A 244125-nucleotide genomic window follows, 5' to 3' on the forward strand; every position below is an offset into this window, starting at 1 on the left:
GAGAGGGGCCCGCACTTCTTCCTGGGCTCCCCCTAGGGACCAGGAGGCAGTGGCTGCGCTTGCTCTACTCCATCCCCCCCAGCCCTGGGTGGGACCTCTCCCACCCCCCTCCTCCTCCTCCGGCTCCCACCCAAGCAGGCACCTCCCACCCACCCGGCAGCCCATAGGCTGGGGTGGTTTGGGAAGAATTTAGACGTGGAGGGGGGTGGGGGATGGGAGAGAAGGAGAAGGAAGAAGGGAGGTGATTGTACACAAAGCAATGTGCTGGCTCAGCTCAGCGGCCTGCCAAGGCTCCCCAGGACGCCCGCCCGGGGGGCGCCCCCCAATCGCGCTCCATCCCCCCTCCACCTCGGCCGGCCTTCTCCCCACACCCAGGGGCCCACACGCTGCCGCCAGGGCCACCATCTGCCTCTTGCTTGGCACGGTAGCTGCAAGCTAGGCCTCCTTCCGGGGTGCGGCTTCTGTTTCGTGCCCCCTGGAGAGGAGCTCACCCCTCCCCCACCAGGGGCCAGGATCAGAGCAGGGGAATCCCCGCCCCCACCCCGGCCCTCCATGTGAGCTGAGCGCCAAGGGTGCCCTGTTCCTAACACTCCCAGCCCCAGGGGAGAATGGGCTGGGTGCTACCCCGGCCCCGGGGGCCCAGCTGTCCTGCCTTCCTGGCTGGCACTCCTCATCCTAGGGGCTGCCGGCTATGACTCAGGGCACCCCCCTTCTGCCTCTACCCCCGTGTTACCACATCTGTGCGTAGCTTCTCACCTGCACACCCCTCACCTCTCCATTCAGCACCCATCGGTCTCTCCGTGTGGCCACTCATGCATCCACACGGCCACCCTTGCCTGTGTACCTGTGGCCTTCCACGCTGCGCGTCCACACACACATGTGTCTTTAAATCCCCCGACCAACCTTCAAGCCCTTATTGTGTCAGTTAGCATCTTTTCTGTTTTTTTTGTTTTCTTTTTAAAAATTTATTTATTTGAAAGGCAGTGACAGAGAGAGAGGGAGAGACAGAGAGGTCTTCCATCCCTGGTTCACTCCCCAAATGTGTGCAATGGCTGGGGCTGGGCAGGGCAGGGCCAAGGCCAGGAGCCGGGACTCTTTCTGAGTTTCCCACGTAGGTGGCAGGGGCCCAAGGACTTGGGCCATCCTCTGCTGCTTTCCCGGGAAGTGGAGCAGCCAGGACTCGAACCGGTGCCCATATGGGAGGCTGGCGCTGCAGGTGACACTTGACCCGCTGTGCCACAACTCGGGCCCCCGATTAGCATATTTTCTGTGCTGTGGATGAACCAAGAAAAGTGAGGGACACCCAGAGGAGCAGGAAGCGCAAGACCCACGGCTCCCCCCCCCCCCGGCTCCTCCCACCTGGATCCCGGGTGCGAGTTCTCCTCGGGCTCCTCAACCTCAGCAGGAGGCAGGTGAGCGGAGCACAAGGCCCCTCCCACACTGGGCCCCCTGGGGCTTGTCCGAGCCTCAGTCTGTCCATCCAACTCTTGGCTTTGCTGGGCACACAGGTCCCTCTCCGTCCTCTCCCTAGCACCCCCTGCTGGCTCAGGCTGCCCTCCACTTGCAAGTAGGCCCAACCCACACATCTGGAACTCGGCCTCTGCCCCTCCTCCTCCTGCTTCCCCTGCGCGTCCCCCAACCCCTCACCCCCACGGAGGCCGGGGTCCTGACCTCTGCTCCGACCCACCCACTCGCCAGACGGCCTGAAGCTTCCCCTTAGCCGCCCCAGCACTGGCCATCGCCTGAATCATGACTGGGCCCGCCACACCCTTGGAGCCGGCTCAGGACCGCCCCTAAGGAGCCCCCAGAGGCTGCGTCCCCCGCCCGGCCCGCCCTGCTGCCCAGCTCTCCAGCCAGCCCCCCTCCTTTCCCAGACCATTGCAACAGTCTCCTAACTGGCCCCCGGCCACCACGCCAGCCCCGGAGCCGGCTCCTCCACGGCTGTGGCTCAGCCTTGCGCAGGCACTTGGACACCTTCCGGGCCAGGCCCTGCTCTGATCGCCAGTCTCCGCTCCTGCTCACCGCGCCCTCCACGTCCCTCCCTCAGGCCCCGAGGGACCCTTGGTATACTCCAGGGGCACCTCGCATCTCCGGGACCCCCCTCCCCAAGTCCTGCTTCCTGGCCTGCCTTCCTCCCTTCCTGTGTGCCTGATACCTTCCCTGACCCTCAGAGCCAGAGGCCACTGGGATGAGACCCCGCGGAGCCCGGCCGCGCACCTGCCAAGACTGCTTGAGCATCCGTCTCCCCTTGACAGAAAGGCTGACTGCCGGGTAAGCAGTACGTGAGCAGCAAGTGGGCTCCAGGAGGAACCCCAGCTCCCGCACTACATCAGTTCTTCGTTGACTTGAGCCACATTCCTTCATTCATTCCGCAACACCCGGAGCTTTCTGGGACTGGCCCCGGGCAGAAGTTCTGCACTGGGGACAGTGCTGCCCCAGGGGACGTGGCATTTGGCAATGGCTGGAGACATTTTGATTTTCTTTCTTTCTTTTTAAAAAAATATTTATTGGGGCCGGCACTGCGGCGCAGCGGGTTAACGCCCTAGCCTGCAGCGCCAGCATCCCACATGGGCACCGGTCTAGCCCCGACTGCTCCTCTTCCAATCCAGCTCTCTGCTATGGCCTGGGAAAGCAGTGGAAGATGGCCCAAGTGCTTGGGCCCCTGTACCCACGTGGGAGACCTGGAAGAAACTCCTGGCTCCTGGCTTTGGATCAGCACAGCTCTGACCATTGCGGCCAACTGGGGAGTGAACCAGAGGATGGAAGACCTCTCTCCCTCTGCCTCTCTCTGTAACTCTGTCTTTCAAATAAATAAAATAAGTCTTTAAAAAGAAAGATGTATTTATTGGGGCCGGTGTCTTGGCTCACTTGGTTAATCCTCTGCCTGCGGTACCGGCATCCCATATGGGTGCCGGGTTCTAGTCCTGGTTGCCCCTCTTCCAGGCCAGCTCTCTGCTATGGCCCGGGAAGGCAGTGGAGGATGGCCCAAGTGCTTGGGCCCTGCACCTGCATGGGAGACCAGGAGGAAGCACCTGGCTCCTGGCTTCGGAACGGCACAGCACCAGACGTAGCGGCCATTTGGGGAGTGAACCAACGAAAGGAAGACCTTTCTCTCTGTCTCTCTCTCACTGTCCAATTCTGCCTGTCAAATAAAAAAAAGAAAGAAAGAAAGAAAGAAAGATTTATTTATTTATTTGAAAGGCAGAGTTACAGAGAGATAGACAGAACTTCCATCTGGATGCTGGTTCACTCCCCAGGTGGCCACAGCAGCCAGGGCTGGGCCAGGTGGAAGCCAGGACCCAGGAGCTCCATCCGGGTCTCCCACGTGGGTGCAGGGGCCCAAGGACTTGGGCCATCTTCTGCTGCTTTTCCACTCACATTAGCAGGGCGCTGGAAGGGAGGCGTTCAGCTGGAACTTTGTGATCCTGGTCTCTCCCCTGCCAGCTACCAGGGCTTATGTGGGATGCTGGTGTCGCAGGCGGCGGCTGAACCTGCTGGCCCCTGGAGATGTTTGCCACTGTCACAACTGGAAGGATGCCACCAGCGTCCAGGCAGAGGCGAGGGTGGGCCAAACGTCTTTCCATGCACAGAGAAGTCCTTACATCATCACCCAGCCCTGGATACCACTAATCCTAGGATGAGAAAGTTTGGATGGGGGCTTCCGGCTGCCGGAAATCAGTAAGCAAATAGACACATCTGTGAGGGCTGGCGCTGTGGCGTAACCCCCATCCCATACGGCCGCTGGTTCAAGTCCCAGCTGCTCCATTCCGATCCAGCTCTCTGCTGTGGCCTGGGAAAGCAGTAGAGGATGGCCCAAGTGCTTGGGCCCCTGCACCTGCGTGGGAGACCCAGAGGAGGCTCCTGGCTCCTGGCTCCTGGCTTCTGATCAGTGACGCTCTGGCCATTGCAGCCATTTGGAGAGTGAACCAGCGGTTGGAAGACCTCTCTCCATCTCTCTCCGCCATTGCCTCATTGTAACTGCCTTCCAAATAAATACATAAATCTTTAAAAATAAAAGGAGTCGGAGAGCGGGTTGGTACAGAGGGGAGAAGTGGAGGAGATGGGAGCCCGCCCATCCTGGGGAGCGGGTGGGGGGGCGGCAGGGAAGGGGGTGGTTCAGGGCTTCTGACCCAGAGGGGAGAGCCTCAGAGGTGAAGCAGTAGAGCAAGTGGCTACCGCGGGTGGGGGTGGGGCAGGTGCTCTGGCCGGGGCCCAGCCGAGGTCAAGGCCCTGGGGCTCAGCCTCCAGTCCAGAGTGGAGAGGAAGGGTGGGTGGAGCAGGTGGGACACGGACGCAGGGCAGGACTGTGGCCTGTCCTCTGAGCCAGAGGGGCTGTCCATCCCAAAGGGTTCTGAGCAGAGCGCTCACTGGGTCTGATTTAGGTTTAAAGGGATCCCTTGGGCAGGAGAGAGAGCAGGGGAGAGGCTGGGGGTCGTGCACGGGGTGGGAGTGGTCTCGGATGGGAGAGGACAGTGGCCCGGGCCTGGGTGGGGGGCGCAGAAGGTGGCAGGAAGTGGTGAGATTCAGAATCTGCTTTGGAGGTGAAGCCAAGAGATTTGCCGAGAGCTTGGCCGAGGGGTGTGGGAGAACGGAGTTAGGGATGAGCTCAAGGCTTTGGGCCTGAGCCAGGGGAAGGCTGAGCTGCCCCCTACTGACTGCCCTCCTGGCGTCCGCCCTCGTGCGCGGGGTCAGCCCGGGCACTGCGAGGCGGCCGTGGGAGCTCACTGCTCCTGCAACAGCCCTCCCCCACGCTGTGGAGAAGCAAACCAGTGTGGTCCAGAGAGGGCCAGTAACCTCCCCGAAGTCACACAGCAAGCAGATCAGTGTAGGGAGCTGGCCAGCCGGCGCGGTGCCCAGAGGGGCAGACCTCTCCTCCCCCTCCCCACCCCCAGCTCAAACGTCTGCAGCGGGTGCAGTGGGTGTGCGCGAGTTCATCTGCTAGGCGGCTCCCCAGGGGCCAGCCTGGGTGTTGGGTTCATTGCGAGGGGGCGGGAAGAGGACCCTGGCCAGGCCCACGCAGCAGGCCCTGGAGATGGGGGAGCTTCCACACACGTGACGCCTGTGTCACACACACGTGTGTGTGTGTGTCACTGTGTGCTCCCTGCCCAAACATGGCCTTGCACCAGTCCCCTCACGGCCGCCCCCTACCCCACCCTGAGCGCAGCCCAGCCCCCACCCGGCCCCTCACCCACACACCCAGCCCTCCTGCAGCAGGAGCTCAGAGAGGCATTTCCTGTTTGGGGGCCTCCGCCTCCCCCTCCAGTGCAGGTTCCCAGGGCCCCAGGCTGAGCAGGGGTGAGGAGAGGGCAGCCCCTGGCTCCCCTGGCTCCCGGCCCCCACCGCGGGCCCAGCTGGAGCCCGAGAGCTTGGGGGCAGGGTGGGTGAGGGGGTTGAGGAGCGCCTGCCTGCAGGATCGAGGCGGCCCTCCGTGAGTGTCAGCCGGAGCTGCAGGCCACACGGGTTCTGTGTGCATCCGAGGGCTGAGCAGGTCAGAACGTGTGCCCGGAGGTCTGCAGGTCCAGGTGGGCATCTGGTAAGACCCCCCTCAGCCAGTCAGAGCCAGACAGACGGACAGACAGGGTGTCGGAGGAGGGCTGCTCGTCGAGGCGCGTGGGGACAGTCGCCTGCGATGTGGCCTGCGCGGGCTGCTTGCCCCGCCGGGCTCTGGGCTCTGGGAAGCCACCTCACCCCGCGGCCCTGAGCCCCAGACTGAGCCCGAGGCTCCCGAGGTGGGGCCGCCTCGGCGGGCAGGCGTTCCCGGCCCGCTCCCTGACTCCCAGCCCTGTGGGGCCTGGGGCGGCCCTTAGTTGCTCCTCCTCCCCTCCTCTGCCCCCCACCCCGACACCCCCACCCCACTGCTTCCTGCTCTGGCGGCCCCAGGGGAGTGGGAGCAGGGAGCTGGCAGCGGCCCCAGCCCACTCCTTACAAGGCCAGAGCCCGGCCCGGGCCCGCCCCCTGCCCCGCCCGCCGGAGGCCCCAGTCCCTCCCCCTGTCAAGAGCGGCCGCGGGCCCGGGCCCGGCCAGTCGGGGGGCGTCGCGATGCTGCTGCGCCTGCTGCTGGCCTGGGCGGCCGCGGTGCCCGCGCTGCCCGCGCTGGGCCAGGCCCCCTGGGCCGCTGAGCCCCGCGCTGCCTGCGGCCCGGGCAGCTGCTACGCGCTCTTCCCACACCGCCGTACCTTCCTGGAGGCCTGGCGGGCCTGCCGTGAGCTGGGGGGCGACCTGGCCACGCCACGGACCCTTGAGGAGGCCCAGCGCGTGGACAGCCTGGTGGGCGCCGGCCCGGCCAGCCGGCTGCTGTGGATCGGGCTGCAGCGGCCGGCACGGCAATGCCAGCCACAGCGCCCACTGCGCGGCTTCACCTGGACCACGGGAGACCAGGACACGGCCTTCACCAACTGGGCTCAGCCGGCCACGGGAGGGCCCTGCCCGGCGCAGCGCTGCGCGGCCCTGGAGGCGAGCGGCGGGCATCGTTGGCTCGAGGGCTCGTGCACGCTGGCCGTGGACGGCTACCTGTGCCAGTTCGGCTTTGAGGGCGCCTGCCCGGCACTGCCAGCCGAGGCGGGCCAGGCCGGCCCGGCCGTCTACACCACGCCCTTCCACCTGGTCTCCACAGAGTTGGAGTGGCTGCCTTTCGGCTCGGTGGCCGCCGTGCAGTGCCAGGCTGGCAGGGGGGCGTCTCTGCTCTGTGTGAAACAGCCTGGCGGTGGTGTGGGCTGGTCCCAGGCCGGGCCCCTGTGCCCAGGGCCGGGCTGCGGCCCGGGCAACGGGGGCTGCGAGCACGAGTGTGTGGAGGAGGAGGATGGTCGCGTGTCCTGCCGCTGCTCCGAGGGCTTCCAGCTGGCGGCGGACGGGCACAGCTGCGAGGACCCCTGTGCCCAGGCGCCGTGCGAGCAGCAGTGTGAGCCCGGGGGGCCACAGGGCTACAGCTGCCACTGTCGCCTGGGCTTCCGGCCGGCCGAGGACGAGCCGCACCGTTGCGTGGACACGGACGAGTGCCAGATCGCCGGGGTGTGCCAGCAGATGTGCGTCAACTACGTCGGCGGCTTCGAGTGCTACTGCAGCGAGGGTCACGAGCTGGAGGCGGACGGTATCAGCTGCAGCCCCGCGGGGGCCATGGGCGCCCGGAATTCCCAAGACCTGGAAGACGAGCTGCTGGAGGACGGGGAGGAGGAGGAGGAGGAGGAGGAGGAGGAGGAGGAGGAGGAGGAAGAGGAGGACGAGGAGGCCTGGGAGGGCTTCGACAGCACCTGGACGGAGGGGCCCGGGATGCTGTGGATGGAGTCGACGCAGCTGCCCGACTTTGGCCTGGCCTACGGACCCGGCTTCTCGGAGGACGGCGTGCCACCGAGGTTCTACCCGGAGCCCACCTGGCCCCCCCCACTCAGTGCCCCCAGGGTCCCCTACCACTCTGCAGTGCTCTCTGTCACCCGGCCGGAGGGAGTCTCTGCCATACGCCCCACACTGCCTTCCGCCCGCCGGCCCCCAGTTATCTCCGCCACACACCCACCCTCGAGCCCTGCCCGTCAGCCCCCTGTGCCCCCTCCCCAGCAGATCCCCGTGATCTCAGCTGACTCTCCAGACCTGCCCCCCGCCCACCAGCCCCCGGTTATATCCATCTCGCACCCAGCACAGCCCCCTGCCCCCCGGCCCCCCCTCGTCTCAGCCAGATCCCCCGAACTCCTCCCTGCCCGCCAAGCCCCTGTGTTTCCAAACACTCACACTACCACTCACCTGCCCCGAGTGCCCGCTAATCCCGCCCCCCGGGTCACCTCCCCTGGTGTCCATCAACCCCCTCTGATCCCAGACGTCCCAGTCCTCAGGCCCCAGGCCACCCAGCTTCCCACCAGTCCCACCACCCAGTCCTCCCTGCCCCTCATCCCCAGGTCCCCTGGGGCCCCTGACCATCCGGTCCCTGTGCCCGGTGCCACCCAGCCCCCAGCCCTCTCCACCACCCTGCCCCCTCAGAGCCCCGCTAACCAGACCTCACCCATTAGCCCTACGCAGCCCCATCCCAGAGCCCCCCAGGTCCCCAGGGGAGGCGGCCCGAGTCCCACAGCAGCCCCAACAGCCCTGCTGGAGGCCGGGCTGGCAGGCCAGCGCCAGAGAGATGACCGGTGGCTGTTGGTGGCCCTCCTGGTGCCGACGTGTGTCTTCTTGGTGGTCCTCCTTGCACTGGGCATCGTGTACTGCACTCGCTGTGGCCCCCATGCGCCCAACAAGCGTGTCACCGACTGCTATCGCTGGGTCACCCACGCTGGGAGCAAGGGCCCAACGGAACCCGCGCCCCCCCGGGGCAGCCTCCCAGGGGTGCAGACCTGCAGAACCAGCGTGTGATGGGCAGAGCGCCCCCTGCGGGGTAGGGGGACGGGGCCAAGCTGGACACATGGCTGGGGCTGCACCAGGGACCCACGGGAGCTCCTGCCTGGACACAGGGCTTCCTGCTCCCCGGGCCCAGCCAGACTCCTCTCAGCCAAACTTGGCTCTCGGGAACTCTGCTCCCCGGCCCAGCACTCAGGACAGAAAGACACGCCAAGGCCCCCCAGGACCTCAGGGGGTGGGTGCTGGGGTCTTCTCCAATAAATGGGGTGCCAACCTCACCCAAAAGCTCCCGACCCCCGCTGGCGGCCGAGGGGAGGGCCTGGGGGGCTCAGAGAGACGAAGGGGCTCCTCCTTCAGCCCGTCTGGGTCCCCAAGGGGGAAGGGAAGAAGCAGAAGGACATTTCGCTTCCCTGGCTGTCGGGGGGGAGAAGGCAGGGCCTTGGCGGGGTCACACGCGGCCCAGGGCTCTGCGGCTCGGCGTGGGGAGAGAGCTCCACATTCATGCCTCTTCCCACCAAAACTCCAAGGAGGTGGGGCCGCAGAGGCTCCCGGAATGCGGGCCTCTGCTGAACCTGAGCCAGACTGGGGTGCCGGGTCAAAGGTAGGCTCGGGCTGGGTTTTCCGGGGTGGGGGGGAGGGCACCGTCTGGTGGGTCTCTCCTAACCTCCTCCCTGTGCATCCTGGGGTCAGGGTGACCCAGAGGGGCTGCCTCCCCCAGGGTCCTCACTGCCCTGGGAGGCCCTCCTGCCCTTGCTCTGGGAGCAGAAGGCTGGGGTTGGGGGAGCAGACAGCAGAGTCCCCGGACAGCCTCAGGAGCCAGGGTTCCCCGTGGGGCCGCAGGCAGCTCCACAGCCCCTAGGCAGAGCTGCTGAGGGGGTTCCAGGAACCAGAGGACCCTGGTGGTAAAGGTCACAGCCTGGGGGGGGGGGGCGGTTACCTCCCTTAGTCCTGGGCCCACTGCCTCTGGGGGCAGCTGATGGGACCCAGGCCGGGCAGGCGCCACTTGCCACCGCCACTGTAATTTTTTGGTTGCAGCGTCTCTGGGCCTCTAATTAGGACGGGGCAGAGCCGCCTCGACCACCCGGACAGGCAAGGAGGGCTGGCCCAGCTCCCCCTCCTCTATGCCACCCCTGGCCCAGGGACCGGGTGGGGGTCCGGACAGGAAGGTTGGCCTGGGCCTCGGCGGCCAGGAGCGGTGGGCCCGGAGCTGGAGACGAACGCGGGGGTCCTGGAGGGGGCGGAGGGATTGCCATGCACCGCCCCCGTGCCCGGCTCTCACGTTCCTCTAACCCAAACCAGACGGCCCGGCTTTTAACCTCGCGGACGCCGCCGGGGAGGCTTGCTGGGCGGGAGTGGGGATCGCGGGGCGGCCCAGGCTCCTGGGGCTGGGAAGGAGGTGCGGGCGCGGAGCCGGGCGTGACAGGGTCTCCGCGGGAGCCAGGAACTGAATCGCGGGACCCCGGTAAGGGGACCTGGAGCGCCGCGAGGGCAGGAAGGGGTTAAATGAGCTGCAGTCGGAGGGGGGGTGGGGAGTGGGGAAGGGGCCCAGAGCCGGCTCTTTGTCATCCAGTAATGAGCACCAGATGCGGAGCTGCGTGCGGGCCTAAACAGACGGCCTCCCAGGCCAGAGCCCCCGCCCAGGCCCGGAGCCTCCGCCCACGGACCGTCAGGCCCCGCCCAGGCCCGGAGCCGCCCTCGGGCTCCGCCCACGGACCGTCAGGCCCCGCCTTCTCACGGCGCAGCCCCGGCCCGCGCGGACTCCTGGCTATCGGCCCGCCCCTGGAGCTGCGATCTGTGCGCGCCCACGGCTGGAGACCCTCGGGAGCCCTCTAGAGGCCCCGCCCACCAAGGCTGCAGCCCCGCCCCCTGCCAGCTCAGATTCCCGCAGAGCGACTGCCCCGCCCCTTCCGCCAGCCCCGCCCCGGCCCCGCCCCGAGACCATATGCCCCGCCCCCTCGGCTCGGCTGGCACCGACCGCTTGAGCCTCGACTTCCCGAGGTATGAACTCCACCCAGAGTTTACGCGTTCCCAACCGAACTGCGGCTCCCGCCCCTTCATGCTGCCCCAGGCTCTGTAGGGAATTCCTTAGATATCAACTCCGGGACAGCTGCAGACTCCGCCCCCCAGGGGCCGCGTCAAGTTCCCTCTAGCTCCGCCCCTTAGGAAGGCCGCAAGCCCCGCCCCCGAGGGCCCTAAGTCCCGCCCCAAAGCGGTCCTCTCTCGGGGCTCTGCGAGGCAACCTCGCCGTCAGGCTCCGCCCTCTGTTTTGCATAGCTCCGCCCACGAGTAGGCTCCGCCCCCAGGGGACGCGAGTCCGGCTCGCTCGGTGCCTGGGTCGCTCACCGCCTTCAGCGTGCGGGCCCTGGCCCGGGTGCTCGCGAGCCTGTCCTTTCTCTCCCCGTGGCCCATCTGTCCAGGTTCCCCTGCTGGACGCAGCCCGGGACAGCTCGCAGGGCCGGACGCGTGGTGTCTGCGAGCCGGCCTTTGGCGACACCTGCCTTCGACACCGCGGACTTGCAGCCGCCGGGAGGCCCGGTCCGGCCCCTGCCCGCACGCACACTAACTGCTCGCTGATCTTTAGTTTATCAGTGTCTGCCGAGGTCCACCGGCAGATTCCGCGCACCCCTCGGCTGCCCCAAGGGGGCTTCCCCCGGCCTTACTCTCGAGCGGCTGCTGGGACTTTTGCTGTCCCGTTCCCAGGGGAAAGCCCACCCCTGAGCTCAGCTGCCCCTCTCCCCAGCAGGCGCAGCCAGAGCGTGGGCACTTTCCCTGCGGGGGGCTTGGGCGCAGGAGCTGGGGCTGGGAGCCAGAGTTTTAGTTGGGGGGGGCGGGATTGACGGGGAGCTCACGCCCAGCTGGCCGGGCCCCAGGGAGGTTTGCTCCCGGCTCGGTGAGAGGTTTCGCTTGCGTCACTGGGTCGGACTGGGAGCCCTTAAGGAAGCTAGGAACCAAGGCCCCACGCAGCACGCCGGGTGCCTGCTCCCTGCCATAGACCTGGGATGGAGCTCGGCTGCCCCTGCCCCCGGCCCCTGCTGGCCCATTCGGTGCTGGGGAGTGGGATTCTTTGCAGGCAAAGCTCCACCGCCGGTGCCCCTCCCCCGCCCCAGCGAGGAGCGGGGTGATGCACTAAGTCAGAAGGAAAGATCGGCGGCCGGGAGCGCACCCACGCGCAGCCCTGCTCAGCCTTCACCCAGCTCGGATCCCAGACATCCCTGCGGACGGACACGGTCTCCAGGGGAGACAGCCACAGGTGTTCGCTTGAGGGAAAGCCCCTGCCCTAGTGCCCGGCCCAGAAAGCAGAGGGGTGAGCCCAGGCCGGTCCCTGGCTCCTCACCCCTACAGCAGGCTCAGGCCACACAGGACAGCAAGTGCCTGCAGCCAGGGCCGGTCCACTGTGGTTTGGGCTGCTGGTCCTGGGGTCCTGCTGATGTGCCCAGATGAGAGGCAGCCTCACGAGACCGGGAAGCCCCTCACCCTTCTGGGGGGGTTTTCCCTAACACTCTGAAGTGGGTTGGCTCCCCAGCTCATGCAAGACTTTGCACCCCAAAGCCCTAAGCACCCATGTGGGAGACCTGGATGGCGCTCTGGGCTCCTGGTTTTGGCCTGGCCCAGCCCTGGCCATTGTGTGGCCATTTAGGGAGTGAATCAGTGAATTCAAGACTCTCTTCTCTCTCTGTAACTCTGCCTTTCAAATAAATAAACAGATCTTCAAAAAAAAAAAAAAAAAAAAAGACCAGCTGGGTATATGAGGCTACTTCAGAAAGTTCACAGAAAATGGAATTAAAAGATAAATTTATTTTGGTGCAAAAAATTTTTAAATCCATGCATTTTTTTTCATAATATGCATTTCCACTACATTTTCCAAGTCATGAAGTAGCAGGCTATCTTTTTTCCTCTCGAGGTGTATTCATTTATTTGAGAGGCAGAGTTTTGGAGAGAGGTCTACCATCCACTGGTTCACTCCCCAGATGGCCACAACAGCCAGGGCTGGGTCAGGCCAAAGCCAGGAGCCAGGGGCTTCGTCCAGGTCTCCCGTGTGGGTGCAGGGGCCCAAGCGCTTGGGCCATCTGCTGCTTTCCCAGGTGCATTAGCTGGGGCAGAAGTGGAGCAGCCAGGGCTCGAACCAGAGCCCATATGGGATGCCGGCGCCACAGGCCCTGCTTGGCATCAGAGACTCCCCTGGGGATCGGGGACCCGGGCACGGGAAGATGTGACCTGAAGCAGGCTGAGGCCGGGCTGGAATGGAGTGGGGGACATTGGGGACGCTGAGAGGTGGCTGATGGGCAGGCGTGACCCAGGACCCAGCCGCTGGCGGAGAGAGGCGGGGAGGGAGCCGATGGCAGCCGCCGGGTCTGGCTCATCTCGGGGCCATTCTCCAGGTCAGAGACGCCGGAGGTGCCACCTTGGGAGGCAGGTGATGGGCCAGTGGTGTCTTCTCAGTGTGGTTGAGTCCTGGCAAAGCTCACGGAAGTTGAATTCCGACGTGGGGCTGAGTGGGAGGTGTCTGGGCCTGGGGGGAGCACCCCGAGCGGATTTGGAGGGTGAGGCTCACTCTCCCAGCACTGGGTCCGTCGCCAACAGAGCAGGGTGGCCCCGTGCTCTCCCTCTTCCCCCACACCTGCTCGCCCTCTGCTTTCCACCATGACACAAGGTTCCATAAGACCCCGTCATAAACTTCCACCGTCGCAACAGAGCAGGCTGACACGGCTGGTTTGGGGTCGGCTGACCTGCAGTGTTTGGTCATCTAGTGGATGGCTCAAGAAAGCCTCTGGGGCTGGCACCGCGGCTCACTAGGCTAATCCTCTGCCTGTGGCGCTGGCACCCCGGGTTCTAGTCCCAGCTGGGGTGCCAGATTCTGTCCGGATTGCTCCTCTTCCAGGCCAGCTCTCTGCTGTGGCCAGGGAGTGCAGTGGAGGATGACCCAAGTGCTTGGGCCCTGCACCCCATGGGAGACCAGGAGAAGCACCTGGCTCCTGGCTTCAGATTGGCACAGCGTGCCAGCTGTAGCAGCCATTTGGGGGGTGAACCAACGGAAAGGAAGACCTTTCTCTCTGTCTCTCTCTCTCACTGTGTAGCTCTGCCTGTCAAAAAAAAAGAAGAAAAGAAAGCCGCTGGACACCCAAGCCCGGAGCTCCAGACGCCCAGGCTGAGGACGCTGCTGCAAGGGCCCAGGAGCACCCAGAGCTGTCTCCTCGAGCGTGGGGCGTCCTGACACTGCCCGCCCTTGGCCCGCCCTTGGCCAGCCCTTGGCCCAGTTTGGCCAGCGGAGTAGACCACCTTGGGCCCTGGTCTGTTCCTGCTACCACAGACTGGGTCGTTTCTAAACAGTAGGCATTTGTTTGTTTGTTTGTTTGTTTTGACAGGCAGAGTGGACAGTGAGAGAGACAGAGAGAAAGGTCTTCCTTTGCCGTTGGTTCATCCCCCAATGGCCGCTGCGGCTGGCGCATCGCGCTGATCCGAAGCCAGGAGCCAGGTGCTTCTCCTGGTCTCCCATGGGGTGCAGGGCCCAAGTACTTGGGCCATCCTCCACTGCCTTCCCGGGCCACAGCAGAGAGCTGGCCTGGAAGAGGGGCAAGCGGGACTAGAACCTGGTCCCCATATGTGATGCCGGCGCCGCAGGCAGAGGATTAACCAAGTGAGCCACGGCGCCAGGCCCCTTTCTACAATACTTTTATAATGCATAAATGGCAACTGTTCTACTGAAGAAGGTCACTTTTTAAAAAATATTTGTTTATTTGAAAGGCAGAGCTACAGAGAAGCAGAGAGGTCTTCCATCCGCTGGTTCACTCCCCAGATGGCCGCAACGGCCGGAGCTGCGCCGATCCAGAGCCAGGAGCCAGGAGCTTCTGGGTCTCCCATGCAGGTGCAGGGACCCAAGGACTTGGGCCATCTTCTACTGCTTCCCCAGGCCACAGCAGAGAGCTGGATCGGAAGGGGAGCAGCTGGGACTCGAACCGGCGCCCACATGGGATGCTGGCATTGCAGACCGGGGCTTTAACCTGCTATGCCACAGCGCTGGCCCCAGAAGGTCACTACTATAATTTTGGTCAGTTTCCTTGACCAAGGTGTTTGAAAAGGCAGGCAGAGGCCGGCGCCGTGGCTCAACAGGCTAATCCTCCGCCTTGCGGCGCCGGCACACCGGGTTCTAGTCCCGGTCGGGGCACCGATCCTGTCCCGGTTGCCCCTCTTCCAGGCCAGCTCTCTGCTGTGGCCAGGGAGTGCAGTGGAGGATGGCCCAAGTGTTTGGGCTCTGCACCCCAGGGGAGACCAGGATAAGCACCTGGCTCCTGCCATCGGAACAGCGCGGTGCGCCGGCCGCAGCGCGCTACCGCGGCGGCCATTGGAGGGTGAACCAATGGCAAAAGGAAGACCTTTCTCTCTGTCGCTCTCTCTCTCACTGTCCACTCTGCCTGTCAAAAAAAAAAAAAAAAAAAAAGGGAGGCAGACAGGAGATTTTTGGAGCCACTGACAAGCAGCTGCCCTTGGTCTCGGCTGAGCAGTGCTGGCCCTGGGTCTGTGGGCTTCTCTGGGTTCCTGCTGAATCTCAGTACCGGGGGTTTTTGCTTACGTCTGGCAAGGGCAGCACACACCTTCCCCATTCCTCAGGGCGTGTCCAAGTCCTCTTTTTTTTCCCCAAGGTTTATTTACCAGGGCTTGTGCTGTGGTGTGGGTTAAGCTGCCTCCTGCAGCACCAGCATCCCATGTGGGCCCCGGTTCGAGTCCCAGCCACTGCTTTTCTGACCCAGCTCCCTGCTAATGCGCCCGGGAAAGCAGCGGAAGGTGGCCCAAGGGCTTGGGCCCCGACATCCACATCCGTGTGGGAGACGCAGAAGCTGCTGGCTCCTGCTTCGGCTTGGCCCAGCCCTGGCCATTGGGGCCAATGGGGAGTGAATCAGATTCTCTCCCCCCACTCCTTCCTCTCCCTCTCTCTCTAACTTTGTCTTTCAAATAAATAAATAAATCTTTTTAAAAATGTAAGATCTTTATTTGAAAGGCAAAAGCATCAGAGAGAGAGAGAGAGAAAGAGATAATTTCCACTGCTGGTTCGCTCCACCAACGGCTGCAACAGCTGGGGCTGGGCCAGGCCGAAGCCAGGATCCTGGCGCTTCTTCTGGGTCTCCCACGTGGGTGGCAGAGGCCAAAGCACTTGGGCCATCTTCTGCTGGCTTCCAGGTGTATGAGCAGGGAGCTGGATCGGAAGTGGGACAGCCGGGACTCGAACCGGCACTCAGACATGGGCTGTCTGCATTGCAAGAGGCAGCTCAGCCCGCTCCCCCACAGTGCCAGCCCCAGACACGTCCAGGTTTTGTCCACCCTGATGTCCACCCTCTCGCCCCTTCCCAGTGCACCCCAAGCCTCTTGGTGGTGACTGACAGGTGCGCTCTGGAGGACGGGAGGGAGTGGCTGTGACGTAGGAGGAGGGGTGAAATTCCCGGAAGCTGCAGAGGCCTGCCAGGGGGCCGAGTCCCGGGGTTCTGACCGCCCAGGGCCTGACCGAGGAGCTCACACAAGACTCCATGTTCTGCGGGATGGCGGCTCTCCTGGCTGCCCCAGGGGCGGGGAGTAAGCAGCTCTGGTAGTCAGCCTATGGGACTCAGCCAACCCCAGGCAGGCGCCCGGGATCACTCGCTTCACACCCATTCACCGGTGTCTAGTGCCGGCCAGGCTCTGTACTGGCTGCTGGGAAGTGTGCATGTGTGTGTGTGCGTGTGTGTATGTATGTGCGTGTGTGCATGTGCATGTGTGTGCGTGTGTGTGTGCGTGCATGTATATGTGTGTGCGTGTGTGTGTGCGCGCGTGTGTGTGCATGTGTGTGCGCGGGGCGCGTGTGTGCGTGTGCGCGTGCGTGTGTGTGTGTGCGTGTGTATGTGTGTGCATGCGTGTGCATGTGTGTGTATGTGTGTGTGCGTGTGCGGAGTCGGAGTGCCATTTGCAATTACAGGCCTCCCCAACTGAAAAGCTGTGAAATCTGACTGATTTTCAGCGCCACCATGACGTCGCAGTAGATCCTGCACCTGCACTGGTGTGGCCGGTTGTGGTCAAAACACGCACTGTATTAACACGGACTGCATTTGAAATAGCAATGAGCCCTGGGCTTGGACTTGGCTCTCAGTCCCAAGATCTCTCATTCTGCAGCTTCAAGTAGTCCCAGATCGAAAAGATCCGAACTCTGAACCACCTTTGTCCTGAGCGTTTGGAGCGGGAACGCCCGAGCTGCAGTAGCGCTGATAACAGTGTTACTGATGATAACGGCACAGGCGAGGACGGCGGCCTTCCGAGCGAGGAGGAAGGGCGGCTCGCCGGATCCGAGGCGGCTCTGAGGAAAGCAGTCTGCTCTGTTTGGGAGATGAGAAGAAAGAGGGAGGCAGGGCTGGGACTGTGGCCTAGCGGGTAAAGCCACGGCCTGCAGTGCTGGCATCCCACGTGGCCGCCAGTTCAAGTCCCAGCTGCTCCCCTTCCGATCCAGCTCTGCTGTGGCCTGGGAAAGCAGTAGAAGATGGCCCTAGTCCTTGGGCCCCTGCACCTGTGTGGGAGACCGGAAGAAGCTCCTGGCTCCTGGCTCTGGATTGGCCCAGCTCTGGCCGTTGTGGTCATTTGGGGAGTGAGCCAGCGGATGGAAGACCTCCCATCCCTGTCTCTTTGCCTCTCTGTAGCTCCGCCTTTCAAATAAACAAATAAATCTTTAAAAATAAAATAAACAAAATATTAAAAAAAAGAAAGAAGGAGGAAGACAGGGATGAGTGACTCGCCCGGGGGCCACCGCCCGGAGTGGCGCTGTGACATCCATCCCACCCGGGGGTCTGCCTCTGTGGCCTTCGCCTACAATGGCTCTAACTCCGATGGAAGACCCAGATAAGAGGGAAACTCCAGCATCCATCAGGAAAGACAGCCGTGGCTTAGGGGCGGGGGGGGGGGGGGACACACGGGGAGCGAGATGCTAAGGAGCCCTCGGAGCTCTGGCTGCTCGGGAGGGAGAGGCGCTGGGGGGGGGGGGCAATTGAGAGCAGTGCATTGTGGGTAGTCTCTCTTGGAGGGGTCAGGAGTGTTCATGGGTGCAATGCAACAACTCCTAGACCTTCTTTAAAATAACCAGCTGCAGCTGGGAGAAGCAGTGCTGTGTGCAGACAAAGCAGAGTGCCCTGGGTGCTGATGGCTGCGGCCTGGGTGCTGAGGACAACGGGGCCCGGGCCCCAACCTCTCAACTTTCGTGGTTTTGCCATTTACATAATCAGATGAAGAAGGGGATGGTCACGCAGGCCTCTGGCACGAGCAGCCGGGTCCCTGGCGGCCCCACTGGCCAGGCTGGGAGGCGGAGGGCGGGGCGGGGGGCTGGGGGAGACACTGGATGTTGGTTTCGGCCATACTGGTGTGCAGACTGAGTCGGGCTCCTGCTGGGAGCAGAGGCAGAGGCCTCTGGGATGGGGAGCAAGGCTGGGCCCTTCCTCAGGCACCCGCGATGGTTCGGGCGGGGACAGCCTGGCTCGGTGATGGCCCTGACTGCGCACACGGGGGCCAGGAGACCCGAAGGCGGGAGCTGCCCCGCAGACACTGGGGTTCCTGGGCCCCTTCTCCGCCCCTCCTGCAGGCCCGGCGCCTCCCCAAGGTGTGGAAGTGGGGCCAGGCCCTTGTACCAGCCAGCACGGAACTGCATCCCAGAAACGACCCTGAGATCTGGGAGCGTACACCGTCATGGGCCTCGCCCTCCTCCCCGCTCCGGAAGTCGCCTGCCTGGGTCGGGTCACTCGGTCACCTGCGGCTCGGCCGGGGCTGGGCGGTGGGGGACAGGTCCGCCGCGTGTTCTGGAAGCATCTGGCGCGGCTGCCTGCCCAGCGCGGGGTCCCAGGGCAGGGCAAAGGCGGAGGCTGCAGCTTCCTGAGACCCAGCCCCCGAGGCTGCCCACGTCCTCCCTCCACAGGGCGTGGTCAGAGCAAGTGTGGGAGGAGGGGAACGGAGTCTACCTGTTGAGTCTCGAAGCTCCTGGCACCACGTGGCCCCCAGGCGACTCCGGAGGGTCCCCGCCCCAGGGATCGGCATCCGAGGCCCCCCCCAACCAGCCAGCGCCCTGCCGCGCCTCCTGTCATTTGCACCCTGGGATGGCCGTGCTGACATTTGAAGACGGCTTTCTTTTTTTATTCTTTATTTTTTAGAGATTTATTTATTTATCCACTTGAAAGGCAGAGCTGCAGGGACAGAGAGATGGATCTTCCATCTGCTGGTTCGTTCCCCGAGTGGCTGCCATGGCCAGGCCAAAGCCAGCAGCTTCTTCCAGGCCTCCCACGTGGGTGCAGGGGCCAAGGACTTGGGCCATCTTCCACTGCTTTCCCAGGCCACAGCAGAGAGCTGGATCAGAAGTGGAGCAGCTGGGACTCGAACCAGTGCCCACGTGGGATGCCGGCACTGTAGGTGTTGGCTTTACCGGCCAAAAAGGCAGAAGACACAGAGAGAGAGAGGTGGGAAGAGAGAGCACTCCCATCCACTGGTCACTCTCCGAATGCCCACAGCGGCCATAATCGCGCCAGGCCGAAGCCAAGGGCTGGGAACCCAGTCTGGTCTCCCACACCGATAGCAGGACCCAGCCTGCTGCCTCCTGGGATCTGCGTTAGCGGGAGGCCGGAGCAGGGAGCCAGAGCTGGGCGTGGAACCCAGGCACTGCCGTGTGGGCCGTGGGTGTCTCCCCAGCATCTTAACTGCCAGGCTGAACGCTGTCCACTGTCCACTAAGAACTGGCCCATCCCCCGAGCCGTCCTCACACACCGACCCCGCTGCCAGGAGAGGCGGGGTCTTACGGTCCGGTCTGGTCCGTCCCCTTGAACCCGAGCGGACCTCCATGACGGCTTTGACCCCAGCTTGGGGCAGAAGCCATGCTGCACTTCCAAGCGGAAGTCGCACAGGTCAGTACTGCTCCCAGCCTTCTGGGGCACCTGTCTTTGGAACCCAGCCCCGCGGAGAGGCCGTGTGTTGTCCCAGCCAACAGCCCCGGGGAGCCGCGGGTTCCTGTCTTCCAGCAGAGGCTCCCAGCACCATGCGGCAGAGAAAACCCACCCCAACGAGCACCGCCTGCATTCTTGACCCCCAGAAGCAAGGAGAAAACACAATGACCATGACCTCTCCAGTGGCTGTCATGTTCAAGGTCACTTCCTGAGCCAAGATGGCTGCTAGAGTTCCAGCTATCACATCTGCAGTCCAGGTGGGATGCAGAATGCTGCAAAAAGGACAAATATGGCCTTCACCAGTATTGCTTCTACGCCAGGAGCATTGCTGGAGATCCTTCCCAACACCATTGTTTACAGGCCACAGCTAGAACTGAGCCAGTCGCACCTTATGAGCAAGGGGTTGGCAATGTTGCCTTCTGCCTGGGTTCGAGTTCTGTTAGTGAGAGAGAGGAAAGAAAGGGCGGCAGCCAGTGGGTAGCTGGTGGCTACAGCGTCAGAGCAGAATGACGGAACGGATTCCCCAGCGGGAGGAGCTGGAAGCAGCACACTGGCCTCCCCGCTCGGCGCAGCCTGCATGGATGTCTGGCACCTACGGCGAAGAAGTCACTCAGAGAACTCCCTGGACTTTCGCTAAAGATCCCAGCGTGCAGCTCGGGCGTCCTCACTTCCCTGGTAACCAGCGTCCCTGGCTCCGGGTCCCAGATGAATTAGAGGGTGGACATTTGGCACAGCAGCCACGACGCTACCTAGGACACACACCTCCCACGTCGGCGCGCCTGGGTTCAAGCCTGGGCCGCGCCCAATCCCAGCTCCCCGCGGATGCACCCCTGGGAGGCAGCAGGTGACCGCCCAAGTCCTTGGGTCCCTGCCACCCACACGGGAGACCCAGCTGTGCCTGCCTAGCCTGGGCCTGGCCATCGTGGGCATCCGAGGAGGGAACCACAGATGGGCGAAGTCAGTCTGTCTCTCCGCCTTTCAAATAAAACGGATTCACTGATTGGTGGGCTTGCAGGCCTCAGCCGGCTCTCCCGGGGCGCTCGGCTCCCCCTCTCGCCCCGCCTCCATCCCGCTCGGCTCCCGCCTAGGATCAGCCACGGCCTGGACCACAGCCCCCAGGGGAAGTCCCGCCCATTCTCAGCACCCACCTAAGACCTCCATAGCCCTGGCCGCATCTTGTCCTTGTGTGAGTGGGCGCTCCACGCCAGGGCTCGGGGGCCACCCACGGGCTGGGACTCCGCCTCTGCCCCTCAGCCCGGAGCCCCGCCTGGCTGCACACGGGGAAGCGCCACTTCCAGGCCCCCTCTGGGCCCCCTCAGCGAGGCCCTCTCTCCGCCCCTCATGCTCCTTGTCCGGAGCCCACGCCAGCCCGCCCGGGCCTGGGCCTGGCTGCTCCTGGCTCTGCACCCCCCCCCCCACTGACTGGTTCCGTCAACAGCTGTTGAGGAGCTGACCTTGGGCCCCAGGCCACCCAGCTGCAGGACGGATGGGAGAGGACACGCCCCTGCAAGCAACCGGGGCGAGTCCAGCGGAAGCAGCTGCAGGCCACGGCTGGCCAGGGAGGGTCCATCTTGCTCACCTTGCTCCCGGGGACGCCGAAGCCCATGGTGTCGCAGGGGTGGCCCTGCCCCGCCCTCCCTTGCACACGCACACGCACATGCACACGCACAGGAACGCATGGGAGAAGAGCTACCATTTCACACCTTTATTTAGTCTGCAGCTTCTTTGCTCCCAGCCGGCCCCTGGGAGGGCGTGGAAGCCCCCGTAGGAAGGGGAGGGACCCCTCTCACCTCCCCGGGGGAGGGCCAGGTCCCACTGATGGGAGGAGCAAGGGCATCGTCCAAGAGGCTGCGGCCAAGGCCAGCGCCCCTCGGATGCCCCGCGGTCATCAGGGAGGCGGAGAGCAGAGAAGTCCGGGGAGCAATGAGAGGACAAGGCCAGGGCCGGGACGGGGAGGCGTGGGCTGGGGAGCGGGGCCCCGGGGAGCATGGGGCTGCGGCAGGGCCCAGGTACAGGGGCAGCTGGACAGGGAGGAGGGTGCCGCGAGCGCCGGGAGCTCGGCGTGGGCGGCGGCAAGGCTGTGCTCCGGAACCCAGGCTCCCGGGGGAGGGGGCTGCACCTCGGGGTCGGCCCAGGGCCCAGGGCAGAGGCGAGGGGGCTGGCAGGGAGGGGCCCAGCAGGGGAGGTGCCTGGGAGCTGCGGGCAGGCGGCGGGGCCCAGGCTGCAGGCCCTATCACCAGTTCTCCAGCTTCCGAAAGGCCAGCCCGGCAGGGCGTGGCCCCAAACCACCACTTTGTGCTTCTGGGTTGCTCCCGGGCTCCTGCTGTGGCCTCGGCCCCGGCAGGGAAGAGCCCACCAGCTGCGGGTCTGCAGCCGGCAGCAGCTGTCCCCAGGACTCCGCCCCCGCCCTTTCTAGAAGCTTCCACCCCTGCCCAGTGTGGGAGCCCCTCCCCGCCCCAGCCCGATGGTCTGCTGTCGCAGGGAGTGCCAGGTGGTGGTGGTGATGGAAGGGAGCCGTGCTGGGGTCGCTTGTCTCAACCTAGGCCGCGTCCACTGCCCGCAGAGGGCCCAGGGGTCCCTGCCCCCCCCCCACCCTCACCCCCGGCGGTGGCCGGTCAGCTCGCCCTCCTGTTGTGGACACTTGCTCAGGCATCCGAGCCGTCCCCCGCCCCGTGGGCTGGCGGGGCGGGGGCTGCTCCGGCAGGGGTGGGGGCTCAGAGCGGCCCCTGCCCATCCCCCCCGGCAGCCGCTGTCCCCGTGGACGATGAGCACCGGGAAGTACAGGGCGTCCTCGTAGCTCGGCGGGCTCTCCAGGGGCTCCGTGTCCTCTCCACGGCGCCCCAGCGGCCCCCCGCTCAGGCTGCGGAAGACCCCCGGCGTGGCGCGGCCCCCGGCCCCCAGCGAGAGGCGGCTGCGGCTGAAGGGCAGGCGGGGCCCGCTGGGCCGGGCCGGGGGCAGCGAGCTGCTGCTGACCGAGCGCCGGCAGCGCTGGCAGCCGCGGAGGTAGGCGCCCGAGCCGGCGCCCATGACCACGGCCTCCGAGTAGCTGGGCACCAGCTGCCGGTTGGAGCAGATGTGCCACTCGAGTTCGGTGAAGTCCACCGTGGCCACCCGGGCAAGCGGCGGCCCGCTGGGCGCGGCGCCGGGCGGCGGCGAGCTGGCACCGAACAGCTTCTCCACCTGGTAGTGCACGTGCGCCGTGCCGTAGGCGGCCACCACGCGCAGCGGCCAGGACAGCGTGGCGGCCGACACGAGCCAGAAGACCCAGGCGCGCGCGTACCAGGGCGGGCTGCGCGGGTCGGCGAAGACCATGAGCGACTCGCGGAAGTCCACGTCTTTCAGGTGCAAGCCCTCGCGGGCCTCCAGGTAGTCGTCCAGGCCCTCGTTGGCGCTGAAGAAGCGCGCGCGCTGGGTGAGGTACGAGGCCTCGGCCTCGGCGCTGCCGAAGCTGAAGCACTTGGTGAAGCGCAGCCGCGTGGCCGCGTGCTCGGCCAGGCCCACCAGCTCCTTGGAGACGTCGCGCACGCCGTGGGCCGAATAGTCAAACTCGCCCCGCGCCGTGCGGCTGTCGGCCCGCTCGTGGTACACCTGCGTGGTGGTGTAGGCGTCGCCGTTGCGGTAGCGCGTGATCTGGCGCGTGCGGCGCACGTAGTGGTAGCTCGTGGCCTTCCACCAGACGCACGGCGGGGCCTGCTGCAGCCGGTGGATCAGCGCCAGCACCGTGCCGGCGTCGGTGCGCGGCGCCTGGCACGAGCGCACGTGACAGTGCCAGCACTCGGCCAGGTAGAGGAGGTAGAGGAGGGAGACGAAGGCCAGCGGGATGTACAGGTAGCCATCGGAGCAGGGGCTGGCCGGGTAGGTGGGCGGCGGGCCGCCGGCGCCGCGGGCCAGGGCAGCCTCGGGGCCCAGGACCAGGCGCGGCACTGTGGCCAGGCGACACCAGGCCACCACGGCGCCGCAGGCGTGGATGAGCAAGGTGAGGAGCAGGCACTTCCAGTGCGACTCGCGGCACAGGGAGCTTCCCAGGGACTGCTTCAGGGGTCGCTGCTGCGGGCAGGCGGAGAGAGGGGAGGCGGAGTCAGGCCCGGCTCAAGGGCTCCAGCCTCCTCCCGGCCCTGCGGTTCCAGCTAACTTCCAGGGCCGCCGCAGGACTCACACCTGGGCCCACCTGCCCCGAGCCGGCCCTCCTCCTGCCTTCTGTCCGCGGGGGGCCGTTGGGACAACAGACCCAGCTCCCCCTAGGGCCAAGGACGCCCTCGCACACGCCGGCTGCTGAGGATACTCCGTCCGTTCTGGCGGACGCAACGCTGGCCCTGATTTCCTGGGTGCCCTCGGCCGTCTCCCCGCCCTCTCTTGGCCTGGACACCTGCTCCCGGTGATGTGCCGCGGGCCAGGTGGCAGGCGTGCGAGGGCTCAGAGCCCCGCAGGTCCCTGTCCTCTGGCCACCTCAGTTTCGCCCTCTGTGCACTGGGTGGCGCCGAGGAGTCAGTGGGGAGGTTTAGCACAGGGCTTGGGTGTGGGAATGAATGCAACCATGGTTATCCTGGAACTCCTTCCCTGGGGAGGGCGGGAGGGGGGAGAGCTGGGAGGGGCAGCAGATGGAGGGCCTTCCTCCACTCCCCGTCTGCAGGGTGGGGAGGTGGGCAGCAGGGGCCACTCCCTGGTCCACCCTCGCTGGCAGGGCTGGTGGCCTGGCCGGCCACACACACACACACACAAACACCGCCTGTGGGGAGGGGCTGGGGAGAGGCAAGCTGAAGGGGGAGAAGGAAGTGGGAGCAGTGGAGGTGGGGTTAAGGGGCCTTCTACCGCAGCCCCATCTGCCATCGCCCACCTCAGGCGCACACCCGGCCCCCTCCCCACCTGCACGGGCCAGTCCGATGCACACACAGCTCATTCTCGCCCCGACACCTGTCCATCATGGAATCACTGACCGCCCCCGCCCCCCGGTACGGGTACAAGCCGCCCATCTCACCTGCCCCGGGAGCACCAGCAAGGTGCACACGGACACACACCAGCACCACAGGCACATCCACCGCGGGACACACTCACACACTCACGTACACACTCACTGAAGACCCTCAGCTGTCCACAGTGCACCTCGCCCCTCCCCCACCCTGCTGCAACCTGACACCCACACACACCCCACTCCACGGGGAGGACCCACCCACAGCAGGACACACGCACACACACACACACACACCACTGGGTGAAGACCCAAGGGCCACACCAGACCCTCACCGCACCACGGGACCTGTCTCCCCCCAGGTTAGGGGACACACAGCCCCCTGCATAGAGCTCACCGCCCTACCGCGGCGGCTCCACCAGGGCTCCGAACCCTGCACGCCCTCCTGCCTAAGGCTGACCAGGGGTCGTCCTAGGGGTCCCAGCCAGCACAGGGGCCCTCAGTCCCCAGGTGGGGGGGAAAGGGGGAGGGGGGCCAGAGGACGCCTCCGGTCTCCTCCCGCTTCTCCCTGCCCCCACCCGCGGGGCTCCGCTACCGCTGCTGCATTGCAGGCGCCGACCTGCAGCTCGTGCGCCGCCGGGCAGGGCTGGGGGCCTGACCCCGTGGCCCTGGGCGTGGGTGCGGGCGGCATCCCTGGCCGAGCTGCGGAACGGGGCGCATGGGGGCCAGGCGCTGACGTCACCTCCCGGGCGCTGGTGGTTGAGGGGAGCCAGGGGCAGGAGTCGCCCCCATCTCTCTGCCCTGCCGCTCGGTTCCGGCCCCCGCACGGGCCCCAAGACCCAGGGAGCCCCGGTGGGGCGCAGGCCACCCCGATGACGTCACTGTCCAGAGGGACCGGGATCTCCCTCCCGAACCCCCCGCCCCCGACACACCGCGGCCGCCCCAGCCCGCGCCCCGGCCCCGCCGCCCCGCGCCGGTACCTCCTCCCGCAGCGGCTCGCCGTCCGAGATGAGCGCGGGCACCTCCCCGCCGTCGCCGCCGCCGCCCTCGGGCATGGTGTCCTGGCTGCTTGGGCGGCCCCGGCCCGGGCCCCGGGCATGATAGGGGGGAGAGCGGAGGGCGGCAGCGCGGCCCCGGGGGCGTCCGCTTGGCTCGGCGGCCGCAGAGGGAGTGCGCGGCGGCGGCGGCGTTGGCGGCCGCGGTGCCCGGCGCCCCGCCCTCCGCTGACCCCGCCCCCGCGGCACCGGCGGCGCCGCCGGCAGCGCCTGGCACCGCGCGCGCCCCCGCCCTCGGAGAAGCCCCGGCCGGCGGCGGGGCGCCCGGGTCCTCCTCCGGGGCCGCGCTGGCCGTGGCGACCTTGGGCGAGTCCTCGCTGTCTGGCGCCCGCCTGTTTTCCCGGGTGCAAAAAGGGGAGAATCGTGGAGGGGCCGGGCGCCGTGGCCCCACGTCTCGGGAGTAGGCCCCAGTCCAGCCCGCCCAGACCCCAGCCCGGAAGCCCCCACTTGTTGAAGGGGCCAGCTACAACCCAGAGCGGGCTGATGGGCCGCACACGGTGGACAGCAGCGCTGGGCTCGCTTAGGGCGGGCGGGCTGGCGGCTGGGGCAGGGGACCCTCTGCTGTGTGGCCTCAGGCCTGCATGCTCCACTCCAAACTCAGTTTTCCCATATGAGAAATGGGAACGCGAAGGTATCAGATTGGACTCACAAGCACCCCATCCAGCCGCGCAGGGCAGTGGGCCTCCCAGGGACAGTGCACGCCCCCCGTGCTGCTCCTTGGCCCTCAGGGGCCTCAGGTCCCCCCAGGTGTGTGCTCCTGGATCTGGGCTTTCCCCCAGCAAGGCAGTCGGGGGGGTGGGACACAGGGAGCTGCCACGGCTGGGTGGGTTCTTTGGTTCCGTTCCTTGCGGGTGTTTGGGCAAAGGGCAATTCAAAGACCATCTGGTGAGGCACCCTCTTCCCCACATCTCAAGAGGAGGTAACTGGGGACCGGCGCTGTGGCGCAGCAGGTTAAAGCCCCGGCCTACGGCGCTGGCTTCTCATATGGGCGCTGGTTCAAGTCCTGGCTGCTCCTCTTCTGATCCAGCTCTCTGCTGTGGCCTGGGAAAGCAGTAGAAGATGGCCCAAGGCCTTGGGCCCCTGCACCTGCATCGGGGACCATGAAGAAGCTCCTGGCTCCTGGCTCAGATCAGCTGAGCTCCGGCCATTGTGGCCATCTGGGGAGTGAACCAGCAGACAGAAGACCTCTCTCTGTGTGTGTCTCTACCTCTCTCTCTGTAACTCCGCCTTTCAAATAAATAAACTAATTTTTTTAAAACAGGAGATCACTGGGACCAATCCAGGCTTCCAGCCACTTACTTACTTCTTGGGCACAGATGCTTACTGAGTGTCTTCTATATGCAAGTACAGAGCAAGAGTGTAGAGCGACACAGACGCAGGTCCTGGCCTCTTGGAACGCACGCCCAGCGGAACTGGGTGTGCTCAGTGAGTGTCCAGAACCAGGCTTCTGACCCCTTGTCCCTCTGCGAGAGAGAAGCCGAGCTGACTCTTTTTTTTTTTTTTTTTTTTGGACAGGCAGAGTGGATAGTGAGAAAGAGAGACAGAAAGAAAGGTCTTTCTTTTCCGTTGGTTCACCCTCCAGATGGCCAATACGGCTGGTGCGCTGCGCCGATCCAAAGCCAGGAGCCAGGTGCTTCTCCTGGTCTCCCATGCGGGTGCAGGACCCAAGGACTTGGGCCATCCTCCACTGCCTTCCCGGGCCACAGCAGAGAGCTGGCCTGGAAGAGGGGCAACCGGGATAGAATCCGGCGCCCCAACTGGGACTAGAACCTGGTGTGCCAGCGGCGCAAGGCGGAGGATTAGCCTGTTAAGCCACGGCGCCGGCCATGACTCTTTTTTTTTTTTAAAGAAGATTTATTTATTTATTTGAAAGTCAGAGTTACACAGAGAGAAAGAGAGGCAGAGAGAGAGAGAGGAGAGAGAGGTCTTCCATCTGCTAGTTCACTCCCCAGTTGGCTGGAGCCAGGAGCCAGGAGCTTCTTCCCGGTCTCCCACATAGGTGCAGGGGCCCAAAGCCTTGGGCCATCCTCACTGCTTTCCCAGGCCACAGCAGAGAGCTGGATCAGAGGTGGAGCAGTCGGGACTTGAACTGGCGCCCCTATGGGATGCGGGCACTGCAGGCAGTGGCTATACCTGCCGCTCCACAGCGCCGACCCCTGAGCTGACTCTTTACAAAGTTACTAGGCTGGCACAGCTCTGGCCGTTGCGGCCAACTGGGGGGTGAACCAGCGGATGGAAGACCTCTCTCTCTGCATGACTCTGACTTTCAAATGAATAACCCAACCTTTAAAGGATAACCAGGCTTCGGGCGTGTGGACACGAGAGAAGAGGGCCCCCTGGGCGGAGGGGACCACGCGAGCTGGTTGGGGGTCCAGGTCACCGGCATAGCCGGACACTAGGCAGCCACTAGGCAGGTGGCAGAGGCGCGGCCGGAGGTCTGTGCGATGGAGGCCCCGGGCTCTGTCTCCGGGGAGGGTGACAGCGGTCAGAACCTGGGTTGGGAGGAAGGGGCCCCCCGAGGCCCACAGGACCGGTGATGACTCAGGAGTTCTGGCTGCAGCTCAGGAGGCGGATCAGCACACCTGCACCCCCAAACCGGCTGGACCCTGAGCGAGGCTGGACAGGCCGGGGGCAGCACCCCGCCGCACCTACAGCCTCAGTGCGCGGGAGCGCGTGGCGGAGCCCTCGGGCCCTTAGCGACGGCCCCGGGGGTCTGCGCCCGGCGGGGGCGGGAGGCCTGTTCAGCACCAGACGGTGGACAGCGGCCCTCCCGGCCAGGCGGCGTGGGAGGCGGGAGGAGGCCGCATCGCGGGGCTCCGCTCCAGGGCTGGGTGAGACGTGGGGGACAGGGCAGGAAAGCGAACCCGGAGAGGGCGGGGCGGGGCTTGGCCATTCCCTCCCGGGCTGCGTCCCGTCAGCGAACTCCTCTGCCCTGACGCCGGCCGCCGCTCTCCGGGTGTAGTCGTGGCAGGGCGAGCGTCAAGTGCCACACTGCGCAGGCGCGGAAATAATTCCCAGCACCTTCCCGCCTATTGGCTGCTCCCGGGGGCGAATTAGCAAGCCCATTATCCAATCCGAGAGCGCCTCGGGTCGCTCCGCCCACCTCACTTCCGGAAGTTAGCTACTGCCGAATTGGCTTCGGCAAGGGCACGCCAGTAGCCAATTAGGAGAGGGGGTGGGAGAGTCCGTGCAGCAGAAGAGCCAATGGCAGGCGGCGAAGGGTGACGCTCAGGATATGGCGGCCGAAGTCGCCCAGCCCGGGGACGTGTCGGGCTGCCGGCTAGCCCCGGTCGGTGCCCGGGGAGCGGAGCAAGTGCCTCATTAGTGTTCGCACCCACCAGGCGGCACAGCAGGCCCTCGGGGAGAGCGAGCGTCGCGGCCATGGCTTATCACTCGGGCTACGGAGCCCACGGTGCGTGGGGTGCGGGACGGGCGGGGCGCGGCCTGGCCGGGCCGGCCGGAGGCGAGCCCGTGGCCGGAGCGAGCGTGTCCGCCGGGGTCCTGCCCGGCGAGACCCTGCGCCCTTTCGGGCCGGTGACTGCACAGCTGGGATCAGGGTGCCGGGCACCGACGGGCTCCGGCTCCAGACTCCTTTCCCCTACCGTGACCCTGACCCCTGCCCAGGGCCTCCGCGTGGCCACCCGTGCGCTGGCAGGGACGCCCTGCTAATGATGTCCACACAGCCAGCTTCTACCCGCTCCCCGCGGTTCAGCTCAGATCACTTTACTTGCAAGGCCGCCGGGAATGCCCGGGCGGCCACCACTTCCCGGCACCGCCTCAGCGCTCACGGCTCCTTCTCTGTCAAAGATTCGTTTTATTTATTTGAAAGGCAGAGAGACGGGGCAGGGGCCGGGGGAGAGAGAGAGAGAGATTTTCCATCCTCGGGTTCACTCCCCAGTGACCACAGCGGCCAGGGCTGGGCCAGGCGACAGCCAGGAGCCTGGACCTCCATCCGGGTCTCCCACATGGGTGCAGGGGCCCGAGTACCCGAGCCGTCTTCCACTGCTTTCCCGGGCACAGTAGCAGCGAGCTGAGCATCCCGCATGGCTGGGAGTGCCGCAGGTGCTGGTTGAACCCTCGCCCCGGCTACTTTTCTGTGTTTAGCGAAGGATCCGTCGCTAGAGTTCTGAGTTAGTGGCCCCTCACCCAGCCCGTTTCCCCAGTGGGTTTCCTGGTGCCCCGAGGATGCACACGGGGCTGCCCAGGGTGGTTTGGGCTCAGGCTTGGTTTCTGTCAACCTCAGGAGCTACCTCCAAACCTGCAGGCTCCAAGCACAGGGTCCGGACAGCCCCAGACGCCCCGGCCCTCTTCGACGACACGAGTGGCGGTTACTCCAGCCAGCCCGGGGGCTACGCGGCCTCAGGGGCCGACGTGGCCTTCAGCGTCAACCACCTGCTCGGCGACCCCATGGCCAACGTGGCCATGGCCTACGGCAGCTCCATCGCATCGCAGGGAAAGGACATGGTGCACAAGGAGGTGTGGCCTGCCCCCGGGGCTAGGTGGCGGGCATCCTGGCCGGGGCTGGGCCTCGCAGCCTGAGCGGCGTGCGCCTGCCCAGCGGCCCCGGGCCCTGGCTCGCCCACAGCCTGCTCTCTCCCCTCCCAGCTGCACCGTTTTGTGTCCATGAGCAAACTCAAGTATTTTTTCGCGGTGGACACTGCCTATGTGGCCAAGAAGCTAGGGCTGCTGGTCTTCCCCTACACGCACCAGGTGAGCCCCTGGCAGGTGGGCAGGCCGCTCTCCCTCCTGCCACACCCAGACCTCAAGCCCCTCCTCTCCTCTCTCCCCGCCGTGTGCTGTCAGAACTGGGAGCCGCAGTACAGCCGTGATGTGCCTCTGCCCCCGCGGCAAGACCTCAACGCCCCTGACCTCTACATTCCGGGTGAGCCTCCGCCCAGGATCGGGATCAGGATCGGGATGGGGGGGCGCCCTCTTGGAGACCTTGTCGCCGGAGCCCTGGGTTTCCTGCAGCTCCCCGCTGTGGACCGGAGCAGCGATGGGAGCAGCCTCTGCCTCAGGCCGTGCTGGAGATGGGGCATGGTGCCAGCACACGGGGAGCAGGCAGTAAATGTTAGCTGATACCGTCCTGCTCCATACCCCCTCCTCCAGGAAGCCCTCCCTGTCTCCCTGCCTCCCTGGTCTCTTCTGGGTTCCCACAACTGTGCGTCCACGTGGCACTTGTCGGGCCACCCACGTATGCGCTTGGCCAGCTCTGCCCGAGGTGCACACACTGAAGGGGGGTGTGCAGGGCCACCCCGAGCTGCTGGCGGGGAGGCACTGGAGGGTTTCGAGGGTGCGTAGCGTGGAGGGGCAGGACTGGCTCCGGGCTCCAGGTGCCTGCTGGGGGGGCCCGTCAGGTCCAGTGTTCCCCGGGGCTCAGGATGGACTGGCGAAGGCTGCGCTGAGGCCTGGTCCCTGGCTCTGGGTGCTCCGAGAGCCCTCAGTTACCCTTGGCGTTGGCCACGCTGTGAGGGCAGCCAGGCTGCAGCCGGTGCTGACCAGACGGGGGCTGCTGGCTGCGGTGGGGCCGTCCCCATGGCCCCTGTGTTGGCACAGCCCGGCCTGCCCGCTGAGCCTGCGTGCTGCTGCTGCGGGGCCGCCAGGCTGACTGTGGTCCCTGTGTGGTGGCCGGGGGCCGCGGCCGGGCAGGCCTGGCTGGAGGGGGCCGGCTGACGCCTCCCTCTGCTCTTGGCAGCCATGGCCTTCATCACCTACGTCCTGCTGGCCGGGATGGCGCTGGGCATTCAGCAAAGGTTGGTGCCTGCCCCGCCCTCCCTCTGGCCCCTGTCACCGCCGCCCCGGGGACCACGCCTGGAGGTTCTGACGGCCGCTCTGCCCGCAGGTTCTCCCCCGAGGTGCTGGGCCTGTGTGCCAGCACCGCGCTCGTGTGGGTGGTCATGGAGGTGCTGGCCCTGCTCCTGGGCCTCTACCTGGCCACGGTGCACAGCGAGCTGAGCACCTTCCACCTGCTGGCCTACAGCGGCTACAAATACGTGGGGTGAGCACCCTGGGGCCAGGCGGGCGGCAACCCTGCCCCGGCCCTGCGGCCTGGCGCTCTGGAGGCTGGGTGTGGACAGGGAGCCCCTGGGCCTCAGACCCGGCCTACAGTGGAGTCCCGGGCCCTCCAGGTCCGCTGTGGGGCTGGGTTCCGGCGGGATCGGCTCGGGGGCGGGGTCTGGGGGCGGGGTCTGAGGGCGGGCGGGGCAGACCCCTGGGGGCCAGCAGCCTTGTCTCCCCCACCCCCCGGCCAGGATGATCCTCAGTGTGCTCACAGGGCTGCTCTTCGGCAGCGATGGCTACTACGTGGCGCTGGCCTGGACTTCATGTGCGCTCATGTACTTCACTGTGAGTCCAGCCCCGCCCCGCCCGGCCCCGCCCCCTCCAGGTACGCTCCTGGCAGCCCTGGGCCCCGGCCCCGCCCCCCCCAGGTGCGCTCCTGGTGGACAGCAGCCCTAGGCCCCGCCCCGCCCCCGCCTCCCCTCCCTCCAGGGGCGCTGCTGGCGGACAGCTCTGGGCCCCGGCCCCGCCTCAAGCCCCGCCTCCTCTCCGCTCTCCTCCAGGTGCGCTCCTTGCGGACAGCAGCCCTGGGCCCCGACAGTGTGGGGGCCCCAGCGCCCCGGCAGCGCCTCCAGCTCTACCTGACCCTGGGAGCCGCCGCCTTCCAGCCCCTCATCATATACTGGCTGACCTCCCACCTGGTGCGGTGACCCCGGCCCCACATGGCACTGATTTTTTCCGAACATTGAAAACGTGGTTTCCTTGACTTTGTCCGACTCCTGTTCCTGGGGCTGGGGCGGGGGCGGTGCAGCCACCTCTGGACCTCTGCCTTGCCCAGGGGCCCAGGCTGGGGGCTGTCTAGGCAGAGAGGGGACCCCCCCACCTTCCCACCTTGATACTGCCTGGAAAGGCAGACGGAAGGGCTTCAGCAGCCGAGGGGAGAACCGGAGTCTGATCCATCGGGGGCACCAGTGGGGTCTGTGGGTGGCGGGCTGAGGCCAGCCTGTGGGGGAACAGCTCTGGGCTGGCCCCGACACAGTCCCCCCCCCCCCCCCGGCTTTCAGGAGCAGGACTGGGGCCCACGTGTTTGCAGTAGTTTATTCGTGTTTTGTCACAAATGGCCGGGGAGGGGGTGCCGGACTCCTCCAGGTGACATAGAAAGTGGGTCCAAGAGACAGGGGGGTGGGGGTGGGGGCGGGGCAAGTGGAGAGCCTGGGGGGGAGGGCAGACTAGGGATGGGGCTGCCCCCTGCTGAGCCCGCTCATTCCCGGTGTGGGTGCCCCCCCACCTGCAGGGGGAGCCTCAGGCTGGGGTCGAGGGTGGTGGCCCAAGGTTTCCCCCGAAATGGACAAGGCCGGAGGTCCCGCCCCTCGCAGGACTGGCTGCCACGCCCAGAGGCTGGCAGAGGAGCCCCGCCCGTGTTTAGAGCTCTGCCCAGCCCTAGTCCAAGGGCAAGGGCTCTGAAGGCGGGGGGTTCCCGCAGCAGCAGTTGGGGGGGGCTGGAGAGGCTGGGGGCACCAGTGCCCCCTCCCTCCCCAGGGCTGAGGCCTCCATGGCCAAGGGGCGGGGCTGGGGTGCACAGGCGTCCGGTCCGTTCTGGGCTTGCTCCCTGGCCGGCTTCCCCTTAGAAACTCACCAGCGTATAAACCATACTGCAGGGAGAGGGAGCCGGGAGCCAGGCCTCAGCGGGCCGGCGCCCTGCGCCCCTCCCCCGTGGCTGCGTGCCGGGGCGGGCTCACCTGTACAGGTAATAGAAGAAGGAGAGCAGGTAGAAGGCGAGTTTGCACCAGGACTCCTTCTGGCAGTAGCTGAGGATGTCGGCGTTCATGATGGAGACCGCGTCGTACATGACCTCAGAGCCGTCCGCGGGGCGGTGGAAGTACCTGGCAGGGCAGCGCCTGAGTGCCGCCCGCGGGCAGCCCCCGCCCGGCCCGCCCGCCCGCCCGGCCGCTGCTGCCCTCACCTCCAGAGGTGGTAGAAGAGGAGGGGGATGTTGAGGCCCAGGGTCACCCACTCTGCCGCGCACAGGAACATGAGGCAGAAAAGGCCGTGGATGGAGTACTCTGGGACCACCAGCTGCGGGGGACACACAGACCGGCTTCCAGGGCGTGCAGGGCCCCGGGCTAGCAGAGGGCTGAGCCGGCCCGGACCCAGACCGGGCTGCGAGCCCCCTGCCGGCAGCCCTGACACTGACCTTCCTCAGGAGACAGCAGATGCGCTCGATGTTTTTTAAACGCTCGCGCTGTGGGGGAAGAGGAGAGGGCCGCGATGGTCGAGGCGAAAGGGCCGGCGCTGGGCGCTCCCCGCGGGCGCGTGGCCGCCAGGGGGCGCCAGAGCGGTCCCCACGGCGCGGCTCGCGCGGCGGGGAAGCAGCCGCGCCGTCCCCATGGCGACCATCACCATGGGGCCTTCACCCGCGTCTCCACGGCAACGGCCCAGAGCCTGGCGACCGTCGCCCCGCCTGCAGGAACCCGAGCTCCGGACCCGCGCCAGGTGTTCGCTTGGCCCCCGGCCCCGCGCACCACACCCGGGCTTCCCACCCCTCGCCCGCACGCCCACCCACCCACGACAGAGCGGAAGACAGACGGACGGACACACCTCGGCACAGCACATGTATCACTTACTGCCCGCGCTGGGTTCCCCTGGTCGATAGGGTTCTTGAAGTCGGTCCGCAGCTCATCGAAGGCTATGATCTGGGGGAGGGGCGGGTCCTTATCAGGGTTGGGGTCGCAGCTTGTGGCCTCTCCCTACCCGGCCCTCCCGGGACTTGGCCAGAAGCCGCCCCAGCGAGAGCAAGGCCTGGTGCAGCCCCGTGTCGCGATCCCCAGCTCCGACCCAAGTGTCCTGCACCCCCTTCCAAAGCCTCCCCAGACGCCGCCGCATCTCTGCTGGGCCCTGTGCAGAGCGCTGCGCTCCAGGCGTGGGGCAGGACTCTGAACGCATCCCAGGCTGTGGGGGACACGGGCTCGGCTTGACTCTAGTGGGTGTCTGGTGGCAGGCCAAGCAGTGGAGCAGCAGGTACAGAGGCACGGGGGGCGCATTCAGGGAGGTGCCAGGGTTGGTGTGAACGTGGGAGGGGGCAGGGGGAAGGAAGGAAAGCTAGCGTGGAAGTTCAGGCAGAACGGTGTCCTTGGAGGGCAGACCCAGTGCGGGGGAGCACAGAGGGCAGCCACGGAGGGCTACGAGGCAGCTGAGGGTCGGGCTGACGTCTTAGGCCGAGCCGGCCCTGGCGCTCGCTCTGCCAGCAGGCTCTGTACAGCCTAGTGACACAAGAACCGGTACGATGGCAGGTTGTGGAAAACAAAATTTACAGGAGAGTTTATTCGGTGCAAAGAACTTTCGAAGTCCATGCAGAGTTTTTGGAAGAAGATGCCGTTTCTGTTCACTTTTTGGCGACCCCCGTAGTTTCAGGACAGAGGTGAAGCATCTTGTCCCAGGCCACACAGCTAGCTAGTGCTATGCCAGGATTCCAGCCCGGCCTGACTCCAGCGGTAAAATCCCACTTTGTGCCCACAGAGGGGACCACTCGGGCACCACGGGAGCTGCCCGAGGCGTCTGGGGGGGTGAGTGAGGGCACAGATGGGAGGTGTGTGTGGCTTCTGCAGGCTCTGTGGCAGCAAACTCCAGAGGGCTCCCGTGGCCGGGAAGTGGAGGCAGGGAGCCCACGGGCCTGGCAGATGGCAGTGTCCTTACTGGTGGGCAGCTCTCAAGGGGAGCAGGGTTTGAGGGGATGATGGCCCGGGGCCTGGGGGGATGGGCTGGCAGCAGAGCCCCACGAGGAAGCAGCAGGCCCACCACCCCCAGGCATCCCAGACCCCAGACGGCTCTGAGGGAAAGAACACTGGCTTCCTGGGGGGAGCCGGAGCCATCTGGAGCTCCCCCCAAACAACTGACTCTGGGCGGCCGCCTGGCTGACAGGCACAGCGCGAGGGGCCAGCAGGGAACGGAAGGGTGCCGTCTGTCTGCCCCAGAGCTGGCACCGCCAGCAGCCGGCGGGTGTCGCGCCTCCCACCCCCCAGGCTGCCTGGCGCTGACTCAGCACCCCCCCCCAAGCCCGGAACAAACAATCCCCCACAGTGACAGCTGACACGCGTCACTCAGCACCAGGGTTGCCTAGCGACCAGCCAGGCCTGGGCTGCACCTAGGGTCCTGCCCTGGAAGGTTCTAGTTCTCACCAGGCTTTGGACAGATGACCATAGCTCCTGTGCCCTGCCCCGCTCAGCAGGCCTCCCTCTAGGCACTCTGGGACCGACTAGCCTGCCGCAGCAGTGAGCAAACAGCTAGGCTGCTAAGATCCCCCAGCCGGACGGCTGGGCCGGCACGGGCGCGGCTTGTAGTAAGTGCTCGATAAACGGCGGGCGGGTGAAGCCCGGTGCTCGGCCCTCCCTCCTGGGGCTCTGCAAGGGCAGAGCCCGAGCCCCGCCGGGCCCGATGCCCTCCAAGCCCCCCAGAGTCTGTGCGGACACAGGAGGACACGGGACCCCACAGGGGCCCCCGGAGGCCCAGGGTGGGGAGGGGTCCTACGTAGAGCTTCCTGAATTCCGGGAGCCTTTCCCCCAGGAGAAAAGCTGCACCAGAGCCTGTGGCCCCCAACTCCTTCCAGTCCAAGGCCCTGGGAATGGGACAGGAGACCCAGAGGTCCAGAAGGGAGGGGGAGAGGGGAGGATGGGGGGGAAGAGTCAGAGAGAGAAGCCAAAGCCATTGCGAGAAGCAAGGAACAAAGGCAAGGGACAGAGGCATGGGGGGTGTGTTCAGAGGGCCTGTGGGGCTCTCTGCTCACACAGGAGGGGTGCAGGGCCTATGGAGCCATGGAAAAGAGAAAGGTGGCAGGGAACGGCCTAGCAGACGTGGGTCAAAAGCACTGGGCGGCAGTCCCAGGAAGAGAGGAGGTGGGGCGAGCAGGAAGGGAGCAGGTGAGGCGAGGCGATGGAGGGAGGAGAAGAGGGGTCAGGGAGAGAGAAGGAGAGGTGAGGACTCCCACAGGGGATGTGTGAGCAGAGCACAGAGCCGGGCAACCTGGTGGGGTGGGGGCGGGGGTGGGGAGGGAGGGCAGTGAAGGGCTAGGGGCCTCAGGACAGGAGCTGGAGCTGGCTGATGGGAGGGGGACAGAGACCCGGGGGCTCCAGGGGGACAACTGGACATTCTGAAGCAGGGGTGAGGGCAGCCCAGAGTGAGGGACAGAGCAAGAGGGTGGGAGACAGAGGAAAGTGGGGGCAGGGATAGGAGGGAAGCCAGAGGGCGGGGGACTCAAGGTGCTCGAGGTGGCGGGGGGCAGGTCTGGAGCGGCTTAGAGCCAATCGCTGCTTGGTCAGGGAGGGGGCTGGGAAGGGAATGGGTTAATAGGTTCTGAGATATGTGGGTCCTGTAAACAGATGCAGTTGCCATAGCAACGGGCTCCATCACTCTGGCTGGAAAAACCCACAAAGAGTGGGGGGAGCAGTAGACAGACAAACTGCCCGACGGACAAATGGGGGCGGCTGGTTGCAAGGAGAAGAGGAGGAGGACAAGAAATAAAGAATTCTGCCCCCTCCCCCACCCCCGGGCTGCACGGGGCAGAGGGGCAGGGGCCAACCGACAGACTCACAGACAGGCGGGGGCGGCTGCGGGAGGAAGGGGGGCCCCCGGGAAGGCGGCCGACGATGGGGGTGTTAATGGGGGCGAACCGAAGCCGACCGGTGGGGGATAGCAGAGAGGAGACTCCAAGTTTCCCCCAGGCTCAGAGGCCACCCGCCCGGCGCCCTCCCGCTCCGCACGCCCCTGGCCCCCCACCCCGCCCCCAGCCCCAGCCCTGCCTTACGTGCCAGATGACAAAGAAGATGAGGGAGGCGCACAGCACCAGGGTGAGCATGTAGCAGAACGCGGCGAAGGTGAACGCCATGGCCCCCGCGCCGGGCGGCGGCCCGGGGGGCGCCAGCGCGGGGCCCGGGCGCAAGGGGACGGCCCCCCCCCCCCCCCGCCGGCCCGCACTTAGGGCCGGCCGGGCATGGCCCGCGGGGCTCGGGGAACGCGAGTGGCGCGGCCGGGACCGGGGCCGCGGGGCCGTGGGGGGCACGGGGCGCGGGCCGGTGGGCTCGGGGGGCGCGTCCGCTGCCGGCTGCCCCGGCCCCGATCGCTCATCCTGCGATCCCTCGCCCGCGGCTCCCTCGCTCTCCAGCCCGCGAAGCCGGCGGGGCGGAGCCGGGGGCGGGGCCGCCGTGCGCTCGGCCTCGGGCGGGGCTGGGCGCTGTGCTCCCCTCCGCCTGCCCCGGGCACCGCCCCCCGGCCCCCACCCCGCCGAACCCCGGCGGCACACCTTCAGGAACAGACAGACAGGGATGGAAAGCGAGGCCCGCCGGCCCCAACAGCCACCCTGGGTCAGTGGCCTCGGACGGATACACACCACGCCTCACCCAGGCGGGAGCTTGGACTGAGGCTTTCAAAGTGCCAAACACTTGTCACCGTCCCAGTGGGCAAAAGCACTTGGCCTGAAGCCACAGAGAAGGGATGGGACCGGGGACCAGGGCCAAGTGCCAAGGGGCAAGCCTGCGGCCCCCCGGCTCTGATGCTACCATACACCCGGCCCCGGGCACCAGCCTTCATGGGTACTGGCAGTGGCTCACCAGGTATTCGCTGATGGCCGCCTGCCTGCCGGCCTCCCTGCCAGAACCATGCTGGGCCCTTGGGGACAGACCACGGCAGCACAGCAGGCAGCTCTCCTGGCCCCAGTATGTGGGTCAAGGGCTTCTGCCAGCAACCCTAGGACACAGCCCCCAGCCGGGACCCCTGCACCCCACCAAGCCTAGGGCTCCAGGCCCATTCCCAGCACCCCCAGCAGGGCTGACCACAGACCACGCTCAGCCACCACAACTTCCTTGCAAAAACCCTCGGCTCACCCGAGGGCCGGTGGAAATTTATTTTTTTTTCCTTTGTCCTTTTCCATCTTTCCCCAAGTGGCTTTTCCTTGCAAAACGCCTGACATGACACCAGAGGGGAACCGGGGGCAGGGCAGACCCCGCAGGGCAGCCCAGGGCGTTAAATACACGTCAGAGGGCAGGGCAGGGACGGGACGGGACAGGTGAGACAGCACAAGGGACATGGCTTCTTACGTGGAGACCGGAGGTCTGCTTCTCGCAGAAGCTGTGCCACAGGGCAGGGGGCTGGAACCAAGGCGGGAGGGGTGGGCAGAGGCCCCCAGCCCTGGGCTGCGCTCAGAACCCCCCAAGAAGTGGCGGCGGGGGACGGGGATCTGCCCTCGTAGGCCCCAAGGGCAGCGTAAGCCAGATGTGCCGCCTCTGGCAGGGTGAGGGTTAAGGCTGGTGCCCGGCCTCTGGCACGGTGGGCCTCCCGCCTCCGCCTGCCATGAGGACAAAGGGGAACGGTGTGCAGGCAGCGCACGGGCCTGGCTCTGGCAGGGCAGGGGGCGGCAGGAGCAGGCTCCCTCGGAGCTCAAGACACAGGCCTGGCACAGCTGCCCGCCCACTTGCGCAGGATGTGCTCAGACCCCACCGCAGCTGGACGGCTGGAGCTGTGAGTGTGGGAGGGGTGGCGAGGCAGGGGGAGTGCAGAGGGCGGGCTGCTGGGCCCTCATGCCTGTCCTGAGGTCCGGTCCAGCCCAGGGCCCCGGGCCCGGATCCCCTGGCCACACTCCCCGCCCCCGGGCTCTGACTGTAGCCGGGGGCAGCAGAGGCCAGGGAGGCCCTGGGCTCTGGGAAGAGGGGACAGAAGGCAGACAGGGAGGGAGAACCCAGTGCAGCATACAGGGGTGGGGCGGACAGACGAGCCCTCGTTCCAAAGACGGGTAGGGGCGGGGGGCAGCTTTAGTGACCCAGAGGCAGCAGGGGAGCAGGCCCCACCCCAGCCCAGCCCCAGGTCCTGGGTGTCTTCCAGTGGGGGCCCTGACAGAACCAGGGCTCAGGGCAGCAGGCAGATGGGCCAGAGGGAGATGGGGAGCCAGGACACCCCAGAGCCACAGACTCAAATGCCCCAGGAGAGGGAGGCACCTCCTGCCCCTCCTGGGGCATCATCTGTAGGTGCCCCTCCAGCCCCAGCCCACGTGCCCTCCTAGCAACAGCCGCCGCCAGGCGTCTTCACAGGGGTGCTGTCGATCTTGAGGTTGGGCCGTTCGCCCCCCGAGGCCGCCCCAGGCCCCATCCGCTTTTTGATCTCGGCAGCCATGGTCATGAAGGCCTGCTCCACGTTGGTGGCATTCTTGGCACTCGTCTCCAGGAAGGGGATGCCCAGAGAGTCTGCGAACTCCTGACGAGAGGAGAGGAGAGGAGAGAGGAGAGGGGAGCGGAGAGGGCAGGGTGGGGCAGGGAGGGCAGGGCGGTGGCCCCGCCGGCCGTGCTCACCTTGGCCGTGCTGTTGTCCACCACCTTCTTGGTGGTGAGGTCGCTCTTGTTGCCCACCAGGAGCTTGTTGACATTCTCACTGGCGTAGCGGTCGATCTCCTGCAGCCACTGCTTCACGTTGGCGTAGGACTCCTGGGGGACCAGGGTCACAAATTACTGTGTTCCCGACTTCCACCCCTCCCCCGCTGGGTAGCAGGGGCTTCCCTGAAGGGGAGAGCAGCCAGCAGCCCTGGGCTCAGGGGCCAGAAGAAGCCCCCCCGTCCCCGTCTGGGACCCCTAAAGCCCCAGCTGCGTGCCAGCAGCCTACGGCGCCGACTCTGTGTCCTGCAGCTGTCTCCCGGAGAGCCGCTCACAGGCCCAGGCAGGGAGGCCAGAGGGAGACGGCAAGAACCACGGCGTGCCCGCGGTGGCCACAGGGCCCCGGGGACACAGTGGGAGCCCTCACAGAGGCAGCCCAGGAGGCGGACAGGCGTGCTGGGCACAGAGCCGACCACCTCCCCACTTTTGGCATCAAGGGTGCCATCACGCGACCTCCAGGCTCCCCAGCAGCTGGCTAAAGGACGGATCTGAGGATAGTTCCGGCCACTGTTCCTTCCTTGGGGTCAGAGGCCTGGTGACATCACACTGGGGTCACACGTACACTTCCCGCCGTGTCCCAAACTGGGCCCTGTGCTGGTCGCTGCCCAGCAGCGTCCAGCACAGTGGAGGAGCGGGTCAGGACGCACGCGATGGCAAGGCCGTCCAGCACGCAGGGCCAGGGGACTGCGGGACCACCTCTGCCTTAGGTGGCCCCGGCCTTGCGCAGCCAAGGTGCAGGCTGGGGAGACAGCACATGCCAGGTCACAGAGCAGGACTCCGTGGGGAGGGGAGACGCGGGATGCTGCTGGGATGCAGGCCCTGGCCGGCCAGGGGCCACCCAGGACACCAAGAGCCTTAGCCTGGCTAGGTCTCGGACAGGCAGGAGCAGCAGGATCACTCACACCTGCGTTCTGGAAAGAGTCCCAGCAGCTACGCCGAGGTCGCGGCGGCAAGACGGACAGCAGCTGGGGGCGACTGGGTTAACCCAGGGCCGGGACGAGGGGCCCCTAGCCAGGGAGCGCGGTGCTAAGCGCACAGGCTCAGAGCCAGGCCGTGCTGGCTGAAGCGTGTCCCAACCCGTCCCTCCGGGGTCTCCGGGAGACCACCCGCCCTCTCCGGGCCTCAGGTTCCGGGAGGTTCCGTCTGCGTGGGACCTCCCAGCAGGGCCGCTGTCAGCAGGAGAGAAGGCGGCCCTGTGTAACAAGCGCTTCATTAGCCAGAGCTGCCATTATCCTCATCAGCACCATTATGAGGGGCCTGAGACTGGCTGCATGGGGGAGGGAAGTTTCCTGGTCAGGCCAGCAGGGATTCGGTTACGAAGATGGGGCTGAAGGAGCTGGCGAGGCCAAGCGGGGCTCGGGACAGGCTGCCTGTGGGCAGGAAAGGGGCTGCCCAAAAGGCAGAGCCCTGGGTCCCACACGGCTCCGCTCCGGCTGACTTCGAGTGCAGGCAAAGCTACTCGGGCCTCTGCAGGCAGGTTCCTTGTGTGCAAAACCCGGACCCCAGCGGCGAGAGCACGAGCGAACGCAGACCCAGACACAGAGGGGCCGCGGCAACGCCGGCACAGCCCCCGAGAAGCAGCCCAACCACAGAAGTGGCCAGAAGCATGCAGGGAGGGGTGAGGTGGAGGCCTGGGGGTGAGCTGGGAGGCACAAACGGGGGGCTGTGGGGAAAGCAACGTGTGAGCCAGCGAAGAGCCCCCGAGTCAGAAGCCCTCACGGGACACCGGCCTCCCTGGGGGGGGGGGGGGAGGGTGGAGTCAGAGAGGGCTGGAGTGGCGCACGGCTCACGCAGCCTGCTGTCCAGAGCCAGGCAGGTAGCAAGATCAGAAGCGGCTGCCAGAGCCCAGCGCCCAGCGCCGGTGTGGTGGCATAGGGGTAAAGCTGCCACCTGCAGTGCTGGCATCCCAAATGGCCGCTGGTTCGAGACCCGGCTGCTCTATTTCCGATCCAGCTCTCGGCTATGACCCAAGAAAGCACTGGAAGATGGCCCAAGTCCTTGGGCCCCTGCAACCGCAAGGGAGACCAGGAAGAAGCTCCTGGCTCCTGGCTTCAGATCAGCACAGCTCCTACCATTGCGGCCATCTGGGGAGTGAACCAGCAGATGGAAGACCTCTTTCTCTCTCTCTGCCTCTCTATCAACTTTGTCTTTCAAATAAATAAATCAATCTTAAAAAAAAAAAAAAAAAAAAAAAGGCGGCTGCCCTTAGGAGCAGGGACCCCTTCCGCCCGGGGCTGGGCCCCACTCACCGGTAGGGGGTGGGGTGGGGAGACCGAGCGTTCTGCCTCTGCCCTCGCCCCAGGGCCCCCGCCGTCCTGAGCCCACGGCCTCCTGGGGCACAGCCCTTGCGTGAGCGTCGTGAAGGGACGGACCGTCTCCGGCCGCTGCCAGCGGCGTGAGAGCAGACGCAGAGCCCGGGCTCTACTCACACCGGGCTCCCGGGCCTCCCGGTCGAGGGCCCTCCAAGTGCCGCCCCTGTCTCACAAGGAAGCCACAGGTCCAGCACCGCCGCCGCCCAGCTGACTAAAACCCCAAGGTGGTGAGTCTGGCGCGGAGGGGAAGCGTGCGGCCTGGTCCCCCGAGCACCTGCAGCAGGGCTCTGGACGGCTGGCCTCCCTGCGCATGAGCCCGTGCACAGTCAGTCCCCTGTCCGGGGAGTGTCAGGGCAGAGGCCAGGACGACGCGTGAGTCACAGACCAAGGCAGGGAGGCCCAGCGGGCGACAGGGAGGCCCGGAGTACCTGGTCGGTGACGTCGTACACCACGATGATGCCGTGGGCCCCCCGGTAGTAGCTGGAGGTGATGGTCCGGAACCGCTCCTGGCCGGCTGTGTCCCACTACAGACAGCAAGCAGCGCAGTCAGCCGCGGCCCAGGACCGCAGCCCCCTCCCCGGGGCCCTCGGGGCGGCACTCACGATCTGGAGTTTGATGGTCTTGCCGTCCAGCTCGATGGTGCGGATCTTGAAGTCCACCCCGATGGTGCTGATGTAGCTCTCTGTGTACGTGTCATCCTAGGGCAGGGGCCAGCGCAGCGCCTCAGCCACGGGCTCCAGGTCCATTCAGAAAGCCCCCCTCCAGCTCCTGGCCCCAGTGGGGCAAGGGGAGCCCCAGTTCTCAGCACCTCAACGTTCGGGCCCCGTGCCGCTTAGTCAGCTGTGTGACTGGCAGGTCCCACGACTTCACCCTGGGTCCCCAGGTCTCGCAGCCACTGTGCTCTGGGGGGCCCTTCCCCCCGCTGCCGCTGGGACCCCAGGTGGGGGGACGGGAGACTTCTACTCACAGCAAACCGCAGGAGCAGGCACGACTTGCCCACACCCGAGTCACCGATCAAAAGCAGCTTAAACAGGTAGTCACTGGGAAGAGAAGGGAGGGCGTGAGGGCAAGCAGCGCACTGCCGCCCCCCCACCCCCTCCCCCGGGCTCCCCGGATCTCCCGCCAGTCCCGGCTGGGGGAGTGCTGCCCCGGGGCTCTGAAGGGCGTGATGCTGTCGGCAGAGCCCGGTGCTGCAGCTGGGACTCCTCCCAGGATTCCAGACCTTCCCGGCTCCGTCCAGTGGGGCCTACCGTGTGGCGAGCCTGGCTTGGCAGGGCAGGCCCCAGAGGGAAAGCTGGGCTCAGCCCGGAACCTGCACAGCTGACGTGAAGTCACCGCGAAGAGGCCCCGGGCCAGGGAGGAGACTGAGCTGGGAGTCGGCCTCCAAGGCGGGGTCTCACCGACCCCACAGCCCCCACACCGCGGCCCGCGGGGGCACTGCTGCTGTTCTCACACCGGAGCGCCCGGCGTCTCCCGGAGAGCCTGCGGGCTCCCCCTCGGCCCCTAGCCCAGCGGCCCTCGCCCTTGCCCGGGGAAACCTGCAGCCTCCATCTGGGGCACAAGAGGGAAGCGGCAGAGAGGAAGCAGAGAGCGGACCTGGGGAAAGTCCGAGTGCAGAGCCGCGCCGGCGCTCCCCGGCACGCGGGCCCCAGCAGCAGCGGGACGGCGAAAGCAGGCGTGGGAAAGGCGGGGCGAGGGGGCCGCGGGGCTGGGAGACCCCGCGAGCGGCAAGGCGCGGGAGACGCGCCCAAGCGCCCGGCCAGCCTCGGCCCCAGACCGGGAAGGCGGGCGCGGGCAGGGCCCCCGGGCTGGCACACCTGCGCTCCGGGGGCTGCGCCCAGCAGAGCCACAACCGAAGCCGGAGAGACGACGTGGAAGCCGGCCTTCCGTGCCAAGGGGGCTCCACCTTCGAGACCCTCAGGGGCTCCCCACTCTCCAGCACGCCGGAACCCCGACACCGCCGGCACAGACCGCGCCCGCCTCACGGGCAGCCCCTGCCCAGCCTCCGGGAGCCGCACCTCTCGGTGCAGACGGAGGACCAGCGCCCCGCGCCCAGGCTGGGCCGCTCGGATCCCGCCCGAGCGCACTTTTGCGGGGCTTCATCAACTTCGCCTCCAGGGCCCTGAGCTCCCTCTGCGCCAAGCTCCACACCCCGGGCGCTGCTCTTCTTCGCCAAGAGCCCGACTCAAAAGAGCCGAGTCTGAACCCAGAAACCGGCGTGACAGGCTCCGCACAGCCGGGGAAACTGAGGCCCGGGGACGCCGCGGCTGCCGGGTCAGCTGACCGCGGAGGCCTGGCGCGCCGGCCGCGCGGGCTCCGAGCGCTGCCCTGGGGACTGCCGCTTCGGGCCCCCCGTTCGAGGACTCGGGGGTGTCAAGACGGGGTCCGGGGCCCCCGGGGGGAGGGGCGGGACCCGGATGTGTGTATGTGTGTGGGGGTGTCAGTGGTGGAGGGACCCGGATGTGGGGGCGCCGCACAGTCCTGACCCGGGCCAGACAACTCCGGAACGCGTACAGCCCCGTACTCGGGACCGAGGCTGCGCCAGACGGCGCGGGCGGGGCTCACTCACTATTCGGGGTTCATGGCGGCGGCGGCGGCCCGCTCGGTCGCTCCCAGTCGGCTCTGCTCCGCCTCCCGTTCCAAGATGGTGGCCGCTCCGCCCCTGAGGCCCCGCCCGCGACGCGCAGGCGCACACGGTCCCGACAGGGGCCTCGCCGCGCTGCTTACTGGAACTTGTAGTCCCCCACGGCGCCCGACTCGCCCCACCCCACAGCGCCGGCGTCGCTGAGCCCACGCCGGGCCTGCCGCGCACTGCCTTCTGGAGCTTGTAGTCCGCTTCCTGGTAGCCGCGGGCCGAGGACGGCTCGGGCTGGCGCCCCGCCTCTCCCTCTTCGGCTCGCAGGTTGGGAGCACTGCGTGGGAAGGCGGCGCCGGTCACGCACTAGTCAGAGCTCACTTGTTCTGGGCGCTCCTCACGCACAGCCACGGGCCCAGGAGGATGTCCTCACACTAGTTTTATAGGTGGAAAAAAAACCGGGGCTCGGGAAACTCGCCCAAGGTCGAACCCGAGGACGCGGCACATCTCGTTAAAGACCATGCCGTCTGGGGCGGAGGCTCTCGAGGGCTCCCGAGCCGGGCAGCGCCCCCCACACCTGGGGCTGGGGCAGAGGGCCTGGCCCCCGCGGGAGACACGCGCAGCCTCTCCCACCCATCCCAGCCTGGGCCACCCGCGGCCTGCGTCTCAAAACAAGCCCAGCACAGATCCAAACGTCTTTATTTCTCCAGTTACATCTGAAAATAGCGCGACCGCCTCGCCCCCACCCCGGCTGGGGAGCCCCTGGGCCCTGGCGGGAAGCTGCAGGCGCGGAGGCGGCGCCCCGGCCGGGCAGTGCATAAGGCCGGGTGCGGCGGGGCCCGGGCGATGGCGAGCCGGGGGGCGTCCCCTGGAGGCCGGGAGGGGCGGGAGCGGTCAGGGAGCCCTGCGGGGCGGCGCCCTCGCGGGAGACACCTCCGCGCGCGATGGGGGTGATTAAGGCCTGGGCGGTACCACTAGAGGGGCGGGGTGAGGGAGGCCCGGAGTACCGGACAGTACCGGACGGAGGGCAGGGGCGCGGCCAATAACTTATTTCTCTATATACAGAAGCAACGGCCGGGGGGACGGCGGGGCTTAGTGTTCTGGGCTCCGGGTCTGGGCGGGGTGGGCAGCCAGCCCCTCCCACGGGCCTGGGAAGGGGCTCTGCTGGAGGGAATAAATACGGGGCAGAGCTGGGCGCCAGGCCCGGCCTCCAGGGCTCAGGCTGCGATGGCGGGGGGAGGTTACCCTGAGATCGAACAGAAAAGACAGGGCTCCTTGGCTGGGCAGGCGGGACAAGCAGCGGGCCCATGCGAGGGCTGGGGCTCTGTGCCGGGTGCTGCCCCTTCAGGCTTAGCCCACGAGGGAGCTCCGTCGGGAGAGGTCCATGGAGCTGGAGCTGAGGCTGCGGCTGTCAGAGAGGCCCGTGCCTCCAGGCTGTGGACAGAGGGGCCCTGGCTGAGCTCCTGCGGCCGCAGGGGCCCGCCAGGCAGGTCTGGTGCAGGGTCAGGGCTGCGTGCACGCTGGCACCCCAACGCGTCGGACAGGGCCCGAGCAGGCGGGCAGGGACGCGCCCAGGGCACAGACGGCCACCTGTCCCTACCTGGGCTGGCTCCTCCACGCTCTTGTTGAGGAAGTTGAGGGAACTGGCTCGCTTCATCCTGAGGGAAGAAGGTGGCCAGGTCTGCCCGGTGAGCTGGGGCAGGGTGGGGAGGGTGGCAGGGGCTCACCGGGCTTTGCAGGGTGGTTCCTGGGGGCTTGCTCTGGGCCCAGGGGGCTCACCTGGGGTTGGGCGGTTCCTGGGGGCCACCCCCCTGCAGCTTCTTCACCAGCATCTCGCTGCTGCGCCTCAGGGCTTCCCGGAGCTTCCCAAAGGAGCCGCTGCGCCGCAGGGAGCCGCTGCCGTCCTGTGGCACAGCACCAGGCTGTCTCCAGGCTGCGCCGACTGCACCGGCTCCCGGCCGCCCCAGCCCCAGACTCACCCCCGCTCCACTCGGCCCGCAGGCCCTGCCTCCTCGAGGTCCGACTCGGCGCGAGGTCCGGCCCCCCCAGCCACATCCCGGCCGCGCCGGTCTCCCCCGCCCACTACTGCCGTCTTTCAGCAGCTCCACCACCTTGGTCTGGCTTGCGGGGTCCAGGCCCTGGGGGAGGGGCGGGGGCATCAGGGCCCGGCCGGAAGACACCGGCCCATGTGCCCATCCGCCCTCGCGAGGAGCCCCACCTGCTTGTGGCTGCGGCCGGCACAGTCCTCCAGCGTGTGTGCGGCCTCCAGCTTGCCCTGGCGCCGGTACAGGGCTCCCAAGCTGCGCAGGGTGGTGTTGACTGTGGGGCTGTGGTGGGGCGGCCGGACACCTCAGACTCCGTGTTCCCTGAACCCAGGCCCCCCGGCACCCAGCCCACACTAGCCCCCGCTGGGTGGCGAGCTTTGTGCTAGGCCCCCGGCTTCTGCTGTCCTCGGGGAGTCACCCCAGAGCTGTGGTCCTGACCCCAGGGCCCTCGTGGGACGCAGCCACTGGCTGCGGAAGCTGCAGGACCCAGGGGCGAGACAGGCGGCCAGTGCAGAAACACGGGAGCCGGCAGAGGAGCGGGTTTCAGGGTGACCCGATGCCATTCCGCTGTCACCAACTCCACCAGCAGCCCCGCCCGGCCCGGCCCACTGCCCTCACCTGTCCACTTTACAGGCCTTGTACCAGCTGCCGTACTCCCCATAGGGGGCGCTGTCCCGGCACTTATCCTGTGGGAAGGCAGGCCAGGGAGGTGGGAGAAGGCTCCTCCCACGCGCAGCCTCAGCCCTCCCTGACACCTGCCGCCCGGCCCCATCTACCTTGCTCTCCTCTCGCTCCTCTGCTGCAGATGCATCCAGATGGGCTTGTTGTCCCCTGGGGAGAAAGGGCGCTGTCACCAGCCTGCCACACAGGCCTCTCCTGGTTGGGGGGGGGGGGATTGAGTACCCAGAAGGGACCGGGCCAGGAAACAGACTCCACCCATCTCGGACACTGGACGGATGAGCGAGGCACAGGCATGTGGCCGGGGGCTTGTGTCTCGGGGCATAGAGGCTGCCACACACGTGATGGGCCCGGGGGCGGGAAACAACTTCACTGGGGGCCGAGAGGCAGAGGCTTCCCAGTGGGTCCCCCACCCCGCCCAGGCGGGGCCCTTCCGTCTGAGAAATGGACGCCCGGGGGCTCACCGTTGACGGAGCCGAACTCCTTCTCGTGCGCGCCGCGTCAGGATCTCCTTGTACAGGGTCTCGGCGTCCTGGTACTTGCCCTGCTTCAGGTAGCAGGACGCCTGCGGGCCGGGCGGAGCGGTGTGAGCGGCAGGGGGAAGCCCAGGCTCCCTGGCCCCCCGCCCCCCCGCCCCGGCCTCCAGCCCTCGTGGCCCGAGGCACCAGGTTGTTCTTGGTCTTGGCCACGTTGGGGTCGTCGGGCCCGAGGCGCGTGGCGTAGATCTCCAGCGCCCGCCGGTAGTAGTACTCCACCTCCTCGGCCTTGCCCTGGTTCTGGCACAGCAAGGCCAGGTTGCTGAGCTGCTTCGCCACGTCGGGGTGGAACTTGCCCAGGACCCTGCGGCGGGGGAGGGAGCCGGCGGCTGGGCGGGGGCTGCCCGGGCCCCCTGCCTGCCCTGCTCGCCCAGCCCCGGGGCGTGCTGCTCCCACCTTCTCGCGGATCTCTAGCGCCCGTTTGCACAGCGGCTCGGCCTCCTTGTACTTGCCCCGCTTGCCATACAGAACTGCCAGGTTGTTCAACGTCGCGGCCACCTAGGCGCGGGGGAATGGAGGCTCCCTCACCCAGGGCCCCCGCCGGGCAGGGACTCGGGGACCCAGGAGCTGCAGGGGATGGGAGGCGGCCCCCTCCTGACCCGACCCTCACTCACGGCGGGGTGGTCCTTGCCCAGTGTCTTCTCGCGGATGGCCAGGGCGTCATTGAGCAAGTGGGCGGCCTCCTTGTACTTGTTCTGGTCCCTGGGAGCAGGTGGGCACGGTCAGGATCACCCTCCAACCCAAGGCCTGCCCCCGGGGGCCTGGGGTGAGCGGCTGCGCTGGAGTGTGGCCTGGGCAGCCCCTGTCCTCCAGGCGCTCGGGGACCTCTGGGCAGCTCACTCACCCTCGCCAGGGCATCCATCTCCCACTCAGGACCCTGGCCCCGACAGCGGCCCCACCATTCCACGAGCACCATGCTCTCTGGTGCCATGGAAATCCCTTCTCACCAACACCCCTGCTCAGGCCGGGTGCCTCCTGCCTCGGCCCCCGATTGGTCTGCACAGCACCCCCCAAGGCACGCCCGGGGAGGACGGCCCGCAGGCGCCCTCACCGGTAGACCAGCGCCAGGATGTTCAGCATGGTGGCCACGTCAGGGTGGTCATGGCCCGACGTCTTCTCCAGGTCCTCGAGCGCCTGTTTGCAGAGCGCACGGCCCACCTCATAGCGGCCCTGGGATGCGTACTGGATCACCAGGTTGTGCAGGGTGCGGAGTCGTGCCGGGATTTCATAGCCCCCATGCTGGGTGGCCACATCCCCTGCTCCAGGGCTGGGGGCTGTGGGGTCAGGACAGATCAGATGTACCACCTGCCCGCCAGGCTGGCCAATGGCTTTGCCCCACCTGACACGTGGCCCTGGGCAAGCCACCAACCACTCTGCCTCAGTGTCCCTATTTGGAGAGTAGGTCTGGTTACCCACAGGAAACTGGGCAGAAGCTGTGTGTCCCACCACAAGTGCCCAGCCTCTGAGCCTCAGGTCTGCACCTGCGGCGTGCTCAGCGCCAGCACACGGCCCGCGCGGCCTGGCCCACGGCGTCTGTGCTTCAGATAGAGCAGGCTGGGAGAGGGAGAAGCTCCAGGGCACACACAGGGGCTGGTGACACTGCAGGACAGGAGGCCAGGCCTGGCTCTGCAGCGCTTTTAACCGGGCGGGGGCCGGGGGCAGGGAGGGAGAGGGGAGCACCATGGAGACCCCCCTGGGAGCCCCAGCAGGGAGGGGCACCGTGGAGACACCACCACCACCCACCCCCCCCAGCTCCAGCAGGGAGGGGCACCGTGGAGACCCCCCCCCCGAGCCCCAGCAGGGAGGGGCACCGTGGAGACCTCCCCTCCCCGGAGCCCCAGCAGGGAGAGAGGGGCACCGTGGAGACCCCCGCCCCGGGAGCCCCAGCAGGGAGAGGGGTACCGTGGAGACCCCCGCCCCGGGAGCCCCAGCAGGGAGAGGGGTACCGTGGAGACCCCCGCCCCAGGAGCCCCAGCAGGGAGAGGGGCACTGTGGAGACCCCCGCCCCAGGAGCCCCAGCAGGGAGGGGTACCGTGGAGACCCCCGCCCCAGGAGCCCCAGCAGGGAGAGGGGCACCGTGGAGACCCCCGCCCCGGCAGGGAGAGGGGCACCGTGGAGACCCCCGCCCCAGGAGCCCCAGCAGGGAGAGGGGCACCGTGGAGACCCCCCGCCCCGGGAGCCCCAGCAGGGAGAGAGGGGCACCGTGGAGACCCCCCGCCCCGGGAGCCCCAGCAGGGAGAGAGGGGGCACCGTGGAGACCCCCGCCCCGGGAGCCCCAGCAGGGAGGGGCACCGTGGAGACCCCCGCCCCGGGAGCCCCAGCAGGGAGAGAGGGGCACCGTGGAGACCCCCCGCCCCAGCAGGGAGAGGGGTACCGTGGAGACCCCCGCCCCAGGAGCCCCAGCATGCTGGGACACGCCAGTCAAAAAGAGGCAGGAAGACCCTGGCGGCTGCTGGGTCCCTGCTCCCCGTGCCCAGGAGTTCACGCAGCCCCCGCCCCTCCCCCAGAGCCCCTGCCCACGCGCACCGGGGCTCTGCTCCTCCTCGCTGGGGAACAGGTCGTCCAGGGAGTCTTTGGGGGCATCCGCCTTCTCCTGGGAGGAGACAGCGTGTGAGGGCGGGCGGGCGGGCGCGGCCCCCGTGCTGCCCGCCGGCTCCCCGGCTCACGCTGGGCGCGGCGTCCTCGTCCAGCTTGCGGAGCTGGCTCATGAAGAGCAGGTGCTGCTTCTCCTCCTCCAGCTGGGCCACGGCCTGCTCGCTGCGCTGCAGCTTCTGCTGCGTCCCGGCCAGCTCCTCGCGCAGCCACTGGTTCTCCTGCACCAGGCGCCGCACCTGCGCCCGCAGCTTCTGCTTCTCCGACTCCACGGCCCCCAGGTGGCTCGACAGCGCCAGGATCACCTGTGCAGGCGAGCGCAGGCTCTAGCTGGGCCTCCTGGGGCTCCAGGAAGCGCTGGGCCTGGTTCTGCCCGGCTGGAGCTGCGGGGCCTCGGAGGTCTCCACCCCTCACGGGAGCTTCCCCTAGACACCCCGAACAATCCCAGGCCAAGGCTCAAACGCAGGAGGTGGGGGGGGGGGGGCCCTGACTGCTTCCTTCTGGGGTCAGGAGGACCCTGGAGGGCTGGCTGGGTGCCGTGCTCCCCTGAGCGACTGTCCATCTCTCCCGAGGGTTGCAACATCCCTGCCCAGGGCCAGCAGTGGCCAAAGAACCCCCCTGAGAGGGCTGAAGGCCATCCTGGCTTGTGCTGTGTCCACAGTGGCCCCTGCTTTCTGGGGCGCCCAGGTAGGGGAGGGGAACACGTCCCAACGCCCCGGGGCCTGTGGCACCTCGGCAGAGGCCTCCGTCTGACGCCGTCCCCTCCCCAGCCAGGCCCCCGTCTGACGCCGTCCCCTCCCCAGCCAGGCCCCCGTCTGACGCCGTCCCCTCCCCAGCCAGGCCCCCGTCTGACGCCGTCCCCTCCCCAGCCAGGCCCCCGTCTGACGCCGTCCCCTCCCCAGCCAGGCCCCCGTCTGACGCCGTCCCCCTCCCCAGCCAGGCCCCCGTCTGACGCCGTCCCCTCCCCAGCCAGGCCCCCGTCTGACGCCGTCCCCTCCCCAGCCAGGCCTCCGTCTGACGCCGTCCCCTCCCCAGCCTCTGAGCTCCCAGGCTCGCGTGGCCTGGGGCTCTGGCCTGGGCTCCCCGCTCCTTTCTCCACCCTTCACGGTCCAGGGCTTTTCTGCAGGGAAGCCCCTCTTCCCGGTCCCGCCTGCCCCTTGCTTCAGCCCCACACAGCCCCCGGTGCCCACGTCCTCTGCGCCGTCCTGTCCCCGGGTGCACCACCGGGAGTTAGGCCCCCGTGGTCATCTCCGCACCTGACAGCCAACTGGCAGGGGATGAGCCAACCACACGTCGCCCCCCGAGAAGGCCAGGCCGTGCAGGGCCCTCTCTAGCTGATCAGCAAAGGGGGGACAGGTGTCTTCATGGCCACTCCCTTCAAACAAACTCCCTGAGCAGCCTGGTAGTAAATACAGGGGGCCAAGATGACACAGCCTGCCCAGGGTAGGCGGAGGGCACACAGGCCTCCACAGCCTGCATCCACATGGCGGCTCGGAGCCCCCTCTGGGAGGCAGAAAGAGAACCCCTGAGCCCCCCCAGGCTCTCTCCCTCATCCCTTAAAATGTGCTCGTGGACCCCCTCCTGGCGCTGGTCTCGGCGCTCATGGCCATCTCCCAGCGGAGGGCCAGCGCTGGCTTCCTCACCACTGGCTACCTGCTTCTACTCTGACCCGCGGTTCACTCCCTGCATCTCAGCGCCACATAGGCCTGAGGCTAAGACCCACACCAGCAAGGCCTGCTCTGGCTCCTCCCTCGCCCGCCCCACCCCCGGGGGTCTTTCTGACCTCAGGACCCTGCACATGCTACCCCTCCTCCCCTTGCTGGACACTGGTCTTGTTAGGTCCCGGGGAATCGTGTTTGGCCAGGACTACAAGCTGCCACCGACCCTGGTCTTTGAGAGCTCCGTACAGTTGTCTGCATCTGTGTTTCCGGCTGCCCTGTGGGACCCGGGCGGGGATGTGGGGGACCCTGCCTCCCATCTCACACAGGGCGGGGGGCGTGGGGGGACCCTGCCTCCCAGCCCGCACAGGGCGGGGGCGTGGGGGGCCCTGCCTCCCAGCCCGCACAGGGCGGGGGCGTGGGGGGACCCTGCCTCCCAGCCCGCACAGGGCGGGGGCGTGGGGGGACCCTGCCTCCCAGCCCGCACAGGGCGGGGGCGTGGGGGGACCCTGCCTCCCAGCCCGCACAGGGCGGGGGCGTGGGGGGGACCCTGCCTCCCAGCCCGCACAGGGCGGGGGCGTGGGGGCCCTGCCTCCCATCCCGCACAGGGCGGGGGGCGTGGGGGGCCCTGCCTCCCATCCCACACAGGGCGGGGGCGTGGGGGACCCTGCCTCCCATCCCACACAGGGCCTGGCCCAGCAGGGGGCACTTGGTTAACCTGTCAATGAGCGCCAGGAGCCAAGATCGGAACTCGTTGGGGGGAGGGGGGCGGCGAGGGTGACCAGGGTCTCCTGGGGGAAGGGCTGGGGTCTCCAAAGTGCTCATTTCCCCCGCAGATAGCTCCCGGGCCCCGCCCGCGACGGCCACCTACCTGTGCCTCCCCCAGCCCCAGCTCAATGGCCTCCAGCGAGCGGCGCAGCAGGACGCAGCGCTCCTGCGAGCCGGGCTCGGCCTCCCCGGCCTCGGGCGCGGCCAGCGGCGCCAGCAGCGCGCGGTGCTCCCCGCGCAGGGTCTCCAGTCCCTGGATGACGGCCTTGGTGCCCAGCACGATCTCGTCCTGGCTCAGCTTCTGCTCCCGCGGAATCACCATCGTGGCCATGGTCGCGCCGCCTGGGGAGGGGCGGGGCGGGCGGGCGCCCCCCCGGGTTAGGCAAACACCGCGGTCCCCGGGCGCCTGGGTCCCGGGGGGCGCCCTGGGCCCCCGGCCCACAGCCCTCTCGCGGCCCGCGCTCAGCCTGCAGGGGGCGCGCCCGGCCCGCGTCGGGCCCGGGAGACGCAATGCGGTGTGGCCGGCGGCGAGGCCGGACCCCCGGCTTGGGCGGCCCGGGTTCGGGCTTCCCAGAAGACCCCCTCAGGGCGGGGCGCAGCACCGCGCGCGACGGGGGTCGCGGTGGGGGCTTCACTCCCGTGCGGGAGCCCCAGGCCCCCGGCAGCGCACTCCCCAGCAGGCAGGCCGAGCCCGCTGAACCGCTGGCCCGGGGTCCCGAACCCCCACCAGGCCGCGCCCCCACGGTGGGCTGCCCGCTCCTCCCCCAGGCCGGCCGACCCCCCCACCAGGCCGCGCCCCCACGGTGGGCTGCCCCGCTCCTCCCCCAGGCCGGCCGACCCCCCCACCAGGCCGAGCCCCCCACCAGGCCGCGCCCCCACGGTGGGCTGCCCGCTCCTCCCCCAGGCCGGCCGACCCCCCCACCAGGCCGAGCCCCCCACCAGGCCGCGCCCCCACGGTGGGCTGCCCGCTCCTCCCCCAGGCCGGCCGACCCCCCCACCAGGCCGAGCCCCCACGGTGGGCTGCCCGCTCCTCCCCCCAGGCCGGCCGAGCCCCCCACCAGGCCGCGCCCCCACGGTGGGCTGCCCGCTCCTCCCCCAGGCCGGCCGACCCCCCCCACCAGGCCGAGCCCCCACGGTGGGCTGCCCCGCTCCTCCGCCAGGCCGGCCGACCCCCCCACCAGGCCGAGCCCCCCACGAGGCCGCGCCCCCACGGTGGGCTGCCCGCTCCTCCCCCAGGCCGGCCGACCCCCCCCACCAGGCCGACACCCCCACCAGGCCGACCCCCCCACACCAGGCCGCGCCCCCCGGTGGGCTGCCCCGCTCCTCCCGCAGGCCGGCCGACCCCCCCACCAGGCCGAGCCCCCCACCAGGCCGACCCCCCCACCAGGCCGCGCCCCCCGGTGGGCTGCCCCGCTCCTCCGCCAGGCCGGCCGACCACCCTCACCAGGCCGAGCCCCCCACCAGGCCGACCCCCCCACACCAGGCCGCGCCCCCCGGTGGGCTGCCCCGCTCCTCCGCCAGGCCGGCCGACCCCCCCCACCAGGCCGAGCCCCCCACCAGGCCGCGCCCCCCGGTGGGCTGCCCCGCTCCTCCGCCAGGCCGCGCCCACGGCGACCCCTCCCCCAGGCCGGCCCGCGGCGCCCTCCCCTCGGGAGCCGGAGCCCCCTCTCTCGGCCCGGTCGGCCCGCGCCGACCTGTGCCTCCTGCTCGGGCCCGGCTGCCGTCTGGCTCGGCTCCCGCCGCGCTTTACCGGGACCCGCAGCCGGGAGCCGGCCCCGCAGCCTCCATCCCGCCGGCTTTCCCAGCAGTCCCCGCGCCGCCTTAAAGGTGAAGCTGCTACCTCGCTGGCGTCGGAGGGGGCGAAACCGGCGTCTCTCCGCCGCGCGCCGCCTTAAAGGAGCCGGCGGGCGCTGCTCCGGGGGCGGGGCGGGGCTTCGCCGGGGGCGGGGGCGGTATGGGCGTGGCTTCGCCCGGGCGGGGCGGGAGGGCGTGGCCTTGCGCGGGGCGGGGCGGGGCCTCGCCCGGGGCGCCGTCGTCCGCCGGGGCCGCCCGCGAGGTCCTCGGCCAGGCGTGGACCTGCTCCGGGGGCCGTGAGCCCGAACGCGCCCCGCGCCGCGGCCAGCGAGGACGGCGGGAGGCCGGGCCCCCAGGACGCAGAGCCCCCTTCGTGGGGCGGTGGGCGCTTCGGGGGGTGTGTCGGTGCGCTGGGCTGCTCTGGGGCTGACCACGTCCCTGCTGGGGCGTGTGCACCACAGCACGTGCTGCGGCTGTGGAGGCCGGGATCGTCTTGTCACTCCCAGGGTGACGGGGGCGGGGGGCGCAGCAGCGTCCATTCATAGCAGGGGGAGGGGTGGTTAGCCTGGCGGTTAGTGTCCAGGCGTCCTTCCATTGGATGTCCGCCTCCTGCTCCCCACTAGTGCAGGCCCTGGGAGGCAGTGGCCACGGCCCAGGGTGGGTTCCTGCCACTGGGCTGAGCTCTGGCCCCTTGTGAGCGTTTGGGGAGAGAACCGGCAGATGGGAGCTCTCTGCCCCTCGAAAAACCAACCCTGGGTCGGTGTCCACCGCCCCTGCTGCCACTGCTTCTAGGAGGTGGGACGAGGCGGGTGACAGCAGGATGGCCATCCCAAGGGACCGAGGCTGCGCGCCAGGGGTCTGGGGTGTCCTCAGGATTTAGGGGCTCCCATTCCCCGGGATACCAGGGGCAGGAAGGTCTCCCTCGGCCGCCCCACCCAGCCCTTACAGCTGCAGCTCTGTGTTGGGAAGCACTCGGCTCCTTTTAGCCAATGGAGGCACTTGGAGGTGACGACTGTGCTCTCTCTGGCTGGCCTGACCCCTCCCCATCCTGACCCCTCTCTGTAGATGGGGGGGCCTGCTTGGGCCCTGCCACGCTGCAGGGGGCCCCGGGACCGGGCCAGGGAGTGAGCCCAGCACGGCGGGTGCTCCCTCAGAGAGCTTGCCACCAGCCAGGCGGTGCCGCTGCAGCTTGGCCAGCCGGGCCCGGGTCGTGCCCACACCCCCAGCCCGGGCCTGCGGCCTGGAGACAGGGCAGCCCCTGCTTTCCCGAGGTTTTGTTTCCCAAGGCTTCAGTGACCTGCAAGTCAGCTGCAGCCCAAAGCTCCTGAGCAGAAAATCCTAGAAATAAACAGCTCATAAGTTTCAAATAACTTACACACTAGAGTGTTATATTTCCTCTGGCTGCGGTTAAACCCCTTACTGTGCCTAATTTAGAAATTAAACTTTAGGGGCCGGCACTGTGGCGCACGGAGTTAACCAGCTGCCTGCAGCGCCAGCGTCCTGTGTGAGCGCCAGTTTGAGTCCCGGCTGCTCCACTTCCGATTCAGCTCCCAGCTAATGCACCTGGGGAAGCAGTTGGCCAAGTGCTTGGGCCCCTGCACCCACGTGGGAGACCCGGAGGAAGCTCCTGGCTCTTGGCTCCTGGCTTCGAATTGGTGCAGCTCCAGCTGTTGCAGCCACTTCGGGAGTGAACCAGTGGATGGAAGACCTCTCTCTCTCTCTCTCTCCCTCTGCCTCTCAAATAAATTTCAAAAAAGAAATTAACTTTGTTATAGGAATGTATGCACAGGGGAAACATACAGACAGGGTTTGACACTATCCGTGGCTGCAGGCACCCTCTGGAGGCCTTGGGCTGTGCCACTGCACAAAGCGGGCATCCCCTGTGAGCTTCAGTCCCAGCCCGGCTGCTCCCGTACTGATCCAGCTCCCTGCTAACCCTCCAGGCAAGCAGCAGCAGGCGCCACCCACGTGGAGACCCCTCCTCCCCATGGAGTTCCAGGGTCCTGGCTGTCACGGCCACTGGGAGTGAACCGGGCGTTGGAAGAGCTTTCTTCCTCTCTCCTCTGCAAGTTTGCCTTTCAAATAAATCCGTCTCTTAAAACGCTGCAAGGAGGTGTAGCTCTCTCCCTGAGCACTGTCCCGGGCTTCGGGCTCCCCTCCCCGGAAGCACCTGCTGTCGCCAGCTTCTCACGTCCCCTGCCTCTGTCACTGCCTCAGTGCTGAGCCCGACTCCATCCTGGCCGCTGTCAGCAGCTCGGCTCGCCCCAAGGTTGGGGCCCGAATGGCTGAGGTCTTCTGCATTTGGGGTCTGCCGTCCCTCAGCCCTCACACTGGCCCCATCTCGCAGAAGCCACCGTGTGCAGCGACCCATCCGACAGGACCGCACTCTCCACCCGCTGGCCGGAGGAAGTGGCCTCTGCAGCCCAGGGTGCCTTTGCGCTTAGTGAGGTTTGTGAGATCTGCTGGTGCCAGCCAGGGTGCGTCCCGGCACTGTCTGCCCGGGCGCCTGCGTTGACAGCTGCTGCTCCGAACTCTGTGTTACAGCCGAGGACACGGAGAGCCAGAGAGAAAGGTCTCTCTCTCTCTACACAGTCACCACCTGGAGCCCGAGGCCGGCCCAGCCCGAGGCAAGGTGAACAGAGGGAGCTCCAGTCTCCGGGTGGGCTCTGGCGGCTCCTCACTCTCCCGCAGGCCGCAGGCCCTGCTTTGCACCGCGTGTGCCCCGGGCTGGGGAGGCTGCCCTCCCCCGGCTCTTATCTCGCTCCTGGACTTGACCTTGCAAGTGCTCCTCCTTTTCAGGCCCTGGCTTTTTTTTTTTGTCTCTGAGGATCACTCTGTGCCTTGTCTCCCAAGGGGAGGGACTGTTGCTGCGCCCGCTCTTCTGGGCCCCTGCCAGGCTGCCGATGGGTGCTGAGTGGAGAATAAGGGCAGCCCCACCCCCGCCCCAACCGGGGGAGATGTTCTCGCTCCCGGAAAACCGCCTCTGCTCTGGTTCTCAGAAGCACCTGCCCCCGGGACCCGCTCTCTTCCACTCCCTCCTCTGCGGTGTGTGGGGGCGCTTTCTCCGAGGGTCTCACCCCCACCCCCCCAAGTGGCAGCTGCTCTCCCACAAGGCTGGCAGCTCCTCCAAGGCCACGACTTCCCCCTTCCTGAGGACACCCGCGACGGCCACTCTTCCTGCCGCCGGGGCACACACCAAGTCTGCACAGCGTCCACGCAGGGCGGCTCTCTGTCACTGACCCAGCAGCTGCATGGCGAAGCCGCAGCCTCCCTCCCTGCCATGTCCCAGCCCGGCTGCAGGGTCCCTCGTCCTGCTCAGGCCTCGGGGATTCAAAGCCAGCCTTGCCCGTTTGCCAGCGGCGAGCTCTCTAGGCACGTGCAGTCACTTCATCTGTTTGCCCGTCTGTACAAAGGGTTTCTCAAAACCCACCTTGCTGGTCACCAGGAGAACCGAATAAATGGTGTGGGGTCTCGGCAGCTCGCCTCGTGCCTAACAGACACTGTTCCTAGCCAGGCTGGCGGACAGACCCTGTGCTGGGGAGGGGGAGGTGGGGAGGACACACAGGGTGGCCGGAGAGAAAGCGCAACCAGCAGAGGCGCAGCAGGTGCCCACGGGGTCAGGAGGGAGGTCAGCCCTGCTCTGGGCTGGCTCTCCCACCTCCAGAGGAAGCCCCACGCTCACCCCTCGTCTGAGCCCCGTGCACACCCAGACGGTCACCTCCAAGTTGGAGCAGAACACACACCCCCTGTCCTCACCCGGCCTGCCATCCCCTATCCAAATCTCCCGCAGAACGCCCCACCACCTGCCCGCCTCGCAGGGCTGCTGGCCAGTCCCTGTCCTCAACGCCCCCTCCACCTTTTAAAAAGGATTTATTTACTGGAGTTGCAGAGAGGGAGAGACAGGGCAATCTTCCATTCATCCGCTGGTTCACTCCCCAAATGGCCACCATGGCCCTGGCTGGGCCAGGGGGAGCCAGGAGCCTGGAGCTCCATTTGAGTCTCCTGGATGGCAGGGGTCCAAGCACTGGGCCATCTTCCGCTGCCTCCCCAAGTGCAGTAGCATTGCAGGGAGCTGGACTGGAAGTGGAGCGGCCGGGACTCGGACTGGCGCCCCTGTGGGATGCTGGTGTTGCAGGTGGGGGCTTTGCCTGCTACGCCACAGCGCTTGCCCACCTGCCTCTTGCAGTCCCATTTGTAACCTGCCAAACCTGTGTCTTACTTAGCCCTTGGGGTCTGCCCACTTCTCTGCCCTCCCCTGGATCCTTGTGCTCATCGCTCATGTGTGCTCATTCCTGCTCACCTCCCGGGTTGAGGGCCAGGCCCGTGTCCTGCCCGTGTCATAGCAGAGCCAGCTGCCTGAATTCCACCCTCGCTCTCGGCCTGAAGCCCTTTTCCGGCCCCTGTTTCGCAGCACGAAGTGCACGGCCCTTCCTCCGCACACGGCGGCGGCAACCGTGGCCACAAGGGCCTCGGGGCCTTTTCAGCCACACTGAGCCACGCGTGGTCCCAGAGTGCTTCGGCTCCCTCTCGTGTGTGGCTCGCTGCTTCCTGCGCCCAGAGCATCCACCTGCGCAGCCCCTCGCCCGTGCTCCTCTGCAACTCTCCCGCTGGCGCCTGGCTCCGTGCTGACCTTCTAGCTGCCGTGCCACCGGCGTACCAGCAGCGCCTAGCGTGGGAATTAACCCGGCGGGAAGTGAATGCCGGTGCGATGGCGGCGTGGGCCCTGGTGGTGAAGACCCCTCGTCCCACGCAGGAATGCCGGGGTTTGCGTCTCGGTTTGGTTCTGCCTTCCCACTATGCAGATCCTGGGGGTGGGGGGCAGTGGTGATGGCTCCAGGAGCTGGGGTCCTGCCCCCCCACAGGAGACCTGGACCGAGTTCCCAGCTCCAACTTCAGGCTGGCGAAGCCTCAGCCATTGCGGGCACCCAGGGAGCGAACTAACGGATGGGCGCCCCCTCTCCCTATCTCTGCCACACACACACAGGTAAGAGACAGGAAATCTGCGAGCATCCTGAATGGGATTCTGGGAGGCGAAAGGGGCGGGGGCCGAAGGCAACCTGTGTGCAGCGCGGACTCCAGGTAACAGCGATGCCTCACTGCTGACTCCTCAGCGGTGACCAACGTGACACGCCACCGAGACCACACTGGGGGATGGGCACACAGCTACGTCAAAGCCAAGAAGCTAGGCCGGCGCCGCGGCTCACTAGGCTAATCCTCCGCCTGCGGCGACAGCACCCCAGGTTCTAGTCCCGGTCGGGGTGCCGGATTCTGTCCCGGTTGCCCCTCTTCCAGGCCAGCTCTCTGCTGTGGCCAGGGAGTGCAGTGGAGGATGGCCCAAGTGCTTGGGCCCTGCACCCCATGGGAGACCAGCAGAAGCACCTGGCTCCTGGCTTCGGGTTGGCACAGCACGCAGGCCATGGCAGCCATTTGGGGGGTGAACCAACGGAAAGGAAGACCTTTCTCTCTGTCTCTCTCTCTGTCTCTCTCTCTCTCACTGTCTGTCTAACTCTGCCTGTCAAAAAAAAAAAGCAGCAGCTACTGAAGGTAAAAAGACAAAGCAGTTCAGCGGTTAGCATTATGGTTCAGTGGGTTCAGTCACCGCCTGAGACACTGTCTTCCACATGGGCGCTGGTTCGAGTCCCGGCTGCTCCACTTCCAATCCAGCTCCCTGCTAATGGGGAAGCCACAGCAGATGGTCCAAATGCTTGGGCCCCTGCACCCACACTGGAGACTTGAATGGGTCTGGCTTTGGCCTGATGCGGCCCTGGCTATTGTGGCCATTTGGAGAGTGAACCAGCAGATGGAAGCTCTTTATCTTTCAAATAAATAAACCTTAAAAAAAAAAAAGGCAGTCTTAAGTTGATGTGCAGATAAAATACTGTCCCTCCGCCTTCTGCACCACATGCCAGCCCTGGGCCTTAAGAAAGCCTCTGGTGGCCCTGGGGACAGTTCTGCCCTGGTCTGGGCTTGGCTCTCAGGGACTGTGCAGAGCCGTGTCAAGGCCCAAGTCAGAACCTTCCCGAGCTGCCTTGCGCCTGGGGTCCTGGAAGCCACTGCCACACAGCCCTCGGCCACTCTATCCTATCATTCCGGGGCCTGTGAGGAAAGGCAGGTGGCCTCCGGCTGAGGCGTGGTGACAGCGCTTTGAGTGGCACATCCGGTTTAGGGACCGCCTTCCAGCAGCCTGTCAGCACGTACCCGCTGCGCACAACGGGCCAAGCGGAACCCTGGGCGCCAAGGATGTAGTGGGGGCGGGGCGTTCCTTTTCTTGGATCTTACATTTTAGTGCGAGGCAAACAATGAGTGATTAAATGCCAAGTGCCGAGGACAGGCAGAAGAGGGTCAGAGAGGCGAGTCCAGGCCTGGCCTTGAATGAGGGCAGGGGTGGGGAGAGCAGGCTGACCGGCTGATGCAAAGGCCCGGAGGCAGGATGTGCCTGGTGTGTCGCAGAGCCAGCGGGGGAGGGGAAGAGGGGGAGGAGTGGGATGAGGCAGGCGCTGGGAGGTCAGTCCAGGCGGACCGTGAAGCTTAGCTCGAGGGTGTGGGTTAATGCTCCCAGGGATCGGGAAACCACTGGACAGTTTGGGTCAGTGATCTAACACGATCTGCATTTGGCCTCGCGCTCTGGCTGCGGTGTGGACAGAAACACAGGAAGAACAGGGTGGACGCAGAATGGGGCGGACACCACAGCCAGCGGGTAAGAGTCACGGCAGAACAGGGCGCCGGGCCACTGGGTCCAGACGCTCTGGAAGGGAGAGGCTGTGGGGCCTGCAGAGGATCGGGCGCCGGGCAGGAGGAGCACAGGGCTGGGGGGTTCAAAGTCATCAGCCTGGGTGGCAGAGGACTGGGGGGTCTGGTTCACACCACGAGGACAGGTTTGGTGACGCAGGCACCAGGCCCTGGGTCCTGCAGGGGCCAGAAGGGAGGCCAGGAAGGAGGGTCTGGGCAGCCCAGGTCCCCGGTGACCTTGGCACTGTGGGAAATGCCCGAAGGGAGTGGGAGACGGGCAGAGCCAGCCTGGCAGGTGGAGGTGAGGAGAGGCAGGCGCTGAGACCTGGCTCCTCCTCACCTGCACCCCCGACTCCCCGCCCACCTGTGCTGTTGCTTCCAGACCCTGTGAGGGCCCGCAGCTCCCGGCCTCCCCGGCTCCTCCCTCTGCCCGGCGCCCTGCTCACTGGTGGCCCCAGGGACCCTTGCTCAGTGCCACTCACGCACGGGTAGCCCTGGTTCTTTCTGGGCCACTTCTGCCACTGTGCTGGCTTCTCCCCCTGGGTGGCGGCCATCACTCCCATCTTTCAGGCTCAGGGAGGCCACAGCCTCTCTGCTAGGCCAGCGACAGCTTCCCTACTTGGCCGCCCGCAGGGCAAGGACGCCCAGCTCTGCCCCGCCAGGCCTTCGCCCCGGACACGGCTGCAGGGGGCACCCAGGCCACAGCTGTTTTCCATCTCCACGGTGAGTGTCGGGCAGGAAAATGCACTCAACGACCCCCAGCCGCCCCCTCCACCTGCACAGCCCTTCCTCGGCTTCCCAGGTGGACAAGGCAAACCCCCACCAGGCTCCAACCAGAAGAGGGGGGCTGCCCTGCGCGCGCCCCTGCCTCAGAGCCTCTGGCCTCTGTCCACAGAGGAAAGGGGCGTGTGCCCTCATGGCGCGTTCCCGGCTAATTCTGGGTGGCGTGAGGTCGCGTGGCAGAGGAGCAGAGGGTGCGCTGGGCCGCTCCTGTGACACAGCGAGGGGCACAGAGGCCTAGCGCAGGTGGTAAGAAATCACCAGTTTATTGAATGAAAAACCCAGCTTCAACCCCATCTTCCCGCACCCCCCTCTCGCCCAGAGACGCTCAGCGGGGCTGAGCCCGGAGGCGGCTGGAGGCGCCTGGGGAGGCGCGAGGACGAGGAAAGCACTTTCAAAACCTAGTTCTAGGAGGGGCGAGGGGGCAACAGGAAGCCCTGGAGGCCCACAGCCACGGAGCCGGGCCGGGACCTGGCCGGTGTCCTTGGCCTCTCCGGAGGCCGAGGAGGGGCTGCGCCCCTGGTCTGTGGCCAAAGGGAGGGAAGGAGCCTGCTGGAGGGAGACGCGGTGGGGGGCAGGAAGGGGGCCGGGCTGGCTGGCAGGTCACGTACTGGTAGGGGTCCACCTCCATCTCTGATCCAGGCAGAGCTGTGCTGGGGGAGGGGAGGGGAGAGGGAGGAAGCAGCCACAGCCGGTGCTCAGGGTGGCCCCACGGAACGACCCCGAGACTCGGCCGTGCAGAGAACCCAAGAAACGCTCAGGACACCCACAGGGGCAGGGGCTGCTGGGAAGTCGTGTACGGGGGGACCGGGCAGGCCCCCCACCCCAGACCCATGCCCCCGGCTGCAGGCAGTGCTTCCTGCCCCTGTGAGCGCAGAGGGGGTCCTGCAGGCACAGGTGCAGCCAAGCCACCGTGGCCACGGGAAACCAGATCCTGGCGGTGGTGGGGGGTGAGGGGTGGGCTCTCCGCTGTGGACCAGGGTTCCAGGTTTACTGCTCCCAGGACGGGAGCTGGTGCCACAGCGGGGAGAGTGGCAAGTCCTGGGAAGGACAGCCCGGAGGACCTGACTCCAGGGACCATGGGCACCAGGAGACAGGGAGGAGAGAGGGGGGGGGGGGAGGGGAGGGGAGGGGAGGGGGGGGGGGGGAGGCGCGGCCGGGGGCGGGCTGGGCAGTGGAGGGGAGGCAGCGTCTCGGTGGCAGTGCCAGAGGGGGTGTGGCCGGGACACAGGCCTCAGGTGGCCTTGCTGCCACTAAAGAGCCCCACGGGGAAGTGCTTGACGTGAGTGGGCCACTGGGCCGCCAGCTGGAAGAACTTGATGTCACTCCACTCCACGCCGTCGATGGACACTGAGGGGACAGGGAGCGGAGGGTGACCGGGCTGCCGCAGCACCCCTGCCCGGCCCGGGCGCCGCCCCGCCCCGCACCTCTCAGCACGGTCTGCTGCTGCTTGGCAGAGCAGATGAGCCGGCTGATGCCCTCGATGACCTGGCTCTTGGAGTCCACCTCCTTTTCCCGGGGCTTCTTGCTCAGGAAGATGGTGGGAACTGCGGAGCAAGCAGGCACGACCTCCGTGACGGCCCTGCAGCCGCCACCCTGCTCCCGGCCCCACGCTCCCTTCTTCCTGCTGCGAAACGCCAGCCCTTTCCCAGCGGTCCCTGGCTCCCGGCTCCAGACCGTGGGGCAGGGCCTGCAGGTCCCCGGGTGGCTTTGGCTAAGATCCCGCTCCCCTGCCTGGGGCTTAGTGTCTTCATCTGTACAGAGAGGACGGGGGCTAGATGGTTTCTCATGTCCCTTCCAGCAGAATGTTCTAGATGGCCTCGGGGCAGGCCTGCCTCCCTGTCTGGGCGTGTGTGGCTGGGGGGCCCACGCGGCACGTCCTCATACTAAGCCTGCCCTGGGTGCGGGGAGGGCTCCCCACACCACTTGGCTCCGCTCCAGGATAGGGAGGGCACTGCTGAGTGGACGGCCCCTCCTCAAGTCTGAGCCACAGCCCCAGCTGCTGGGAGGGCCACAGGGGACCCCCAGCAGGCAGGGCCTGGGGTCAGCTGCAGGCGCCCAGCTGGCCAACAGCGGCAAGGACTGGCTGAGCATCGGCCGGGCTGAGGGGACTCCTGCCTCGCTGCCCCGAGCACAGGACCAGGACCACCCTCCGACTCTGCCTCCAGGGCCCTAAGCTGCTCCCTTCATCCGGAAGGGGCTGTGTTCTCAATAGGCACTTGGGGGCAGCGTCTGGTGCGGCGGCTGAGACGCTGCCTGGGATACCGGCATCCACGTTGCAGCGCCTCCTCTGCTTCCGCCCCAGCTCCCTGCTGAGCCCCTGGGGAGGCAGCGGATGGTGGCCCACGTGCTCAGGCTCCTGCACCCCCCAGGAGACCTGCGCTGAGCTCCTGGCTCCTGCCTTCGGCATTTGGGGAGTGAACCAACAGATGTCTGTTTCTCTCTGCCTTTCAAATAAACAAACTGAAGATTAAAGAGGAAAAGCCACACTGTGTCCTGTTGTTCATGAAGCCCTTTTGGAGCGGCCTCCCAGACTCTGTGGGGTCGTGGCGACCGTGGCTGTGGTGCGGAGCCGTCCCCCGGGCCTGTAGTCTGTCCCCACGGCACTGGGCAGCGGCCAGCGGCCTCATCACCGTGCCTGGGGTGCTGACGCTCAGCGCCTTGCTGGGGCCTCAGCTGCCTGCCCGACGGGAACGGCTTTGTCCCCCGGGGGGGCCCAGGCCGGCTGCGGGGGGCGTGCTGGTTCCAGAAGCAGGCTGTCTCAGACTCAGAGGGAAAGGAGGCCTGGCGGCTCTGTCCCGCCCCAGCTGCGGCCGCACTCACCTTTCTTGTTCTTCTCTTTGGTGACCACGGTCATTGCCATAGTGCCAGAGAGCTGGGCCTCCCCGCCGTGGGGCAGGCGGGAAACCTGCACCGAGCGGAAGACGCTCTTGAGGGTGTTCTTGGAGCTGGCGTCCCTCTTGTCGCCCTCCCGCCTGCGCTCCCCGGGGTGGCCCAGCCAGTAGTCCACCTGGAGGCCAATCACATCCCCGTACGGGCTGCTGGGGCTCCTGGGGAGGGAGAGGAGAGGGAGAGGGTGGCTCTGCCCCCAGGGCCCAGCACCAAGGGCCCGCCAGGGGCAGCAGGGGCTGAGCCCCGGAGGAGGCCAGCCGGCGGCTCTGTGTTCTCCGCCGTCTTGGAGTCAGCTCGGCCGGGACGCAGCGGCAGGCGGAGGACGGAGCCAGGAGCAGACGAAGGGCCGATTACTGCAAGGGGACCACAGGAGACCACGCCAGGCGCACACGGGCACACAAAGCCTGCGCCCAATTGAGGGCAGGGCTGGAGCGAGGCAGCGGGCGGGGGCCCGGGGTGACCTGCGCTGTCTCTTATGTACGGCGCTGTCAGCTCAGGGATAATTTTAGCTGCCGGGGGAGAAAGGGCTGCTGTTTCTTGAAAGGAGGCGTCAGACACAATAGGTACAGAAGCTCCGCCAGTCATCTGACTTGCCCCTCTCTGCTTCCATTAGAAAAACAAGCTGAGGTGGGATGGGAAGGAGGTCGGCGGGGCGGAGGGGCGTCCCCCCCTCCCACAGGGCCTGTCCAGCAGTGAGAGCCCACGCGCGGGGGGGGGGTGGGGGCAGGGAGGACCCTGGCCAGGGGCTGTGAGCCGCTCACGGGGGCCCCTGGAAAAGCCGGACAAGGCCTCCCACTCTGCTGCTACCCAGAGAGGAAGGAGGCGGGGGGGGGGGGGGTAGGAGGCACTCACTCCTTCCTGCTCCCGGCTGTGGCCCCCCTGCCTCACTTCCAAGCCGTGGGGAACCTCTCTCCCCCCACGCAGGCCTCAGTGGGAAAGCCACTCCCGGCCCACCTGACCTAAACTTTAAATCGCTTGCCCTTCATCACAGCCTGTGACTGCAGAGCCACACCCCCGTCCCTTTAGCTCCAGGCTCCCTCCCAGCTCCTGCGCCACGGCGCTTCCGGCCTCCCCAGCAGACAGGAAGGGGCAGCGCGGCCGTGCCGGGACGGCGCACTCAGGCTCCTGTCTAGGCTGAGTCCTGTGAGGCGGCCCTTTCTCCCCCACCACACGGTGGACAGAGCCAGCACAGGGGCCAGGAGACACGTGCCCGGCCCTCCTCCGCAACGCTGCCTCACCCAAGCCCGCAGCAGAGCAGACAGGGCAGGAAGTGCCCGCCCACCCACTTCCCGAGCTGGGCCCCGGCCTCTGCCGTGGACTCTCGCCCTGTGAGCTCACCCCTGGGATGGAGGGTGCAGCAGGAAGGAGTCGGGCAGCGGCCTTACCCCAGGACAGCCAGGGCGCTGCTCATGGACGGGGAGGACGGGGGCGTGGCCGTGGCGTCTCGGCTCAGGCCCGAGCTGGAGGGTGGTGACGTGGAGGGCACGGTAAGGCTGACCACGGGTGAATCGTCCCCATCACCTGTCAGGGGACAGATGCCGTCGGCTGGAGGAGTGGCACGGGGAGGTACCCGTCTTGGGGGCGGCCTTGTTTCCTTTTGGGCCTCACCCTCCTCCCAGCACCCCTGCTGCCCCCAGCTTCGCGATCAGGGCGGCCACATTCCTCGGGCTCCGACTCCAGAAACTGACAGCAGCATCGCCAGCCTTGGCCCACAGGAGGTGCCGCCCTCACCCCAGAGAAGCCAAGGAAGCGTGGGCTCACCGGCAGTGGAGGGAGAGTCTTCCACCAGACCCACCTTCACCACCTGCAGGAGGAAGCAGCGCCGTCAGCCCCCATCGAGGCCGGCACAGTCACCGAGCTCCCCGTTCTATCATCTAACACCTGCACAATGCGGGAGCAGCCCAGGTCCCCAGTGGTGCCGTGAACGCCAGTTCTAAACCACGAGGGGAGCCTGTGACACTCCAGTGTGTGTGTGGGGGGAGACGCCCAGCCCCGGAGCGCAGGAACCACCCGTGTGCTCATCTCCTTTCTAAACCACACGGGGCGAGGAGGACGGCTCTGCCGTCAGGGCCCAGGGTCGCAGCGTGGGCACAGGAGCTGTGAGCCAAGTGAACACGTGAGGGTGCTGACACCAGGCCTCTCCTGGCGTTCCCAGAATTCTCAGGAATTAGGTTCCCTGGAGGGGATCCTGGAGAGGGTCGAGGGGGCCCTCCAGTGGCCACGGAATTCTGTCCCGATGCTCTGCACACTTGTTTGGGTTTCTGGAGAGGAATGAATCCACTCCGGGCGGGGCTTCCTGGATGCAACCCCCTCCCCCCTCTCCCCTGGCATCTTGTGGGGCTGTGAGCTCCTCTGGTTTCTCCAAACACATTTTATTTTTCACATCTTGGTTGTGAAGTCAGAGCGAGCAGCAACCCAGGTTTCGTGATACAGGAGTTAGGCTTCCGGGCCGGGCAGTGGGCAGTGGTCTTGAGGCCCACAGCAGGGGTGAGCAGGGACCGACTGCACCGCGGACGGGACGGCCACGTCTCGCCAGCTCACCCAAGACATACAGAACCTCGGGTGTGCAGGGAGAGCGGGGAGCTAGGCCGTCTCCCCTCCAGGATCCCTGAGAAGACGAGAGAGCGATGACGTGGCGATAACTGTGTCTATAAACACAAGCATGTGTTTCGGTCCGGGGCAGGGCTCTGCGGCTCCGCTCCCTGCGGCCCAGCCGCTGCCAGCGGCACACCAACACCACACTCGCCAGAGGCTCTGCCTTTCCCTTCAAACTCCTTGGCTGAACAGAAGAGTCCGGAGCCCCTTCCTCTGGCCGGAAGGCAGACTCGAGTTCCCAGGCTTCGCTAGGGAGTCGTCCTCCCCGGGGGCTGCAGAAGCCACGCTCTGGACGCCAGGCCCCAGGGTCGGGGCGGCGCACAAGAGAGCAGCACTGGGTCTGGGACAGCCCGGGATCGCAAAAGGACAACACCCAGAGGCCAGCCGGACAGGAGGCCTGGGCCTCCCCAGCCCTGCGCCACTGTGTGTGTGTGCCCGTGCAGGGCGTGCCATCACGGGGCCCCCACCCTTGGCGGCAGAAGCCCCCTCCCCAGGGCCCAGGAGCCACGGCTGTGGGTGAGTCTCGCACGGCTGCGTGGCCGGGGTGGTACTCACGCCAATGAAGGGAATGAACTTCTGGTAGGAGTCCTCGTCGGGGCTGCGGAGAGACCGGGCAGCGTCAGGGTCAGTGCTCACATGGAGCGGAGGGTCGGGGGTGAGTTGGGGAGCGAGCGGCTCATGGTCTGCAGGGGCTCCTCTCCCGCCCGCCCCCAGCTGACTGCCATCGACTCTCCCCTATGTGGGCCTCAGGACAGGCCGCTGCTGTGCTGAGGGCGGGCACAGGGACCCGTGTCTCCGAGTACAGATGGGAGGCCCAGGGAGGAGGCCCACGCTCACCCTGCTGGGTTTGCAGAGGCAAACGGGGCGAGAGGAAAACACAGAAAAGCGAAGGAGACTGAGCTGCTTCAAGACGCCCCCAAAGCCAAACTCACAACTTGTGCCTGCAGGTCAGCATGGCCTCGGCCACCGGCAGGTGGTGCGTCGCCGCTGCCCCGTTCACGTACTGCATCACGCGCCCCACCACGTCCAGTTGCTCTGCGGAAAAACCACGGCAGAGCTGCCAAACGGTGCCCCTTCTCCGGGGCCGCTCCTGCACTCCCGCCAGAGGCCCCCGGGACGCTCAGGTGGAGAAGGGTCTCCAAGACCCCCTTGTTTTGAACTGAGGGAGTCAGAACCAGAGCACGGCCCCTCCCTCCCCGGGGGCCTCATGCCCCCTGGCTCACACCCACCCCAGCCGGGTGGCAGAACTCCACCTACCGCTTCCTTCCCAGGCCCGCCAGGCTCACCCTGATGCCCACCGCTTCCGGTCGACATTCACAGGGCTGCTGCTTGTCACGCCTCCCTGGACGGCCCGCCCGCCCCCACCACGGCCCTCCTTGCCCTGGACGTGTGGGAGCGGAGGCCGACACCGCATATAACCAGCCCCCACCGAATGAGCACTTACTGGACGACGAGTGTGCAAGGGGACCGGGGAGAGGCCAAAGCAGAGAAGCAGCCGGCCCCTCGGCCTCTCCCTCAGCCAGGCCTCACCCCTGCTCCCTACCTGAGACCGGGGGCTCTGAGCGACTGAACAGGTCTCTCCAGCCAGAGTCGAGGAAGGCACTGCCGTATCTACTGTCCACGGAGCCCAAGTACTTTGCCACAGGGTGAGAACCTGCGGCAAGCCAGCAAAGGCAGCGGGTTGGGGATGAAGTGGCAGGAGTGCCCGGGCCCCCGCCCCCGCCCTAGGCCCTGCCCTGACTACCGAGGGGAATGATGAGGAAGCGCATGTAGCCCAGCCAGTCGGAGGTCTTGCTGGCCAGGGACTTGACAAAGAAGCGGAGAATGGCGCTCAGGTAGCTCTGGCCGCCCACGGCTGCCACCTTGACCGGCCGCGGCATGGAGGAGTTGCAGTTGCAGCTGGGGGGAAGGGCAGAGCTGCACCGGAGTTCGCGGTAGGGGCTCCCGGGGTCTCGCCCAGGGCAACCCTCATCCCCCCCACCCCCCCCACCCCCCCACCCCCGCTCTACACACAGCAAACCAATCAACAGAAGGTGGGGAGGGGCAGGAGGCCGTAGGGCTTTTGCAGGAGGAGAAATATGCAGATATAAGAGGGCGGGCCTGGGCTGGCGGGTGGCAGGGGTGGGGCTGCTGCCTGGGACGCGGCATCCCACACCGAGGTGCTGGCTCACATTCCGCGACTCTGTTTCCCATCCAGCTCCCTACAAGTGTGCCTGGGAGGTGGCCAATGATGACTCAAGTACTTGCACTACTTGGGGCCGGCACTATGGCACAGCAAGTTGAGCTGCCGCCTGCAGCGCCAGCATCCCATATGGGCACTGGTGCAAGTCCCGGCTGCTCACTTTAGCAGGGAGCTGGATCAGAAGTGGAGCAGCCGGGACTCGAAACAGCCCCTTATAGGATGATGGTGCTGAGGGCAGGGTGTTACCCCCCTGAGCCACAGAGATGGCCCCAAGCTGCTCCACTTCCCATCCAGCTCCCTGCTAATGTGCCTGGGAAAGCAGTGGAAGATGGCCCAGTGCTTGGGTCCCTGTTCTCATGTGGGAGACCCAGAGGGAGCTCCGGCAGTTGCGGCCATTTGGGGAGGGAACCAGAGGATCAAAGATCTCTCTCTCTGCGTCTCCCTCCCTCCCTCTCTCTCTTTCTCTAACTCTGCCTTTCAAATAAATAATTTTTTTTAAAGAAAGTATTTGTATTCCTGCCACCCACGTGGGAAACCCAGATAGAATTCTGACTCCTGGCTTCAGTCTGGCCCAGCCTGGGCTGCTGTGGCCGTTTGGAGAGTAAACCCGAGGATGGAGGCTCTTCCTATCTCCCTTGGTCATTCTTTCAAGTAAATAAATCGACCTTAAAAAAGGGGAGGGGCAAGTCAGTGCCTATGAGAAGAGCTGGGGGCTGTGGGGTTGGTGGTGGGCGTCCGTCACACAGTAGGGGCCTCTGCCCCTCCAAGTGCTGGGGTGGGCACTGACTCGTGACTGGCTCAGGGGCCGCCAGGGCCACTGAGCACTACGGCCCGTGGATCCTCACACTGCTCGGAAGTCAGAGGATCCCCAGGGGCAGGAGAGGGAAGCCGGGGCCTTACTAGCGCTGGATGCGGGTGAGCAGGGTGGACAGCACGGCCTGGACCTCCACGGTGGAGCAGGTGCACACAACAGGCTTCCGCTGATCCTGCAGCAGCTCGGCCACATACTGGGGGGGGGGAGGGGGACAGGGGCAGGGACACAGGTGAGGCCATGCTGCTCCCCTCCAGGCACCATGAGGGCAGGCAAGGCCTAGCCTGAGCCACAGAGCCCCATCCTCGTCACTCAGACCGCAGCTGGGCAAAGAGCAGAGGCGGGGGCAGACAGGAAGGCTTCAGAGCCCGCACTCCAGGTGCTCCCAGCACCAGCGTCTGACCCAGGACACAGTGCGGAACGGGCAGGACCAGCTTCACGGAAACCAGTGGACCCCTGGGAGGCCCCAGCACTTGGCGCCTCTCTGAGCGCCCCTGCTCTGAATCCCGTGTGGGCACAGGCACACGGCCAGACGGGGACTCCTCCTGCCTTCGTAAGGGTAAGGACGCTGAGGCACAGCAAGTTCTCGCCTGCGACCCCCGGCTGGGCAGGAGCAGAGGCAGGACAGGCGCTCAGGGCCCTGGGCTGGGCCTGAGGGACCGGTTCAGCCCCTGCTCCCCACCAACACTGGTGCGGCAAGCCCCGCCCCGCAGGCTGCCCGCTCACCTGGCCCTGCCAGTCGGTGGTGTTCACCAGGATGACGTTCTCCGGGAGCGCTGCGTCGGACACCAGGATCTGGTTCAGCTGGTCGTAAACCACCTTCCTCGGAACCTGCAGGGACACCCACGTGTCAGGCAGCAGCGGGGAGCGTGCGGCGCGGCTGGGCGCGGTCAGAACATGCAGATACCAGGAAGCTGAGGAGGAGACTGGCCCGCCTGCTGGCCGACCCGAGGGCAGAGGAGGAGGAGGGAGCAGCGGAGGCCCGAGAGACGCACGCACGGATTCTGCAGGCGTGCAGTCACGGCAGCTGGCCCGCGGGGGGCACCCCAGGAGGGGCATCGGCACCAGGCCAGCAGGAGGGGACGAGAGCAGCAGGTGCGCAGGGAAGTGGCACCGAGGGCTGTGGGGAGACGTGATGAGTGGCCGCCAGCGCTGCGCGGGGGCCGCAGTCCAAGGGAGCGAGGGTGTTTGAGGAGCAGCGAACACCAAGGACAAGGCCGCGCCCCAGGCCTGGGCTGCTCTGGTCTCGGGCGCGCGTGTTCAGCTCTACCCCAGCGTCAGACTCCGGAAGCCACACTGACACACACTCCCCCTCCCCGGTGTCTGCCAGGGAATCGCACAGGCCCACAGCCCGCCCCTGGCCGCCCGGAGCAGTGAACAGTCCTCCCGGCCTCCTCCCAGCCCACTCCCACAGCTTCCCTTCAGGACGACGCAGTAACACCGCTCCGGGCTGGCTCGCCACCCCCTCCCGGCCGAGCCCCGCAGCACCAGCACCGAAGGCTGCGGCTCAGGGGTTCAGGCCGGGCGCTCCGGAGCGGTGAAGGGCGGGGGGGGGGGGGGGGGGTGGACGTGGGCTCCTGTGCTCTCTCCTGCCCCCGGTACCTGTACTTTTCCCGTTCGGGTCTTTCAAGACTTTCACAAAGCATTTCTCCTGTCCGAGGGGAGAGCAGGAAGTACCTGTGTGCTGTGGCCCAGGTCAGGCGAGCGCTCGCTGTCGGAGCTGTTGGTCCTCTCGCTCAGGGGCTTGGAGAGCTGCCGCTCCTTCAGGGGTGTGCTCCTCTTCTGCCGGGGCGTGTGCGCGCCTTCCACTTTGCTGCCGGGGAGCAGGGGAGGAGGTGTTCACACCGCAGGGCCTGTGCGAGGGCCCTCGGCTCCTGTCCGGGGTGGGGTACCTGGGGGAGGCGGAGCCCTGCAGGTCCGTCTTGCTGGACTTCAGGGGCGTTTTGACTTTCTCTGGCACCACCAGACTCGCGCTCACGTCTCCAAACATATCCTGGTCAGTGATCTCCTGCCAGGGGGAAGGAGGCAGGGGTCACTGCCAGGCCCCATCACCACGGTGAGGACAGCCATTCGCTCCTGCTCACAATTGCATGGCTCCTCTCTCCCCCCACGGGGAGACGGCTGCTGCTAAACTTCCCCGAGCGCACCTGCTGGCTGGGCACCAGTGCCACAGTCCACTGCTGAGCGAGCTGCAGAGGGCAGGGCACCCCCACGACCTCCCTGGCTCCCTGATGGGCCTGGACAGACCTCCCAGGACTGGCCCTGAGGCCTGGGGAGCCCACGAGGACTGCCGCCGCCATTTCTCACCCTGGCCCTGCACCTACCGTGGCATTCTCCTTCACCCAGATGCCATTGCCTGCCCATCCTCCACACTCACCCTCATCCACCCCTTCTCCCACCTTTTGAGTCCAGGCTTTGCTGCCTTTTTCTCAGATAACTTGCTAAAAGATTTATTTATTTGGATGGCAGAGAGAGCGAGAGCAAGAGTGAGCGAGAGAGATGTAGACAGATATCCCTTCCATGTGCTGGCTCCCCAAATGGCTGCAATGGCCAGGGCTGGGCCAGACGGAAGCCAGGAGCCAGGAGCCAGGAGCCAGAGCTTCTTCCAGGTCTCCCACCTGAGTGGCCGGTGCCCACTGCTTTCCCAGGCACATTAGCAGGGAGCTGGACTGGAAGCAGAGCAGACGGGACACGAACCAGCACTCACATGGGCTGCTGGTGTTGCGGGCTGCGGCCCCTCAGATCCCTTCCAATCCTCCTTTCTCACCATCCTCCCTGCGCAGGCCACGGCTGTCCTGACGCACGGAGCTGCCACAGCACCGCCCCGCGCTCCAGTGGGCACTCAGAGGCCCTTCGGGACCAGCCCCGGCCCTCCTAAGCTAATTCCCCGTGAATGCTCCCCGGGGCCAGCAGCTCTCTCCCGCTCTCGCCCCCTGAAAGATGCTGCTCCCCACGTGTGCTGTGTGCCTGCTCATGTCCCTGTATCTGCCATTCTTTATGTTTTGAGTTGTTTACTGGGGACTAATTTCCAGAGTCAGTGCACAGATGTAAAATCTGAACTTGAGTCTTTAAGGTAAGAACGCGCTCTGAGGCCACCAACCCCCAGACGCTCCGGCAGCCCCAAGAGGTCCCGCACGCCCTCCCCGCTCACAGGCAACAAGCATCCCGACGTCGCCTTCGTGGCTTAGCTCTGCCTGTCTGTGAATTTCACAACAGTCTGCTGGCTTTTCTTTGGGAGGGGGGGGAGCTTCTCTGCACAGCATTAAGTCCCTGAGACTTGGCCAAGCCTCTGAGGGAATCAGGGAAGGACCCGACCGGAGTTCGAGCACAGACCCTGTCACATGCAGTGTGGACCACAGTGGAGCAGCAGTGAGTGACGGCCGAGCCATCCAGGTGACTGTGAGCTGTGAGCTAAAGTTAGCACAGCAAGTTTTAACTGGATCTAGAGTCAAGCCCAATGTTAAGTTCTATACAACACCGTAATGTAGCATTATTTACTAAAGGGAACATAAGGCAAAAATAATTCGACAGACTCCATTCAACCGTGAGATCTTACGAGGCCCACGCTCAGGCACCCCGAGATGGGATCCTGCACAGGGCTCTTTCCCTCCCGCCAGCATCTGTGTCCAGCAGCCGGTCCCACTGGACAGACTTCCCGGACCACAGGAAGCCAGCTCAGGCGTCCCCTCCCCAGCCTGCACCCCCTGCACACCCCTGGCCCCCACAGAGCCACGCCCCCGGGTGCAGGTCAGTGGGAAACTGGCTGGGGAGCTGTGGCACTGGGCCACACCCAAGGGCAAACGCATGGCTTTTGGAGGTGAGTGACAGTGACGGGAAGTGGGACAATTCCCAAGCCAGCTCCTGATCAGCTCTCGTTAGAGAGAAGGGGACATTTCTGGCTCGTCAGTCTGGGGAGAAGCCTGGCTCCAGCGTGGGTTACCTCCCACGAGTGAGGATTTCAGGAGAAAGAACACGGACACTCACAAGCCTGAAGACTCGGGTGAAGTGCCCAGGCTGGTCCCGAGGGTCTTTTCTGAACTTTATTTATAAAGGCACAAATGCTCTTTGAAACAGCAGGAGCGGGAGCTGGGACGTACGTACCAGAGTGTCTGTCTCCGTCAAGCTGTCATCTTGGTTTTTAATCCAAGTGGATTTGACTTTTTCTAGAGCAGCCAATTCCATCTGCAAAAACGAGAACGATGAGTTGGCGCTGCTGCACGCGCACCGCTCTGGCTGCTCCCGCAGGGCCTCGAGCGGCTCAGGCCACGGCCACTCCACCCTCCCCGCGTGACGTCCCCAGGGCCTCCAGCCCCGGAGGGCCGTACTCTTACAAACTATAACTAAGCTTGCAGGAGCCAGCTATTTTTGTAACAATCAGGTCAGTAACACAGTGAGACGTGGAACCCAGAAATCCTGGCTCCCACAGGAAGCTCGAGGCCGAGAGAGCTATGCCGCTGGGCCCGCCAGCCCGCCCCCCGCCCCCGCCCCCGCCCCCCGGGGCAGCTGCCCCCGGCCCGAGGGGTGCGCAGAGGTGTTTCTGCCCGTGAGACAGAGAAGGACCTCACAGCTCGGGTCTGACTTCTGAGACTGAAGATGTCCACGGTGGCACGGAGCATTTGTCACCAGATTATGAGGAAAAAGACCCCTAATGTTAAACCCAGTGTTTCATCTACTTCAACGGCAGAGCAACACACACACTTACATACACACACACACAGAAAGAGAGAGAGATTTCCACCTGCTGGTTCACTCCCAAATGCCTACAACAGCTAGGGCTGGGCCAGGCCAAAGCCAGGAGCCCAGAGCTCCACCCTGGTCTCCCAAGATGGCTGGCAGAGGCCCGAGCGCTTTCGCCATCATCTGCTGCTTGCCAGGACACATTAGCAAAGAGCTGGACGAGAAGCAACGTGGCCAGGACTCAAACCAGCACTCCAGTATGGGACACAGGTGTCCCAAGGGGCAGCTCAACCTGCTGTGCCACACACCCGCTCCTCAGTGTGAAATGAAGTCTCCGGGCCCCCTCTCTGCTTATGGCCTGGGAAAGCAGTGGACGATGGCCCAAGTGCTTGGGCCCCTGCACCCGCGTGGGAGACCTGGAAGGAGCTCCTGGCTCCTGGCTTCGGATCAGCTCAGCTTCAGGTGCTGTGGCCATTTGGAGGAGTGAACCAGCAGATGGAAGACCTTTCTCCCTGTTTCTCCATCTGTAACTCTACATCTCAAATGAATAAATAAAATCTTTAAAAAAAATTAAGTCTCCATTTGTTCCTAACTATCAGCATTTCTCATAAATATTCAAAAATGTACTTTGTACCACAGGTCCACTGCTAGATTTTCCTAATTTGCTAAGATCACTTCTGGCTGTGCAGACCCCAAAACCACAGTCACAGGCAGCTGTGGGCTGGGCCTTGGATGTAGGGAAGCACTGGCCTGAGTGAGTCTGTTTCTCGTAGGAAACCAAAGGAATAAAAAAGTAAGGAGGAAATCCCACCACTTTTAGCCATGACTCAAAGACTTTCTACACTGAAGGCCGACAGGCCAGGTTCAAGGTGAGCCAGGCAAACGGAGATCCCAAGAGCAGGCTGACGCTGACGTCTGGGCTGGCTCATTCTCGACTGTTGGGCAGTCCTGTGTACTGTAGGGTGTTCAGCGGTGTCCCCGCTTCTCCCACCTCACACCAGCAGCGACCGCAGCCCCGCCCCACACCCCTAGAATTTGGGACGACCTAACACGCCTGGAATCGCTGCCAGACGTACCCTGGGAGGCAAAATCAACCCCAGCTGAAAAACAACGTGCACAGCTAGCTCATTTACACACTGCCTACACGATTAGCCGACGTCCATAGAGTCTAGACTCCTGGAGGAGCCGCGGTGGCTTCACTCAATTTTGGATCTCAGCATGACAAATGCGCTCAGCACGTTTTGCAGAAAACGAACAGGTGCGATCTCTGTGGTGCCGGGAGGTGTCCAGGAGCCTTGTGGTCGAGCCCCAGGACGGCTGCGGCACTGCTTCTACAGCAAGGTCAGGATGTCCGCTGGAATCCTGCCCTGCCCTGGTTTATAAGGTACAACTGGCAAATACAAATTGCACAGGGCCAGCGTTGTGGCACAGGGGGTTCGGGCCACTCTGGACAACAGCATCCTACATCGAGCTCAGGAACTGGCTTCCCATCTTCCCGACCTCCTGCTGAGGCACCTGGGAAAACATAGATGACGACTCCAAGTACTTGAGTTCCTGTCACCCACAAGGGAAACCCAGAGGGAGTCTGCAACCCCTGGCTTCAGCCTGGTTCAGCCCCGGTTGTTGCAGCCATTACAAGAGTGAACCAGGGGCCGGCGCTGTGGCGTAGCCGATTAAGCTGCTGCTGGCAGTGCAGCATCCCATATGGGTGTCGGTTCAGGTCCTGGCTGCTCCATTTCCGATCCAGCTCTCTGCTATGGCCTGGGAAAGCAGTGGAAGATGGCCCAAGTCCTTGGGTCCCTGCACCTGCATGGGAGACCTGGAGGAAGCTCCTGGCTCCTGATAGCACAGCTCCAGCCATTGCAACCAACTGGGGAGTGAACCAGCAGATGGAAGACCCCTCTCTCTCTCTCTGCCTCTCCTTCTCTCTGTGTAACTCTTTCAGATAAATAAATAAATCTTAAAAAAAAAAAAGTGAACCAGTGGATGGAAGATTCATTCTCTTTTGCTGTGCCTTTGAAATAAATAAATATTTAAAAAGTTGTATATACCTACAATGTGTAATGTGGTATTTTGATACATGTATACATTATGAAATGATTAAGGTAATTAATACATCCCTCTCTTGATATCTTTGACTTCAAAACATCAATTGTACATGACAAATACACAATTTTATCTGTGAGTTAAAATAAATATACAAATCTGGAGCCGGCATTGTGGCATAGTGGGTTAAGCCAACACCTGCAATGCTGGCATACAGTATGGGCACTGGTATGAGTCCCGGCTGCTTCACTTCCAATCCAGCTCCCTGCTAATGCACTTGGGAAGGCAGTGGAAAATGGCCCAAGTGCTTGGGCCCCTGCACCCATGTGGGAGGCTGGGATGAAGCTCCTGGTTCCTGGCTTTAGCCTGGCCAAGCCTCAGCCGTTGTGGCCACTTGGGAAGTAAATCACTGGATGGAAGAGCTCTCTCTCTCCCTAACTCTGTCTTTCAATAAAAAATAAATATTTATTTATTTATTTTTCAACAGGCAGAGTGGACAGTGAGAGAGAGAGACAGAGAGAAAGGTCTTCCTTTTCCTTTTTTTTTTTTTTTTTTTTTTTTTGACAGGCAGAGTGGACAGTCAGAGAGAGAGACAGAGAGAAAGGTCTTCCTTTTGCCATTGGTTCACCCTCCAATGGCCGCCGCGGTAGCGCGCTGCGGCCGGCGCACCGCGCTGATCCGATGGCAGGAGCCAGGTGTTTATCCTGGTCTCCCATGGGGTGCAGGGCCCAAGGGCTTGGGCCATCCTCCACTGCACTCCCTGGCCACAGCAGAGAGCTGGCCTGGAAGAGGGGCAACCGGGACAGGATTGGTGCCCCAACCGGGACTAGAACCCAGTGTGCCGGCGCCGCTAGGCGGAGGATTAGCCTAGTGAGCTGCGACACTGGCCTAAATAAATCTTTAAACAAACTAATAAACAAATAAATACATAAATTTGAAAAACATCTCATCTTTCCCTTGAACTGGAGGGCACTGCTGGCCACTGACTGACCCCTCCAGATGACCCAGACAATCCCCCACGGAACCAATCCCACTCTCTCCAAGTTTCTGTCCTGCTTTTGGGAGTGCTGGGGCTCTCCACCTCTGGCCCGGAGCCCTGGCCGGGCTCCAGCACGGGACCTCAGGGTGTCATCCGCAGGCTCCAACTGCTATGAAGCTGGCCTCCCTCACAGCAGGACAGTGCGATGGGAAAGCAGCTCCGACTCCGAGCAGCGGCACGCGCGGCCAGCGGCACGGGAGCCCTGCCAGGCCTACGGTGAACCAGCCAACGGCGCGCTCTGTGCCTGAGTCTTGGCACAATGCAGCCGTGGCAGCCGTTTGTATCGGCTGAAATTCTTCCTGCTCCCAGCAATACGCTGAACCCTCTGCTCATCTGGGGGACAGACAGGAAGATTCAGGAAAACTGAGTGCCACCGCGAGGACGTCAGGACGAGGCCCCCACGCTGGGCGGCAGGGCCCTCCATGCAGAAGTCCTTGCTCTGAGGGCACAGCCATGTTCTGTTCCCGCGGCGCCTCTGGTACCCAAGGATTCCAAAGTTTCACACCCACATCCAGACATATGGGGCTCTTCAAAATAGAAATACCAGCACACAACCAGCAACACGAGTCTGAAATCTGGCCAAGGGAGTCAGATTCTGAAAGTCAGAATTTGAAGAAAAAAAAAAAATCTAGATTCCATGTTTTCAGAGTCCAGAACTGAGACAGTTCTCAGAACACGCAGGCTCCCAGCATCGGCACGCAGGCGCCACGGTGCTGGCGGTCCGGCCGTGTCCTCGCTGCATGGCCGCGGTGCTGGCGGTCCGGCCGTGTCCTCGCTGCGTGGCCACAGGAAGCATGTGCTGTTCACGTGCGGTCAGCTGGTGCTAACAGCTGGACACGGCCCGGGGACGCCTTGTGACCGGCTGAGAGGACTTGCGCAGACTAAGATGGCTACCGTGGCACTTTAAGGAGGTCTTAGAAAAGCATGGGGGCGGGGGGGGCAGTGCTGTGGCGCAGCGGGTTAACACTCTGGCCTGAAGCACCAGCATCTCATATGGGTGTTGGTTCTAGTCCCGGCTGTTCCTCTTCCATCCAGTCTCTGCTATATGGCCTGGGAAAGCAGTGGAAGATGGCCCAAGTGTTTGGGCCCCTGCACCTACATGGGAGACCTGGAAGAAGCTCCTGGATCCTGGCTTCAGATCGGTGCAGCTCCACCCGTTGCGGCCATCTGGGGAGTGAACCATCGGACAGAAGACTTCTCCCTCTCTCTCTACCTCTCCTCTCTGTGTAACTCTGACTTTTGAATAAATAAATCTTAAAAAAAAAAAAAAAGGCATGCAAGGGCGAGTCTGGGGAGGGTGCCCAGGCTAGCGGTTGGAGGCCAGTCAGGACACGCCCACCCCACCAGTCAGGACACGCCCACCCCACCAGTCAGGACCACCAGTCAGGACACGCCCACCCCAGCAGTCAGGACCACCAGTCAGGACATGCCCACCCCAGCAGTCAGGACCACCAGTCAGGACACGCCCACCCCAGCAGTCAGGACCACCAGTCAGGACCACCAGTCAGGACACGCCCACCCCAGCAGTCAGGACCACCAGTCAGGACCACCAGTCAGGACACGCCCACCCCACCAGTCAGGACACGCCCACCCCACCAGTCAGGACACGCCTACCCCAGCAGTCAGGACACGCCCACCCCAGCAGTCAGGACCACCAGTCAGGACACGCCCACCCCACCAGTCAGGACCACCAGTCAGGACACGCCCACCCCACCAGTCAGGACACGCCCACCCCAGCAGTCAGGACACGCCCACCCCAGCAGTCAGGACACGCCCACCCCAGCAGTCAGGACCACCAGTCAGGACACGCCCACCCCACCAGTCAGGACCACCAGTCAGGACACGCCCACCCCACCAGTCAGGACACGCCCACCCCAGCAGTCAGGACACGCCCACCCCACCAGTCAGGACACGCCCACCCCAGCAGTCAGGACCACCAGTCAGGACCACCAGTCAGGACACGCCTACCCCAGCAGTCAGGACACGCCCACCCCAGCAGTCAGGACCACCAGTCAGGACACGCCCACCCCAGCAGTCAGGACACGCCCACCCCACCAGTCAGGACACACCCACCCCACCAGTCAGGACACGCCCACCCCACCAGTCAGGACCACCAGTCAGGACACGCCCACCCCACCAGTCAGGACACGCCCACCCCAGCAGTCAGGACACGCCCACCCCACCAGTCAGGACACGCCCACCCCAGCAGTCAGGACACGCCCACCCCACCAGTCAGGACCACCAGTCAGGACACGCCCACCCCACCAGTCAGGACACGCCCACCCCACCAGTCAGGACACGCCCACCCCAGCAGTCAGGACACGCCCACCCCAGCAGTCAGGACCACCAGTCAGGACACGCCCACCCCAGCAGTCAGGACACGCCCACCCCAGCAGTCAGGACACGCCCACCCCAGCAGTCAGGACACGCCCACCCCAGCAGTCAGGACCACCAGTCAGGACCACCAGTCAGGACACGCCCACCCCACCAGTCAGGACACGCCCACCCCAGCAGTCAGGACACGCCCACCCCACCAGTCAGGACACGCCCACCCCAGCAGTCAGGACCATCAGTCAGGACCACCAGTCAGGACACGCCCACCCCACCAGTCAGGACACGCCCACCCCAGCAGTCAGGACACGCCCACCCCAGCAGTCAGGACCCGCCCACCCCACCAGTCAGGACCACCAGTCAGGACACGCCCACCCCACCAGTCAGGACACGCCCACCCCACCAGTCAGGACACGCCCACCCCAGCAGTCAGGACACGCCCACCCCAGCAGTCAGGACCACCAGTCAGGACACGCCCACCCCAGCAGTCAGGACACGCCCACCCCAGCAGTCAGGACACGCCCACCCCAGCAGTCAGGACACGCCCACCCCAGCAGTCAGGACCACCAGTCAGGACCACCAGTCAGGACACGCCCACCCCACCAGTCAGGACACGCCCACCCCAGCAGTCAGGACACGCCCACCCCACCAGTCAGGACACGCCCACCCCAGCAGTCAGGACCATCAGTCAGGACCACCAGTCAGGACACGCCCACCCCACCAGTCAGGACACGCCCACCCCAGCAGTCAGGACACGCCCACCCCAGCAGTCAGGACCCGCCCACCCCACTCAGCAGAGCCCGGGCTCCGTGTCTGGCCCTGGCTCCCTGCGCTGCAGGCCCTGGGAGGCGGCTGTGACGGCTCAACTCGCTGGCTCCTGCCTCCCACTCTGGAGGCCTGGAGTGAGTCCTCAGTTCCGGGTTTTGGCCTTAGCCCAGCCCAGCACTGCGGGCATTCAGGGAGTGAACTAGCAGACGGAGCTCCATCTCTCGCTGGCTCTCTCTCTCAGGGAAAACAAAAAAAGTTTATTTGGTTCCAGAAAAAAGTTGAAATCTATGTATGGCTTTTTCATAACATGTATTTTCCATGAATTTTTTTTTTCTTGGAACAGCTGGGGCTGGGCCAGGCTGAAGCTGGGAGTCAGGAAGTCCGGGAGTCCACCTGGGTCTCCCACATGGGTGGCAGGGACTCCGGTACTCGCGCCATCAGAGGCTGCTTCCCAGGCACTTCAGCAGGGAGCTGGATCGGAAGCGGGGGAGCCGGGACTGACCGGCGCGCCGACATAGGACGCAGTCAATGCGGGGAGAAGCTTGGCCCGCTGCGCCACACCGACCCCTTGAAGGCCCCTCGTATACACAATTTCAAAATGTCTGAACCCAAACAGTCATCGCTTCACCCTACTCTCCACGAGCCTCCTGAAGCCCTGTATGCTTGTGAGGCCAGTCCTTGCGAGGCCTGCTGGGCATGGGGACGGCGTTGTGTGGCACCTGGCTGCGCTCGGCAGAGGAGAAAATGCAGGCCTGGCGAGTTCCCGGTCAGGGAGAGACAGAGGCAGGATTCACACTCGGGGCGCGGCGCTGGGAGTTACCCACCGACTGCAGCGCTGGGTACCAAGTCTTAGCCTCTCAGCTGTTCTGCTTCTGATCCAGCTTCCTGCTAACACGCCTGGGAAAGCAGAGGAAGATGGCCCAAGTGCTTGGCCCCTGCACCCACCCTGGGGCCCTGGATGGAGTCCCTGACTCCTGGCTGTGGCTGTTGTGGCCACCTGGGGAGTAAACTAACAGATGGAAGATCTCTTTGTCTCCGAGCCTCTCCCTTTCAAATAAGTAAAATCAATATTTTACAAAAATATGAAGAGATTCGAACTCAGACACCCACCTTGCCCTCGATGGTTTTTTGCCCCCACAGGGGGTTCTTAGGCCATCACACTGTAAAGACTGACATTCAACTGACTTTGAATTAGCTGGGCTCCTGTGCCAACACCGTTACCTCGCAAATAAAGCATATGAGGCCCAGGGCGTCAGGGTGCTTTCTCTCTAAATCTGCCCTTTTTAAAAGATTTACTTTTATTTATTGGAAAGGCAGAGTTAGAGGGAAAGGGAGAGGTCTTCCATCCACTGGCTCACTCCCCAGATGGCTGCAGCAGCCAGAGCTGGGCCAGAAGCCAGGAGCCTTTTCCAGGTCTCCCACGTGGGTGCAAGGGTCCAAGCACGTGGGACATCTTCCACAGCCTTCCTAGGCCATTAGCAGGGAGCTGGTTCGGAAGTGGAGCAGCCGGGACACGAACCAGTGCCCATATAGGATGCCGGCGCTGCAGGCGGACGCTCAGCCCACTACACCACATCAATGGCCCCTTAATTTTTAAATTCATTTTCTTTTTACTTTGAAAGACACACACACACATACACACACACACAGAGTGAGCTTCCATCTGCTGGTTTACTCCCCAAACGCCTGTAAGGGCTGGGGGTTGAGCCAGGCTGAAGTCAGGAGCCTGAAACTCCACCCATCTCCCACGGGGGCGGCAGAACCCGAGTGCCGGGGCCTCCACCTGCCGCAGCCCAGGCATAGCAGGAGCTGGGTGAGAAGCAGAGACGGACACGGGATGGCAGGCAGGGGTGAGTGGCGTGGAGCTGAGGACGGCCACCACCCAGGCCATGCACACGGCTCAGGTTCCACCTTCTGTGCAGCCTGAACACGGCCGAAGGCCTGGCACACCCTCTCCTCCGCACACAGCTAAGCCCACTTCCGTCATGTTTTCCTGCAGCCCGCCACGTGCACTGCCATGGGGCCCTGTCCTGAGCATCACCCCTACTCTGACGGGAGAACGCAGCCCTACCTCGCAAGGGAGCGATGGGGGGGGGGGGCGGGGGGCAGGCAGGGAGATCAGAGCGGAACAAGCGAGCTGGCGGATTTCCCCACAACTCCGCCAGCTCTGCACTGTAACTCCACCCCTTACCTGTCAATCCAGCACGCTCACTTTCCCATGATGCACCAGACGCCTCCATGGCCATGTGTAAGCTGAGTGCGGCACACACGCACCAGGAAAGCCCCAGACCCCACCCCGTCTGCGCGCCACTTAGGGCAGCAACCCCACCTGCACAGGGGACGGTACACGTGGGAACGGCCCTTCTGCTTCTTGGCTTCCTGCCCTCGTGGGTCCTCTGGCCTCCCCCGCCCCCTCACAGAGAGCCCCCTGGCCCACTTGGAACAGGGGTCCCTCTGTGTGGGCTGCCCACACGCACGCGTGAATGTAGTCCTCTCCTGCCCTCACGTGTGCACTGCACTTGTACCTCTGCTTTGAGTTCTTAGCTCTGGGGGCAAAAACCTGGAATGGAAAACTGAGACACACAAGTGCGCTCTACCCCCTGCCTCTGCTCACCCCAGGCCTCCCTGGCAGGAAGACGAGAGCCTGACTAAGTCCACCTGGGGGTCTCCCTGGGTCCAGATGCCCACCCAGGGAGCCGGCTCCCCCACGCAGGCTGCAGGCTTCCCAAGCCTCCCCGAGCGTTCACAGCCAGCCAGGTGTCGCGCTGAACGTCCCCTGGACCTAGCACTCGCTCCAGAGCCCTGGCAGCCCTCCCGCAGCCAGGCCCCCGGCTTCCTTCTAGAAGCGCTTGTCCCTTAGAAGTCACGCGGGACCCTGGCTCCAGCAGTCAGGGGTCGGACCCTGCCCACAGGGACCCTTGGAGGCCAGCTGCAGGCGACGTCCTAAACACAACAGTGAAGTCTGAGAAGCCGCAGCTCCTGGTCACCGTGACCCCGGCTGCAGGGTCTGCACGCTGCGGGCCTGGGCCTGCGCTGCAGCACCGGGAAGCGAGCGGCTGGGAGACGGCGCCACCTGGTGGCGGCAGGCAGGACTGCAGCCGCGGGAGGCCCAGCAGGCACTGATGTTGGCGCACACTTAGGACAGCACCAGCTGCCTCCATAGCACCTGCTCCTGGCGACACCTATTTGCAGGGCAGGCCCTGTACTCCCTCTGCTGAGCAAATGACGCGGCTTCATCTGCTGCTGAAGCAGCAGGAACAGCAGGACTTAAAGGATTTGGCTTCTCATCCACAGGAACACTCGCTTTCAACAGCAAACCACGCACAGCGTGCACTTGCCTCGGAAGGGCAGGCACGGCCCGGGCCCCGGTGAGGGGCCCTGGGTCTCGGCAGGCAGCTCTCCCCTCCTGCTCACCAGGCAAATGGAAACCTGACCCTGACCCCATCCAGGGCACGGTGCCCTCCCTGCGTTCTCCACGCTGAAGCCCGTTTTCTGTCTCTGGACAGACGTGAGGGACTTCCCTGCCCCTCACCTGCTCCTTCCCCAGCCCACAGCAGACCCCAATGGTCTACACGTGTGTGCGGGGGACTCCCTGCCAGGGTGGGCACAGGCCAAAAAGAAGAGCAGAGCCAGACACAGGGCCCCCTCAGCCGACCTGGCCCTCACCAGGCCACAGACGCAGCGGTGAGAGGCGGACCCCCCCAGGGCTGCTCACAGGGCTGGTGGTGTCCTTCCCCAGGCTGCCCTTGCTGTTGAGGCTGCCGATCTCCGTCTGCGAGCTGGACTGTGACATCCCCTCGAAGAAGGGCCTGCGACAAAGAAGCAGGGCCGGGTCAGCGCGCACCGCCCTCGGCTCCGCACTCACGGCAGGCCAGGCAGCGCCGGGCTCCAGACACGGACAGCTGGGGCCTCCACACGCCTGCCGACGGGCACTGAGCAGGGGCCAAGGGGGGCCGAGCAGGGGCGGGGGGGCCGAGCAGGGGCTGGGGAGGGCCGAGCAGGGGCCAGGGGGGCCGAGGGGGACCGGGCAGGGGCCGGGGGGGCCTGAGGGGGGCCGAGCAGGGGCCGGGGGGGCTGAGGGGGGCCGAGCAGGGGCGGGGCGGGCTGAGGGGGGGGGCCGAGCAGGGGCGGGGGGGGGGCCGAGCAGGGGCTGGGGGTGCTGAGGGGGACCAAGCAGGGGCCGGGGGGGACCGAGCAGGGGCCAGGGGGGCCGAGCAGGGGCCGGGGGAGCTGAGGGGGACCGAGCAGGGACGGGGGGGCCGAGGGGGGCCAAGCAGGGACGGGGGGGCCGAGGGGGGCTGAGCAGGGGCCAAGCAGAAGTGCATGCCTGGAGCTACAGGGGAGCAGGTGAGGGCCCCGTCCCTGAGTGCCCTCAGCTGGGGCCAGGCAGGGGGACTCAGGGACAACAGTGACCTTCACCCAGGGGCTGGGGTCCCGAAAGGGAGGACCAAGACCCTCTGGCAACAGAGTCACACGAGTAACGGCCTGGGGAGGAGTGGGGGAGGCAGTCTGACGGGGGAGGCCGGCTCACTTGAGCTTGGGGAGGAGTGGGGGGGGCAGTCTGACGGGGGAGGCCGGCTCACTTGAGCTTGGGGAGGAGTGGGGGGAGGCAGTCTGACAGGGGAGGCCGGCTCACTTGAGCTTGGGGAGGAGTGGGGGAGGCAGTCTGACGGGGGAGGCCGGCTCACTTGAGCTTGGGCTTTGGGGTGCTGAGGATGCTCTCGGTCTCCTCCATCTCTGGGCCGCTGTCGCTGGGGTTGTACATCTCCAGGCTGTCGTACAGCTCGTCCAAGTCCTCCTCCACCTCTCGGATCTGCTCCCTGGACACGTGCTCCAGCCCAAACCCCACCTGCAGAGGGAGAGGGGTCTTCGACTTCGGAGTTCTTCCTGCTATCCGCTGCAGCAGACCAGAGTCCTTTCTCCTGGGCAGACGCCAGCTGGGCGTCCGGGAATGCCCCTAGGGGCTGAGTCCTGGCATCACCCAAGAGGGGCGTGGCCCCCTTGTGCTCCCTGCAGCCTGGCCCTGGCAGCCCCCCACTCCTTTCAGCTCCACCGGAGGCACCTGCTGGGTAAGAAGGCCCAGATGCCCTGGGCCTCCCCCAAGACAGGTCCAGGAGAGGCCAGGGCCAGCTCCACGGAGACAAAGCCCTCTCCCAACAACTCCACCTTCACCCCTCCTCAGCCGCTGAGGGCCCGAGGAAGCTGCCCGGCCTCCGGGAGCCCCGGAGAGTGCTGTCCCATCAGCGCCGTGACTGTGCACCACAGACGGCCCCTGGGATCCAAGACAAGCAAACCACACTACACCTGCCTTGTGACTGCCGTCCCACACCAGCCGTCTGCCCGCCCAGGAGCTCACGCCCTTCCCCAGCCACCCTCTCCCCGGGGCCTCTCCCAGGAGTGGGCACCAGGACAGGAGACCACGGCCAGCTCCAGCATTCTGGACAGCACACAGCCTCCTAAGGACGCACAGTGGGGCAGGCAGCTGTGCTGCGGGGATCCTGCCTCCCAGGGCAACACAGGGACGGGAACAGAACCCAGGGACTTCTACTCACCATCAGTCTCGGGGGCAAGGGGCCGTACCTCGTCAGAAACTTTAAACCGCTTCAGGAGGGCCACAAACTTCTGCTTGATGTTGGGTTGCTACGGGATAAACGGTACAGCGGTTCTCAAACGGCGTCGCCCGGCGGGCAGCCCAAGTCGACCACCACGGACCCTGAGTCCGCTCTCGTAAGGAGTGAGAGAGGACACTGGGCGTTCTCCCCTCCAGCACTCAGAAGCTGTCACCAGGGGCTGGTGCTGTGCCACAGAAGGCGGAGTCTCTGCCTGTGATGCCGCCACCCCATATGGGTGCTCCAATTCTGATCCAGCTCCCTGCTAATGCACCTGGGAAAGAAGCGGAGGATGGCCCAGTGCTTGGACCCCTGCACTCATGTGGGAGACCAGGATGAAGCTCCTGGCTTCTGGCTTTGGCCTGGCCCAGCCCTGGCCATTGCAGCCATTTGGGCTGGGAAACAGCCAATGGAAAATCTGTCTGTCTGTCTGTCTCTCCTCCTCTCTCTGTAACTCTGCCTTTCAAATAAATAAAAAATAATTTTTTAAAGGAGCATCAGTTAGGGACAGCTGCTGGGGACAGGGGCTCCTGCAGCCACTGGGGGAGCCAAGCAGTGGATGAGAGCTCTCTCCTAGCCCCTCCCCACCACCAGGAGTCACTCTGCTTTTAAATAAATAGAAAAACCTGAATGGTGCTACTCTGACACTGGGCCTTTTTCTCTGGGATCTCCTGTCTTGCTAAAATTTTCCCCAGATCTATCTGGCAAAGTTCTATCTTTAAAAACTTCAGGCAAGGGGGCGGGCACCCCAGTATAGTGGGCTGAACAGCCACGTGGGACGCCCCATCCCGTGGGAGTGCTGGTTTGAGGCCCAGCTTCTGACTCAGCTCCCTGCCGATGAGCTTGGGAGGCAGCAGATGGCAGCTCAAGGACGTGCGTCCCCGTTGCCCACGTGGGAAACCTGGTGGAGCTCCTGGCTCCTGGCTCCGCCCTGGCTGTTGCAGCCACCTGGGGAGTGAACCAATGAATGGAAAATCTCTTCATTGTCTCTGTCTCCCTTTCTCTCTGCCAAATAAATAAATACACAACTAAACCATAAAAAAAGACCAACTGAACAAAAAACTCTCAGGGTAAGTTTAAAAACTTTTTTTTCCTATTTTATTTTATTTATTTGAAAGGCAGAATGACAAAGAGATCTTCCATCTTTGGTTCACTCAGCAAATGGCTGTGGCAGTCGACGCTGGCCAGGCCAAAGCCAGGAGCCTGGAATTCCACCCAGATCTCCCACGGGGGTGGCAGGGACCCATGCACTTGTGCCACCATCCACCGCCTTCCCAGGCACATTAGCAGGAAGCTGGACCGGAAGTGGGGCAGAGGGAACTTGAACCGGCGCCTGTATGGGATGCCGATGTCACAGGCGGTGGCTTAATCCACTGCACCACGGTGCCAGCCCCAGGGTGGGAGCTTGATGCGGAGCCGACACTGCTTGGAATGCCCACCCCTCTCAGAGTGCAGAGGCCCCGGTGCTGGCTCTGCCCCGACCCGGCTTCCAGTTAACGCAGACCTTGGGAGGTAGCAGGCGATGGCTTAAGTACTTGGGTCCCCGTCACCCACATGGGAAATCTGGATTGAGTTCCTGGCTCCTGCCTTCAGACAGGTCCAGCTCCTGCTGGCGTAGGCATTAGGGGAGGGAACCAGCGGATGAGAGCTCTCCCTGTCCCTGTCTCCTGGCATCTCCTGTACAAAGCTGGCCTGGTGGTCCAGGTCCCAGGAGGCCACTTCCTCCTCCTGCTGTCTCTGCCTCCCGCGCCGCGCTCTGCCCATGCCCCCACCCTTTGCTGCAGCCGCTGCTGAGATGTGTCTGTCACCGGATATTGGGCTCCTTGAGGCAAGGACCGGCCTCACCTCCTGGCATGGAACCACTAACTTGTCAGTCACACTGAGGGGCCTTCGAGGGCCCGCGGGCAGGGCAGAGGCTGAGGGCCATGACCGAGATGGCATGGCACCGTGAGAACAGCAAGGAGAGCAGTGTGTCAGGAACAAAGTGTTCCTGGCGTGAGGGAAGAACACGCGTGTTAGGAGGAGGCAGACATGAAGTCTGGAAACACAGCTGCCGCGTCCCTGCAGCTTAGATTGAAAAGCCCCGGGAAGCGGATTTTAGCAGGGTGCAGGGCGCTGGCTGCCTGTCGGGAGGGGAGGGGGACTCGCGGAGCTCCAGGGGGCACCCCCGGAAGAAAACAGGGCTTCTCCGTGGTCACAGAGCAGGAAAAGGAAAGTGTTAGCGGAAAGAGGGGGAGGCAAGAGGGGGCTCCAGCCGCCGTCCATGTGCAGGTCCAAGGGGGAGGTTAAGCTGCAGGCCCTGTGGCCTTGCTGGAGCTCTCTGGAGCCAATCGAGGGTTAGATACTGGGCAGGAGGCAACAGCTCATGGCCCCTGCTCGCCGATTGAGGGGCCATCAGGTTCTGGTCTTGAGATTTCGTTGCAGTCCAGTGACACCATGGGGTGGGAGGCGAGAGAGCGGCCTTGCTTCACAGTGGGATACCGTGGGCAGGTCGGCCCACACCTCACCCCGAGGGGACGGGGCCTGCTCCGCCTGCACCGGACAGACTTCGGGAGGAAACAAAACGCGAACCTCTCTTCTAAGAAGCTCCAGCACATCTGGCCTCCCCACACGTTAGTATAGGAACTCCAGACTCAGTTAAGGTTCACTCAGGAATCCGGGTCTTGGGGCCAGCCCTATGGTATAATGGGTAAAGCTGCTGCCTACGGTGTCAGCATCCCACATGGACGCTGGTTTGAGTCCCAGCTGCTCCTCTTCTGATCCAGCTCTGCTATGGCCTGGGACAGCAGATAAGGATATCCCAAGTCCTTGGGCCCCCGCACCCGTGTGGGAGACCCAGAAGAAGCTCCTGGCTCCTGGCTTTGGATCGGCCCAGCTCCAGCTGTCGGCCATTTAGGGAGTGAACCAGCAGATGGAAGACTTTCTCTCTCTCTCTCTGCCTCTCTGTAAGTCTGCCTTTCAAATAAATAACAAAACCTTAAACCAGTGACTCACAGAAACCTCACGCCAGAGGGTGCTCCAAAGGCACCTGTCTGTGAGGCTCGGGACCACTGAGGCAGAAGCAGTTCTGCTGATGGCAACCGGACCCCATCAAGCCCAGGGCCAGCGAGTTCCCGAGAGCTGGCTTGTTACTCCTGGGCGAGTTCAACAAGCGACCACGACGTGCGGCGCTCCCAGACGGACCGGCTTCCTTGGTCACGGACAGCCGGGATTCAAAGCGGCGCCTGAGGCACACAGGTGTCTGAGCCGCTGCTCTCTCCTTGGGGACCTGCCACCTGTTCCCAACTCTAAAACGAGGGCTCCCCGCCTTTCCTCTACCTGTCAGTGACAGCCAGTCCCCCCCAGGGTGACTCGGAATGGGGCACAGGGTGTGGCGGGGACGGCCACGCGTGGATGGTGAGTGCAGAGACGCGGGCCCCATCCTAACCCAAGATGAAAACAGTGGGCGAGCTGCCCCCAAGCCTCGGCAGCTCACCCGCGTAATGGCCGAGGCTGAGGTCAGCTTCCTCCGGGCCTTCTTCACTTTCCGTAGATCCTCATCTTCGTAGAACAGGTCCTAAGTGGGCAGGGGGTAGAATGAGGCGGGGGAGCCCCAGGAGCCTCCCCGACGCCACGGGAGGGCCGCCGGAAGTCACCTGCCCGTGCAGGGGGTCATCGCTGCCTTCCTGCTCGGACGAGAAGCTCTCTTCCTCCTCCTCGGAGTAGTTGTCGATGTCTGGGGAGCGGTCTGGGGGAGACAGCTCGGTGAGACCCGGCTGGGCAGTGCCCGATGGGCTGCACCAGGGCTCTCCCTGCCGGGGGCACTGCCGGGGGCTCTGCGCCTCGCCCGGCCTTCCCCGGGTGGACGGAGGTGGGGAAGGGCCCAGCCCAGGGACTCTGCACCCACAGGGCTTGTCTCACCCGACAGCTTGGACTTGATCCCCTCGTGGTCGATGGGCTGGCTGGACAGCGAGTAGATCTTTATTTCTGCCACGGGCACGGACGCGTCCTTCACGTTGCTGTGCAGGCCCAGGGCCAGGGCGCCCTCGTGTGGGTGCTGCATCACCTAGGGTCAAAGGGCAGGGGCCACAGGCCCCAGAGCTGCTGTTGTCAGCCCAGGTAAGTATGTGTAGCACCACAACGCCCACTTTAGGTTTTGTCCATGGCTCCTAGCTTCTAAGTCCTCCCCGCAGTGGGTCAGGCGAACTCGAATTTCTCTTCCCCAAGGTGGCAGACAGAAGCTGTCTTGCTCCCTGGGTTTCTGCTTCCCCAGCCGCTCCACTCGCATGGATCACGCCTGCGTGTCCGATCGCCTCTCAGCATGGCTATCCCTGCTTCAACCATGCTTATGCTAGGAAGACTCCACAAAACCCCAACGGGGCCAGCGGGAAGTCACCACCTGTGACCCGGGCATCCACATGGGAGCGCTGGTTCAGGTCCTATCCACTCCTGGGTGCCTGGGCTCTGCAACCCATGTGGGAGACTGGGGGGGAGCTTCTGCACTGGCTACACAGCCTGGCCCAGCTCCACTGCTGCAGCCATTTAGGGGGTGAACCAGTAGATGGAAGCTATCTCTCTCCTTCTCCATCATTTTGCCTTTAAAGTAAATGAAGACATACATAAATACCCAACCCCAAAAGGACAGGCTCAGGGAGCTTGCGGACAGAGAGCACGGGGCTCCGACCTGGAGGCGCCTGGAGTCAGCGTGCCCTCCCCCACGTGTCTCTTCATCTGCAGCCTCTGTGGTCTCCCTGGTGACAGCTGGTGGGCCCTCGAAAGTGCTCCTCTGACTTCTGTGACCACTCTAGCGGGTTAACTAAACCAGCCAGGCGCAGGTCAGACGGCCTGGGGCCTGCAGCCAGCACTTGAAGCCCAGGCGGCCGAGCCTCGACCTGAGGGATGTGAGGCCCCCTCCAGGCGGTCAGTGTCAGGACTGAACTGCGCAGGCGTCCGCTGCTCACTGTGGGGGAGGAACCCCACGCCATCAGAGGTCCCGGAGGTCTCCGAGTTGGCCGCTGTGGTGCCACGGCGGTGAGGAGTCTGTTTTCCCACACTCCGTGCACAAGCCAATGACGAAGGCAATCCCCGCGGACACGTTCTCTCCCACTCCAGACCCACGCCTCTGCCCTCCCAGTGCTCTGTTTGTTTTTTTAAAAAAGTTTAGTTTATTAACTTATTTGAGAGGTAGAGTTACAGACAGAGAGGGAGAGACAGAGAAAGAGGTCTTCCACCTGCTAGTTCACTCCCCAGATGGCCACAACGGCTGAAGCTGGGCTGATCCGAAGCCAGGAGCTTCCTTTGGGTCTCCCACATGGGAGCAGGGGCCCAAATACTCACAGCCCTCCCTGGCCATGGCAGGGAGCTGGAGCGGAAGAGGAGCAGCCAGGGCTTGAACCAGTGCCCGTATGGGATGCAGGCACTGCAGGCAGCGGCTTTACCTGCCACGCCACAGCGCCAACCCCCTCCCGTTGCCTTTAAAACTATCTCTGGGAGCGCCTGTGCTCAGCCAGCCACCCAGAAAATGACTGCCGACCTCTAGCTCCGGTCCTTCCCAGAGACCCAGGTTCCCAGCCAGGTCCGTGGCTAGGGTCACCTGTCTCTGGCAAGGAGAAGCAGCCAGGCACACGGGGAGAGGGGTGGGGCCTGACAGCCGGGAACCTGCATTGTCTCCGCCCTGAGGCAAATCCAAGGGGACAGAAGGGCAGGGTGGGACTCACACAGTCTCTCGTGGCTGCAAAATATTTCCCCTTTAACGCACTCAAGGACACAGACGACTGGACACCTGTTGGATGGCTTCTCCCATCATCCCCTTCACGAGGGAGGAGAGGATCCGCCTGGCTGGAGAACAAATGAGCAAACACCCGACCCGATCCGTAGGTGAACTGGCCTATAGACAGGCTAGGGGAGGAGCCAGGGCGAGAATGGGGGATCAAGCTGAGGGCGTCCGTGCACCCCGACGGCCTCGGGCCAGAGCTGATGGCGGGACGCCTGTGGGGGTGTCTGCACCCCTCTCTGTCCTACTACAGCTGCGGGCGGGACACCTGTGGGGGTGCCTGCGCACCCCCATGGCCTCAGTCCAGAGCTGAGGGCGTCCGTGCACCCCGACGGCCTCGGCCCAGAGCTGATGGCGGGACGCCTGTGGGGGAGCCTGCGCACCTCTCTGTCTACCATAGCTGATGGCGGGACGCCTGTGGGGGAGCCTGCGCACCTCTCTGTCTACCATAGCTGATGGCGGGACGCCTGTGGGGGAGCCTGCGCACCTCTCTGTCTACCATAGCTGATGGCGGGACGCCTGTGGGGGTGCCTGTGCACCCCCATGGCCTCGGCCCAGAGCTGAGGGCGCCTGTGCACCTCCACGTCCTGCTCCCAGAGCTGAGGGCGCGACACTCCCCCATGTTCTCCTAGAGCTGACAGCCCGACACCCTCACGTCCTGCTCCCAGAGCTGAGAGCCCGATGCCTACCTTGGTGCCCGCACACCCTAACGTCTTTCCAGAACCGAGGGCGCGATGCCTGTGGGGGCGACTGCGCACCTCTACGTCCTACTACAGCTGCGGGCAGGAAGCCCACGCGCCCCCATGTCCTCGGCCCAGAGCTGAGGGCGCCTGCGCACCCTCACGTCCTGCTCCTCACGTTGTCCCCGGCTCTGCCGGCTGAGGGAGCAGAAGCAGGAAGTGGGCACGCCGAGGTTCTGGGGTCCACACACGCTCCACTAGAAAGAGCCAGGGCTCCTCTGCCAACCAGCTCACTCCAAGGCTGGGTCACAAAGTACACGTGCGCCTGGAATATTCTGTTCCAGAAAGTAGGAAAGTGTGTAAAGAATCAAAAAAGGCCCAGTGCCGCGGCTCAATAGGCTAATCTTCCGCCTGCGGCGCCGGCACCCAGGGTTCTAGTCTTGGTCGGGCGCCGGATTCTGTCCCAGTTGCCCCTCTTCCAGTCCAGCGCTCTGCTGTGGCCCGGGAGTGCAGTGGAGGATGGCCCAGGTCCTTGGGTCCCTGCACCCGCATGGGAGACCAGGAGGAAGTACCTGGCTCCTGGCTTAGGATCAGTGCGGTGCGCCGGCCACAGCGGCCATTGGAGGGTGAACCAACGGAAAAAGGAAGACCTTTCTCTCTGTCTCTCTCTCTCACTGTCCACTCTGCCTGTCAAAAATAGAATAGAATAGAATAAAATAAAAAATTTTTAAAAATAATCAAAAAGGACCCAGAGGCCGGCTTAGTGGCTTCGGTGGCCACATCTGAGACAATTTAAATATCAAAATTAAAAAAAGATAGCAGTAACTAAGCCAGCTAAGACACCCACGTGCCATCTCAGAGTGCCCAAGTTCAATCCCGGCTCTGGTTCCAAATCCTAGTTCCCTGTACTGCATACCCTGGGAGCAAGCAGGACAGGAGCAGACAGTTGGGCACCTGCCACCCTCGGGGGAGATCTGCACGGAGTCCCAGCTCCCGGTTCTGGCCCCAGCCACTGCAGGCATCTGGGGAGTGAACCCACAGATGAGCCAGCTCTCTGTTTCTCAAATACTGATTAAACTCAGCTGAAGAACAGAGGAACCCACAAGTCCACAACCGATGCAAATAAACGAACCAGGCAGTAAATGGGGAAAGGGAACGCTCCATCTCACAACAGAAAACCAAGAAAGGGGGCGGAGCTGTGGCGCACAGATTGAGCCGTTGCCTGCAAGAGCGGCACCCAGTGTGGGCGCTGGTTCTAGTCCCGGCTGCTCCACCTCCACTCCAGCTCTGGTATGGCCCGGGAAAGCAGAGGAAGATGGCCCAAGTGCTTGAGCCCCTGCACCCATGTGGGAGACCTGGATGGAGTTCCAGTTTCCTGGCTTTGGCCTGGCCCAGCCCTGGCCTTTGTGGTCATGTGGGGAGTGAACCAGCACATGAAAGGTCTCTCTCTCTCTCTGTAACTCTGGCTTTCAAATACATAAATAAATAAATCCTGAAAGAAGGAAAGAGGGGCCGGTGCTGTGGCACAGGCTAAGCCTCTACCTGCGGCACCGGTATCCTATATGGGCACCAGTTCGGGTCCTGGCTGCTCTACTTCCCATCCAGCTCTTTGCTAATGACCTGGGAAGGCAATGGAAGTGCTTGGGCCCCTGCACCTGCATGGGAGACCCAGAGGAAGCTCCTGGCTTCAGATCCACCCAGCTCTGGTCACTGTGGTGACTAGAAAGAAAACCAATAAGGAAACACAGTAGACTGGTGAGATACAGAACTCACTGTGTGGCAAGCATCAGCTAACAACCAAGTTTGGCAAGAATCATTTACAGATGCTGAAACTATTGGGGGAAAGGCGGGGCATGAATCACTGACTAATCTCACACCATCTCCCCATGAAGTCCTTGTTCATTAATGGGTATAAAATGTTTATCACATAACGGGAAACTGCAGTCACCATCTTATCCAAGTGGTAAAAGTTAACGTCACTGGCAGAGGAAGAAACCGGCATTCTCCCCAAGCCGCTCCAGGAAGAACAGAGCGGGACTCCTGTGGTCAACCCACCAAAAACACACAAACTAAATCTCATCTCGAGACAACGCCACACGAACCCGGCCTGAGCACATTCAATAGACTCTCCAGCCTGTGCACTTGAAATACGCCAAGGTCACAGGGACAAGGAAAACCTGGGGACTGCGGCAGACCGAAGGAGACCAGAGACAGGACAACAAAACGCAACTCAGAACCCTGGACCAGATCCCGGCCCGGAGGTCACCGAGGGGCCCGCACAGTAGTGCAGCAGGTTAAGCCATGGCCTGCAGCACTGGCATCCCATATGGGCACCGGTTCAAGTCTTGGCTCCTCCACTTTCATCCAGCTCCCTGCTACTGAGCCTGAGAAAGCAGCGGAAGATGACCCTAGTGCTTGAGCCCTTGCACTCGCGTGGGAGACCCAGAACAAGCTCCTGGCTCCTGGTTTCAGCCTGGCCCAGCCCTGGTCAGTGTAGCCATTTGGGGAGTGAGCCAGTGGATGGAAGATCTCTGTCTCTCCTTCTCTAACTCTGCCTTTCAAATAAAACAAATAAATCTCTTAAAAAAACAAAAAGAAAAAAAGAAAGGTAACCGAGACATGGGGACGCGGCGCAGACGGAGGAGCGCCGTCGGTGTCAGTGTGTGGGACCTTTGTGGGGGCACAGGGTAGGCCGGGAGTGTTCTCGTGTTTAGGAAGCCGACAGGGTGCGGTATTTACGTGTAAGGGGGCAGCATGCCGGCAACTCTCTCTCAAATGGCTCAGCAAAGAACATAACGTGTGCACAAGTGCACACACAGCGAGAACTGCAAGGGCACGTGCAGTGACACGCCGAGTGCACGGCGTGGGCGAACCTGGGGGCTGGAAATTCCTAACAGGATCCCCACAGCTCTTCCGTCAGTTTGAAGTTGTCTTTTAGAAAGTTAGACAGGGGTGGGTGTTTGGGAACGAACCAGTGGAGGAGAGGTCTTTCCCTCAAAAACAAAAACCCCCAAATAAAAAGGTAAAGAAAAAATGTGGGGGCCAGCACTGTGGCACAGTGGGTTAACGCCCTGGCCTGCAGTGCCGGCACCCCATATGGGCACCGGTTCTAGTCCCAGCTGCTCCATTTCTGATCTGGCTCTCTGCTATGGCCTGGGAAAGCAGTGGAAGACGGCCCAAGTCCTTGGTCCCCTGCACCCGTGTTGGAGACCTGGAAGAAGCTCCTGGCTCTTGGCTTCAGACTGGCGCAGCTCTGGCCGTTGCATCAAATTGGGGAGTGAACCAGCAGATGGAAGACCTCTCTCTGTCTCTCTCTCTGTGTAACTCTGACTCTCAAATAAATAAGTAAATATTTTTTTAAAAAAAGAAAAAAACGTGAGGAACAGGTACTTGATAGAAAGAGGTATTTCTGAATTTCTCATCAATGAGTTTACAGAATCAAGTTTAACAGAATCGCCTGCGCTGGGAACCCCAGCTGGGCCCAGCGTCGCCCTTGGCTCCGTGTCTAGGGCTGGCACGCGGGGACTGTCCTGCTCACCTCCGCCATGTTGATGAGCCCCACAGCCAAGGTCTTGTAGCCCAGGATGGTCCGGTTCTTGTAGCGCTTCCTCCTTTGCAACATGATCTGTAGCTTGTTGGCGTCTCGCTTCAGGAAGTGAGGGTACTGTTGAGCACAAGACAGGGCCAAGGGTGGTGACTCAGCAGGCAGGGCCTTGCTGGGCTCTGGTCCCGGCTCGGGACACACAGTCGCCCCTCGCCCCAGCTTCCCTGAGAAAGGGGAGATCGGGGTGTGGCAGAGACGTGGGTGAGATGCTGCTAGAGGGGCTTCCTCTAAGCTCCGGGTCCACGGATGTTCAGAAACTACGGCTTTGCCGTGTGATCCCAGGTATTTCGATTTGGGTTACCAGGATTAGGATGAGATACATCCGAGGAGGAGGAGGAGGAGGGTGAAGGGAGAGAAGGAAGGGGATAATCACATGGGTGGGGTAAACATTGGGGTACGCACTGGGGACCCAGAAGGAGGGGACAAAGCCGAGTGTGGCAGGACGAGGGGCCCCAGCAAGTGGCCTCAGCCAGGTAAGGGGGAGGGGGGCAGCTTGCTCCCCAGCAGCCCAGGAGGTCTTGGTGCCCCTCCGGGGGTGGCGGGGGCGCTGCTCCGGGACCTTCCCTCGTCTTGCCCTCTGCGGGCCGTAGCGGCTCCTGGGGGACACGCTCTCCAGACTGCAGGACTGTCTGGGACCACACCTTCGATTCCTACCTGGAGGGAGAAGGCGAGCTGGAGCTCTGTTTCCACCAGGCCACTGGCTGGCAGGATGATCTCGTTGGAGCGAAGAATCCTTTTTGAACCCTGAAACCAAGAAAACAAATACCATCTGTCAAGGCTGCGTCCCCAAGGGTCAGGCCACAGGAAGACGCACTGTGACCGTCCACGCACGTCCTCGTCTCAGCTGCCCTCCTCTCCAGGTCAGAGGCGTGATTTTCCGAGCAGTAAGCAGCAGGTTCTCCCGGGGGGGGGGGGTGTTCAGAGACGATTGGGACCACATCTGAGGTCACCCAGGCCCCCATTGCAGCCTGCCCTTCTCCCCTCTGACGGACACTCCACTCGGGCCGCCCCTCACGCCTCCCCTCTGCTGCTGCGCACGGCTCACGGGCCTGCTTCAGGTCTCAGCTCAGGGAGCGTCTTCTCCCGGGGACTTCTCCCTTCAGCCCCTCCCCTACCAACCTGGCCTGGGTTAGATGCCCTACTGCTGAGTTAGCCCATCTCACTAGGACACAGAGCTGTCTTGTTCGACACGAGTTCCAGAAAATCACAGCCGGTAAATAAATGATGCTAAAACATTTGTCTAAGAAGAAAAAAAATCACAGCTCTAAAATTAGTAGCAACAGTAAAAAAAAATTTTACAACATTCAAGGTGGGTAAGGATGTGGTGGCAAGATTTGCACTCGTGCCGGCGCTGCGGCTCACTAGGCTAATCCTCCGCCTTGCGGCGCCGGCACACCGGGTTCTAGTCCCAGTCGGGGCGCCGGATTCTGTCCCGGTTGCCCCTCTTCCAGGCCAGCTCTCTGCTGTGGCCAGGGAGTGCAGTGGAGGATGGCCCAAGTGCTTGGGTCCTGCACCCCATGGGAGATCAGGATAAGCACCTGGCTCCTGCCATCGGATCTGCACGGTGCGCCGGCCGCAGCGCGCCTACCGCGGCGGCCATTGGAGGGTGAACCAACGGCAAGGAAGACCTTTCTCTCTGTCTCTCTCTCTAAAAAAAAAAAAAAAAAAAAAAAAAAAAAAGATTTGCACTCATTCCCCGCTGACGGCGAAGTGAGAGCAACCGTTCCGGAAAGCAGCCTGGGAGTAAAGCACTATCTACACTCACACAGGACGGCCCAAGAGAATGAACTCCAAGGAAATCACTTTAAAAAAATGTACTTGTTTATTTAGATCACTCTCCAAATGCCCCTAACAGCCAGAACTGGGCCAGGTTGGAGCCAGGGGCCTGGAACCCCACCCAGGTCTCCCACGTGGATGGCAGGGACTCAAATCCCTGAGCTGTCCCCTGCTGCTTCCCAGGATGTGTTAGCAGGAAGCTGGATTTGGGAAGGAGCCAGAACTTGAAAACAGGCTCTCCAATCCCTATTCATAATAACAACATATTCTCGAGGGGCTAATCTCTCATCTTCTCCTTCTGCAAGAACTGCGGAGTTGCCCAGGAAGTGTTCCTGCTGAAACGGTTCTCTTGGGGGCCGGTGCTGTGGTACAGTAAGTTAAACATCCGCCTGTGGTGCTGGCATCCCATATGGGTGCCGGTTCGAGTCCCAGCTGCTTCACTTTCTTTTCTTTTAAATATTTATTTATTTGGAAGGCAGACTCATAGAGATGCAGAGAGCGAGAGAGAGCGAGAGAGAGAGAGAGACAGGGACAGAGAGAGAAAGAGAGGCCTTCCATTTGCTGGTTCATTCGCATGGCCGTAATGACCAGAGCTACGCCAATCTGAAAACAGGAGCCAGGAGCTTCTTCTGGGTCTCCCATGGGGTGCAGGGGCCCAAGGACTTGGGCCATCTTCTACCGCTTTCCCAGGCCATAGCAGAGAGCTGGATCGGAATTAGAGTAACAGGGACTGGAAATGAAGCCCACATGGGATGCCAGCACTGCAGGCGGTAGCTTTACCCGCTACGCTCCACTTTCTATCCAGCTCGCTGCTGATGGCCTGGGAAAGCAGTAGAAGATGGTCCATGTGCTTGGTCCCTGTACCTGCATGGGAGACCCGGAAGAAGCTCCTGGCTTCAGATCGGCCTAGCTCCAGCCATTGTGGCCAACCAGTGGATGGAAGATCTCTGTCTCTCCCTCTCTCTGTAACTGCGTCTCAAGTAAATAAATACATAAATATTTTTAAAAAAATAATATTTATGTATTTATTTATTTATTTGAAAGGCACAGTGACAGTGAGAAAGAGGGGGCGGGGAGAGAAAGGGTGGGAGAGGGAGAGAGAGAAGGAAAGTCTTTCACTTGCTGGTTCACTCCCCAAATGGTTGAAGCAGCTAGGGCTGGGTCAGGCTGAAGCCAGCAGCTAAGAACTCTATCCAGGTCCCTCACGTGGTTGGCAGGGTACCAAGTACTTGAGCCCTCTTTGCTGTTTTCCCAGGCACATCAGCAGGAAGCTGGACCAGAAGTGGAGCAGCTGGAACTGAACGAGCACTCTACCCAAGGATGGCGGCACGACAGATGTAACTTAACTGTCCGCAGTAACTCCAGGTCTCCCAGGTACCTGAGCCATCACTTGCTGCCCCTAGGGCGCACTCCTGCAGGAAGCTGGATTGGAAGTGGAGGAGCGGGGACGTGAACCAGGCACTCTGATGTGGGAAGTGAGTGTCCCAAGTGACCGAATGCCTGTCCCAGTTTGCATTACTAAACTGGGAAAATTGTAAGACAGACTGTTTTCTACAGCAGAAATCACAATATAACAATAAATTTACCTCAAAACAATTAAGGTGAGCCAAACTATTCTTAAACTGTAAGAGATCAGCAGGAGGCCTGAGCAAAAGCCACTTTTAAATTTTATTTTATTTTTTAAAGATTTATTTATTTGAAAGTCAGAGTTAAACAGAGAAGGTGAGGTGGAGAGGTGGTGAGGAGGCAGAGAGAGAGACAGAGAGACAGAGAGAGGCAGGGAGAGAGGACTTCCATCTGCTGGTTCACTCTCCAATTGGCCACAACGGCCAGAGCTGCACTGATCCAAAGCCAGGAGCCAGGAGCTAGGAGCTTCTTCCAGGTCTCCCACAGGGGTACAGGAGCCCAAGGACTTGGGCCATCCTCTTCTGCTATCCCAGGCCGCAGCTGAGAGCTGGATTGGAAGTGGAGCAGCCGGGACTCGAACCAGCACCCATATAGGATGCCACACTGCAGGCGGCGGCTTTAGCCTCAGCACCGGCCCCAAAAGCCACTTTTTTAAATTGATGTTCCATTTAGCTAACAGTGCGGCACCTCAATCTTAGGCGCACACACTGATGAACTGGTACATATACACACCTACGCGACCCACCCCTGAATAAAGACAGGATCCCCTCAAGTGCTCCAGACAGGGCGGCGAGGGTCTTCCCGCTCAGCTCACACCCTCACACGGCGCGCACTGCTCTCTGCTGTTTGTGTTGGGAGAGCTCTCAGAGACGGAAGCGCACGGCATGCAGCGCTCTGCCGGGCCTCTTGCGCCCAGCAGGACCGGCGGAGTGCACAGCCTGCTGCCTGCGGTAACTGAGCAGAATGCCCCACCTTGGCTCATCCGTTCTTCCGTGGCTGGAGGTTCACACGGGGTCCTTCCTAGATCTGGGGTATTGCGGCTAACGCTGCTATCCTGCACGAGCATTTGCTCTATGCTGGGTCTTGGGGGGGTGCACTTCTCTGACGACGAATCCCACAGTTCAGCGGGCATGTGTGAATTTCCACTTAGGTGCCCGATGGAATTTCTTTGTCCGTTAAAACAACAGGGCTATCTGTCTTGAGTTGCAGGTTTTTTTCGTTTTCTAGAAGTCATTGGTCAGATACAGGCACTGTACATGTTTTCTTGCTTATTATTTGCCTAGTGGTGGCCCTTGATGATGTAGGTTAATTTTCATCAAGTCTGTTTTATTATTTTTTCTTTTATGGCTATGCTTTCTGGCTCCTGTCTAAGGAACCCTTACCTACTCCAAGGCTGTGACATTTTTCTGCTTTATTTTCCTACAGAAGTTTTGTAATTTTAGTTTTTACATTTAGGTTTGTTCTCCATTTCTAACTTTCATTTTTATAAAGTGATTTTGTTTAATGCAGGCGAGAAAATTTCCTGACTACAGCATTTGAGAATGTTTCTAGTTAGAGTAACTCTCACTGCATCGATTAGAACTACAGGAGACGCCCGCGACTGCTGGACCTTCATGGAGCTCTGGCCCCAGTGTGGTCAGGCTGTTGCCTTGGGGAATCTCCAGAAAAATGGGCACAGAAAATGCAGCCAAAGGAGGACAGCGGTTTTCAACCAGGCATGATTCTGCCCCACAGTGGACACATGGTAACACCCGAGACACTTCTGGTTGTCACTGGGTAGCAGGGTCCTGGCATCTGCAGCGTGGGCTGGGGGTGCCGCTGGCCACTCTGCAGTGCACAGGGTGGCTCCCTAAAGGGAACCATGTGGCCACAGGTCCAACAGCAGCTGGGCGAGGAGCCCAGTCCTCCCTGGAGATGTGGCTTTGGGGGCCGCCCTCTCACGTGGCTGCTTTTCTCCCACAAGCCACAAACCACGGAATTGGTGGGCAGGTGGTCTCCTTGCTCTGGAACATTCTTCTCCCTCCTACTTCCCACTCGGAATTGACGTCATCGGCTCAGCTCCCCGTTCCTGCGGCTGCTGTTCCGTAACCGCCAGTCACCCCCGCTCACGCCTAGATTTTAGCTCCCGAGTGACTCACTGCTCCCCCCAGTGCTACCCTACTTGTCAATCCCCATGATTTCAGTAACTCTCTTCCTAACGGCCTGGCTACTAAGTCCCGAGTCCTCTCTCCCAGCCGTCTCGGCCGCCCATCCCCAGGATCCTACTTGTGCATTACTATATCCAGTACCCTGTCTCGACCCCATGCCTCCCACTCCTGCTCGCCAGCAACCATCCTTCCAGCCCCAGCACCTGCACTCCGCCGGCCCTCCCCTCTTCTCACTGTCCCCCATGCCCTGGTGTGCTGTCCCCTCTCCTCCCTGCCCTGCCCATGTGGTCTTTATGACCGCGCCTTGCACACTCCCGGCCTCCACCGCCCTGCTCGTTTGGTGAATTACGGCCGTTTCAGTCCAACGGCACCACGGGACAGGCCTGCAGAGAAACGCAATCAGGCTAGCCGGTCTGACCTGACGTTTATGACCCAAATCTTAAGTGGGCTGCAGCCTGGCCCGGTAACAGCGCTGTACCCCCAAGTCCCTTCTCCTTCCCACTCTGCTCACGGAATGACTTCACTGCTCCCCACTCTCCCTCAAGTCCCCAGCACCTTAGATCCCCCACTCTAAGCGGATAACCCTGATCCCTCCTCACTGAGTGGAGGCAGCCGCCTCCCACGCACGCTGCCGCTGCACCTGCGCACACCTCACTCCCTCCTGCTTTCCAGCACAGCCTCCGCTTCTAGCCAGTCACAGGCCCCAGGCCCCCACCTCTTCTCACTCACCTGCCTCCTCTCCTCCCTTACGTCCTTAACTCCCCTCCCCGTTCCGAACATCCCCACAGGCCCTGCCAGCTCCCCCCACGGGCTGCCCCCCTTCACAGCACAGCCTCCGGAGCCATCTATTTTTGCTCTCTGAATCCTCTCACATCTTCTGCAGATACAGCCGAGCAGCCGCCCTGCGTGCATCCCGGGACCAGCCTCGTCCTTGTGGCTTCTGAAGAAACCAGTCAGGTGCAGCCGTCGAGATGCTGCGTGGGCGCCCGCACCCTCTGTCAGAGTGCCCAGCTTGGAGGCCCAGGTTTGAGTCCTGGCTCCACTCCTGGGCCTGGCTGAAGCCAGGGGCCCAGAACGCAATCTAGACGGAGTCTCCCACGCTGGTGGCAGGTACCCAAGTACTACAGCCATCACCTGCTGCCTCCAGGAAGCTGGGACCAACTCCAGGTTCCCGGGGTGTTGTAACTGCTAGGCCAAACGCCCACACCTCTCCGTGGCTCCTGACAGAGCTGACCGCGAGGTGCTCCCAGAACCGCTGTGCTCTTGTGTCCTCTTACTGTGCAGGCAGGAGGGCCTGGGCTCTCACCTCCAGCACCGGTTAACTGACTCCTTTCTCAGACTTATCGCGGCCAGAGAACCTTCTCACCTCTGTCCACAACGCTTCAATTCCCACAGAATGAAAGCCAGAGGCTGTGTAATCCAACCCCCCCCCCCCCAGCCTCAATGCTTCCCCTCTCTTCCTCCTGAGTCTGCCAGACCATGCCTGCCCTGGGGCCCTGGGGCCCCACACTGGCTTCTTCCTCTGCCTGGAGGCCCTTCTCCCAGACCGCACCTGGCTCACTCCCTCCCTTCCCTCACAGTCTCTCTCAATGAGGTCTGCCCCGAACCCCGCCGGTCATCTGTTGACTTCCTCCACCCCAGCACTCTCTATCCCCCTTTAAAAACGTTACTCTATTTGAAAGGCAGAGTTACAGAGAGCCAGGGAGAGACAGATTGGGATCTTCCATCTGTTGGGCCCGGCCAGGCTGGAGCCAGGAGCCTGCAGCTCCATCCTGGTCTCCCACATGGGCGGCAGAGGTCCAAGCACTTGGGCCATCTTCCTCCGCTTTCCCGTGTACATTAGCAGGGAGCTGGATTGGAAGTGGAGCTACTGGGACTTGAACCAGTGTCCATCTGGGAAGTCCACATCGCAGGAGGCAGATGAACCCACTGCACCCCAGCATCAGCCCGGCTCCAGCCCCTTTATCTTGTGCCTTTTCCCCAAGGACACATCACCTCCCAAAGCAGCAGCCCTCACTGTCTGAATTCTCCATCCAAATATGCGCTGTGTCTGTACACATTCCTACCCCACGTTGAGAGGACTCTGCATGTGCGAGGTAACAGGATGCGGGTGCCGGTGTCACAGCAGGCCTGGCCCTGCCCAGCCCTGCGCACAGTCATCGTCTTTCCCTCTCTGCACCTGAGATGCAGGTGTCGCGCATCCTAGTGTTTGCTTCTTCCAGGTGCCTGGGATGCTACCACTTGCATCCAATTTAAAAATTACCTTTAGTATCTTCTCATGTCCTTTGTTTATGTTACAGAATATCTTTGTGTTTGCAGCACAGAGGCAAAACAACGTATCTAATATTATCACTACAGACATAAAGGCAGCCACCACTGAGCACATTAGTTACTTTTTAAAAATCAATTAATTTTCGCTTTCCTTGAAAGGCAGAAAGGCTGGAGAAGGGGGACGGAAGAAGAGGAGGGACAAGGGAGAAGATCAGTCTTCTATCTACTGGTTAAGTCCTCAAACGCCTGCAACAGCGAGACTGGGCCAAGCCAGAGCTAGGAGCCTGGAACCCAATCCAGGTCTCCCACGCGGGTGGCAGGGATCCAAGTACTTGAGCCATCACCTGCTGGCCTGGAAGCAGGCCCTCTGACATAGGATACGGCATCCCAAGCGGTGCCTCAACTGATGGGCCAAATACTCACCCCGAGGTTCCTGGTGTTTCAAACGCTTCTTTTCAAAGTTAAACGCCTTCGGTGGGCTGTCCTGCAGACACCTAACAGCGCTGCAACGACAGCTGAGGAACTGCCTGAGTTCTCCGGATGTCTGAAAATGTGTTTTCCCCATTTAAATAATGGAATCTAAGCTTCTGCCATCAACATATTTTCAAGAATGCATTCCAGAATTTTCTTTTCTTTTTTTTTAATTTTTATTATTTTTGACAGGCAGAGTGGATAGTGAGAGAGAGACAGAGAGAAAGGTCCTCCTTTTGCCGTTGGTTCACCCTCCAATGGCCGCCGCGGTAGCGTGCTGCGGCCGGCGCACCGCGCTGATCCGATGGCAGGAGCCAGGTGCTTATCCTAGTCTCCCATGGGGTGCAGGGCCCAAGAACCTGGGCCATCCTCCACTGCACTCCCTGGCCACAGCAGAGAGCTGGCCTGGAAGAGGGGCAACCGGGACAGGATCGGTGCCCCGACCGGGACTAGAACCCGGTGTGCCGGTGCCGCAAGGCGGAGGATTAGCCTAGTGAGCCGCGGCGCCGGCCAGAATTTTCTTTTCTTTTGCTTCTTGTCTCTTTCCTTCTGCTACGATGATTTCTAACGTTCTGATCTCAGGACCTTTCCATATTCTCAAAAACTGCTAAGGATCCCAAACTGGTTTTGTTTCTCTAGGTGTAGCTACTGCTACTCATCACATTAGGAATTAAGACACATATTTTAAAATAATCATCAAGTCACTTAAAGTAACGGGGGCGGCCTTGCAGCACAGCAGGACAAGGGCTGCTGTGAGGCTGGCACTACATCCCAGTGCCGGCTCCCGTCCCGGCTGCTCTGCTTCCAATCCAGCTCCCTGCCAACGCACCTTGCAAGAAGCAGATGACGGCCCACGTACCTGGGCCCCTGCCACCCATGTCAGAGGCCAGGGTGGAATTCCTGGCTCCTGGTTTCAGCCTGGTCAGCCCTGGATGCTGTGGCTGTCTGGGGAGTGAACCAGTGGATGGAAGTCCTCTCTCTTTAAAAAAAAAAAAACTTAAAAACCCCCCAAATGACAATAAACTGATTACATGTACACATCTTTGATGAAAGATGTTTTCTAAAACAAAACAACTTAGTGAGAAAACAGCAGTTTTCTGTTTTTTTTTTTTTTTTTTTTTTTAAAGAACAGCTGTACCAGGACAGAATTCGACCACCACACAGTTTGCTCCAAGCACGCAGCTAAACGGCTTTTGTTGCATTCGGGCTGTGCCGCCGTCAGCAGCTGCTGTCAGCGCATTCTTCAGCTGTCACCTGCTCACGTGTCCGCCCCGGCCCCTGCCCTCAGACCCACGACCCTACCTCCCGCCTTCAGGGACCTGCCCGCTGCGGGCAGCTCACGAAAATCCTAGGAAGGGTGCTTGGTGACTGACTTCTTTCACTTGGCACAAGGTTTTCAGGGTTCATCTTTGTGGACGGATGTATGCATTTTTTTAAACTGTCCAATGATAGTCTACCCTCTGGATAAACGACCTCTCATTTGTCATTCACGGGCTGTCCCGAGTTGTTCTCTTTGGCTATGGTGAGCACTGCTGCCATGAACATCTACGTGCTAGGTTCTGTGTTCTCACTTCTCTCGGCTACACAGCCAGCAGGAAGATCTGAGGGCCAAGGGGCTGCACCGTGTCACAGTTCCATCAGCAGTGTGTGAGGGAGATGTACGGCTTAATCAAAGACAGCTGGAATCTATCTGTTTCTGTATGTAATTTGTCGCAAAATACTGTTTTGGTTGAGTATATGTAAAAAAAAAATCCAGTCTCGGCCGGCGCCGCGGCTCAACAGGCTAATCCTCCACCTTGCGGCGCCGGCACCCCAGATTCTAGTCCTGGTTGGGGTGCCGGATTCTGTCCCAGTCGCCCCTCTTCCAGGCCAGCTCTCTGCTGTGACCCGGGAGTGCAGTGGAGGATGGCCCAAGTCCTTGGGCCCTGTACCTGCATGGGAGACCAGGAGAAGCACCTGGCTCCTGGCTTCAGATCAGCACGGTGCGCCGGCTACAGTGCACCAGCCGCAGCGGCCATTGGAGGGTGAACCAACGGCAAAAAGGAGGACCTTTCTCTCTCTCTCACTGTCTACTCTGTCAAAAAAAAAGAAAAGACTAAAAAAAAAAAAAAAAAAAAAAAAAGAAAATCAGTCTCAAGGAGGTACATAACTGGAAAAAAGAGAATTTTACCAGCATCTTCAGATAATCATGGAATATTCTTTGATAATGCACCAGAACTCTGCAAGTGGCAGTTTCTTAAAGGTTGGTTTCAAAGAATTCTAAACCATATCAAAAAGGCTTTACATTTTACACTCAATTAACAGAAGGAAGGAAGATAGAGTGGCGCACTCAGAAGTGTGAAGGCATGCGGCCACCTGGTTAACATGCCGCACCCAGGAGGACATCTTCGTTTTCATGAATGAGTCATCGAAGATGCTATCAGAGGGAAGACGGGCCAGGGGTGAACAAGAACTCTTTGTACTATTCCTGTATCTTTTCTGCATTTTAAAAAATTATTTCAAAATACAAGTGAAGGCCAGTGCCGTGGCTCAATAGGCTAATCCTCCGCCTGTGATGCCAGCACACCAGGTTCTAGTCCCAGTCGGGGCGCCAGATTCTGTCCCGGTTGCCCCTCTTCCAGGCCAGCTCTCTGCTGTGGCCCGGGAAGGCAGTGGAGGATGGCCCAAGTGCTGGGGCCCTGCACCCCATGGGAGACTAGGATAAGCACCTGGCTCCTGCCATCGGATCAGCACAGTGCGCCAGCCGCAGGGTGCCAGCCGCAGCGTGCCGGCCGCGGCGGCCATTGGAGGGTGAACCAATGGCACAAGGAAGACCTTTCTCTCTGTCTCTCACTGTCCACTCTGCCTGCCCCCCCCCCCAAAAAAAAAAAGAAGAAGAAGAAGAAGAAAAAATACAAGTGAAAAGCAAAATTCAATCTATTGGCCCACTTTACTCGTTGACTGATCTTTTACCCAGCATAATCCTGAAATCTCAGGCACTGGTTAGTTACACAAATACGCCGAATGGTGCATCTTCCATTAGACAACGTAACAAGCTCAGAAACATTAATATCGCCTCTGGTCTGCTCGGAAAAGCCATGGCAGAACCGGAAGCTGCTAAACTCTCAGCAGCAGAGACAAGTTTCCCCGAAAATAATTTCCACTTGAAAGCTCTAGTTTCATTCATCCTGGGCAGCAAATGCTCGCTGTCTTCCCTGAAGGAGCGTCACAGGGACGGCACCATGTGTAGGGGGCGGAGCCTCTGCCTGCAGCGTCCACATCCCAGTCAGTGCCACCTGGCATCCCGGCCGCTCCATTTCGAATGCAGCTCCCCGTTGATGCGCCTGGAAAGGCCGCAGGCAGGTGCCCGAGGGCTTGGGCCGCTGCCACCACGGAGACCTGCATGGAGTTCCAGGCACCTGGCTTCAGCCTGACCCAGTCCAAGCCTTTGCAGCCCTTTGTGGAGTGAACCAGGGAATTGAAGATCCTCTCTCTCTTTCCCTCTCTCTGTAACTTTGCCTTTCAAATAAATATTTTTTTTTATAGACAGAATCAGGTTGTTCATTTTCTTTTCTTTTCTTTTCTTTTTTATTTTTGACAGGCAGAGTGGACAGTAGAGGGAGACAGAGAGAAAGGTCTTCCTTTTGGCCGTTGGTTCACCCTCCAATGGCCGCCGCGGTAGGCGCGCTGCAGCCGGCGCACCGCGCTGTTCTGATGGCAGGAGCCAGGTGCTTATCCTGGTCTCCCATGGGGTGCAGGGCCCAAGCACTTGGGCCATCCTCCACTGCACTCCTGGGCCACAGCAGAGAGCTGGCCTGGAAGAGGGGCAACCGGGACAGGATCGGTGCCCCGACCGGGACTAGAACCCGGTGTGCCGGCGCCACAGGCGGAGGATTAGCCTACTGAGCCGCGGCACCCGCCAGTTGTTCATTTTCAAGAGTATACCTTCCGACCACGGGAAAACAGTTTGCAAAGCATCCAAAGTGCTTCCGGGGAGCAGCAGCTGCGCCAGTGGACGGGCATCGGCACCGGCACCAGCATCAGCACCGCCCCCGCGACAAAGCCATGCTCTGCGGAGCTGGAATGCTCGTGCACACGACCACCTCCTCACACAGAGCTGCAGAGACGGGCACCGTCTTCACTGCTCTCTCCAGGACACTCTGCAGCCAAACAGCTTTTCTCCCCTTCAGCAGGTGGTGGTAGCACAGCCGCTGCAGAGCACCGTGGCCTTCAGAGCAAACAGCCACCGGGGGAGAATGTCAACGATGCCCGGGGTTTTCACCCCGACAGCAGACGGCACCGCAGGGCCTCGAGGCCATGGACCTCATCCTGAGAATGGCTGCTTACGGCAGGCCTGTAGTAGATGCCCAGAAAATAACTACCACACGACTGAGCAGGTGAATGTGATTCTTTCTTTTTTTAGAAGATAATTTACAAACTGTTTTAAGATCTTATTTATTTGAGAGGTAGAGTTACAGACAGAGAAAAAGTCTTCTATCTGCTGGGTCACTCCCCAAATGGCCACAACGGCTGCAGCTGGGCCAATCTGAAGCCAGGAGCCAGGAGCTTCCTCTGGGTCTGCCAGGTGGGTGCAGGGTCCTAAGCACTTGGGCCAACTTCTACTGCTTTCCCAGGCACATTAGCAGGGAGCTGGATTGGAAGTGGAGCAGCCGGGACTCGAACCAGCGCCCATGTGGGATGCCGGCACTGCAGGCACAGGCTTAGCCCACTATACCACAGCACCAGCCCCAAATGTGATTATTTTCCTAATTACTTCCAGATGCTCAGAAGTAATAAAAAAAAATCTAGGATAATTTTGTTTGGTATAATTTTAGAAAATGTTAAATACTTAATCAGAAAATAAAAGAAATTATTCAATTGGGTAAACACGTTTAACTGTAGGGGTGGCTCACTAGTAGGGAACTTTGAAAACCACTCAACAGTGTGTGCAGGGGAGAGCGACAGCCTTCCGTGCAGGGAACGGCCTCAGAACGGGGGCACCGCCTGTGGCCTAGAAATGGGGGCAGCGTCGGGAAAGGAGGGCACGGCACGGAGCGCTGCACCTCACGTCACTGCCCCACAGCGGCCGCAGACACTTCACAGGTTTGGGAGTGATTATGCACACAAATGAGGAGGGAACTGGAACACGAGATGGGACACACAGGAATTCAAAGGGGTAATTAAAACGCTGTACGTTTGAGGACTAAATTAATGAAGGGTTTACCCCAGGAAGAGACCAGAGGACCTCAGTGTGTGATCTGCACACCGTGAGTGCTGGAGGTGGGCTGTAATGAAGCCAGTGTTAAGGCAACAAACTGTTGCGTAATAAGTGAGTCAGCTCCGGCGCTGTGGCACAGTGGCTAAAGCAGCTGCCTGTGGCATCAGCATCCCATGTGGGCACAGGTTCGAGACCTGGCTGCTCCAACCAGTTCCCCACTAATGTGCCTGGGAAAGCAGCAGAGGATGGCCAAGAGCTTGGGACGCTGTACCCATGTGGGAAACCTGGAGGAGGCTCCTGGCTCCAGATAGGCCCAGCCTCAGCCATTGCGGCCATTTGGGGAGTGAACTGGCAGATGGAAGAATTGTCTCTCCCTCTCTCTCTGCCTTTCAAATAAATAAATAAATAAATAAATCTTAAAAAAAAAAAAATAAGCGAGCCAGCTAATAAAATACTCTGCTTAGGAGGGAGCTATCCAATAGTTTGCTATTTTCTTTTTTTTTAAAGATTTATTTATTTATTTGAAAGTCAGAGTTACACAGAGAGAGGAGAGGCAGAGAGAGAGGGAGAGGGAGAGGGAGAGAGGTCTTCCATCCGATGGTTCACTCTCCAGATGGCCGCAAGGGCTGGAGCTGCACCGATCCGAAGCCAGGAGCTTCTTCTGGGTCTGACACGCAGGTGCAGGGGCTCAAGGACTTGGGCCATCTTCTACTGCTTTCCCAGGGCACAACAGAGCTGGATTGGAAGTGGAGCAGCCGGGACTAGAACTGGCGCCCATACCGGATGCTGGTGCTCAGGCCAGGGCTTTAGGATCGGTGCAGATTCGGATCGGCGCAGCTCTGGCCATTGCGGCCACCTGGGGAGTGAACCAGCGGATGGAAGGCTTCTCTCTCTACGGAACTCTGTCTTTCAAATAAATAAAATCAATCTTAAAAAAATAAATAAATAAGTGCTCCAACATCACTGAAGAAAGTGACCACTGTTTACTGATGCCAATGCATTCCAGAATCGCAATAAGATCAGGGCGTCTAGCAGGAAGGCGCTAACCAGCTAAGGACGGACGGGTAACAGGGTTTGCGTTAACAGAAATCACCCACTCTGCCCACTTCTGCCACTCGGTAACCGGCTGGCAACTGAACCCTTCCGTCTGTGGCTGCTTCCCCCACCTCCTTCCCTGAAACTCAGGAATACTCAGAGACAAATGGCTGGGAAACGTGCTGGATCTGCAAAGATGCCGCAGCGTAAGGAACTGTGGGACTGCTCAGAGGATGAGGTGCCCCAGTGAATTTTAAATTGCCAAGTCCGAAGTGCTGCGCTGTAAGTGTTCTCCACACAATAGAAGGCTTCTTGACACTCTCCCAACCCAGCCATTGCCCACCCACACCGCGTCCCAGCAGCTGCGTCCCTCAATCCTCAGCTGATCTCATCGGGCGGGGCAGGGGGGATCAGCCATAAAGAAACGGTAAAGAAGTCGCTGCGCCGGGCACTGCTGACCTGTGCGGGCAGGGACATTTCTGTGGCCATGCAGTGTCAGGTGAGCCCACTCCCGGCCCTGGACACCTGGCGCCGGGCCCTGCTGACCTGTGCGGGCAGGGACGTTTCTGTGGCCGTGCAGTGGCAGGTGAGCCCACTGCCGGCCCTGGACACCTGGCGCCGGGCCTTGCTGACCTGTGCGGGCAGGGGCGTTTCTGTGGCCATGCAGTGGCAGGTGAGCCCACTCCCGGCCCTGGACACCTGGCGCCGGGCTCTTTCTGTGGCCGTGCAGTGGCAGGTGAGCCCACTCCCGGCCCTGGACACCTGGCGCCGGGCCTTGCTGACCTGTGCGGGCAGGGACATTTCTGTGGCCGTGCAGTGCAGGTGAGCTCAGCTCCCGGCCCTGGACACCTGGCGCCGGGCCTTGCTGACCTGTGCAGGCAGGGACATTTCTGTGGCCGTGCAGTGCAGGTGAGCTCAGCTCCCGGCCCTGGACACCTGGCGCCGGGCCTTGCTGACCTGTGCGGGCAGGGACATTTCTGTGGCCGTGCAGTGCAGGTGAGCTCAGCTCCCGGCCCTGGACACCTGGCGCTGGGCCCTGCTGACCTGTGCGGGCAGGGGCGTTTCTGTGGCCATGCAGTGTCAGGTGAGCCCACTCCCGGCCCTGGACACCTGGCGCCGGGCCCTGCTGACCTGTGCGGGCAGGGACGTTTCTGTGGCCGTGCAGTGGCAGGTGAGCCCACTCCCGGCCCTGGACACCTGGCGCCGGGCCTTGCTGACCTGTGCGGGCAGGGACGTTTCTGTGGCCGTGCAGTGGGGGGTGAGCTCAGCTCCCGGCCCTGGACACCTGGCGCCGGGCCTTGCTGACCTGTGCAGGCAGGGATGTTTCTGTGGCCGTGCAGTGTCAGGTGAGCCCACTCCCGGCCCTGGACACCTGGCGCCTGGCCCTGCTGACCTGTGCGGGCAGGGACGTTTCTGTGGCCGTGCAGTGGCAGGTGAGCCCACTCCCGGCCCTGGACACCTGGCGCCGGGCCCTGCTGACCTGTGCGGGCAGGGCCCTTTCTGTGGCCGTGCAGTGGCAGGTGAGCCCACTCCCGGCCCTGGACACCTGGCGCCGGGCCCTGCTGACCTGTGTGGTCAGGGACATTTCTGTGGCCGTGCAGTGGCAGGTGAGCCCACTCCCGGCCCTGGACACCAACCCCGCCCCGCGCACCTGCAGCTTCACAGCGATGACCACGGAGTTCAGGTCTTTGTCCATTTCTTTGAGCATCACCAGCTTCTTCAGAGTCAAGTTGAACAGCCTGGAGAAGGACAGAGGCTCTGTCAAACATGAGGAATGCAGGAGAGGCTCACGGGTCTCCAGCCTAAACCAGCCTGCCTCTTCAGTCCCAGCAGTGTGTGGGGCGATGTGTGCGGGCCGTGGGAAGAGGAGGCTTCTGGGGGAGGGCGGAGTGCTCACCTGCTCACCCGGTGCCTCCTCCACCCTCCCCTGGCACACACTAAGTCACAGACGCAGATCCTTAGCAACGGGGCGACCGTCCACACAGAGCCCACAGCCACCACGGGCAGGACACGATGCAAACGGCCACGGATTCTATTTCAGCTGAATTTTGCTCCAAGTATGCAGAAAATCTTCAGGGCCACAAATCATGAAAGTCCCCTCAGCTAAGAGCGACAGGACTGTCCCCTACCCTGCAGTCTCAGGGACTCCCTGAGCACGGCCTGACCACGGCAGGGCCATCCTGGAGCTGGGAGCGCGTCTGGACACTGCCTTCCTGCACCTGGTTTGGGAGGGGCTCCCAGGACGGAGAAGCAGGGGCACAGCTGACCAGAGTCAGCGCAGTGCTGTGCCCGGATCTCCTCCCCTGGGCCCAGCTCTCCTGACGCTGCTCCCGACGCTACCTCGGCTCTCCGTGGCCTTCCTCACATCCTGAGCTCCAGCCACGCTGAACTTCCACCACCATCCTCCAGGCCTTCAAATGCTGCTGTTTCTTCCGCCAGCAACACCATGCCCTGTCCCGCCCCAGCCCAAGCAGTGCGGCTGGCGGCTCGCGCCTCCTCAGCCTTCAGCTCCCGGGCCGCACGTTTCTCCCAGGCTGTCCCCCAACACTTCTACAGGAGACGGACTTTGAGAGGGCCGGCAGCAGGCCTCTGACAGCCTCTCGCACTCGCAGCATCTCCTGAGCTCCTAGTGGCTCAGCACATACTCGTCACGTGGAATTAACACCTCCCTAAAATGGCATCAAACCAGATGAACACACACATGTGAAAACACTAAAGAAACTCACTTTTACAGAGGTTTATTTATTTATTTGAAAGGCAGAGTTAGAGAGAAGGGAGAGACAGAGAGGTCTTCCGTCGGCTGGTTCACTCTCCAATGGCTGCAATGGTGAGGGCTGGGCCAGGCTGACGCCAGGAGCCTGGAACTCCACTGGGGTCTCCCACATGGGTGCCAGGGGCCCAAGGCCCTGAGCCATCTTCTGCTGCTTCCCCAGACAACATTAGCAGGGAGCTGGACTGGAAGTGGAGCAGCCGGGAATGGAACCCGTGGTGCCCATGTGGGAGGCCGGTGTTGTACGTGGCGGCTTAACCTGCTGCACCACAACACAGGCCCTGGGATTTAATTTTTAAAAAAGGAGGAAAAAGGGGCCAGCGCTGTGGCGCAGTGGGTTGACGCCCTGGCCTGAAGCACTGGCATCCCATTTGGGTGCCAGTTTGAGACCTGGCTGCTCTATTTCCGATCCAGCTCTCTGCTGTGGCCTGGGAAAGCAGCAGAAGATGGCCCAGGTCTTTGGGCCCCTGCACCCATGTGGGAGACCTGGAAGAAGCTCCTGGCTCCTGGCTTCGGATCAGCGCAGCTCTGGCCAATACAGCCAATTGGGGAGTGAATCATCAGATGGAAGACCTCTCTCTGTCTCTCTGTGTAACTCTGACTTTCAAATAAATAAAATAAATCTTAAAAAAAAAAAAAGAAAAGAAAAGAAAAAGGAGGAAAAAATCCCGATCAACAGAACTGAATTCTGGTTTTTAATTCCTCACTCCAGTGCTTTCTAAGATCCGCTACCACAAAGGAAAATACACAAAGATATTTCTCTCCCTTCAGAATCGGAGTCCGCTGAAGCATATGAGAGCCTGCTAGGCCTCCCACATAGTCGCGCACTGCTCCTCCACAGCGACAGGTCGTATGGCCATCACTCGGTGTGCTGATGGACTCAGCCAAGATGTCACCAGCAACAGCTTCCAGTGGGGCCACCGTCACGCGTGCATTCCACTGTTGTACATGACCGAGCATCACCCCACCAGAACTCAAACACAGGGCCCTGGGTATGTGTGCTGGGGCTGGGGGCCCACGGTTGCACCTATGTGACAGAAAACAGATCTCAGGCTAGAGCCACACCTAAACGCACACACTCTGCGTGGCAGAGCTGGACGTGAACTCCAGTCTCCTTGTGCTGGACCAGATGACATTCACCTCGAAGATGTCTACGTCCCAGCCCCGCAGCCTGTGCAACGTGTCCCTTCCACGGCAGAGGGGATTCTGCAGAACGTCACCAAGTAAGGATCCTGAACCCTGCACTGCCTGGGCGTGCCCAACATGATCACGAGAGTCTAAGTGGGAGGCCGCGAGGCCGGAGCCGGGGGGGACCTCCACTGCAGAAGGGGTGCTGGCTTTGAGGACGGAGGTGCTGGCCACGTGCCTCTAGAGCTGGGAAAGGCAAGAAAGTAGACGCGGCCCTCAGAACGCCTGGACTCAACCCAGTGAAGCCCACTGCAGGCTGACCTGGACAGCCCAGAACACCAATGTGCTGACTGCAGTCGCCCGTTACAGCAGCGGCCACAGGCTGGGCACCTGTGCTCACTGCCGCCGCGGTGGCCAGGGGCTGTGGCTCCCTTGCTGCCGTGCTGAAACACTGCCACCACTTGTGATCATCTGGGCTCACGCTCTCTTCGAAAATTTCCCACCGACCACTGCCGGCGTCTCACCGTCTCTCCCTTTCCTTCATGGCAGAGAGGAACCTGGCTCTCCCGACACAACAAGGGTGAGCACAGTTCCCACACAGTCGAGGCCCCTGCACTTACAGGGAAGTCCTGGGCTGAGCTCCCAGCACGCAGCCCTGGCGCTGCAGGCACCTGGGGAACGAACGAGAGGATGGGAGATCTATGTGTGCCTGGCTCTCTCTCTGCCTTCTGAATAAATAAATAAACGTGAATTTTAACAGAGGAAAGAAATGTACTTAAACTACAGCGTCCGATTTCTGAGCCTTGATGGCTTAAAAGGAAAGGGCACGGGACGGGGAGAGCCGGTGGGGAGGATGGGATACGCCTGGGTTTTGGCCTCGTCTGAGGCTGCCAACGCTTCTTCTGGGTTAGGTTTTTCTTTGTTTCCAAAGCAAAGACTTCCCGTCTTCATGTGATCCACTGGTGCTGAACAAACCCACGAAGAAGAAGAGACGCGGAGGGGTCAGTCAGAGACACGCGCCTCTCCTCCGTGCAGGACCCACATCTCTCCCCCACGCGGCACCTGCCCCGGGCAGGGACTGCACCAGCTGTGCTGGCGTGGACGTGGTCTCCGCTTCATGTGGTTTACAGGGCCCACGGGAAGACAAACGACGACCCGCACCACGCTCACCCCCTGCTCCTGAACGTCTCCTAAGGCCCTGGGCCATCTTTCCTCTTATATAACATACACAACACTGGAGAACAGCAGGGAAGAACAGTGTGAGAAGGAAGAACACAGCACAGACCAATACATTTTCAAAGCATTAATTTTTTACTTAAGACTTATTTGAAAGGCAGAGTTACAGAGAGGGAGAGGGGGAGGGGGAGAGGGCGGGGGAGGGGGAGAGAGAGATCTTCCAGCTGCCGGTTCACTCCTGGTTCACAATGGGCCAGGGTTGGGCTGGACAAAAGCCAGGAGCTTCATTTGGGTCTCCCACATCTGCTGCTTTCTCAGGCTCTTAGGAAGGAGTTGGATCAGAAGTGGAGCAGCCGACAGGAACCAGCACCCATATGGGACGCTGGCATTGCAGGCAGAGGCTTAACCCACCGTGTCACAGTGCTGGCCCTATTTCAAAGGCAGAGAGCCATAGGGAAGAGAGGCATCATCTGTCCACTGGCTCACTCCCTGCATGCTTGTATCAGCAGGGGCTGGGTCAGGATGAAGCCAGGAGCCTGGGACTCAGTGAGGGTCTCGTACATGGGCAGCAGAGACCGAGCACTTAAGCTGTCATCTGCTGCCCCCAGGGTGTGCACCAGCGGCACTGGAGTCTGCAGTGCAGCCGGGACCGGAACCCAGTCACTGTGGTACGGGGGGCAGGTGACCCCAGGGGCATCTTTTTTTCTTTAAGGATTTATTTTATTTATTTGAAAGGCTGAACTACAAAGAGAGAGAGGGAGAGACAGAAATCTTCCACCTGCTGGTTCACTCCCCAAATGGCCCCAATGGCCAGGGCTGGGCCAGGTTGAAGCCCGGAGCCAGGAGATCCATCTGGTCTCCTATGTAGGTGGCAGGGGCCCAAGGACGTGCATCATCCTCAGCTGCTTTCCCAGGTGCACCAGCAAGGAGTTGAATCAGAAAGGGAGCAGCTGGGACTCAAACCGGTGCACGTACGGGATGCTGGCATTGCAGGCTACAGCCCAACTCATCACACCACAGTGCCACTGCCTCCCCCTTTAGCTACTGTGCCAAATATGTGTCTCCAGTAGGACTTTCGGATAAAGAAACAAACCTCGGGTTGGCCGTTTGGCCTAGCATCCTGCACTGGAGTGCTGGGTTGAGCCCCTGACTCCAGCTTCCTGCTAGTGCAGACTGTGGGAGCCGACGGTTCAAGCAGCTGGGTTCCTGCCACCCATGTGGGAAACCTGGCTGAGTTCCTGGCTCTTGCTTTTGGCCTTGGCCAAGCCCTGGCCATTGTGGCATTTAGGGAGTGAACAAGAGAACAGGAGTTCTCTCTGTTTCTCAAATAATAAAATAAATTTAAGACCTGACTATGCCACAGTACCTTGGGTGAAGAAAGTCAAGGATAAGTTAGTACCATAGGTAAAACGGTAGCAAGACTGGCCATGTTCAGTGTTTGCTTAGAAACTAAATGCCACAAGATTTCAACGCCTTCAATTCAACAGGGTTTTTTGTTTTGTTTTGGTTTTTTTTTTGTTTGTTTGTTTGTTTTTAATGATGACTCAAATGGATTGGGGACTCAAATGTACCGAATTCTTCAAAGAACAAGAAAACGTCAAGGGCTGGCATTGTGGTGCAGTGGGTTAAAGCCCTGGCCTGAAGTGCCAGCATCCCATATGGGCACCGGTTCGAGTCCTGGCTGTTCCTCTTCCTGTCCAGCTCTCCGCTGTGGCCTGGGAAAACAGTAGAAGATGGCCCAGGTCTTTGGGCCCCTGCACCCACGTGGGAAACCTGGCAGAAGCTCCTGGCTCCTGGCTTCGGATCAGCGCAGCTCTGTCCGTTGTAGCCAACTGGGGGGTGAATCAACGGATGGAAAACCTCTCTTTCTCAGCCTCTCCATCTCTGTGTAACTTGGACTTTCAAGTAAATAAATCAATCTTTAAAAAAACAGAACATGTTGTGTACAGCTGCTGGACCTCTCTCACTGACTACGCTTCAGAATTCCAGGAGGTGAGGATTCAGCTCATATGACACAGAAGGATGCTGGGAAGGATGGATTGAGAGGCTTGCCCTGGCCTGAAGCACCGGCATCCCATGTGGGCGCCGGTTCTAGTTCCGGCTGCTCCACTTCCAGTCCAGCTCTCTGCTATGGCCTGGGAAAGCAGTGGAGGATGGCCCAAGTGCTTGGGCCCCTGCACCCACGTGGGAGACCTGGAGGAGGCTCCTGGCTCCTGGCTTCAGATGGGCGCAGCTCCAGCCATTGAGGCCAATTAGGGAGTGAACCAGTGGATGAAAGACCTCTCTCTCTGTATCTACCTCTCTGTGTAACTCTTTCAAGTAAAATAAATTAAAAATTAAAATAAATAAAAAATATTAATAAAAAACGAAGCTTGCCTAGGCTCACACAGAATACAGCCCATCTGACAGTCCCATTTCAGCTGGTATAAGGCACTTCACTCAAAAACTAGAAGGGAACATTTTAACAGTCAACATTTTCAACACGTACCGTAATACAGTGTAACAGGAAAACTCTGTCCTAAACATAAGGAACTAAGATCATTCTCCCAGAGCCCACGTTCACACACAACTGCAGGAGGACTCCCAGGCACAGTGAGCCACACTGGGGCGGAGTGGGAGGGACGTGGCGAGCTACGGCGTCTCACGATGGAGAGGCGGGGGGGGGGGGTCCCCTCCTGGGTTTTGTTGGGTTGTCGGCACCCACGGCCTGAAGGGAGGAGCCCCTCCCCACTGATGTTCCTGCTTTCATCAGTTTTTCTACAGCAGAAAATAATTTTACACTCAGATTATAAAGATTGATGATCCAAGTGCTGGTGAAGACGTCTCATGGCTGGAGAGACGCAGAACAGCACAGCCACCAAGGGGAACCACACTGGACGCCCCCTCCGAAACCCCAGCTTCCAAGAGAACCCGACAGAAGAAATGAAGGCCCAGGCCCAGGTACAGGAACGTCCAAAGCAGCTCCACGCCTAACGCCCCGAGCTGGAGACAAGCATGCTGTCCACGGGCAGAAGAACGGGCAAACAAAATGCACGATCCAAAAAGGATCAAACTACTGGTAAAGGTGACAAGGTGGGTGAGCTTCAGAAGCACGACCATGAGCCCGAAGAGCCAGACCCAAGAGTCTACATACGCATGGAGTTCAAGAACAGGCAAGGCCAGAGCAGTGCAGGGGGCCAGGGGAGCACTGAGCAGGTTGGGGCGCTGACTGGGAGGGGCCCAGAGGGGCTCCTGTGGGGTAGCTGACAGCACCCGTCGTGGCCATGTGGGCATTCACACAAACAAAACTTCCAGCGCTCCACAGCCAGAGCGCAGGCGGGGTGTGGGTACAGCGCTGGGTGCACAGGCTGTGCCCAGGCTGGAGACACCGACGTGCAAGGGCCCAGCAAGGGATTTAGGGATGTCGGCTGCAGGTCACTGAGAACGGGCACGCGAGGAGAGGACAGCCAAGGAGCCCAGGGACTCAGAGGCATCAGAGACATGGAAGGGACAAGGACGACCTCACAGAGCGGATCAGGAAGGCTCTGCCACGTGCAGGGGGCTCAGCGAGGCCACACGCCACCGACTGTCTAGACTCTGCCACGTGCGGGGGGCGCTCACTGAGGCCACACGCCACTGACGGTCTACAGTCTGCCACATGCGGGAGCTCACTGAGGTCACACACCACTGACGGTATACAGTCTGCCACATGCGGGAGCTCACTGAGGTCACACACCACTGACGGTCTAGACTCTGCCACGTGCAGGGGGCTCAGCGAGGTCACACGCCACCGACTGTCTAGACTCTGCCACGTGCGGGAGCTCACTGAGGCCACACACCACTGACGGTCTACAGTCTGCCACGTGCGGGAGCTCACTGAGGTCACACGCCACTGACGGTCTACAGTCTGCCACGTGCGGGAGCTCACTGAGGTCACACGCCACTGACGGTCTACAGTCTGCCACGTGCGGGGGGCGCTCACTGAGGTCACACACCACTGACTGTCTAGACTCTGCCACGTGCGGGAGCTCACTGAGGCCACACACCACTGACGGTCTAGACTCTGCCACGTGCGGGGGGCGCTCACTGAGGTCACACACCACTGACGGTCTAGACTCTGCCACGTGCGGGGCTCAGTGAGGTCACACACCACCGACGGTCTAGACTCTGCCACGTGCGGGAGCTCACTGAGGTCACACACCACTGACGGTCTAGACTCTGCCACATGTGGGGGGCGCTCACTGAGGCCACACGCCACTGACGGTCTACAGTCTGCCACATGCGGGAGCTCACTGAGGTCACACACCACTGACGGTCTAGACTCTGCCACGTGCGGGAGCTCACTGAGGTCACACACCACTGACGGTCTACAGTCTGCCATGTGCGGGGCTCAGTGAGGTCACACGCCACTGACTGTCTAGACTCTGCCAAGTGCGGGAGCTCACTGAGGTCACATACCACTGACAGTCTACAGTCTGCCACGTGCGGGAGCTCAGTGAGGTCACACGCCACTGACGGTCTAGACTCTGCCACGTGCGGGGGGCTCAGCGAGGTCACACGCCACCGACGGTCTACAGTCTGCCACATGCGGGAGCTCACTGAGGTCACACACCACTGACGGTCTACAGTCTGCCACGTGCGGGGCTCAGTGAGGCCACACGCCACCGACGGTCTAGACTCTGCCACGTGCGGGGCTCAGTGAGGCCACACGCCACTGACTGTCTAGACTCTGCCAAGTGCGGGGGGCGCTCACTGAGGTCACACACCACCGACGGTCTTCAGTCTGCCACGTGCGGGAGCTCACTGAGGTCACACACCACTGACGGTCTACAGTCTGCCACGTGCGGGGGGCGCTCACTGAGGCCACACGCCACTGAGTCTAGAGTCTGCCACGTGTGGGGGGCTCAGTGAGGCCACATGCCACCGACAGGTCCAGAGGAGGCCCGAGAACTGACCACTCGATTTAGCAGCATGGCGTCGACAGGTCCTTGACAAGAGCAGGGACAGCGGGGTGAAGTCCAACTGGAATGGATTTCCACGACGGGCGGGAGGGGACGGGAGGCAGCGAGCACAGGAGGACCCCGGTGTCGTCCCAGGTCATCCTGGGATTCTGAGGAGAAAGGTTCCCGGCCAACAGAAATACACCTCAGTCACTTGACTCCTTCCTGGCAGCCGTATTAAAAGTAAGATAGGGCTGGCGCCGTGGCTCACTTGGTTAATCCTCTGCCTGCAGCGCCGGCATTCCATATGGGCAGCCAAGTTCTAGTCCTGGTTGCTCCTTTTCCAGTCCAGCTCTCTGCTGTGGCCCAGGAAGGCAGTGGAGGATGGCCCAAGTCCATGGGTCCTGTACCCGCATGGGAGACCAGGAGGAGGCACCTGGCTCCTGGCTTCGGATTGGCATAGTTCTGGCCATAGCGGCCATTTTGGGGGTGAACCAACGGAAAGGAAGACCTTTCTCTCTGTCTCTCTCTCTCACTGTCTAACTCTGCCTGTCCAAAAAAAAAAAAAAAAAGAGTAAAGATGGTGGCTGGCACTGTGGCGTAGTAGGTAAAACTGCCGTCTGTGACACCAGCATCCCACATGGGCACCAGTTCAAGTCCCGGCTACTCCACTTCCGATCCAGCTCCCTGCTAATGGCCAGGGAAAGCAGTGGAGGATGGCCCAGGTGCTTGTGCACCCGCGGGAGAGATGTAGAGGAAGCTCCTAGCTTCGGTCTGCCCAGGCCCCGGACGTTGTGGCCATTGGAGGAGTGAGCCAGTGGATAAAACATCCTTCTGTCTCTCCCTCTCCCTCTCTCTCTGTAACTCCGCCTTTCAAAGAAATGTAATAGCAAAGGTAAAATTAATTTTAATAAAATAATCTAAGATATCACAAACATAATACAATCTATGTAAAGATAACAATATACCTAGACCAAGAAGGTTTTAATCCCAGGAAGGCACAGTTGTTATAATAGTAAAAAAATCAATCAATTCAATTCACCAACATTACCACAGAAAAAGAAGAAACAGGTGTAGAAAACGTGTTTGGAAAGGCCCACTGTCCACTCCCGACAAAAACTCCAGCAAAGCAGGAACCAATAAGCAGCAGCTTTCTCACTCTGACAAAGCGCACCCGGGAACGCCTACGAGGCACCCTCACGCTGCACGGCCCAAGACCAGGAAGAGCGGGGCTGGCCACGCTCACCACCGTCACTAAACGCTGTGCTGCAGACAGAGACTGGAATGAAAAAAGGGAAACTGCACTTTTAGATGATTTCAATGAGCAGCTAAGCTGAAAATCTGAGGGACTCTTCAAGAAATGTTAGAATAATGGGTTTTGGGGCTGGCTAAGCCTCCACCTTGGGGGCGCTGGCCCCCATATTGGAACCGGTTCATGCCCCAGCTGTTCCTCTTCCGATCCAGCTCTCTGCTGTGGCCTGGGACAGCAGTGGAGGATGGCCCAAGTGTCTGGGCCCCTGCACTTGCAGGGGAGACCTGGAAGCAGCTCCTGGCTCCTGGCTTTAAGACAGCTCAGCTCCAGCTGCTGCGGCCATTTGGGGAGTGAACTAGCAGATGGAAGACCTCCCTCTCTGTCTGTAACTCTGCCTCTCAAATAAATGAATCTTTTAAAAAAAGAATAATGGGTTTAGAACAAGTTATAGGATATGAGGCCAGTATACAATAACCAGTGGCATTTCTATATTCTAGTAACAATTGGAAATTGAACCTTATAAGGTGCTTGTATTCAGAATATATAAGGAATTCTGAAAATCTGGTAGTAAAGAAACATCTTAATGAGAAAAAAAAATTTTAAACAGAATGTGTCACTTTTGTGTTTTGAATTTTATTTATTTGAAAGAGTGACAGGGGGCCGGCACCGTGGCGCAGTAGGTTAATCCTCTGCCTGCAGCACTGGCATTCCATGTGGGCACAGGTTCTAGTCCCGGCTGCCTCTCTTCCAATCCAGCTCTCTGCTGTGGCCTGGGAAAGCAGTACACACACACACACACAATCTTCTATCTGCTGGTTCATTCCTCAAACAACCGTAACAGCCAGGGCTGGGCCAGGCCAAAGCCAGGAGCCTGGAACTCCATCGGGGTTTCCTGCATGGTACAGGGGCCCAAGTACTTGGGCCATCCTCTGCTGCTTTTCCAGGCACATTAGCAGGGAGCTGGACTGGAGTGGAGCAGCCAGGATAGGAACAGGTGCCCATATGGGATGCCAGCGCTGCAGGCGGCAGCTTAACCTGCTGTGCCACAACACTGGACCCAGGAAAAGGGCGTTTCAAAAGGGCAGTTTAGGGATGATGGACATGTTCGTTATCTTCACTATGAAGTTTCACTGGTGCATATTTATCAAAATATGTCAAACGGCACATTTTTAAAAACTTATTTGAAAGGCAGAATTAGAGAGAGAGAGACAGAGACAGATCTTGTTTCTGTTGGTTCACTGTCCAAATGGCCACAGCGGCCAGGGCTAGGCCAGGTTGAAGCCAGGAGTCAGGAGCTTCATCCAGGTCTCCCACGTGGGTGGCAGTGGCCCCAGCACTTGGACCACCTCCCCTGCTTTCCCAGGCACGTGAGCAGAAATGAGGCAGTCAGCATACGGGATGCTGGTGTTGCAGGTAGTGGCTTAAGTGCTGCGCCACAATGCCGGCCCCTGAAATGGTGCACTTTAAATATGTGCAGATCAACTAAACTTCAATAAAGCTACTTTGAAAAACACGTCTTTTCATCTGTTTGAAAGGCAGAGCTTGAAAAGTTCTTGAAAGTGAGAGGGAGGGGAGGGGAAGTGAAGGTGATGAGGAAGGGAGATTTCCACCACATGGTTCCTTCCCCAAATGCCTTTAACAACCAGGGCTGGGCTAGGTCAAGGCTAAGAGCCCAGAACTCCATCTGGTCTCCCACATGGGTGGCAGGGACCCTAGAATTCTGGGCCATCATCGGCTGCTTCCCCAGGTGCATCAGCAGGGAGCGAGAGCAGAAACAGAGCAGCAGGGGCCTGAACCTGCTCCACTCTGGGACGCCTGAGCTGCAGGTGGCAGCTTAACCCAGCACCAGCCCATCAGCCATCTGCTGTCCCTCGTCCCTGTACTCAGCGATGCCGAAGTGAGAGGGACAGAGGAGGAAGCGATGCACAGTTCCGTCTCTGAGCAGTTTATAACCTGGCTGAGAGGGTGGGTTTTAAGTATATCAGTTAGCCAGCAAGTGTGACTGCATAACTAAGTGCTGAATTACATAAAGGATGTCACTGGGTAACTGGGCTAAGGCTTCCGTGAGGACGTATTATTTGAGCACAACTAAATTCTCTCAAGAAATTGTTTTCTTTAGATCCCATCAGACGAAGTCTGAAAGAATCGGGCTGTCTACCGGATAAATGCAGACAGCAGAACAAAAATGTAACAAGAGCCTTCGGAATCCTCAAATCCTTCACGTCGGTGAGAGTCAGGGAACGGCCTTGACTCACAAAGCGGCCGTTGGGAGCGCCCCCGCGTCAGCCGGAGAGGCCCAGCTGTGCCCTCTCTTTCCTGAGTGGATGCACGCAGAGGGCAGCGGCCGCGCTCTGGACAGAAACCAAGGGAGGAGAACGAGATCCGCAGGAGATGAAGATGGGAGTCAGTCTCTGAACCAAACGGCGGCCCTTCCGAGGCCGCAGTCAGCGCACGAGGACAAGACAAATGACCGATCACGCCTTTGTCCTACCCCGAGGAAGTCAGGGAGGAGCAGCTGTCTTCTTCCCAGACAGTATCCATCAGCAGCACGGATTGCAAATCAGCAGGACGATACTCAGCCTTGTGCCCCTCCTGTCCCGGGCCTGCGCAGCGGTCAGCAGGACCAAACTTGGCCTTGTGCCCGTTCCTGTCCCGGGCCTGTGCAGTGGTCAGCAGGACACATCTCAGCCTTGTGCCCGTTCCTGTCCCGGGCCCGCGCAGTGGTCAGCAGGACGCATCTCGGCCTTGTGCCCCCTCCTGTCCCGGGCCCGCGCAGTGGTCAGCAGGACATATCTCGGCCTTGTGCCCCTTCCTGTCCCGGGGCCCAGGCAGTCATGAGCAGGACATATCTCGGCCTTGTGCCCCTCCTGTCCCGGGCCCGCGCAGTGGTCAGCAGGACGCATCTTGGCCTTGTGCCCGCTCCTGTCCCGGGGCCCGGGCAGCCATCAGCAGGACATATCTCGGCCTTGTGCCCCTCCTGTCCCGGGGCCTGAGACATTTTAACAAATGTTCAGTTTAGGAGCTGAACAGTAAAGGAGTTCATTAAGCTCTTCTCTGTAGGTTGCTAAAAATGTCATATTAACAGTTGAAAGAGCTGATGACCTTCTGAGGAAAAAGAGGGAAGAGGGCTTTCCACCATGGGATATTAATATGTGTGCAAAAGCCAAAGTAATTACAATACGTTGCTATTAGGAAAAGGACAGAGAGGGATCAATGGCAGGGAGCAGAGTCCAAAATGAGACCAGATATTTACTGCACGCATGAAGTGGGCAACTCAGTAAGCCGTACACAGTACAGGGACGCAGAGACGGGGCTCTTACTCCTTACGCCAAAGTAAACTTCAGATGAATGAAAGGTCTAAGTAGAAAAAAAACAAAAGGAAGCCATAAAATCTCAGAAAATATGGATAATTTTTAAAAATCCTGAGTTTTTTTTTTTTAAGATTGATATTTATTTGAAAGGCAGAGTGAGAGAGAGAGAATCTTCTATCCACTGGCTCACTCCCCAAATGGCTGCAACAGCTGAGGCTGGGCCAGGCCAAACCTAGGAGTCAGGAGCTTCTTCTGGGTCTCCCACGTGGGTGCAGGGCCCCAAGCACTTGGGCCATCTTCTGCTGCTTTCCCAGGCCATAGCAGAGAGCTGGATGGGAAGTGGAGCAGCCGGGATGCCAGCACCGCGGGCAGAGCTTCACTCGGGAGAAGATCTTTTTAACTAAGTTGACACAAAACTCAGAACCCAGAAGGTAAGTGATGAATACATTCAAAACACAAAACTGAGGTGTTTGGGGCAGTGGTTAAGATATCACTTGGGTGGCCGGTTTGAGTCCCGGCCGCTCCACTTCCAATCCAGCTCTCTGCTAATGGCCTGGGAAAGCAGTGGAAGGATGGCCCAAGTGCTTGGGCCCCTGCACCCACGTGGGAGACCCGGAAGAAGGTCCTGTATCCAGATCAGCCCAGCTCCAGCTGTTGTGACCATTTTGGGGAGTGAACCAGAAGATGGAAGACCTCTCTCTCTCTGTAACTCTGCCTCTCAAATAAATAAATAAATCTTAAAAAAAAAAAAAAAAGACATTACTTGGGATGCTCGGATCCTCTAACATAATTCCTGAGTTAGAGTTCTGGCTCCATTTCTGAACCAGTTTCCCACTAATGTGCGCCTGGAAGGCAATGGTGATGGCCGCCCATGTGGGAGACCTGGACTGAATTAGAGGCTCCTGGCTTCAGCCTGGCACAGTCCTGGCTGTTGTGGGCATTTGGAGGGTAAACCAACTTTGTCTCTATCTCTATACCTTTCAAAATAAAAAAGTGGGAAAAAAAGAAAGGCATTGGCTAGGGTTGCAGCCACGTCAGGCAGGGCCACGGGATCTACTTCCCAAGTGGCTGACTTACAAGCTCCTACTGGCCTCAGCTCCTCTCCACATGGCCTCCTCCCAGGCTACTTGATGACCTCTTGATGTGACGGTAGGCCTCCCCCAGAGTGAGCAGTCCAGGAGAGAGCAAGCACAAGGTGCAATGTGTTTTATGACCTAGCCTGGGAAGTCACACTCTACCCACTCCAATGTTCCAACAGTTAGTGTGGGAGGGAACGACACAAGAGTGAATACCAGGGCTGGCGCTGTGGCACAGCGGGTAAAGCTGCCACCTGCAATGCCAGAATCCCATGTGGGCACCAGTTCGAGTCCCAGTGGGTCCACTTCCGATCCAGCTCTCTACTATGGTCTGGGAAAGCAGTGGAAGATGGCCCAAGTCTTTGGGCCCCTGCACTCATGTGGGAGACCTGGGAGAAGCTCCTGGTTCTGGATCAGCGCAGCACTGGTGGTTCTGGCCATTTGGGGAGTGAACAAGCAGATGGACGACATTTCTCTCTCTCTCTCTCTCTGCCTCTCTAATAAATAAATAAATCTTTAAAAAAAAAATAATGAATCCCAGAGAGCCAGAGTGACTGGGGACGCCTTGGAGGCTGGCTCACCACTCACCTAAATGACTCGAGGATATACTATAAACTAAGATATGGTCCCAGAAAGCAGCTCAAGGATGGACAAAGAGATTGTGGACAAAGGAAACTGTAACAGTGAAGGTAAATTTAAGCACACATCGCTAACATAAAGCAACAGAGACAATGTCTGAGCACAGAGTAAACCCACAGCGCACTGGGTGGGAGGGGCTGAATGAAGCTAAACCCTTTCTCCAAGATCCCTACTTATCTCAGAGGAGGCAGGAAACTAACTTCAAAGTATTCACCTTCAAAGTTTGAGAGTAATGGTTAAGAAAATAAACACTGAGTACCTACCTTTTCAAACTCATAGTTTAGAAAAATGAAATGAGAACACAACCATCAACCAATTAAAGAGAAAAAAAGTGTTAAAGGAAGAACCACCTAGAACAACAGAGAAGGAAGACAGAATAATTGAAGATGGTAGGGACAAGACCTAAATATATCAATAACCACAATAAATATTAACCTCTTAAAAAAGGTAAAGGATATAGACAGATTAAATTTAAAAAACAAACATAACCTGTATGGCATCATAACAGATCATCTAAAATAAAAGACTGTAAGTTATAGCAAGTAAATAGTTCATCAAATGACAGATGGCACAGCTATCTTAGTAACACACAAAGCAGCATTTCTAGAATTAGAACCATCAGTTCATCAGGAAGATAACTCCAGGTCCACGTAACTTGGTAAAAACAGCTTTAAAATGTATGCCACACAAACTGACAAGTGCCGGCATCCCATATGGGCGCTGTCCAGTCCCGGCTGCTCCACTTCGATCCAGCTCTGCTGTGGCCCGGGAAGGCAGTGGAAGATGGCTCAAGGGCTTGGGCCCCTGCCCCGACGTGGAAGACCCAGAAGCAGCTCCTGGCTCCTGGCTTTAGATTGGCCAGCCATTTAGGGAATGAACCAGTGGATGGAAGACCCCTCTCTCTCTATCTCTCTCTGTTGACTCTGTCTCTCAAATAAATAATCTTTGAAAAAAAGAGATAGAAATGCTAATCACTCTGAATGATCAGTATACACTGTGTTACATGTGTTAGAATATCACACTGTGCCCCATAAATGTGTATATTATGTTAATAAAAATTTTAAAGTTAGAAAGCCAAAAATAAACAAACTAACAAATAATTGTAATTCAGTAAGAAAGAGAGTGAGGGTCGGTGCCGTAGCTCAATAGGCTAATCCTCCACCTGCGGTGCTGGCACACCGGGTTCTAGTTCCGGTCGGGGCACCGATCCTGTCCCGGTTGCCCCTCTTCCAGGCCAGCTCTCTGCTGTGGCCCAGGAGTGCAGTGGAGGATGGCCCAAGTGCTTGGGCCCTGCACCCGCATGGGAGACCAGGAGAAGCACCTGGCTCCTGATCAGCGCGGTGTGCCGGCCGCGGCGGCCATTGGAGGGTGAACCAATGGAAGACCTTTCCCTCTGTCTGTCTCTCTCTCTCTCTCACTGTCCACTCTGCCTGTCCAAAAAAAAAAAAAAGAAAGAAAGAAAGAGAGAAGCCCACGGAAAGCTGGGCAAACCACAGGAACAGCCGCTTCGTGTTTCCAGCAGAGGAAACAACAATGGCTAAAAAAATACACAAAAATATGCTCCACCTCATTAGGAACCAGGCAAATGCAAACGGAAATAAAAATACCATTGACACCCACAAAATCGGCAAAGCTAAGTGTGGGTGACGTGGTGCATCGGGGACTCTGGGCAGCACAGCCGTCGTCCTACGGAGCAGAACTTGCATGAAGTCTACCGGCCAGCAACTTCCCCCACTCTTAGGTGACCCTGGGTGAGCTCCCATCCCCCACCCCCTGCTGGTCCTCTGTGGAGTGAGCCTGGACTCACACCTACCGCAGGGCCATGTGGGGACGTTGCCCGCCCGCAGGAAGCCCTCCACACTAGACGTTACTTGCAGTCCGCTCCTCGGAACCCAGAGGCACACTGTCAGGATTACCCGCGCTGACCCACACAGTCACGTTCTAGCCAGCAGCTCACAACACTGCGTGAGCAGAAACAGGCTGCTGAGGTTACACACGGCGCGGCGCCGTGTCAGATTCCAAGCCGAGCAGCGGTGAACTGTCAGTCGTGCAGGGATACACGGGAGGTGCATGTCCTCTAAAGAGGGCAACACGTCCACAGGACGAGGTTGGCGCGGCTGATGGGAACGAGGCATCAGGAATGCCTGCGGCACGGGGCGCGTGGGGGCCGCGGCAGCCGAGGGCACACAGGGCAGACTCCGCGGCGGAGGCCTGCTCTTGCTCCTGATGGAAACACCACCAAGAATCGCACACACACTGAACACACGATTCACGCAAGACCCCTGCTGGGCGAGTGTGGCCCACAGAACGGGGAGGTGGAGGCAGGGAGAGCAGGTGGGAGGCTGTGGTGCTGGTCCTGGTGGGACGGAGGAAGGCCTGCTCTGAAGAAGTCAGAGATGAACGAGCGGAATTCTGGAACATTCTGTATCTGACAGGACTTGCTGATGGCGTGAAAGCAGGGTACATGGATAAGAGAAAACGCACAGGCTTTTCCAGGTTTCTGGCTTGAGCAACACGGTAGGCAGGAGGCGGTACCGTTCAAGGAGACGAAGGAGACCAGGACTCATTTGGGGATGGACAGGCCAAGAGGCGTCAGGAACGTACAAAAGTTGAGGCACATTGAAGACTCACATGAAAACATTAAAGGCGGCAGCCAGCTGTGTGAGTCCCGAGCCCAAGGGAAGATCAGACTAGAACGCAGACCCGGGAGCCGAGGCAGAGAGCGCCAGTGGACAGACCCTGGGCGCTGCAGCAGAGAAGCCCGGGAGAGGCGACAGCAGCGCGGCCAGTGGGGAAGGGAACCAAACGCAAGTGCCTTCACAGCTCGAGCTGACACACACAGGACGAGGCACCGGGGAAGCCGGGGACGGGGCGCACAGGACCGCACCTGGCAACTGGGAGACCAGCGGCGACCACGCACCGGGCACCGCAATGGGCAGGAGAAACGGAAGCGCGGTGGGGGGGGTTCTCCCTCCCCAGAAAGGAGCCCCAGGCAGCTGCCAACGGCGTTAGCATGGGGAAGAATTCAGGCTGAAACGAGCGAGGTGGCGCAGTCCCAGGAACCCCCCGCTGACTGGCACACACGTCCACCGAGTCAGCTAGCCTAGCACTCGGCGGCTCGTTAAGACGCCGTGACCAAACGGTCTCCTGTGGGTCTCAGGGTCCGGCTGCTGGCAGAGAAGGGAAGTTCCACCTGCGTCCTATATCAGGGTATCTGGGTTCAAGTCCTGGTGGTGGCTCCTGACTCCAACTTCCGGTACCGCAGACCCGGGGAGGCAGCAGCAACGGCTTGCGTTACTGGGTCCTGCCACCTGTGTGGACAGCTGGTCTTGGCCCAGCGCTCGCTGTTGCAAGCACCTGAGCGGTAAACCAGGGCGTGGGAGTTCTCTCTCTCTCTCCTCCTCTGCCTGTCCCTGTCTCTCTTTCTGCCTCTCAAATAAGAAAAAAAAAAAGAAAATGTTATAATTAGAAGACTTAAAACACAGCTCTGATGCCCCTCTAGAACGATGCACACACACAAAATGATGCAGCATAAAGAGCCCGGAGGTTCAGTCGTGCCTATCACACCGCTATCCCAGGGTCCCTGTGCTATCCCGGCAGCCGGGGGGAGGAGCTGATCTCTAATGAGACTGGAATGACAAACTGGAAACACACGTGGGAGAAATCGTCAACTCCGAGACGTCTGAAGGCGGCACAGTGACAGCAAGAGGCTCAGCAGAGCCCTCCGCCGGTTCCCCGCCGCGGCGGCCTCCCGGCCTCCAGCCCCTGCCACTCCAGGGCACTGCCCGTTAGCTCAGCACTCGGTCCTCTGACCCCCACCCCGCCCCCTCCCCCAGACTCAGACGGTGTTTAAACAAACGAAACACGTGATTTGAATTGAAGATGTCTTTCTCTACAAGGACAGTTAACATTTGTAAGAAGCAGGTCACGCTGGGAGCTGAGCCAACTTGCCATTCTACCTGGAAAGGGCCATCTCAAAGTCCTGCGTGACCAGCTGGTTCTGCATCCATTTTTCTACCATCTTCCTTGTCCACTCCACCCTGAGGCAGGGCCCACATCTGCCCTCAGGGTGAGGGGACAGCACAGCCCCGAAGCGCTGCCCAGGAGGGGAGACACCACTGTCTCACTGCCTGAAACCATGGGCTTCAAACAACACAGCTCATATCACAGCCACCTGTCCCGAGTTCTACCTGGAAAAGGACGACTGGGGATACGGCTGAGGCACTCACGCCCATTGCTGAGATCCAGTGCGCAAAGCGTGATCTGAATAACCACTCAGCTGAGCATCGGCAAAGTTGGCCAGCGGTGGGCATCTGGCCTAGTGAGTAAGATGCTGGTCAGGACGCCCCCTCACGCCCACGCTGCCGAGCTTGGGCTGGGTACTGCCTCCAGCTCTCAGCTCACAGCCGGGAGGCAGGACGACGACGGCTCGCCGGGGGAAACCTGGATGGAGTTCCTGGCTCCTGGCTCCAGCCCCTGTGGGCATCTGGGGCAGCGCACCAGAAGGTGGGAGTGTTCTATCTGTGTCTGTCTGTGAAGGAGCGGGGAGGGAGCGGGGGGGGGGGGGGGAGGGAGGAAGGGAGGGAGGAAGGGAGGGGGGGAGGGAGGGAGGAAGGTTGGTTAGAGGCAATATGAAAATGCCCTAGGCACGGTCTCAAAGCTGGGTGTGTGAGGAGAGGGCTGAGGTCAGCCCCCAGACTCCACCAACCAGGGTCCAGGGACACGGCATGCGCCTGTTTTGTGTGAACGTGGATCATTTTCAGTTAGTCACCCTCCAGTGATTTAACAGGTGGGCTTACAAATTTGCCACAAACACATATTCTCTCCCTCTCTCCAACTTTTCTGAGGCTTGCATATAATATAATACAACCTAACCTAACCTAACATTAGGGGCCGGTGCCATGGTGCAGTAGGTTAGTCCTCCGCCTGTAGCACCAGCATCCCATATGTGCACCGGTTCAAGTCCCAGCTGCTCCACTTCCGATTCAGCTCTCTGCTATGGCCTGGGAGAGCAGCGGAAGATGGCCCAAATCCTTGGGCCCCTGCACCCACGTGGGAGACCCGGAAGAAGCTCCTGGCTCCTGATCAGCGCATCTCTGGCCGTTGCGGCCAACTGGGGAGTGAACCAGTGGATGGAAGACCTTTCTATCTCTCCTTCTCACTGTCTGTAACTCTACCTCTCAAATAAATAAATAAAATCATTTAAAAAATATATATTTTATTATAACCATTAGGACTACCTGTATCTTAATACGAGATCTCAGACTTCTCCCACCTCAGAGTTACTGCCTATGGAATTTTAAGGTTCCATACTCGGTCTTACATGATAGGCTCACGAGTCTTGGCAAATACACTTGTGGACATGCACATACAGGCTTTTCCCCATTGCCTCATTTTTGTCTTTGGTGGCTGCTACAACGATGACCACAGACTGCACCCCCTCTGAGTTCAGGAGATCAGCAGTCCCAAGCCCAGGGGCTCCTCCAGAGGCGTCGGGCAGTTTCCGGGCTCACGCCCCCCGACCTCTCCTCAGTCTTCACGGGGCCTCCCCTTGGCTCTCACCTTTCTGGGAATCTCACCTCCCTCTCTGTTCTTATGGAATTGAATGCAGGGCCCACCTTACACGCAGGAAGGTCTCATCTTCAAACACCCTCGCCCCAAATGAGGTCACGATGCCAAATGTCGAGCTCAGGACTGGAACATACACGAGTGTTTCACAAAGGGCATGGGAAAATGGAATTAAATGATAAGCTTATTTTTGAGCAAAAAAAAAATGTTTGAAACCCAAGAATTCTTTTTTTCATAATATGCATTTTCCATGAACTTTCTGAAGATCCCTTGTATCTTTCTGGGGACTCCCACGCTGCTGGTCAAACACCCGTCTGGCTGGGCTCCCAAACAGCAAGCGTCTGCCTCTTACCCTGTTCTTCCCAGAATCCAACCTGACTTGAGAGAGGCGATGATTTACAGGAAGTCGACAGGGAATCGCTCAATGCCGTGAGAGCTGGCTCCTTAATCTATCTAACTTGCAGATCAGAATAAATGTTTTTCTTCAGGAAGAAACTGCGGCCAACTGAATCTCAGCTTCGTCTGCCTGGGAACTCATTCCCTGTCCCAATGGCATTAGATTAATAGCGTAATTTTATTAGTACTGCTGCCCATAACACTGACATTCCTATCTTATTCTCGAGTTGTTGTCGCTTTTCTTTTTAAAATTTACTTGAAAGGCAGAAACAGACACAGAGGTCTCTCCTCTGCTGGGTCACCCTCCAAACGCCTGCCACAGCCGGGGCTGGGTCTCCCACTGGGTGGCAGGGAGCCAGGTGCTGAGCCCTCAGCTGCTGCCTCCTGGGACTGGGAGTGGACGCGAACCTGGGCACTCCCACGTGGGATGCAGGCATCCCAAGGCTGTGTTAACTGCTGTGCCAAACACCTGCCCCTCCCCGAAGATCTAAACCATGGATTTACCCATTTTTCCCCACCTAATTAGGGCGAACGAAGACAACATCTAACCCAGCCCTAACTCCTCTGGTCGAGTGTGGCCGTCAGTTCCTTCTCTGCACCCTGGTGCTTTCTGTGAGCCACCTGTGCTGCCACATCACGCACCTCACACGTCCCAGGGTAACTCAGAAAGTTCATGAAAGCTACTCATTTTGGTACAAAAAAAAGTTAATACACGCAGAATGTTTTCATGGAATGCATTTTCCATGAGCTTCCTGAAGCCCCCCCCCCCCCGTGTGTGTGTGTGCACGCGGCGTGGGGGGCGTACAGGAACTGAGCGCCAGTGCGTGTCTGTGTGTGTGCACGTGTGCATGTCTACGTGCGTGCGTGTGTGTGCACGTGTGTATGTCTGTGTGTGTGCGTGCGTGTCTGTGTGTGCGTGTCTGTGTGTGTACAGTGTGGGGAGCGTACGGGAACTGAGTGCCAGTGCATGTCTGTGTGTGTGTGCGCGCATGCGTGTCTGTATATGTGTGTGCGCGCGCGTGCATGTCTGTGTGTGCATGTCTGTGTGTGTGCGCGTGCATGTCTGTGTGTGTGCGCGCGTGCATCTGTGTGTGCATGCGTGTCTGTGTCTGTGTGCGCGTGCGTGCGTGTCTGTGTGCGCATGCGTCTGTGTGTGCGTGCGTGTCTGTGTGTGCGTGTGCGTGCATGTCTGTGTGTGTACGGTGTGGGGGGCGTACAGGAACTGAGTGCCAGTGCGTGTCTGTGTATGTGTGCGTGCGTGCACGCATGTGTGTGCATATGTATTCCTATAGCACTGGCCCCTGTACCACTCCCTTGTCCCCCTCCCCATATCTGAATTCTCTATGTGTGAGGCTGACAGCATCTGTTTAAACCTTGGTCACAGAGAGAGGAGCAGCAGCCTGACGCACGCACGGACACCGAACGGGCCTGGCACTGTTGCACACGCGCCATTCACTAACTCTGACCTCACTCTGGAAGGGGTGCTTTCACCTGCATCTTAGATGAGCAGATGGAGAGATGGAGAGGTCAGGAAACAACGGGACCAGAACAGGACCCGGGGAGGCCGGAGACGAGCTCCCGAGTGCGTGTTCTCCATCACTCTGAGCAAGACTGCCCGGGGTGACTGCCAGACTCGCCGCCGCCCTGGGAACGCCGAGGTCCCAGGTGAGTGTCCCAAGATGCTCTTCTACACATCTCACTTCCCCTGCAATGATCATGCATGAATTCTGTAGTCACAGAAATGAGTTTTCAAGTACTGACTTGTGGGATGCAACATAATAATAATGGCAAGCAAGTGACACGATGAGCCAGACACTGCTACATGTGACTCTCACACACTCACTCTATGCTCACAACGACTGCAACCCTCATTAAAATATTGTTAATTTGTTATTTGGGGGAGGGGGAGAGTTCATTCCTATCCACTGGTCCACTTTCCAAATGCCCGCCAACAGCTGGATCTGGACCAGGTGAAGCTGGGAGCTTTCCACAAGGGTGCCAGGCCCCCAGTTTCTTGAGCCGTAACTGCTGTCCCCCAGGGTCTGTGTTAGCAGGAAGGTGCAGCTGGGATCTGGAGGTGGGCACTGAGCCCGGCCCTGCAGCCTGAGACATGGGCATCCTAAGTGGCACCTGAAGCTCTGGGCTATGAACGCCCACCCTCGTGGTCTTTTACGACGAGAAGACGGAGGCACAGAGTTTAGCAGTCCGAGGTCACAGGGCTCCTGAGTGCCAATCAGAGTTTGTGTGAACCAAACCAGGCTGCCTGAGTCACGCCCACGTGTAACACGTCAGTGTCCAGGCCAATCGGACTGTGCAAGAATGCGCCAACGCCAAGAACATCTGTGCTTCCCATCCTGCAGCCCAACCCAGACACGGAGACAACGCGAACACCAAGCGCCCCCTCCGCTCCCGATTCCCCACCAGGTCCCAGGCAGGGACCTATCTGAGGCCCACGCCGCTCCTGTCGCTAAAAGCACTCGGTCCGTTCTTCCTTACATTAAGAGTCATCACACACTGAGCGGGGAAGGATGAGACCGTGCCGACCCCCGCTTCAACCCCTCAGCTCCTGGCACAGCGGTGTGAAAGAAAACCGGGAATGTGTAGCTTAATTAAACGATTCAATGTAAATATAGTAAAGGAAGAAAAAAATCTGCCTCGCTTACCACACCACGTCCTAGACGCTCCAGTGTTTTCATTCCAGGCGGACTGCTTAATTGAGCAAAGCGGCCCAGATTAGAGGCCATTTGACTTACCCCTTTCTAAACACTGTCACAAATGCAGAACATTTCCTCCTTTTGCCACTGGATGAGCCGGGCACACCGCCAGGTCGTTTTCTAATTAAGGTCCTGTGGTTAATTACTTCATCTGGAGCGTTTCCTTGCATGCTGTTAAATGTAGAGAGACTGGACTTTTCCCACGAAGTCCGAGACTGGGACAGTTGTCCAGGCCAGTCTCACGAGGGCACGCTCACCAACACAGATGGCCGCTACCCTTCACTGATCAGATGAGCACCCCCCACCCAATGCTCTCTTAGCAAGGCTGTGGGGAGCAGGCACTCATCCATCGCTGGGGGAGGGAGAAGCCTACAGTGCTCGACCCTGCCCACCTTCCATTAACTCCACGACTCGGCACGTCTACTCAGGAACTCAGCATACACACTGTCTGTGACAGCACGGGCTGGGAAACCCCAAATACCCACCGGCAATGGACTACGAAGCAGCTGTGAAACAGAGCAGCTCTCTCTGTGCGGGGAAAAGATCTCTGAGACAAGCCCGCAGAACCGCACGGGTGGCTTCAAACGGTTCTCGAAAAATACGATGAAACAACAAGCTTATTGTCTCAAAATCCAGGCAGTTTTTTCATAATGCACCGTGTTCCACGAACTTGCTGGAGACCCACCAACACAGGTACACATTCATATAAAAGCAGGAGGAAAAGGAGAATCGTGTTTCTGCTAGGATCTGCAGAAAGTAACAAGGCCAGTTCAGTCTTCACTGAACGGAAAACAAGGAGCAAGCATTTGGTAGCGTGATCAAGACGCCTCTCGGGACACCTGCCACTCACGGCAGAGTGTCTGGTTTCGGTTCTGCAGACCTCCCGATTACAGCTTCCGCCTAAACCACACCCTGGCAGGCAGCAGGTGACGGCTCCGGTGCCTGGGTCTCCACTTCCTACAGAGACCCCGACTGCATTCTGGCCTCCCCCCACCTGGCTCAGCCTCGGCTCTTGTGGGCATGTGGGGAGTAGATGGCAGCACGCATACTCTCTCTAATAAATAAACTTAAAAAAAAAAAACAAATTTGGGGGCCAGTGCTGTGGGATAGCTGGCCAGCTGCACCCATGTCCCATATGGGTGCCAGTTTAAGTTCTAGAGACCCAAAAGAAGCTCCTGGCTCCTGGCCAGGTCCTGCTTTCTCTGTAAGTCTGCCTTGCAAATAACTAACTAAATAAATAAAAGACTCCCCCCCCCCCAGATTTTTCGATGGCATGGGCACTGTCTGAATGCTCTGAAGGGAGGTGCTGCCAATGACGTGACGATCCGAGCACCGGAGAAGCACCGATGGCGACGACTGAAGAGCGCGAGTCCTCAACACACGTCAGCTGCAGGCAGCCACAGAACTCACCTGTGCTTTCCAAACAGGTGAACAAAGGGGAGGGGTCAAACCCGCTGACATGGAGGGCGGGCACTGTGGTCCTGTGGTGACGGCTGCACCCCCGGCCAGCACATCCTGCGCCCAGCAGAAGTGAGGCCCCTTCCTTAGCGCTCTTTTTTTAAAAGGTGACTGTTGTTTGTTTCAAAACAGCAGGCATATGTAATTCAAAAGACCAAATGCTGACAAGAGGCTTGATCCGCAAAGAACTTTGCTTCTTCACCCCTTCCCACGCCCACCCTTCCGGTACCTACCTCCATAATTCTAAATAATTACTTAATAATCTAAAGACGTAAGCATTCAAACAAATCTTACAGCCAAGTTCTTCAATTTTAGATGTTATTTGAATTGGCTGACATAAACTGGGTCTCTGACACCAAGCGATGCACACACACAGCTCCCCTCAGCCTCCTAATAGCTACGTGGCTATCCCTCTGAGGCATTTGTTCTTCAAGGTGCAGGCTTTCTTCAAATATCTGGAGAGCCTCAAATTCTGCTCCTAGTTCATAAAGGGGTGCCAGGGAGCTAGCTCAGCTTGTTTGCCGTCGGACCTTCCCAAGGCATGACGGGACAGGGATGGGGAACGTACACACCACGGCTGTCTCTCACTGAGCGGGCAGTTCCCCCAGGGAGGGCTACAGTTCTAATCTGTTGGCTGAGAGGCTTACACACCAGTGTTGGAGGCGGCAGGGAAGGGGCGGTCTCTCTGGATGAGTTTTTCTGCGTGGCTGAGATAAAAAGCCCAGTAGCCAGGACGCTGGGTAGGACACCAGCCTCCACTCTCCGTCCTAACAGGGTCCCCTAGCCTAGACTCCCACACTCAGTGTGTCCAGATGGTGACTTTCCCATTTGGGGCAGGGGTGGGGAGGGGTAGTACCCTGAGCGAGAGGAAGGCAAAGGTCTGGAGTGGTCACTCTTCCACAGCCAGCCCTCCACCCAATTTTCCTGTTCTTAGTCCCAGTACACGCCCCGTATTCAGAGGTCCCCCAATTTTCCTGTTCTTAGTCCCAGTACACGCCCCGTATTCAGAGGTCCCCCAATTTTCCTGTTCTTAGTCCCAGTACACGCCCCGTATTCAGAGGTCCCCCAATTTTCCTGTTCTTAGTCCCAGTACACGCCCCGTATTCAGAGGTCCCCCAATTTTCCTGTTCTTAGTCCCAGTACACGCCCCGTATTCAGAGGTCCCCCAATTTTCCTGTTCTTAGTCCCAGTACACGCCCCGTATTCAGAGGTCCCCCAATTTTCCTGTTCTTAGTCCCAGTACACGCCCCGTATTCAGAGGTCCCCCAATTTTCCTGTTCTTAGTCCCAGTACACGCCCCGTATTCAGAGGTCCCCCAATTTTCCTGTTCTTAGTCCCAGTACACGCCCCGTATTCAGAGGTCCCCCAATTTTCCTGTTCTTAGTCCCAGTACACGCCCCGTATTCAGAGGTCCCCCAATTTTCCTGTTCTTAGTCCCAGTACACGCCCCGTATTCAGAGGTCCCCCAATTTTCCTGTTCTTAGTCCCAGTACACGCCCCGTATTCAGAGGTCCCCCAATTTTCCTGTTCTTAGTCCCAGTACACGCCCCGTATTCAGAGGTCCCTAAAACTTGCACCTGAACGTTGCCTGCTCGTGGCTGAAAACTGGATCCCTTCCTATTGGCTTCCTCCATGGCAAACACGTGGTAGAGCAGAGAAAACCGAAGCCTAAGTCACTCATCAAATGCGCATCCACACCTCAGTTTTCATAACTTTGTGGTGAAACGTCTGGCTCACTGCTATCTCCTCTCCTGTTCTCTTTATCTGTGAAGATTTATGGAAGGGAGGGAGGGAGGGAGGGAGGGACGGAATTCCTTTTCTGACATTTTAGTAGGGCTAATTGATTACGTTTCTCCCTCTTTCTAGAAGTTCTTCCCAGAAGACTTCTGCTTATCGGTTACCGGTCCCAACAGGTAACATGTCTACCCTAAGAAACTGAGGGGCAGCAAAATGAGCAAATGAGGCAAAATGCGCAGAATCTGGGATGGGAACACTCTTCCTAGGAGAACAGGACCACAGAGGGGACCTGGATGCCTGAACAAAACACAGTTCCTGGGATCCGGTGCTGCGGTGCAGTAGGTTAAGCATCTGCTTGCAGTGCCAGCATCCCATATGGATGCCGGTTCAAGACCCGACTGCTCCACTTCTGACCCAGCTCTCTGTTGTGGCCTGAGAAAGCAGAAGATGGCCAAGTGCTTAGGCCCCTGCACCCTATGGGAGACCCAGAGGGAGCTCTGGGCGCCCGGCTTTGGATCTGCCCAGCTCCAGCCACTGCAGCCACTGGAAGAGTGAACCAGCAGATGGAAGACCTCTCTGTAACTCTGCCTCTACAATAACAATCAATCAATCAATCTTAAGGAAAAAAAAAAAACACACAATTTCTGAAAAAGAGACTCAGTGACCTGAAAGATTAATAGTCATCTGCTGAATGATTACTGCACAATCTTTACATAGTGGAAAGTTAAAAGAAAGCTTTATTAAAGGGAGATATTATTTATATATAATGAACATAACATTGACACGCGTCCGTGTCACCACTACCACAACCAAGGTGCAGAACGCTGCTCTCCCAAAAGCCCTGGGGAGCCTCTTTGCAGATCCACCCACTCCGCTCCAAGCCCCAGGTAACCCACTGGTCTGCTTTTTTGTCACTGCAGTTTAGATTCTTAGAAAAACGGAATCACCCAAGAAGACACGTTCGGGTCCAGGTACTTCCACACGGCATAGTGTTTGAGACTGATCCACCACGGCGTGGACGAGTCGTTCCTTGGACTGTTACGTGGGGTTCCACTGCCCTGGTACCACAGTTTACGTCTCTGTACACCTGCCAGTGACGCCCGACTTGCTTCCAGTCTTTGGCTATGTGAATTACGATGCTCTAGTCATTCACGCCCAAGTCTGTGCACCCTCCTCAGCCAAATGCCTAGGACAGAACTACTGGGTCCTTCGGTAAACACATGTTTAAAAGAAATGGCCAGTTTTCCAAATTAGTTATACTACTTTATATTTTCAGCAGCACACTATCAAAGTTCTACTTGTCTGACATATTTGCAAATCAATAAATAAAATTTCAAATTTTAGTCATTTTAGTGGAGAAGGGGAATGGTGGTAGCTCGTCACAGCTGAGAACTGATTTTCTCTGGTGACTTACAATAGGAACTCTATTTTTATGTAGCTCCTGGCCATTGTTTTATCTTGTGAAGGATCCTTTCAAATCTTCTGCCCATTTTTAAGAAAGATTTTATTTATTTATTTGAGAGGTAGAGTTACAGAGAGAGGGAGATAGAGAGAAAAGTCTTCCATCCACTGATTCATTCCCCAAATGACCACAACGGACAGAGTTGGGCTGATCCAAAGCCAGGAGCCAGGAGCTTCTTCCGGGTCTCCCACGTGGGTGCAGGGTGCAGGGGCCCAAGCATTTGGTCCATCTTCTACTGCTTTCCCAGGCCACAGCAGAGACATGGATTGGAAGTGGAGCAGCTGGGACTCGATCCAGTGCCCATATGGGAGGCCAGCCCTGTGGGCGGAGGTTTAATCTACTATTCCACAGTGTCAGCCTTCATTTTGTTGAAATGGGGTTATCCATTGATTAAGTTCTTTACAATTCTGACAGATGTGTGAGGGCACTTCAGAAAGTTCATGGAAAGTGGAACTAAAAGGTAAGTTTACAGGCCAGTGTTGTGGTACAGCAGCTTAGCAGCCGCCTGTGATCCCGGCACCCTGTACGGGCACCAGATCGAGTCCCGGCTGCTCCACTCCCATCCAGCTCCCGATAAAGCACCTGGGGAAGCAGCAGCAGATGGTTCAGGAGTGCTTGGTCCCGCACCCACGTGGGAGACCCAGATGAAGCTCCTGATCCTGGCTTTGGCCTGACCCAACCTAGATGTTGCAACCCTTTAGGGAGTAAGCCAGTGGATGGAAGATCCCTCTCTCAAACTCTTGCAAATAAATAGAATAAATTTTTAAAAACAAAAAAGATGTTTATTTTGGTGGAAAGAAATTGAAATTCGTGTATAATTTTTTCAAAGTATCCATTTTTCACAAACTGTGTGTGTGGGCGTGCTCTGGTCCGTGTGTGAGTGTGTGGGCGTGCTCTGGTCTGTGTGTGAGTGTGTGGGCGTGCTCTGGTCTGTGTGTGAGTGTGTGGGCGTGCTCTGGTCTGTGTGTGTGTGTGGGCCTGCTCTGGTCTGTGTGTGTGTGGGCATGCTCTGGTCTGTGTATGTGTGGGCGTGCTCTGGTCTGTGTGTGAGTGTGTGGGCGTGCTCTGGTCTGTGTGTGTGTGGGCATGCTCTGGTCTGTGCATGTGTGGGCGTGCTCTGGTCTGTGTATGTGTGGGCGTGCTCTGGTCTGTGTGTGAGTGTGTGGGCGTGCTCTGGTCTGTGTGTGTGGGGGCGTGCTCTGGTCTGTGGGGGGGGCATGCTCTGGTCCGTGTGTGAGTGTGTGGGCGTGCTCTGGTCTGTGTATGTGTGTGGGCATGCTCTGGTCCGTGTGTGTGAGTGTGTGGGCGTGCTCTGGTCCGTGTGTGAGTGTGTGGGTGTGCTCTGGTCTGTGTATGTGTGTGGGCGTGCTCTGGTCCGTGTGTGAGTGTGTGGGCATGCTCTGGTCTGTGTATGTGTGTGGGCGTGCTCTGGTCTGTGTGTGAGTGTGTGGGTGTGCTCTGGTCTGTGTGTGTGGGCGTGCTCTGGTCTGTGTGTGTGTGGGCGTGCTCTGGTCCGTGTGTGAGTGTGTGTGGGCATGCTCTGGTCTGTGTATGTGTGTGGGCGTGCTCTGGTCTGTGTGTGAGTGTGTGGGTGTGCTCTGGTCTGTGTGTGTGGGCATGCTCTGGTCCGTGTGTGAGTGTGTGTGGGCATGCTCTGGTCCGTGTGTGTGTGTGTGTGGGCATGCTCTGGTCCGTGTGTGTGTGTGTGTGTGTGGGCATGCTCTGGTCCGTGTGTGTATGTGTGGGCGTGCTCTGGTCCGTGTGTGTGTGTGTGGGCGTGCTCTGGTCCGTGTGTGAGTGTGTGTGGGCATGCTCTGGTCCGTGTGTGTGTGTGTGTGGGCATGCTCTGGTCCGTGTGTGTGTGTGTGTGTGCTCTGGTCCGTGTGTGTGTGTGTGGGCGTGCTCTGGTCCGTGTGTGAGTGTGTGTGGGCATGCTCTGGTCTGTGTGTGTGTGTGTGTGGGCATGCTCTGGTCCGTGTGTGTGTGTGTGTGGGCATGCTCTGGTCCGTGTGTGTGTGGGGGGGTGTGCTCTGGTCCGTGTGTGTGTGGGCGTGCTCTGGTCTGTGGGGGGGGCATGCTCAGTTCCTGTGTGTGTGGGCGTGCTCTGGTCCGTGTGTGAGTGTGTGGGCGTGCTCTGGTCTGTGTGTGTGGGCATGCTCTGGTCTGTGTGTGTGTGGGCGTGCTCTGGTCCGTGTGTGTGTGGGGGGGCGTGCTCTGGTCCGTGTGTGAGTGTGTGGGCGTGCTCTGGTCTGTGTGTGAGTGTGTGGGCGTGCTCTGGTCCGTGTGTGTGTGGGCGTGCTCTGGTCCGTGTGTGTGTGTGGGCGTGCTCTGGTCCATGTGTGAGTGTGTGGGCGTGCTCTGGTCTGTGTGTGTGGGCCTGCTCTGGTCTGTGTGTGTGGGCGTGCTCTGGTCCGTGTGTGAGTGTGTGGGCGTGCTCTGGTCCGTGTGTATGTGTGTGGGCGTGCTCTGGTCTGTGGGGGGGGCATGCTCTGGTCCGTGTGTGAGTGTGTGGGTGTGCTCTGGTCTGTGGGTGTGAGTGTGTGGGTGTGCTCTGGTTGTGTGTGTGGGCCTGCTCTGGTCTGTGTGTGTGGGCGTGCTCTGGTCCGTGTGTGAGTGTGTGGGCGTGCTCTGGTCCGTGTGTATGTGTGTGGGCGTGCTCTGGTCTGTGGGGGGGGGCATGCTCTGGTCTGTGTGTGTGGGCATGCTCTGGTCCGTGTGTGAGTGTGTGGGTGTGCTCTGGTCTGTGGGTGTGTGTGGGTGTGCTCTGGTTGTGTGTGTGGGCGTGCTCTGATCTGTGTATGTGTGTGGGCGTGCTCTGGTCTGTGTATGTGTGTGGGCGTGCTCTGGTCTGTGGGGGGGGGCATGCTCTGGTCCATGTGTGTGGGCGTGCTCTGTTCCTGTGTGTGTGGGCGTGCTCTGGTCTGTGTATGTGTGTGGGCGTGCTCTGGTCCGTGTGTGTGGGCGTGCTCTGGTCTGTGTATGTGTGTGGGCGTGCTCTGGTCTGTGGGGGGGGCATGCTCTGGTCTGTGTGTGTGGGGGCGTGCTCTGGTCCGTGTGTGTGTGGGCGTGCTCTGGTTTGTGGGGGGGGGCATGCTCTGGTCTGTGTGTGTGGGGGTGTGCTCTGGTCCGTGTGTGTGTGGGCGTGCTCTGGTTTGTGGGGGGGGGCATGCTCTGGTCTGTGTGTGTGCGGGTGGTATTCTCTGGTCTGTGTGTGTGTGTGGGCCTGCTCTGGTCTGTGTGTGGGCATGCTCTGGTTGTGTGTGTGGGCGTGCTCTGATCTGTGTATGTGTGTGGGCGTGCTCTGGTCTGTGTATGTGTGTGGGCGTGCTCTGGTCTGTGGGGGGGGCATGCTCTGGTCCGTGTGTGTGGGCGTGCTCTGGTCTGTGTATGTGTGTGGGCGTGCTCTGGTCCGTGTGTGTGGGCGTGCTCTGGTCTGTGTATGTGTGTGGGCGTGCTCTGGTCTGTGGGGGGGGGCATGCTCTGGTCTGTGTGTGGGGGGGCGTGCTCTGGTCCGTGTGTGTGTGGGCGTGCTCTGGTTTGTGGGGGGGGGCATGCTCTGGTCTGTGTGTGTGCGGGTGGTATTCTCTGGTCTGTGTGTGTGTGTGGGTCTGCTCTGGTCTGTGTGTGGGCGTGCTCTGGTCTGTGTGTGGGGGCATGCTCTGGTCTGTGTGTGTGGGGGCGTGCTCTGGTCTGTGTGTGGGCATGTTCTGGTCTCTGTGTCCTCATCTATGTATGTCTATTTGTTCACTGGTATCATGGTTGTGTGTCCTACAAATGGCCACTGTGCACATCCAGGGGCTGAGCCAGCAGATGGACGATCTCTCTCTGTCTCCCTTCCTCCCTCTCTCTCCGCTTCTCCCTTTCTCTCTGTAATTCTTTCAAAATCAATAAATAAACCTTTAAAGAAAAAAAAATAATAACCCAGGGGAAAAACTAGCTTTGCCTGTTGTAAGTGCTTCAGGTTTCCATGTAATTCTGAACCAGCTTGTCAATGTCTATGATAGAAACACAGCGAAATTCTGAATGAGACTGTATTCAATCTACAGCTCAATTTGTAGAAAACTCATACTTTAATGACACTGACAGTTTCAGTCTATGAACCTATTTAGGTCTTGTATACTTCTCAGAAATATTGTATACTTGTAATGATATAGGCTTTCCACACATTTTGTTAGTGTACCCCTAGGTGTGTCATGTGTGTGGATGATACACCAAGTGGACCTATACATTTTTCCCCCTAAGGATCTGCTGTTAGGATAAAAACACAAATGATTTTTCTAAACCAACCTTGTATCCTGCAACCTTGCTAGATCACTTATTAGTCTTCGTGACTTTTTGTAAATTATTTATAAATCTCTTTCTCGCCTTATTGTACTTATGCAGCTTCCACTACACTGCTGCAAAGATGTGGTTAGAACACTCATTCTTCCAGGAGCACAACAGCGGGATGCTCCCCGGACTTTTCTCCTTTACTCTGTTGCTACGGGGAACTGCACACGTTGATCTCCAGGTGTCTAGCCAACTCTGCACTGGTGACGTGAATCCTATTTGGTCACAACGTACTATACTCTTGCACAGTTTTTAGAATTCCATTTGCTAATATTTTGCTATATACATATTTTTAAGATTGATTTATTTATTTGAAAGGCAGAGTACCAGAGAGACAGAGATGGAGATCTTCCATCCGCTAGTTCACTCCCTAAATGGTGATAACGCCTGGTGCTGGGCCAGGCTGAAACCAGAGGCCTCAATGGATACTGGTGCACTGGGTGCAGGGCCCCAAGGATTGAGCATCCTCCACTGCTTTCCCGGGTGCATTAGCAAAGTTCTGTATGGGAAGTGAAGCAGCCAGGACTCAAACTGGCACCCATACAGGATGCCAGCATCATAGGCAACAACTGTTAAGGCAGTAACTGCACCACAGCGCAGGCCCCCGAATGATTCCTCTTGGGGCCAGAGAACATACCCGTAAGGCGCCACTGACTCGTCTATCTGAGACACAAGGGGAGAGCAAGAACTAGAGTGAGAGCGAGTGCTAGCTCTCTCGCCCACTGGTTCACCCAACGCCTACGTGGCCAGGAGTGGGCCAGGCCAAGCCGAGAGCCAGGAGCTCGATGCAGGTTTCTCACATGGGTGGCAGGGAACCAACAACCTGGAGCTCACTTGCTGCCTCCCAGGTGAATACCAGCAGGAAGCTCACACCAGAGCAGTGGGGCTGGGGCCTGAAACCGGGCACTCTGATCCGGGATGCAGGGGTGTCCTGACCACCGGGTCAAACGGCCGCCCCACGCAGCACTTTCTAATTCTGCTGAGATCCGTTTGAGGACCCAGCCTCTGGTAGCTTCCTGGCTTCCTGGGTAATGTTTTATGTGCCTATAAAAATAAAACATTTACAGAGTGCACTATAAATGGCAATTAGGTTAAGTTGGTGATGGTGTCATTCACATCTTTTACAGCCCAACTGATTTTTGTTTAGTTTTTTAGATAAAATACTGAGGATGGAATATTAAAAATCTTCAATTATGGTACCGGCATTGTGGTGCAGCAGTTAAGCCACCTGCAACATCACATCCCATATAGATACCAGTTGGAGTCCTGGCTGCTCCACTTCTGACCCAGCTCCCTGCTAATGTGCCTGGGAAAGTAGCAGAAGATGGCCTGAGTGCCTGGGCCCCTGCACCCGCGTGGGAGACCTGGAGGAAGTCACAGGTTCTGGTATGAGCCTGGCCCAGCCTTGGCTGCTGTGGTCATTTGAGGAGTGAACCAGTGGATGAGAGATCTGCCTGTCTCACCATCTCTCTCTGCACTCTGCCTTTTATTTTATTTTTTTTTATTAAACTTTTATTTAATGAATATAAATTTCCAAAGTATAGCTTATGGGTTACAATGGCTTCCCCCCTCTCATAACTTCCCTCCCGCCCGCAACCCTCCCCTTTCCCGCTCCCTTTCCCCTTCCATTCATGTAAAGATTCATTTTCAATTCTCTTTGTATACAGAAGATCAGTTTAGTATATATTAGGTAAAGATTTCAACATTTTGCCCATATAGCAACATAAAGTGAAAAAACTACATTGGATTACTAATTATAGCATTAAATAGCAATGTACAGCACATTAAAGACAGAGATCCTACATAATTTTTTTTCAAATTAATTAATTTTCTATGCCATTTCCATTTTAACACCAGGTTGTTTTTTTTCATTTCCAATTCTCTTTATATACAGAAGATCACTTCAGTATGTAATTAGTAAAGACCTCATCAGTTTGTGCCCACACAGAAACGCAAAGTATAAAAATACTGTTTCAGTACTAGTTATAGCATCACTTCGCTTTAGACGACACATTAGGGACAGATCCCACATGGGGTGTAAGTACACAGTGACTCCTGTTGCTGATTTAACAATTTGACACTCCTGTTCATGGCGTCAGTAATCTCCCTAGGCTCTAGTCATGAGTTGCCAGGGCTATGGAAGCCTTTAGAGTTCGCTGACTTTGATCTTATTCCGATAGGGTTATAGTCAAAGTGGAAGTTCTCTCCTCCCTTCGGAGAAGGGTACCTCCTTCTTTGATGGCCCCATTCTTTCCACTGGGATCTCACTCACAGAGATCATTCATTTAGGTCTTTTTTTTTTTTTTTCCATGATATCTTGGCTTTCCATGCCTGCTATACTCTCATGGGCTCTTCAGCCAGATCCGAATGCCTTGAGGGCTGATTCTGAGGCCAGAGTGTTGTTTAGGACATCTGCCATTCTATGAGTCTGCTGTGTATCCCACTTCCCATGTTGGATCTTTCTCTCCCTTTTTGATTCTATCAGTTAGTATTAGCAGATACTTGTCTTGTTTGTGTGATCTCTTTGACTCTTAGACCTATCAGAGCTATCAATTGTGAACTGAATTGATCACTTGGACTAGTGTGATGGCATTGGTACATGCCATCTTGATGGGATTGTGTTGGAATCCCCTGGCACATTTCTAACTCCACCATTTGCGGCCAGTCCGATTGAGCATGTTCCAAATTGTTAATCTCCTCCCTCTCTTTTTCCACTCTTAGATTTAACAGGGATCACTTTTCAGTTAAAATTTAAACTCCTAAGAATAATTGTGTGTTAATTATTGAGTTCAACCAAGCACCTGGGCCATCTTCTGCTGCCTTTTCCTAGGCCATTATCAGGGAGATGGATCGGAAGAGGAATAGCTGAGACTCGAACTGGTGTCTATATAGGATAGCCACCCCACTACACCACAACGCTGGCCCCAAGTTGTGTCTAAGTAGGTAAAATATACTAACCTTATACCAATACATTCCCACTTACCCGCTCCATCTTAGAGCTACTGTTGTCACATACTTCATCTTTTTATTTTTTATTTTTTTTTTGACAGGTAGAGTGGATAGTGAGAGAGAGACAGAGAGAAAGGTCTTCCTTTTGGCCGTTGGTTCACCCCCCAATGGCCGCTGTGGCCGGCACATCTCGCTGATCTGAAGCCAGGAGCCAGGTGCTTCTCCTGGTCTCCCATGCGGGTGCAGGACCCAAGGACTTGGGCCATCCTCCACTGCACTCCCAGGCCACAGCAGAGAGCTGGCCTGGAAGAGGGGCAACCGGGACTAGAACTCGGTGTGCCAGCGCCACAAGGCGGAGGATTAGCCTGTTAAGCCACGGCGCCGGCCGTCACATACTTCATCTATACATACCAGAGGGTCTTCAGAAAATAGGCATCATTCTTGAATTGCATTTTTATGAACTTTTTGAACTCCCTCCACATTTTGTAAACTCTGCACTACAGTTTTTACTTCAAAATAGAGAGGAAATACATGGACTCTTATGCATTTTCCTACGTGCTTAACAGCTGTTTCTGAAGGCACAAACCATGGTCTGGTGTCTTTTCCCTTCATTCCAAACACTTTCTTTAGTAAGCCTGCTGGTGATGAATTTTTTTAGTTTTTATTTCTCTCAAAACGTCTTTATTTAGCCCTCATTTTTGAAGGGTTTCTGTGGGTGCTGTATTCGCGTTGGCAGCTGCCCATCTCGCCCAGCATCTCCGGCTGCCAGTGTCTGAGGAGTCGGCCCGTCGTGCCCGCACCCGAGCCCTCTAATGGAATGCATCACTTTCCTGCTGGCAGACTTTCTACCTCGGACTCCACGGGTTCAGCAATGTGTCTAGGTGTGCTTTTTCTTTGTTCTTAAACCTCAATGAATTTTTTAATTTCTAAATTAATGCCTCCTACCCAATCTGAGAAGCCTGGGCTATTATTTCTTTGAATGTGGTTTTCTGCTGTTTGTCTCCTCCTTTGTCAGCCTCCAGGCTCCGAGGCCCGCTCCGTCCCCTTTCTCCAGCCTTCTTCCCGCTCTCCTCTGCACGGGGTCATTTGCACCGACCCACCGTACGGCACACACCGAGTCCTTAGTTCAGGGGATTTCAGCCTGAATTCCCCTTCACGTCTCTGCTCGCTCACTTCTCCTTCAGTTCTCTGATCATGTCCTCCTGTAATTCTCTGATCCTCCGTGCGACAGCTGCTCAGAAGTCCGCCTACAACACCCACCACCGCGCCCACCTGGACGCTCAAGGTGTTTCCACGGCTTGCTTTCCTTCCCAAAGACCACCCACACGTTCCTTTCTCTCCACACATCGACAGCCTGGAAACAAAGAACAGACCGCCGTGGACAAGAGGCCGCAGCCGTTCGAGATTCTGCTGTGTCGTTCCGAGGAAGCTGTGTCATCCTCCTGGGCCGCTAGCTTTCCCAGGGTCAGACTGCAACGCCTGAACTTCTCTGTGTGTGCAGCTGACACCTTTGCTCGGTTCCTCCAGCCTGGCTGGGGTGTGTGTGTGTGTGTGTGTGTGTGTCCCCTACCTGTGTAATGCGGCAGACAACCAAGGACTGGGGCCGAGGACACTTGGGTCTGCGGTTTTGTTTCTGTGGCTGCTCTGCTCTGCCAGGTCCAGGTCTAAGCCAGGAGGTTTCCGCCTGTCCGCACCTGAGCTGAGCTCCGTGCAGGAAACACCAGACTCGCAGTGCTGGCTGCCTGGGTCTTCCCCAGACGTCTGGAGTGAACTGGACATGGGCAGTTTGTCCTCAGATGTGGGGCCTCCCCCCAGGGGGACTTCCAGCTGCTCTCCCATTTCTGACTGCTCTTCCCTGGCACCTCTCGCCTGGAAAGCTGCAGTTTCACACCGTCATTTCATTCCACTGCACCCACCCTGCGGCGTGAAGCACACTGTGCTGCCAAAAAAAAAAAAAAAAGCAAGCCACAAGCTTGCAATTCTTGGTCTTCCGGACAACGGTGTTTACAAGTCAGTTCTCCAGGTTCTCTGGAGAGCTTTTAGATGCTGTTAGTTGTTTTTGGTGTTTTGTCCGGATCTTCTAATTGCTATTGTGGGAAACCACTTCTTCTACCTCCCTTTCTGGAAATTTCCTCCGATGCAACAAAGTAATTTACAAGTAATTTTACTTTTTGGATTTAAAAAAGAAAAACAACAACATTTGAGGGGTCAGCATTGTGGCATATGGCTTAAGCCACCACCTGCAATGCTGGCATCCCACATGGGTACAAGCTGAAGTCCCAGCTGCTCCACTTCCAATCTAGCTCCCTGCTAATGCAGCTGGGAAAGCAGCAGCAGATGGCACAAGCACTTGGACCCTTGGACCCATGTGGGAGACCCAGAGGTAGCTCCTGGATCCTGGCTTCAGTCTGGCCCAGCCTGGACGTTGCAGCCATTTGGGGAGTGACCAGTGGATGGAGGATCTCGATCTCTCTCTCTCTTTCTCTCCCTCTCCCTCTTCTTCTCTGTAACTCTGTCTTTCAAATAAATAAGTAAATCTTTTTAAAAAGAATTTTAAAAATAACATTTAAAAAAGCATGGTAGTATACACAGAACATTTTAAAACAATAAGAGTTTTAAAATAATGAACAAAAACACCTCAATCGCAAAATCTTCATTACCCAGAAATTTACTTTGTCAACCAATTCAAATCCTGCACCTCATACAGTTACGCAGAAAGGCAGAAAGGCTTGGGACTGTTTCTCTTTAAATGAAAAGGAAACAATATGAAATGAAAGAAAAAGAGTAGTCTAGCCAGAAACAGGAATTCTGTTCCTAGAAATCAAATTCTTCCTGTCCGGAAGTCCGCAGAATTCAATCTACTCTACACTTACGACCAAGGAGAGGAGAAAAGTGAGGTTTTTTTTTTTTGTTTTTGTTTTGATGCCTTAAATGGTTATTCTGGGGGAGAGGACAAGGATGAACACGTGTCAGTAGGTCCGACAGCTACACTGTACATCACGGTCCTGGATCCCAGCGGCTGCACAGAACAGCTGCTACTTTATGTTTCTAGATAGGAATAAATGTTTGCAGATGGCCTGCTCTGTGCAAAGCAGTACACGAGAGGAGCAGAGAGAGGATGGGAGGGAGGCTCTGAACAACTGAGTAAGGGCAGGTTTGTCCGCGAGGATTTCATAATTTACTAAAAAGACATGTAAATAAAACTGATACACAAAAGTGAGCAAGAGCAACACAGGAGGTGGAGCAGATGTAAACCATTCATCTGTTCATGGGCCGAGAATCCGATTCATTCAACCTCACAATTTAAAATCACGAAACTAGCATCATGCTAGGAGCTGCTGCTGCTGCTTCTTTTCTTTTAAAGATTTATTTATTTATTTGAATGTGAGAGTTAAACAGAGAGAGGAGAGGCAGAGAGAGGGGGTGGGGAGGGAGAGAGAGAGAGATCTTCCGTCTGCTGGTTCACTCCCCAGTTGGCCGCAATGGCCGAAGCTGCGCTGATTCGAAACCAGAAGCCAGGAGATTATTCTGGTCTCCTATGTGGGTGCAACGGCCCAAGGACTTGGGCCATCTTCTGCTATCCCAGGCCATAGCAGAGAGCTGGATGGGAAGTGGAGCAGCCAGGTCTCAAACCGGCGCCCTTATGGGATGCTGCCTCTTCAGGTCAGGGCATTAACCCACTGCACCACAGTGCTGGCCCTGAGCTGCTTCTTAAAAATGTGCGTGTGTTGGAGCCAGTGCTGTGGTGGTGTGACAGGTAAGGCCACTGCCTGCAGTGCCAGCATCTCATATGGGTGCCAGGTCAAATCCCAGCTGCTCCACTTCCGATCCAGCTCTCTGCTATCGTCTGGGAGAGCAGTAGAAGATGGCTCAAGTCCTTGGGCCCCTGCACCCACGTGGGAGATCTGGAAGAAGCTCTAGGCTCCTGGCTTTGGATCAGCGCAGCTCAGCTCTGGCCATTGTGGCCATTTGGGGAGTGAACCAGTGGATGGAAGACCTTTCTCTGTCTCTCTGTCTCTGTCTCTGCTTCTCTAACTCTGCCTTTCAAATAAATAAATAAATCTTCAAAAAAAAAAAAAAAGTGTGTGTGGGCAGGCCAGTGTTGTGGCACACTGGGTTAAGCCACCAGGTGCAATGCCAGCACCCCCTATCAGTGCCAATTCAGGTTGCAGCTGCTCTGCTTCCAATCCAGTGCCCTTATGCACCTGAGAAGGCAGTGGAGATCGGCCCAAGTGCCCGAGTCCTCATGTGGGAGACCCAGATGGAGTTCCAGGCTCCTGCCTTCGGCCTGGCCCAGCTCCGGCTGTTGCAGTCATTTATTTTGGAAATACACAATAAAGTGAAGAATCCCTGACTATAAATCCCCACAGCAGATCTCAGGGGGGAGGAAGTGAGTATGTGTGCAGGCATGTGTGAGAGAATGGATGTGTGTCTGTGTATGTACCTACACATGTGTGTGTGGAGGGGTGCGCTATGTGGGGGAGAGTGTGTGTGAGAGTATACATGTGTGTGCAGGCATGTGTGAGAGAATGGATGTGTGTATGTACCTACACATGTGTGTGTGGAGGGGTGCGCTATGTGGGGGAGAGTGTGTGTGAGTATACATGTGTGTGCAGGCATGTGTGAGAGAATGGATGTGTGTCTGTGTATGTACCTACACATGTGTGTGTGGAGGGTGCACTATGTGGGGGAGAGTGTGAGAGTATACATGTGTGTGCAGGCATGTGTGAGAGAATGGATGTGTGTATGTACCTACACATGTGTGTGTGGAGGGGTGCGCTATGTGGGGGAGAGTGTGAGTATACATGTGTGTGCAGGCATGTGTGAGAGAATGATGTGTGTCTGTGTATGTACCTACACATGTGTGTGTGGAGGGGTGCACTATGTGGGGGAGTGTGTGAGAGTATACATGTGTGTGCAGGCATGTGTGAGAGAATGGATGTGTGTATGTACCTACACATGTGTGCGTGGAGGGGTGCGCTATGTGGGGGAGAGTGTGTGTGAGAGTATACATGTGTGTGCAGGCATGTGTGAGAGAATGGATGTGTGTATGTACCTACACGTGTGTGTGTGGAGGGGTGCGCTATGTGGGGGAGAGTGTGAGAGTATACATGTGTGTGCAGGCATGTGTGAGTGTGGTTTGTATGTGCATTCTATCTGTACTAACTCTGGAACATATACTTCTTGCTTCTCCATCTTTCTTTTTAACACATGGATTCTATTACTCATGTTTTGCAATTCACATTAACTGGACAACTTTCCACATTAGAAGATAACAGACTGACTTTGTTTTTTCAGGAGCCAGAACTCCAACTGGGTTTCCCACATGGGTGGCAGGGACCCAAGCACTCGTGTCACCACCTTGCAGGATGCGTCAGCAGGAAGCAGAGGAGCCAGCACTGACTCAGGACGTGGATGTCCCAAGCATCCACCCAGGCACTTGGTTGTGCCACCAAGGCCTGTCCTGTTGTATGTGGCCACGTAATCAGTTCCTAATAGACATGTGACTTGTTTACAGTTTTTCATCACTAAAAAAGGAGGTTTGGGGCCGGCGCTGTGGCTCACTTGGTTAATCCTCTGCCTGCGGCGCCGGCATCCCATATGGGCGCCGGGTTCTGTCCTGGTTGCTCCTCTTCCAGTCCAGCTCTCTGCTGTGGCCCAGGAGGGCAGTGGAGGATGGCCCAAGTGCTTGGGTCCTGCACCTGCGTGGGAGACCAGAAAGAAGCACCTGGCTCCTGGCTTCGGATCAGCGCAGTTCTGGCCATGGCAGCCGTTTGGGGAGTAAACCAGCAGAGGGAAGACCTTTCTCTCTGTCTCTTTCTCACTGTGTATAACTCTACCTGTCAAATAAAAAAAAAAATCTTAAAAAATAAATAAATAAAAAAGGAGGTTGAGGGGCCAGCACTGTGGCATAGTGGGTTCGAGTCCCGGCTGCTCCTCTTCCGATCCAGCTCTCTGCTATGGCCTGGGAAAGCAGTAGAAGATGGCCCAAGTCCTTGGGCTCCTGCACCTGCACGGGAGACCTGGTAGAAGTTCCTGGCTCCTGGTGCAGCTCTGGCTTTTGTGGCCATTTGGGGAGTAAACCAGCAGATGGAAAACCTCTCTCTCTTTCTGCCTCTGCCTCTATGTAACTCTGCCTTTCAAATAAATAAATTTTTTTAAAATGGAGGTTGAGTATTTTCATCACATAAATTCTCAGAGCTGGAAGTGCTAAGTCTGAAGGATTAAACACATTTATAATGATTACTGCCCAACTGGCTTTCTTTTTTTCTTTTTTAAGATTTATTTATTTATTTGCAAGTCAGAGTTACACAGAGAGAGAAGGAAAGGCGGGGGGGGGGGGCAGAGAGAGAGAGAGAGAGAAAGGTCTTCCATCTGCTGGTTCACTCCCCAGATGGCTGCAATGGCCAGAGCTGCGCTGATCTGAAGCCAGGAGCCAGGAGCTTCTTCCGGGTCTCCCACGTGGGTGCAGGGGCCCAAGGACTTGAGCCATCTTCTGTTTTCCCAGGCCATAGCTGAGAGCTGGATCAGAAGTGGAGTAGCCAAGACTTGAACTGGTACCCATATGGGATGCCAGCACTGCAGGCGGCAGCTCTACCTGCTATGCCACAGCGTCAGCCCCACAACTGGCTTTCAAATGGGTTATGCCGACCACACTCGGCTACAGCGCAGCCTCAGCTAGTTTTACGTACCATCTACTGATTTAACATTCACGGACATATGCAGCAGTTTTAGTGTTCCTCATTTTTCCTGTGGATTTAAATTACTGTCCACAGGCAGAATTTCCCTCTAAGTCAAAAGGACCTCTCATTATTTCTTGAAATGAAGACCTGCTGGTAACAAGTTCTCTGTTTATCTGGGATGCCCGCGGTTTGCCTTTGCTCTCAGCCTGTGAAACGTCCTTCCCTTGCCTCTGTGCTACACTGTTTCTGGTAAGAAGTCAGCCACGCCCCACTGTTAGACACACAAACTTCAGGGATCACTCTTCTGCTGCTGCCTTCAAGATACCCTTTCTGTCTTTGGCGTTCAGTAATTCGGCCAGAATATGCCTCATTGTGGACTGCACAGTAATAGTCCTACCTGGGGTTCTCTCCGGCCATGACTTCTGGTTTTTTTCTACCCCTTCTTCTCTTCTCCATGGGGTTCCTACGGCACAAATGCTGGTTGCACGAGGTCACACACATCTCTGAGGCTCTGTAGATTTTTTCTCTCCATTCTTCAGACCGGATAATTTCTGTAGATCTCTAAGTTTTCTGCCTCTTTCTCCTGTACCTCAAACATGCTGCTGAATCCCCAGAGCAGGTTTCTCATTTTATTACTGCGATTTCCTCCTCTCCACAATTGCATTTGGGTCTTTTTTATAGCTTCTATTTTATTGATATTACTTATTGAGTCTCTGTCATTATACTTGCCTTTACATATTTAAACACTGAATATATTAATAGCTGTGTTGAAGACTTTGCTATGTCCAACAGCGAGACTCAACAGTTTTCCTTGATTACTCCCCCTGAATAGGAATCACTTTTTCCTATTTCTTTCTCTCAATTTTTTTTGTTAAAAGCTGGATGTCTTACTGTCATAGCAACTGTGGTTACAACTCTGCATGAAGGCTCTGGTTGTGTGTGTTTGTTTTGAAACCTGCCTGGCTAAATCTACAGCACCTGCTCCCCCGACCCCGCGTGTGGCCATGTGAGGCTGTTCAGTTTCTTCCCTTTTCTTCCTTAAGCCTGACCTGCTGGGCTCTGTCCCTGTGTCTACACAGCTTAATGGCCAGCCCGTGAGTGGCTCAGGGCTGCCCTCACACATCTCGAGTGTGCCAGGCTTCCAGCCTCTGCCCATGTGTGCCAGGGGTTGGGGAGCACATAGGTCAGGCGGTCCTCAGGCCTACTCCAACTTTAATTTCTGGTGAGCCCTCTACATCCCTTTATACATTCACGCAGCTTCCTCACCAACCAGGGATACGTGGGCAGCCTGGACTTCTGTCCTAGGGCATATGTGACAGCCAGGGTTGTGTGCACAGCTTTGCAAATCCGTCTATGGCTGTCGGACTTCTAAGATCTGTGTTAAGCTGCTTTGACCCTCTTGGGACCACTCTCAGGTCACCAGGTAGGCCGGCCTTCCTTATCCATTGGCCACTGAGAGCACTGCTCTCACTGCCAGTGCTGGCTGGGCAAGTGCTCTCTCTGCTCTGCATCCAGCGAGCGGCCGCCGGCAGGCAAGTGCCTCGCTCTCGTGGCCAGCACCGCCCTGACATGCCTACCGCAAGAGCAGATGGGAGCAACCCCAGGCAGGGGTAGCAGACTCGGGGCCAGCACGGCGCAAGCAAGGGCTGGTCAGAGATCCGGCTGCTCAGCTTGTAATCCAGCTCCCTGCTAATATACCTGGGAGTGCCTGGAGAGTGGCGGAAGATGGTTCGGGAACTTTGGCCCCTGTCACCCATGTGGGAGGCCCAGACAGAGTTCCAGGTTCTTAGCTGCCACCTGGCCCAGCCCCCATCTCTGTGGCCATTTGGGGAGTGAACGCACAGACGGGAGGTGTCTGTCTCCGTCTCTCTCTCCCTGCCCCACTTTCATATAAAATTTTTTTATTTAAAACAAAACAAACTGTCAGTCTCCACTGTGCTCACCCGAAGTTCACGGTTCCTCATGCTGAACGCCTTTACTTTTGTTGCTTGCATAGACACTCTACCTCCGGAGCCCCTAAATAGTCGTGTGATAATTCTGCCTGGTATTGCTGACTTGAGGGGAGCAACGTGCCCGCTTTCTTACTCGGCAAGGATCCTAATCCGTCCTCGGCTACTTCTGAATCCCCTTCCATCTTCCGGCGCGTCGTCAGTCACACGGCCGACAGCGCGGCCGACCCAAGGGTCAGAGAGGAAGTGAACACTGCACACCACTGTCTTCCTGAGCCGCTCTGCCTAGCGCTCCCGCTCTTGAGAAAGCAGAACAGAACATTTTTAGGGACCGAAACAACGTTACCTGGTGGAAAAAAAACCAAATGCCTTTGTTTCCTTCAAGTCTTATCTAAGCACCAGAGGGTTTTGCCTTGATTCTTAGGGGGAAAAAAACAAAAACAAACAAACAAAAAAACCTACTCTACTATTTTTTGTTTCCTCTACTGGCTGGCACGTAAAGTCTCCAGAAGTTATGAGCGCTGTTACCTGAGCCCAAGTGAAGGCAGTCAGCCGCCAGCCTTCCACGTCTACTCGTACAAGTAACACACCCAGGATTTCTTTTTCCTGCCCTAAAAACCCTTGTTCACTCCCTCAACATGACACAATTGCTCTCTGTGACGAAGTGGCTCAGACTGGCAGCTCACCCTCTTACAACTGCAAACATCCCCTGTCCGGCTCTCAACATTCAGCAAACAGATTCCATTGCTAACGTTAGTGTTTTTCCCCCATGAAGACCAAACGCAAGAAGAAGCCAAACACAGTCACTTGTCAAAAAGAGGCCAACAGGAACCAATGTTCGAGACTTTCTGACTCTTAAAAAGAGTTCTATGATTGTGCACCTCAAAAAATTGAAGGCATTTTTCAATACTGTTACTATGGTGACATTCTAAGCTGTGGCAAAGCATGGATTCCACACAACCTGCCCTAAACAGACTGCATCAACACTCAAGAAACATTTTAAAATGCTTTTTTTCCTGGGGTTGGCATTGTGGCATAGAGGTAAAGCCACCGCCTGCGATGCCAGCATCCCCTGTGGGCACTGGTTTGTGTCCTGGCTGCTCCACTTCGGATCCAGCTCCCTGCCAATGGCTGGGAGGGCAGTGGAGGAAGCCCGAGTGCTTGGGCCCTGCACCCATGTGGGAGACTCGGATGGGGCTCCTGACTTTAGTCTGGTCCACCCCTGGCCATTGCAGCCATCTGGGGAGTGAACTAGCAAACAAAAGATTGGTCTCTCTAACTCTGGCTTTCAAATAAATAAAATCAATCAAAAGGGGGAGGGGCGCTGGCGCTGTGGCATGGTGGGTAAAGCCTGCAGTGCTGGCATCCCATATGGGCGCCAGTTCAAGTCCTGGCTGCCCCACTTCCGATCCAGCTCTCTGCTGTGGCCTGGGAAAGCAGAAGATGGCCCAAGTGCTTGGGCCCCGGCACCTGCGTGGGAGACCCGGAAGAAGCTCGTGGCTTCAGATCGGCGCAGCTCCAGCCGTTGTGGCCATGTGGGGAGGGAACCAGCGGATGGAAGACCTCTCTCTCTCTCTCTCCCCCCTCCCCTTTCTGTAACTCTGCCTTTCAAGCAAATAAATAAACCTTTAAACCTTCCCCCCCAAAAGTCTTCAATGGCAAACAGCTTCCCAGACCACTGTCCATCAAATCAGGGCAAACGTCCCCAATCATTTCCTCCCTCAGGCTCACGACAGCACAACAGACACACAGCACACTGGCCAGGAAGCCACCAGCCATGACCCTCTGCGCTGTGCCTGGTCCCCAACACCTTCCCAGCAAAAGCAAAACGCCCACGCAGCCTCAAGACATGGAACAAGGGACGCCCCCCCTGGCCCGGGGTGGGGGTGGTGAAGACACCACAAACGCCCACGCAGCCTCAAGACATGGAACAAGGGACGCCCCCCCTGGCCCGGGGTGGGGGTGGTGAAGACACCACAAACGCCCACGCAGCCTCAAGACATGGAACAAGGGACGCCCCTCCTGGCCCAGGGTGGGGGTGGTGAAGACACCACAAACGCCCACGCAGCCTCAAGACATGGAACAAGGGACGCCCCTCCTGGCCCGGGGTGGGGGTGGTGAAGACACCACAAACGCACACCAGTCTCTTTAGGTACAGTTAACTGATAAGGTGGGATTGGTTTCAAGGAGGTAACTCAATTGCAAGGCTCTTGACAACACCCTAATCTAATAGTGCCTGGGAGGCAAATCACTCTTTCTGTTCAGCATTTTCATTACCAGAACCACCTGACTTCAGTTCAGAAGGCTGCATCTGGAAAAACAGCCTCTTCCACTCCGCCTCCTAGATGGACCGATCTGGCCCACCTGTGAATGACGGCACAGCTGCTGTCGTGGGTGACACTTCATTTTCACGCCAGGCACAGACATCATTATGGATTCTGGGTTTTTCCAGGGAAGGTGGCTAATGTGTAAGCGTAAGGAAGGTAAAACCCTGGACGGCATTCATCGGGCTGTGCTCGTGGAGAAGCAGTGTTGGGTGGCAGCTGCCCAGACCGCCCCTTTTCCCCCAAGGAGCCTCACTCCCACTCTGCGTCTACAGCTCTGAATTCGAGAAAAACCTCATGTTTTCATCTGATGGCCATTATTCCCTTCCCCCTTTTTTGTATAAAATGCTGATTCTTTTTTAAAAAGATTTATTAATTATAAAGGCATAGAGACAAGAGAGATCTTCCACCTGTTGCTTCATCCCCCAATGGCCACAACAGTTGGGTCTGAGCCAGGCAAAAGCCGGCTCAGGGATGATGGAACCAGGCTCTCCACCCGGGTCCCCCACGTGAGTGCAGGGCCCAAGCACTTGGGCCATCCTCCGATGCTCTCCCAGGTACATTAGCAGGGAACTAGATCAGAAGCAGAGCAGCTGGGACTGGAACCAGTGCTCCAGTATGGGATGCTGGCACTGCAAGTGGTGGCTTACCCTCTGCACTGCGACTCTGGCCTCATATTTTTTCACAATACTCATTTTTCCATGATCTTTTTGAAGACTCTTATATGCATGGATTTTGTTTTTTGGTGTTTTTTTCCACATAAAAACAAACTTATCTTTAAATTCCACGTTCCATGGATTTTCTGAAGTACAACTGAACAGTCATATTTGCTCACCTATGCATAAGAACATCTGGAAGACACACAAAAGCTAACAAAGCACTTCACTGGTGTGGTAGGGTTAAGGTCAAGGAAGGTCAGGAACTGAGCAGTGGGGAATTAAGGTGAAGTCATGACTCACTTTTTACATTTTTATATCTTTTAATTTTTTCTTTCTTAAAGATTCCTTTATTTATTTGAAAGGAGGAGTGATAGAAGAGCGAGAAGAGAGAGAGGTCTTCCAACCACTGGTTCACTCCCCAAATGCCTGCAACAGCTGGGCCTGGGCCAGCCAAAGCCAGGAGCCAGGAACCCCAGCCTGGTCTCCCACGTGGGATGGCAGAAACCCAAGTATTTGGGCCACCATCCACTGCCTTCAAGGTGGATTAGCAGGAAGCTGAACCGGAAACAGATGAGCCCAGACTCAAACCAGCACTCCAATGTGAGATGTGGTATCCCAGGCAGGGGCGTAACCCATTGTGCCACAACACCTGCCCATTTTTTCATTTTTGAACCATGTTAATGTACTGCCTACTCACAAGTTTCATTTTTTTTCTAAAAAAACCTTTTTATTTTTACTTTATTTGAAAGGCAGAGAGACAGAGATACAAACAGAAAGGCAGGCAGAGAGACATCTTCCATCTGCTGGTTTACTCCCCAGATGACCACAACAGCTGGGGCTGGCTCAGGCCAAAGCCAGGAAGCCACAGGAACTCCATCGGGGTCTCTCACAAGGGTGGCAGGGGCCAAGTTCATGAGCCATTACCTACTACCTCCCAGGGTGCACACTCACAGGAAGCTGGAAGGGAAGCAGAGCCAGGATTCGAACCAGGGATGTAAGTGTCCCAAGCAGCATCCCAGTCGCTACGCCACCCACCTCAATCCACGAGTTTCTAAGAAACAAAACAGAAGGGGCCGGTGCTGTGGCACAGCAGGTAAAGCCACCGCCTGCAGTGCCGGCATCCTATGTGGGCGCTGGTTGGAGTCCCAGCTGCTCTACTTCCTTTCCAGCTCTCTGCTATGGCCTGGGACAGCAGTGGAAGATGGCCCAAGTCCTTGGGTACCTACACCTGCGTGGGAGAAGGTCCCGAAAGAAGCTCCTGGCTCCTGGCTTCAGATCTGCACAGCTCCAGCCACTGCAGCTATCTGGGGAGTGAACCAGCAGATGGAAGACCTCGCGCTCTCTCTGCCTCTCCTAGCTGTCCTCTCTGAGCCGTGCACTGTTAACTGCACATCATGAGCAGTGCCTGCGCGGCAGCTGCTGATGGCTCCAAATCTACCACAGGCCGCTGGCACCGCAGTGGGTAGACACGCACAAAGCATTCTTTCCTGTTTGCTGATGTAAAACCCAGGAAGAACTTCTCCAAACACCCTTAGCCAGAACACCGAAACTCCACCTGAGATCAGCAATCTCCTTGCCGTTGCGACAGGAAGTGGTCTCAGCACCCACAGCTTGTCAGGATGCAGAGCCCAGGCTCTGCCCAGACTAAGTCAGACTCTGCATTTTAATAAGATCCCCAGGAGATTCCTTCACGTATGTATAATTTATTGGTATTTAAAATTTTCTTAAAATTTATTTTAATCTTATCTGAAAGGGAGGGAGACAGACATAGGTCTTTCATTCTCTGGTTCACTCCCCATATGCCTGCAAACAGCCAGGGGCTGAACCAGGCTGAAGCCAGAAACCAGAAATCTCACCCAGGTCTTCCCCACAGGTGGCAGGGACCCAAGTACTGGACCACAGTGGTGTTTTCCTTTTCTTTTTTAAGATTGTATTTATTTATTTATTTGAGAGGTAGAGCTACAGAAAGGAAGGGAGAGAGGTCTTCCATCCACTGGGTCACTCCCTAAATGGCCGCAATAGCCAGAACTGAGCTGATCTGAAGCCAGAAGCCAGAAGCTTCTTCTGGGTCTCCCACATGGGTGCAGGGCCCAAGGACTTGGGCCATCTTCCACTGCTTTCTCAGGCCATAGCAGAGAGGTGGGTGGATCAGAACAGGAGCAGCCGGTACACAAAAACTGATACCTATGTGGGATTCCGGCACTGCAGGTGGAGGCTTAGCCCACTACATCACAGCGCTGGACTGTGGAAGTGGGCATCTGAACCACTGTGCCAAACACCATCCCCAGGCCCCCAGTTCAGAGATTCTCACACACACACAAGTCTGAAAAGAACAGGCCTATGGTGTAGTTTCAATTACAGTTTTACTATACAAAACAGTGGGAGTTTGAGTGAAAACCGCATTACCATTGTCTTCGGTACACGGGAGACGCTGGTTTTATCAAACGCAAGCCGGATTTTCCTGTGGTTTGGCACCACTTGAGTAACCACTGCCGATACGGGGCTTAGCCACTACTATCCAAAGCAAATCAAAACCTACAGGTAGACAGTGCTATAAAGCCCTCATGCTGTAAGCTTTGGTTTCACAACAGGACTTACTAAAGAAATCAATCCCGAAAGTCACAACTTCTCCTTTTCAGTGCCTCTCATGCGTTCCTGTGCCTCAGGAGCAGGTGCGAACAGTCTAAAAATGCAGAGAGGGCCGGTGTTACAGTGCAGAGGTTTGAGCCGCCACCTTCAATGCCAACATTCCATACGAGTGTGGGTTCAAGTCCCGGCTGCTCCACTTCTGATCTGGCTCCCTGCTGGTGTGCCTGGGGAAGCAGCAGAGGATGGCTCAAGTCCTTGGGCCCCTGAAGCTACATGAGAGACCTGGGAATGGCTCCTGGCTTCAGCCTGGCCCAGCCCAGGCTGTTGTGGCCATTTAGGGAGTGAACCAGCAGATGAAAGACCTCTCTGTTTCTCCTTCTGTGTTTCTGTAACTCTGCCTTATAAATAAATAATCTTTAAAAAAAGAAGTCCTTTAAAAATTAATTAAAAATAAAAATATAGAGAGCAGGAGCTGGCCTCCTGCACCCTATCTAGTAGGTTCCCCACAGTGATTCCACAACTGTAGGAAACATGATCTAAGAGCTGAGACCAGGAAGAGGCAAGCCAGCAGGTGCACAGACCCTGTGCTGTCTCGAGCACTCCATGTCCGGGCACCTCCCTAACTCACCTTCACCTTAGTCCTTCAAGATGCCGCAGAATGGCCCAGGCCGTTACCAGAATTGCAGAATCTTGCGTAGAGGGTACAGCTGACACCTGAGGTGCTGGCATCCCATGGGGGCGCCAGTTCGTGTCCCAGCTGTTCCACTTCCGATCCAGCTCTCTGCTATGGCCTGGGAAAGCAGTGGAGTATGGCCCAGGTCCTTGGGCCCTACACCCACGTGGGAGACCCAGAGGAAGCTCCTGGCTCCTGGCTCCCGGCTCCTAGCTTCAGATCGGCACAACTCTGGCCATTGCAGCCATCTGAGGAGTGAACTGGTGGATGGAGGACCTCCCTCTCTGTAACTCTGCCTTTTAAATCAATCAATCAATCAATCAATCTTTAATTGCAGAATCTCGGCCAATTCCAGACCTGCTAGATTGGAATCTGCAGTTTAACAAGGTTCACAGGTGACTCCTATTCACACTGAAGCTTCAGAAACAATGAACGGAAGGGATGCCCAAATTCAGTCTTGCCACTGAACCTGGCACCCTAAGCCTTAACGTACTGTGTTGTGTTTCTAATACGGGGAAAGAGAAACAGCTCACCACTGGGGTCCAAAGGACAGCCCTTCACTGGCCATCAATTTTGTCACTTTTTGTTAATGACCTGGACAATGACATCAGAGGTCATCAGGCCTCATCAACCACCATCAGGCAAAAAGGAGGAGGCAGCTGAGGAGAAGCCGCAGACCAAGGTGCGACCAGATGCCAGGCTAAACATTTAGCTAGGTAAGTTCAGAGAAGTTTTACACTGGGGCTAAAAATTTTCAATAACAGAAACAGAAGACAGTGTGATAGCTTGCTTGGCATCAAAACATACGAAAAATTCTGGGAATAGATCCAAAAGTATGTCATAAATTTAATAAAATGGCATTTGAATTTGGTGAGAGGAAGTGAGTAATTCAATAGAGTGTTGGAGTCGCTGGGTAGCCAGCTTAAAAAAATGTTAATTGAACCCCTACCTCACATCTTATATCAAAACAAATTCCAGATGGGTCAAAGATTTAAACACACATTAAAAAAAAAATCCAGGGGCAGGCGCTATGACATAGCAGGTAAAGCTACCACCTATAGTGCCAGCATCCCCCATGGGTGCTGGTCCCAGGCCCGCCTGCTCCACTTCCGATCCAGCTCTCTGCTATGTCCAGGAAAGCAGAGGAAGATGGCCCAAGTCCCTGGACCCCTGCACCCACGTGGGAGACCCGGAAGAAGCTCCTGGCTTCTGGCTTCAGCCCAGCTCTGGCTGTTGCAGCCATTTTGGGAATGAACAAGTGGATGGAAGACCTCTCTCTCTCTCTGCCTCTGCCTCTCTGTAACTCTGCCTTTCAAATAAATAAGTAAATCTTAGAAAAAAAATCTATGTAGGAGATGGCATTGTGGCATAGAAGGCTAAGCCTCTGCCTGCAGTGCCAGCATCCTATAAGGGTGCCAGTTCAAGTCCCAACTGCTCCTCTTCCAATCCAGCTCCCTGCTAATGCACCTGGGAAAGCAGTGGAAGATGGCCCAAGTGCTTGGGCCCCTGACCTATGTGGGAGACCCAGAAGAGGCTCCAGGATCCTGGCTTCAGCCTGTCCCAGCCCCAGCGGTTGAGGTCATTTGGGGAGTGAACCAAGGGATGGAAGATATTTCTTTCTTTCTCTCTCTCTCTCTCTCTCTCTCTCTTTCTCTCCCTCCCCTTCTCTTTATCTCTGCCTTTCAAATAAATAAATTTAAAAAAAATTTATCTAAGGGGGCCAGTGCTATGATGTAGCAGGTAAAGGCACTTCCTGTAGTGCCAACATCTCATATTGATGCTGGTTCAAGTCCCGGCTGCTCCACTTCTGATCCAGCTCTCTGCTGTGGCCTGGGAAGGCAGTGGAGGATGGCCCAAGGCCCTGCACCTGCGTGGAAGACCCAGAGAGGGCTCTGGGCTCCTGGCTTCCGATCACTCCAGCTCTGGCGTTGCAGCCATTTGGGGAGTGAACCAGCAAACGGAAGACCTTTCTCTCTGTATCTCCTCTCTCTGTCTGTAACTCTACCTCTCAAATAAATAAATATATTTTAAAACAAAAATGAAAGAAAAGTCAGGGCCAGCACAGAGGGGTAAGCAGTCACCTGTGATGCTGGCATCTCATTCTGGAGTCCCAGCTGCTCCACTTCCGATCCAGCTCCCCGCTAATGTGCCTGGGGAAGTGGCAGAAGATGGCCCAAAGTATTTGGACCCCACCCACCCATGCGGGAGACCTGGATGGAGCGCCAGGCTCCTGGCTTCAGCGTGGATCAGCCCCAGCCATTGTGGCCATCTGGAGAGTGAACATCTTTCTCTCTCTCTCAAATAAATGAATCTTTAAAATTAAAAAAGAAAAAGAGGCAAGACCAGCACCACCATAAACAAGCCCTGAAGACAAATTTAAAACTGAGACAAACTCTCAGCTCAGGGATGACGGTTACTGCCTTTGCAATTGGCTCCTCATTAGTGTGCCTGGGAAGTAGTGCACAGTGGCCCACATAGTCGAGTTCCCACCACCCTCATGGGAGGTCAGGTTGACTTCTGGATCCCAGCCTGGTCAAGCCCTGGCCGTTGCAGGCATTTGGAGTGAACCCAAGGGAGGAAGATCTCTATATCATGTAAAATGAGAATACATATATGTATGTATACATATATGTATGCATGTATATACATATATATGTATATACACATATGTATATATGTATATATATACATATATATATACCCTCTTCCAAAATCAAGAAACAAGCTCAATAAGCCACGAGAAAACTGGGCAAAGCTTGTCCTGGAGACATGGGGAGGCTGGGAGCTGTCATCCAAGATCCCAGGGGGAGTAAAACATCAAGCCAGAGGCTGACACTGTGGTGCAGCAGGCTAAGTCACTGCTCGGGATGCCAGCATCCCCCACCACAGTGCTACCTGGAGTACTCCGCTTCCAATCCGGCTTCCTACGGATGACCCTGGGAAGGCAGTGCAGGATGGCTCTTGGACCCCTGTAACCATCGTAAGAGACCTGGATGGAGTTCCAGGCTCTTGGCTTCGGCCTGGCTCAGACCTGGCTGTTGCAGCCATTTGGAAGTGAACCAGAGAATGGAAGACCTCGGTCTCTCCCTCTCTCTGTGTCACTCTGCCTTTTAAATAAATAAATGAACAAATCTTTAAGAAAAAACACCCTGAGCCATGTATTGCTGCACACGGTTGAATCAGGATCCACAGAACTCACGGAAGTTCCCAAGAGTCAGTTTTCACCTGAACATGCAGAACTCTCCAGCAATCAGAGCAGTCCACAGATGCAGTGGGCAGCCTAAGGAAGTACTGCATTCTTGAGGGAGGAAGCACTTGGGCCAAGGCTAGACAGCCAACACACAGAGGATGGGTTTGTGGGAAGAAGGCCTGTGCCTGACAAACAAACTGCATCACTGCTGAGGCTGCTTCAAACTCTGAAACTGAGCAATTCTATCCCAAAGACACAGCAAGGCTGGGACAGGAAAGCAAAGAAGCTCTCACTGAGCTTTCACTCCATAAAGGCCGGAACCCACGGTGCACATCATCCTTAACTTCTCCTTATGAGCCCAGTGCACTCTGCGGCGGGGGTGGGGGGGCACGGACGCCGTGCTGCGGCATGGCACCCGACTCCGGAGTGTGTTGAGTTTCTTGGCAGTGCTGGGGTTAGGCAGTCCCTGTCATTCTCGCTCCTCTGCTAGGCTCCTCAGTTATGAAAAGCAAAAGCACAGCTGTGCAAGAGAGAAATCAGAGCTGGAAGGTTAGGCACGGGGTCTCGGCGGTACAGCTGTTAGCTGTAAAGCCACATGACCCACAAGAGATGTCTACACATCTACACCACTCTCACTACCGTCCAGGTATGAGTTTAAAAGCACAAAGAACCAGTACAAGAATCCCACCTCAATGGGCTGCATTCCGGCAGCTCGATGGTGAGCCGGCTGGGCAGAGTGCGGCAGCAGTGGCGAGCGTGGCCCCATGGTGCACGGGAGGACCAGGCATCAGCACCACTGGGACGCTAGTCCCTCACGGAGTAGAGAAAACTGAAAACCTGTTAGTGACCCGAGTCCCGCTGGAGAAGGCCGCAGAGGTGAGCAAAGCTGGGGGCTCTGCAGGACGCCCCGCCTCGCACGGCCCCAGCATCTCATCTCCTCCAAATCTAGTGATTCCCTTCTCCTCCGTATCCTAAACACTTCTTAGCCATGACTGTGGGTTGTTTTTTTGTTTGTTTGTTTTGTTTTTTTAAGATTCAGTTGAAATACAGAGTTAGTTAGAGAGAGGAGCAGAGAGAGAAGTCTTCCATCACTCCCCAAAAGGCCACCAACAGCCACAGTTGGGCCAGGCCAAAGCCAGGAGCCAGGAGCTTCTTCCAGGTCTCCCTGGGTGCAGGGACCCAGGGACTCGGGCCATCCTCCACTGCTTTCCCAAGCACATTCGCAGGGAGCTGGACTGGAAACGGAGCAGCTGAGACACAAACTGGCACCCACATGGGATGCCAGCGCTTCAGGCTGTGGCTTAACCCGCTGTGCCATAGCGCCAGCCCCTGGGGAATGTTTTTAGTTCAAACAGAAAGGATGACTGGGGTGACAAAACAAGGCATTTCTGAGGTGAGAGGGCGATGAACAGAGGAAACAAGAAACTCACCGAGGAGATGCTTCGTGAGCTGATCGCGGGAGCTAGGTGGTGCGGTGGGAAGGGAATGGGAGGAAGACGACGCGGTGGCCAGGCTTCCTCTCAGGCCATCTGGGGACACTGTCAGTCAGGACAATGGGACTGGGAGAAGGTATAGGAAAATATCTAACTGGACTTCCATTTTTAAAGGATAATCCCAAGTTGGGAATGCTCTACTGAACTATAAACCATTAGAAATGCTTTCACCCAGCCAGATTAGCAGAGGAAAAAGATCAAAAACAAACAAAACACACAGCCAGTTATCTGCCATCTGGGCCCGTCTGCTCACCACGTCGGAAACAGCAGTGCAGAGGTGTCGGTGGTATCAGAAGCGAAGGAGGCAGGGAAGCAGGGGAGACCCCTTCCGCAGTGCCAGTGCCGCCTGCTGCTGGGGGTGGGGGCAGGGTGGGCCCGGAAGCAGCACCAGGGCTGGTGTGAGGGGGTGACGCTGAAGCAATGACAACTTCACGTGCATGTCAGGAGCAGGGTTTTATGGCTCTGTCAGAGCTACTCCCACCCAGCTCTGAGAGCACCACGGCATAATGGTGGGAAGTCAACCTTCAACCAGGACGACGATCCACTGTCTGGGCTGCTTCTACTTCTTTCCCAATAGACATTCCCTACAAATAATTAGATCAACCACGGGAAAAAAAAAAAAAAAAAAAGAGAAAGCACTGTCTTAAGGTACATTTAACTAAAAGGGCTGCGGAGTCTCGGGCCAACAGGCAACACCCACAGCTCAGCCATCCAGCGCAGGCCTCGCCACCCTCCTGGGACGCTCTCCACCCACAGCTCAGCCATCCAGCACAGGCCTCGCCACCCTCCTGGGACGCTCTCCACCACTACAGGCTGCTCAGGTGTCCTGCGCTGGGGTCAGCAGGATTCTCAGCCCTAAGGCAGCAGCAAGGCCTCCAGCTGCTGCCAGCGCAGCCGGGGGCAGGAGGTGGGGGACGAAGGCTGAGGGACAGCGCACGGGCGAAGAGAAAAACAGCAAAGCAGAGACCTCGAACGACCAGGAAGGGTGAAACAGACCCACTGCTCAGGACCCCACAGGGCCGCACACGGCACTCGCGACACCCAGTCGTCGGCACTTTTCTCGCTCCCGCAGTGGAAGAAAAATAGTTGTTCACCTGTGCGATTTTAATAATACTAGCATGAAATGTACATATCATAACCACACCAATAAACATAACCAGTGTTGGAAATACTGCTTTTACTCTAGTTTTTAAAGATTTAGTTATTTCTTTGAAAGGCAGAGTGACAGAGAGAGACATCTTTTATCTCCCGCATGGCTGCAACAGTCAGGGCTGGGCCAGCTGGAAGCCAGGAGCCAGGAGCTCCATCCAGGAGTCCCACGTGGGTGCAGGGGCCCAAGCACTTGGGCCATCCTCAGGCACCTCAGCAGGGAGCTGGACGGAAGCGGAACAGCCAGGGTTCGAACCAGAGCTTTGATATGGAGTGTCAATATCACAAATAGCAGCTTAAATTGCTGTGCCACACACTGGCCCCTGCTTTTACTTTGACCCTTGGTCAAAAAAGAGGAGCTGACCCAGGGTTGACAGTGAGTGCTCAAAATTTAAGGAGGGTCAGGGGCGAGGCTTACAGGGCGTCTGGGGGCTGGCACTGTGGCGTCATGGGTAAAGCCGCCATCTGTAGCACTGGCATCCCACATGGGTGCCAGTTTGAGTCCCAGATGCTCCACTTCCGATCCAGCTCTCTGCTGTGGCGCCTGAGGATGGCCCAAGTGCTTGGGCCCCTGCACCCACGTGGGAGACCCGGAAGAAGCTCCCGGCCCCTGGCTTGGATCAGCGCAGCCATTTGGGGAGTGAACCATAGAATGGAAGTTTCTCTCTCTCTCTCTCTCTCTCTCTCTCTCTCTCTCTCCTTCCCTCCCTCTGCCTCTCTGTAACTGACTTTCAAGAAAATAAATACTTAAAAAAAAAAAAAATACAGGAGCCTGCTGCATTTCTGGGGGAATTTCATCTGTGTCCTCGTGGATTCCTCCTCAAACACCGGCCCCGTAGGTGTTATTATCTCCACCCCGTACATGAAAACAATCATATCTAGGGAAGATAGGTGACTCTTGAGGTCTCTAACCGGTAAATGGAGAGCCAAATTCAAATCCAAAACTGAAATGCACCTGTCACTGAAGCACAGGGAGCAGCTCTCCCCGGGGCGGCACTGCCTCTGAAACCATTCCCTCACTCAAAATCCATCCATCAGCTAACCAGCACTGCACGACGCATCGAGGACGGGGAGACACACTGCCCAGCTCCATAAGGCTGGCTGCAAAGCTGACGCGAGGCGGCGACGGACTGAATTAAAACATCAGAACACCAGCGATCATGCAAAGACAAGACAGATTGACAGAGCAGGGTCCTCATTCACTCTGACAGATCAGGGAGGCTGCACGGAGGGACCAACACCGATGCGACCGCCAGAAGCAGGTCATTCCAGTCCGGGGGCTGCAAGCAAATGCCCTGAGGGAAAAACAGGTGGGGGTGTCCTGGCACGGTGGCTTGGGTTAAACAGCCACTTTTGCAATGCTAGCATCCCCTATTGGAGTTCTAGTTCAAGTCCTGGCTACTCAGTTTCCAACCAGGATGGAGTTGCTGGCTCCTGGCTTCAGCCTGGCCCAGCCCCTGACTCTTGTGGCCATTTGGAAAGTAAACCAGAGGACAGAAGATCTCTATGTCTCTCTCCCTCTGTTATTCTGCCTTTCAGATAAGTAAGTCTTAATAATAATAATAATAATAATAATAATAATAAAGAAACAGGCTTGGTGTGAGCTACAGAACAGATCTATTTGGCCAGAGCAGAGCGAGAGAGGAGGTTGGGAGGTTGGACAGACACACAGGGACAGGCCACGCAGGAGCTCGTGTTGTATTCTGTGACTGGAGATTTTCCGAGGTTTCTTCTAAGCGAGAAAGGGAAGCTCTTTGAGTGCCGCGTGTTAAAGCTCACAGAGCTGGGCTGGAAGAGCGGCACAGTGGGCTAAGGAGCTGCACACCTCTCAGAGCGCCCAGGTTCACGTCACGCCTCCACTTCTGCCCCAGCATCCCTGCTAATGAGCATCCTGGGAGGCAGCAGGGTGCCTGCCATGGGAGACCCAGGAGGAGGCCGGGCCTCTTGGCTGTGGCCTGCTCAACTGTGCCTTTCAAATAAATACAAATACATCTTAATAAATAAATAAATCCAAATAAATCTTTAAAAAGTAAAAGGTTATGGGCTCAAGGAAGGAAGCGTCTGCTGGAGCTGAGCACAGCTGGTAGGGTGGGGTCAGGGGCGCATCAGGTGGCAGTGAGGCGCCACGCATGGGGCACTCTGGAGTGGGAACGCACAGAACCTGCTGATGGACTGGGCAGGGAGGACAGGAAGAAGCAAAGACGACGCCCAGGTTCTGACGGAGCAGCTGGGCGGACGGTGGTGCCATTTACTTGGAAGAATGACGACTGGCAGAAAAGCAGTTGTTTAGTGGAGAAGGGACAGAATAGAGAGGTCTGTGTCACTGCCAAGTCTGAGACATCACTAGATGTGCAGGTGAAGGTGCCAGGTGGGTATGGGTGAACTATTCTGCACATCACTGGCAGAACAAGCTGGAGATGTAAATGTAAGAGACACATACAAACCTAACTGGATGAAAAACAGGACAACGTCTTAGTGCCCAAGAACGAGAAAGGACTCTAAAAGATTTCATTTTATTTGAAAGGCAGAAAAACAGAGAGTGAGTGAGTGAGTGATGGAGTCGGGGTGAGGGATCAGGAAACCCATCTTTTGGCTCACTCCCCAAATGGCTGCAACAGCTGTGATGAGCCAGATTGAAGCCAGGAGCTCCATCCAGGTCTCCCACATGGGTGGCAGGGTTCCAAGTACTTAGGCCGTCTTCAGCTGCTTTCCCCAGTACACTAGCAGGGAGCTGGAGCCTAAGTGGAGCAGCTGGGACATGAACCAGCACTCTGATACAGAATGCTGGCATCGTATGTCGGGGCTTCACCCACTGTACCACACTCCCAGTCCCAAGGAAATATTTCTTACATAAGACATCAAAAAAGCACAGAGTAAGGCTGGCGCCGCGGCTCAATAGGCTAATCCTCCGCCTGTGGCGCCGGCACACCGGGTTCTAGTCCCGGTTGGGGCGCCGGATTCTGTCCCGGTTGCCCCTCTTCCAGGCCAGCTCTCTGCTGTGGCCCGGAGTGCAGTGGAGGATGGCCCAAGTGCTTGGGCCCTGCACCCCATGGGAGACCAGGAGGAAGCACCTGGCTCCTGCCTTTGGATCAGCGCGGTGCGCCGGCCGCGGCAGCCATTGGAGGGTGAACCAACGGCAAAGGAAGACCTTTCTCTCTGTCTCTCTCTCTCACTGTCCACTCTGCCTATCAAAAAAAAAAAAAAAAAAGCACAGAGTAAATGCCGGTGTCAAAACAAGGACCAGAGGATGGACACTGAACAGAGTCAACAGGTGGGGGCTGGGACAAGACATCTGCCACTCCCACGGCTGACCCGGCTGCTCGCCAGGACAGAGAAGGAGCTCCACTAGGAAAACGGGGGAAGAATATGGCAGGGTAACTAGAGAGGAAAATCCAGAGACTAACCAGTACAAACAGAAATCTCATCCTCACTGAGACACAAACACGGGCTAAGACAAGGCAACATGCTGCACACCTGCCAAACTGACACGTTTAAAAGCCAGGTAGAAGTGTTGTGCTTGGTGGTGGGAATGTAAACAGACCACCCAAGCAGCACTTTGTGAAACTAAGCACACGCACACCCTGTGGGCCAACAGCGACACTAGCTGGTGCTCAGCAAGGAGAGCTCTCCTGCCGGCACCTGGGACACGCAGGTGAGGTGCCCACCACAGCACTAGGGGCGGACAGGCAGGTGAATGAGATGGATAAGGGGCACGCAGTAAGGTTCCCACCACAGCACCAGGGGCGGGCACGCAGGTGAAGTGAGATGGATAAGGGACACGCAGTGAGGTTCCCACCACAGCACTAGGGGCGGACAGGCAGGTGAAGTGAGATGGATAAGGGGCACGCAGTGAGGTTCCCACCACAGCACCAGGGGTGGACAGGCAGGTGAAGTGAGATGGATAAGGGGCACGCAGTGAGGTTCCCACCACAGCACCAGGGGCGGACAGGCAGGTGAATGAGATGGATAAGGGGCACGCAGTGAGGTTCCCACCACAGCACCAGGGGCGGACAGGCAGGTGAAGTGAGATGGATAAGGGGCACGCAGTGAGGTTCCCACCACAGCACCAGGGGCGGACAGGCAGGTGAAGTGAGATGGATAAGGGGCACGCAGGTGAGGTTCCCACCACAGCACTACGGGCGGTCAGGCAGGTGAAGTGAGATGGATAAGGGGCACGCAGTGAGGTTCCCACCACAGCACCAGGGGCGGACAGGCAGGTGAATGAGATGGATAAGGGGCACGCAGTGAGGATCCCACCACAGCACCAGGGGCGGACAGGCAGGTGAATGAGATGGATAAGGGGCACGCAGTGAGGTTCCCACCACAGCACCAGGGGCGGACAGGCAGGTGAAGTGAGATGGATAAGGGGCACGCAGGTGAGGTTCCCACCACAGCACCAGGGACGGACAGGCAGGTGAAGTGAGATGGATAAGGGGCACGCAGTGAGGTTCCCACCACAGCACCAGGGGCGGACAGGCAGGTGAAGTGAGATGGATAAGGGGCACGCAGGTGAGGTTCCCACCACAGCACCAGGGGCGGACAGGCAGGTGAATGAGATGGATAAGGGGCACGCAGTGAGGTTCCCACCACAGCACTAGGGGCGGGCACGCAGGTGAGGTTCCCACCACAGCACCAGGGGCGGACAGGCAGGTGAAGTGAGATGGATAAGGGACACGCAGGTGAGGTTCCCACCACAGCACCAGGGGCAGACAGGCAGGTGAATGAGATGGATAAGGGACACGCAGTGAGGTTCCCACCACAGCACCAGGGGCGGACAGGCAGGTGAAGTGAGATGGATAAGGGGCACGCAGTGAGGTTCCCACCACAGCACCAGGGGGGGACAGGCAGGTGAATGAGATGGATAAGGGGCACGCAGTGAGGTTCCCACCACAGCACCAGGGGCGGACAGGCAGGTGAATGAGATGGATAAGGGACACGCAGTGAGGTTCCCACCACAGCACTAGGGACGGGCACGCAGGTGAGGTTCCCACCACAGCACTACGGGCGGACAGGCAGGTAAAGTGAGATGGATAAGGGGCACGCAGTGAGGTTCCCACCACAGCACCAGGGGCGGACAGGCAGGTGAAGTGAGATGGATAAGGGGCACGCAGTGAGGTTCCCACCCAGCACCAGGGGCAGACAGGCAGGTGAAGTGAGATGGATAAGGGGCACGCAGTGAGGTTCCCACCACAGCACTACGGGCGGACAGGCAGGTGAAGTGAGATGGATAAGGGGCACGCAGTGAGGTTCCCACCCAGCACCAGGGGCAGACAGGCAGGTGAAGTGAGATGGATAAGGGGCACGCAGTGAGGTTCCCACCACAGCACCAGGGGTGGACAGGCAGGTGAATGAGATGGATAAGGGGCACGCAGTGAGGTTCCCACCACAGCACCAGGGGCGGACAGGCAGGTGAAGCGAGATGCATAAGGGGCACGCAGTGAGGTTCCCACCACAGCACCAGGGGCGGACAGGCAGGTGAATGAGATGGATAAGGGGCACGCAGTGAGGTTCCCACCACAGCACCAGGGGCGGACAGGCAGGTGAAGTGAGATGGATAAGGGACACGCAGTGAGGTTCCCACCCAGCACTAGGGGCGGGCACGCAGGTGAGGTTCCCACCACAGCACTACGGGCGGACAGGCAGGTGAATGAGATGGTAAGGGGCACGCAGTGAGGTTCCCACCACAGCACCAGGGGCGGACAGGCAGGTGAAGTGAGATGGATAAGGGGCACGCAGTGAGGTTCCCACCACAGCACTACGGGCGGACAGGCAGGTGAAGTGAGATGGATAAGGGGCACTCAGTGAGGTTCCCACCACAGCACCAGGGGCGGACAGGCAGGTGAAGTGAGATGGATAAGGGGCACGCAGGTGAGGTTCCCACCACAGCACCAGGGGCGGACAGGCAGGTGAATGAGATGGATAAGGGGCACGCAGTGAGGTTCCCACCACAGCACTAGGACGGACAGGCAGGTGAAGTGAGATGGATAAGGGGCACGCAGTGAGGTTCCCACCACAGCACCAGGGGCGGACAGGCAGGTGAAGTGAGATGGATAAGGGGCACGCAGTGAGGTTCCCACCACAGCACCAGGGGCGGACAGGCAGGTGAATGAGATGGATAAGGGGCACGCAGTGAGGTTCCCACCACAGCACCAGGGGCGGACCGGCAGGTGAAGTGAGATGGATAAGGGGCACGCAGTGAGGTTCCCACCCAGCACTAGGGACGGACAGGCAGGTGAAGTGAGATGGATAAGGGGCACGCAGGTGAGGTTCCCACCACAGCACCAGGGGCGGACAGGCAGGTGAATGAGATGGATAAGGGGCACGCAGTGAGGTTCCCACCACAGCACTAGGGGCGGGCACGCAGGTGAAGTGAGATGGATAAGGGACACGCAGTGAGGTTCCCACCACAGCACTAGGGGCGGGCACGCAGGTGAAGTGAGATGGATAAGGGGCACGCAGTGAGCTTCCCACCACAGCACTAGGGGCGGGCACGCAGGTGAAGTGAGATGGATATGGGGCACGCAGTGAGGTTCCCACCACAGCACCAGGGGCGGACAGGCAGGTGAAGTGAGATGGATAAGGGGCACGCAGTGAGGTTCCCACCACAGCACCAGGGACGGACAGGCAGGTGAAGTGAGATGGATAAGGGGCACGCAGTGAGGTTCCCACCCAGCACCAGGGACGGACAGGCAGGTGAAGTGAGATGGATAAGGGGCACAACACAACGCAGTAGCCAACACCAACATGGAAACAACAGAAGCAGAAGTGACAGGTTAACTCAGAAAGGATCGGAATGGACTATGTTACTTAGATGAATTCACAGATACCCCACAGCGATACCACATCCAAGGATGACTTAACTATCAGAGAAGATGCTAGTGGGGTGTGGACGGGTGGTGCGAGAGACAGAAAACGACAATGATGGGAACTGGTAAACCGAGAGGGGCCTCGCAAAGTCGATGCAGTGTTCCATGAAACGAAGAGTGTGAAAAGCTCAATGTGCCCGTGAGAGCTACAAGACAAAGTCCCACACTTACAGGGGCGAAAGGAAGGTTCCTTCCGTGCTGGCTGTCCTTCCCACACTGCCTCACACCCTGCGGACCGCTGCATTCGGTCGGGCGAGGAAGGAAGCCTCAGGGACGCACGGCACAAACGCGGCCACCTCTGCCACGGCGCTCAGTGTGCTGCCGAAACCACTCGCACAACCTGCGCACACGGCCACCTTCCCGCCCGGAGAGTGGCATCCTCGGGCTGGGACTGGACCACACGCATCCTCACAAGCCCAGAACTCTGTCCGCACAGTGACCAGTTCAACGAATGCTTGTTGGCTGGCTGGAAGATTAAGATTTAAACAAACAAACTAGAATCTAACTGAATCGTTTCCAACTTAGATCTTGACTATTACAACACAAACGTTCAATAAATTAACATTATAAATGGGAGGTGTCTGCCTGACAGCATGTCTTCTACCACCAAAATGCATGGCCTCTAGGATGACAGATGCTTAAAGAAACGTTTCACAAAATTCAAGTTGGCTTTATGGCTGCAAGGAAACATTGGAGATACTGGCAGCAGAGTCAGAGGTGAGGATAATGAAGGCGAATTTTACGTGGGGTGGGGGGCGTGGAGGGGGGAGGCAGCCCAAGTCAGATAATGCCTGCTGCCTGGCAGGGCTGGAACCACCAAACTCAGAAGTGACTGATTCAATACTACGTGTACAAGACACAAAACCCTTCTTAGTAACTCGGAATTTTTTTAAAGAATATCTGCTTTTTTAGAAAAGATTGGGGGTGGGCATTTGGTGCAGTGGCTAAGACAACGCTTGGGAGGCCAACGTCCTGGATCCACTCCCAATTCTAGCTTCCTACTAACGTGCATCCTAAGAGCCAGCCATTGAATGTTCTCAAGTACTTGGGCCCCTGCCACCCACATGGGAGACTGGATGGATTTCCAGGTTCTTGGCCCAACCTTGCCATTTGGACAGTGAACCAGCAGACGAAAGATCTCTCTCTCTCTCTCTCTCTCTCTCTCCCCTCCTCTTCTCTGTCACTCTGCCTTTCAAATAAATAAATGTTTTTTTAAATTGACACAAAATAATTGTACACACGTATGGGAATACAATATGACATTTCAATACATTAAATCAACTTTATTGAGGCCGGTGCTGTGGCACAGTGGGTAAAACCGCCACCTGTGGTGCCGGCATCCCAGGTGGGCACTGATTCGAGATCTGGCTGCCTGCACTTCCAATCCAGCTCCCCACCAAAGCGCCTGGGAAAACAGTGGAGGATGGGCCTTGGGCCCTTGCACCCACGTGGGAGACCCAGAAGAAGCTCCTGGCTCCTAGCTTTGGATTGGCCTAGCTACAGCCATCGTGGGCACTTAGGGAGTGAACCAGCAAATGGAAGGTCTCTCTCTCTCTCTCTGTGTCTGCCTCTGCCTCCCTCCTTCTCTCTCTCTATAACTCTACTTTTCAAATAAAATAAATAAATCTTTTTTAAAAAAATCAGTATTATAGTATAATGACATAATAAAGTACACCTGTTTTAAATGATCAGTTTGGTGAGTTTCAACCCACAAAACCACCCTCAGTAAAAGCATGCAACACTCCCACCACTGATGGGACCCCCAAGACAGAGACAAACAGAGGGAGATAGCTTCTATCCTCGGGTTCACTCTCCCATGGCCACAACAGCCAGGGTTGGGGCAGGCCAAAGCCAGGGGCGAGGAACTCCATCCAGATCTCCCACACAGGTGGCAGGGAATCAAACACCCAAGCCATAGGTTCATTAGCAGGGAGCGAGATCGGAATCAGAGTGGCCAGGACTGGAACCAGTGCTCTGATGTGGACGCCACAGCGGTGGGCCACTTCCACATGTAAAACAGTTAACACACGTGTTGTAACGCCATCAAGTGATCACATCTACATTTCCCACACTTTCCGCCTCACATCTTCCCTGAATCTGAGCCACACGTGGCTACCGGCTCACTCACCTCCTAAGTCTGTTTTATCTACAGAGACGCCCCACTGTGATTTATCTATGGAGACACTGGTTGGTGTGTCCCATGAGGCTCGTGCAGTTTGGAACTGGCTAAGAAATCCTTTACCGTGGCTCTGTCCCTGGCGCCTCCTGTAACTCTGCGGCAAGACCCAGGGGATCTACCAGATTTGGGTAGATCTACCAGATTTGCTGCATGGCTGGCACTGTGTCCGTCTGTCAGGACACATGTGTAACGTCCTGTGTTCTTTCTGAAAAATACTCCCTTTCTCCCCCAATCAACCGACAACACTCCTGGTTCACTATGTTACGGCCATATAACAAGGGACAGCGTCACAGGCCATCAATCCCCATTCAACAGGTTGCTTCTGGACCACCCTGTCCCTACAAACGGACGAGTATGCCCCGTGTCACCATCTGAAACACAGCCAGCCTCCCTGCCTGCAGGTTTCACACCCAAGGATTCAGCCAACTGCATACTGAAAATATTCAGAAAAAAAATTGCATGTCTACTGAAAATGTACACTTTTTCTCCTGCTGCCATCCCCTAAAGAATGCAGAACTGTTTATCCAGCTTTTTCTGTTGGGTTAGGTACAAGTAGCCTAGGATGATGTAAAAACGTGGGAAACGACACGGGCCATACACAGACTTGGGCATCTGCAGACTGGTGTCCTCTGCGGGTCCTGGGACAAATCCCTGGCCATCGAGGGACGGCTGTACCGGCACATCACACCTGTCACTCATCTGGTTACACACTCACACACACTGCATGTCAGACCCCCTGGGAGGAGACATTCAGTGGACACCTCCACTCAACACTCCCCAAGGCGCCCTGCACGGTCGTGCTCAGTGACCGCTGAGGGAGAGGCCCTGCTCTGCCTCCGCCGTCGGTCTCTCATCGCTCACCGCCTTCCTCCAGTCAGCAACAGCCCTTCCAACAGGAAGAAACGGGAGCAGCGAGTCCGAAGTGAGCAATCACCACTGACTGGGAAGGCTGCGGCGTGCTTCCACTCGATGCCGCCCCTGCCCTCCAGGGAGGTGTGCGTCTGCGCACTGGGAGCCTGTGGCAGAAAGTGCAGACGGGGAACCGAGGGCCCGATAAAGTGACCACCTGTTCTCTGTGCCAGGACACTGCTGCACAATTACCAAGAAAACAAGAATCGGTTGAAGTAGAGAGAGATGCCTGTGGTGTCTGGGATGGGTCAGGACAGCCTCCCCACAGGTAAGGCCAGGCCTGCTGCTGTCGCCGAGAGGGGCCGCGGAAGTCAGCCCTCTGCACCTGCAGCACGGGCCCTCAGCGGCCGGCTACCTCCCTCCCGCGCACCGCTGTGCTCCGCTGCTTCCTCACGGCCTCCAGACAAAAGCTCCAACACGACACTTGTTCTGCAACTAATCGTGCCAGTAAACCAAAGTTCCAGAAGCAAAGGCCTCTGCTTACAAACTTTTGATGCAAAAGGACACAGCTCTCCCTCACCCCCGCCCCCACCCAGGACAAGCACACATTAAATTAAGAATTCTCAGACTCTCCTGTGGCATCAAAAGCATTTAAAGTTGCTGGGTCAAAGATCCATTTCTGCAGCAGACAACCACAAAGGATTTCAGTGTTACATACAGTGGAAGTGACTGCAAGAAATTCTAAATATGGAAAGACCAGTAATTTAAGCTCCTGTTGTAGTGGCCGATGCTTTCTTTGCCGTTCGATACCTGATTCTAAGCCAGGCTCCAATTAAGGAAAGTAAGACCCAGTTTTCTGGTTGCACTGGGATTTACCGGCTCAGGGATTACCTGTCTGCCAACGCTGAGTCGTGTTTCAGAGCGAGAAACACCCTGATTACCGCAGTCAAGGACAAAGTAAGCCCCAGACCAGGGGTGCCTCCCAGCAGGCCACGGCTGTGTCCCCCACCACCACTGGCTGCAGCTGTCACAGGGGTCAGAGAGCAGAGCACGAGAAACAGCGCCCTGGCAGGTCTGCACACGGACACACACACCGAGGACAAGGGGGGCAAACACCCGAAAAGCACGCGAAAGCCGCCCAGCGAGTTCAAGCCAGAGTAATTTTCTTTAATGCTTGGATTCCGAGACCATCCCAGCTCGCTGCGCTGTGCTGTGCTGACACAGGCCCCGTCAGGTACTGGCTAGCGCTGAGATCAGAGGCCAGGACGCAGGGTGGCTCTGCCCGAATCCGTGACTAATGGGTACACTCATTCACTGTGTACACATGACTTAGCTCTCCAACCCTGGGAAACTACTCTGAATCCAGAGCATCTGTGGACTGGGTGGGATAGAACGATTTCTAAGATTCCATTTACTTCTTTGGTTTATATTTTCTTTCCTTTTTTTTAAAAAAAAAGTATTTATTTATTTGAAAGAGCTACAGAAAGGCAGAGAGAGAGAGAGAGAGTCTTCCATCTGCTGGTTCATTCCCCAACGACCGGAACTGTGCCGATCAGAAGCCAGGAGCTTCTTCCAGGTCTCCCACGTGGGTGCAGGGACCCAAGTACCTCGACCATCTTCCACTGCTTTCCCAGGCCACAGCAGAGAGCTGGATTGGAAGTGGATCAGCCAGGACTCAAACCAGCACCCACATGGGATGCTGGCACTGCAAACAGTGGTTTGATCCACTACACCACAGGGTCGGCCCCTATATTTTTTTTACTATGAAATCAAATCCTACTAAATGCTAAGCAAGAAGTTCAAAATACTTCAAATATTAGAATTTCACTACAGCAAGTGACGCTATAAACAGAAACTTGAAGCGACAAGGTCTGTGTGTCTATGGAGCAATGCCGCCTTCAGAAAAGAACTGACTGGACCCCAGTGTTCACAGGCGGGCTCAGTCACACTGGCTGAGAGGTGGAAACCACAGAATGCCGACAGAGAAACAGAGAGGTATGGGAAGTAGCCTCTTCTCAGCTGGAGGTTCTGCAGCCTGCCTATGACACCCGGAAGTGCAACAGCAGACGGCGGAGACCGTGGGAGCAGCCAGGACAAGCCTGAACCGAGAACGGCGGGGCAGGAAGCTGAAACCGACTTGGGCCCTTGTTGTCTTTGCTGACCTGCTCAATTACCCTGTCCTGGCACCACCCGAAGCCCAGACTTCCAGTTACCTGGACTAACCAATGTCTGTGTGTTTAAGTCATTGGGCTGGCTTTTCTGTTTCTCAAAGATGACGACGATCTTCTAGCTGGTAACGCTTATGGACCGACACAGTTTGATACACTGAGAAACTTAGCAATGAAAGGCAGGATCTGATCTTTACAATCAAAAGGAATGAAGATGTGAGAAGGCAAAACAAAAGACTGCCCTGTCCTTCCAAAACAACAATGGTTTTAGGATAAAGAACGAGGACCTAGAAGTTATCCCCAGGGATGCGGTCTTGCTTCACTCAGAAATGCTGGTTAGAAGTTGACAGCTTGAGACACAGTCTACTTCGCACCACTCTATGAAAGTGCTTATTTGGGGACCGGCTGTGGCGTAGCTAGTAAAGCCGCCGCCTGCAGTGCTGCCATCCCATATGGGCGCCGGTTCGAGACCCGGCTGCTCCTCTTCCGATCCAGCTCTCTGCTATGGCCTGAGATAGCAGTGGAAGATGGCCCAAGACCTTGGGCCCCTGCTCCCACCTGTGGGGAGACCCGGAAGAAGCTCCTGGCTCCTGGCTCCGGCGGTCGCAGCCAACTGGGGAGTGAACCAGCAGATGGAAGACCTCGCTCTCTGTCTCTGCCTCTCCTTCTCTCTCTGTGTAACTCAAGTAAATAAATAAATCTTAAAAAAGAAAAAAGAAAGTGCTTATTTTATTCCCATTTTACAACTGAGGAAACTGAAGCAGCGAGAGGCTGAACCTGCGAGAGCCTCCCTGCCTCACTGCGCTGCCTCCCACCGACCTCTCTCAGGCCTGGAGGAAACAGACGTCAGTGATGAAGAGGGGCTGCTGCACAAGGCTCCTCAGGGCTGCAGCTCCTGCCGCACTGTGCCACCGCTGCCCTCCCCCAGGACGGCACTGCCCCGAGACGGCTCTGTCGTGGCTGCCACTACACAGCCGAACGCAGGCCCTCAGGAGCTCACAGCCTGGCGGACACAGCACGCAACAGAGAAAGGTGTTCTTGGAGACAGTGTCGAGGGGAAGCAGGCCACACAACCTTCGAGGGACCTCTACTGGTTCACTATGATTGCAATAGGAGATCAGACAGGAGAAAAAAACTGGACAGACGGGAAGATTCGATTCCACATCCACAGAAAGTGACGCACTGCACAGACGTCTAAACCCCCAGCAACAGACACAAGGGAGGCACTTCCTGTGAGCAGCACCATGCCAACAACTTCACAATGACCCTATCATTATCATTATCCCCATGAGACACTGGCAGGCCCAGATCACACACCTAGTGTGTACGTGGCACATCCGTGCTCTCAACTGCAGGCTGCAAAGCCCGCCCTCTAACACAGTGCCCAGCCTGCGATGCGTGGACACGACCCTGGCCAGGTGCATGGAATGCAGTAATTATGTTGGTTCTATCAGGAAAGCTGGCTATTTTAGGAACCCCATGTTATTTTTCATGCAGTAAATCATACACACTAATATTTCATAAATTGAATTTGCTTAAAATTCATAAAATATATAATTAGTATTCAATACACTGGTATAAATGGGTATCAAAGAAAATTACTCAAAAAAATTACTGTGTTCTAATAATCCAGTATTGTCTGTGAGCATGTTTCCTTTAAACCACCAGAAACTGTGTTCAGCAAACAGAACTTCTTAGTCTGCCTTCTCATCAAAACTACGCTTCCAATGGACTTGAACCTTCCAGTGGAGAACTGCAATTATCCACTACACAACTCAGTCACTGAGAATGGGAAGGGAGGGAAGACAGCAGTTAGTACAGAGGAAAGATGATGTAACACATGACGCTCTTTTTCCCGTGACATCTGCTCACAGCACAGCAAAATGACGAGTATGCTTGCAAAGCCAGACTTAGGATCCACACGCTAATTCACATTAAACATGAGCTAGAACACACCAGCTAGAGCTGGTATCAGTTCAAAGTACTGTTTAGGAAGCCAGTTACCAGCAAATACATAAATGAACTAAACCACAATTGATGGGCCATTTTAAAAAAAAAATAGAATGGCTGTCCTAATGTTTTTAAAAACGTTCACTTGGAACGTGGAGCTTCCATCCAGCGGTTTGCTTCCCAGAGGCCCACAACAGCCCGGGCTGGGCCAGGCCAAAGCCAGGAGCCCAGAATTGCGTCTGGGTCTCCCGTGGGTGGCTGGCAGGGACTCGAACACTTAGGCCATCCTCTGCTGCCTTTCCAGGCATAGCAACAGGGAGCTGGATCAGAAGCAGAGCGGCCAGGACTTGAAACGGCACGCCAATGTGAGATGCAGACACCCTAAACGGACGTTTAACCTGCTACAACACAACACCCACTCAAAAGGACTATTAGTAATCACTCATTAAAACAAACAACGGGGAGATCTTTGCTTTTTAAGATGCCTTATGATATAAGTAAGTTCACAAACAATAATTTTCAGTTATATTATATTAAATGCCTATTAGTGCCCGGAGTTTTAAGAACATGATCTCATTTCATTCTTATAAGGTCATTTTTATAGCCACATTTCCAGATGCGCTGACAACACCCCAAGCATTTAGATGAGCTGCACAAGGTCACTGGGGCAAAGTGGCAGGGCCGGGACCGACACACAGCCCGCCCCGCGCACCTGCAGCAGTCTCCTGAGCTGACAGCTACCTGGGGGTGGTCGAGCGCCCTCCTCAGTCAGCGCCGCCAGCTACGGACACCTGCAGGGAGGCTCAGGAGGGCCTGTGTCCTTCACCACTCACAGTCCCCCAGGGTTGGAGGACCTTGTGTCTCCTACTCTCCTGCCAAACACATTCCGGAAACATCTTGGCTCATACCATACACTCTTTTTTGAGAAACATTAAAACACTCCTCGACACTATTTTCAAATCAAACAAAACAAGGCAGAGGTGGATGCCTGCCGCTGTGCTCTGTGTGCTTGTGCTGCACGTTAGTGAGGGAGAGAAGTCTCACCCGGCCCGTGCGTCACTTGCCACCAGCTAACCACACACAACAGCACTGCATGCAGCCTTTGACCACAGTCATTTTTTGGCCTCCTGCATTTCAGTAGCGAATTGAAAGCATTAAAGCAGGAATCCACAAACTTTCTACTGACGGCCAGAATATTTAGACCGTCAGAGCTTGGGGTCAACGGCTTGACTCTGCTTTCCCTTGGGAGAAGGCAGCCACAGACCACGCACAAATGTGTGTGTGTGGCTGCTGTGTTCCAATACTTTATGGACAAACAAACTTGAATTTCAAGTAAGTTTCAAATGTCACCAAATATTATTATTCTTTGGACCTTTTTAAACCACTTAGAAAGGTATGCTTTATGGGCTACACAAAACAAGGAGTGAGCCAGAGTTTGGTCCTACATTAAATCAAAGACATACTATCTGGTCAGGAGACAGCCAAGGAAAATGAGGGCATGATGGCCAGCGCCGCAGCTCACTAGGCTAATCCTCCGCCTGTGGCACTGGCACCCCAGGTTCTAGTCCCGGTCAGGGCACCAGATTCTGTCCCGGTTGCCCCTCTTCCAGGCCAGATCTCTGCTATGGACCAGGTAAGGCAGTGGAGGATGGCTCAAGTCCTTGGGCCCTGCATCCACATGGGAGACCAGGAGAAACACCTGGCTCCTGGCTTCGGATCAGCGTGCTGTGCTGGCCGCAGCGGCCATTGTGGGGTAAACCAATGGAAAAGGAAGACCTTTCTCTCTCTCTCTCTCTCTGTCCACTCTGTCAAAAAAAAAAAAAAGAAAGAAAGAAAATGAGGGCATGCAGCCCTGCTCCCCATCCCCATGATGCCACTGGTTCAGGAAGCCTTCTTGGACCAGCCACACGCCCACTTGGAACAGGTGTGCCCCTCCTGCACTCTATGGACACCTAGGCTCACCTCTGCTCTAGCCCTCACCATAAGATGTATTGTGGCTTTGCAGCCTCGGCTTCAAACCCCACAGCTGCCGCGACGCTGATGCCCAAGAAGAATCGTCCTGCCATTTATGAGTTCCTCTTCAAGAAGAGGGTGATGGTAGCTAATAAGGATGTGCACCTGCCGGAGCACCCAGAGCTGGCGGACAAGAACTTGCCCAACCTCCACGTCATGGAGGCCACGCAGTCACTCCAGTCTCGAGGCTACGTGAAGTAACCGTTCGCGTGGAGACACTTTTACTGGTACCTGACCCACGAGGGATCCAGCATCTCCGGGACTACCTCCACTTGCCCCCCCTAGGTCGCGCCTGTCACCCTGCGCCACAGCCGACCTGACCCAGCAGGCCCGGGCCCAAAGGTCCGGAGGGGAGCCAACAGGGACACTTACAGACAGAGCGCTGAGCCCCTGGCGCCGACGAGAACGCCGAGGCTGGGGCTGGGTCAGCAGTGAATTCCAGTCCAGAGGCAGGTTTGGTTGTGGACAGCAACCCCAGTAAAGCCAAAGGGGATTATTTTGTGTTAAGTAAACTTGTAGCCAGAAAAACGTAAAAGAAAAAAAAGCCATATTGTGGTTGATGATGCAATCGTCAGTATTTCCCCAACTGTGAGGGCAAGTAAGTTTTCACTTGTTTAGTAGTTTCTGTATCCCTAACTGACTCAGATGCTTAAAAAATGTGAAGAGTTGGCATTGTGGTACAGCGGGTTCAGTCACTGCTTGCAATGCTGGCATGCTATGTGGGACTGCTGGTTCAAGTTCCAGCGACTCTGCTTCCAATCCAGCTTCCTACTAATGCACCTGGGAAGGCAGTGGAAGATGGCCCAAGTGCTTGGGCCCCTGCGCCCACGAGGGAGACCTGGAGGGAGTTTTATGCTCCTGGCTTCAGCCTGGCCCTGCCCCGGCTATTGCAGCCATTTGGAGAGTGAAGCAGCAGATGGAAGATGTCTGTCTCTTTTTATGTCACTGTGAAAGAAGAAAGAGAGAGAAAGAGAGAGAGAGAGAGAGAGAGAGAGAGAAAGAAAGAGAAGGAAAGAGAGAGAGAAAGAATGAAAAAGAGAAAGAGAGAGAAAGAGAGAAAGAAAGAGGGAAAGAGAGAGAGAGAAAGGAAGAAAGAGAAGGAAAGAGAGAGAAAGAAAGAAAGAAAAAGAGAGAGAAAGAAAGAAAAAGGGAAAGAAAGAGAGAAAGAGAAGGAAAGAGAGAAAGAAAGAAAGGAAAGAAAGGAAGGAAAGAAGGAAAAGGAAGGAAGGAAGGAAAAGAAGAGAAGAGAAGGGGAAGGGAGGGGAGGGAGAAAGGGAGGAAGAAGAGAGTATCTGAGGGATGGGTGTTTGGCACACTTGGGATGCTGTTCCACTCCTCTCCAGCTTCCTGCCAGTGCTACCCCGAGAGGCAGCAGATGACGGCTCAAGCATGTGCATCCCTGCCTTCCACGTGGAGACCCAGAAGGAATTCTGGACTCTGTATCAGCCTGGCTCAGCCCTGGCTGTTGTGGGCATTTGGGGAGTAAACCAGCAGACGGGAGATCCCTCTGTGTCTCTTTGTATCTGTCTTTCAAATAAAATGAAAATAAAGGAGCTGGCGCCGTGGCTCACTTGGTTAATCCTCCATCTGCGGCACCGGCATCCCATACGGGCGCCGGATTCTGTCCCGGTTGCCCCTCTTCCAGTCCAGCTCTCTGCTGTGGCCCGGGAAGGCAGTAGAGGATGGCCCAAGTGCTTGGGCCCCTGCACCCCATGGGAGACCAGGAGGAAGCACCTGGCTCCTGGCTTCGGATCGGCGCAGTGCCTGCCATAGCGGCCATTTGGGGGGTGAACCAATGGAAGGAAGACCTTTCTCTCTCACTGTCTAACTCTATCTATCAAAATAAATAAATAAATAAATCCTTAAAAAAAAAGAAAATAAAAATTTTAAATAGTTTAAAAATTATTTGACAAGGAAAGGAAGGACAATCAAAGGCACATCAACTCAGGATTCTTAGCTCTATGCAGACACCAGGCGTCAGCTCAGGGTCCCGATGGCCGGTTCAGTGGCACACAGGGAAGGGGTTAAAGCAGGGGCTCACCCACTTTCTGCATCTGTTTACAATCTACATTGTTTATCCATAAATACGCACCAACCCCTCAGTCTGTTCTCTTTACTTATACCCTCCTCAAGGCCAGGCATCTGATTATCTTGTTTAGACTAATTTAGCAAGAATGCTCCAAACACAAATTTAGAAGACCACAGAATCTCCAAAAAGGCTACAGGGTACCCTGGGGTTCTGCAGAACAAACATGGAAAAAGTGCTCCCCAACCCCCGCCCATAACACCAGCCTTCAAAGTGAATGACAGCTTCATATAATTTAGAGAAAACCCCCCAAAAAAAGAATACTGGATACAATATGAAACTCTGTGTGGGAAAGTCTACCACGCTATTACCACGTGAAGCATAAAAAAGAGAAATATCTTTTAATCATGGAGAGGGCTGGAGGGATGATCCTCTGGTGTAGAATCATTAACCTCTTCTATCTCTTCTTTTTAAAAAATATTTTATTTATTTATTTATTTATTTATTTGAAAGGCAGAGTTAGAGAGAGAGAGACAGAGAGAGAGATCTTCCATCCGCTGGTTTACTCCCCAAATGGCCGCAATGGCCAGAGCCAGGCCAATCCAAAGCCAGGATCCAGAAGCTTCATCCGGGTCTCCCACATGGGTGCAGGGGTCCAAGCACTTGGGCCATCCTCCGCTGCTTTCCCAGGTGCATTGGGAGGGAGCTGGATCGGAAGTGAAGCAGCTGGGACTAGAACCAGCGCCCCTAGGGGATGCCAGCACTGCAGGCAGTGGCTTTCCCCAGTACACCACAGTGCCGGCCCCCTCTTCTATCTCCTCTATGCTGGAGTCTCTCTGTCTGGAATCCTACTCAGAAGAATGTTTTCAAACACATAAAATGATAATTTTTTTCCAATGTATTTAAAAGGCAAAGAGAAACGACAGACAGAGATCTCCCACCCTCTGGCTCACTCCATAATGCCCAGCATAGTTGGGGCTGGGCCAGGCCAAAGCCAGGATTCCAGTGCTTCATGTGGGGCCCACGGACTTGGGCATCCTGCTGCCTCCAGGGTGTGGACCAGCTGGATGCTGGAATCAGGAGCAGAGCAGAGCCAAGACTCCAATCCAGGCCCTTGGATGATGGAGATGGAGGGCGTCCCAAGCGGCGTGGTCCACCCCATGCCAAATGCCCCCCTTCGTATATGCCGTTTCTAAAAGGAAGCCAGTTACAATAATAATGGAGCCACAGACCACCCCGACACTTCCTGTCTTCTGTTTTATTTTTCTGCCCAGTATTTGTCACTAATACACTACAGACTGTGTTGTCTTAGAATTAGCCTCAAAATTCTGCTCAATTAGCATCTAAGCTTATGAGGACAGAGATGCCCCTCGGTTTTGTTTACCACTCTGAGGTCTGGTAGAGCTGAACTCCTAGACCCACGAAAGGCAGCCCTTCCAGGATCTGTCGAGTTTAAGACAGGTAACAGGCGATGCTACATGATTAACAACACCTTCCCGGTGGGCCCTGCGACCTTTCTGTCCACACAGTGTCACTCAAACACAGAGGAAACTTGATTTCTGTTGACGGACATGAGACAGAGGAGTCGAGTGCCTCACGGTTAGTCAGTGGACAGAATCAAGGGCCCCCGGCTTGCTCACTGGGCCCCTCCACCTTGCCCCTGGCACCTTGCCTTCCTGTCTAACCACACGCTAAGGACGGCAGAGGCTCTCCCTGCCCCACGCAGACGCCTTCATGACAAATGGCCACTCCCTCCTTTGCAACGGGCTTCTGGGATTTCTGACTTCTTGCCAAGACCATTCTTAAATAGAGGAGAAGTTTTTTTGAAAATCCACCCAATCAGAATAAATCAGAAGGCGAGCGGGGACTTACACGCTCAGAGGTGACCGGCCACCTTCGTAAGCCAGACACCTAAAACCTCAGAGAGGCCGTGACACCTTCCTGCAGCATGTGTGCAGGTGCGCCGGACTCAAAGGCAAACCAGAGAGCCAGGGAAGAAAGGGGAGGAGGGGCGGGAGGCTAATGCCGAGGTCAGCTGCAGGGAAGGAAACAGGGTGAGATGGTTTCATAACTCAGCAAGCAGCCAGACCCAACAGGAAGGCGGCTCTGGCCCTTCTGCTGTGGTCACAGCGAACGTCAGCCTCCCCACACCCCACTATCCGCCAGAAAGCCGAGCTGAGGAAGTGCATTCTGTCACGTGGGCTTCGGAGCCACTCAACCCCCTGTGCCTGAAATTCACTCTGAATCCTGCTGAGCCTCCAGGAGCCCCCACCCCCAGGTCTCCACGGGAACGCCGCGAGACAACCTGCAGAAGCCGCTGCTGCTCTGTTTCCACATTCTGAGTGCTGATGAACCAGCAACAGCCGGCCTCCGGCAGAGGCTAGCGGGAAGTCCCACGCAGAGGCACCAACAGGATCCCAGATCGAGAGAAGGGAGACACGCCCCCGAGTCCACGGGACAGTGCTGCCCTAGCACTCCCCGCACAGCTGCTGACCGCCAGCTCTGGGCTGGACCCTCCAAGAAGGACTCAGGGCCAGGCCGTGGGACGACCCTGTAGCCTCTGCAGGTGTACACCCACACCTGACAGCCCTGAAGGGACAAGGGCGACAGAGCTCACGAACACAGGGAATTCACAGCCAACCTCCTCCCAAACACAGTGTTGTCTCAATATTGTGTGTTTTGTTTAAAATGTAGTATAAATAATTATATAACTGAATAAGAAACTGAAAACTTTAAAAACAAATTATTTACATTAGTCTAAATTCACTTTTTGACTAACAGTGAAAATCAGAAAATAGGGTATATGTCCACTTAGTGGTTTTAGCAAAAAAAAAAAAACAAAACAAAAACTGCTACTCATTCTACAGAATACTACAGAGCCATTAGACAGTGTGAAATAGACCAGTAGGTGCAGCCCGGGGAAAACCCAGGACGTACTGTTACAGGAAAAGACTAAGCTGAGCTGCTGCAGGATTGCCATTATGCAAAATGTGTGTGTGTGTCTGTGTGTGTGTGTCATACTCTGCACCGTGGGGGAGGCTGTGTGTGTGTGTCACACTCTGCACCGTGGGGGAGGCTGTGTGTGTCTGCACTCACACTGTTCACGGTGGGGAGGCTGTGTGTGTGTGTCACACTCTGCACCATGGGGGAGGCTGTGTGTGTCTGCACTCACACTGTTCACGGTGGGGAGGCTGTGTGTGTGTGTCACACTCTGCACCATGGGGGAGGCTGTGTGTGTCTGCACTCACACTGTTCACAGTGGGGAGGCTGTGTGTGTGTGTCACACTCTGCACCGTGGGGGAGGCTGTGTGTGTCTGCACTCACACTGTTCACGGTGGGGAGGCTGTGTGTGTGTGTCACACTCTGCACCGTGGGGGAGGCTGTGTGTGTCTGCACTCACACTGTTCACGGTGGGGAGGCTGTGTGTGTGTGTCACACTCTGCACCATGGGGGAGGCTGTGTGTGTCTGCACTCACACTGTTCACGGTGGGGGAGGCTGTGTGTGTGTGTCACACTCTGCACTATGGGGGAGGCTGTGTGTGTCTGCAATCACACTGTTCACAGTGGGGAGGCTGTGTGTGTGTGTCACACTCTGCACTATGGGGGAGGCTGTGTGTGTCTGCACTCACACTGTTCACAGTGGGGAGGCTGTGTGTGTGTGTCACACTCTGCACCGTGGGGGAGGCTGTGTGTGTCTGCACTCACACTGTTCACAGTGAGGAGGCTGTGTGTGTGTGTCACACTCTGCACCGTGGGGAGGCTGTGTGTGTCACACTCTGCACCCTGGGGAAGGGGAGAGGACTGGAGAGTGTCAGGGGAATGTTCACGTTATACCTTACGTATTGCTGAGTTGTTTTTTTCTTTTTAAGAGACAAACAGGTAGACAGATCTTCCATCCAATGGTTCACTTCCAAAATGCCTGCAACGTCAGGGCTGGGAGCTGGGAGCTGGGAGCTGGGAGCTGAACCCAGGCCTCCCCCGTGAGTGGGAGGAACCCAGCCGTTGAAGCCATCACTGCTGCCTCCCAGGGTCTACACCGCAGGAAGCTGAGTCAGACCCTGGGGTCAGGAGTGGACCCAGGCACGCCCAACCCTTGCTTGAGAATGTCCCCAGGTTGTATTTACCTACCACTGTCTTCCCGGTAAAGGAAGAAAGAATGGGGTGATCATGTGACGCAAAGGGGGAGTCTAGAGATGAAAGCTAGGCTTCACGCTCAATCAGCTGTGACTGCCGGGTGAGAATCCGCTCAGACACAGCTACAGCTACCATCCAGCACAGCGCAGAGCAGCCGCGGCGGCTGCCACGATGACAACAGGAGTCTAAGACTGAGCGCTCTGAAGAGACGGGAACGTCACAGCAGACAAATCCCCCACCCAAAAGGACTGGACGTTTACCAACGTCGGTTTCTCACATCTTCCTATCAAGCTCGATGTGTCTTGTTATGTTGCAAAACTGCCATACTTCCGTGGGACGTACTTACTCCTTGGTACCGAAACCCAACCAGCCTTGACAGCAAGCTCCTACAGCGCATCCGAAGACAAGCAGCAACACCTCGATCAGGAAGAGGTTCGGCTAACCGGGGAGAGAGGGCAAAAAAAACCCAAAGATGTTGGCACTGACAGGAAAACAAGAACGCAGGAATGTCCTGGATGAGTCAGCAGGTGAACAGGAAGACAAGACAAAGAGAAAACCAAAGTGCACTCAAACGCACCAGCTGGTTTTTTAGTTTTTTTGTTTTTTTTTTTTTTAAATTCTTGAAACGTAGGTTTGTTTTTTTTTTTTTTAAGATATATTTTATTTATTTGAAAGGCAGAGCTATAAAGAGGGAGACAGGGAGAGACAGAGAGATCTTCCATCTGCTGGTTCACTCCCCAAATGGCTATAACGGTCAGGGCCCAGCCATGCTGAAGCTGAGAGCCAGGACTTCATCTAGGTCTCCCCAGGCTTGGCCATCCCCCAGTGCTTTCCCAGGTGCATCAGCAGGTAGCTGGGTGGGAAGTAGAGCAGCCAGGACTCAACCCAGCGCCCATATGGGATGATGGCGTTGCAGGCAGTGTCAACCCACTACATCACAACACAGTTTACAATGAAATGGACCCATCTTAATCCTACATTCAGTAAGTTGTGATAAATTCATGTGCTGTACAACTCCCATATTCAAGAGAGAGAACATTTCTACAACTCTAAGAGTTTTGTGTTCCTTCCCCATTAATCCTCTCCTGTCCTGGCTCTGGTTAACCACTTCTCTGTCAGTTTGCTGATACAGATTAAATCTGTCTTTTCTGGAATCCCATAAAATGAAATCCTAAGTATATACTCTTTTGTGTAAGGCTTTCGTTCACCTAGCATAATGTTTTCAAGGCTCATCCACACCATACCCACATAACAGTCTTTCATTCCTCTTTGTGGCTGAATAATATTCCACTGTATGGCCACAGTGTGCTCGTGGGCAGTTTCTAGATATTCTGGATAAGTTTGTCAGGAGGCCTTTGATAACTTGTATTTCCTAACTCAACAGTACCCACGCACCCTCAGTTCACACAGCTCCAGCCCTTCACAGGGGAACCAGGCCCAAGGGGAAAAGCCATCACTTACTTCACAAACAGATTCAGAATCTGACATATGCCAGGGAGAGTCCAAGCACCGGGTACAGGGTGACGACCCTTCCTATAAAACTGGCATCCTTTGGAGGGGGACAGACAAAATAAGCAAACAAGGTCATCTCAGGGGGACGCGATGGGAAAGTGAGAAGGGAAGTCAGGAGGGCGTGTGTCGAATCAGGGAAGCTGTCTGAGCTGAGGCCGGAGTGGCACCCAGGACACAGCTCTGAAACTCACTGAGATCAAAGCATCCGTGCAAAGGGAGTGTGAGGCCCAGGCGGGACTGCACTTCTGGTCAAGGAGCAGAAAACAGGGCGTGTGACAGGAGGGCAGGGGCACGGCGCAGAGGGGAGCGCAGAGGCCGGACGGAATGTCACGGGCCAGGAAGAGAGGGTATGGGCAGGAGAGTAAACCAAGCAGGCTTGCACATCAGAGTCCACCTGCTGTCTGCAGAGAAGCGCTGAGGGAGAGGGTGGGGGCAGGTCATGCGTGGCGATGGTGTGAGGCAGCTGGGAGAAGACAGGGAGAGCAAAGGAAACACGGGAGGTGGGGGAGGGTTAGGATCAACAGTTGTGCGGGGACTGGATGGAGTGGGTATAGAAGGCAGAACTTTAGGATAAGTCGCAGATTGGCTTAGACAACGAGGTAGCTGATAGTACCAATTACTAAGGTGGTCACATTGGAAGGAAAAAAGTGTTTTGGAGTCGAGGGCAGAACCAAGAGCTCTGTTCCACTTTTGATCCAGCTTCCTGCCAGTGCAGACCCTGGGAGGCAGCAGATGAAGTGCTTGTGACTCTGCCTCCGATGTGGGGGACCCAGATGGAGCTCTAGGCTCCTGGCTTCAGTGGGCTGGGCCCTGGCTGTCGCGGAGATTCAGGGAGTGAACCAGCAATGGAAGATCTCTCAGTCCCCCTTCCTCTCTAATAAAATGAAAATAAATAATTTTCTAAAATGCTAAGCATGATTGGTTAGACTGGCCAGGAAAGAGCTGATATTTGGACTAATACAGAGAAACGGGAAGTCTTTCAGCTTTTGTTTCTTTTTATTTTTAAAGAGATATTTGACAGAGCTAGAGAGAGAGGGACTATCCCTTCTATCCGCTGATTCACTCCCTAGAGGGCCGCAATGGCCAGGGCTGAGCCAGGTCAAAGCCAGCAACCGAGAGCTTCATTCATCCTGGTCTCCCAAGTAGCTGCAGGGTTCCAAACACTTGGGCCATCTCCCACTGCGCTTCCCAGGCCGTCGGCAGGGAGCTGGATCAGAAGGGGAGCAGCCGGGACACAAACCGGTACCCATGTGGGATGCTGGCACTGCAGGTGGCAGCTTTACCTGCTATGCCCCAACGCCAGCTCCTTTTCTTTCTTTTTAATTTTGAAAGGCAATAAAGAAAGGGCAGGCAAAACCAACATGGAGAAGAGAACTAATATAACCGAGAACTTGCCCAGCACTCCTGCCTGACAGTTCTTTCTTAAAAAACAATCCCATCGAGATGTCATTGGCCTGTCATACAGTTCATCCACTCGAAATGCACAATTCAATCATTTCTAGTGCATCCACAGGTTGTGCAACCATCACCACAAGCCATTTTAGAGCAGCTCCACCATCCCAAAGAGAAACCCCGGCCCCTCGGTCACTGCCACTGCCGGCAAACACAGCAGCTCATCTGCTGACCCTACGGATCTGCCGGTTCCGGGCACTTCACACAGCAGAACGGACGAGGTGTGTCTGGCTCCTTTACGTGGCACAGTATTTCCAAGGTTCACCCACGTTACAGCACACATCAGCGGTTCGTTCCTTTCTCAAGCCAAATAAGATTTCGCCATCTGGATGGACCCTACTTCATTCACCTGCCGCATCAGCTAACGAACATTTCTGTTACTTCCACTGCGTAGCTTCACTGACGCCCAGGCTCCCGGCACTGGGCCCTGCTACCTGGGAGGCAGCAGGTGCTGACCCAAGGTCTTGGGTTCCAGCTGCTCACACGGAAGACCCGAGGGTGACGGAGTTCCAGGCTCCTGGCTTCGGCCTGGCCTACCCTTGGCTGTAACGAGTGTTTGCGGACATGAAACGGGAATAGACGCTTGCTCTTGGCTCTCTGTCTCTCCTCTCTCTCTGCCTTTCAAAGAAGTAAACCAATCGTTAAGAGAATCCACTGTTCATCTAAAGACAACAAATGATCTTCAGCATCAGGGAAAACTGCACTAAAACCTTTAGCCAGGGTGCCCGAAAGCCGTAGACCGCTGCCACGGCTGGCCTCAGGTGGGGACCTCAGCACTCCAGTCGACCGGGTCACCTCCTCACCCTTCCATCTCTGGACACCTCAAGTGGCCACTGCCTCTCAGACTTGCCAGTTATCTGCAGCAGCTTCTGGAAGAAAAGATGAGCACACAGAAGCCAGAGAGCAGGCGAGGCCTGGAAAGCACCGGAAGGCTCCACTGGACAAACCAGACACAAAAGCCAACATTAGCGTATTTCCACGGAATGGGAGGACCAAGTGCCTGACATCAACTCAGGGGTCCAGGTACTGGGGACGACTGTGCGAGACCTGGGGAGCCCCAAGACCGCCAGGGAGCTGCTGTCCGCTCTCCCCCGCTGTCCCTGTGTCCTTCCACGTAGCATCACTGTGTGGCTTGGTCGTCTTGACGGAGCCTCACGGACTGTTTTGTCTCCTTCCTTTTCCCATCCTCACGGGAGTGCTTTCTCACACAGCGACAGCTGTCGCTGCCGTTAGTGAGGTCCGTTTCCTCGGTCCGTGGTTCTCTTTAGGACTCGCGAGATCTCACATCTTCTTTTGCTGTTCCCAGAAGCAGCCACGCTTGTGCACACAACCTGACGCGTGTTCCAAGACAGACTGCTCACCAGTGGGCAAACCTGCACTCAGCGCCCACCACCAGCACTGGCCGCAGAGTCGTCTTGACGCACTACGCAGCCACAGCCTAGCAGGGCAGCCACTGGCCAGGAGTGGTGAGTACGCCCAGAAAAAGAACATTAGGGTGACTGGAAAAATTATTTTGATTTTGTTTAATTTTAATGAACTTAAATTTTATAAAAACTGAAGTAGTAGAAAATTATCTTATATTAATTACTTTGAAATAGTTTAGATGTGTTTTAAATAAATCACTAACATTAATTTTATCTTTTTAAAAAATGTATTTGAAAACTCAAAAGCACGTATGTCTCACCACAAATATTCTAACAACCACAGAAGTGAACACTTTAAACGGGTGGACGGTGTAGTATGCAAATCCCATCTCAGTAGAGCTTCTGAGTGCGGACACGTGTGGGGCTCGCTCTCTCCTGTCCGCATGGAACAGCACTGTCCCAGAGGCTCCCCATCTCTGCAGTCACCATGAGGAACTTATGAGAAAGGAAGGGGAGGGGAAACCACCTTTACTCCCCATTTTAATAATGGCCTTTGTGACAGACCAAACCGTGTCAAACTCCAGAGCTAAAGAGAACCACGGACCGGGGAAACGGACCTCACTATCGGCAGCGACAGCTGTCGCTGTGTGAGAAAGCACTCCCGTGAGGATGGGAAAAGGAAGGAGATGAGACAGTCCGTGAGGCTCCGTCAAGACGACCAAGCCACACAGTGAATGCGCAGTAAACGCTCGATGGAGGGCACAGGAAAGATGCAAGAATGAACAAGCAAATCTGGAATAAAAAGCTAGAAGGAGGCTAACAGCAAAAGGCATTTCTAAACTTTTTAAAAGCCTCTACTGGCTGGCGCCGCGGCTCAACAGGCGCCACCTGTGGCGCCAGCACACCAGGTTCTAGTCCTGGTCGGGGCGCCTGGATTCTGTCCTGGTTGCCCCTCTTCCAGGCCAGCTCTCTGCTGTGGCCCAGGAGTGCAGTGGAGGATGGCCCAAGTGCTTGGGCCCTGCACCCCATGGGAAACCAGGAGAAGCACCTGGCTCCTGCCATCGGATCAGCGCGGTGAACCAATGGCAAAGGAAGACCTTTCTCTTTGTCTCTCTCTCTCTCACTTCCACTCTGCCTGTCAAAAAAAAAAAAAAAAAAAGCCTCTACTGCGCAACTACAAAAACCTTGAAAATAGTCAACTTGCACATCAGCAGGTCACCCTGCAGAGTTTACAGCTTGAGGACAAGAACCACCAGAGAACACTGTCTTGGAGGGGGGGAGAGAGAGAGAGAGAGGGAGGGAGGGAGAGGGAGGAAGGATCAGAGGAAACACCCCCGGACTTGCAGTTCTCTGTGGACCGTGCTCTGGAGCAGACATGCCATTAAGATCAGGAGGCATTCGGGCGGCATCTGGCCTGACAGGTGGGGCACCAGCATTCCACCAGAGCGGCCAGCTCAGCTCTGATTCCAGCTTCCTGCTAACGCACACCCTGGGAGGCAGCAGGCGGTGACTCCTGGTTCCCTGTGGGAGCCCTGGACTGAGACCCTGGCTCGTGGTTTTAGCCTGGCCCAGCTCCAGCTACGTGGGCATCTAGGGAGGGCACCAGCAGATAGGAGCTCGCTCTCCTCTGCTTCTCAAATAAAAACTAAAATAAGCTAAGGACATTTGTCGTCACTATAGAAGACTAAAATCAGGATGCATTTGGCTGGAGTGCTGGTAGTTATCAAAGGCAGTGTGAAGCAATGAGGCAGGTAGTGCGTGCTTCTTATTTCAGACCGTGAATCACCAACGAGCCTAAGGTAGGAAAAGGCTACTCCCTCCACCTCCACACTGTTAGAAATCAGCTACACTCTCAGAAACACAGCTGAGCACCGGCAGGAAAACCAGATGGGTTCAAAGTGAATGGCCACCAAAATAAACTTAATTTAACATTATTTGTATCCCGCTGAGAAGGAAAAAGAAATATTGGTGTATTGTGTAAGGAATTCTCGGAGCCATGACGTCTCAGATCACTTGGGCCACTTATACAGCAGCAACCTCACAGAACGCTGACCAGTAACTGCGATTCCATAACCCGGGCCTAGTGCTGACTGACAACTTCCTGTATCCCTTATTAGCGGCAAACACTGGGCTCCGACAGGAAGAGCTTTCACGTAGCACCAGGAGGCGCCTCTGCGGAAAACCAGGAGGTGCAGAGAGAAACCGAAGGTTCAGCCTAACTTGTTAAGGAAAAGAAAGCCAGGGGAAAAATCCGTACCTTTCAACGGGGTATGAAAAAGCCCTCTGCTGAACACAGGAAGGAGTGGGGAGCAAGGGCTGGGGTGGAGCTGTAGGAGCCCCACCCCCACCCCCCCAGACAGCACATGTGGATGACTCGACGTGCTGCTCGCGGTGAGCTATGGCTACGTCTGCTGACAACCTCCTGCCCTCTCCATGAAACCAGCCTGCCACACACCCCGTCCAGCGCTCACTGCTCCGCTCCGCACCAGGCCGGCTCTGCCTCCTCCACGGGGTGTGGGCTTCAGAGTGGCAGGTACCGGACACCCCCTGCATCTTGCCTGAGACGTGGTACGTGGCTGGCTTTCAGTAAATGCCAGTCCAGAACGTGAGCAAAGGCCGGACCACCCGTGTGACACAGCTCACCTGAAGCACAGGGTATCTGTTCCAGGCAGAAAGCTAACACTTGCTACAGGCTGAACTGTGTCCCCCCAAACGTCACGCTAAGTGTGGCCATGTTTGGAGGTCATCAAATTTACAAACGTGCGTAAGAGTGCGGCCTCCATCTGCCAGGACTGGTCTGAGGAAGAGCCACAAAGCACCTCCCCACCACCACGCACACGCCAGCCCCTGTGGGCCCCAGGGAAAAGCCAGGTGAGGACATGGTGAGGAGCTGGCCCCCTGCAAGCCAAGAATGGCCAACCAGAAGCCAACTCACGGCCTCAGTCTCGGACTCCAGCTCCCAGAGCCGTGAGGAAACAATGCCCGCCCTCAGCCAGCCCGTCTGTGACCCTCCGTTACGGCAGCCCGGGCAGAGGACAGGATCACCCTCTCCTGGTTCTTCCCTGGTGTGACTGAGACAGCAGCGGAGCTCACGATTTGCGTACCAAGAGCGACAGAGAAACCTAGCACAGAGAGTGCAGCAAGTATTAAAACAGGCTTGCTTATAGAGCAACTCTAAAAAAAACTTATTGGGGCCGGCGCTGCGGTGCAGTGGGTTAACATCTTGGCCTGAAGTGCTGGCATCCCACATGGGCATCGGTTTGAGACCCGGCTGCTCCACTTCTGATCCAGCTCTCTGCTATAGCCTGGGAGAGCAGAAGATGGCCCAAGTCCTTGGACCCCTGCACCCACGTGGGAGACCTGGAGGAGGCTCCTGGCTCCTGATCGGCGCAGCTCCAGCCATTGCAGCCAATTTAAAAAAAAAAAAAAAAAAAGATTAATTTATTTATTTGAAAGAGTTACAGAGTGACAGAGAGAAAGAGATCTTCCACTGGTTCACTCCCCAAATGCCTGCAATAGCTGGAGCTGTACCCATACGAAACCAGGAGCCAGAAGCTTCTTCCAGGTCTCCCACTTGGGTACAGGGGCTCAATAACTTGGGCCATCTTCTACTGCTTTCCCAGGCCATAGCAGAGAGGCAGATCAGAAGTGGAGCAGCTGGGTCTCGAACCAGCGCCCATCTGGGATGCCGGCACTGAAGGCGGCAGTTTTACCCGCTACGCCACAGTGCTGGCCCCACAGAGTAACTCTTGAATAGGTTCAATCTGTCACAACTAGCCTGCTCACATGTTTTATAAGCCATATGCTACTCTGTCCATGAGTCATGAGAAACCTAATTCTAGCTTCAGAGGATCGGGGCAGACCTTGCCCTGCCTGCAGCAACATGGCAGTCTGCAGCTCCAGAGCTCCCTCTCACCCACCCTGCCGACCCTCAGTGTAGGACCCAGAGAACACCGGGCGTCCAGTGTGAGTGCTGTAGTGCCGAGAGGTGTATGTCGCGATCATACACTGGGAGACCGACTGTTTTATTATTGTTACTTATGGATTTGAGAGGGAGACAAAGACAGACCATGCCTGTCCATTGGTTCATGCCCTAAATGCCTGCAACGGCTGGAGCTGAGCTAGGAATTCAATCTAGAATCCAATTACCTGAGCCATCACAGCTACTCCTAGGGTCTTCACGAGTAGGAAGCTGGAGTCAGTAGCAGAGCCAGGCACTGGACAGACACTCGTTATGAGACCTGGGTATTGTAACGTGGCTCAACACCGGCCCCTGGGGATTGTTCTAAAACTGGCTGCAGGGGCTGGCACTGTGCCGTAGCAGGTTAAAGTCCTGGCCTACGGCACCAGCATCCCATATGGGTGCTGGTTCCAGTTCCAGCTGCTCCACTTCTGATCCAGCTCTCTGCTGTGGCCTGGGAAAGCAGTGGAAGATGGCCCAAGTGCTTGGGCCTCTGCACTCGCGTGGGAGACCCAGAGGAAGCTCCTGGCTTCAGACTGGCCCAGAGCCAGCTGTTGGCAGCTGTTTGGGTAGTGAACCAGTGGATGGAAGACCTCTCTCTGCCTCTCTGTTAACACCAGCTTTCCAACAAATAAATAAAAACTTGCTGCATTCTCTGTGCTAATGTATTGTTCTTAGTACTCAAAACATTTTCTTGAACTCTCCAAACTACCTCAGATATGCCACGGAAGAAGGAAGAAAAGATGTTTTTGTCCTCTCTTGCTGAAAGGGGAATCGAGTGCCCCCGGGGTCAACGCAGTACAGCGGCCAGGATGAGACTCAGTCCACTTCGTTCATTCAGCAAACATGTATCCGGCACTTCCTATGCACTTGATCCTAATCACAACAGCAAACAACACCAGCCAGAGTCCTGGCCCTCGTGTCAGGTGGGGAGAGACAGTGAACAATGAGTGATACACACAGAGACTGCAGCTAGGAATTGACAAGTGCCACGAAACAGCATGAACCCATGGGGAGGGGTCAGGAGTCAGACTCCCTTGGGAAAGTGACAAGTGAGCAAACCCCTTGAGGAGCAACAAGAAGGAGCCACGCATCACATGGCAGAGCAGATCAGCCCGACACTTTCAGAGGCTCACGGAGCGGAGGGACTGTAGAGGAAGCAACCGGTGGACACAGCAGTCGGGCTGGGGTCAATCCATGACGGATTCTGGGTTTTACTTTGAATGAAAAGAAAGCTATGTCCTTATCTCCATTGTGCCAAGCTCAGGAGGTAATATTCTCTTAGGGAGTACGCTTCTGAAATTCTGAAACTGTAGATAGATTCTTCCTCCAGTTTAGGTTTTCGTCTTTTTGTTTTTGGTGGTTCCCCCCCTTTGGCTGAATTCCAACTCCTGGCAAGAATATGTGCATTAAGCCTAGAGGCAATGGCCTGAACACCAACTACATAAATCCTAGAGATGTAGTTTGGTAGAAGAAACTCAAGGACCTACTTAACTAAAAGGACTGCAGATTCACATCTCTGGGAGATGTATAGGATCACCATTTTGCATACGAAGAAACTGAGGTGCAAAGCAAAGACTTACCCAGGTTTTCTAGGCAGACTGAGGTGGGCATTTGGTCTAGTGGTTAAGACACCTGCATCCCTTGGGGACCAGTGCTGTGGCACAGAGGGTTAAGCAGCCGCCTGCAATTACAGCATCCCGTAAGGGCGCCAGTTCGAGTCCCAGCCTCTCCACTTCCAATCCAGCTCCCTGCTAATGCACCTGGGAAAGCAGCAGAAGATGCCCAAGTGCTTGGTCCCTGTACCCCTGTGACAGACCCAGATGAAGCTCCTCCTAGCTCCTAGCTTTGGCCTGGCCCAATCCTGGCTGTTGCAACCATTTGAGGAGTGAATCAGTTCTCTATCTGTCCCTCTCTCCGTAACTCCGCCTTTCAAGTAAATAAATAAATCTTTAAAAAAGAAAAAAAAAAAGACACCTGCATCCCACTCAGGTGTGCCTGGGCTGGATACCAGGTTCCCACTCCTGATTAACTCCTGCTAATGCAGACCCCGGGAAGCAGCAGTTAGGTTCCTGCCAGCTCCCAGCTGCAGCCTCAGCCCGGCCCTGCCCAATGAGGACATTTGGGAAGGGAACCTGCAATGAGAACTCTACCTCTCAAAAAATAAAATTTAAAAAAATGGGAAGAAAACCAAATATGACTGCATTCACTAGAAAAGGCTGCCTTTATATGGCACTAGGGAAAAGCTGGCCAGAATGGAAGGGAGGGACGCTGCTCTGAGAAAACCCAGATGTAACACGTCCTCCCCAGACCAGCCCTGCCTCTGCGTCTGTTCAGTTTCCATCTCCAATAAAAGGGCTTTTGCACACTCCCTGCGGGGAGTCTAACAGGCATGCGTCACAGCACCAAGCGAACCAGCACCGTGTTCTCCGCTTTGCCGCGGGGCTGTTACCAGTCGTCCGCTCGGAAGGTCATGGTCTCGGTGTGGTATACAGAATGGGGGAGAGGCACGGAAAGGTTACATGGTTTTTAAAATCACTATCGAAAAGGTGAGTAAGCACTAGGATTAAAGAAAATCTCAGGGAGGAAAAGCTACCCAAAACTCCACCGTCTTAAAACAATGACTTCACTTCTGCAAGATCTTCCAGGCTTCGTCCACTTCACCCACACCTCAGAGACAGACTGCGACCTCCTGCCCACACGGGGACGACCGTCGCGACCTCCTGCCCCTCCTGCCCGCACGGGGACGACCGTCGCGACCTCCTGCCCGCACGGGGACGACCGTCGCGACCGCACGGGGACGACCGTGGCGACCTCCTGCCCACACGGGGACGACCGTCGCGACATCCTGCCCGCACGGGACGACCGTCGCGACCTCCTGCCCGCACGGGGATGACCGTCGCGACCTCCTGCCCCTCCTGCCCGCACGGGGACGACCGTCGCGACCTCCTGCCCGCACGGGGACGACCGTCGCGACCTCCTGCCCGCACGGGGACGACCGTCGCGACCTCCTGCCCGCACGGGGACGACCGTCGCGACCTCCTGCCCGCACGGGGACGACCGTCGCGACCTCCTGCCCGCACGGGGACGACCGTCGCGACCTCCTGCCCGCACGGGGACGACCGTCGCGACCTCCTGCCCGCACGGGGACGACCGTCGCGACCTCCTGCCCCTCCTGCCCGCACGGGGACGACCGTCGCGACCTCCTGCCCGCACGGGGACGACCGTCGCGACCTCCTGCCCGCACGGGGACGACCGTCGCGACCTCCTGCCCCTCCTGCCCGCACGGGGACGACCGTCGCGACCTCCTGCCCGCACGGGGACGACCGTCGCGACCTCCTGCCCGCACGGGGACGACCGTCGCGACCTCCTGCCCGCACGGGGACGACCGTCGCGACCTCCTGCCCGCACGGGGACGACCGTCGCGACCTCCTGCCCGCACGGGGACGACCGTCGCGACCTCCTGCCCGCACGGGGACGACCGTCGCGACCTCCTGCCCGCACGGGGACGACCGTCGCGACCTCCTGCCCGCACGGGGACGACCGTCGCGACCTCCTGCCCGCACGGGGACGACCGTCGCGACCTCCTGCCCCTCCTGCCCGCACGGGGACGACCGTCGCGACCTCCTGCCCGCACGGGGACGACCGTCGCGACCTCCTGCCCGCACGGGGACGACCGTCGCGACCTCCTGCCCCTCCTGCCCGCACGGGGACGACCGTCGCGACCTCCTGCCCGCACGGGGACGACCGTCGTGACCTCCTGCCCCCTCCTGCCCGCACGGGGACGACCGTCGCGACCTCCTGCCCGCACGGGGACGACCGTCGCGACCGCCTTCCCACACGGGGACGACCGTCGCGACCGCCTTCCCGCACGGGACGACCGTCGCGACCTCCTGCCCGCACGGGGACGACCGTCGCGACCTCCTGCCCGCACGGGGACGACCTCCTGCCCCTCCTGCCCGCACGGGGACGACCGTCGCGACCGCCTTCCCGCACGGGGACGACCGTCGCGACCTCCTGCCCGCACGGGGACGACCGTCGCGACCTCCTGCCCGCACGGGGACGACCGTCGCGACCTCCTGCCCGCACGGGGACGACCGTCGCGACCTCCTGCCCGCACGGGGACGACCGTCGCGACCTCCTGCCCGCACGGGGACGACCGTCGCGACCGCCTTCCCGCACGGGGACGACCGTCGCGACCTCCTGCCCGCACGGGGACGACCGTCGCGACCTCCTGCCCGCACGGGGACGACCGTCGCGACCTCCTGCCCGCACGGGGACGACCGTCGCGACCTCCTGCCCCTCCTGCCCGCACGGGGACGACCGTCGCGACCTCCTGCCCGCACGGGGACGACCTCCTGCCCCTCCTGCCCGCACGGGGACGACCGTCGCGACCGCCTTCCCGCACGGGGACGACCGTCGCGACCTCCTGCCCGCACGGGGACGACCGTCGTGACCTCCTGCCCCTCCTGCCCGCACGGGGACGACCGTCGCGACCTCCTGCCCGCACGGGGACGACCATCGCGACCGCCTGCCCCTCCTGCCCGCACGGGGACGACCGTCGCGACCTCCTGCCCGCACGGGGACGACCGTCGCGACCGCCTTCCCGCACGTGACGACCGTCGCGACCTCCTGCCCCTCCTGCCCGCACGGGGACGACCGTCGCGACCTCCTGCCCACACGGGGATGACCGTCGCGACCCGCCTTCCCACACGGGGACGACCGTCGTGACCTCCTGCCCGCACGGGGACGACCGTCGCGACCTCCTGCCCGCACGGGGACGACCGTCGCGACCTCCTGCCCGCACGGGGACGACCGTCGCGACCGCCTTCCCGCACGGGGACGACCGTCGCGACCTCCTGCCCCTCCTGCCCGCACGGGGACGACCGTCGCGACCTCCTGCCCGCACGGGGACGACCGTCGCGACCTCCTGCCCGCACGGGGACGACCGTCGCGACCTCCTGCCCCTCCTGCCCGCACGGGGACGACCGTCGCGACCTCCTGCCCGCACGGGGACGACCGTCGCGACCTCCTGCCCCTCCTGCCCGCACGGGGACGACCGTCGCGACCTCCTGCCCGCACGGGGACGACCGTCGCGACCTCCTGCCCGCACGGGGACGACCGTCGTGACCTCCTGCCCGCACGGGGACGACCGTCGCGACCTCCTGCCCCTCCTGCCCGCACGGGGACGACCGTCGCGACCTCCTGCCCCTCCTGCCCGCACGGGGACGACCGTCGCGACCTCCTGCCCCTCCTGCCCGCACGGGGACGACCTCCTGCCCCTCCTGCCCGCACGGGGACGACCGTCGCGACCGCCTTCCCGCACGGGGACGACCGTCGCGACCTCCTGCCCCTCCTGCCCGCACGGGGACGACCATCGCGACCTCCTGCCCGCACGGGGACGACCGTCGCGACCTCCTGCCCGCACGGGGACGACCGTCGTGACCGCCTTCCCGCACGGGGACGACCGTCGTGACCTCCTGCCCCTCCTGCCCGCACGGGGACGACCGTCGCGACCTCCTGCCCGCACGGGGACGACCGTCGCGACCGCCTTCCCGCACGGGGACGACCGTCGCGACCTCCTGCCCGCACGGGGACGACCGTCGTGACCTCCTGCCCGCACGGGGACGACCGTCGCGACCTCCTGCCCCTCCTGCCCGCACGGGGACGACCGTCGCGACCTCCTGCCCGCACGGGGACGACCGTCGCGACCTCCTGCCCGCACGGGGACGACCGTCGCGACCTCCTGCCCACACGGGGACGACCGTCGCGACCTCCTGCCCGCACGGGGACGACCGTCGCGACCTCCTGCCCGCACGGGGACGACCGTCGCGACCTCCTGCCCCTCCTGCCCGCACGGGGACGACCGTCGCGACCTCCTGCCCGCACGGGGACGACCGTCGCGACCTCCTGCCCGCACGGGGACGACCGTCGCGACCTCCTGCCCGCACGGGGACGACCGTCGCGACCTCCTGCCCGCACGGGGACGACCGTCGTGACCTCCTGCCCGCACGGGGACGACCGTCGCGACCTCCTGCCCCTCCTGCCCGCACGGGGACGACCGTCGCGACCTCCTGCCCCTCCTGCCCGCACGGGGACGACCGTCGCGACCTCCTGCCCCTCCTGCCCGCACGGGGACGACCTCCTGCCCCTCCTGCCCGCACGGGGACGACCGTCGCGACCGCCTTCCCGCACGGGGACGACCGTCGCGACCTCCTGCCCCTCCTGCCCGCACGGGGACGACCATCGCGACCTCCTGCCCGCACGGGGACGACCGTCGCGACCTCCTGCCCGCACGGGGACGACCGTCGTGACCGCCTTCCCGCACGGGGACGACCGTCGTGACCTCCTGCCCCTCCTGCCCGCACGGGGACGACCGTCGCGACCTCCTGCCCGCACGGGGACGACCGTCGCGACCGCCTTCCCGCACGGGGACGACCGTCGCGACCTCCTGCCCGCACGGGGACGACCGTCGTGACCTCCTGCCCGCACGGGGACGACCGTCGCGACCTCCTGCCCCTCCTGCCCGCACGGGGACGACCGTCGCGACCTCCTGCCCGCACGGGGACGACCGTCGCGACCTCCTGCCCGCACGGGGACGACCGTCGCGACCTCCTGCCCGCACGGGGACGACCGTCGCGACCGCCTTCCCGCACGGGGACGACCGTCGTGACCTCCTGCCCCTCCTGCCCGCACGGGGACGACCGTCGTGACCTCCTGCCCGCACAGGGACGACCGTCGCGACCTCCTGCCCGCACGGGGACGACCGTCGCGACCTCCTGCCCGCACGGGGACGACCGTCGCGACCTCCTGCCCGCACGGGGACGACCGTCGCGACCTCCTGCCCGCACGGGGACGACCGTCGCGACCTCCTGCCCGCACGGGGACGACCGTCGCGACCGCCTTCCCGCACGGGGACGACCGTCGCGACCTCCTGCCCGCACGGGGACGACCGTCGTGACCTCCTGCCCGCACGGGGACGACCGTCGTGACCTCCTGCCCGCACGGGGACGACCGTCGCGACCTCCTGCCCCTCCTGCCCGCACGGGGACGACCGTCGCGACCTCCTGCCCGCACGGGGACGACCGTCGCGACCTCCTGCCCGCACGGGGACGACCGTCGCGACCTCCTGCCCCTCCTGCCCGCACGGGGACGACCGTCGCGACCGCCTTCCCGCACGGGGACGACCGTCGCGACCTCCTGCCCGCACGGGGACGACCGTCGTGACCTCCTGCCCGCACGGGGACGACCGTCGCGACCTCCTGCCCCTCCTGCCCGCACGGGGACGACCGTCGCGACCTCCTGCCCGCACGGGGACGACCGTCGCGACCTCCTGCCCGCACGGGGACGACCGTCGCGACCTCCTGCCCACACGGGGACGACCGTCGCGACCTCCTGCCCGCACGGGGACGACCGTCGCGACCTCCTGCCCGCACGGGGACGACCGTCGCGACCTCCTGCCCGCACGGGGACGACCGTCGCGACCTCCTGCCCGCACGGGGACGACCGTCGCGACCTCCTGCCCGCACGGGGACGACCGTCGTGACCTCCTGCCCGCACGGGGACGACCGTCGCGACCTCCTGCCCCTCCTGCCCGCACGGGGACGACCGTCGCGACCTCCTGCCCCTCCTGCCCGCACGGGGACGACCGTCGCGACCTCCTGCCCCTCCTGCCCGCACGGGGACGACCTCCTGCCCCTCCTGCCCGCACGGGGACGACCGTCGCGACCGCCTTCCCGCACGGGGACGACCGTCGCGACCTCCTGCCCCTCCTGCCCGCACGGGGACGACCATCGCGACCTCCTGCCCGCACGGGGACGACCGTCGCGACCTCCTGCCCGCACGGGGACGACCGTCGTGACCGCCTTCCCGCACGGGGACGACCGTCGTGACCTCCTGCCCCTCCTGCCCGCACGGGGACGACCGTCGCGACCTCCTGCCCGCACGGGGACGACCGTCGCGACCGCCTTCCCGCACGGGGACGACCGTCGCGACCTCCTGCCCGCACGGGGACGACCGTCGTGACCTCCTGCCCGCACGGGGACGACCGTCGCGACCTCCTGCCCCTCCTGCCCGCACGGGGACGACCGTCGCGACCTCCTGCCCGCACGGGGACGACCGTCGCGACCTCCTGCCCGCACGGGGACGACCGTCGCGACCTCCTGCCCGCACGGGGACGACCGTCGCGACCGCCTTCCCGCACGGGGACGACCGTCGTGACCTCCTGCCCCTCCTGCCCGCACGGGGACGACCGTCGCGACCTCCTGCCCGCACAGGGACGACCGTCGCGACCTCCTGCCCGCACGGGGACGACCGTCGCGACCTCCTGCCCGCACGGGGACGACCGTCGCGACCTCCTGCCCGCACGGGGACGACCGTCGCGACCTCCTGCCCGCACGGGGACGACCGTCGCGACCTCCTGCCCGCACGGGGACGACCGTCGCGACCGCCTTCCCGCACGGGGACGACCGTCGCGACCTCCTGCCCGCACGGGGACGACCGTCGTGACCTCCTGCCCGCACGGGGACGACCGTCGTGACCTCCTGCCCGCACGGGGACGACCGTCGCGACCTCCTGCCCCTCCTGCCCGCACGGGGACGACCGTCGCGACCTCCTGCCCGCACGGGGACGACCGTCGCGACCTCCTGCCCGCACGGGGACGACCGTCGCGACCTCCTGCCCCTCCTGCCCGCACGGGGACGACCGTCGCGACCTCCTGCCCGCACGGGGACGACCGTCGTGACCTCCTGCCCGCACGGGGACGACCGTCGCGACCTCCTGCCCCTCCTGCCCGCACGGGGACGACCGTCGCGACCTCCTGCCCATCCTGCCCGCACGGGGACGACCGTCGCGACCGCACGGGGACGACCGTCGCGACCTCCTGCCCGCACGGGGACGACCGTCGCGACCGCCTTCCCGCACGGGGACGACCGTCGCGACCTCCTGCCCGCACGGGGACGACCGTCGCGACCTCCTGCCCCTCCTGCCCGCACGGGGACGACCGTCGCGACCTCCTGCCCGCACGGGGACGACCGTCGCGACCTCCTGCCCGCACGGGGACGACCGTCGCGACCTCCTGCCCGCACGGGGACGACCGTCGCGACCTCCTGCCCGCACGGGGACGACCGTCGCGACCTCCTGCCCGCACGGGGACGACCGTCGCGACCTCCTGCCCCTCCTGCCCGCACGGGGACGACCGTCGCGACCTCCTGCCCGCACGGGGACGACCGTCGCGACCTCCTGCCCGCACGGGGACGACCGTCGCGACCTCCTGCCCCTCCTGCCCGCACGGGGACGACCGTCGCGACCTCCTGCCCCTCCTGCCCGCACGGGGACGACCGTCGCGACCTCCTGCCCGCACGGGGACGACCGTCGCGACCTCCTGCCCGCACGGGGACGACCGTCGTGACCTCCTGCCCGCACGGGGACGACCGTCGTGACCTCCTGCCCGCACGGGACGACCGTCGCGACCTCTGCTTCTCGCTGTTGCTCAACTCTCCCTGTACTCACCAAACATTCTCCCAACTTAGGGGGAACGATGACAGACTCACAAGTGACATCAACACCTACAAATATGCCATGCTTGCTTTCTCGAAGCTCCCAACATGGCAAAGGCAGAAGAGGAGCAAGATGCTCACTTATGTCCTTGACAGCTGTTCTCTGTGTACCTACTGTGTTTCTGTCACTGGCCCAAGCCCTGGCTACAGGGTAGCGAACAAGAGAGACAAAGACCCCTAACTCTGTGGGCTTGCTTTCTAGCTGGGGGAGGCCGGGGAGACACAGGGACAACACAGAGAGAAGATCAGCTGACAACCAAACAAGCAGAGACTCTTAAGCAAGGGACTGACTTCCTGCTAAAGACCAAGCAGACAAAACCCTTGGCTTCTGCCTCCTGTGCGTCACAACACCGTGCTGTTTCTCCTGAGAGCACTGAACCCCGGCCCGGCTTCTTCTAGATCAGGGAGGGGAACCTTTCTATAAAGGGCCAGATAGTAAATATTTGGGGTTTGCAGGTCACAGGGACTTTGTGTTGCAAGTCTACAATGGTGCAAAGGAACAGGGGGTAGCTCTGTCCAGAAAGCACCGGCTAACGAGCAGTCTGTAGACCCTGGTTTTTGTTTTTGTTTTTTCTAAGATTTATTTATTTAGTATTTGAAAGGCAGTTACAGACAGGCAGAGGCAGAGACACAGAGAGAGGTCTTCCGTCTGCTGGTTCACTCCCCGAATGGCCACAACAGCCAGGGCTGCGCCGATCTGAAGACGGGAGCTTATTCGGGTCTCCCCCGCGGGTGCAGGGGCCCAGGCACCGGTGCCCATATGGAATGCCAGCACTGCAGGTGGGGCTTTACCCGCTATGCCACAATGCCGCCTCCTGCAGACCCTGTCCTACGTGGTCCAAAACAACCACTCCCACACCGTTAACCAGGAACAGAGGAAGACACGCAAGGCCATCCTCACCGGAAAATTCCATGAGGTCTCTCTGCCCTGACTCATGCGTCAACTTCCCTTCCACAAACATGGCCACAGCCCTTGCACTTGCACACTTTCCCTGATTCTGCGTGGGCTCCTCCTCAGCCTGGGTTAAAGCCCCAGCCTGCAGTGCCGGCATCCCATATCGGTGCCGGCTCGAGTCCCGGCTGCCCCACTTCCGATCCAGCTCTCTGCTACAGCCTGGGAAAGCAGAAGAGGATGGCCCAGGTCCTTGGGCCCTGCACCCACATGGGAGACCCGGAAGAAGCTCCTGGCTCCTGGCTTCAGATCAGCACAGCTCTGGCCATTGCGGTCATTTGGGGAGTGAACCAGAGGAATGGAAGACCCCTCTCTCTGGCTCTACTTCCCTCTGTAACTCTTTCAAATAAATAAAATAATTCTAAAAAAAAAAAAAAAAAAAAGAAGAAGAAGAAGTTGGCCGGCACCACCGGCACCCTGGGTTCTAGTCCCAGTCGGGGCGCCGGAGTCTGTCCCAGTTGCTCCTCTTCCAGTCCAGCTCTCTGGTGTGGCCCGGGAGTGCAGTGGAGGATGGCCCAAGTGCTTGGGCCCTGCACCTGCATGGGAGACGAGGAGGAAGCACCTGGCTCCTGGCTTCGGATCAGTGCAGCGCCAGCCACAGCGGCCATTTGTGGGGTGAACCAATGGAAGGAAGACCTTTCTCTCTGTCTCACTGTGTCTCTCTCACTGTCTAACTCTGCCTGTCAAAAAAAAGAAGAAGAAGAAGAAGAAGTGGAACAGCCGGGACATGAACTAGCAGCCTTATGGGATGCCAGCACCACAGGCGGAGGCTTAGCCCACTATACCATGGCACTCACCCTGCTTTAAAACTTTTAAAAGCAAATAAATTGAAAGCGCTGTGATGTAGCAGGTAAAGCTACCACCTGCAGTGCCAGCATCCCATATGAGTGCCAGTTTGAGTCCCAGCTGCTCCACTTCCAATCCAGCTCTCTGCTCCGGCCTGGGAAAGCAGTGGAGGGTGGCCCAAGTGCCTGCACCCATGTGGGAGACTCGAAAGATGCCCCTGGCTCCTGGCTTTGGATTGGCACAACTCCGGCAGTTGTGGCCATTTAGGGAGTGAACCAGCAGAAGGAAAACCTCTGTTTCTCTCTCTGCCTCTGCCTCTCTGTAACTTAAAAACGCAAATAAACTGAAAGTATTCAACAAATCAACTGCACAAAGAATCTTCCATCCACTCACAAATTCACTGAAAACACTGTGTCAACTTTAAACCATGTCACAAATTATTAAACAGTTCAGCACAGAAAGGTGGTAACAATCTCCCCTCCCCTGAATGCAGCCAGCCCGAGAGATCTGCTTCTACCACAGTGCACACAGCGGGGATGGCACAGCGTGGCCTCCAGAAAAGGCGATCAGCTTCCATCCGACTCTCTCTCCTTGGGGTGTTTGCCCTTGGAACCCGGCCAGCATACTGTGAGGACGCCAAACTGTCACAGAGAAAGGTCCTGCGCATGTGCAAACACAGCCTAGTGGACGTCAGTCAACAGCCAGCATGGTGAGACAACCGGCTGCCAGGCCCAGGAGAGTCCGGGAGCCGCAGCCGAGTCCAGCCCCAATCCTGGAGCCACTCTTGCCTTGGAGGCAGCAGGGAGACGTGAGGTCTTTGCTGGGCTCCGCCCAAACTGCAGCTGGAACTCTGAACACTGCCGTCCTCATCCACGTGAAGGAGCCTTGGAGAGGCATCTCACAGCAGCAGATAACGGGACAAACACCGTTTAAGATTCTTGCAGAGTAAACTGGATTGCTTCTCACTTCCCCCTCAACTGTCTCAGGGGTCACTGAGACCCCGACGGTTAAGTTCATGAGGTTCTACCTGCTGTGACGCAACAGCAGGGTGCTGTGGTAGGGGCGGAGGCTGCGGGCAGAGGGAGGGGAGCAGGGTGGCTGGAAGAGCAGGTACAATGACCACACAGACTAGACAAACTGCAGATAAGGAACGCCAGCCTTCTCTCTCTTGGAAAAGATACTTACAAACACAAAAAGGGGTAAGGCTGGAGAGAACCCCAAAGTGTTACAGTGGAATTGAAGACGTCAGTTAGAAATCACGGTTTTTTAAAGATATCCCAGAAACAGGGAGGTCAGCGTGCGCAGGTGTGTGCCGTAGTACACACACAGACTTGCATCTTCCAGCTTCTTCTGGTGGAATACCTGGAAGCCACGAGCGCCCACAGCAGTGAGCACACAGACTCCAGGCTCTGCTTCCTAAGCCCCACCCTCCACTACGAGGCCCGGGACTGAGAAATAGCTCCTTCCAGAGCCTGGGCAAGGAAACAGGAGACTAGAATACCTCGCTCCAGAACATCAGCAGGTGTTCAAAGAAGGACAAACGCAAGTAAAAGAGAAACAGCTTGCAAGGCTCCCAGGGCCAGATCTGGAGTGGTTTAATCTTCAAAATGAATCAGGAGGGCAGGCATTTGTGCCTGCATCCCACATGTTGCAGCCATTTGGGGAGTGAACCAGCAGATGGAAGACACCCCCCACCCCGCCGCCTCTCTGTAACTCTGCCTTTCAAATAAATAAATATTTTTCAAAAATAGGATTTATTTACTTATTTGAAAGGCAGAGTGAAGAGACAGACAGACAGATACAGATATCTTCCAACCACAGCTGCAACAGCTGGGGCTGAGCCATGGTGAAGCCAGACGCCAGGAAGCCTCCTCAGGTCTCCCACACCAGTGCAGGCACCCAAGCACCTGGGCCATTCTCCACTGCTTTCCCAGGTGCATTAGCAGGGAGCTGGATTGGAAGTGGAGCAGCCAGGACTCCAACGGGTGCCCATAGGGGATTCTGGCATTATGGGCAGCAGCTTAACCTGCTAGGCCACACCGTCAGCCTAGAGTTTGTGTTTTGAGAGGCAGAGAAAAACAGAGGCACACAGACAGAGAGCTCCTATGTGCTGGTTCACTCCCTGCAAATGAACGCCATGGCTCCCGGCCAGGGACCGAGAACGGGAGCCAGGAACTCAGTCCGGGGGCCCCAGGTGGGTGGCAGGGACCCATCGCCTACTGCCTCTCAGGGTATGCATTAGCAGGAAGATGAAAGTGGGCGTGGAGCTGGGACTGAAGCCCTGGCACTGCAATGCGGGGTGTGGGCGTCCAAGGCAGTGTCTTCACCTCGGCGCCAAAAGCCTGCTCTGGCCCAGAGCGCTTCACTGCTGCTCACCATCTGAGAGGGACACACAGTGCTTATGTGAGCGCACCCTCGACGGGAGGAATAAACACCAACGTCCTGAAGGGTAACAGGGCACCACATGTGTAACTGGTTCTCAAACGGCTCAGAAAAACTAATTTAGAAAGAAAAATGTGGAACAGGTCAATACAGTGAAATGGTAGCAGCCTGAGAATCTGTGTGACGTGTGAGGGATATGGAAGTTCCTCCCAGTCACACACTGGAAGAAACATACACACACCCCTATCTGATAAGGAACTTGGTGTGGAATGTACCAGATTATAGCAAAGCAAACATACGAATTTTAGAAATAGCAAAAAACTTGAACAAATATGTCACGAAAGAAGATATCCAAATAGCCCATCAACGGGTCTTTACTGCCACTGGTCATTAGGGAAATGCAAAATAAAGCCACAAAGAGGGGTGGGCATTGTGGCACAGCAGGTTAACCACCCCTTGGGACTCCCGTGCCCCATGCTGAAGGGGAGTTCAAGTCCTCTCTCTTTTTTTTTGACAGGCAGAGTTAGACAGTGAGAGAGACTGATAGATAGTAAGAGAGAGAGACAGAGAGAAAGGTCTTCCTTCCGTTGGTTCACCCCCAAATGGCTGCTACGGCCGGCGCTGCGCCGATCTGAAGCCAGGAGCCAGGCACTTCCTCCTGGTCTCCCATGCAGGTGCAGGGCCCAAGCACTTGGCCATCCTCCACCGCCCTCCAGGGCCACAGCAGAGAGCTGGACTGGAAGAGGAGCAACTGGGACAGAATCGGTGCCCCGACTGGGACTAGAACCCGGGGTGCTAGCGCCGCAGGCGGAGGATTAGCCTAGTGAGCCGCGGCGCCGGCCCCAGCTGCTCCTGTTTCAGTACAGCTTCCTCCTAATGCTCCTGAGGAGGCTCAAGTGCCTGAGCTTCTGCCACCCACGTGGGAGACCCAGGTGGAGTTCCTGGACGTTCTCCTCAGCCCGGCCCAGCCCCTGGCGTCTGTCCAGCATCTGCTTTTCTCCCCGGTAAGGTCATTGTTTTCCCTTCGTAACTGGTGAGTATCTTGTATATTTTGAGATTATGCCAATATCCTGTTCCTCACCGAACTTGGAGCTGCCAGCATTAGAGTCCTGCCTAAGTCAGAGAGTGAACCAGCACGTGGAGTATATCTCCCTGTCACTCTCAAATTCAATAAATAAACTTTAAAAGGCCACAAAGAGCTACCATCTTAGAACTATTAGCACAGCTAAAATGAAAAAAAAAAAAAAAAAAAAAAAAACAACCTGACAAAACTAAGTGTTGGCAGAGACACCGAGCAATGGGAACTTGCGTATTACATCAGGATTAGTTATCCGCCGTTGCTAAAGATATTTCCACAAACTGACCAGCAGCCAGAACTACACACTGACTACCTCACAGGCCCTGTGGGTTAGCAGGCTGGGCACAGCGCAGCTGGATCCTTGGTAAGGTTGCAACCAAGGAGTCAGCTGGGGCCGTGGGTCCTCTGAGGCTTGAGCAGGGCAGGACCTGTTTCCCAGGTCAGATGGTGGCGGTGGTGGTGGCGCTCGGTTCCTGAGGGCTGCTGGACTGAGGCCACAGTTTCTTGTGGCTGTGGGCTGGAAGCTGCCCTCAACTCCCGACCCACGGCGTCTCTACCAGCAACTCACAACACAGCAACTTGCTTCCCCAAAACCAGCCAGGGAGCGTTTCCCTAGAGGATGGGACTTACGGTCTGAGTAACACACTCATGTCTGTCCATCACCTTTGCCACTCGCCATTGGTGAGGAGCAAGTCACAGGTCCCACCCACACCCAGGGGACGGGATACTGAACACCAGAAGATGTGTGTAGGGATCTGTCCACCACAGTTAGAGGAATGTAAACCGATAAGACCACTTTGAATAAACCGGCAGTTCCCCACCTACTTGAACATGTACCTACTCTAAGAGCCAGCATTCCACTCCTACACACTTACCCCAAAGAAATAAACGTATATTCATACAAAGACTTGTTCAAGAATGCTCGCAGCAGCTCTGTCCACAGAAGCCAGAGGCTGCAACCTCATACGGTCAAAACCCACAGTTGAGTGTATTACCAGGACTCCTATTTGGGAATAAAAAAGAACGCAGAATAGGCACACAGGACACCACGAATGAAACTGGCAAGAGAACGCCCACACAAGAACACAGACACAACCCCATCTCCGCCAAGTCCCAGACAGACAACACTAAGAACACAGACACAACCCCATCTCCCCCAAGTCCCAGACAGACAACACTAAGAACACAGACACAACCCCATCTCCCCCAAGTCCAAGACAGACAACACTAAGAACACAGACACAACCCCATCTCCGCCAAGTCCCAGACAGACAACACTAAGAACACAGACACAACCCCATCTCCCCCAAGTCCCAGACAGACAACACTAAGCTGTAGCAGAAACCAGAACAGCAATGGGCTGTGAGGGTGGGGGCTGACTGAGGTGGTAAAAATGCTCGGGGGGGGGGGGGGAGCGAGGTTCCAGGGATGTACATGTTTGTCAACATTTATCAAAGTATAAACCCAAGATCTGTGGGTTTCAGGGCATTTAAATTTGGCCTCAATAAACAATATTTTAGTACATATTAATAGAAAGCTCAGAAAGTTTAGCTTTCTTTAAAAAAAAAGCTCTTTTTTCTAAAGATTTATTTATCTGAAAGGCAGTTACAGAGAGACAGAGAGGGAGAGACAGAGACCCTTCCATCTGCTGGTTCACCCGCAAATGGCTGAAAAAGCCGGGGCTGGGCCAGGCTGAAGCCAGGAGCCAGGAGCTTCCTCTGGATCTCCCACATGACTCCAGGGGCCCAGGGACCTGGGCCATCCACTGCTGCTTTCCCAAGCACAGCAGCAGGGAGTTGGATCGGAAGCGGAGCAGTCAGGACTCCAACAGCATCCATGAGAGGTGACACCCACATGAGATGCCAGCGCTGTGGGCTAGGACTTTAACGCACTGTGCCACAGCGCCGGCCCTGAGAGTTTAGCTCTAACAGCAGTTAAGAGCTCAGAGGTGGAGCTGCCCCCCCAAGGTCTGAACTCTGGCCATGCGGCATTGCTAGGCAAGCTAGCTAACCTCTCTGGGTCCGCATCTATCTCACCACTAAACGAGCTAACACACAAGACAGCAACTAGATCAGCGCCTGGAACATATGGACCCAATTAATATTAGCTATTATTAAACAAAACCAAAAAGCTAATTATTAAAGGAAGGGAAAATAAAAAGTTGGTCAGGAAAGGAAAAATTACCATTTTCTACATGACTCCACAGTGACTTGCCTTTCACACTAATAACATGAAGCCAGTGTTGTGGCACAGCGGGTAAAGCCACCGTCTGCAATGCTGGCATCTCCTATGGACACCCGTTCAAGTCCCAGCTGCTCCACTTCCAATCCAGCTCCCTTCCCTGCTAATGAGCCTGGGAAAGCAGCAGAGGATGGCCCAAGTCCTTGGGCCCCTGCACCCACGTGGGAGACCCGGAAGAACCTCCTGGCTCCTGGCTTCAGCCTGGCCCAGTCCTGGCTATTGTGGCCATTTGGGGGGTTTTGAAAAATCTCTCTCTCTCTCTCTCTCTCTCTCTCCCTCCTTCCCTTCCTCCCTCTCTGTTAACTGTGCCTTTCAAATTCATAAAATGAATATTTAAATAATAGCATGCAGCTCAATTCACAATAGCTAAGATATGGAGTCAACCCAAATGTCCACCAACTGAAGCCTGGGTAAAGAAATTACGGGATGTGTACACCATGTGTACACAACGGTTAAAAAAGAGAAATCCTAGGCCGGTGCCATGGCTTAACAGGCTAATCCTCCACCTAGCGGTGCCGGCACACCGGGTTCCTGCTGTGGCCAGGGAGTGCAGTGGAGGATGGCCCAAGTCCTTGGGCCCTGCACCCCATGGGAGACCAGGAGAAGCCCCTGGCTCCTGCCTTCGGATCAGCGCGGTGCACTGGCCGCAGCGCGCCAGCCACGGCGGCCATTGGAGAGTGAACCAATGGCAAAAGGAAGACCTTTCTCTCTGTCTCTCTCTCTCACTGTCTACTCTGTCAAAAAAAAAAAAAAAAAAAAAAAAAAGAGAGAGAGAGAGAGAGAGAGAAATCCTGTTGTTTGCAACAAAATGGATGCAACTGGAAAACATCATACTTAGTGAAACAGGCCAGCCCCAAAAGGACAAATACTGTGTGTTCTCCCTGATCTGGGATAACTAACAGAGCACCTAAAAGGCAATCTGTAGAAATAAAACTGACACTTTGAGATGCGACAACTCTGAACAGCCCTTGACCCAACTGTTGAGGAACAGTTTTGTTTTCTGTCACACTATTTATTGAACTCTTAGTATAGAGCTAATCTTCTGTGTATAAAGTTAAATGAAAATAGATCTTAGTAAAAAATAAGAATGGGATTAGGAGAGGCAGGAGGAAGAAGGTTGGGAGCATGGGTAGGGTGGGAAGAATCACTATGTTCCTAAAGTTGTATTTATGAAATTCATTACGTTTATATTCCTTAAATAAAAGGTTTCTGGGGAAAAATAACAACAATAAAAACTATAATAAACCTAACCAAAGTTATACTGGAGAATGGGACAATGATTTAAAAAAAAAAAAAAAAAGCGCCAGATTTTCACCAAATAATTTAATCACTGTTTTCTTTCTTTTATCTTTTTTTAAAGATTTATTTATTTATTTGAAAGTCAGAGTTACACAGAGAGGAGAGGCAGGGAGAGAGAGAGGAGAGGCAGAGAGAAAGAGAGAGACATCTTCCATCCGATGGTTCACTCCCCAAGTGGCAGCAATGGCCGACGCTGAGCTGATCCGAAGCCAGGAGCCAGGAGCTTCCTCTGGGTCTCCCACACGGGTGCAGGGGCTCAAGCCCTTGGGCCATCTTCTATTGCTTTCCCAGGCTATAGCAGGGAGCTGGATCGGAAGAGGAGCAACCTGGACTAGAACTGGCACCCATATGGGATGCCAGCGCTTCAGGCCAGAGCGTTAATCCCCTGCACCACAGCGCCGGCCCCTAGACACTGTTTTCTAAATAAGCCTTGAACTACTTACTCCCTCAAATGCTTGTATAACTTTAATTAAAAATATAAACAGTAGGGGCAGGCACTTGGTACAGCAGTTAAGATGCCCACATCCCATCTCAGAGAGCCTGGGTTCAAGTCCTGGCTCCTTCCCAATTCCAGCTTCCTGCGAACGCACCCCCGAGAGACAGCAGTGACAGCTCAAGTATCTGGAGCCCCTGCTACCCACACAGCAGACCTCGATGGCGTTCTGAGCTCCTGGCTTCAGCCTGGCCCAGCTCCAAATGTTGTGGGCATTTGGAGAGTGAACAAAAGGGAAGATTTGCTTCTCACTCTTTCAAATACATAAAAAGTAAAAATTAATTTTAAAAAGTTTTTTAAAAATCACAATGAGAGCACTCTCCTTCCTCAGCATTCTATCCACGAACAGGCCAGGGGTTTCCCAGCCTAGTGGCTGGAAGGAAAAGCCACAATGAATGAACATGGGTAAGAAATTAATTACAATAACACATCACCCGTATTCATATGGTGCCTTTCACTGCGGAAGGTAAAATGCTGAGTGATTTCTCGTTAGTCTTCAAAGCATTTCTAGCAGTAAGACAATGAAGGAAATGGAAAGTGAGTGGCTTGCCTGCTTTCATTTGCAAAACCAGAGTTAAGACACAGGAACCCCAACAGAGCGTTCTTGTTGCTTTCCTACAAACACACACTCTGAGGGACAGACAGCGCTGTGCATGCTGGGTGGCTGGCACGCCGGGCAGCTCAGGCCTCACCCTGGTCATTTTCATGGGCAGTCCCAGCAAATACTACACCAAGGCACTTCCGTTCCTCCCAACTACTCTGAGTCACAGCTAGGCAGTTGTTCTTTTATAATTCTTTATTTATTTTATTTGAAAGGCAAAGAGACAGATGGAGAGAGCTCCTACTTGCTGGTTCAATCCCAAATGTGCCCACAGCGACTAGGACTGGGCCACGATGAAGCCAGGAGCCAGGAACTCCACTGGGTCTCCCACATGGGTGGCAGGGGCCCAACGGCTTGAGCCATCACCTACTGCTCCCAGGGTGCACTTTGGCAGGAAGCTGGAATCAGAAGCAGAGCTGGGACTTGAACCCACGCACTCTGAGAGAGGATGCACGTGTCCCACAGGTGGCTTAACCACTCGCAGTTAGACAGTTACTTTTACTTCTTTCCAATCTAATGAGAAGACGGGGGCTCAAAGCTGACTGATCCCAAATCACAAAGCTTTTCCCTGCTAGAGGGAGGATTCGAGCCTTCTGGCTCCATTTGTTTCCACTGTGCTCCCAAAAGGCCTGCAAACGGAAGTCAGGGAGGAGCGGTCATCAGCCAGCTCTTACAGTCGGGGAGGTTACAGGGAGCAACAGGCCAACCTGCAGGCTTGCAAAGCGCAACACTGCTGAAGACATTCAAACACCTGTGGGCTCTGAAAGGGAGAGGTCTTTGAGCAGCACATCTCAGGAGCACGAGGGTGGTTGTGAGGGCTCCAGGTACTTCGCACACGGTCACAGGGCAGACAGCGGCAAGAAAAGCCAAGAATACGGCACACTGCACCCCTCAGGTGTGGAGCCCCCAAGTCCTGCACAACCAAGGCATGACAGGCTTCCCATGTGACTTCCCGTGTCCACGTGAGTGAGAATATTCCTCCCGGGGACAGAAGCAGACTTCACTGGGCCTAAAGCTCACACAACAGTTAAAAGTGTTCTCCCTAAGAAAAAGCATATAAGGGGCCAGCGCTGTGGTGTAGCGGGTAAAGCCACCACCTGCAGTGCCGGCATCCATATGGATGCCGGTTCAAGACCCGGCTGCTCTACTTCCGATCCAGCTCCCTGCTATGGCCTGGGAAAGCAGTAGAAGATGGCCCAGAAGAAGCTCCTGATTCTTGGCTTCAGATCAGTCCAGCTCCGGTCATTGTGGCCATCTGGAGAGTGAACCAGCGGATGGAAGACCTCTCCCTCTCTCTCTCTCTCTGCCTCTCTGTAACTCTGCCTTTCAAATAAATGAATAAATCTTTTTTAAAAAAAAAGCATATAAAATGACAGCTACAAAATCAGCTCTAGTATTTAGAAATACGAGATACTAGGAAAGCATCTAGAGAAAGATACAGCATATGTCCATACTCCAAAGCACAAATCCGGTTACAGAGATCCTGATAAACAAGAAACTCCCACTGAAACACCCAATACCTTAAAGACTGTCTCTCCAATTCAATCCATAGATCCAATGCAATCCTGAATAAAATCCCCACCCAAAAAAAAAGTTTTTAAGGAAATTGAAAAGTTGATTCTAAAATTTCTGAGGATGCATAAAGGGCCAAGACTTTGCAAGGCAATGATGAGCAGCACACTGTGTAAAATGCCAGCATACGAGATCTTTATGGGGAAATGAACTTCTAGAAGAAAGACGACCTAAGAGAGAAAACTGGGCAAGTGCCCAGACAGACAACTCACAGAAGAGGCTCTCCAGACAGCTAACAGAGCAGCAAGTACTCAGCACCTCTCCTGCTGTCCGAACCAGAAGTGAACAAGGAGAGGCAGGGTGGAGCAACAGGAACTTCCTGAGACTGCAGAACTCCAAGATCCAGCAAACCCACTCCCAATAGTCCACTCAGGAGAAAGGAGTGCTCAGGTCTTGCAACAGGAACTGGGAAGAGTGTTCAGTGCAGCACCATCCCTAACAGCGCCAAACAGGAAGTCCCCCACGTGGTCATCAGCAGAGAGGTTGAAGAAATTGCAGTCTGGTCACTCAGTGAAATGCTACACAGCAACAACCATACGTAACTCACAACCACGCACTACATTGTGGCTGGGCCACATAAACATGACGCGGAGCAAAAGAACCGAACCACAAACGCACACACTGTACCGAGTCCAAGCGCAGCAAGGGTAACTCGTGCTGCTGGAAGGTAGGGTGCTAGCTCTCCTGGGAGTAAAGGGAGAGGCAGTGATTAGAAAGGGGCACAGTCATGTTCTGGGAGTGTGGATAATATTCTGTCTCTTGCTGTGGGTGCTGGGTATGCTCAATTTGTAAAAATTCATCAAGCCGTGGTTGGCACTGGTTTGAATCCTGGCTGCTCCACTTCTTTCTTTATTTTTTTAAAGATTTATTTATTTATTTGAAAGGCAGAGTTACAAAGAGAGGTAGAGACAGAGAGCGAGATCTTCCATCTGCTGGTTCACTCCTCAAATGGCTGCAACGGCCGGAGCTGGGCAGATCTGAAGCCAGGAGCTTCTTCTGGGTCTCCTACGTGGGTGCAGGAGCCCAAGCACTTGGGCCATCTTCCAATGTTTTCCCAAGCCATTAGCAGAGAGCTGGATCAGAAGAGGAGCAGCCAGGACCTGAACCGGCCACCACATGGAATGCTAGCACCGTAGGCAGAGGCTTAACCTATTATGCCACAATGCCAGCCCCTCCACTTCTAATTCAGGTCCCTGCTAATGCACTTGGGAAAGCAGCAAGCAATGGCCCAAGTACGTAGGCCCCTGCCACCCACGTGGGAGACCTGTATGGAGCTCTAAGATCCCGGCTTCTGCGGCCAGCGCTGTGGCACAGCAGGTTAAGCCTCCGCCTGCAGCACCAGCGTCCCATATGGGTGCCATTTGGGGTCCCAGTAGCTCCAAGGGAAAGAAGATTTGTCTCTCCCCTTTCTCCCTCTCTCTCTCTGCCTTTTAAATAAAAACAAAATCTTAAATAAAAATTCATCAAGCGGAATTTACCATGTGTGTTCTTCTGAGTATACATGACACTTTAATAGAACGTGTTGCCTTTGTTTCAGTAGGAATATAACTGAAGGGCTGGCGGTGGTGAACAGAGTAACTGCCGTCTGCAGCACCGGGATCCTGTATGGGCTCTGGTCTGAGTCTTGGCTGCTCCACTTACAATCCAGCTCCCTGCCAATGCACCTGGGAAAGCAGCAGAAGACGGCCCAAGTACTTAGGCTCCTGTACCCAGCTGGGAGACCAGGAAGAAGCTCCTGGTTCCTGGCTTCAGATCAGCCCAGCTCCAGCCATTGTGGCCATTTGGGAATTAAACCAGAAGATGGAAGATTTCTCTCTCTCTCCAACTCTTCCTTTCAAAAAAGTAAATAAATCTTAAAAAAAAAAAAAAAATAGGACTGAGGAATGAGCCTGTGCACATGAAGAGGCCTGATGTTTAAGCTTCCTCAGCTCTCTAACAGGAGACCCACAGGTAGTAAAAAACAGCTCTTAATGATCTAAGCCTAGACCTGGGAAACTCTCCAGGGACACACAGGCACTGTCTCACTACTTCACACTGAATGTCCAGGAGTGTGATTACGTGAATCGTGAGAGACTGCACTCGCTTTTCCACAGAACTTTAAGAGACTCATTTGCCATTTTAGAAAACCACTCCGCCACCAACGGTGCGGCCACGTTATCCGGGTCAGCGACGCGACACACCTGTGTCAGTCTACTGATGGCGTCGTGTTCTCAGAGAAAAAGCTACAGCTGTGCTTCCTAATACGCTGTGAGCATTTACAGACAGAAACACACATTTTATCACAAATGACGTCCCCTTCGACTTCCTCTACATTGCAGGGAAGGTATCGCAGGAACAGCGCTCTCATTTCAGGACAGAAAAGGGGCCATAGGGTCTGGATCTTGTAAGACAGAGAATCAGCTACAAACCATCAATCCAGCATGAGAATTATAACGAGGACTCTAATTCCGGAACTCGGTGACTGTTCTTTTATGCTGCTCACATCATCCGAATCCCAAGCGACACACTTCTAAAACGTGAGAAGACGAACCCGGCTGCCATTTTCAAGAACAATCACCTAAGTGTATCAACCGGCGGCCTGATGCAGCCACGGGGAGCAGAACGAGAGGGAAAGACGGCGCAGAAGAGGAATCCGGGTCCTCTCCTCTCCCTCTGAATCCAGAGGGGCCCGAGTGGCACTCACAAGCAAAGCGCTCCATTATTTTTGTCACTTTTCAAAATAGCTCCACCTTCAAGATGATACAAACGCTGCCACTCTGCAGCAGGATTCCTCCTTACAGAGCAGCCCCTGGGGAGCGCAGACGGTCTGCCCACCACAGTAACCAGCCATTCACGAGTGTGGATCTGACCTTCCAAATCCACTGGGTGGCAAAGGATACAATACCCAATGGCTGCAGCACCCCACGGCTCTTGCAATAGATCCCCGCTTCCAAAGCCATCAACCAAGCAAGGACCCGAGCAGACAGCACACAGAGCAAGGGCGACGGCAGACAGTCAGGGACGCTGAGACAGCGGCTCCAACAGCTCCATCACGGCTTACAGCATTAAAAAAAAAAAAAAATCACTTAGGTTTTAACAAATCAGAAGCCAACCTATCAGTTATTTCACCATCCAATAAACTCTAAAATTTATTTGCATTTAATGACAACTAGCCAAAGTGGAAACAAACTCCTTCAAGAGCTCTGTTGGACAGATCCTGTTCCCATATAAAGTCACCAGGATAGAAAGATGACAACAGTTAACAATGATTTTTAACAAGAAAACAGAAAATAGACACAAAGAAGTGACATGAAATGTTGGAGTCACCCTTAAATTCTTTGCTTCTGTCACACCTCAAATCCAATCCGCGGGGGCCAGCACTGTGGCACGGCAGGTAAAGCTGCCGCCTGTGACGCCAGCATCCCCTGTGGGCACCTGCTCGAGTCCCAGCTGCTCCACTTCAAACCCAGCTCCCTGCTAATGCGCCTGGGAAAAGCAGCGGAAGGTGGCCCAAGTGTTTGGGGCCCTGCACTCATGTGGGAGACCTGGATGGAGCTCCTGGCTCCTGGCTTCAGCCTGGCCCAGTGCTGGCTGTTGTGGCCAGCAAACAGATCTCTTTCTCTCTGTGTCTCTTCCTCTTTCTCTTTCAAAATAAATAAATCTTAAAAAAAAAAAAATCCAGTCCATAAGCAAAGTCTTTAGGCTTGAAAACCTCCCCTGGATCTGACCACTCTGTCGGCTCCACCCACCCCTTGTCCAGGCCAACTTCAGCTCTCCCAGGCTCATCACAACAGCCACCTGTGCGTGCTCTTCCCGCCCCCACCATCCCACAGGCTTTCAGCCCAGGGGGCAGGCAAGATGGAAGATGCTGTCGCATCTCTTCTTCGGCTCAGAACCCCAGTGGCTTCCAGTCTAACTCAAGGTCAAAGCCAGAGTCCCATAACGGCCTACAAGATTTGTCCCTTTAATTCTCTGATTTCATCTCCTGTTACCTCTCCCTCAGTCACTTGGCTTCATCCACGTGGCCTCGTGGATGTTCCTGGAACCCATCAGCGCTTCCTGTTCTCTCTGCCAAGAAGGTCCTTCCCATAAAATGCACTTTGGCATAAACACGTCCCCATGTGGCTTGCCCAGTGTCTCTGAGGTCTTTCTAGACCACTGTTTAAAACTGTAACACTCTCACTTCCTGTCCACCGACCCCCCGTCTCACTTTATTTTCCCCACCTAATATATCCTACCATTGGCTCACTCACTCGTTCACTATCTGCCATAGGAGGCAAGCTCCTTTGTCCGTTTTGTTTCCGGCACCTTCTACAGCCCATAACCAGTCCATGCTCAGTGTCTGAGTGAACCAGGCAGAGGGAGGTGAAGTTGCATGGCCTTATCCAAACCCACACATAGGGGTAAGGCCAAATGAGAAATCAAATGTTAAAGTCAAGGCATTTCTGGCATCTAAAGATATTACAGCAAGTTACTGACTTTTCCCCTCCAGTTACAATAATAGGAGGAAATACATAAAGGACAAAAACCAGATGGAGCCATCCCCCTAAACATTCTCCTATAAATGTTCACTTAAATGGACTTTGAGAACATGAAGCCTCACCACACTGAGGCCGCCCGACCGGTCAGCCCTCGCGGACGTCAGTCAACAGGGCATGGCCCCAGCCGAGATGGGGGAGGCCGTGCCCACGTCCAGCCCAAGCTGGCGTCCGCAGTGAGATGATGCCTTCCTTTTTCTCCAAAGAAGGGAAACTCAGCCAAAGGGATTAACGGGCAATCCCTTTCCGTGTTTATTTTAAGGGAAAGACAGAGAGGAGTCTCCAAGTAATAGAAACAAAGCAATAATACTACTACACACATTCCATGAACAGTTCTCCCCATTAAAGGCAAGGGCATAAACAAATTTATGGCACATTTTGGTGGCAGAGAGGAAATACAATTAAATCCATTAACAGCCACAAGAGTTCCCATGTGCCCAGAGGACGCTGGTTTCAGAGTTGCTCTTGTACTTTCATCCACAGTAAAAGTGGTGCACGCCAGAGAGGACAGAATGCTGGACTACATTCCACATCTTTCCATTTCGAGGTGTCACTTTTATTCAACAATAGGCCTACAGTATAATACACTGGCACATTCCATTGTCTATGAGCTCAGAGTACAAAAACAAAAAACCTACTTGTGAAGACAACACAAACGATGACTAATAAGGATCAGGGCTACTGTGGTGGAAATACATACTATCCTGTTCATAGTTTCACCGACATTACCCAAAGATGATCTATGAACAGATGCTCAGATACCTTATATATGTTTTCTTCCCTTCATAACAAATCAATGAGGTTAAAAAAAAAAAAAAAAGTAAGTATCCTCACTTTAAAATATCAGGGGGAAAAAAATGACTTGCCCACAGGGGCTCAACCAAATTTAACCCGGCATAGTGCGCTTTATTTACTAATCTGCAGTGCTCCAACCCCAACACAAAACTTGGTTTGTATCTCAGTGTCTCTTCGACAGGATTTTTGACTCCCTAAGATTTTAGAAATTAAACACCTTCCCTGTGCCCAGCCAGGACAGCAAAATCCAGACCAAGAGAAAAGCAAACATTTTTTCTTCTTCACCCCAAAAACACCCCTGACCCTGACCCTGACCCTAAACTTTCAGATTATTCTGTTGATTACTTCTTGCCTCATATTCAGGGCCCAGAGAAAGCTCTTCCATCTGCCGGGCCAGGGCCGGGCCAGGAGTCAGCCACTCCATATGGGTCTCCCACGTGGGTGGCAAAGGCCCAAGCACTCAGGCCATCATCCACTGCCTTCCCAAGCAGGGAGCTGGATTGGATGTGGGGCAGCCAGAACTCAAACGGGCACTGATATAGGATGCCAGTGTTGCAGGTGGTGGCTTAACCCACTGGGCCATAACACAGTCCCCCAATTCCTTCTTAACATTTTCAACTATCAGGTTCTTCAGTCCATTTAAGAGAGCTCGCTAACAGCAACACGGAGAAAGAAAAACAAAAGTAAAAAAGTAAACATTGGACCAGCATTTTAGGTTAAGCCTCCAGCTGCCTCCACATGGGCGCTGGTTTGAGTCCCAGCTGCTCCTCTTCCGATCCAGCTCTCTGCTATGACCTGGGAAAGCAGTGGAAAGATGGCCCAAGTCCTTGGGCCCCTGCACCTGTGTGGAACACCCAGAAGAAGCTCCTGGCTCCTGGCTCCTGGCTCCTGGCTCAGGATCAGCGCAGCTCCGGCCGCTGCAGCCATCTGGGGAGTGAACCAGCAGATGGAAGACCTCCTCTCTCTCTCTATGCCTCTTCCTCTCTGTATCTCTAACTTTCAAATAAATGAATAAATCTTTAAAAAAAAAAAAAAGTCATTCTATCCCACATACCACATCCTTCCCTAAGCCCCACGTCCACACCAAGGACCCCGTTCCTCCCACACCCAGACTCCCAGGAAGGCACGTGGGTCTACACACTCACGAGCAGACAAGCAGTCCTATCTGTGGAGGACAAAGCACACACGCAGAAGTCCACGTGCTTGGGTGGGGTTGTAAACGTCTCGTGTTTCTCCTGTGAGAGTGGAATACCAGTTTTTGAGACAAAAAGAAAAAGAAAAACTTAAGAAGATACAGCTATCAACTCTGAATATCCACTTTCCAAGGAGCTGTCAGCTCTTACTGGCAATGAGTGGCTGTGAAGCAGTTGAGCTGCTCTTCTGGCTGCCAACCCAGGGCCAAGAAGTCAGCAGGTGCGACAGGGACGCTGTCATGTGAAGCTGGCTCAAAACAAAGCTGTGGTTTGCAGGCGGGACCTGCACCGGGCTTCCGCTCACCAAGCAGCAGGATGTAGAAACAGGATCCTGCCCAAGCGCTGCCTCACAAAACCAAAGTATTTTGCTCTGATTTTCTGGTCTGATCGGCTTGGGGGTGGCAGGATCCGTGCCTGAGATGAGCCTATGACTCTGATGGTCCCACCGAGGAGACCACAGTATCTCCCTGATCCTAGAAAGCAGGTTTTTGTAGGTTTTATGGGGGGGGGGGGGGTGTACAGAGAAATGGAACTGGCAAGAAAGACAGCAACAGGCACAGCTAATGTTCGCTCAGTGCTCCTGTGAGCCACATAGGCAGTAACTGCCTAAGTGAAACTCACGTCTGAGTCTCACTTAATCCCGATGACAACCTTGAGACGGGGTAATTACTGTGTCTGCTTTATAGAGGAGAAAATGGAAGCACCAGAGAGGTTAAATAACTTGCCCAAGGTCACACAAACGTCAAATGGTGGATTCAGAAGCCATGCTCTCAGCCACTGCGCCCCACAGCCTCCGCCTGCCTGTAGGGCACACAGCAGCTCACCAAGGCTCCTGCACGCCTTCCGTCAACCACAAGAACCAGACAGGACCTGGGGTGCCACACAAGCACCAGCTCCACGCACCTCTAAGCTGTGTGGTCCTAACAAAACTGCCTTCCCTCCTGGGCCTCAGTTTCCCCTTCTGAGAGGGGGACTCTCAGCACCCGCCCCTGAAGGAGACTGCAGCCCTCAGCTCGCTGGCATCAGCTAGGATGCCACCCCTCCCCAGCCCCGTCCACAGAGCCTTCCCCACTCCATCTTCCTATCTGGCCATTCAGGCAGACCTAACTACCTGTTCCCACCTGGCTGCCACTGCCAGAACGCACACTCTGGGAGAGAACGCACATTGTCCCTCTGTCTGTCTCTGCTTCCTCGGCACCTGCATCAGTGCTGGGCACAGAGACCTCAATACACATTCCTGAAATGGATGAACTGCAAGAGATACTTGTTCAACAACCATGACAAATAAACAGGCACCGTATGAAAAATCAGTGCCACTAATTTGACAAATGTACTGGAAGTCACTAAGTAAACGAACACATTTATTGCAGTAATGAAGAAGCCTTGCGGACTTCCAGCATGGGCTGTGCAGGTGAGGCCAGCCCTCCTTGAAGGCAGGTAGGCCAGCCTAGATCTGAGTGACACCCGGGGGCAGCCACATGACGATCCAGGAAGAACCTCCCAGATAGAGGGAAGTGCAAAAGCCTTCAGACGGCCAGCACTGTGGCATAATGGGTAAAGCCTCCGCCTGCAGTGCTGGCATCCCATATGGGTGCCAATTTGAGACCTGGCTGCTCCACTTCTGATCCAGCTCTCTGCTATGGCCTGGGAAAGCAGTGGAAGATGGCCCAAGTCCTTGGGCCCCTGCACCCACGTGGGAGACCAGGAAGAGACTCCTGGTTCCTGGCTTCAGATTGGCCCAGCTCTGCCTGCTGCAGCCATTTGGGGAGAGAACCAGCAGATGGAAGACACCTCTCTCTCTCTCTCTCTCTCTCTGCTTTTCAAATAAATAAATAAATAAATCTTTAAAAAAACAAAACCTTAAGGCAGGGGCAGCACGCCTATGCACAGCTTGCCCAGTGCCCAGGACCCGGAGGGCGGGCAGCAGAAAGTAAGGGGACCTGGTGACGCTCTCCTGAGCCACGAGAAGCTTGACGGACAGCTGTCTGATGGGTCTCTTATCCCCTCCCCCTCCGGCCCTAAGGTGAACTTCCTGAAATCAAGGGCTTCCTGGGGCACACACCCCAGCACCTGCTGGCTGGCTGAACGGTTATGGGGGGAGGAGAGGAGATGTGATCTGCTCGCCACTGTCGCTGGGAGCTGCCTTCTGGAAGACCGGCGGCAGAGGACGGCAGATGCACAACGAGCATGCTTTCTTTTTTTGGCACCAAAATGAACTTACCTTTTGATTCCATTTTTCCGTGAACTTTCTGCAGTACTTCAGTAGATGCAATGTGTGTGGGAGGAGCCAGAAAACAGAGGAGAAAAGCTTCCCTAAGCCCTTAAGCCATCTGGAGTGCTTAAACAAGGAAGGGAGGCATCTAATAAACCATGACTGATGGCCTAAGCCCTTTGTGTTTTAAACTATTAAAAAAAAAAAAAAAAAAAAAAAAAAAGAAGCTTCTACTAAGAATGTTTTTAACAAAAGAAAACTGAAATACACACAAACACATTCTGAACAACTGAAACAACGCTTTTCTATATCTAAGCATAGAAACCAGTCTAAACCCCTGAGACAAATAATTTGCCAACCATTCCCAAGGTGTCCCAGGGAGAACTGCTCTGAGAGGCTCTGAGACGCAGACTTCACGAGACGCACGGACAACGTCCACAAGCCAGGGGCAGGCGTCCCGGCGGAACCAGGGTGACACGCCCCTCCTTCATACCCGGTCACTGAAACACACAGTGAATCTCTAAGGCGCACACAGTTCTAAAGAGAGTTTCTGCCGATGACCCACGGGTACAGCCTCGTGCAACTCCAGCTCCCAGAGCTGAACGTACTGAAGGATGAAACCCAGGCTCAGCTGGGAGAGCGAGGGTGAGGAGCTCTGAGAGGAGGAAGGACAGCGCCCAGGCTCAGCTGGGAGAGCGAGGGTGAGGAGCTCTGATAGGAAGAAGGACAGCGCCCAGGCTCAGCTGGGAGAGCGAGGGTGAGATGTCTCTGATAGGAGGAAGGACAGCGCCCAGGCTCAGCTGGGACAGCGAGGGTGAGGAGCTCTGAGAGGAGGAAGGACAGCGCCCAGGCTCAGCTGGGAGAGCGAGGGTGAGATGTCTCTGAGAGGAGGAAGGACAGCGCCCAGGCTCAGCTGGGACAGCGAGGGTGAGGAGCTCTGATAGGAGGAAGGACAGCGCCCAGGCTCAGCTGGGAGAGCGAGGGTGAGGAGCTCTGATAGAAGGAAGGACAGCGCCCAGGCTTAGCTGGGAGAGCGAGGGTGAGATGTCTCTGAGAGGAGGAAGGACAGCGCCCAGGCTCAGCTGGGAGAGCGAGGGTGAGATGTCTCTGAGAGGAGGAAGGACAGCGCCCAGGCTCAGCTGGGAGAGCGAGGGTGAGGAGCTCTGATAGGAGGAAGGACAGCACCCAGGCTCAGCTGGGAGAGCGAGGGTGAGATGTCTCTGATAGGAGAAGGACAGTGCCCAGGCTCAGCTGGGAGAGTGAGGGTGAGGATGCTCTGACAGGAAGAAGGACAGTGCCCAGGCTTAGCTGGGAGAGCGAGGGTGAGGAGCTCTGATAGAAGGAAGGACAGCGCCCAGGCTTAGCTGGGACAGCGAGGGTGAGATGTCTCTGAGAGGAGGAAGGACAGCGCCCAGGCTCAGCTGGGACAGCGAGGGTGAGATGTCTCTGAGAGGAGGAAGGACAGTGCCCAGGCTCAGCTGGGAGAGCGAGGGTGAGGAGCTCTGAGAGGAGGAAGGATAGCGCCCAGGCTCAGCTGGGACAGCGAGGGTGAGGAGCTCTGATAGGAGAAGGACAGCACCCAGCCTCAGCTGGGAGAGCGAGGGTGAGGATGCTCTGATAGGAGGAAGGACAGCGCCCAGGCTCAGCTGGGAGAGCGAGGGTGAGGAGCTCTGATAGGAGAAGGACAGCACCCAGGCTCAGCTGGGAGAGCGAGGGTGAGGATGCTCTGATAGGAGGAAGGACAGCGCCCAGGCTCAGCTGGGACAGCGAGGGTGAGGATGCTCTGAGAGGAGGAAGGACAGCACCCAGGCTCAGCTGGGACAGCGAGGGTGAGGATGCTCTGATAGGAGAAGGACAGCGCCCAGGCTCAGCTGGGAGAGCGAGGGTGAGATGTCTCTGATAGAAGGAAGGACAGCGCCCAGGCTCAGCTGGGAGAGCGAGGGTGAGATGTCTCTGAGAGGAGGAAGGACAGTGCCCAGGCTCAGCTGGGAGAGCGAGGGTGAGATGTCTCTGAGAGGAGGAAGGACAGCGCCCAGGCTCAGCTGGGAGAGCGAGGGTGAGATGTCTCTGAGAGGAGGAAGGACAGCGCCCAGGCTCAGCTGGGACAGCGAGGGTGAGATGTCTCTGAGAGGAGGAAGGACAGCACGCAGGCTCAGCTGGGACAGCGAGGGTGAGGAGCTCTGATAGGAGAAGGACAGCGCCCAGGCTCAGCTGGGAGAGCGAGGGTGAGATGTCTCTGAGAGGAGGAAGGACAGCGCCCAGGCTCAGCTGGGACAGCGAGGGTGAGGAGCTCTGATAGGAGAAGGACAGCGCCCAGGCTCAGCTGGGACAGCGAGGGTGAGATGTCTCTGACAGAGGAGGAAGGACAGCGCCCAGGCTCAGCTGGGAGAGCGAGGGTGAGGATGCTCTGAGAGGAGGAAGGATAGCGCCCAGGCTCAGCTGGGACAGCGAGGGTGAGGAGCTCTGATAGGAGAAGGACAGCGTCCAGGCTCAGCTGGGAGAGCGAGGGTGAGATGTCTCTGACAGAGGAGGAAGGACAGCGCCCAGGCTCAGCTGGGAGAGCGAGGGTGAGGATGCTCTGAGAGGAGGAAGGACAGCACCCAGGCTCAGAGAAACGGAAGACAGAATTGAACTCAGAATATTCTAACCTTTAGTCCACCTAAAAAACTTCACAGTTCAAAACAGTCTGCATAACCATTAAACAAGTAAATCTACCATCAAAGGCACTGTCATCACCCGTGCACAGGGCAGGAACGTCCAGGACGTTCTCCATTCACTATTTTTCCTATCAATCAAGATGAACAAGCAATTCCAGATCCAAGAAAGAAGACAGTGAATGCAATGCAAATCTGGTCCCCATTTCTCATCCATCCAGTGTTCATTCAATATGTGCTTTTTTACAGCTTTGTTACAACCTAAAATTCATAAAGTTCACTGCTCTGAATGACACAGTTCAGTGGTGATTAGTATGCTGTACTCAGAGTCAAGATTTGTAAAACAACGTTTACTGAGGCCGGCACAGCGACACAGTGGGGTAAGCCGCACTCCCAACACCGCCATCCCATACCGGAGCGCGCCAGTTCGGGTCCTTGCAGCTCCGCTGCGGATTCACCTGGAAAAGCAGTAGAGAACGCCCCCAAGGACTGCAACCCCTGCTACCCACACAGGAGACCCGGGTGCAGTTCCAGGCTCCTGGCTTTGGCCTGACGCAGACCTGACTTTGCAGCCATTTGGAGCATAACCAGCAGGTGTTAAGATGAACCTGTGTGTCACTGTGTGTGTGTTACTCTGCTTTTCAAATAAGTCTTGTAAAAATAACTTACTAGTCTGCAATACAGCTACTATACAAGTTTTAGAAATTATCCCTTGGGGCCAGTGCCAGGGCACAGCAGGTTAACCCTGCGCCTGCTGGCATCCCATATGGGCACCAGTTCTAGTCCTGGCTGCTCCTCTTCCAGTCCAGCTCTCTGCTGTGGCCCGGGAGGGCAGTGGAGGATGGCCCAAGTCCCTGGACCCTGCACCCCATGGGAGACCAGGAAGAAGCTCCTGGCTCCTGGCTTCAGATCAGTGCAGCCTCGCCCGTTGCAGCTATTTGGGGAGTAAACCAACAGAAGGAAGACCTTTCTGTCTCTTCTTAAAAAAAAAAATTACCCCCAAAAATGAGGACAAACATTAAAATCACCCAATCCCATTATCTAACAATAATTTTGGTGGCCAGCATTGTAGTGCAGTGGGTAAAGCTGCCACCTGGGGTGCCGGCATCCCATATGGGCACTGATTCGAGTCCGGGCTGCTCCACTTTCCATAACGCACCTGGAAAGGCAGCAAAATATGGCCCAACTCCTTGGACCTCTGCACTCATGTGGGAGACCTGGAAGAAGCTCCCGGCTTCAGATCGGCCCAGTTCCAGCTGCTGCAACTGTTTGATAAATCTTTTTTAAAAAATCATTTTGGGGGCCAGCATGTGGTATAGCGGGTAAAGCTGCTGCCTGCAATGCCAGCATCGGACATGGGCGCCAGTTCGAGACCCAGTTGCTCCATTTCCAATCCAGCTCTCTGCTATGGCCTGGGAAAGCAGTGGAGGATGGCCCAAGTCCTTAGGCCCCTGCACCCACATGGGAGACCCGGAGGAAGTTCCTGGCTCCTGGCTTAGGATCGGCACAGCTCCAGTCGTTGCAGCCAATTGGGGAGTGAAGTGAACCAGCAGATGGAAGACCTCTCTCTCTGCCTCTCCTTCTCTCTCTGCATAACTCTTTCAAATAAATGAATAAAAATAAATCTTTTTAAAAAATCATTTTGAAGTCAATGCCTCTGGTTGATTTTCTTAACTGTGGAAACAAATGGCAATGCAATACCAGGAAGAATCCAGGGACAGGAAAAAGTAGAGCAAAGCAGAATCAATGTTTAAAGGGAAAAAAAAAAAAGAAAAGAAAACTAATGGGCCCTTGAAATAGCAAAAAGAAGGAGTGTTTCAAAATAATTTGGTTTGAGTCCCGGCTGCTCCACTTCTGATCCAGCTCTCTGCTATGGCCTGGGAAAGCAGCAGAAGATGGCCCAAGTCCTTGGGCCCCTGCACCCGTGTGGGAGACCCAGATGGAGCTCCTGGCACCTGGCTCCTGGCTTCAGCCTGGCCCAGCCCCAAGCTGCTATGGCCATTTGGGGAGTGAGCCAGTAGATGGACGACCTCTCTCCCTCTGTAACTCTGCCTTTGAAATAAATAATAATAATAATTTGAAAGAAGACAAAAATATTCCATTAAATTAAACGAACAGGAAGAAATTTTTTCAGTTTGACTCACAGCTAAGTTTTATTAGAACAGAAAGACACAAAGCAAAATCAGTAAAGAGAAAAGGCGCAGGCTGGGAGATCAGAGTTCAGAGAACTCCTGGGTATGAGCTTCCAAAGACACCTCCAGTAGAAACACACAAAACAGGGGCTGGCGCTGTGGTGCAGCAGGTTAGAGCCCTGGCCTGCGGTGCCGGCATCCCATATGGGCTCAGGTTCGAGTCCTGGCTGCTCCACTTCTGATCCAGCTCTCTGCTATGGCCTGGGAAAGCAGCAGAAAATGGCCCAAGTCCTTGGGCCCCTGCACCCATGTGGGAGACCCAGAAGAAGCTCCTGGCTTCGGATCAGCGCAACTCTGGCTGTTGCAGTCATCTGGGGAGTAAACCAGCAGATGGAAGACCTCTCTCTCTCTAAGTCTGTCTTTAAAAAAAAAACACAAAACTTCCACAACTCTTTCAGGGCACGTATGTATGAATGCATATATGTATGGATGTATGCATTTAAGGCAGAGTCAGGGGCCAGTGTTGTGCACAGTGGGTTAGGCCACTGCCTGCTATGCCAGCATCCCATGTGGGTGTCAGGTCATGTCCTGGCCACTCCACTTCTGCACCAGCTCCCTATTGGTGGCTTAGGAAGGGCAGCAGAGGATGGCCCAGGTGTTGGGCTCCTGCCACTCACATGGGAGACCCGGATGGGGTTTCTGGCTCCTAGCTTCAGCCTGGCCCAGCCCCAGTCACTGTGGCCATCTGGGGAGTAAACCAGTGAATAGAGGCTCTCTCTCTCTCTCTCTCTCTCTCTCTCTTTCTTGCTCTCTCTCTGTAGCTCTGACTTTCAAATTAAAGAAAAAAGAAGAAGAGTTAGAAAAGGGGCTGGCGCTATGGTGTAGCGGGTAAAGCTGCTGCCTGCTGTGCCGGGATCCCATCTGGGCACCAGTTCAAGTCCCAGCTGTTCCACTTCAGATCCAGCTCTCAGTTGTGGCCTGGGAAGGTAGTAGAAGATGGCTCCAGTCCTTGGGCCCTTGTACCCGAGTGGGAGACCCAGAAGAAGCTCCTGGCTCCTAGTTTCGGATTGGCCCAGCTCCAGCCATTGCGGCCAATTAGGGAGTGAACCAGTGGATGGAAGACCTCTCTCTACCTCTACTTCTCTCTCTCTGTAACTCTGACTTTCAAGTAAATAAATAAATCTTAAAAAAAAAATGAAGAAGAAGAAGAAAAGAAAAATGCAGAGTTAGAGAGAGAGAGAGGGAAGGACAGAGCGAGTCGGTTTTTAACAGATGTATAGCAATGGTACCTATTTACTGGGCACGGTGTGGCATTTCAATACATGTATACAGTGTGTAACAATCAGAGCAGCGTAAATTAGCATATCCCTCTCCTTAATCTATTTTTTTTTTTTTATTTATTTTTGACAGGCAGAGTGGACAGTGAGAGAGAGAGAGACAGAGAGAAAGGTCTTCCTTTTGCCATTGGTTCACCCTCCAATGGCCGCCGCGGTAGCGCGCTGCGGCCGGCGCACTGCGCTGATCCGATGGCAGGAGCCAGGTGCTTATCCTGGTCTCCCATGGGGTGCAGGGCCCAAGGACTTGGGCCATCCTCCACTGCACTCCCTGGCCACAGCAGAGAGCTGGCCTGGAAGAGGGGCAACCGGGACAGGATCGGTGCCCCGACCGGGACTAGAACCCGGTGTGCCGGCGCCGCAAGGCGGAGGATTAGCCTAGTGAGCCGCGGCGCCGGCTCCCCTCTCCTTAATCTAAATTCACCATTTCTTTGTGTTCGGAACATTCAGAGTCCTCTCTTCTGGAACATACATTTAACAGCTGTAGGCCGCAGTGACTCTGCCTTGTTACTCCTCCTACCCACCTACACCCTGGCACCTGTTAACCATCCCGCTCTCCTCCATTCCCCCCCAGCTCGCAGCCACTACTCCTGAGAGCAACTTCTCCAGCTTCCACATGGAAATGAGAACGTGCAGAATCTATCTTCCCGTGCCCATCTCCTCCCGCAACATAACATCCTCCAGTTTCATCCACGCTGCTGCGAATGACAGAATTTCCTTCTTGCTATGACTGAGTATTTCGCTCATGTGTATAGCACGTGTTCTTCGGCCTTCGAGCTGCCGATGGACATCTGGACAGATTCCACCCTCGGGCAGCTGTGCACAGTGCCGCAACAAACAAGGGAGTGGGGCGTCTCAATGGGCTGAGCCCCTTCCCCCAGAGAGACACCCACTAGCGGGATTGCTGGGTCATGGGGTACTTCCATGTCCAGCGCTTCACACTGTTCTCCAGATGGCCACACTAATTTACCGCCCAGCAGTCGTGGGTTAGCGGCCCCGTTCTCTACACCTCTGCCAGCATCTGTCATATTGTCTTCTGCATGACAGCCTTTGTAACCGGGGCGAGCTGACGTCTCACTGTGCACTTTGCTTGCATTTCCCTGATCATTCGTGACGTCGAGCGTCTGTCTGTGCACCTGTCAGCCACCTGTATGTCTTCTTTCGAGAAATGTGTACTCATTTTTAACCAGACTATTTGTCCCGCTGTTAAGTGGTTTGAGTTCCCTGTCCATTCTGGATATGAATCCCTTGTCAGACGAATGGTGTGCAGATATTCTCTCCAGAAACCACGAGTATTAACGGTAGAAACACTCGGGCCATTTTCTCTCCGTAACAGTGAGGCATTACAGGGCCTTCTGTGGCCCAGGAAACGCGCTGGGTCTGCTGTCGCCCAGGTGGGAGCCAATCACAGCAGCCTAGGTTGCCACTGTGATGCCTGCATCCATATCACAGTGCCTGGTTTGAGCCCCAGCCACCCCACTTCCAACCCAGCTCCCCGCTAATGGGCAGGTAAGGGCTCAAGTCCTTGGGTCCCTGCCACCACGTGGGAGACCTGGATGGTGCTCCTGGCTCTGGCCAGGCCCAGCCATGGCTGCTACAGGCATGCAGGGGAGTGAACCAGATGTAAAATCTCTCTCTGACATTCTGCCTTCCTAGATGAAAATAAACATTAAAAACGAGAGAGAGTGCATGCAATGGAAGCCACTAGCCACATGCCACTCACGTGACGTGAACTGGGGCTAGTGCATTGAGGAAGTGAATTTAAAGTTTTATTTTACTTAATCTAAGCAGCCACATGTGGTTAGTGGCTACTGTATTAGCACAGCCTTTTTTTTTTTTTTTTAAGATTTATTTATTTATTTTGAAAGAGTGACAGAGACAGAGAGGGAGAGACAGAGACAAAAACAGAGATCTTCCATCCACTGGTTCACTCCCCAGGTGGTAGCAATGGCCAGCACTGGGCCAAGCTGAAGCCAGGAGCCAGGAGCTTCATCTATATCTCCCACGTGGGTGGCAGGGACCCTAACACTTCGGCCATCTTCTGCTGCTTTTCCCAGGCCATAAGCAGGGAGTTGGATTTGAAGTGGAGCAGCCGAGTCTCGAACCAGAGCCCATATGGCATGCCACTGTTGCAGGTGGAAGTTTTATGCTACAACGCTGGCTCCAACAGCACAGCTTTAAAAGGCACAACTAAATGTCCAAAGGAACATTTAAAAAGAAAAGAGAACTATTTTCTACAAGTTATATAAGCTAAGCAACAACAACCTGTCACTTGTTTGTCTTCTCTGCTGGGCTTTCCAAAGTAAAGAAGCCAGAAGATGCGCTTGAGGGGAGTCCCCGAGCTGCGATTCGGGCCTTTCCCTGGGTTCCCAGCCAGACAGGCTGCCCAGCATCCGTCTGTGAGGAGGCGACATCTGGAGCTGGTGCCTCCACGCGCCGAGGCTCTCTGAGAGCGAGGGCTGTCCCCGTTATTCTCCGATCTGCGCCCAGAGAAGGGAGGGTCCTGACGGCGCTCCCCAACCTAGAACCCAACCACCTCGCTCAGGGCCTCTGAAAGGCCAACTTCAAAGTCTGATTTTACTTGGAAGCCCTCGATTCCACTCTAAACCTTGTGCTGGAAAACAACCTAACACTGTATGTCAATCTCAGACCATGGTAGATCCTCGAAGGCGTCCAGAATGGGACAGACACAGCCAGGCCGAGGACCCGCCACACCTTCCTGACCTACGATACGTCCAGGCCAACACAGGGACACCTGCCTGAGGGGAGGGGCCCACACATTTCCAGCTCACCTCCCACTGTGGCAGCTCATGGCCTAGCTAAGGAACTGGAAAACTCTGGGGCCAGCGCTGTGGTGTAGCAAACCACATAGCCCAGCTCTAGTCCCGGCTGCTCCACTTCTGATCCAGCTCTCTGCTGTGGCCTGGGAACGCAGCAGAAGATAGCCCGGGCCCCTGCATCCATGTGGGAGACCTGGAGGAGGCTCCTGGCTGCTGGTTTCAGACTGGCCCAGTTCCAGCTGTTGTGGCCATTTGGGGAGTGAACCAGCAGAGGAAAGACCTACCCCCTGCCCCACCTACGACTCTACCTCTCTGTAACTCTGCCTTTCAAATAAATAAATCTTTAAAAAAAAAAAAAATCGGAAAACTAGCTTAAAAAGAAATCACACAACCACTCATGTGTCCAGGAGATCTGTAAGTCAATACGTGTGAAACGGCCTCTGTCAAAGTCATTCTAACCTGAGGAATCTGAGCGTCCGCAGGGACAGTGGATAGCATTACCCTGATAGAGAGGCTATTCCATTACAACACTCGCCACGGGAACTCAAATCTCCTAAGGCACAAACATGCTCTTAAGACTGGGGAAGGCTCAGAGGGGTCACCAGCGTTCTGCTTGCCTCAGTCACACTTACTCCGCAGCTCTCATTTAAGAAGTGCTTTCCCCACTGGCTCCCTATATCCTGTTTTACATTTGTTTCATCAACACAAAAACAAAGAGGAGGAAGAGCCTGTCCTGGTGAGCAGCCAGAACACAGAGTAACACCGCCTGGCCTGCTGGTGCTGTCCTCTCCCCCAGCAGCCCTCAGGGAAGTACCCTCCCCGGCGCTAACTCAGTGACGCCCACCTCCCATAACCCAACGCTTTTGCCCAGGAAGGTTTCACTTTTTTTTTTTTTTTTTTTTTTAAGACTCATTTATTTGAAAGGCAAAGTTTGAGAGAGAGAGAGATTCCATCCACGAGTTCACGCCCCAAATGGCTGCAACTGCTGGAGCTAGGCCAGACCTAAGCCAGGAGCTGCTCTGGGTCTCCCACCCGAGTGGCAGGGGCCCAAGCACTTGGGCTGGTCCTCTGCTTTCCCAGGCACATTAGCAGGAGCTGGATCGGAAGTGGAGCGGCTGGGACTCGAGCTGCTGCCCATATGGGATGCCGGCGCTGTGGGCCAGAGCTGTAACCCACTGCAGCACAGCGCCAGCCCCCAGAATCTTGAACATCAACTGCGTTTCACAGCTGACGGGACCGGCTTCTTCTCGCCTTCCTCCTGAAGTGTCTGACTTCCTGACCATGGGCACTGTGCTCATCTTTCATTTTAAAAGCTGGTGACAACGGCAATGAATACAATAGTTCAGCTATTTTAAGATGACGGTGGTTTGCTATTCACCTATGAAGACTTTAAAATGCTGTGGCGTTGCAGGTAAAACCGCCGCCAGCAGAGCCAGCATCCCATATGGGCGCTGGTTCTAGTTCTGGCTGCCCCATTTCCGATCCAGCTCTCTGCTGTGGCCTGGGAAAGCAGTAGAAGATGGCCCAAGTCCTTGGGCCCCTGCACCCGCGTGGGAGACCCAGAAGAAGCTCCTGGCTCCTGGCTTTGGATCAGCACAGCTCCAGCTGTTACAGCCAACTGGGGAGGAAGACCTCTCTCTGTCTCTCTATCTCTGTCTCTCTCTCTCTGCCTCTCTTTCTCTCTGTGAAACTCTGACTTTCAAATAAATAATTCTAAAAAATAATAATAAACAGCGCTGTGGCATAGCGGGTTAAGCCGCCACCGAAGTGCCGGCATCCCACACGGACTCCATTTCCAATCCAGCTCCCTAACGCACCTGGGAGAGCAGCTGGAGATGCCCAAGTCCTCGAGCCCCGGCACCTGCGTGATTCTGGAGGAATTCGGGATGTTAAAGGAAGGCACACACCTGAGCAACAGCCACAGGCCTGCCCTTATTTAAATACCTAATAAAGGAAACTTTTTTTTCTAAAGCAAATACTATTTCTCCCGGCACTAAGAAAAGTGGCCTTCCTAACACTCGACTGCGCACGCCCAGTTCTCGGCGCCAGGTAGAGACGCAGGCCATAACATCCTTAAGCATGCATGACCCCGGTCCACAATCCTGTGCGCACTTCTTCAGTGTCCACTGGTCTTGCTACAGTTAACACGGGACGAGAACATCAACCCTACATCCACAGAGTGCTGCAAGTTGCCAGTAGATTCTAAGCAACACCAACAAGCAAGTACACCCGGGAGACCTGAAATCAACCGGGTGACTCTAGCAACCGGAAGGGCCAATCGTGGGCCCCAGGGCGCTCCGTTCCGTCCTGAAGACACAGCAGCAGGCTCCAGGGAGCCCAAGGGAGGCACGGGGGCACCGGCTGGAAAAGCAGAGCAGGACCACAGACTAACTCCAGGGCTGCCAGGAACGGTGCCCTAGCTGCAGGCTCCCTGCGCGTGGAAACCCAACCAGCCGCTTCAGCAGGACGCCCGGCTGCTTCTCGGGCTGGTAATTCATTGCACGGACTTCTCAGTGACCGGGATCTCAGGGCAGACGGCGACCGGGGACTGTCACCTATGCCCCTCTGCTGCAGCTTATCAGCTGGCACAAGCTAGTGGAGGCGACTGTCCAAATGTCACCAGAGACAGATGTGACCAACCGGGACCCGCAGGCAAAGGGACACCGTGCTTTCATGTCCGAAAGAGCCGGACCCGATGCTTCTGCACAGACAGGCCTGTTGGATACAGAAGGACAAAGAGAGGCCTCTCGGGAGCCACAGGACAGCATCCCTCAGTGAACTCTCCCTTGAGCCCGGTGTTGTGCTGGGGCTCTGGCCAAAGCCAACTAAATAAATGTAGATCCTGATTTCCCTGAGGGAAGGGCAGAGGAAAAACAAAGAGTCGATCAGTGAACGCTGGAACACAAGACGACAGGCAGGAGAGAGGCTGGCACTACCCAGGGAGGCTCCAGATCTGCACCCCGCAGGCCACGGCTCACCCCACATTCGTTCCTGCGAACCGTGAGCCGTTCTTTCACACAACACTGCCCGGTAGTGAAACCACAGCTGCCACACAACAGTCCCTCTCACAAGCTTAACACCGACCCAGGCTTAAAAACCAGAAAACTGAAGCCATGGAACACACACGAGGGACTCCAAAAAGTTCATGCAAAGTAGATTGAAAAGATGGATTTGGGGGCCGGCACTGTGGCACAGTGAGCTAAGCTGCCCCCAGCATTTTATCAGAGGACCAGTCCTGGCTGCTCCACTTCCTAGCCAGCTTCCTCACACACCTGCGAGAGCAGTGGAAGATGGCCCAGGTGTTTTGGCCCCTGCACCCGTGTGGGAGACCGGGATGGAGCTCCTGGCTCCTGGCTCCAGCCTGGCCCACCCCTGACCACTGCGCCCTTTGGGAAGTGAACCAGCAGATGGAGAGTCTCTCTCTCTCTCCTCCATCTCATCTTTCAAATAAGTAAATAAATCGTTAAAAAAATACAGAGTCTGAATATCTTCATGTTTCTTTCCTTTTTTTTTTTGGACAGGCAGAGTGGACAGTGAGAGAGACAGAGAGAAAGGTCTTCCTTTTTGCCGTTGGTTCACCCTCCAATGGCCGCTGCGGCCGGCGCACAGCACTGATCCGAAGCCAGGAGACAGTGCCTCTCCTGGTCTCCCATGGGGTGCAGGGTGGAAGAGGGGCAACCAGGACAGAATCCGGCGCCCTGACCGGGACTAGAACCTGGTGTGCCAGCGCCGCAAGGCGGAGGATTAGCCTGTTAAGCCACGGTGCCGGCCATGTTTCTTTTTTAAAAACACACAAATAGGGGCCAGCGTTGTAGTGCAGCAGGTAAAGCTGGCATCCCATATGGCCGCCAGTTCACATCCCGGCTGCTCCACTTCTGATCCAGCTCCCTGGGAGAGCAGCAGAACACGGCCCAAGTGTTTGGGCCCCTGCACCCATGTGGGAGACCCGGATGCAGCTCCTGGCTTTGGCCTGGCCCAGCTCTGGCTGTGGCGGCCATCTGGGGAGTGAACCAGCGGATGGAAGATCTTGTCTCCCTCTCTGTTACTCTGCCATTCAGAATAAACAATGTATATCTATCTCTATCTATCTATTTGCAAAAAAAAAGTTCAAATATATATAGTTTTAGAATGCACTTTTTCCAAGAGCTTTTTGAAGACTCCTCATATGCATTTTATTTTGCACCAAAATAATCTTTTAATTCCATTTTTCCAAGAACATTTCGGAGGTACCTGACAGTACAACAGCATTTATAGAAACTTCAGAAAACATTCAGAACTGAAATAAATACTATTTTGAGATGCATATACATAGTAAAACGAAGGCTAGGAGAAGAAAAAAAAAAAAGAAGAAGAAAGGGAACCGATGAGCTCAACAGCGCAGTGTTTACCTCCGCGGAGGGAAGTGCGGCGGGAGGGGCTCCGTGGACCCAGGACTGCTCAGTCCACGCACGATAACCATGCAAAACACAGCCGAGGGTGGAGCCGGGCAAGGCCCCCTCGGCGCTTCTGCCCAGGCCGGATAAAGAGTACGGAGAGAGCCCACGACCTCCCAGGCAACACGGCCACCCCGGCTTAGAGGTGACAACGCGACAGCGTCCCCAGGCCCGGGGAAAGCGTCTCTCCAGACGGGTCCAGCCGACCGGGGAGCGGCCGGCACGCAGGCACCAGGCCGTGACCTCGCGCAGGAAGCACCGGTGACCAAGTTTGCACCGCGAGCAGGCGGTGAAAGGACCCCAAACTACAAAGGCGGGGAGTCCCGCGCTGGCCACCCAGAAGCCGGAAGGGCCGGCCCGCTCTGGCCCACGCCGAGGACCCAGGCCACCTCTGGCCGCGCGCGGGCAGCCCGGGGGCGCCGGCGAGGCCGCATCCGCTCAGCCCCCCGGCGGGGCCCGCCGACCCCGCCCGCCGCTCACCTGGGCACGCAGCTGGACGAGCTGCGGTCCACCTCCCAGGTGGCGTACAGGTTCATCTGCACCGGCGCGGGAGTGCGGCCTGGCCCCGGGCCGCCGGGAGCGGCGGAGCCCGAGGCCACCGCGACGGCCGTGGAGGTGGAGGTGGACGCGGAGCAGGCGGCCGCCGCGGTGGAGGACGACGACGAGGTGGCCTGGGCCAGCTTGGGGGGCGTCGGCTGCTGCTGCGGCGGCGGCGGCGGCGGCTGCTGCGGCGGGGACTGGGCGACCCCAGAGCCCCGCGGGCCGCTGCCGCCCCCGGCGCCTCCGGGACCACCGCCCGCTGCCGCGCGCTCCGCCATCGCCGGGCCGGCTGCAGGGGGCGCGGGCTGAGCGGGCCGAGGCGGCTCCGGGCCGGCTCCGGGCTCCCCCCGCGGCGGCGGCGGCGGGGGCTCGGCGCCTCTCCTCAGCCCGCCGCCCCGGCGCGAGCGGCCAGCCAGGCTGCACGCACGCGCGGTCCTCGCGCTCGCCCGCCGCCGCCTGTTGCGGCTCGCGCCGCCGACACTGGGTGGGCGTGCCCGGGCGGGGCGGGGCCCGGGGCGGGCTGCAGGCGCGCGCCCTCGCCGCGCGGCCCGGGTCCGCGGCTGCGCGCGCCCCCGGCGAGGCCTGACGCCCGCCGCGAGGACCGAGGCGGCCCCAGCCCTGCCCCCTGCGGCCCGCCCCGGCCCGCCCCGCCAGCGGAAGCCCCGCTTTTCCGGGGCGCGGCCCCGGCCGGGGGCGGGAGGGCTGCCGCGGGAGCGCGCCGCGGGCCCTCCGGGGGTGCGCAGCGGGGACCGAGCCCGCCGCGGGCGAGCGCCGCCGGGGAGCCGGTTCTCCCGTTCTCCCGGCGGCTCCCGCGCCCAGACCCGAGGCCCGCCGGCCACCACCCCGGGCGTCCAGCCGGGAAGCTCCCGCCCGAGGGCCGGCAGGGGCGGCTGGATTCCGAAAGGTCCTTGGCAAGGGGGAATTCTCCAGCTGGGCCGGTCTCACCCACGGCTCCCCTCCCCGGAAGGAGCCTCGCTGCTAGTGGATCTGAAATTCTGCCCCCTCCGGCCGCCCTGTGCCCATGGGACCGCCGAGGACCCGGCCTGCAGCCTGCACTCACACCTAGAAGAATTCTCAGGCCAGGGGCTGCACCAGGACGAAACCCACCGGCCCTCCCTGCACACCTCCCCCATC

The 244125-nt window shown here is 58.3% G+C and overlaps 7 protein-coding genes and 1 pseudogene across 12 annotated transcripts; 3 read left to right on the top strand and 5 right to left on the bottom strand.

The window, feature by feature from the left end:
- Nucleotides 1-6039: 6039 nt before the first annotated feature.
- CD248 (CD248 molecule) lies at nt 6040-8618 on the top strand. The gene has a single exon (XM_062195798.1). It carries the CDS (start codon nt 6040-6042, stop codon nt 8332-8334), a length of 2295 nt encoding a protein of 764 aa, XP_062051782.1. The 3' UTR covers nt 8335-8618.
- A 12328-nt stretch (nt 8619-20946) lies between these two features.
- On the bottom strand, nt 20947-25308 carry TMEM151A (transmembrane protein 151A). The gene is made up of 2 exons (XM_062197748.1): nt 25137-25308; nt 20947-23297 (listed from the first exon to the last, which is right to left on the bottom strand). Exons 1-2 carry the CDS (start codon nt 25209-25211, stop codon nt 21846-21848), a joined length of 1527 nt encoding a protein of 508 aa, XP_062053732.1. The 5' UTR covers nt 25212-25308; the 3' UTR covers nt 20947-21845.
- Nucleotides 25309-28412: 3104 nt separating this feature from the next.
- On the top strand, nt 28413-31974 carry YIF1A (Yip1 interacting factor homolog A, membrane trafficking protein). Of its 5 annotated transcripts, none has more exons than XM_062197751.1 (8): nt 28413-28623; nt 29455-29687; nt 29817-29921; nt 30015-30093; nt 30907-30964; nt 31054-31209; nt 31502-31556; nt 31772-31974. In XM_062197751.1, the coding sequence occupies exons 1-8, from the start codon at nt 28593-28595 to the stop codon at nt 31916-31918; spliced, it is 864 nt and encodes a 287-aa protein (XP_062053735.1). In that variant the 5' UTR covers nt 28413-28592; the 3' UTR covers nt 31919-31974. The 5 variants fall into 5 exon arrangements, with proteins under 5 accessions (XP_062053735.1, XP_062053736.1, XP_062053733.1 ...); XM_062197749.1 differs by having other exon boundaries at nt 28415-28623; nt 31463-31556; XM_062197750.1 differs by having other exon boundaries at nt 28415-28623; nt 29476-29687; nt 31463-31556.
- A 319-nt stretch (nt 31975-32293) lies between these two features.
- On the bottom strand, nt 32294-37111 carry CNIH2 (cornichon family AMPA receptor auxiliary protein 2). The gene is made up of 6 exons (XM_062197754.1): nt 37006-37111; nt 33833-33901; nt 33403-33450; nt 33172-33284; nt 32948-33091; nt 32294-32860 (listed from the first exon to the last, which is right to left on the bottom strand). The coding sequence occupies exons 1-6, from the start codon at nt 37084-37086 to the stop codon at nt 32833-32835; spliced, it is 483 nt and encodes a 160-aa protein (XP_062053738.1). The 5' UTR covers nt 37087-37111; the 3' UTR covers nt 32294-32832.
- A 946-nt stretch (nt 37112-38057) lies between these two features.
- Nucleotides 38058-44606, bottom strand: RAB1B (RAB1B, member RAS oncogene family). The gene is made up of 6 exons (XM_062195799.1): nt 44498-44606; nt 42896-42968; nt 42531-42626; nt 42357-42452; nt 39539-39670; nt 38058-39443 (listed from the first exon to the last, which is right to left on the bottom strand). Exons 1-6 carry the CDS (start codon nt 44509-44511, stop codon nt 39249-39251), a joined length of 606 nt encoding a protein of 201 aa, XP_062051783.1. The 5' UTR covers nt 44512-44606; the 3' UTR covers nt 38058-39248.
- A 584-nt stretch (nt 44607-45190) lies between these two features.
- On the bottom strand, nt 45191-54599 carry KLC2 (kinesin light chain 2). The gene is given in 18 exon segments (XM_062195800.1): nt 45191-45937; nt 46104-46161; nt 46283-46425; nt 46503-46577; nt 46579-46641; nt 46722-46830; nt 47167-47234; nt 47330-47379; nt 47691-47721; nt 47723-47791; nt 47892-48063; nt 48157-48260; nt 48377-48464; nt 48814-49036; nt 50289-50355; nt 50429-50659; nt 52884-53122; nt 54475-54599. Coding segments are annotated over 17 exon segments (1863 nt in total). The 5' UTR covers nt 53112-53122; nt 54475-54599; the 3' UTR covers nt 45191-45853.
- Nucleotides 54600-62333: 7734 nt separating this feature from the next.
- Nucleotides 62334-243269, bottom strand: PACS1 (phosphofurin acidic cluster sorting protein 1). 2 transcript variants are annotated; one of them, XM_062195801.1, is made up of 24 exons: nt 242932-243269; nt 113025-113112; nt 97724-97813; nt 97004-97129; nt 90934-91078; nt 90669-90760; nt 90509-90589; nt 87005-87064; nt 86113-86273; nt 85140-85233; nt 74665-74745; nt 72456-72571; nt 72241-72376; nt 71290-71394; nt 70653-70759; nt 69315-69469; nt 69114-69224; nt 68503-68605; nt 68126-68168; nt 66737-66779; nt 66361-66496; nt 64907-65133; nt 63511-63630; nt 62334-63433 (listed from the first exon to the last, which is right to left on the bottom strand). In XM_062195801.1, exons 1-24 carry the CDS (start codon nt 243267-243269, stop codon nt 63318-63320), a joined length of 2874 nt encoding a protein of 957 aa, XP_062051785.1. In that variant the 3' UTR covers nt 62334-63317. The 2 variants fall into 2 exon arrangements, with proteins under 2 accessions (XP_062051785.1, XP_062051786.1); XM_062195802.1 differs by lacking the exon at nt 63511-63630.
- On the top strand, nt 184965-185472 carry LOC133764830 (small ribosomal subunit protein eS10-like; annotated as a pseudogene).
- Nucleotides 243270-244125: the final 856 nt, after the last annotated feature.

Source organism: Lepus europaeus, chromosome 7 (assembly GCF_033115175.1).
Source record: "Lepus europaeus isolate LE1 chromosome 7, mLepTim1.pri, whole genome shotgun sequence".
Classification (NCBI taxonomy): domain Eukaryota; kingdom Metazoa; phylum Chordata; class Mammalia; order Lagomorpha; family Leporidae; genus Lepus; species Lepus europaeus.

Coding starts and splice junctions, on each gene's coding strand:
- CD248 (XM_062195798.1), top strand. CDS start 6,040: ATGCTGCTGCGCCTGCTGCTGGCCTGGGCGGCCGCGGTGCCCGCGCTG.
- TMEM151A (XM_062197748.1), bottom strand. CDS start 25,211: ATGCCCGAGGGCGGCGGCGGCGACGGCGGGGAGGTGCCCGCGCTCATC. Junction 23,298..25,136: donor GCGAGCCGCTGCGGGAGGAG/GTACCGGCGCGG, acceptor GCCTGCCCGCAG/CAGCGACCCCTGAAGCAGTC.
- YIF1A (XM_062197749.1), top strand. CDS start 28,593: ATGGCTTATCACTCGGGCTACGGAGCCCACG. Junction 28,624..29,454: donor CTCGGGCTACGGAGCCCACG/GTGCGTGGGGTG, acceptor TGTCAACCTCAG/GAGCTACCTCCAAACCTGCA. Junction 31,557..31,771: donor GTGCGCTCATGTACTTCACT/GTGAGTCCAGCC, acceptor GCTCTCCTCCAG/GTGCGCTCCTTGCGGACAGC.
- CNIH2 (XM_062197754.1), bottom strand. CDS start 37,086: ATGGCGTTCACCTTCGCCGCGTTCTGCTACATGCTCACCCTGGTGCTG. Junction 33,285..33,402: donor TCTGCTGTCTCCTGAGGAAG/GTCAGTGTCAGG, acceptor TGTCCCCCGCAG/CTGGTGGTCCCAGAGTACTC. Junction 33,092..33,171: donor CTCTTCTACCACCTCTGGAG/GTGAGGGCAGCA, acceptor CTGCCCTGCCAG/GTACTTCCACCGCCCCGCGG.
- RAB1B (XM_062195799.1), bottom strand. Junction 42,627..42,895: donor GCCTGCTCCTGCGGTTTGCT/GTGAGTAGAAGT, acceptor CCCCTGCCCTAG/GATGACACGTACACAGAGAG. Junction 39,671..42,356: donor TGTACGACGTCACCGACCAG/GTACTCCGGGCC, acceptor CTGGTCCCCCAG/GAGTCCTACGCCAACGTGAA.
- PACS1 (XM_062195801.1), bottom strand. CDS start 243,269: ATGGCGGAGCGCGCGGCAGCGGGCGGTGGTCCCGGAGGCGCCGGGGGC. Junction 91,079..97,003: donor GGCTCATCAACATGGCGGAG/GTGAGCAGGACA, acceptor CTTTGACCCTAG/GTGATGCAGCACCCACACGA. Junction 72,377..72,455: donor CAGGGCTCCGCCTCCCCCAG/GTACCCCACCCC, acceptor GCTCCCCGGCAG/CAAAGTGGAAGGCGCGCACA.